Source organism: Acipenser ruthenus, chromosome 20, assembly GCF_902713425.1.
Source record: "Acipenser ruthenus chromosome 20, fAciRut3.2 maternal haplotype, whole genome shotgun sequence".
Lineage (NCBI taxonomy): Eukaryota > Metazoa > Chordata > Actinopteri > Acipenseriformes > Acipenseridae > Acipenser > Acipenser ruthenus.
In genome coordinates, this window is record NC_081208.1 from 29351825 (window position 1) to 29637844 (window position 286020).

Consider the following 286020-nt stretch of genomic DNA (forward strand, 5'->3'; position numbering starts at 1 on the left):
TGAAAACCCAAAACAATACTACAGTATCCTAAAATAGTGGACACGAGATGATTATTAAAGTATACTCAATGGACTTTATTTATTTATTTATTTTTAAGGCTATTAACATACAACAATTTCAGTATTTACACATAAACTGTAGGTCAGTTCTATGTCTTTACATACATGCATGTAGGTAAATAATGAATTCCTTTTTAACTTTGCATACACTACATCCCCTTCAGAACCTGCGTCTCAAAGAGGGGGGGTATTGTAGTTTACTACAGTAAGATAGAGAGTTTTGGCCATAGAAAACTTTAGTCTTTTTTTAATTATGGGTTTTTCCAATCATTTTAATTTAAGCACAACAGATAAAACTGACAACACAGGAAAGCGACAGTGAGTCGTACTTTATTGTAACACAAATGACACAATGTTGCGTATCCTGCTCAGTTGCTGGAGACTCCGATCCTCTGTGACACTACGCGTTCTTAAAAACCACGACTCCACTTCCTAGTCAAATCCTCTGCAGCATTTCCAAAAGAGCGCAGGAACTACACAGAACTGGTAATAAAAAACGCAGAGCTTAGTGTACTGAAAATAATAACAACAACAATGACAGTAAGAGGCTGCACACTGCACAACATGCCTGCAGTCACAAATCACCAACAAAGATAATCTCTTAAAGTGCAGCCAGCTTTCAGGCTATAAGATGTATAATCACATTTAGCGTTTAGCCTGTGTTTGAGGGTGCAAACCTAACACAGGATCGATGGATCTCTCTTCCTACAGCACCCTTGCCGTCGGCCTTGTTTAGACATGCACTCCTTGAAAAATTGAGTTTTTACAGAATGTATTATCTGTCTTCAGCCTTTTTTCCCCACTGTGTTTTGACTAAGACGGAGTGTGATACAATATAGAGCTATAGATAAAGAAATCGATTGAATTCTAGATATATGTATGTGTGTAGATTTACTAATATACTGCCAGTCCAAAGCTTTCACTCCTGCACTTCTGCAAATCTGGAACTGCAACATAAACAAACAACAATTAAAGCTAAGACGTTTTATGAATACTTATTTTCGTACCACTGCATGCTTGCAAAACACACAATATATAAATGATATAACTGATAAACAAAGCGATATTTTATATACATATTTCATAAAAAAAAACATTTCTTTTAATATTGACATACAAACAACTGATACCAAAAAAAAAAAAATAATGGTGATATCAGAAATATAATTTGGGATGTTTCCTCGCATGTTTGTCCTCTTCAGTTACATTTTGAAGCCACAGGTACTGCACAGGTGTTTTGCTCAAGAATAATAATTAAAAAAAACAAAACAGCGGCTAGTTTCAGTGCCAGCGCTTTGATAGCGCACTATTTATGCCCCTGGACAGGTAATGTAGTTATTATGATGATGATGATGATGATGATGATGATGTAACCCACGTTAAATGTGATATACGTTGTGCTGGGTAAACATTATGCAAACCTTACATTTACATCCCCAAAGGCACCTACAAAATCTATCAGTGTAGCTAAGAAAAACCATTCCATCCAAAAATAAATATTTGTATTTTATATATTTAAAGTACTTACCTAGAAACTCCATTTAAATATATATTTTGTACCCCTTCCCTTACACCTGATTTACATTACAAGGTGCGCCGCCATTCTGAATGTTCCTGAGTTCTGTTTCTCTCAGACTGAGATCTGTGTTGGTTTCCTCTGAAGCTCACTCTATCTGGCTGCCGTCCTGTGTGGCATATCCATTTTAATCTTTACTTCCTTGACTTGAGAAATCGTGTGATATTGCGATCTTTCAACACTTTCACCTCAACCTCCTCCCCACATCATAGACCCCCCCTGTCTATCAAGATTGCTTTAAGATGCTGTCTGGACCAACTGTTATAACCAGGGGTGGCTAGAAACAATGCAGTACCACTTAGTATTTCAAAATAACGTGTGCTATCAATGACTCTTACCACCAGTGCCCTTTGTGCCACCACTGAACCATTGCATTGCCATTGTAGTGCCCTTGAGGACCATATGATAAAGGATGCCTTTTATACCCAGTGTTTGGGATTGTAAACAGACAATTTCACTTTCATTTCTCACCAAGGTGTAAAATGAAGTGGAAAAGTCAGCCCCGTTCTCCCTTGACCCTAATAAACCCACATATAATCATGAATCAGCTTTTGTTTTGACAGCCCTTTGTAATTATAAAGATGTAAAAAGAGCTGGTATTTTTTTGTCGTGTGTGGAGTATGTCTGGGGGTCAGGAGAGACGGTATCAAATGAGTTCTGGACTCGGAGGTGAGGAGAAGCAAGGTGTCGGACAACATTAATGTACCGCTACTAACTTCTTCTAACAAGAAACTGGGCTGGCAGATAAAGTGGTGTGTCTGTTACCCGGCTCCTGAATAAAAGAACACAGTCTGGGTGTTCTTCAGAGCAGAGAAGCTACGAATTGCCTTGGAGTGTTTATGGAGTCCAGAGCGGCTCGGGGTCCGAGGTGACCAGCCCAGCGAGCACAGCTACATCCTGACCACCAGCGTGGCCAGCGAGAGCGCCAGGAAGTGGGCGTGGCCGGGCAGGTGGGCGGAGCCCCGCAGGGACTCCTGATTGGTCTCCTCTTGGTTGCGGTTCTGCATGCTGGTGGAAGGTTTGGCTCGGTTGCTGCACATGTCGTAGAGGTTCCCAGAGAACTGCATCTTCCTGGACTCCTGCCTCAGAGACTCCCACACCACAGCCGCCTCTTCAGGGCAGCCTGCCAGAGCCGCGCTTGCACAGCGGTGGAACTCATCCCAGGACCTGGGGAGAGGAGGGAGAGGAGGGGGGAGGAGGGGAGAAGAGGACATTGAAACAATCACGGTATGTACAAAAACTGGTTTTGGTGTGGATTAGTATTGCATTGATGCACTGATGGGTATTCATTGATTTGTGTACTTATACAGGAAAATACAGGACTTTTACAATTTACTTTTAACATGGACTCAAGTGATTTAACCACATTGGTAAATTATCGAATGGTCACACATCAAGTGGGCACGGTACACAATGTTTAATTTGCTTATTTGCATGCTGTCCTGCAGCACATCTTAAAAAAATGAGAAACGAGGCTAGTATTTTTATCCTGAGTTAAAGATTACCTCTTTGGATTTGAGAAGGACATTTTTTTTCAGATGTAAAAACTCCACTATGTAAACCTTAATGTGTCCAGTGTACACATTGTGATTGGCAGATGAGACTGACACACATAACATGTATGTCATATATACAAACACACAGTGAATATGCAAAGCAGAAGTTTAATTTGTGATCAACAGCTGCCTCACGATGTGCGTGCTGAGAGGCAGTTATATAACAGGCACAGTGTGAATGCATCCTTATACAATACAGCGAGGAAGAGACCTGCTGACTCAATACAAGGCAATGCATGTATGCAGGGAAGGAAAGCTGAATTTCATATAATACTTAGTAATGAAATCACATGAATGAGATTCAGCAGGTAGCAACATTATGGGATTTTCTCCTCCTTCTAGCCTGAAGAGCAACGTAGAAGAAACAACATTGTGGAGCTGAACCACAACAAGCAGAGATCCATTAAAATCAGCCATCTGTCTCTGCTTTCTCTAACTAACTTACATTACCACTGGCAAAAATAATCCATTCTATATCCCCTTCAGTCACTGCGTGTACAATTTAACCATGTTAAGTTTCCTGCCTGTGGATCTATTTTACAATGCATGTATGGTTCTTCTTGAACTCCATAGAGTTTACACAAACTGTTTTAAAATTTCTAAAAATGAAATTAAAAAATTGGTGACAGCACAGGGGATTTACCTTGTACTGTTTCTGGTCCACCTAATATTCAGAGACGATTGGGAAGATCTTTTATTTATTCACATCATTTTTGGAGGATATTATAAAACTAGTTTACACTATCTAACTAACCCCCCAGCAGATTTCGCAAAAGCCAATGTAGCTCTCCTTGCGGGTACCCAGCCAAAACTCAGCAAGACCAGGATTCGAACAAGCAGGCTCCTGATGGTAGGACTCACCCCGAGCCACACGTGCGGAGGTGCCTTATACTGGATGACAGGGACCTCTTACGAATGCAGCTATCCTGTTGCAATCTGTTGCAGTGTGTATGACTCTCCTGCAGGGGGTGTGTGTAAGTGCAGTCTGTTGCAGTGTGTATGACTCTCCTGCAGGGGGTGTGTGTGAGTGCAGTCTGTTGCAGTGTGTATGACTCTCCTGCAGGAGGTGTGTGTGAGTGCAGTCTGTTGCAGTGTGTATGACTCTCCTGCAGGGGGTGTGTGTGAGTTCAATCTGTTGCAGTGTGTATGACTCTCCTGCAGGGGGTGTGTCTGAGTTCAATCTGTTGCAGTGTGTATGACTCTCCTGGAGGGGGTGTGTGTGAGTGCTGGTGGCTCCAGGCTTACCTGCAGACGGAGTCGATCTCCAGCAGCTCCTCGCCCCCTTGCTGCATGCTCTCCGTCATGCTGTCCCCCAGCCTCAGTAGGCACTCCGCAAAGCCCTTGTAGATGTAGCCACATTTCCGACCGGCCGCAATCACCGGGCTGGGGGCCAGGACTGCAGGAATAAAAAAGGACAAATGAGAACCAGGGGCGGCTGTTCAACCTGTATGGGGGCCGACTGGACGGTAGCCTGCGCCAGATATCCACACGATCTGAACGTAATCCCGCTCAGACCAGCTAATACTCATTTCAGGCACCGGCGTCTACATAACAGGGCCTCAGTCAGAAATCTTCTTAGGGAAATGGCTGCAGGGCTTGCTGCAAAATCAGCTTTGATTGCAAAGCCTGCAGCAGCTTTGTTTACCGTGCATGGGGGAATTTGTGTGCAGTTCAGCTACACACTGCTTGCTTGTTAGATGTCGAGTTTCTGTGTGCAAAAAAACCAAACATATTTTGTAGCCTTCAGCAAAATACGCAATAAGAAGGGCAAAACAAATATTACAATAAAATTGCTACAAGCACATGTGAATGCATGCAGTGATAGTACATCACTGAGCCGCTGTGAACCCTGCAGGATAGAAATGCTTGCGTTTCCTGAGTGCTCATTGGGAATCAGGCTCACGAAAACAAGCACCCAAGCACCATATCACTGGCTCTCACCAAATAGATGCTATTCCTTATCAGCAGAGCCGAAACATGCAGTGACCCTAAGTCCATGCTGTAAACCCCATGCTACTGATGCACCAGTGTTGTTGCGGATCTTGTGAAACACTGGGGAGCCACCTGACCTACCTCACCGACAGACAGCTCATCTAACTGAGGCTATTCTGCTATAAATACTGTGTTTGGATCCATGACTTCAAAATTCAAGTATTGCAAAACTATTTAGGAAACTAGTGAGCTGTAGACAGATGAGGAGAAGTCGTTATCAAGCAGTATACTAAATTAAGAGCTCCTATTGAAACATTTCTAGTTTCTTAAACAGAAATACCTGTATAAATGGCAGTGCTGTATGGAGGTTTGGTGGACGAAGGAGGAAGGCTGCAGAAGAGGCTGTGAACTTGTCTCCTTTAGCAAGGCAATCGAAGGGACCGCGGCCCCTTAACAAACAAACCAGGGAGGGGTATTGACAGTGCACTCAGAGCTGGATCCTAATTGGATCAGACAGCATCTGGAACTCGCCCAAGGCCTCCTCAGAAGTACAAGGCAAACCTGATTAATATTTGATGAAATATTTCTCCTCCGACAGGCATAGTTATCGATTTCCTCTGAAATGTTCCAGGTTAGGTCGGTCTAGGCAGCGAGCAAGATTATTGGTTCAATTCATCCGCATGAAAATTTAATGAAGGCTCGTGTGAGCAAACAAGGCAAGAGGAGAAAGGAGCGGGGCTTCAAAGCGCCACGCTGAGATGAACACTCCTGTTACCTGCAGAGCTCCAGGCACACTGACAACTGGAGGAGGACTTTTTTTTTTTTAATACAAATTTTCTTTTAAAATAAAAGTTTGGGTTTGTTTGTTCAGGGTCAACTGCTAGACACTGTCACCTCACCTCTGAATCATGTTCTCAGCTAATCCCTTGCTCAGTTTCCACCTGTCAGATAGAGGAATATCCAGCAATGCACTCAAGCGGATTGAGCTCTGAGTCATTGAGAGCCTCCTGTCTTGCTGTGTGTGAATGTGTAAAGCACAGAGCAAGCGAGGGAAAGCAAACAGATGGCAGCGGACAGCCATGTGGACCTTTCCCACTGTGAAGAATTGAGCAGGGTAAACTCTTCACTTTCGGGGTGTTTGCCCTGAGATGAGGTCGGCCAGGGTGTCCTCGGCTCACTGCGCACCAGCGACCCCTGTACACTGTAGAACCCACCCCCTCACTCCCACCCGACCTTCTAAAAGTACAATATCAATAGAACCCACCCCCTCACTCCCACCCGACCTTCTAAAAGTACAATATCAATAGAACCCACCCCCTCACTCCCACCCGACCTTCTAAAAGTACAATATCAATAGAACCCACCCCCTCACTCCCACCCGACCTTCTAAAAGTACAATATCAATAGAACCCACCCCCTCACTCCCACCCGACCTTCTAAAAGTACAATATCAATAGAACCCACCCCCTCACTCCCACCCGACCTTCTAAAACTACAATATCAATAGAACCCACAGCTGATCCAAAAAGGTCAGGATTGTGCAGAAATGTGTTCCCAGTAAATGCATTGAACCCTCATGACTTGCCCTTACATTTTACTGAACACGTACCACACGTTCATTCTGTGACCATGCCGATTGTGACATGATCAACAATGTCTATTCCTGGTTGTGTTTTTGTTTTTTGTACCCCCATGCACTGTCTCAATACCATCTCAACACTGTTATGCACAGGGATTGTGAAAAGGTCATTCGATGTGATCTGCAATGTAATTGCGTGGTATGTTGCAGCACTTGTAAATGGTTTCCAACATCACGCTTAACTCTTACACTGCTGGCCGGTTTTGTATGGATAGCGCTGTACCAGTTGCAGTACTTGCAGTAATTTTCAGTGCATTGGTGTCGTCATACACTGGGGAAGCAGGCAAGCTTCACTACGATAATGAAAAACACTTGCCTGCTAGCATTACCTCCTCACTGCGATTATGTAAATTGGGTGCTGGGCTGGTTATTAAGGACAGATTAATGAAGGCTGGGGCACATTGCGTGAGAATCAGTTAAGTCACGATTGTTAATGCAACCATGTGTTTGCCTCCTGTTCCTGGTTCAATACTGTTGCAGCACTGCACGGTGTATTTGTATTTGTATTGAATCTCACCATATCTATGAGCTATCATAAACACTGGTATAATTCAGGTAGCGTGTCCAAAAAATGCAGCTTTCCCATGGTTATACACTACACCACTTTGGACTTTACAATGCGGACCTGCTGTATGACTTTTCTCTCATATAGATGGCATTGCAATGTTCTTCCCTGCCAAGGCTTTACACTCTCCAGCTGGTTTACTGTGACTCCCCCTGCGGACTCCCTCCCTCTCTCACCACCCTGGTTTCAGCACAGCACTGTAGTATTACTGCTCTCACTGTGTCGGGTGCAGAGCGAGGCAACACTTCAGCTACATTTACATGTGTCTTGTCTCAATGAGGAGTCTAGTTCCCCCCCCCCCCCCACAGATTTTACAATTAACCCTTTAAGGTACACAAGGAATTGAGAGGTTGTTCAAACGGTTTCTTCTTAAATTACATTTTGTGCAGCGTTCAAGGTGTGTGGTGGCGCTTTGTGCCCAGTCTGTGCCCCACATGGGTGTCTGAGACCAGCGTTCCCAGTGCTGCAGCGTTCTCTTCAAGTCAGCTGCTGCTGTAGAGTTCATCACAGGCTGTTTATTAACGACCCTCCCACAGCGTATCGATCTCTCCTCTCTCATTGCTCATTAGCGCCAGGCAGCGCTGGTCCGACCCGTTAATGAAGCTTTATTGACCGAATAGCTGAGTTACCGGCCATAACTTATCACAGTCACTTCGGTTTCCTGAGAGAATTTCTATTTTCTCCTCAGAACACTAAGCTATACTTAAAGAGACAGGATCGGGATTCTGACAGCGTTCCCTCACAGCACCTATCCCCTGCCTATCACAACGAGACCACTCATGCTTGGAAATATCTCATGACCGTCCAGCTAAAATATAATTCAACAGCTTATCTTTTTATACACAGTCCCGGCACAAATTATGGCAACAACAAATGATTTACAGCAAGACTAGGGGTGGGGATTGTATTGCCCATGTTTCCTCACTCAGACCCTGTACTTACTAAACACCCAGGTATCTCTGAATACATAATCATCTCCTCTTTAAAAGATATCCTCAATATCTGAATGAGCAAGACATCCCACAGGTAGAATGGTCCCCTCAAATATTCTCCTTCTTCTAGGAAAGCATCGCCACTGGGGGATGAGGAGTTTGCTGCCAGGTAACTCAGACTACTAAATAAATATTGCTCCATGCGCAACACAGCAGCACTGAATGCACCTCGCTCCAGCTTGTCCTCAACATACTAATGAGAAGAAGGGAGAATAATAGAGTCTTCAAAGTAGAGAAAGTACAGAAATAAATAAATAATCCTTGGTAATGCCCTTGTGAAAGCCATCGCCACTCACCCTGCTCAGTTACACCACTTTCCATCCACTCTCACGATAGGTATCAAACAGCCAATACTGCCTGTCTGCAGTCAGCTATCTTTAGTCAATGTTAAGGGCTTGCAGGGAAGATTAAGCTCCGGAAGGTTCAATCTGGGGTTAGAGATGACCCAGCCTCAGTGCCAGTCTGGTATAAATCCTCTAGGCTCCAGGCCAGTAGGTAAATCCTGCTTGATTAGTAGAAGTAACCACTGGAAGGGAGGAAAGGTTCCTGTCTTGTGCCCCAAAGTCCTGCAGGCCAGTAGACCAGAGATGAAAATACGACTCCAGTTGCATAGCAGTTTGATCCATTCCTGGTTTTACTGTGAGTTCAATAAGACACACCTGAGTTTGTTATCTATACGCTGGGGCTAATCACACTCATAGTAAAACCTGAATGGTGAAACTGCTATGCAATAGGAGTCTTACTTCCATCCCTGCAGTAGACAGACAGGCCCACAGCCAGCATTGCTATTAAGGTCTAAAACAGCAGATTTTAGATCCACTTTGATGTTGCAAAACTTAGAAACAATTCAGTTCTAGTCTTAAGGGTGTTTGGTGTCCCTTGAACCCAAACAGATTTTGGTAAACATCCAATAATTTGTTACCTGATTTAAAAATATTGAGAATATTGCTTTAAAGGACTTGGACTTCTGTTTGTGATTGTTTTAAAATGGTAACTTTCTGATTATTCTTTTTTGGCTCATCTTGTGTAATAGCATGTCATGCTGCCCTTCTAAAGGTTTACTGCAATATTTTTCCCTGTGCTTTACCCATGAAAATATTATGCATTTACCACAGCTGACCCTGGTTTGCCATGTTTACTAATATGTTTTATCATACCTCGCTATTCTTTTCAATCCTTTCAACTGTGCTTTATTACACTTTGCTATGCTTTTACTGTGGGAAACACTTATAAGGGTGCTGGCGTGAACCAAGTGCTCTCATCTCAGTTGACTAACCCTGAAAAAATTCTCCAGGAGTTAATCACAGACTGGAGGAAACAATTGGGCTTGTTGTGACATGATGTTCTGCTCATCCCCCCACGATGCAGGACGTCATGGAGACGGGAAGAATGATAATGAAGATCCTTCACAAGACCGAAGTGCGAGTTCACAAGCCTTCAGTTTTATAATTGAAGAATCACACAAGTAGGCTGCAACGTGTTCGCTGGCAGGCGGCTCTCAATCAGACCCTGTCGAACACACCGCTCCTCTCAGACCTGATGCTCTTCACAACATCCAGCTCAAACCTTTTCACTTGTATTATCCTTGAGAGCCCGAGCTGAGCTGCACAGGACCCTGCTGCTGCTGCAGCTGCTGCTTCCCTGAATTACCTTTCATTCCGTCACCTGCCGTGTGTCACTGAATAATGGAAAGCAGCTCATTCAAAAACACGGTAACCCTCCCACATTAAGAACATGATTATGCATATGAATCTTCTTGCACATACTTACTGGATGGTAACCCACTTACAAAGTATCATCTCTCGCTCTCTCTCCTAATTATGCAGACACACTAGACTCAAGATGATATGTTATTGTTTAGGATTTCAATGCTATGCAATCACAGCTTTTGCAGGACTCAGGCTTTCCTGTAAAAAAGAAGTTCGAGCACGATTTACGAGGCACACGTTTCCCCCCAGGGAGGGATCTGTGAAACGTCCTCGCTACAAAATCCCTGGCGCTGCGCCAGCCCCCATCCTCCCTTCCCATTGTGGATTTTAATCAATCCAAATTTATTAGCCGCAGTTTTGCAAAGGAAAGCAAATAGATTCAAGATTACACCCCCCCAACCCCGTATGAAAAACAGCTGCAGCATACTACATTGTAGCTAAAAATAATACTGCACACTACTTCTAGATTTTTTGTAAATTCTGGGGGAGGGGGAAGTATGTGGTACCTGATCTGAAATCAGTGGTAATGTATTGCATTCCTATGCATTTCCAAAATGTCATTGCAAATATACCCCTGTCGAGTATACTTCACCAAGAAAAGCACTAAGGTTCTAAGTGAAGCTATAGCTCAAACTACCCATCAGGTTTGCAACTGCACGAGCATGCAAGAGCCTCCCCACCTTAGAAACCCCTTCAAACCTGTTCCTTTATCACACTCAAGCCCCTTGATATTAGCAGCACCAGTGTGAGTGCTTGCATTAGCATACAGCATAATCCACACACTCAGATTTATTACGAGCCTGCTTCCTTCACAATGACTGACAGCATTAATAAAACAAAGAAAAAAATGTGGTGCGCGCAACAGAAGTAAAATAACGCTGGTCAATATGTTTTACTTTGATTTCCTGGAAATGTGGATCTGTATATTGCAATATGCAACAACACCCTTCACTATGTAAACCTGCTACAGGGTCACCTGGGGTCTCCTATACATCATTCAATCAAGCTCAAGACTGACAGCTCTGAACTCCCAATGTTGTCAGAGAAGTGTTCATTTAGGGATATTTCCTACCTCATTATATATATATATATATATATATATATATATATATATATATATATATATATATATATATGTGTGTGTGTGTGTGCTGTAATATTACTTATGCCATATGTTATAATATACATTAAAATTAGGGGAACTAGGTAGCTTTAACAGTATATAATAATCACACACACACACATACTGCGTATTATTAATAACATATATTTCAGAATCCTATATACTGTACTGTTGTGTGACATGGCCAAGTTACACTGTTCAAAATGCTGTACCACGTCAGCTTACATCTGATTAACGACGTTGTTCGTTTGGACAATGTGTCTAGATTCAAAGTTATGTGTGTGATAGCAGATAGCTCACGAACACTATTATATAATCCTGCGCAGAGTATCGGTTATTAAACTATCCAGACTTCATATAATGAAAGGGATTTTGTCGACACACACCCCGGTATCTAGTCAGTCACAAGCAGCTCTTTACAAATGATCACTTGCCGCTCCTCCAGACGACGCAGAACCTTGATTGACCATTCAGCTAGAATTGATTCAATTGATTCAATTCTATCGTTCGACAGGAAACCTCTCATTTCAACCGGTCCTATTGACACGGCAAGACTCGGACACACCTCCTGCCCGATTCTTCCATTGAAATTACTTACGACCATGCAAACCATAATGCATTAGCTCTGTCCGTTACTCTGCACATGCATGTGCATGCGAATGGTACTCACACTTTGCTTAGCATTATGTTAGAATTAAACTTCTTTAAACCGAAATTGAAGAACACCTATTCGTATTATTAGTCTTCAAAGTAGAGAAAGTACAGAAATTATTAACCCAATAAAAGCAACAACAATACAATTAAAGGAAACAACAACTATTAAAAAGTTATTTCAAAGGTCTATTTCTGACCACAACCACACCGCGAACACTTTTAAAGTATACTTACTGAACTGCAGTGCGACAACCGGCACCAGAAAATACGCGCTTTTCAGGTAGCACCCCATGCTAATGTGCGTTTTTTAAAATCCAAAATCAATTCAAATAAAATTGAAAAATAATAAGTTTGAATGCTTGTTAAAAAATAAATACTTTGGAACACGAAAAAAAACCCCGCTTGAAGAGCAGATGGTAAGAAGCGGCGTTAGTGTTCGGGATGAATTGGCAAATGAGTGGAATCGGCCAACCCACGCTAGCTCTTCCCCATCGGGAGCACCATGCGTGTGTGAGTGTGTGTGTGACTGAGCGAGTGAATTAGAGAGAGAGAGGAGGTGAGTCAGACAATAAGAGCATACATGCATTACCCGTATAAAACGACCTGTAAATGAAGGCAGCCTGTCAAAAACGACTATCAGCCAGTCCTCATAGAGGTTTTAAAATACATTTTGAAAAAGTATTGGGAAAACTAGAATTCAAAAGACCCACCCAAAAACTTGCTATCACATGGTCAGTTGTCAATTCAGAAGTGAACTGGGGTTGATGATGGCTGCTACAGCTGGGGCAAGAGGGTTAATGAGGATGGACATGCATCCATTACACCCATGTCTCATCAGCCAATTCATAAAAGAAATGCACACACATTTCAGAAATGTGTTTGTAATTATAGTATAGTCTGCAATTGCTGGAAGGCGATACCCCTGAGAATAAAACAATGCGCCGCTCTCTTATTTGCCCCAAGCTCTGAACTGAAATCACATGCAGGAAAAAGGTTTCTGGTTTCTTTTTTTCCTGGGAAAGTGATCACTGGCAGACTTTGACTTTGGGTGGTGTAGGGGTCACTGGCAGACTTCGATCGGGTGGTGGAGGGGTCACTGGCAGACTTCGATCGGGTGGTGGAGGGGTCACTGGCAGACTTCGATCGGGTGGTGTAGGGGTCACTGGCAGACTTCGATCGGGTGGTGTAGGGGTCACTGGCAGACTTCGATCGGGTGGTGTAGGGGTCACTGGCAGACTTCGATCGGGTGGTGTAGGGGTCACTGGCAGACTTCGATCGGGTGGTGTAGGGGTCACTGGCAGTCTTCGATCGGGTGGTGTAGGGGTCACTGGCAGACTTCGATCGGGTGGTGTAGGGGTCACTGGCAGACTTCGATCGGGTGGTGGAGGGGTCACTGGCAGACTTCGATCGGGTGGTGTAGGGGTCACTGGCAGACTTCGATCGGGTGGTGTAGGGGTCACTGGCAGACTTCGATCGGGTGGTGTAGGGGTCACTGGCAGTCTTCGATCGGGTGGTGGAGGGGTCACTGGCAGACTTCGATCGGGTGGTGGAGGGGTCACTGGCAGACTTCGATCGGGTGGTGTAGGGGTCACTGGCAGACTTCGATCGGGTGGTGTAGGGGTCACTGGCAGACTTCGATCGGGTGGTGTAGGGGTCACTGCCAGACTTTTAAGGATTTGTTGGTCTTAACCACCACACAATTGGAGAAGGGAATATAAAACTACTGCCACTCCGCCCCAGCAATGTCTGCTAAAGGATGTCCCAAACAAGTTTGATTACAATAGGGGATTCATCTACATACAAATGCTAGTGTGTCACCCCCCCCCCCCCCCCCCCCAAAAAAAAAAAAAAAAAAAAAAAAAAATCATCATCAACCCACACACAGGGAGATTTGTAATGAAACATCTTTTTTTTTTTTTCCAAATTTTTTATTTAACAATTTTTCAAAATTATCAAAAAAAAAAGTAAAATTACAACAGAAACAATCCAAGAACCATCACAACAAACAAAAAACTAAAATGTTTTCAAACACAATGGATTGGATTGCCATTATTTGACTTACACAGAAGAATAAAACACACTCAAATAACTCAAGCATTTTTGAACATGGAAAAATATACTATATTTGGATGGGCAATCATTTTTCCAAACATATCCAAAACTACACCTCCATTGTTAAATGTTTTTATTTTACCCTGATCTGTACCTACTGTATAAAACTTTGAGATAGGAACAGAAGATGATGTTCTTGAGACAAACATCCTTTGTGTGTTACATATGCACGATAACTAGCGTGCAAGACCATGCTAGGCTTTTAATAAAGTGTACTTATTTTTCTTTATTTGTTAAATCTAGACTCTGCCATCTTTTGTAAAACCTCAAAAACAGGCTCCATATTCTCTTAACTGAACATGTATTATTACTACACATTGTGTATTTTTATGAAAAAAAATTAAATAAAATAAGAACCTTGGGTATTTCCAACTTAACAGTAGCAACAACAGCCTGTGTCTCAAGTCAGTTTACCCCAACGGAAGCTATAGCATGGACAAACTGAGCTTTTTAACAAGTGTGGGGTTTTGTTTGTGCTACCCACCCCCATCGGTAAAAGAAACACTATCCTCAATTTGGTATACAGTGGATGCTGCAAACCCAATTCGTCCCCCCCCCCCCCCCCCCCCCATGTATTCAGATTGTACTTTATTTGTTGTATGCACTTCAAAGAGAAGTCAAACAGCATTGCAGTTAGCATGTTGTTTCTGGGCTGCAGGTGCCGATTCCCCCAGCCTAGGTTTGTGCCTCTGTAGGCAGGCTGGACTTTACCCAGAGGACAGGCACATCAGAGTTCAACAGACTTCTATTGGACATCGAGATGGGCCTTTCTGGTGGTATATGCCAACAGAAAAAATCTCTGCATGCAATGCCACCAAACACCTGTACACCAACAAGCAGTAAATCTTGGAACAAAAAACTACATACAGTTTAAGCCTGGAACGTGCACCAGTGCTGTGGCCTCGTAATAACCCCCCACCTATGAACAGAAGACCCTTAAATGTCACTAACAGGCAAGAGAACATGACCGACCCCGGACTTGAAGCAAACCTTCCACAGAACTAATAACTGCACTGCTAGAGTAGCCCACCACTCTGCCATGGCCACTGTGGATCAGTTTAGGAGACCTGACAAAGCATATGGGAATGAAACCAAAAAAAAAAAAAAAAAAACACAGCAATAAAACAAATCTATTGGGAATATAAGCAAACGTTATTGATTGAAATAAAAACTATTTCATAAAACTTTAAAAGTGACCTAGTTTAACCCTTACAATTAACATCCTTCAAGCTTTGTTCCCTCCATATCTCCCTTTGATTTGATTTTAACACCAGACACGTTTAGGATTTACAAAGGCACTTTTTTATATAATAATAAAAATAAAAAAAACACAACCACACAAGGACCTATCACTTTGCTCAGGTTATAACACACATCTCCATTAAGGCTTTAGCACAATAATAATACAAAAAGAAACTCCAATTTAATGACAGAACATGTTAGTTTTAGTGTCTTTTAGTATTGCTAAATTTCAGCACTATTAGGAGGTGGTTAACAGTTATGGATGACAGAATAATAAAACAAACAGTTATACTTTGGACAGCGCATGGACCAATTTTTTTTTTTCTTCATCCCTAGGCACAAAAGAGATTCTATAAAAAACAATAACATCTTAAGTCAGCCAATCAAGGATGTCTGATAAGTCTTACATTTCTATCTATGAATAAAGGAAAATAAGAAGGCAGGACAAAATTACCATTTTGATTTTAAAAGATATTTTAAAAACTGGAACAGAACAAAAGCACCAGGATTTCAGGTTGGTCTCTGCTGCAATCAGGAAACTTGCAACTAAAAATAATGCTGCTGGCTGGGGTAGGAGGAGAATTGCCAGCGCTCTCAATTACCGCAGTACACAAGATACGAAAGGAAAAAAGGTAGGAATCTCCGCATGATTCAGGCACCTGGGTGAAAGACCATCTGTTGTAACAGACACTAATACTCCAGAAGACTTGCTAAAGTATTTAAAAATGCCAGACTGAACCAATAGTATGGACTGATTATAAAAGGAACAGTAAATTTAAGGTTTTTACAAATTTTACAATACGACTACAAAGCAGGGCTACGATTAGAAAATGCAGACAAAAGCCCTCCACAGTGGACCTCTGCCCCAGGAATTTACATACAACCATGTTACATCACACTGCATGTCTGCACTAGCAAGCTTAAGAGATTTTACATGCAGTCACTATGACAAATGCAATTTACATCCTAGTTTTCCTGTGATTAACAGCAAGGCCACACATACAGCCTCCTAATGTACAGGATTTGGACTGCCAGAGTCCACCCAAGCGCTCTAAAGCAAACAGGTTTAAACATTAGGTACTTCATATAAATTTGAAGGATGGGACACAACACTGTCATCTACCCAATGGATGTTTTAAGAAAACTCTGGTCCTGCAAGCCTACTGATTATTCATTCAATAGCCACACAGAACTGCCACCTGGTGTCTGCCCAAAGCACTACAGCTGAAACAGTAGATGCTTTTATTAGCCTCCTCTCTGGCCAAAGAAAACAAGGAAAAGGAAGCCAGCCAGGACCTCCAGTATCAGTATGTTTAAACTACCAGCAACCCTTCAAATCACAACACTGACACTTCACATGCAGACTGGGTATAAATCATCCTCTTAAATAAAAAAGCTTTGGAGCATACGCCACTGTAATGTACTTGAAACAGAATATTGTGCCACTGCTATCAGAGGAAGAAACTGGAGCCAGTCTGAGAAGTCAAATGAAATGAGACATACAAAGTGATTTTAAACCAAAACTGCACCCGAATTGACATTTTCCTTACACTGCACAAAAGGCAACCCTTCTTCTCTTTGCAATGACAGGTGCAATCTTTCTTTTCTACTTTCACCTGAAGAGACCTCCAAGGTCTTGAAAGCTTGTGATTTAATACTTTAGTTAGTCCAATAAAAGGTATCACCTCTCCTCTCTTTGTAATGCAAGACTGCTTTTAAAGTACTGCAACTTGAGAATCAAATGTGAAAGGTCTTTTATTCTGTGTGTATTTCGAGGGTTTAAAAAAAAAAAAAAAAAAAAGTCACAGGGATTACATTTCCTCCATTTAGGTTTGCTACAGCTATGGGTTACTGCAAAGCGTGCCCTGTCTCCAGTGTTTGTGTCTAGCAGTGCTGTTCCTGCAGACGGAGAGGGTGCTGTTCCCTTGGTTTAGCTCATGCCATGGTTGATGAGTCCCTGCAGCATCATCATGAGCCGCCGTGCCCGCTTGCTCAGCGCATTGTGTGGGTCTGCCTGCAGGAACTGGAACAGCTTCTGTCGGACCTGGCTGAGGACGGAACTCATGTGGTCTCGAGTGACCGGGTCACCGTGGTCCAGGTTCATCACTGCGTCCTCCAGGTAACTGCAAGATACCCCCCAAAAAAACACAGTAATGCAGGCTGAAAATACACTCATATGACAGGGACAAATAAATGCACGTTTTTTTTTGTACCAGATGGTACTGTATTATGCATTACAACAATTCCAATTTCTTATCTGCAGACCAATCTAATACCATAAATAACCATCAGAATGTTAATCTGCAGGCTTAAGAGCCATTAACCTTTATAAACATGACATCAAATCTTTTTTCTAATTTATCTTAAACAGGAAGGCTTTGCGCAAAAAAAAAAAGGATACGTTTTAAAAAATAAAATAAAATAAAACAAAACAAAACAAAACAAAACAAAAGGATCCATCTGGTAGCAGTAGCTTGGTTAAGGATGTAAGGCACTACACTATAACAGAGGCATTCTGTGCCTGACAAAGACTTATTACTACTCTATTGTTGTTTGTCATTTGCACAGCATGATAACTTAATACTGGTGAAACCAATCTCTATTACAAGAGAGCCATGGGACCTGTATTTCAGCACCACATTACAGAGATGAATGCAACCCAAGAACAACATACCTGATTTTGAGTTCAGTCCTGGTAGCCAGATTAGTAGAGAGTTGCTGAATGAGTGACAGCAGCACAGGCTGGATAAGTGGACAGGGGTTCTGTCCAAAAACCTGCTGGGAGTTCACCGTCTCACACACGTAGAGAACCAGGTTCAGGTCAGCAGCAGACAGTGCCTGTTCAGAGGGACATTCACAAAGGGTTACTATGTGTCCATATCCAACAATCTGGGCTGCAGTCTACATGTCAAGGCATTGCAAAGCCACCCACAACAGTTAGCAAGAACAACATACAGCATGTCGACCTAGAACTGATGGAAAGGCGTCTTCTTATCCTTGATAAATCTGTGTTTTCATATCAAGAATAGTAACCAAGTCAAACATGCATTCAAATCCACTCATGCTGGGGTTACAGGGACCATTGTACACAACAAATACTAAATTATGAACATCAAAGAACATGCCACGCATCAGGGTGATACCAAACCCAATCTGGTAGACAGGTCCTTCAAGTGTATTTCCGATATTAGAAAGCGTACAGCTGCAAGAGCAGCTTGAACCCGATGTTACACCCACCTGCTGGAAAGCCTGGTTGAGCTGCCCTTGCTGCAGCAGCTGGAGGATGTTAGCCTGTTGGGTCTGGTAGTCAAGATGCGAGGACGGGATAGGCGTCCCAGCAGCTGAGCGCATAGCCTGCATGATACTGGTGGTGACTGCAGCTTGCTGCTCCTTCATGGCCATGCTCACCTCACCCTTCACAATGCGCTGGACCTGGGTCAAGATGGAGTCCTGCAGGCTGAGAACACAGGACCAGAAAAAAATAAATCCATCAAGAATTCAATATCGTAAGAAACCCGACAGGGCAAAACTACTTGGGTATTTTACCTAGAACATGTTGGATTTATAGACCAATTAAAACATTTAATGCAGCTGCATTACTTCAACATCAACTCACTTTCCAACTGTGATGTGCAGCTGGTGCTGCACTTCGGAGCGCATGCTGGCTGTGATATTGGAAGGCAGCTGGTCCGTGGTGTTCTGGAAAGTGTCGATCATCTGCTGTAGCTGCACCATCATAGGGTCCCGAACCTCATGCTCCTGTAACTTCCTGTTTTTCAGATGGCTTTCAAGCTGCTGGATATCTATGTGAAACAGACAAAAAAAAAAAAAAAAAAAAGTAAAACACACTAAACATCTATTCACCATTATCCCTAGGGTTAGCAGCTGTACAGTTCGAGCAAGCTGAAAGTTATTCAACTTGATTAACATTTAAAATAAAATTGTTTCATTTTAAAAGAGGAGCCAGGGCTGAGGGGCTCAACTTTCAAAGTCTACAACATTTAGAATAGGCCAATATCCAAGTCTAATAAGCATCAGTCACATACTACTTACATTCCTGCGTTCCACTCTTAAAGCTGTCATTGATTTGCTGGAACATGGACTGGCAGCCCTTCTCGAAGACTGGTAACACTATGCTCTGGAAAGCCTCCTTGTATGCTGCCTGGATGGGTCCCTGTAACGCGTCTGCTGCCGCTCTCCCAATGGCATCTGTAGTGTTCTTTAGAAAGAAATGGCTTAAATAAGCAAGATGTATATATATATCAATGCTGGCCACACAACAGCTGCAGATGTGAACTAGATCTTAAATAACAAACACACTTTAAATAAAGAGCTGGGCTTCATATCCTAGTTGTAGTTCTGCAGTAGCAAAAACAGGATGATTGATTTCCCTTCTGTACTTCATCTTTCATACACGTTACAGTCAGCACGACAATTCCAGTTGTGTGTCCTGCATAATGACACCCTTTACTAGACCTGGGGGGGGGATCCCAGATGGATATATCACTGTTTGAAAACACACACAATCATTTGATGAATCAGGATTGTGAGTTACAGTCTTTAAGCCACAACCTTACCTTTGACTTCACCATTTTAGTTATGTTCTCCTTCAGTGTTCCCTCCACTGCGGTGAGTTTAGCTGCAATTGTGTTGCTCAGTTGACCTGTGACTGGCTCCAGACTCTTGGATACAGCTGTAAAAAAAAAAAAAAAGACAGACTACTTGCATGACAGAAATACTACAAAACTCAGCAGTGTTTATTCAAAATCTGTTGAGACTGAAAACCCTCATCTACTCAGTTCCACCATAAATTCTTTATAGTCACCTGTGAGTAAAGTGGGGGATATTGGGACGCACTTCACGCTTCTCTCCATAACTATCTATAATCGTACGAGGAAAGTTACATAACAGAAAAACAATCCTGCTTGCAGTAAGGCATACCTCTGAACTGCAGTTATGTATACTTCATGTACCTTATTGCACATTCAAAAACATTCTGCACCACTCCAACAGATTTGCACTGCAATTACATAATAAAGTAGATTTGCTTTGGCATCTAAATCAGTGGATATTTGGATGGATGGTGATAAAGAAATAAAATACTCCACAAAAGAAATGGGAGATGGGAGATGAACCAATTGATAAACAGCTTTCTGCACTCCTACTTCAGTAACTGACAAACATCCCAAAATGAGTATTGGGATCCATCACTGTGGTAGGTAAGAGACCAGGGGGTATTTAATGCAGGTAGTATTTTATACATGTGTCTCGTCTAACCACATCCAGGTCAGAGACTCACACTGAGGTATGGTCTTCTTCATCTCGTCCCGGACGGTCTTGTCCAGCCTGTTGGACAGGGTGTTGGAGACAGACTGCGACAGCTGCTGAGACAACTGCTCCTGGAACTGTCTGTTGTGGTCGTGCCCATCGGCCAGGATCCGCTCCATTCTCCTTTCTATGAAGGAGTACCAGTCAAGGAACATAAAAACTAAAAAACGCAAACACATTGGAATTCTCATACTACTACAAGAATTCTGCACTTCAAAAACTAAATTTCCAAAAAATTCCCACAAAATACAATGAGATAACTTTCACAAAGAAATGTAATGTATGTGTTTAATGTTTTACACTAGGGGATGCTTTTGAGTTTTGTTTGAATTGCTGACCAAAATAAAATAAAAAAACTGCTTTTATCAAATCACGGTTTGCCTGCATTTTGAATTAAATTAGGGTAGGTGTCCAACTACCCTAATAAGGCACAGCTACTGTCAATTAGTGAAGTCTGCTTTTCAAAGGCAAGACTGGATAGCACGTCGGCTCAGAGGCATACAAAGGCTCAAAAAGGACTTTTATGGTAAAAGTTAAAAGCCTTTGATACAGGATGCATGTAAAATGTGTCAGTCTTTAAAAAGCCATGTTTAATAGAGGAAGCCACACTACAAAGCACACAGCAGCTGTCCAATAAGCTTATATGAAGTGGTTTCGTGTCACATAAGCAAGTGATAACATCAGACCATTTGGTAAATCACTCTGGCCAGTCAACACAAATCCAAAATCAGGTTAATGGCAGCCCCCCCGATACGGGAAGTTGTGTTTTTGCTTGTTCTTCCCCTTTTTAGCAAGTGACCTCCGAATGAATTTGTGACACCACGTCTCTTCTATGGGTTTAGTTACTAATTTGTTGTTGCCGTGTGAAGGATACGTTCCTGTTCCTGCTGGGTGATCATCACTCGCTCCACGTGGCCCATGATGGAGCTCTGGACAGCGTCCATGTGGTTGGTGAGCCTCTGCATCAGCTCCAGCTGGCTCTGCCTCAGCTCCGAGATCTCCCTCTGCTGACAGCGCACCAGGGACAGCAGCTCCTCCTGTAGCTCAGTGTTCATCTGCAAAGGCAGGCCCTTCCGGTCAGAAACACTGTTTATATCAAAAGGTTCCTGACCTATCCACATGTTCAACAGTATGCATATTCATCCATCAATCAATCAATTCAATAACAGTTTTCACTTTTTGAAAAGATCATTACTACACTTTTTTTGGTGTGTTGGGATTTTTTTTTTTTTCTTAAAATGCATTTTGTTTATTATAAAAACAGTGTAGCTGAAAAATGACCTACCTGATGATCAGATGACCTTGCCTGAGCAACATCCCTAATGAAATAAAACAAAAACACAAATCAACAAAGTCAATTAGGGTGGGGGTATTGCTGCACAAAGTTACATTGAATACCCTTCCAGATAGAACATCTACATTGTGTATTTTATGTAATGCACGCTGAATACCTACCCCTCCTCCTTTTTGCTCTTTCTCTTTAATTTTGGGGAACCCCTTGGAGAGGATTTCCATTCCACAGGTAGCCTGTGGGTGGATTTGGAACCATAGTTTCCTAAGGAGGATGCAAGGCTTGCAACTTCATCATCATGATCACTGTAAATGGAAGAAAGACAAAAAAAAAAAATAATAAATCAAGACACATGTTTTAATAGAAACAGGATACCACCTGAGAAATCTACAAGCAGTAAAAAAGCATAAATGTGAAATGTTTAAAATATTAAAAAACAGCATGCGGGGGCTCCCGAGTGGCGCATCCGGCAAAGACACTGCATGGAGTGCAGGAATGCGCCCTATAGCCTGGAGGTCGCCGTTAAGATTCCAGGTTATTCCACTGCCAACCGGTTGGCCAGTGTGTCCTCGGCTAACCGCAGACCAGCAACCCCTGTAGACTGGCCAGGTGCCTGCTGTAAGCTACCCAGAGCTGTGTGGTCCTCCGACGCTGTAGCTCTGAGGTAGCTGCATGGCGGGCCCGCAGAGTGAAAAGAAGCGGACGGCTGACCGCACATGTTTTGGAGGACGCGTGTGTCCGTCTTCATCTCTCCCGAATCAGCGCGGGGGTGGCAGCAGGGGGGGGGTTGAAAAATAATTGGACATTTCAAATTGGGGAAAATACAATAAAAATTACGATTCCAAATTTAAAAAAAAAATAAAACACACACACACACAATAGCATGCTGTGTTAGAGCTCGGCTGGTGTCCTTGGATTAGGTATCTGTTACCTCTGCTCTGCGCTGGCATCCTGACTGTCATGCTGGGGGAGTTGGTAGGTGTGTCTGTGGAATGGGGAAGGCTTGTGCTTTTCATTCACATCCTCACGCGAGCTGCAGAAAAGTAGTAAAGATACTTTGTAAAAGCAGGTTGCACAAATGAGTTAGAGTATTTCATGGAAACTCTTGGAAAACAGTATAAGGACCAACTCCAATCCCTACCTCACTAAAAACAGGTGTAGAAAAAATCATTTTTAAAAAGTATACTGCGGAGTGCTGCTCACCTGTCAATCAGGCTGTTCCTGGTCTCCCTGGTAATATCAGGGGCAGCAGGCCAAGGCTGGCTCCCGCTGTTGTCTGCTGCAGCTGTAGCCGCTGCGCTCTCCTGCGAGAGAGCCGTCTCCAGGAGGGAGGGGGTGCTGGACAACCGCTCCGCCTCCCCGGAGCCCATGTCCAGGGAGTGGTGGCTGTGCTCAGAGTTGTGCCGGTTCCTGGGGGAGAGGAGGTGCAGGGCCGAGGCAGCAGAGGCCATGCTGTCCGAGTGGAGGGTAGGCTCCAGGACTTCGGCAGGCAGGCCTCCCGAAGCAGCAAGTCCACGCTGCAGGGTCTCGGAGGCGATCTCAGGGATATCCTGGGACATGGCCGTGGAGGCAGAGGAAATGACGTCGGGAGAGCGCTCGCGGGTTGGAGAGGCCTGGGGCATCAGGAGGGGTTCAATGGACTGCAGGTCCAGGGAGAGGGGAGGGTTAGCTGGGGGAATCACCTAGAGAGAGAAAGGTACAAAACCACAAAAGGAGGTACATTTAACCCGAAACTAAAGTTCTTCAAAAACTGGAATACAAAGAAACAAAGGACCAATTATCCAGAATTTCAGCAAACATATCCCAAATACATTTCAGGTTTTTGTAGGTCATATTGCAGACAAATGGATATTCTCAGTAATGAGTTTAAGTCTACTAATGCGTAGTAATTAAAATCAAGATAAATTTACTCAGTATGCAAATGCGGAGACACCGGTAATCACCAATTAAATCAAGGTAACCTACTCAGTCTGGCCGACACAGGCGGCAGTGATTGACCCCTCTACTTCAAAAACAGTGTCTAGGCCCTGATATGACTTGCCAATCAGAAACTCTCTGGTCCTCCCCTTTGTTCTGAAAATCCCTTTAAAAGACAAGAGTTTTAGCAACTTAATTACAGCCCCTTCAAGATGACTGCCAAGTTGTAGTAAGGTGTACAACTACTCAAGCGGTCCTTCGAAACGGCTGCAAAGTAGTCGCGTTGGTGTGGCATGCACTCTGGTTCCCTTAAGACGTCCTGCTAGACATACAACGGAACGTACGCGCAAGCATCAAGCTAATGCTTAACCGGGCATGAGATATACAGTAAAATATTTACACGTGTGTGACTAGATAACAGGTATCTTACAGGTAGGTTCCTGGTATATAATGCCTGTGTAACAACCTAGATTTATAAACTTAAATTATTGTTTTCAGAAAGCGATACTAAAAATGGGTTTATACATTATAATAAAATGCGGTTATTGATTAAGAATATTAACTGCCTACTATAGCACCCACATTTTCAAAAATACAAGAGCACTTGGGGTCCAGTATTATAAGGAGTATGATCGCTAGATATTTACTTAATGAAAAGTATTGACTTGTAGATACATCTCCGATTCCGTATTTGATTTATGATTTAATCAAATGCTAGAATAATAAACTAGGACCTGCAGGCCAGACTACAGACATATTGAGTTAGTGTAATTAATTATGCAGCATACCCTTAAAAGGGGAGCAGTATGAAATAGGTCTTGATACAAATTACACAGAGTACACAGTTCACTGTGATCTTTTGCAATTACAGATTTTATGTTGCCACATTTATTGCTAATTCCTTACAATAAAACCCAACGAGCTGTGGGTATTCTCCTAGACGCATAAATACCTGGACAGTTTTGGAAGGCAGCTGGTCAGCAAGTCCGGGGATTAGTATAGAGTTGTTTCGAGGGCTGCCCTGCATGCCAGTGCTGTTACTGAGAGTCATGCTGCTATCCAGGGAAAGTTTTGTCATTTCTTCACCAGTCCTGTAACATAGGATGCAACACAATAGGTTCTTCAAGCTATGGGAAATAAAAACTACTACCTAAGCAAGTTAAATGCATTTCTGTACACTTTTATATGAAATGCTGTAAAACGTATTACAAACAGTAAAATGCTTTTGTAAAACTGTAAAATGTTTTACAGTTATGCTATCATACACATGTTTAATGGAGTACACCTGGTAATATTATGCTTTTGGTGTTATTCAGAATAATACATAATATTAAGTGGTGCAATCTTGGTAACCCTTAAATGATAAAATCAATGCAAGATAGCACCACTAGTTCAAGTAAACATTTGGCAAAAAAAAAAAAAAAAAAGAATGAATATTGTACATATAGTTCTTATATGACTCTTCCTTAAAAATAAGGTTAGAAATTATAAGGGGTACTTTTGCCAGAACCATTATGGATTTAAACATTTCCTAAATGCTACCTCGATGTACTGGGCTTTTATTACACATCTGCTGCTATTAAAAACAGAAATGTATATATATTAATTACACACACACAAACATTAAATAGCAAAGAGCCTATACTAGCAGGCCAATCAGACCTCATATTCCAGGTTGATTTATAGATTATGGGAAAATAGGAAAAGGTGTAGTGACATCTAAAAAGGCAGGTGAGCTTGAGATGTCTGAACCGAAACCTTATTTAAAATCAGCTGCAATTTCTACAAGCAGATTTTTTCAGGGTTTTTAAACAGCACTGCACCACCTACCTGGACATTACACTGTCGCTGATACAACTGCTGCTCATTCCGGTTACTGCGGTCAGGGTGCTAACACTGCTGCCGGGAGAGGCCGATATCTGCTGACCCAAAACAGAATCATAACAGGGAGTTAATTGCACATGTATAAGCCAAATCAAATCTTAAATTAAAATTTGTAAATTACTGGCTGATCCTCATCATCATGGATCAACAGAAGACAGATAAGATCTTGGGCGCAGGTACCTGCTGTGCTGAAGCGCTGGGAGTCATGAACGCATCTGGAGTCATGAGTTTGGGTTTAAAGTCGCTGGTAGCAGACAGGAAGTCAGCTGGAGCGGGCAGGTCGGATATCCTGCGGAGGTCATGCGGAGAGCCACGGCCCGACTCCTTGTCTGAGCCCAACCCTTCCATGCTCACGTCTGTCAGGCGGTCTGCAAAACCTGAAACAATAACAACTAATTAGCCATATCCCAGTTCCTCTTTTTAATAAATCAGTGAATCCTGTCCCAAGCACTGGTATGTGTCTGTTGCCTTGCATCACACTTGGCTGGCATGACCGGAGTTCCACCTTACTGACACTGGATCAACAACTGGAGGCTTTTTTTATTTTACGTAAAAAGACCTATAAGAAAGCAAGTCAAGAAAATAAACTTTTTGGCTTGCATCTTCTTCAATGTAATCTACACTACCTTGCTGTGCAGCAATCTGCTATCAAGGACGAATCGACATTCACTGAGCTTGGTGAATTCTCCGTGTCCTAGTACTCAAATGCAAGCGCTTCTCAATCTGCAATACTAGGGCCTTGGGGGGGGGGGGGGGGGGGGGGGCACTCTTAAACTGTGCTATCTTGGTCTTTCTGGTAGAATCCAAATTTTCCCCAAAGGGGCTTGGTTTCACATAACTTTTTTAATGTAGTTTATTAAAGCACTGGAACACAAGTCTCTTTACACAGAGTTGTGTGATGAATATCCTACAGAACTACATTTCATTCACATTATATATATATATAAAATGCTCCAATGAAAGTGATACTAGGTCAAGCCCTTTATTCAGTTAGAACTAAGAAACTCACTGAAGTCCTCGTGTGAGCCAGAGGGAGGCAGACACGTGGAATTCCCAGAACTCAGGTGAGGCTGAAACCAGATCTGCACGTCTTGGAGTGACCTGGATTATTGAAAGAGAAGCACACAGTTTAAGGATTGCACACATCTGGTAGAGTGTACGGTGTTTGCTGGGGTTCCAGTCAACAGGCTTATATTGGTTCACTGTATTCCCTCAGGTGCAGCACACGCCCAAATAAAGAACACCAGTACAATACTGATTACATACTGGAAGAAAAAAACAGTTGCAACACAAAGTTATGGGTTTAAATAATAAAAATGTACGCAACCCATATGAGGATTGCTTTTTTAATTTTAATGCTTACTTTGTGTGCACACAGTATAATTTTATCTGGACTCCTGCTTTGGATTCCACAGGACCTTGGCTTCCTTCTGCAATGAAAAAAATAATATGCAATAATTTTCAAAAGGCATGTACCTCCCAGCTGCTGAACTATGAATCTGGACTTCCTGCAGCATGCTATGATGCCTTGAACCAGAACAGACAGCAACTGCACAAAGGGTTTATTGTGACTGCTAGGGGAGGGACTTCCTAGTGTATACTACATTGGGCGAGTCCTAAATATACAAAAGTCAAAAAGCCTTGGGCGTGCCAGTAGTCTGAGATTGAGGACTTTGTCCAATGTAAAAAACCATCATGGAATAGCCTTATAGTATAAAAGCTGTGATACACCTTCCTGTTGGGGGGGGCGGGGGGGTTGGGTCAGCGACAGCCGAGAGTCATGAATGTCGAGGAGTCCGATCGGCTGGAATTTACACACCTGGTGAAGTAGCGCTCTATGGCTGTGCTTACCCGCAGTCATGCTCTCGCTCTCCTCCTCGGCTGGCAGGACCTCGGTGTGTCTCTGGCGGCTGCGGCTCACATCCTGGATACCGAAACTCAGCACAGGGTGGGTGAGCAGGAACTCCGAGATGGCGGTGAAGCTGGCTCTGCCCTTCTCCTGGTCCTGCAGCAGCTCCATTACATACAGCACCTGCAACAGACATGCACTGGGATCAGCAAGGGGACAAGCATACATACACCTTCCCATACACCTTGCTCTCAGCAATCACCTGTTTATCATACAAGACACACTCGACTTAACACACTTACTTTCCTCTGTACATCAGTCAGAATCAGGTATTCAGCAGAAAGGTCCAAACTGGCTTTCAGACTAGGAAGAACACTGGAGTTAAAAGGATCCGGTGAAAATCTGAAAACACAAAAATAAATAAATAAAATACTTTCAAAACTATGTGTGTAATATATGTTAACAGTAGCAGCGAAGACATTATGTAGTGTTTTAGATCCTGCAACCTCAATACAGAGTAAACAGTGCCCCCTACCGGATAGTTTGCAAGCAGGTCCAGGACACAGTGCACCACACCTTCAGCTCCTGGTTCTGATCTGCACCCGTGATCAGGAATCTCCAGAATGGAACTCTAGTGGCAGGAACACAGTTTAACAAAAGGGGTTAAAAATAACAATTAAAAACAAACAGTACTCTATTCCTAACATTCAAATATTCAGTTCAGGTAGGCTCGTAATGCTTTATGGCATCCGAGTATTCTGCTGAATTCTTGGCTGCAGATTCAAAATTGAGACACAAGTTCCAGACCAATAAAACATATATATATCTTGACTCAAAGGTTTACAACTTCCCAAACCACAGTGGACTTTATCCAGAAACAAAACTGCATCACGCTGCATTAACATACAAAAAAAAAAAAAAGTACTTACTCAGGGTCTTGCTTCTTGTGATTGTCACAAAACAGCAGGCAAGACAGTGGTTTACCATTGTGGGGTTTCCAGTCATGAAGGCATCTACTCAAACAGAAAACCTAGTTTACGATTGTTTTGCTTATTTTACTACAATAGTAGAGTGAATACACCGAATACTCTAAAACAGACGGCTTGCCATGGAAATCCACATTCCAGTCACTATTCAAAGACATCATTTGAAATATTGTAGATGTAAATGCCACATAGCACACCTGATTTGTTATTTTTATATCATATATTCAAATTAAATAAATACAATGTGCAATGGACTTTTTTTAGTTAAACAATAATTGAACCTAAAGGAGAAGCAACTATGCTAGTCAGAGGCAGCTCAAATTATTAGAACAGTTACTGTGAGCCTTCAAATAACAATTAAAGAAAGCCTAACAGATATTTGCAGAAATGTAAAAGAATGACTGCATGAAAGTGGGGATAAGTCACTGCAAAATGATTCATTTGCTTGTTAAATTACCTCGGTTGATCCTGTCCTTCAATGTAGATCTGCCAGAATTTGACGCATCCATCATGACTGGCTGAGGCAAGGACTGTCCCGTCAGGTGACAAGGCACCTTCACTGATACGCTGAGGAGAAATACAGAGCGCTGCTGAAGCATATGCACACTTTAAAAACAAATTGCATTTACTCCCCTACACAATCGAAATGCCTTTTGGCTAAAATAAATCAAATACATTAAAAAACAAAAACAAAAAAAAACACACCTTCAGCAATTACCAAATTAATCTGAGACTTCAATTTGTGTGTCAATAAACAAAACATTTGCTTAAATGTCAAGTCATTTCCTCCAACCCCACCCCACGCATACATCTGGAAGACTACTTAAAAGATTTTGTTCCTTACTGCGTTGTGTCCTTTGACAGTGATAAAGCCTTCTTTGAAATCAGTTGCTTCCATGGGCCACGAGCTGTTGTTGCTTCTAATGATTTCCAAATCCCAAACTTCAGCCTAGGCAGAGATACAAAAACAAGGGAGTTAGGAAATCACACAAATCTCCTTTCTTGGTTTAAAAACAAAAAAGCACCACATCAAATAAAAATAGTAGTACATGAAGAGTTGACGGAATCAAAAAATCATAGTTATATATATAAAATTGGATCCTGACAGAGCTAAAATGAAGAAAAATGTATATAAAATCTCTCAATACTGCTTGAACAAGAAGCTGAAACGATAGGGGTGCCAGAGCACTGGAGCATTATCTGGGTAAAACTAATGAGTCCTGAAGAATACCCTGTCCTCATGCAGCAAGGCCAGAGTCTGACATCCATCTTCTGCATTTTCCTCGTTCTCCTCTGGTATGAAAGGGCACCAAATGATCCTCCTGTTACCGTTCAATGGGGTGCTCTCCGGCCTAGTGACGTGAACGATAATCTCATCTCTGTGATAAGAGTTAAGAATAAAGACAGAAGACACGCACACAAGCAGAACAATACCTGGTATAGCAACATCGCATGAACGAGAAAGGCGCAATGCATTCATACAGAAGTATGTGTTACATCATTCATGGAAACTTCCCAACAGCATAATATGTAAAGGCTAATGCTGGAATAGGATACTGTATTTTTCCATTTTCCTCAGTTAGCTGCCACACAAACAGGTTTCCAGCCTCATCCACGCAGGCCAGCTGATTAGAGTTGAGATGAGCGAAGGCCAGGTCTGTCACTCCGCCAGTGAACCCCTTCAGAAGAGTGCGCTCTGCAGTGCCTATGTTCAGCACACGGATCATAGCAATGCTGTTTGCACCTTCCACAGGGTGAAAAACACACAGAAGCAAATCAGAAAAAAATAAAACAAAGTTAAGCAATTTTGAAATGTTGGAAAGAACTACTTTACCAAAGATTTGTAGAGGAAATAAAACACATATTATAAATCACTGCTGTTTGAGTCATTCAAGATTTTACTATGCACTTAAGTCATATCTGAGACTTAATAGTTATTGGTGGTTAGGCTCTGAGTAAAAACCTACAGCAGAAAAAACTCAAACCACAATGTAAACCATGGGAGTCTTATTTCCATGAGTGTTCTAGTAAAAAAGGCACACAACTGAACGTATTGCTTTATGTGTCTTAGGGAAATGCTCGTCTTGCAAGTGGTTACAGTATTGTACACAGCTACAGTACACAATATATGGTTGGTGAATGTAATGCTGCTGCAGCTGTCCTAAATAACAACAAGTCTGCTGTCAGCACGACTAAGAACATATGTCTACATACTTCCTGTTTACGAAATACGAGAAATGGTAACCAAGCAACAAGGCAAAGTGTTGTACATGACTCAAATATTTGACTTTAGCTTTCATAACTGGCCTTATTACACCATCTAGATGCCTCCCAACTGTGCTGCAACTGAAAGCCAGGGACAAAAGGGTCCTAGAAAAAACAGGTCATGGTTCTCACCTCTGATAGCGTATGCGAGATAGGAGTTGGATACAGCTATCAGGTTCCCATAGTAGTACTTGTGCTCCCAATCATACTTTGCCACTGGCTGTATTTTTACCTGTAATAGAATGAAACATCATGAAGTTTATGCATTCAAAAACAAAAGCCTTGTCTCTTGAAAAGTTAAATGTCATATGCTCCCTACACAGTCAGTGCGTTTACCTTGTTACTGCCTCTGGCCTTGCTGTTGATGCTGGAGTCGTGGCTTGCCACTATTTCCACATCTCTGGCAGATATAATGATGCAGGTGGAGCTGTCCTCTCCAGAGAGGCAGCTATAGAAAATAGAGATAAAGAGAGAGAGAACCAATAAAGCAGACTGTTAAAGATCACATTGTATTCACATTACCAGAATGATTGAGTAATATCCAGGGCACATCTAATAATTGTACATTAGCCAATTTAAAAACCAACAGGTAATTCTATAGAAGGGTGTTTAAGAATACAAGAGAACTAAATGCTAACTACACCATATCACTACAGGCTTTAACTGTCCAGATTGCTAACACCTGAGACTTTAGTAACTCAACCAGGTACTGTAGGCACATGGTAGAGAACCAGTCATATCAGGTTGGGAAATGAACAGTTCATTGAATTTTCAACACTTTAACAAGTATTATTATTTATATAATTGTAATTATTTAACTACACATGTATTTTAATTAAATTAGTCTTTTGGCTGAGGTCACATGAAAAAGTCTATATTATTATTTTGCAACTGGGGTCTAATTTTAAATTCCCCCAACCTGGAAAAAGAACCCACATGAAGCCCATCTTACATGGTTTGTTTCTCCTGCATGTTCATGTCCTCTAGGATATGGATAGACATCTCCGACATGGCCCCTCTGTCGCCCCCTGCTATGAGATCTGCTCCCATGAAGCCATTGAGTTCTCCGTTGAAAGACGTCGACTTCTTTTGGGATTCACTTGAGTTATCTGGAAAATGTTTTATATAAGTCCAGAACATAGTCGTTGGTCACTGTGCAAATGAGATGTGTTAGGCAAAAAAACAACAACTGCGCACTCCATTGGTCAGAACAACTCGATTCATCACCGGCCAAGCGGTTTTTCAATAAAATACGACACATTTTCCTCCCAGTTGTGTTTTTTGGACTGACCCCATAAAAACTGAAGCAGGCCTATAAGCTCGAATACTGCTATCGCGTTTATTTTTTTATGCAATTATACGAAAGCGTTGGAGTTTATTGTTAACGTGTTGCCAATAGCATAGTGAAAATGGGATAAGGCGAGTATCGAAGCAACACGTCAAGCAACGAAACGTTTGGATTTGCATAACGAGTTGTCAGTACACGTCAAAAGCTCACGACAAAACAAAATAACTACTTTCAACGTCTACGTGCCCAGTTTATATAATCAATAACGTTCAAATAACTATAACATTTTAAACCACTAAACAGAACTTAATTTTGCATTTACTACGCACCTGACCTATCAAATAAAAGCCAAACCGGCTGCATGCGTAATAATAATAATAATAATAATAATAATAATAACAACAACAATAAACTATAGAGTGAATACGTAACTATCAATGTAACTATCCCATTATATAAAACTTGACTTCCCCAAAGTCAATCTTGTATTTCTGTCGTTAAGTGTAGGCTTTGTTACTAAAAACAGGCCCAACAAGGTCATTTTCAGCTTGCATCCCGCTAAAAGTATCATTCAAAGGCTTTAATATCACTTTTGATGTCTACTTCTTCAGCCTCACCACATCCATCCCATCTTCTGCGGCCTAGTGCCCATGGCGCCACCCGGCCTCTCCGGGTAACCCCCTCCCTGTCTCCTCACCGCTATGCCCGGGCCGGTCCAGCTTCAAGATGTCCCGAAGGTGTTGGGTTGCATCCTCGATATCTATGTTGGCGTTGGAAGCCATGGCGGAAGGCGGAATGGGCAGTTCGGGGGCGGAAAATCGGATATTTGTCTCTTTGCGTGTGTGTTTCAATACGCTGTGGTTGCTTCTGCTTGCCCCTGCCGTTTTCTCGCTTTCTGTTTACCGACAAACCAGCAACCGCCTCAGCTTCCGGTCTGCGCTGTCTCAAACTCCTTCCCCAGAACCACGGGAATATAAATCTTACCTCTCTTGAGTACCTACTTCTCAACCTGTTTAAGAGAGTCACAGAGACTGGCGTTGTTACCTGTATTATACAAACACCTTAAATCGTGTGTTTATTTTAATTGAACCAACCCACCCTCAAAGCATGTCATCATACACCAAGTTACAAAAAAAGATTGATTTACCTTACCCTGAACATGATAACGTTTACACCTTGGTGCCCAGTCACCCGTTACTTGACACTAAAATTAAGGGATTTATATCGGAAACATGGCGTCTATTATTATTATTATTATTATTATTATTATATTAATCTGCGGGCATCTGTCATTACATAACTCATTTTTTTTTTAATAAAGTCTAGCAATTTTATCAGAGGTATACTACCTTACAAGAACGGAAAATATACCACACGAGGGCAGTGTGTAGTCGAGTACAAGCTACTGAAAAGTCGTATTACATCCATCCCCTCCAGACCACCTTCTGATTTTGAAAGCACCCCTGAATAATATACACCGGTTTTTATTTTGTCATGTTGCATGCTTCAGCTTTAGGGCTTCAAGAACTACCTTTGCCTCCATATTCACATTTTTTTCAAATTTTACAAAGCCGCCTGGATCTGCAATCCCTCTTACTGAAAGCTATGAACGACAGCTTCAACGTCATTTTATATCTATTTTGAGTCCTGCTGTTCCAATACCGATTTTTCAATGAACATTGTTGGTGACTTGTTTTTTTTTTTTTCAAACGTAACTACTGTACATTCCTTACATGGTTAATTATATACCGTGAACGCAGATCACGGTTTTCACGGTTCTTATAGCCGATTGGCTGAGCTAGGTTTAATTTAACAAGGCAAATGAGATAATGAACTCCTTCGGGGTATGGACGGAGGTTTAATTAAACGATCAAGAACATTGGTTGGTCTGGAAGGGCCGTGTCTGGCCACCCCTGCATTCTGATATTCCAGTCTACATGCTCTGCATGTGTGGCCATGGCACACTGTTTTATTGATATCTTTGGCTTGGCAGGTGTTTTGCTTGTTACTTACGTACCTGGTTACCCAGAGGAATACTGCTAGGACCACATACAGTACTCTTCTCCAGCACCATACATTCTTTGTGATGACCCTGCAGATCAGTATCCCAGACGTGGTATTCCATTTCCATCCACACACTGCTAATTCATGTATGTTTTCATCAGTCCATCACATGCAAAAGCCCTGCCTTACAGGTGCCAGAGCTGGGAACATAATGGAGGATCTCATATCTGTTTCCACTTCTCCCCCACGTGTTGCTGTTGTTAGGCTTGTGTCTAAGGGGCCCCAGCTTTGCAGATTAACTGTTTAATATCCAATTATGTGTTTTCTGTTGTTTCTGCTTACTTACTAACTCTTACAGCAACAACAAAAAAAAAAAACACACACAAAATGAGTCACACAATTTGTCTTTGCAGAAGCAATTTTGCTGGAATAGTAAGTAAGCATGGTACAGGTTCAGAAAAGGAAGCGCATAATAGGTCATCAAACAAGTAATAAATGAAATGCAAGATGTAGATAAGAAAAAAAAAACATTACCTAGCTAAAAGATTTGTGTACCACGATGCTTCATCCACTAGACGTGAAGCCAATGAACCCATTTTACATGAACAGTTAGTGTCATCCTTGTGTGAAGGATTTATTGCATACTGGATCAACATGGGAAAGAAAAAGCTGTAACAACGGCTTCATTTCAGCATTTTAATAACCGTGCTGAACGTAAACCAACACAATTATGCAACAGACCATTAACAAACACACCTTTCTCATCTAAATGATTTCTTTGCCTTTGAGAAGATTCCTGCAGCATGTCCACGAACACAAGACCTAAAGCTACTAGGGTTGAATACAGAATGGGAAGCTATGGAAGCAGAGACACAATATAAAACCTCCAAGGGGATTTGCATTGGCGTTCGTAACGTAACCCTTTATCGCTCTGTCAGACAGCGTGTATGATAGTACACCCAGTCAGAGAAACCACATGAGATTTAGCAGCACACCAGATATGAGTTATGTGCACCCTAAATCTTCTGAACAGAAACTTTGCGTAGTCCATTTTAAAAATCACTACCTTTATGGAAAGCTGTGTTCCATTATATAATGGGTCGACATTAAAAATAAGAATAATTTAAATCTTCACGAAGACATGGCCATTGTAAGAAATAACAACTGGTGCCAGTCTGCTAACTTCTTAAAGGCAAGCACTTTACCGCCACAGAGCTGTAGAGACACAAACCAAGCCTAGGGGTTTAAGACGCATGGAGAACCAGTTTAGGGTATCTCCAGGCTCATGCTTCCTTCCCTTAATCCAACAAATTTCCACCCCAGCATCAGGAAAAAAAAAAAAAAAAAGTGTGACGAGAACCGAAAAACGTGTCACGATCTCAGTCCCTAACATGTGGGACCTAGGAGCAGAGAACTGACTGCATGGGGTCGACCTAACATTGTGTAAAATCTGAAATGGGGGGGAAAAAAAAAAAAACTGTCAAACGTGAGTAACACAAATTCATAACCTGCATCAAGCAGTTGACTGTTACAAATGCAGCATTTTTTTTTTTTTTTTTTTTTTTTTAAGCTTTTAACACCAAGCGGAAAATAAATAGAAGCAATAACTGGAAAACGAATTCAATCACTGTATAAATTATAGCACTCTGTCAATTGTTTCCAAAAACATGGGTTGCTTTCCCCCTTAGAAACTGCTGCTGCAACCAGAGTCCTTTTTTTTCTCTCAAAAATAACATCCGTCCGCTATGGCTTCACGGCAAAGAGCAATCAGAAACGGTCACTGAGCCCGGTTTTATACAGCCGTCCGTGCTCGTGACTGCAGGATGGATGCATGTCGATTGTCTGAAGGCGTTATTATGGCTTGCTAACCAGAGTCTTCAATAACTGTCGCTAAGGGAGAAAGGGGGCTAAAATAACCTCAACAGAATTCTGCGAAAAATAAGTTAAATTGCAAGCGCAGGAACAAATAAAAAATAAAAAAAGAATTCCATTATTAAGAAAATGTCAAGGTTTTATTGTGTATCGTGGCTTTTGTAATTATGTCAAATTTACGGTTCACGTCGACTACAGGTAGCTGATGCACTGGTTCTTTGGATCGCTAGAGCAACCGGTCAGTACACTGAAAACCAAAAAATAAAAACCTGGTATTACTTTATTCTCTAAGGCATGCTGGTAACAACACACGACTGGAAAAATAAAGAGGGGGAGAAAGGCGGGGTGCGTTATACTGGCATCGTCAAATGCAGCTAATCTAGCTTCCAAACATCATGCACAACAGTTGAGGATTTCCCACAGACTGCAGCGATTCAGCAAAGTAAAAGAGGTCGCGGATTTCTGCGTTTTTTTGTGTATGATATTTGGAAACCCGTAGAGGTGGTTAGTCTCAGAAGAGAGGCGTGGATGGACATGGGGGTTTCCTTCCCCCCTTTCTCCCACACTGCCCTTAGCCGAAGTTGTGCAGTGCAAGCCGGAACATATCGTTGGTGCACACCCAGGCATCGTTGATGTTCTTCAGGAGGAACATCTGGTGGAATCCCATGATGGGGTCATCATCAGCCTGCAAGAGAAAAGGACATGAAAATTAGGCTGAACCTTACATTAAAAAAAAAAAAAAATCCTTAACAAAAAGGGTTAGGCGATCATACCAAGAAATGCATATTCCACCTTGCATCTTTAATTTAGCTCTGATTTAGGCACTGGGAATTTCTTAGAGGCTTGTTACATGCGTAATATGATTAGATTTTCTTTTGGTAATCATTCCAAAAGACCCAAGTTGCCTGATAATCATAGTTTTTGTTGTACGCAGCAATATTTCCTCGCGAGACAATGTAGTGAAGCAATTAGATCCTCCTCAAATAATAATAATAATAATAATAATTCCGCAACAATTATTGACGACATCTGATTTTTGGGGGTATTTCGCTATAGCTGGTTCTTAGTAGTGGAAAACAACCCTAACAACCCTACATGGAGGCAATTGACTTTCATCATGTTTGCTTCTCTTGTGTTACTACCTTGCTCAATCTAGGAAGACCCATTTACCTACTATCATCGGACAAGAATGCTGCACCCTACCACACTCCTGCCAAGTCTGGCACAGCTCATCTGGCGCTCCCAGCAAGACAACACATCACATCCAAAGAAATGTCATTGTACTGTTATGCAGCTATAAAACTATAAAAGCAACATTTGCCACAGCTACAGCTACTAAAAAAACAAGAACATGTGCAGAAGTTTTAAAAGTAGAGGTAAGAAAAGCATACTTTTTTTTTTTTTTTTTCCCCTCTGCATTTAATTCCCCTTTGTAAGCAACTCTACCGACAAGCAGTGAAGGCCGACTGTCTGAGAGGAAGAGTTGTGCATTTTTTAAGTAGTTAAAGGCCAGCTTGACAAATTTCTTACATGGACTTGGTAATTAGAACTGCAATGCGGCTTTCATTCAACCCATTTCACTGCTGTTGTCATGGTTTGAGGCTTGCGTCCTTTTTCCTCATACTGCTTCCTTGTATGTACAGAATCCAGTCCAGTAAGTCTTGTTAGCCACCAAAACTTTTGGCTTGTGAAACAGCCTCCAGTTACTATGCTGGTGTTAAACAAACAGGACATAAAGTACCAGTAAACGAAACAAACTGTCCGACCCAAAGAAGAGTAGCATTCATAGATCGTTGATGACCTTGTCCAAGGATGGAAATAAGACTCCCATTCCCTAGAAGTCTGATCCATTCCCGGTTTTACTATGTTTTAAAAAGATTCACCAAAACCTGTTACCTATACACTGTGGCTATTCAAGCTCATAATAAAACCTGGAACGGGTGAACTGCTATGCAATAGGAGTCTTATTTCCAACCCTGTAGTCCTAGGCTTCTCAGACAGTTTTGTAGAAAAGTTTTAACAAACCCTGGATCTGGTCCAGTGATAACCGCGGCGGTTCTAGTGTTAACGTGGTCATTTTTGTGGCACATATGTAGAATATTGGCATTAGGTTTGAGTACTCAATTTTTAACGCTGGAGTACTCGAGCACTAAATTAGTCGAAATTCCCAGCCCTGGTGACAATACACTTGACGCGGATAAAGTGAAACTGACATTGAACAGTTATTTAACAGATAAGAGATCTGAGTTGACAGAACTTACTTTAAGTTGTCCTACTACCATACTCAATATACAGCTGTCTGGTGTGGGTTGGTGGTCTTGTGCGGTTATGCTGTGTGCAATCTTCTGAAAGGGAAGGCTCTGTAATAAACACAAAACAGAGAAATGATTACTCAACCTGCTGTACACTTTACTGATGTTTCTTACAGTGTGCTGCAGTTACTCACAGGTGGTAGAGAAAGCCAATTTGTACTCTAGTCCTGCCTTTTCTCTCACTAGATAGCAGTGTTTATATAGAATCCTTTATTGAGGTACATTTTAAGATGCTGTTGTTTAAGTAGAAATTGGATCAAAAACATGCATTTTAATGTCTGTAGTTTTCGTTAGCTCCCCCCCCCCACACAGTTCAAAGCAGACAGTAATAAGTTTTAAAGCTGAGGTCTCAGGTGGTTAACTTCGTAACTGGATTCTTTTGAATGTTATCATTTTGAATAGTGTTAATCTGCTTTGCTTTTCAATTTAAAATGTATGTTCATTAAAGTAATGTTGCTTTATGTAAATGGGATTTGTTTGTTTTGTTCCAGAACTCTATTATTTGCAGAGACGATAAGTTGTTCCACATAAGTTACCAGGCTTTGACAATAACCCCTAAGCGTGCTGAGTGTTAATCAAGTAACTTCACTTCCCTACAACTTACAGAGAGTTTCTCCACAATAGCTGCTTTTCCTTGGAATTGCTGTCCTTCCCAAGTAAGGCATGATGCGTCAATCTGAAAGGGGGGGGGGGGCAGAGACACATTTCAGAGACGAGAAACAAACCCAGCAATGGAAATTCACCCTGTGTGCCGTGAGTGAGAGAGAGAAACACAAAACAGCGAGTGACACTGCACTGCCACCACCCACCCACCCCCTGGTCAGTGTGTGCATCACAGGCAGGGCAGCAATGCAGAGAAGTGTGAGATATACCTAGGATACTGCAGGAAAGACTGTGAGGAGGAGATAAACAAATCATACAAAATAATACATCTAGCAAGTCTATGCAAAAGGTACTTTCAGAACACCACAGTAATTAAAGCTGTATACATGGTACCTACATGAAGTAGAAATGTTAAGTGGGGTCCACACAGCAACTCTGTAAATCAACGTTCATGAATACATTAGTGAGCATTCCTTCAGGACACATGAAGAACATGTAGGTTAGACGGAGAAACATTTAAGACATTAAAAAAAAAGGCACTGTGGAGAAATCTGTAGACGTATCAAGGGCTTCTGTACCTAGTGGACATGCGGATGGATTCTGAAATCACAGCTGTTTACAGGTAGACGTTCACTAGAGCAGACAGTTCTCTCCTAACCACATAACAACATGTGGTCATCAGGTCCCAGATAGACTCGGTGTTACTCACCGTTGCCACATTCAAGTAGTAAAATAATCAAGGCTTCAAAATCTATTTTCTACTTCTTATAAACATGAGCAGCATTTTCACTGCTCCCCCTTCTCTTGCATTAGATATTTAACCAATACAATGTTAGAGATCCAAAGAGAAAACAAATAAATAAAGCCAAACTGCTGCTAGAGTAGGTGACGCTGTCCAGACTGCAGCTGGACCAATGGAGCAGGTGCTGAACCACAATCAAAGGAAATAAGGAGCCAGGAAGCAAAAGTACTAGCGATTTTTAATCTGTAACGTTGTATTTGAAATAATCTTCAAATCACAAAATTAAAACATGTAAGAAACAAAACAAAGAAGATTGGAACTCAAGAAAAGAGGGGCCAGTGATAATGCCAGCAAGAGGGAAGAATTTCTGGTTAAACCCTTGTTTAAATCGCTCCTTTGTGAGGAACATGAGTGTGGTGCACTCACATATATTGCTCCTAGTTGAGTCCTGTCTGTGTCAAACAATTGGTAGTAATGCTGCACAAAGCTGGATCCTATCTGCTCCCAGATCGGCTTGTCACCCATTCTGATTCACCCAGCAACAGGCACTGCAGAGAAACAGAGATCCACCGTTAATACTGCAATGTTAAAACCTAGCCTGAATACAGTGCTATGGGTTAGAGGAGTCAGATTCAGTTTAATCTCCTAAATTTAGACTGGAGCATATCTGAAATGTTGGCAAGCACTCGTACAACCCATAAGAAGCACTAACAGTATACATGTGTATAAGACTATTTATTACAACAAGGTGGCAATGGCTGTGAATACATTTGGGGGTCACTTTTGACCCTAATATATACGAATATTGCCAAGATGTCCTTTTTTCATGTTAGGAATATCGCCTGGCTACGCCCTGTTCTCTCAATTGGCCGAGCACCACCAGGGGGGAGGAAGGGCTAGGTCGGCCAGGGTGCATCATCAGAATTCATCATAAATGATTTTCCTGTGCTAACTAAGGTAGTCTGTTTATCCTGCTGTTTATAAATAGAGTATGAAGGAATGCTGTACTTTATGAGCACTTGACACTGTATTTAGCTGGTGGGAAGCAGGGAATTAGCTCAGCATACCAGCAGGCATACAGAAAGCAGACTGGGTGTGGACAGAGTTGCACAGTCAGTTATTTCACACAGGGGGAACAATAAGGCAAGCAGACAGTAGCAAATATCCCCTTTCCTATGTCGATTGCTCAAACAACCCCAATATAAAAATGCATGTTTCACTTTCCTGTTCCGTTCTGGAAAGGGCAGGGACCCTGCTGTAGATTAGGTTAAATCTCCGAATTGGTGAGTTTACCTATTTGCAAGCAAGAAAATAGCACAAGCAACACCTCTCACAGGCTTCCCTGAAGGACTACTCAATAATTGTGCCTTTTATCTTTGTAACTGTGTTACCAATGTTCATGCACAGACACTAAAACTAGCGTTGGGACGATCACTGCACATGACTTGGCGTCATCATCATGGTCGTGGTAATAATGAAATGTCACAAACAGATCTAGCCTTTCCTTCTAACAGCAGCTGGCTGCACAGACTCATTTCTACAATCCAGCGCTGCCACATACATACTAGCTGTGTCTCCGAAGGTGCTTCTGTCCCACCCACCTGAAACCAAAAACGAACCGACTGCAAAGGATGCGACTCCCTTCAAAACTAGATTATGAATGAAATGAAGCAATTCCTGTTCATCAGCACAGGTAGAAGTAATAATACAAATAGGACTTGCATTACTAATGATTATGTGCAGTATCTGTAAATACTAATAACTGATCTTGCATTGGTGTGTGTGTGTGTGTATATATATTATATATATATATATATATATATATATATATATATATATATATGTGTGTGTGTAATGATGTGCTGGTAGTTTAAATTTTAAAGTACCTTATACTGAAAGAATTGAAAGAACTTACTGCAGAAAGTCAACTTTGAAAGTCAAGCTTTGGATTACGAAGCATCACAAAAGCCACACTGCTTAACACTACTGTGTGGCAGCAGGCATTTTTTTGTCCCCTAAAACCTAACCATTAAAAACTATCTGATGCCCTCAGGACATTTTCTAGTGGATATTCCTTTGTGCTGCTCCCTTCCGACTTAACAGTAACACCACAAGCGTTGTACAGCCTTGGCACAGTCACCCATCCTTAATGAGAGGAATCTGGAAGATTCCCCCAAAAGCCCTGCAATCGACAAACACCACGCTTGGTACTTGTTACAGCTGAACCCATATTAGAAAAAGAGTAACTATTGACAAATAAACTTTCGGTTTTCATTTGCGCAGCTTTTGACTGTTTTGTGCATACTTACCCTGAGTCTACAATAAAAACGTCGATTCGTGCGTGTAGATATTAGCTAACCGATAATGTAATTTTAGACACACAAAAAAAGCACAACTCTTGCCAACTAATTGACACTTATTTTGTGTGGGCGTGTTTCGGTTATCCAGTCTTCCCCCGGTCGCTGTTTGAATCTGTCAATTCTCCTAGCAGGCGGTTAATATTATGCTACTTTGTACGCAACTGACAGCGTAACATGACGGAGCGAGGCTTGATCCTAAGGAACAATAGACGAAGCATGCATAACATAGCAAGTGTCTCCAATGTATGTGGTACGTTTTTGTCTCTATTGTTTTGTGCTGAAGGAAAATTATAAAAAGCATTTAGGCCCTTCCAGCAACACGTGTGCAGTTCGTGCCTTGCTAAAAATACTCCATTCCCGAAGCAGACTGTCTCCCAGAGTGTGTAGTGGGTGTCAAAGCTGGGGCTCTCGGAGATATGAAAGTGAAGTCTCTCTCTCTCTCTCTCTCACACACACACACAGTATAAAGGCGTGTCTGAACACTTCTTGCTAACCGCGGCGTGTAAATAATGATATATTCTCCCGTTCCCAGGAAAACAGCCAAAGTAATTAACCCTAAACATGTATATCCAGTTCTCTCAGACCTTGTTTTTTTTAATGGAAGGCGTCGGTGTTTGTTATGAGTTGGTGGTAACAACTTACCCAACGCCTTCACCAGCTTCCCCTGATTCCCAGTTATGGCGATCAGTGTGATCGGCCGCGAGCCGACCCACCTCCCTGCAGCGCATGCCCGTACCCTCCAACAAACCGCGCCTTGTGCATGCCGGGACTTGTAGTTTTTAAGGGAGTCGAACAGGCGCGCTAAGTTGCAAGTCTTTCTGTTTGGTTTGGGGAGAACAGATTCTAAAAAACTACATTTCCATAAACGCAAAGCGCTGAGAGACAGCGAGGCTCAGTGTTTTCTGAACTTCAGCTGAGTGGAGCAGTGGTACTCAGCTCTCGAGATCAATTTCAGTCCTGGTCTTTATTCCAAGCAGGTCCTAAACGAGTTAATTGCCTCTCAGCAGCATCAATGAACGTCCCACAATCATTTTCAATTTTACACGCAAGTACAATTCACTACATTTGTTCATAATTTAGTCTCTGATTGTCCGGTTTGTGTTAATAGGGACACACGCTTCCTCCGACCATGAAAGCTGCTGGTCTCTAAGTTAATGTTGTTTTACATACAGTATATAACAATGCAAAATCCCTAAATGAAACCACATTTTCTGCATGGGTTTACATAGTAATTATTGTTGCTGGCATTTGTAAATGTTGATAGTCTATTTTAGCATCATCTTCCTTAAATGTAACGTACTATGCCCTGTATTTCACTGTATTTATTCTATTATGCCCTGTATTTCACTGTATTTATTCTATTGTGCATTGTTTTTCACTGTATTTATTCTATTGTGCATTGGTTTTCACTGTATTTATTCTATTATGCCCTGTATTTCACTGTATTTATTCTATTGTGCCCTGTATTTCACTGTATTTATTCTATTGTGCATTGGTTTTCACTGTATTTATTCTATTATGCATTGTTTTTCACTGTATTTATTCTATTGTGCAGTTTTTTTTTTTTACTGCATCTTGCAAAGTGCTTTGTGATGGTGGTCCACTATGAAAGGCGCTATATAAAATAAAGATTGATTGATTGATTGATAAATAACACTGAGAACATAATTTAATAATTTCTCCATGTGACGCCCATCATCATTTTGTAATAGCAATAAAGTACAGCTAATTTTAATTCATATAAAAGCATTTTGTAAAGAATGCCTCACTCAAAAGTCATTATCACGTTTTCCCATGTATCTGCAGAAACTGGATGACTAAGGAGTGCGCTTGTGTGTCTGGATGAAAAAGGGAGATTCACTAAGGACCGAGTTCATACAGTTGTGTGTGTTGTTGGGGAATAAACACGTGACTGGAACATTATATGATCTGATTAAAACAGGAAATTTATTTGCTTGCTTTGGGATATGTGTTTTTACACAGCAGCTTCCTCCACTGGCCTGCTTGCTGTAGCATTCCCTTGGATGGAGGCTCACCAGTCCTCTCCCAGCAGTACAGTCTTGTGCCTTGGACTCAATGCACCGGAGAGCCTGTTTTGATTTTCTTCTTGTGCCTGTCTAGTGCAGCGATTTTAAAACTTTTTTTTAGCTGGGATCCTTTTGAAGTGACTTATGACTTCTGCGAGCCCCTTGTGTAAAACGTCATGATTCATATATTATAAAAACTACATCTACATGTAGCAACAACAACACAAATATTTTATTTCTATTCATATGATAAGACTTGTAACACAACTCTACAAAAGACCTGTGTTTGAGAACCCCGCCGGTATATCTTAATGCTCTCAGTAATCCGTACAGAACTCTAAACACCTGTATTATCTACAATCTGCTGTGTTTTACTGGGAACACCCACCCGACAGCTTGATCTTCACCTCTGTACTCACCATCATAGTCTCCCAACCACAAGTGATTGAGAGATTCTAATTCCAATCAACTCCAGCCATAAGAACCCTTCCACACACTCGCTGCCACGTCACATGATGTTTATTTGATTTGCATGTACCACATCATTACAAAATCCAAACGACAAGAGAGAAGAATGAAAGACGTGGAAAAAACTCCAGGTGTGGCAGTGCCAGTATACCTTCACTTTTAAAATGGCAACCAGGAACATAGCATAAGGCTCTCAGCGGAAATGCAAGTCCAAACTGTGCTCTGGGTGCCACCTGTCAAAATAGGTTTCACCCATTTCCAGGTTTTAATACCCGCTTGATGAGCCAGTGCACAGGTAACCAGCTCAGGTGTGCGTCGTCTTAAACTCCTAGTGAAACCAGGCGTGGATCAGACCGATATACAATGGGTGTCTTATTTCCATCCCTGCACTTCCGATGGTTACAAAGTGTATGTTGCCCCAGGGCAACAAGAATGGGCCTTTAATCAGCAGAAATAGGTGGACATGCTGATGTTCTGCACAACAGGCAGAGCAAATACTGACTTGCAGATTTATTATTATTATTATTTATTTCTTGGCAGACGCCCTTATCCAGGGCGACTTACAATTGTTACAAGATAACACATTATTTTTACATACAATTACCCATTTATACAGTTGGGTTTTTACTGGAGCAATCTAGGTAAAGTACCTTGCTCAAGGGTACAGCAGCAGTGTCCCCCACAAGGGATTGAACCCACGACCCTCCGGTCAGAAGTCCAGAGCCCTAACCACTACTCCACACTGCTGCCAGAACCACTACTTGTTTTGCATGGATTTATTTTTGGCTTTAGGGAATATCAGGCTTTGCCTGATCTAGACACATTCACTAGCCATGCATTCAGAACCAGGTAATTTTAAGGTAATAACTTGACGAATCTATCAGCAATTTTTGAAATCCTCTGCAAAACCAGTATGAGACCTGGCTGTTGCGACAGAACTTGTTTTAGTTTTCAAACAAACCTACAACAGTAACACAGACCTGCACTATGATGTAACAGTAAGTAATTAGTTTATTATAAAACAAATGTTTCTGCCAGGAATCCCGGGAATAAACTCATCACAGACAACAGTTACAGAAAAAACTGAACTAACATACAATATGCATATGAAGTACTGGCATCTGGTACTGGCAGCAATTAGGGATTTTAATAGCGTGTTGCAATCTCAATTCACTGTGTTGTGTTTGCAACTGAATTCCGAGGTACAGGAATCCTGCTGTGTATTTTGTGTGGATGCAAGTCACATATACCCACACAGAAAACCTATATGCACCTCAACTGTAATAAATAAACAAACAGATACCAATGTGACAAGGTGAACCAGCTCTCTCATGCATGTCTTTATTAGGTAACACATGTAATTAGGTGTATCCAACAAACATTTGGATATGATTCAACAGAATACCATAGAATTATGACATGGGGGTGGGGGGTGTTGGTTCACTTGACTTTGGCATGTGGGTACCCCGATGTTGCTTCCAGTATTCCGATCAATGTGTACCTCCATGACTGGGCTGCTTGTCTTCTTCATTTGTTTTTGGATTTCACAGTGTGACCCCAAAATATTTTGTACATTCAAAAAACCCTCGTTGGATCCTGACATGCAGGAGCTTGAGACCATAACTGGGTAGTCAGTTTAATTTAAACCTGTCACTGTGCCTGCTTTACAGCCAGTGTAATGGAATTAATGCTTAACTAAAAAAAAAAAATCAATTAACAATATCTTCCACAATTATTAAACACTGAATAGTGCTGAATATTCCCAGGCCTAGCCAGTTCACAATAGTTTTCTAACACAACATAAAAGTATGGATCTAAAATACTAAACCAGTACCAAACAGGAATGTTTTTATTTCATTAAGATAAAAAAAAAAGATTTGCCAGAACCACTACATGTTTTGCATGGACCTCGTAATACAGGGAAAGAAACAAGACTCCCATTGCAAAGCAGTTTCACCCATTCCAGGTTTTACTACAAGCTTGATTCGCCAGTGTGCAGAGGTAACAAGCTCAGGCATGTCTTGTTAAACTCCTAGTAAAACCAGGAACAGATCAAACAGCTATGCAATGGGAGTCTAACTTCATCCCTGTAATAACAGTTGCAGCTCAGTAAATGTCTTTGGCTGACACTGTATCTCTGTTCCTTGTTTTTGAGTTGAGTTGTCAGATCTTTCCCTTCCTGACGCGGCTTCTCTTTTCAATGCAGGGGACCAGCTGGAATCCAGTTTAATAGCTGGGAGAGTCTAAGGCACATGGAGATGGCTTGCACCCTGCACAGCGTACTGGAGGGGGGCTTCTCGGAAACCAGTATCCCTTAACTGCACCCCTTCTTCATCGTGAGCTGCAAACTAGGACCCCCCCCCCAAAACCACACCATACTCCCCTTCTTCAGTACGTTGCCCTTTTTAAAAAGCTGCAGTATTTAGCCAGCAAAGTAAATAAATCCCATTTCAAAACGCGATGCACAGCCACGTTTCTCATCACCAATCAGAGTTTGAAAGAGACATCCCTGTGCTCATCCCAGTGATGTGGGGCTTTGACTTCCAGGACGCTCAGTTCTAAGGCGAGGTTCAACGTCACCTACTGTATGAGACGCGATCAAATGATACTGTAATTGGAGAATCCAGACTTTGGGTAACAAAATTGTTTTACAAACTAAATCACCTGTTGATTGAAAACGTGTCCTGGCTGGGGTGGTAAAGCCCAAGGGTGATAGTAAGCGCGTTAATAATACAGTAAAACATTTTTTTTGGATACAACTATGACAAATCATTCCGAGCTTCTGCAGGAGCCAATGCTATTTTGTTTAACGATATTATGAGCTAACATGTTGAAATAACTAACTATCTAACATTAGTAACAACATTTTTTTTAAGAAAAAAAAGAAAAAACATTTGACAATGAAAAGTTATACTTTACTGTTAAAATGTCTCTGTACAAAACTTTAGTTTTTTTTTGGTTTTACACAACTTTTGGAATCCCTTATAAAAAGTGTTTTCTTATTTTCAGAAAGTTTTTTTTTTCTTTTTTTAAATTTCCATTCCTTTTCTTTCTTGATAAAAACACGCAACACAGACAGAATTACACGCCGTGCTTCTTCCTTAACACAGCCATAGACATGATCCTGTCTCTGTCCCTCACCTCTTCCCTCAGCTTCGCCTCTGTTATCCTGAGCTGTCGGATGGTCGACTTCATCTCCTTCATCTTGACCTCCATCAGGGCGATGATATCCCGCTGCTCGTTCAGTTTCTTCAGCAGCTCCGTGGAGGTGGTTCCGGACGTCAGCGAGTACGAGTGATCAAACGTCTCCTTACCATTGTACACCACAATCGGAGCGGCGGTCAGGGTGGAGGTTGTAGGGTATGATAGGTCGCCCCCTGGGGCTGCTTGAACCCCCTCCGAGGTGGACGCTGCCACTGGCTCGCAGAAGCCGAGGGCTTCTTGTTGCACCGTCAGGTCAACGGGCTTTGTCTCGTCGGGTCCCCTCTTGCGATCGGTCTGAGCGCTTTGGTCATTCACCCCCTGCTCGTTGGCACCGATGCCGGTGTCTTCGTGTTTCACTGCGATGAGGAGGCTGCAAGAGGGTGCGTACGATGCTGTCACGTCGACCGTGGCAGCAACAGTAGCAGCGCCTGCAGGAGTGGATACAACAGTAGCTGCGGCGGCGGCATGGGCAGACACTTTTTTGTTCCTTCCTCGCCTGCCCCTTTTCTCGTTTATGCCGCGTAGCGGGAACAGGGTCGGCACCCGAATGCTGTAGGTCTTCCTGCCCCCGGGGAAGTGGATGCTGCAGACCCGGTGGCCGGTGGTGGGCTGGAAGGTGCTGAAGCAGCCGCTCACCCCGGTCCGGGAGATGTTCTTCAGCCAGATATCTCTCTGCACGGGATCCTTTGGAAAGGTGTAGAAGCGCAGTTCGCGGTCCCGGTGGGAGTTGCTGTAGCAGCCGGGGACGCAGCAGGTGAAGCCAGGCATGCTTAGCGGGAAGCCTACCTAGGATTTTTTTTTTGCAATCCAGTGAAATATTTTTAAATTATTTAAATATTTAGTTTTGTTTTTCTCCTCCGCGCGCTGTTATCGACCCCAGGACCTCCAGAGCGGAACTACAAGTCCCACAATGCTAACTACTTCCGGTTGTGGAACATGACGACTACTGGTGAAAAAGTAATTTACAAACGTGCCGTGTTGAACCCACTGATCTATAAACATTAATCAGTAATCTATAATCAGTGATTGAACCCCTCTGTCAAGTCAGGCCGCTGTTCCCTAATCACTTTCTCCATTCAAACGACAGTCACGTTAAAAAAAAGTCCCCCTCCAACACCCCCACGTGAACTAAAAGAAACGTCTCAAAATATATGTTATATGTATTATTTTGTTTTAATCTGTTACGTGTATTACTTTACGAATATCATTTCAATTTTATCTTGCAATTAATTACACAAGTAAAAAGAATAGTATTATTATCGTCATTTTAAATGTGTTATTTTAATTATACATGTATTCTGTGCCAAAATGCAGAGATCCGGTATAGTTTTTTTTTTACACTAAAGTGTTAAAGGAACAGAATCCACATATCAATGAATATTTGTCAAAACTGCGTTACTACTCCATACGCTCCCGCCTGCAAACGTACACAACATTATTGTATTTGACGTAAGCAACGTTAAGTGTTAAAAAAAACCCAAAAAACTACAGCTACCAGAAGCCTATAGCACGTTTTAAACGAACGTAAGGACGTCAATACGTGTATGTGAAAAAAAACATAGAATGTGGCGCGAATTAGCCAATGAATCTCTCGAACAGCAGGAGGAACTCACGCGAGCTTTTCTTGAATTTCCAGGCGGGATCGTGGTTTTAAAAACAACAGTCAAATGTACAATGACGCGCTCGCTGTGCTCTAACTGTGTTTATATTGATGCGATATACAAATAATTAAGACGTTTTGAACGTAGCACATTTTTATTTGCATCGAGGAATCATCGTCTTTCATATTCTCTGACAAAAAGAAAACGGTAATTGTTTATGCCAGATGCTTGTATGTCATTTGGGTCTAATGCGTTGTTATTTATTTATTTATTTATTTATTTTATCCATGTTTTGTCAGATCAATAAATTACCGGTACGTTTTATAACAAAAAAATTTAATCCAGTGACAATCGCTACAGGTTATGACGTCAGTCGATATTTTGCTAGTTTAGAAGAACGTCCAAACAAATAGTAACGTAATTAATAAGAAACCATAGACGACACTCAGTCTTCCGGTAGCTAGCGTACAATTCCAGTCAGTCGATGTTAATTTGTTTCTTTGCTGTAAGTTAACTTTAATAAATAACAGACAACACGCAGCCTCATTTCTTAGGATAGCTCTTGTGAGACTGTCCAGACAATTCAAATCTGTTTACTGCCAGTGCTTGGTTTACACAGTTTCTCGATTGCCGTTGTGTGACTCGCTCTCTTGTGTTTTTTTTTTTCTTTCTTAATCTTCAGGTTGAATCAAAATGAGTTCCCCAGACGAAGATGTCAGCGTGCGCACCTTGCTCAAAGCTGTGATGCGTACAGAGCCCAATCAGACTCCAGTGCGGGCAACGCGCAGGTAAGTTAACATTTATTATGAGTCATAATCGCTTGCCAGCATAGCAGGGTGGTTTAAAGCTGCCACATAGCAAGAAAAGGGCAGCAGCAGCAGAGGGCCCTACGCCCCCCCCCCCCATCCTCAGCATCTGTATTAGCTGGTCCATTTGTTCTTTTCCATCCTTTAGAGAATCAAAGTTGGAGAGTGGCCATGCTAAAAGGAGGAGTGCAAGACTGCTGAGACATGACATTGGACTCATGTCTCCCTCGATTGCCCTCCGCAGTAAACAGAAACAAAAGATACTACAGGTACGCCTTGAACTTTCTCCTTTACAAACAAAACACAACTCTGTATGTGTTCTTTTTTATATATATATAATTATTATTTTTATTTTTTTTCTGGCAGAGTGTGATCAAATCTCCACACCCTGTCAGGACTAAAAGGACTTCGAAGGTGAACAAACCATTGATCTGCCCCGGCGTGCTGGGAAACCAAGAGGAGCAGGATGAATTTACACCAAGAGGTCTTCTCCGAAGGATCATTCTAACACGTATGTGCCTTTAAACACCCCAGAAACTGGGACCTTTTTACAATCCAAAGTTGAATAGAAAAAAAATGTATATTTTTAGGCGATGCAGAAATGCATTTACTCCAAAAACCTTTGGTTAAAGCTGCTGTTAATGGAGAATTAAATTCACTGTTTTTCCTTTTGCAGAACCTGACAATTCGCTGGTGATTCCTAACAGACCTGTGAGGGATGATGACCATGATCAGGCATCCAGTCCAGGAGCTTCCAGGCCCAGGTATTCAAAACTTCATTTAGTCTGCTTATTGCTCTGTCATTGTTGCTAGCGTTGCTTTCTTCCTCTCTATGAGGTTGTGTGTGTGTTTGTGCTGCTGTATCTGCAATGATAGGGTGCCCAATCCCAGTCCTGGAGGGCCATTCCGCTGCAGGTTTAATGAGATAATTAACTGCTTCAGGGTCTGGATGGAGGTTTAATTTGTTCAGTTAAACAGTTTAGAACAGGGTAGGGAAAAAAGACCACAAGTGGAAGGGACAGTTTTGGCCACCTCTGTCTGACATGAACACAGATCCAAACAAAATGATACAGCACAGGTAAGGCATACTTTCTGTTGATTAATTGGCAGCATGACATTTGCCAAGGAATTGTCTGTTGTTGGTACTGTTTTTTTATTTTATTTATTGATGTATTTTCTCCCATCAGCACTGAGACTTTTAATGTCGATCTACCTGATCTGTCCACCGGTAATATTACTGCATTTGTCAAAGGAATCAGCAGAAAAAGACCCAAGAAAAAAATCAGCACCACTGTGTTTGAAAAAGACTTGGAAGCGACGCCACTGCAGGTAGCAGGTAGGGTTGTGTAGCTATGTGGCTCTGCAAAAATCCTGCCTCAATCTGTTACCTCATTTATTTCAGGGAAGATGTGCACTAGAACACTGATACTCACTTGTGGCTCTCTGTCAATTCCACGTCCTTAATTACTTGAACACCTGTAACATAGGTTTGGTTACCATATCCATGTGCATGGTAACCATAGATAATAATATTGTAGTTTTGGTTTGTTTTATAAAAACTGTAATACAAACTGCACATACAGTCATTTTCTAAATTTCTATTTAATTTCAGACAATCTTAACCTGAAACCATACTTTTTTTATTGCAGAAAATCAGCAGCAAGAGCCAACTGAGAACATCTCAGCTTTGTCTGCAGGCACTGCTTCATTCAGGTAATGTACTGTGGGACAATCTTGGCTTACTTGTCCACCGTGATCCTCCTGTATGAGGAAGAGTTAAAGAACTAGGGGTAGGCAACCTGGGCCCTTCCAGTCCATTGCAGGACTTTGTTCCAATCAGATCCTTTATTTAATTAACCTCCAGGTCAATTCAATAATAAAGGATCTGCTTGGAACAAAGTCCTGCAATGGAATGGTTTGGAAGTGCCAAGGTTGTCTACCCCTGGAGTAGATCCCTGCTGCTTGTGGTGTTTCTGCTCCTGTTCCTAATCCTTTTCCATGTGGCGTGTCCATTGCAGTTCCTTCAACCTGTCTCTCAAAACTCCAGTCGAGGAAGACCCCAAAAACCACGGACTGCGGCGGAGGGCCCCCAAACGCAAAGCCATCAACATCGAGGATTTTGAAGAAGGGGTGCAAAATTATTTACACAAGAAAAGTAATCATTTTTGTTTACCCAGAATGTGTTTGTTGTTTTTTTTTTTTGAAAAAGTAAAGCTGTGAGCCTGCCTTGTAAAGTATCTAAGGCGGGTGTTAATCATTTTGGAGTTTAAAAGTTCAGAATTTTGCCTAAACATTTAAGCTTTGAAAAAAACATATATGCATTATAGAAGATATAGAAAACTTAACATGGTACAATTGTGCACTCAGTGACTGCTGTTTAGGAGCTTGTATACATTTCAATATTGCTTTGTTCTTTTCTCCAACTGAAAACAGTGGCAGGTCTGGAAAAAAGTTGCGTGGACCCCCAGAAAGTGCTCTGCGAGACGCCTGGCATGGAGAAATTCACTCTGGGTCTCAGTGCTGCCCTGCCCCCGGATCTGACGGAGATCGCTTTCAACAACACTGAACTCTTTGAACCGCCTTTCTACAAGTCCCCTAACCTTGCTGGACGGAATACCCCTGCAATGCACACGGCCTCCCTGCATTCAATCAAAGGCGCTGATAGTATAGAGGAGGAGGAGGAGGAGGAGGAGGAGGAGGAGGAGGAGGAGGAGGAGGAGGAGGAGGAAGGGGTGAGGCGGCCATCTGAAGTTGGCATGGAGCTGGACAGAGAAGTGGAGGAGGAAGATGAAAAAGGGGTGAGGCAGCCATCTGAGGTCAGGATGGAGAGAGAGGAGGAGGAGGGAGAAGGGGTGAGGCAACCATCTGAGATCGAGATGGAGACAGAAGTGGAGGGAGAAGGGGTGAGGCAACCATCTGAGATTGGGATGAAGATGGTGGAGGAAGAGGGGGATGAGAAAGTAGATGTTGCAGATGGGGATGAAGAGGGAGAAGAGAAGGTAGATGATATACATAAAGATGAGAACCAGACCAAAGAACAAGAGGAGGAGGAGCAGGAGGAGGTAATAGATGATAGCGAGGATGAAGAGGTAGCAGAGGAGAGAGAAGTTGGGGAAGAGGAAGAAAGAGAATCGGTCCTGGATGAACCTGAAAACATGGAAACGGAGCACACAGAGAGGAGAGCCACTCGTTCACAGACTGAAGTGAAGGAAATGGGTGTTGACTCGATGTACGGAGGAAAAGAATACAGTGGCAGCTTCACTGGGGACGGGGGAGATCTGGGTAAAGGTAACCTCATTTTTTTATTTATGCATGTATTTATAGGTTCCTCCTGAGTGAACAGCATTATCTACCACATGTATTTTCAAATGGATCTTTGTAGATTGCATACATTTTATTGTATTTCATATGAGATTACACAAGATCCATCTTCTATTGATAATGGGGTAACCAAACGTAACTGGCAACTAGTCAGCAAACTTCATTATATAGTCAGTGTCTCGGACTGTTACTTCAATAAGGGGATATTACCGACCTGAAAAGTGCAATACACTTCAGGGATGAATGGGTCTGTCCAAAATAGACCCAGCCTGGAAGAGGATTAATACTTTATAAATAAATTAAGGAGATGTGTTAACTTTTTCATGTTGTTTCAGAATTTGAGAGCCCTGCAGCTTCTAGTCAGATTGACAGGCAGCCTGAATCTGCAGTTCACATATTCCAGCATGCTGAGCAGAGGAGTGCAAGCCAGGCTGGGGGTCCCACGTATTCAGTGAACGATCCCACCAATACCATTTCATTGAACCAGACGCCGTTTACCCCTGGTGTGGAACCAAGCACACCGTTTGCAGCTGAGGCATCTGAGCGTGGAAGAGCAAATGCTCCAGAGACACCTCGCGAATCTGAGAGGCTGAGTAGCCCAACCTCAGGAGGGGCCTCTGCCCAAGAGACCCCACAAACATCTGCTGGAGGGGCCTTGGGGGCTGAGGAGGAGGAGGAGGAGGACGAAGATGATGATGAAGAAGCGTTAGCGAGCGATGGAGCGGAGAGCGTAGGTAAGGAGTGGCACATTTTCCAATTACATTTCCAGTATAGAACCATTCATGCTACAGAAACCAAGGGCAACTGTCAAATGAAACTGTAGAAACAGTACAGTGCCCATGACTTACTGCTCAGCCTGAATATAAACTATACCTTGTGTAGACCGAATGCTATACTGTGCGTCTGCATATAATTAATATATATATTTAACTTTTTATTTTTTTGTATGTATACAGAGCTCTCTTTGAAAACGCCAGCTTTCCTGCGCACCAAGAAATCTGTTGAAACACCTGCTTCCAGCCTGTCCACACCTCGTTTTCTCAAGGGAAAAGCTGCAAGGTGAGTAGCTGGTTTACATGATTCAGTTGAGTACTGCCACTGCAGTCCATTCATGCACACCAGGTGTCACTGCAGCTTACTGTTTTAAGAATGAATACAGAATGAAAGCTAGTCGCTTGAGGGAAATCGGCAGAGTACCTGAATCCTTTATATTTCTCTTTCAGTAAGTCTCTGCCGTCGGCTGAGAAGGCGAAGAAGCCCCAGCAGAAAAGAAATAAAGTGGGGAAAGCAGACAAGGCGCCTGGGCTGCCGAAAAGCTTAGTCAATTCTGTCTTCTCACACTTTGCCAAGACGACGGTGTCCCGAGACACCTACCCCATTCTGCAGCAGTGGTAAGGCTTTCTTTTAATTAAAGCTGGCATCAATATTGCACACTGATGTTTTGCAAAACAGTTACTACAAGACAGGAGGTTATAGAGAGTTGAGCAGGATTTCCAGAGCTCGTGTGTTATGTAGTGTAAAACCTGAACTTTTATTTTCCTCTGCAGTATGGACAAATATTTTGACCGTCTCTCTGATGACCTGGAGGCATACGCCAGCCATGCTAAAAGAAAGACCATCGAATTGGCTGATGTGGAGCTTCTCCTTAAGAGGTACGTGGCAGTGAATATCTATCAGGGGAGCTGTTTTTAAAGAGCTTGCAAGCTTTCATTTTATAATTAATACAGATGTTTTGCAAATTAAAAGCAACAATTTAAATGGCATGCTGTATATTAATATAACATACATTAGTATGGGGCAAAATAATTAAAATAGCTGAGCCCTCATTAACCTATTGTAGATCAGGGTTTGTGGACTGCCCCTTGTTCTTTTATATGTGAAGCACTCTGATGTGAACACATGAAGGGTGCTGTATAAAGATAGACAGATACAGCACACCCATCAGTCTTTTTAATACTGGACCAGCTCCTGTGAAGGATTTTAAATGGGAGGTTTGATGTAAAAGTAATTGCAGTAGCTGTTGGCATTCTCTCTTTGCTCTTGCAGGCAGGGGTTTGTTTCTGACAAGATGCCCTTGAAAGTGCTGATTGAGCGCCATCTTCCCATGGAATACAGGAAGCTGCTGATACCTGTGGCTACCAGTGGGAATCGGGTGATTCCCAAGATGTAACTCTCTCCACGTTGGGCTTTATCCACAAGCTGTTAGTCACCCCTGTAACAATTGGTCCTGTTGGTGTTCCGCAGCCAATGCTTTCTGACTTACTTTTTTTGTTTTGTTTTAAAGAATATGATTCAGACTTCTTGCCTCTGCGCCAGTTCTTCATTTATGTTGTCTTGTCTATTTTAAATGTATTTTTAAAATTATTATTACTATTGCCAGGCATTGTGTATAATTGTAATTGGAAATGCAATAAAGATTAGAATAATTGTGTCTGATTTAAATTATTATTGATGCGCTGAAACAGGATGAAATATGTTTTGCAGATGTAGATTATATTTTACAGAGAGAGAATTGGCACTGGAGCAGAGTCCTGCTGTGAGTTTGTTAGTCTTCTTTTGGCCCAGGCCCCGTCCACTTGATGTCTGCAGCTAAGAGCCGTTGCATGGCTGAGTTCACATTCACAGGGGCAGCCTGCTCCAAGTCCTCCTTCTCTGTCTGGAAAGCCAGACAGATGTATCTTTCCACAGTCTGGATCCACAGTGAGGTCGATGCTTTGAAAGACAGTCCTCAGGTCAGCGACTTTAACCTCCCTGTTCAAATAATTAGAAAAAGTATATATCCTATTGTACATTTACAGTTCAATCCTGATCTAGTCCATATAAGTTGGAAGAAAAATGTAAAACTATTCTTACTTAAAAATATATATATATATTTTTTGGTAAATAAATTAATATTGACATCTTGTTTTGTTTTTTTTTAATTCAAGAGGAATATTCTGTCTGCTTGGGAATTAGGTTAGAAATACTGAATTGCAGCTAAATAAGAGTGCGTACGTCCTGCTGCCCAGCTCCTTTGTGCGCGCTACGAGATACTGCTTTTATGCAGTTGTCGGTTTTCTCAACAACGTAAGGAAATTCCCGACTTTATCTTCAGCAAACTGCAGAGAACAATATACTGTATTTTCCTTTACAGCAACTCTCAAGAGAATTAAAGGTGGTGGGTGTGCTTCTGAGGATTTCACAGCAGGCTTTAATTTAAACGAGTTCATGTCTGCATAGTCTTGTATAATAAATACAGAGGATCAAAAGAAACTTATCACTATTATAACACATTTATTTCGGAAAGAAAAGGTATATAAATGATGGACATTGACGAAATGTGTTTGTTTTCTTTTTAATCACTCGATCATTCATCCTTGACCATGACTATGCCTGAAGCATATGCACTTAATCACCTGATTAGTGAGACAGTTGATTGGACGCTGGATATGGAGTGATTTCAGGTGTTGAATTGCAAGCTTGAACAAAAGCAATAAAGAATCGCAGACAAAAAGCAATATGCCACGTCTGTCAAGACAGCAGCGCCTTTATGATCAAATATAAGTGATATGTTTCTTTTGATGCTCAAATATAAGTGATACATTTCTTTTGATGCTCAGTATATATTGTGGTTAGAGCTTGTTTAGATTTGACCAGGACCTGAGCTGTGCTTGTAAGATCCTAGCAGAACGGGTCTATTACAACTGTAATTGTGTCATTTGTAATAGGCGGCTGTGTGGTCCAGTGGTGAAAGAAAATGGCTTGTAACCAGGAGGTCCCTGGTTCAAATCTGGGCTCAGCCACTGACTCATTGTGTGACCTTCAGCATGTCACCTAACCTTGTGCTCTGTCTTTCGGGTGAGATGTTGTTGTAAGTGACTCTGCAGCTGATGCATAGTTCACACACCCTAGTTTCTGTAAGTTGTCTTGGATTAAGGCGTCTGCTAAATAAATAATAATAATTGCATTGTAATTGTAATTGATTCTAGTCCAGCTGCAAGCTGTTTAGAACACAAGACTTCATAGTTGATGGAGTTCAAATCCTCCAAGCCGTGCCGATTCATCTCACCTGAATTTGTCTTTGCTCAGGAAGCCCTTCTCTGAGGAATCGCTGTGCATCAGTTCTTTTAACATGTGAGAGATCAGGTGAATCTGGCTGTGATACACACCTTTATCCACCTGAAACAACCACACAAGCATGTCATCTTTCAGCACAGTGACAGGGTCACCGTCTGGGCTGGGCTGTAAGTGCAAAGGCAGTGGCACCTTTGCTTTGTTTCTTGGTAGTTAAAGAAAGAAAACATGAACCCACCTTTCCTCTCAGGATGTTGAAGAAGAGGTTGATGAAGTCATCGTCCCTGTAAAGCCTACAGCCCTCCCGGATGCATTCTATGTGTAACAAATTATAGTTCAATAAGTGTTCAATACTGTTTCTGCTTAGATCATTAGTAACCATGCTGAGTAACTATTCCAGCCATCTTCAAGCTGGCTTTGTCAATTGAGCTCTTTGGAAAAGAACACCTTGGGATGTGCAGCTGTAATTACTGTTCCCTTTGAAAGTGTTATTTGTGCATAAAAAACGGTGGTGAAAGCTGTGAATATGGACCAAAAGATAGTATGAACTGACCTCCTGGTTACAGGCCCTTTAACCACTGCACCACACAGCCTCCTATATATAACACATCTATAATAAATACATAAACACACCATTTCAGAAACGCCTTAATAAATAGGGCAATAAATACTTGGTTAGTTTCTTATCAATAACCATAGTGATTTGGTCAGGTCACTATAGATTAGATGGTCAACTACAGTACTTGTGTATATATATATATATATATATATATATATATATATATATATATATATATATATATATATATAGCTCTTCAATTCTAAAAAATATATATATATATTTTAAATCATAGAATATGTACAGTTGAATGATGTAGCCAGTGCTAATGCAATCTTCACAAACACGATTGCACTGAGTATTTCAGCTGTTAGAAGAAACTTTTAAAAAATTTAAATAATCTCCACAAAATTAGAGTCTTGCCTTTCCGACACTTGCTGTAACGTTAGTAACTTGCCATCTTTCTGCATCGTGCCCTTTGAAAACTTTGGAAACCATTTAATGCACAAACTAAACATGTTCACGGTCCTTGCATTTGCCTTCAGTTTAATGTGAATGTAAACTGGACGCTTTGTTTGTGTACAGTGTGTTGTCATGGAGATCGAAGCCCGCCCCCTCGGAAGGACCTCTCTGGGTCTTTGTGGTGTCCACAGCGAAATATTAAGTAAACAAAGATTTTGAATTGAGATTCAATCGTACTGAAATATATAATGTATACTAAATCGCATTAATATGATTTAAACAAAAACGACAAACCTGCAATGTGCAATTGTCTTTTTATTTGAAAGGATGGGTTATTTTTGCGTTACTGACAACAGCTAAATCTGCTAATCTCAACATTCATACACGATAAAGGTCTATAACTGAAGCCCATTGTGTTCAGAGACGTGTATGACTGCATTTAAAAGCTACAATATATGATTTATACAATTCTCAAAACACCTCTGCTTCGCACAGTTCCCTTGGTATATGTAGTTCTTTTTTAATTAATGTACGTTTTCAAACTACAAATCCCCAAACCTCTTTGGACCATGGTCGTTTGCCCAGGGGTGTTATGGGGCTTGTAGTGAATTAGGGCGACTCGGGTTAACCCGTTTAGCATGCGTAGAGGGGAACGCAGATCTGCAGAACTACATTTTCACCTCCTCCTCACGCGTGAGAGCCACAGGATGAGATCTCGCAAGGGTTTGTGGAAGTTGTAGTTGCTAGACTTCCCCCAAATCACTAGAAAGCATTGCACACGCCGAAGTAAGAAACTACAACTCCCATTACCCACCCTTACTGCCCAAGTGTCGAAGCATTGGTTATCTGGGGATATCGTACTGCTGTGTCTCTGTATTTCTCTCCCTCTCTTTCTGCGGATTGACACAATACAGTCACAAAATAAATACAAAAAAAAAAAAAACTTAAAACATTAAAGCCAAAAGATGGCGGAGTTGGGAGCGGGGAGCCTGCACGGGGGGGATCTCGCTTTCAATTACCAGGAGCGAGAGCTTAACGAGCGATTGAAGCGGCTGTACCCGGCCGTGAACGAGGAAGAGACCCCTTTACCCCGGTCCTGGAGCCCCAAGGATAAATACAGCTACATCGGGCTGTCACAGAACAACCTGCGGGTGCATTACAAAGGTATATACGTGTCGCATTATTAACATGGTCAGTCCTATAACCGGGCCAGGACTGTCCACAGGGCTTTTCGAGTTGTGCAGGGTATTTATGAGATAATCAGTATGCAGTCGCTCACATCTAGTTTGATCTGCTTTTCGTGCCCCTTGCTTTGTTTCACAAAAGGAATGCCAGGCAGCAGTCTTGAGTGTGTGTATTGACAGTGGAATGTGGCGGCTCAGCCTGTCCGCATTATTCACAGTGTTCTGAATGAAGACGACAGGGTTAGAGATTTCGAATTTGAAATGCATGACATCTTTTATTTGTACAGCCTGCGCTATTTTTATAATCAGGGTCAGAAGAAAAACAAAATGCCCGAGCTCCACCCCCCCAACTCCCCCAGCACCACCACGACCAAAACAAAAACATGACCATCGCTTGATAGCTTGTTGAACTCGTGACCGACTGCAGAAAACGATTCTAGCACTGTTTGCGTTTGTGTGCATTGAACAATGCAGGAGTGCTGGCACAGTGATGTGAACAGTGTGTGTGTGTGTGTGTGTGTGTGTGTGTTTATTTTATGGATGATGTATATGCTGTGTTACGGGGACAGAACAGGAATCCGTAATGATCTTGTTTTTGGCATTGCATGGCTACACATAACAGGGTTTAGATGTGCATTGTCTCAGGCAGTGTGTGATTGTGGCGGACTGGTATTGTGTTGAATTTGTGGTAGTTCCAGGTTTTACAAGGAGCTCGTTTAGCCACAGTGCATAGGTAACAAGCTCAGGGGTCTTATTAAACTCCTAGTAAAACCAGGAATGGATCAAACGTCTATGCAATAGGTCTTATCCTGCCGTACTTATTCTGCCCATACTAAATGCCTTTTAGTTTGAAACAATACTGGAACTTGAGTGTTTGTTTGTTTTTAGCAGTTGAGCCCCAGAGTGATTGGCTCAGATGATCTTAAATCTGAGAAGTTGAGAATTCCATGTCACGGAAAAAAAGGAAAACCGTAATATCAGGCTGTGTTGTATTTATTGGCTGGGAATGTTATTTAATATGTTGTGAGTTGATACAGTATTTTTACTGTAACTATACCAAATGACTTCTATTCTCAGCAGCACAATGCTTAAGTGACTAGATGACGACATTTAGGCAATGTGGGTTGCATCTGGTTTTGTGAGTGTGTTTTGAATATGCTGATCAGGGGTGAAAGTACAGCTTCCTTTGTTAAACTGAGGTCAGCAGTGACCCTGAACTTGAACATTCCACACCCTGCTGTTTTTTTTCTAGCGTGGTATTGAGTTATGTAATGCGCTTCATTAACATTGTTCGGGGGGCTTCAGTTGCGTTTCTCATGCTTTCTGGGCTGTGTATGAGCAGGTGTGCACTGTGTTACAACAACAATGAAGTCACAGTATCTGCTGAGTGGGTTTTAACGTGAGCAGTGTGGTAGGGTTAGCATCTGTATCCTCTGAGCTCTCAAAGCACCTCTGTTTGTAGCCAGCTGGGGACTGTGATTTGTGATTGCCTAATGCCAGTTCTCACTGAACACTGAAGATGGCTGTTTCAATTAAAAAGTGTTATACTTTGTATAAAATGATCCTAAACCCAAACACCAAGACGCATTTTGAAAGGCAAATCAGCTTCACATTAATCCAAGTGCATTTGCCTTTATTCGAGTTGTTTTGGGTAATCCAGCCGTTCTGGAGATCAGCTAATGATTGACTATTTATCAATGAACATCTAACTGGGACTGTTCTAGTTGATCTTAATCACTGCCAGTCTAAGTACTTGCAACATTTAGATCACCAGCCTACTGTCAGGTTAGAGACTTGTAAAGACAGTACTGTAGATACCTTAGAGACTCACCCTCACTGGTAGAGATACAGGGATGACAACAAGACTCCCATTGCATAGCAGTTTAATCCATCCCTTTAGTATGACAAACCTGAACTTACCTGTGCACTGGCTAATCAAGCTCTGAGTAAAGCCTGGAATTGGTGAAACTGGTATGCAGTTGGAGTCTTATTTCCACCCCTGATACGTTAGATTGAACTTGCTACACAGAGTGTGCTCTATTTTAACAATCTAATGACTGGCGGTGTTTAGACCCACTGCTGTTTTGGTCAGTTGAATACACACTGTTTTTTGTTTATTTGATCATGATGAGATCAATCTCTCTTCTTGATTTCTAGAAAGACAACTCTAGTGAAGGCACTGTGTCAGGATTAAATTGACAGCCTTTATATTGTAGCATTGTTATATTTATCTACAATACTGTTCAAAATGGGTTTTGAATTTCAGACTCTCGCTCATTGATATTTTACAGCAGGATTTTTTTTGTTTTAATGTACCAGCAAGTCTGCGTTGTCTGTTAGTCAGACACGGCTGAAACTGTCTTCTAAATATCAGCACAGTTTGTTGGCAAGCACGTCCTATCTGAACAATACCGGCTGTGCTTTTAAGAGGAGACCCTTAAACACTAAGAAAACTAGGGATCACATTTATGCAGCCATTAGGGAGCTCTACAAAATGGTTCTCCGAAGTGTGTGTTGTTTGCATGTGCAGCTCCAGGTCTCCTCTCCTGGCTGCGTTGGCTATTCCTCTCAATGTCTGACATTTGAATTCACAAGATGAGCTCATCTTAAAGGGGTGGCGCCCCTTTTTTTCCTCCAGAGGGAGAAAGATCTGGCAAATGCATTTTCACCTGGATTAGTGCAGAGGATTGTCAAGGCCAGGGACTTTTGAGGAAGCTGGATCTCCATGTTCCTGTGCGTTTCGTTTTTGATAGTGGTGACGTTTACTCTACTCTGGCTGCTGTTCATATCCTTTTTCATAAAGTTTATTGTGTTCTGCTTTCACTGTTACCCAGTGACTGTGTGTCGAGGGTGGAGGATCCTTTCTGTGCGCTTATGCATGCATCTACACATTTAGCTATATCTTGAGAGCTACCCATCTGAAAATTGGCATGGGCATTCCTTTGGTCATAATTCCCTACTGTTGCTTCACCAGCTTCTGATGTGTTTAGCAAGGCTTCCTGGACATTGTGTTACAAAGTCCTTCCTCACTGAAAAGTGACTTCCCTGCGTGTGGTCTCACTGCTCGCTAGACCCTGGATTGGGTATGTTTTTCCTGGTGTTCCTGTAGTGCTGCGCTGTGTTATTTACCCTTGCCAGGATCCACTGTACTACATACACGTTACTGAAACTGCCTTTTTCAGAAAAGTTAGCTGGGTTTATGCAACTGTGAGTGATTTAATGAAAGGGTTTCAGGACCTTTAGTGAATCTTAAGATGCTTCACAAGCTGATTAAACCCTGTTGCTTTGTTGCTGTTGTTGCAAGCTGGGCAGTCATTTGTTTAGCCAATCAGTGTATTAATGTCACCCAGCAGTGGTAGAGGATGACTAAGAACTGACGGAGAGAGAGAGAAGGGTTGGACTGCTACACCCATGTGGGTAACGCAATACAGTGGTGCTATACTAACTAAACCCTGCCTTTCTGAGTATTCAAGGCGAATGAACCAAAACCTGAAAATCAAGCGTTGGGGAGATGCTAGAGCAGAGTTCACTTAGTGTGTCAATAGGAAGGTCTGTGTCCGTGTGAGAATTAATCTGTGTGCTCTGCACCGCAGCCTGGGTTCCAGTGTCATTGGGTCAGCTATACCTGACACAATGACACTGGAACACAGAGAGCCATCTCTAACTACACCTCCCCCAGACCGGCCAGCTCAGCTATACCTGACACAATGACACTGGAACACAGAGAGCCATCTCTAACTACACCTCCCCCAGACCAGCCAGCTCAGCTATACCTGACACAATGACACTGGAACACAGAGAGCCATCTCTAACTACACCTCCCCCAGACCGGCCAGCTCAGCTATACCTGACACAATGACACTGGAACACAGAGAGCCATCTCTAACTACACCTCCCCCAGACCAGCCAGCTCAGCTATACCTGACACAATGACACTGGAACACAGAGAGCTATCTCTAACTACACCTCCCCCAGACCGGCCAGCTCAGCTATACCTGACACAATGACACTGGAACACAGAGAGCCATCTCTAACTACACCTCCCCCAGACCAGCCAGCTCAGCTATACCTGACACAATGACACTGGAACACAGAGAGCCATCTCTAACTACACCTCCCCCAGACCAGCCAGCTCGGCTATACCTGACACAATGACACTGGAACACAGAGAGCCATCTCTAACTACACCTCCCCCAGACCGGCCAGCTCAGCTATACCTGACACAATGACACTGGAACACAGAGAGCCATCTCTAACTACACCTCCCCAGACCGGCCAGCTCAGCTATACCTGACACAATGACACTGGAACACAGAGAGCCATCTCTAACTACACCTCCCCCAGACCGGCCAGCTCAGCTATACCTGACACAATGACACTGGAACGCAGAGAGCCATCTCTAACTACACCTCCCCCAGACCAGCCAGCTCAGCTATACCTGACACAATGACACTGGAACACAGAGAGCCATCTCTAACTACACCTCCCCAGACCGGCCAGCTCAGCTATACCTGACACAATGACACTGGAACACAGAGAGCCATCTCTAACTACACCTCCCCAGACCGGCCAGCTCAGCTATACCTGACACAATGACACTGGAACGCAGAGAGCCATCTCTAACTACACCTCCCCAGACCGGCCAGCTCAGCTATACTTGGGGAGAGGCAGTGGAAACGAAGTATTAAGTTAAAACCAGGACTGGCTCAAACTGCTATGCAATGGGAGTCTTATTTCCATCCCTGCTTTGATCTGGTTAAATTGCTCTTTCGGCTCTAAGCAATGTGTCCATGCGCACAGCACACAGCACACAGCACCAGCCATGTTTAACACCTGTGCCTACCAGAGCTGGGCTGTGCAGGCTGGCCAGCAAGGTGATCAGAGTGGCCAGTAAGGTGATCATGTGCTTTGTGTTTTCCGATCATGCAGGTCACGGGAAGAATCACAAGGATGCCGCGTCAGTCCGGGCGACTCACCCCATCCCGGCCGCCTGTGGGATCTACTACTTCGAGGTGAAGATTGTCAGCAAGGGCAGAGACGGGTAAGGGCTTTATTTGCTTTGTTCAGTTATGATCAACAATACAGCAGTGCCTGTAGCTCTTATATATGAGATCCAACTCCGCTGTAATAGGAACAGTAGGCATCCACCAGGTTAGGTTAGACTCCTGCTTCAGCTAGAAATAGCCAAGCCAGCCAAGCACCCATTCAATTGCTCCTTGACTCCCTTGGGTGCAGTTATTTATTGTAGTGTCCAGTTACTTCATTAAGACTCCGGCTGACTCACTTGCTCATCTGTGTACCTTTCTCATTGATTTCAGATACATGGGAATAGGGCTGTCAGCGCAAGGAGTCAACATGAACAGACTGCCTGGTGAGTCAGTGACGGGGGGGCCCATTGAAGTTTAGCCATGGTTATACAATGGAATTACCATAGTTTACCATGTTGTGTGTGTGTGTTTTTTTGTGTTTTTTTTTTTATAAATAGGCTTTACTATACCTTTCAGTGCTTGTCTGTGTTTTCACTATGCTTGGTTACACTGTGCTGTGCTTTTACAGTGGGAGACTTTCCTAAGGGTAGGGTAGGGTAGGAATCGCTCGGAGGGGAAATAAACAAAACATGCTTCGTATTACTGACCCTTACAGCCCTGCACCAGGTTTGGTCCTACAGTATGTTAAACCTGATGTAGTTATAATATATTATAATATTCTATGAAAAGCATGTGGCACTTTTAACTCCTGAACACCTTGCTGGATTGAGCTAATAATGCACACGCACTGCCAGGATGGAAATACGAGCTGAAAATGCACACACTACAGTATCACCCATTCCAGGTTTTAATATGAGCTTGATTAGCCACAGCATATAATTAACAAGTTGAGGTGTGTCTTATTAAACATGGAGTAAAACCAGGAATGGATGTAACTGCTATGCAACAGGAGTGGTTTTTTCCATCCCTGCACTGCTTTATAATGGTAGGTGAAAGAAACTGGCCAGTTACAGCTTTTAATACTAAACCACTCCCCCCTCAAAATCCCCCGAAATGGCTGGCTATTAAATCACATTAATGTGTTCTTCCATCTATTGCCTCAGGCAAACCCCTTCTACTGTAGTTCCTACTAGTCTGTATCACTTTAATGGAGGGGCTGTAGCATCCATAATCTACAATACTGATTTACATGCAGACAGGGCCGGATTAACACATAGGCAAACTAGGCATGTGCGTAGGGCCCGATCTCAAGGGGGCCCCCAAACGGTTATGCATTTTCTTTTTTTTTTTTCTTTTTTTTTTTTTTACATATACAGATTTGCGCCCCAACTGGAAAACACTTCACTCACTGACATTCAAACCGAGGCGTGCGTCCCAAAAACAAATTGTTCTGACATGTGTTTCGCAGATTTCTGTATCCCTGTAGAATTCTGTATCCCCACATGATTCCTTGTCGGTGCAGATGCAGTTTTTCAAAGATCGCTGGATGTGCACGCGCGATATTCCTGTGCCCGAGTCCCGCTGTGTTCTCAAGCTCTGCCACTGAGTTCTGCTGCAGCTTGCAACAAATATTGAAAACAAAATAAAACAGCACATTTAACACCACTGATTTTCTAGATATACAGTACGTTCAGCCTCCTGCGTTGCTCAATACATGAAACCCGTGATTAAACTTGTTCTTTCTTTTTAAACACATTTTCATTTTATTACATGTAAATACTGTTCAGAAACATCAAGCGTTCACGTCTAGCGATCTTTGAAAAAATGCAGCTGTGTTGGTGTGGAATTCTATAGGGTACAGAAATCAACCATATGTAACACCTAAACTTACTTGTATGCCAAAACATTGATGATTTCTCAGCTCTGGAGAAAAGGGTATTTCTTTCATGAAGCGAATCAAACCCCACCCGATCAACAAAAAAAACAAGGAAACATTATTGCCGATTTTGCGTGCAGTAAACTAACATATTTCACTACACAACACAACTGTTTATTTTCGTGGAGCTACCGTTACAAAAGTTTGAGCACCCTTCTATATATTACCTTTTTTCAACGTCATATGGTGTTCTTTGTTTGTTTGAACGGTTGCCTTTTTATTCAGTAAATCAGTAGAAGTCGTTGTAAAGCTGTGCTGCAGGATTTCACGCAGGCTTCAGTTTTTTCCGGTTTTATTCTGAAATTTATTTAGGACATCCCCTATAGTTTAATTTTCTGTCAGATTAATTCAGTCGTTCATAATAACTTAACACTGAGAATTATAGCTGTTGTAAAAGGGTGGAGGGCTAGTTATAATGTATATAGAGGTGTGTGTATGTATATGTATGTATGTATGTATGTTTGTATGTATATGTATGTATGTGTGTGTGTGGCTATTTGTTCAGAGGTAGGGGGCTCGCATGTGTATGCTTGCCTAGGGTCCAGTGATGGGTTAATCCTGCCTTGCGTGCAGAGCTGCGCACAGTATGGACCAGAACCACCGTGTTTAATGCTGTAGCGCTTTCATTGGCTGTATTGGTTTGGTTGTGTATCATCTGCATGAAGTACTGTACCTTCAAGAAGAGGTTTGTCTTATGGAAAGGAAAGTGAATGTTTAGAGAGACTCGTATAGACTTTCTAGGTCTGCCTGCGAATGAGACTTTGTCTCCTGTCACTAGGAGGTCACATGCAGATTAGCCTCTCCGGGGGATTTGTTAACATTATTAGCTCGGCTCTCACGCGGACTCGTGTTGAACACATTGCACAGGCTGGATGGCAGCGCTCACTCGCTCACTGTAGCTAGCAAGTTGTTTTTCTCTTAAAGCAACAGCATGATTTAAAAATATATATATAATATATATATATATATATATATATATATATATATATATATATATATATATTGGTTTACCCTCATGTTTAAATGTAATCTTTGAAGAGATGTGATGTGTTTGTTAGATGGGGAATATTTAAGTTTAATAAACTTTCCCTTGTTCATCATTTGCTAAGCTTTTGGTGATACAGATGTTGGCAGGCTGTCACCTCATTCCTATGAAGCTAGTGGGACACTGTGTTACTTGTGCAATGTTTGAACAGCACGTGATCACAAAAAACAAAATGTGCTAGAATCCAAGTCTCCCACACAGCTGGCATGGTTAGCATGGCTTCCTCAAAGGAGCTTGTGATTGAAGCCTGAACAGTGTGCATACTGACTGGACTTAAAGAAATACCCTGGAAAATGAGCATTTCTGTATGGAAATTGTAAGATTGTTGAAGAGCCCCTGTCTCAGGAGAGAGGGTGCAGCAGAGCCCCCGTGCCCTGCTCTGGGCCAGTGCTGGATGGACTCAGTGTTGTGGGCAGAGCTGCTTTCAATTTATCAACATGCTGACATGCTTATTTTTTTTAATTGTTTTGTTTTTGTTTGTTAACATTACAAATGCACTTAGACATTTTTCAATGGTTAAATGTGTTTTAAGGATAATGTTTAAACTTAAAAGTTTAGGATAAAAAAACAAAAACCAGATCCCCACTGGAATGCATGCAGTACTGTCGGTCAGTGTTATTGAAGTTGGGGCCTCCATGTGATGAGTGTAGGATGTGACTCCTCCCAGGCATTCAGCATCACAGTCAGGATTGAGCACCGTGCATCATCACGCTCTGCAAACACGCTGCTGAGAATCTATTCTTGCACTCGCTGTTTCTTTAGGAGTAGATTGATGAAATGAGCTTGCGGTTTAATAGAAAATGCCTGTCTGAAGACAATTTGGGTTGTTAGCACTGTGTAAAAACAAAAGGCGAAAGGCGCATGAAACCATATCTTAATTTTTGTTGTTGGCTCCTTGATTTGTCATGGCAGCTTATCCCCGCAAGTGTTTTGTCTGGCTGGATGAGACAGCACGCAGACACTCTTCAGCAGTATCAATGCTTTTCTTTATCTTCCCTGGGAAATAGGAATACCCCCTTATTTCATGGCTCTTGATGTTAGCTAACAAAGTTAAAGGGAGGTTTAATGATCGTGTGTGTGTGTGGCTTGATGGTTGGAGACACAGGACTGGGAGACTTTACTTTTCCAGATCTCTGGACATCTCCAGCTTAAAGACATTAATGTCCCCTCTAGATGACTCATCCAGTCCAGGTCTTTGTTCCATTCAATTAAACTTCTATCCAGTTCCAAAAGCAGTTTCTGTAGTTGTATCATAATACCTGTAAAACCAGTCTAGGACCTGGAAGACACACTACCGCTTCATTATTGTGTTTCCTTTTGTGAGCTGGGCGCGAACCGGCGACCTTGCACACCGCAAACAAGCATCATAACCACTATGCAAAAGATCAGCCGGGCTTGACTGCTGGTAAAGTACAGTGATCCCAAGAAATCAGGACAGAGAAATGGGGACGTGCCAAGGGCAGGGAATCCCTTCACAGTAACGTGAATCTTGTTTGTTCAGAGCTCTGCGACTGCCTATCTGTCTGTCAGGCTGTGCGTCCACTCTGCTCTGCGCTGGGGGGTGATTTCAGTGTGTGTCAGGCTGTGAGTCCACTCTGCACTGCGCTGGAGGATGATTTCAGTGTGTGTCAGGCTGTGAGTCCACTCTGCACTGCACTGGAGGATGATTTCAGTGTGTGTCAGGCTGCGAGTCCACTCTGCTCTGTGCTGGGGGATGATTTCAGTGTGTGTCAGGCTGTGAGTCCACTCTGCACTGCGCTGGAGGATGATTTCAGTGTGTGTCAGGCTGCGAGTCCACTCTGCACTGCGCTGGGGGATGATTTCAGTGTGTGTCAGGCTGTGAGTCCACTCTGCACTGCGCTGGAGGATGATTTCAGTGTGTGTCAGGCTGCGAGTCCACTCTGCACTGTGCTGGGGGATGATTTCAGTGTGTGTCAGGCTGTGAGTCCACTCTGCACTGCACTGGAGGATGATTTCAGTGTGTGTCAGGCTGTGAGTCCACTCTGCACTGCGCTGGAGGATGATTTCAGTGTGTGTCAGGCTGCGAGTCCACTCTGCACTGCGCTGGAGGATGATTTCAGTGTGTGTCAGGCTGCGAGTCCACTCTGCTCTGTGCTGGGGGATGATTTCAGTGTGTGTCAGGCTGCGAGTCCACTCTGCACTGCGCTGGAGGATGATTTCAGTGTGTGTCAGGCTGCGAGTCCACTCTGCACTGCGCTGGAGGATGATTTCAGTGTGTGTCAGGCTGCGAGTCCACTCTGCTCTGTGCTGGGGGATGATTTCAGTGTGTGTCAGGCTGTGAGTCCACTCTGCACTGCACTGGAGGATGATTTCAGTGTGTGTCAGGCTGTGAGTCCACTCTGCACTGCGCTGGAGGATGATTTCAGTGTGTGTCAGGCTGCGAGTCCACTCTGCACTGCGCTGGAGGATGATTTCAGTGTGTGTCAGGCTGTGAGTCCACTCTGCACTGCGCTGGAGGATGATTTCAGTGTGTGTCAGGCTGTGAGTCCACTCTGCTCTGTGCTGGGGGATGATTTCAGTGTGTGTCAGGCGTCCACTCTGCTCTGTGCTGGGGGATGATTTCAGTGTGTGTCAGGCTGTGAGTCCACTCTGCACTGCACTGGAGGATGATTTCAGTGTGTGTCAGGCTGTGAGTCCACTCTGCTCTGTGCTGGGGGATGATTTCAGTGTGTGTCAGGCTGTGAGTCCACTCTGCTCTGCGCTGGAGGATGATTTCAGTGTGTGTCAGGCGTCCACTCTGCACTGTGCTGGGGGATGATTTCAGTGTGTGTCAGGCTGCGAGTCCACTCTGCACTGCGCTGGAGGATGATTTCAGTGTGTGTCAGGCTGTGAGTCCACTCTGCTCTGTGCTGGGGGATGATTTCAGTGTGTGTCAGGCTGCGAGTCCACTCTGCACTGTGCTGGGGGATGATTTCAGTGTGTGTCAGGCTGTGAGTCCACTCTGCTCTGTGCTGGGGGATGATTTCAGTGTGTGTCAGGCGTCCACTCTGCACTGTGCTGGGGGATGATTTCAGTGTGTGTCAGGCTGTGAGTCCACTCTGCACTGTGCTGGGGGATGATTTCAGTGTGTGTCAGGCTGTGAGTCCACTCTGCACTGTGCTGGGGGGTGATTTCAGTGTGTGTCAGGCTGCGAGTCCACTCTGCTCTGTGCTGGGGGATGATTTCAGTGTGTGTCAGGCTGTGAGTCCACTCTGCTCTGTGCTGGGGGATGATTTCAGTGTGTGTCAGGCGTCCACTCTGCACTGTGCTGGGGGATGATTTCAGTGTGTGTCAGGCTGTGAGTCCACTCTGCACTGTGCTGGGGGATGATTTCAGTGTGTGTCAGGCTGTGAGTCCACTCTGCACTGCGCTGGAGGATGATTTCAGTGTGTGTCAGGCGTCCACTCTGCACTGTGCTGGGGGATGATTTCAGTGTGTGTCAGGCTGTGAGTCCACTCTGCTCTGCGCTGGGGGATGATTTCAGTGTGTGTCAGGCTGTGCGTCCACTCTGCACTGCACTGGAGGATGATTTCAGTGTGTGTCAGGCTGTGAGTCCACTCTGCTCTGTGCTGGGGGATGATTTCAGTGTGTGTCAGGCTGTGAGTCCACTCTGCTCTGTGCTGGGGGATGATTTCAGTGTGTGTCAGGCTGTGAGTCCACTCTGCTCTGTGCTGGGGGATGATTTCAGTGTGTGTCAGGCTGTGAGTCCACTCTCCACTGTGCTGGAGGATGATTTCAATGTGTGTCAGGCTGTGAGTCCACTCTCCACTGCGCTGGAGGATGATTTCAATGTGTGTCAGGCGTCCACTCTGCACTGCGCTGGAGGATGATTTCAGTGTGTGTCAGGCTGTGAGTCCACTCTGCACTGCACTGGAGGATGATTTCAGTGTGTGTCAGGCTGTGAGTCCACTCTGCTCTGTGCTGGGGGATGATTTCAGTGTGTGTCAGGCTGTGAGTCCACTCTCCACTGTGCTGGAGGATGATTTCAATGTGTGTCAGGCTGTGAGTCCACTCTCCACTGCGCTGGAGGATGATTTCAATGTGTGTCAGGCGTCCACTCTGCACTGTGCTGGGGGATGATTTCAGTGTGTGTCAGGCTGTGAGTCCACTCTGCACTGCACTGGAGGATGATTTCAGTGTGTGTCAGGCTGCGAGTCCACTCTGCTCTGTGCTGGGGGATGATTTCAGTGTGTGTCAGGCTGTGAGTCCACTCTGCTCTGTGCTGGGGGATGATTTCAGTGTGTGTCAGGCGTCCACTCTGCTCTGTGCTGGGGGATGATTTCAGTGTGTGTCAGGCTGCGAGTCCACTCTGCTCTGTGCTGGGGGATGATTTCAGTGTGTGTCAGGCTGTGAGTCCACTCTGCACTGCGCTGGAGGATGATTTCAGTGTGTGTCAGGCTGTGAGTCCACTCTGCACTGCGCTGGAGGATGATTTCAGTGTGTGTCAGGCTGTGAGTCCACTCTGCACTGCGCTGGAGGATGATTTCAGTGTGTGTCAGGCGTCCACTCTGCACTGTGCTGGGGGATGATTTCAGTCAGGTTTTGAGAGCGTGTTTGGCAGGATTATAGCCCCAAAGTCATTACCAGGCTCTCTTTTAAATATGCATGCATTTGGAAAAGGCATTGGAACACACTGCTGGCTTTGTCCAGGCTCTCTGAAAGGGCAGCCGAGGCCACAGTAAAGGGGTGAATGAGGGTGAAAATGCAGGGGAGTGAAAAGGATTTCAGATGTGTTTGTTTATTTCCAGATACAATACTCCATCCTCTTTCTCATCATAGTTCTTAATCTCTGGTTACAGGAAGTAACCAGAGATTAAGAACCACAGAACTGAACTTGTATGTAGTGTCCGGTTCAATAAAACTGTTATGAGTTCACAGATGCTCGTATCTATTCACTGGTATAGTACCTGCATAACCCTTCTACCTCTGATTTCCGGTTAGTATTTTAACTATGGTACAGATTTTATAAGCTGGCTTTGTAAATGGTGATTACTGTAGATTCTAAGATGATCCAATGGGAGTGCTGGTCATAACCTGTACTGCCTTTTGTCTTTTGTTTTTAATGCATTCATTTTATCAAAAATCACTGCTGACCTCAATATTGAAATTACTGACGGGACAGGTCTGATGAAAAGGATTCTGCTAAAAACAAGCAGCGTTTCTAAAATATTGGTCACAAAAAATAATCTCCGATTATATTTCCATGGACTTAATCCACATGTATATTTGACCACCACTCCACCTTTTTTCTTTGCATTATTACATTTTCCAGTGGAGCTTGGGGGCTCAGCACACTGATCTAAACATGCACAGCAGGGGGGGCAATAAGACTCCTATTGCAGAGCAGTTTCACCCATTCCAGGTTTTATTATGAGCTTGATTATCCATTGTACAGATAACAAGGTCAGGTGTGTCTCATTAAACTCCTAGTAAAACCAGGAATGGATCAAACCACTGTGCAATGGGAGTCTTATTTCCACCGCTGAGGTTTTGGCTGCTGGCTCTGCAGTGCTGTGCGGTTCAGGGTGGGGTTCCCAATTATAACGGGAGGCAGGCAGGCACTTCACCTGGCAACACACACAAGGAAACAGATGCTTGGGCACAGTATGTGCTTCAAAGCAGAGCTGGCAGCTCACAGCCCTACACAGGGCTTGTTTAATAACAGTGCAGTCAGATTAACAGGAGAAAGCACTGGGAGGCTCAGTGGACTAGGACAGGGATGTGGTGCCTTCTGACTGGCTTGAGGGTTGGATCCCAGCCCTGGGGCTGAAGCACATTCTGAGGGCCTCCTTGTGAAATGAGTTGTGGCGGTCACTGTCCAGATCCGACTGGATGCAGGAAATGACGTTGAGTAGGGGGACAGAGCTGTCAGTACCACGTCTTAGGCGAGCTCTGAATGTGTGGGTCTTTTGTAGTGTGTTGTTGGGTGTGCAGCAGGAAGGTAATACCTCGTGGGAAAATTGGAAGGCTGCTCTAAGGTTTTTGAAAATGTGTTTTTTATTGTACACCCTCTGCATTCTATTTTCTAACTGCATACTACTTCCTTTATGTAAAGAATCATGCAATAGCCACTCATCCAGTAAAGTGACACATAACTGTGACATTTCTGGTGTTCTACGTTACACCCAAAATATATATTTAGTTTTCCTTAAAAATGACTGAAGCACTACACGTAAACCATGACTGATTCCTTTGTGTGCCAGTATAAATGGTTTGAAGTGTGTTTTTGTAACTATAAAGGTGCCAGTAGTACTACATACTGTATACACCCACACTGAGCAAAGAACAGACCGCTTTTTTCCCCCCTCCCAAGTTGATGGAGACTAATTTGGTCAGGGGATATATTTAGGTCCTGCCTGTTTGCACGGAGTGGTGTAACAGGACCCTTCAGAGTGGTGCAGGCCCGGCTTTCTCCTGTCTCCCAGCACGTCAACGTCCTGCCATTAGCAGAAACAGGCTGAGGAAATTCCTTTTGGCAAGCTTCCTGGGAGCTGCTCAAGTGGACCCTGCACCGGCCAAACCCTGTCCGTGTGCGCTGCCTGTCTGGGAAGCCCACTGTGGGAACTCAAGTGTCTTCTGACGGGACTCGTGGACTGTTTGTTAATGGTTTCTGCTCTCTGTCAATAGATGCCAGTTATATGCCAGTAGCTAGATCCAGTATAAAGAGCAATATTTATTTTCTCAACACGACACCCACTTTTTAAACGCATGCAGTCTTCTACTGCTCCCTTCATTTTAAATGGCCCAGGTAGCCAGGTACTTCACTTCTGTTGTATTATAATGTAGACCCTCCAAGTTTCCTTAAATGGCTGTAAATAGTATTTTCATAACCTTCAAGCTTGGGTATTTCAAGGGACTGTCGACAAACCCCCTCTGATTTCATAATGGTCACCATTCTCTCTTGGTGTCGATGGTGATGATGATAAGTGATGATGGTAATGGATTTGTCTTTTAGATCCTAATGTGTAGGACACATTCCAGCCTTTTAAATAGCTTGTGTAAATGTATTCAACCTACACATTGAAAACCCTTTTAACATACCATTAAACATACCAACAAAAATAAACTTGTGGCTGACAAGTTACTAAACTTTTGTGTTGGTTTGTTTCCCTTCCACAGGTTGGGATAAACATTCCTATGGTTACCATGGAGACGACGGGCACTCCTTCTGCTCTTCAGGGACTGGCCAGCCATACGGTCCCACCTTCACTACGGGTGACGTGATTGGCTGCTGTGTCAACCTCATTAACAATACCTGTTTCTACACCAAGAACGGGCACAGTCTAGGTGGGTGCCAACCTTTATATAAAAATGTATTTATTTACGTACTCATTCATTTTTTATTTGAATTTGTGAAAAGGTGAAAAACGACCACCTTATGTGTGAAACGCTCCGCATGTACAGTATACGGCAGGCTGGTTTCACATACTGATTAGCCCTAATCTGCTGTCTCATGTCAGCTTGTGTTAGGTTATCCTAGATCCAGGGACTGAAACCAGCCGGGTGTGTTTTATAAAGGGTGTGGGGCTGCTGCTTGATATGGGTTGGCTTGTGACCCTGCAGAGTGAAGTGACTGAAGTATTTTGTTTGTTTTCGCTTTGTTTTACAGGTATAGCATTCACAGACCTTCCTGTAAGTAATATACCAACTCTTTGAATATTCACCGTGCTCCTTTGTGTGTTATCTGTCTGTAAACAGCATTGAGCTTTGAAAGAATTCTGGGAATAATCCTGGGCTTGATGGTGGGGGTTTCTTTCTTTCTTTCTTTCTTTCTTTCTTTCTTTCTTTCTTTCTTTCTTTCTTTCTTTCTCTCTGGGAAACCAATTGTTTTGTTCCATTGCGTTCCTACTGGCAGCTCTACAATGAAATCCATAACAGATGTTAATTGCAATGTGGTTAAATCTGGTTGTGTTTCAGCTCAAAAAGTCCATTAGAAAGTAGGACGCTCAGAAAATAGAAATACAAAAATAAACCTGTCTTCAAAATTGAAATTCTAGTCCAAACGTTTGTCATTTAATTGATGAAGTGTCTTTTAGTATTTCTAAATGTGACACTATTGAGTGTGTTAATAGTTCTGGATGACATTGAGAATATAGCAAGACAAATGATATCCCTCCCAGTCTGGGCTCACATGTAGCACTTCACTGTGTTAAACATACAATTCACACCATGGTAACATACAGAGGCTTGGGACTGATCAACAGAATCCACATCATTTGGACTTTGTCTCCCTCCGTGTTTGAGATGTAATCTGTCTGGACAGTGTTTTCTTGTGTTTAAATCACTGTGTCCGGTTATTAGTTCCAGCTGTAACAGGTGCAACCTGTTTTGATGGTGAGACTGAAACATGCTACAGTGCAGTACTCTTGAGTGGCCATGGCTGCTAATGTGATGTCAGTCTGGTCAGCGAGACAGCCCTTGCCTGGTCCATGCAGATGGATAACCACATGTCTGGGTTGATCAAGTGTAAAAGCATTTGAATGTACTATAACAAGCAGCTCTATTCAGTTGATCTAACGGGGAGCAGATCTTATTACTGCTGTTGTTTAAATATTAAAATAGGGGGGAAAAATGGAGTCTGTCTTCTAAATAAAAAAATTAAAAAAACACACTAAAGACACTTTTACAGAATTAGATTTTCCCAATGTCCACTTCTTTTTATGATTAAGACAACAGCATTATTTACCCTTATAAAAGTTTGCCATAGTAATAGCATAGCAAAGTGTATTAAAGTGTACTGTGAGCATGGAAAAGCTTATTAATAAACATGGCAAACCAGGGTACACTATGGGAAATGTATTGTATAACCATGGGTAAATCATGGTGAAACTGCAAAAAAACTGTGGTAAACTTTTGTAAGGGTAGACTGCCACCAACCAACGCTGTAAGTACTGAAGCAGGATAGTGATGAATGTTATGTCGCCCCCCCCAGCCAAACCTGTACCCAACTGTGGGGCTCCAGACGCCAGGCGAGATCGTGGACGCAAACTTCGGCCAGCAGCCCTTTGTGTTCGACATCGAGGACTACATGAGCGAGTGGAGGGCCAAGATCCAGGGCATCATCGAGCGCTTCCCCATCGCAGAGAGGCTCGGGGAGTGGCAGTCCGTGCTGCAGAAGTGAGCAGACATCCCCCCCCGAACAGGAGACACGATGGGGAGCGAGGAAGGGCGCTTTGCCCCATCAAGGCTCGTCCCTTGTTAGCACATCATTTGCCCCGACTAGGGGGGCTCATTTAAAAGGCTGGGGGAGCTAGGCAGCTGCGCAGTGAATTCATGTAGTAATAGTAGCAGTAGTCTGGCTTGGGTCCCATTTGAAGTGTTTGGTAGTTGCAGGCAGGCACTCAGTCAGCTTCAATCCATCACATCACGAGACTGCTCAATCCAGCATGGTTTGGTTGGCAGTGACTGTTTGAGAGGCACTTGGGATGGAGTTGCTGCAGAACTTCTTGTCCTGAATATTGTGATGGGAACAGTGGCGATCGCACAATCACAGTTAGCTGCCGTTTCCAGTGAGAGTGATAGATCGTTAAGTTGTGATGGAAAGGCTCAGTGGTGGAGTATATTAGGCCAGGGGATGCAGCTTTTTATTTCAAAGTATCGAGCAACATACCCAGTTGTTGATTATTTCCAAGTTGTTCATTTTGACACTCGTATGTACCCCCCCCCTCCTCTTTTCCCAGTATGGTATCTTCCTACCTGGTGCACCATGGGTACTGCGCAACAGCCACTTCCTTCGCCAGAGCCACTGAGACCACGATTCAGGAGGAACAGACTTCAATAAAAAACAGACAAAGTGAGTCTCCTGGCTGATCACTCTACAAAGCTTTTTCTGCACTTTTTTTTCTAAAAGCTAAAAATAAACAACTATAAATGGTAATTTAATGGCTCCCATGCGTACATAAATTGAGCCAGTTATGTAACAGGAGCAGGTTTTTCTTGTGTGTGTGATTTTGCACTACCGAAAAAACTTAGTCCTAAGAATTGCCTCCCCAGTATTGCACTGAACCCAACTGAGCTGCTAGAGTTTACCTGATGCCAAAGCTTAGCCAGGGTTGATTATAGGGTTAGGGTTGATTATAGGGTTAGGGTTGATAATAGGCAGGGTTCAAGGAGTTTTAAGTATTATTAATCTTATAATTATTATGTCGTCAGCATTGCTAATATGATCTGAGTTTGGCAGAGTATTTGTAAAGTGTTCTTGTGTGACAGAGAGAGCACGCTGGATCAAGGCAGTGGGATAACAGCACTTTTTCTCCCCATTGTTTTCAGGAATACAGAAGTTAGTATTAGCGGGCCGAGTTGGAGAAGCCATTGAGGCAACGCAGCAGCTCTATCCAGGACTCCTGGAACACAACCCTAATTTGCTGTTCATGTTAAAGTAAGTGAGTTCCTGGAAAAGCAGCACTGCACTGAGGGCATGCAGGTATAATGAGTTCATAATGTTTTACCTCTTTTTTTTAACCTCATTTGCACAAGCTGCCAGCATGGAAACTGTGAGCGTGTGCTTTTGTAACACAGCTGAACCCTCTGCATTCATTCATGCATCCATTCTATATGTAATCATAAGAGTATTAGGGGATGGAACCAGATTACCCGCATTAATATGATCCCATTGTCCAAGCCATTGACTGCGGACACATGTTCTAGAATTAGGACAAAAACCCAGTTGACTGAAGCAGAAAAACACTGCACGCTTTCAATGGGTAGTTTTTATAATTTTCTGCTCGAATCAACACATGTGTGCGTGCGTGCGCTATGTATTTACAGGTAATTATTTACTACATCAGCCTGGAGTGGAAATGTTCCACTCAATGAATGCAGGCAGCAGGATTTCAAAGAACCTTTTAAACCATCTGCCTGCTTGTTTTAAAGTATCATTCATAACTTTGAATGCTGGGTAATAATAAAAAGAGACTTGCTGCAATTATAACATCAGACTGGCTTGGCATTCTATTTGAATTTATTAATTTGTATTTAATATTTTAAAAAATCAGATAATTTGTGTAATAGGAAAAAAACAAAAAAGGTTTGGGGGCAACATTAGGGGGGTTGAGGTCCTTGCTGACGCGAGTTCTACATCTCATAAGCTGCTGTTGTCTAATCAGATGCCTGTCGGGTTTCGTGTTGCATTCAGGTGTTATGACGTGTGAATGAAGTTCTGGATGAATGATTCAAGTACACCTTCTTGGTGTCCTGTTCAATCTCATTTGGACTTGACTGCTGGCAGCGGCGCTTTCCTCTGTCTGTCCTGGGTTCAGGTTTGCAGATCCTCAGCTCAAAGGCACCTGCCCAGGCCTCCAGGACATTAGGTTAGATGGCCACATGCAACTCCCAATCTCTCCCGGATTGCTTCTGTATTTGGGGGTTATTTATTGTGCACAGCTGTGTAGCGCACCAGGCTGAAACGTCAGTCTGGTACAGTCAGCCTTTAATGGAGCACGCACATTGGAAGGTACCAGTAAAATGGTTGAAAAGGGTACATTTAACACTCGTTCACCCTGCTGCATGCCACTGCAGTGGTGGCTTGTGTGTTATTTTGGGCTGCAAGTGTGCAGCAAAAAAATAAAAAAAACAAGAAGTCTATAATTAATGTGCATAGGGTGTGTCATGTAGTGGCATGTTTATATGGGAGATAATGGCATCTGCTCCAACAAGATCATGACACCCAGTCACTGGAGAGGGTCTTCCTTCAGGCACTTTTTGATCATTTATAACCAGTGTTTTTATGGGGGGGTCACCAAATATGAACTATACATGAAAATAAAAAAATTACACATTATATAACTAAATAAAATATTAAAATTGTGAACATTTTCTATCAGTGTAGCAACTACACAAGTGTCAACGTCACACACTCCTTACATTTTATAGTCGAGTTTTACCAGTTAAAACCGGGACCCCTATGTATAATGCAAGCACATTCTCCACGCTCGCCCCCCATAGTCAAATGAGCAGTAGCACTGCCACCTCTGAGCTCCCTGGTTTCTCCAGTGATGGAAATAAGACTCCCGTTGCACAGCGGTTTGATCCATGCCTGGTTTTACTGTGTCTAATAAGACACACCTGCACTTCATTCTAATACACTGGCTAATCAAACCTGTACTAAAACCTGGAATGGGTGAAACTGCTATGCAGTCAGAGTCTTATTTCCATCCCTGAATTCCCCTGAGTTCCTGCTCTCACAGTGTCCGCTCTCTTCCTCTCTAGATGTCGGCAGTTTGTGGAGATGGTGAATGGCACGGACAGCGAGGTTCGCTGCTTCACCACTCGGTCCCCCAAATCCCAGGACAGCTACCCCGGGTCCCCCAGCATGAGCCCCCGGCACGGAGCCAGCAACCCCCACCTGCACGGGACAGGTACCAGCCCCCGGGCCGAATCACAGGCAGAACACGGGGCCCGCTGATTCACAAAACGCAGCTGGAGCTGAAATGGTTTAAACTTAAACTCTGTGTGTCTGCTTGTGAACCACATTCTAGAATATTGTGACAGTCTGGAAGCTTGGAAAGAAAATTCTATGGTACCCTTCTACAAGTTTACCATAGTAAAGCATAGCAAAGTGTAATAAAGCATGGTAAACCATAGGTAAGCACTGTACAAAATAATAGAGGTGTGGTAAAGCCTGTTAATAAACAGGGCAAACTGTGGTAAATGCAGAGTAGAATCAAGAGGAAAGCATGGGAAAACTGCAAAAAATACCGTGGTAAACTTTTATAAGGGTAGCGGTGATATTTTAAATGACCACAACCAAGCAGTAAATAATCAGTCCTTGCCTTTTTTTATTTGATTTTATTTATGACGTTTCTTGTTGTGTTTTGTGGTTGGCAGGAGCGGACAGCCCCACCTGCAGCAATGGAGTGTCGTCGGGGAAAAACAAACAGTCGCACAATAAATACCCCGGCCTGAGCTCCTCCTCCTCCTCCTCCTCCTCCTCCCCTTCCTCCGCCAACTACTCCGAGTCCAACTCCACAGACTCCACCAAGTCCCAGCAGCACAGCAGCACCAGCAACCAGGAGACCAGGTGAGGCTCCGAGCGCTGATACAGGCCAACCAGGGATGGAAGTGTGATCCATTCCCGGTTTTACTAGGTGTTTAATAAGACACACCTGAGCCTAATCAAGCTTGTATTAAAACCTGGAGTGGATGACACTGCTATGTAACAGGAGTCTGATTTCCATCACTGCTTCCATTCCATTGCAGAAGTGTGACTGAGCCCCACTAGGGATGATGGGCTCAATGGCCCTGTTCACTGTGCTGTAATGAAAGGCAGGACTTATTTCATTTAGTGAGGTCAAGAAAAGATGCTGTACACCTATTTCATGTTTTACTTTTACTCCATAAACGATATTTAATTTAAAATTGCATCACTGGGACATCTAAATTAAATGAAGGGTGAAGTGTAAAATCATTGTCCATTTTCCCTGCTGTGCAGTACAGCTAGAAGCAGCTACAGTAAGCACAGACTAACTCTTTCCCTTTCAGTGACAGTGAGATGGAGATTGAGGCAGAGCACTACAGCAATGGAGTCCTGGAGAACTCCTCCACCAGAATAATGAACGGCACCTACAAACATGAAGAGATTTTGCAGGCTGATGACTCCAGCCTAGGCAATGGACTTGCAGGTAGGACAGTAGGATAGTCTGTCTGCAGCAGGTTGAAGCTGTACTGTATATAGGCAGTGGGCTTGCAGGTAATATACACGTCATTTTTGAACCCCTGAACCCTCAGCAGAAACAAGACTGCCTTTTAAAAAAATATATATGTTTGTGTTGCATGATTTTTGATTGAATTCTATATATTTATATTAATCAGATGTTATAATTCTATGTTGAAATCCATGGTGCTCCCAGTATTGCATTGCAGAGCTGTCTCGCTCATCCTCTCTCCCCCTCTCTCGCTGCTGCAGAGGAGGGCTGCACCCCCAGGCTGCTGTGCGGAGGGAACCAGGCCGCCACAGAGAGAATGATCCAGTTTGGCCGAGAGCTGCAGGGCCTGAACGAGCAGCTGTGCAGAGAGTACGGCAAGAACGCGACGCACAAACAGATGCTGCAGGTGCGAGACCCCGCCTCTCGCTCTCTCTGCCACAGTGAAAGCTTACCCATTGTACTGACACCTTAACGCACCCGTCTCTTCCCATGTTTCGTCTTTCAGGATGCGTTTAGCTTGTTAGCCTACTCCGATCCCTGGAACTGCCCAGTGGGACAGCAGCTTGACCCCATGCAGAGGGAATCTGTTTGTGCCACTCTCAATAGTGCTATTCTAGGTAAGAACAGAACTACCCGTCCTGATCAAACACCATGGTACGTTTCATATTTGTGCAGTTAAGGCAAGTCAAGGGATCAACAAAATGTGGTCCTAATAAGGGGGTGGTCTTACTGCTGAAGGGACAGAGAATTTATTTTCTAAAAATGATTATAGGAAACTGTTGTAATTAACCTAACTTTACTTTTTATTTTTTTTTGTCCTAGCTGGTATTGTGATGTGGCATTTTTACTGCATTAGTAGCAAGTCTTTACTGAATTTGTTTTGTTCTGCATTACAGGGACTTCCATTGCATAGCAGTTTGAATCGTTCCTGGTTTTACTCATGGTTTGACACATCTGAGCTTGTTACCTGTACACTGTGACTAATCAAGCTGTTGTAAAACCAGGAATGGGTGTAGCTGCTATGCAATAGGAGTGTGATTTCCATCCCCTGTGTTAAACGAAGCGAGTGTCAGATCTGTCCTGGGTGCAGCTTGTGTTGTGCAGCTGGTTTACTCTCCCTCTTCCCCCCCCGTGTGTGTCTCCCGTAGAGTCTCAGAACCTGCCGAAGCAGCCACCGCTGATGCTCGCCCTGGGCCAGGCCACGGAGTGCCTGCAGCTGATGGCCCGTGTCCGCTCCGGATCCTGCTCCTTCGCCAGAGTCGACAGCTTTTTGCACTAGCCAAGGCTGAGGTGGGCCAGTGTGCGGGTGTGAGGGGTGGGCTTCCCTGTAGAGGGAGGCCCACAAAACCCCGGCTTCATTTTGTTATTCGCTTGTTTCACTCAGCCAGTCTGTTTTGTTAAATGCATCTTTTAAACATCCTTCAAGTCCCCTTTTTCATTACTGCTTCTACACTGTTTGTTTTCATTTTATCTGCGTCTGCTGCCACCTCCTGCACATAACCGGTATTGCAGCCTCTCTGCAGTTCATATAGCTACTCCTGGCAAACAGTAAGGCTGTTGTGTAACTGAAGCTGCTCAATAGTGCCACCTACTAGCAGAGCCAGGACTGGTAATACCCCAGTGTCACGTACGGCCTTCCAATTCAGCACTGTAAGATGGACTAGGTCTGTGTGTGTTTCCTATAGCATTGTTCAGAAGTGTAAGGATGTCATGAAACAGTGACTGTGATTAATACTGTAAAGAAGTGATATTTTCTGCAGGACTGGCTTCGCATATGAACAGTCCTCTTCATGTGTGTTATCTGGGTCACTTGGATTCAGTGTTGTTTTTTGTGTACTCTCCCATCCAGGGTTGGCGTGGCTCACACTGAAACTTAACCATATATATGGGTGCAGTTTTGAGACAGGCCTGGTCTTGTGCTGGCTGCAGACCAAAACACAGTCCATACAGGGTTAAACTTTCCCTGTAACCCTTACCTTGTGCAATGTGAAGAAGTTGTTTTGCAACTGAGTCATTGCAGAAAGGGCTTGCATCGCTGTAAATACTCAGGAATGTCTGTTTTATTACATTGCTTTTGATGACACACACCTATGTCCACGTACGTACGCACACACACACACACACACGCACACTATCCCTGGTACACCTCATGAGCTCACTTTCCTCATAACCTTTTTTTTTTTTTCTTTAGGCAGTGTACAGGACAGCTAACAAGAGGACTTGCAAGTGCTGGTCGTGGAGTTGGAGTTGGAGGAGAGCATGAGTTTGGTTTTGTGTGCTGTATTCCCATTGGTTGGGACATTTGGAAGAGAGAGAGAGAGGGGGGAGGAAAGACAAACAAGACAAGGCTTCTTTTTTAATTTTTAGTATTATCAAATACAAAAACGTGTGACACTATTTAAAGATAATTCATTATTATTGTGTTTATCTAGTCATTTTGAGTTCTTATTTTGTGTCTTTTTGTTGTGCTCATCTTGGACATTTAGTTTCAATACAGCCCTGGTTAACATTTTACCTTCTGAATACATATATATATATATATAATATATATATAATATATAATATATAATATATATATATATATATACGTATTCCTTCAAATTTAAGATGTAGCCCAAATTTCCCTTCCTCAATTTGAGGAAAAAAGTAAATCTGCGTTTACAAAGATACAACCTCAGTTACGCATATGGAGGCAGTTTGCGTCCGTCTGCTGTCACACAGAGCATTACAGTTTTGTTCTGCTTTTCATTTCCAGTCATGATTACTCACACTTGTTTTTCTCCCAATTTGTGAACTGTGGTACTGCTTGGCATGTCGAAAAATCCAGGTTTCTGATCAGCATTTCCGATTTAAGACGCAGGCTATTTTTGAGCAGAAAAAAAGGCTTAAAAAGTGCATCTTAAATTCAAAGGAATATGGTTTCTATATATCTATAACCTAAGCATACATTGTAATGAAACCCAAGCACATACTTTTTGTTGCTCAGAACTCAGGTATATAATACATATAATTTTAGCGTAGAATGTGGGAAAGAAAAATATTTTGTTTTACCCGGCAATGATTTCTAGACTCTATGCTTTAGTATGATTTTAATTTTGTTATATTTTCTTACCTTGAGATTGTGGGGAAAACTCACAAAAGTGCTGGTTAAAAGGCAAGCTTGTGTGAAACGTGCATGCCACAAGCCTGCTTGCTGGATCATCTGTTTGTGCAGCGGGTTTCTGATGAAGTCCCGTGCCCAACTTGGATCTTATTTGAACTTGTTAAAATCTGTGAAATCACTTTCGATAAGGCGTAGTATTCAGTGCTGCTCAGGACAGTAGCGTGCACGCTGTAGGTATTTCAACACCATCTGCAGCACAGTACTTGATCCTGCGTTGCACATGGTCGTTAGATAATCTATTGCAAATCATGTAACGGAGTGATTTTATTATCAGTAATGTTAATTACACACCAAGAATAGATACTTATGAGGGCTGTGGTTATTATTTTTAACCCAGAACATGTCCCGATCTGGCAGAGAATGCCATGTAAGTGCTCGCTGCCATCTGTATACTTTCTTTCACCGGCCCTCTTTTGGGTGGCTGCATGTCTGTAGGAAGGCCTCTCTTGTATAAATAGTCTCACTTCCTCTCCCCTCCTTTTGGAAAGGAACATGCAAACTCAAAGGACAGCCCTGTCTTAACATGCCTGCCTCCCACCAATGTTAGCACGAGGGCAGGGCTCCCATGGTAAAGGAGCGTGCCTGCCCTGTGTACATTCAGACAATAATGTTTCCATCTAATTCTGTCATTTTGACCTAGCACTTATGGGACTGGTGTCTGTAAGTGAGCTTTCTGTCTCCCCCTCCTCCCCCCCACCTCCCAATTTTTTCCCATAGCCGAAAGCGTTCGAAAACATCCACTAACCGTACCACACCTCACCATGTGTAGAATGTATGTGAAAGTATTGTGAACGCGGTCCGCTCGTTTCAATGCATTTGTTACGTGTTCATGATGTTTCTCACAGAACGGTCTGGAATGTGATGACTGAACTGGATACCCCCCCCTTACTCTTACTGATTCCAGCAGGACTGAGTGTCCCTGCATTGCTCGTAATGGCTTTGGTGTGGAGCGCTGAAGCAATGCCATCCCTAGGATCAGGCCAGGCAGTGGGGCTAAGGGGAGCCTGATGCTGCTCCAGACCCACTTCTCCCACAGAATTTGCTGATAACCATTTTTGATGGCTGATATCGGTGTAAAAAAAAAAAGGAGCTGTGCTACAATCACTCTTACTGTATTCTTCAACATTTCTCAGATACTTTTGTGTCCATCTCGTTTGTAACAACCTCCCCCCCCCCCCCCCCCACACAAAAAAAAAAACTTGATGTAAAAATGTCTACCATGTCTTTTAATTTAGGGTAATTCAGAACCTAAAAGGTAACACTGCCTGTTTTATTATGTGGTTATATACAGAGTTCACTAACAGTGACACGCTTTTAATCATTTGTGTTCTTGATATTTAAAAGGTTGCCGTGTCTGAGAAGTGCATTTTAATGTCCTCGTTAACCGAGTAATGACCTGTGATTCTGATTGTTCGGGGAAAAGTATTATTTCAGTTTATTATCTAAGCCTAACCTTATTCTTTTTATTCCGAGTTCTCATTGGGAGAAACTAATCTAATTAGTTCCTCTTATTCCTGTTTGCCTGGTCAGTATAGGCTCCAGATGTCGATAGAATGCAGATTGTGTTGCACTGAACACTGTCCAGGGGATTGGAAATGGGGGTAGCAGGTGCAGCAGTGCCCATGGCTGTGTACAGAGCCAGTGCCCCTCTTTTTATTGAGTACAGTTGCATCCGTTTGGGTTCTGAGTACCCCACAGACTAACACCAAGAACCGTGGTATCTTAATCCTGCTCTCCTCTATCGGTCCGAACTCAAATTCTGCAGTTTGTCGTTTGTCTTTGATCTGAATTTGTCTGGATAAAGTTAAAATAACGCGCACCCCAAAGGATTTCTCCAAAGGGCTGAAGGATTGGATTTTATTGGATTGGAACGATGATTCATTAAAGCAAGCTGTGCACAATGTTTTATTTTTTATTGATTTGTTTTTTTCAGTTTGATCTTTAGTATTTGTGAAATAAGTTACCCTCTACTAGCATGAACCTTTGAAAATCTTAATAAAAAAAAAAAAGGAATTATCGAAAATACCTATGTACTAGAAATATGGTAAAGAAAAAATATTGTATTCTGTTGTATTTTGACAGAATTATTTTTATTAAAATACACATCCATGTGCAAATCATGCTGTGTCCTGCCTGTTTATTTTATTATCTGTTAACCGTTGACGTATGTGAGTACCATAGTTTAAACGGCCGGCATTTCTGGGTTATTCAAAAGTTTTATTATGTTTTAACACCTGAGCTTGTTACCTGTACACTGGCTAATCCAGCTTGTAGTAAAACTGGGAATGGGTGAAACTGCTGTGCAATAGGATTCTTACTGCCATCCCTGAACTAATGTCTATAGAGGGTGGGGCCATGGAAAACACTGACATTTCTCTTGGCATAAGAAACCCCCCCCCAACTAAATGTCGAAGTTACTAATCTGAAACAACAACCATCACTGCAGCGTTTCATTTTCCAATTAACATTAAACGCAATGATTTCTCTGTGAACTTCCACTGCCTGCCAAAGGCACGACTGAGGCCGGGCAGCAGCTGTCAGGGATGTATAAAGCAGAGGTGCTTGTTTAAGATAGGGGTGGAAACTGCCGATTGATAGAAAAGCATCTGCAGCCAGATCAGTGGTGTATTACAACGTATCATGTAGGGCTGCTTTCACAGACCCTGGTTTAGCTCGAGTCTTGGACTACCTTACCTAATTTAGCATGGAGTAGTCCAAGATTTGTGATAGGTCAAGGTTCATGGAACCTATTCTTAATTACTGGTACATTCAGAAGAAAATGACTATATGTATGTATGTAACCAAATTCTTCAAAATGACATGAAATAAAATGGGGCAATCATTTTCAAAACTGTGTGTGTGTGTGTGCTGATGGACTGTATGGAGCTTTATGGTAAATATAACTGCGTCATTTACAGGTCAGTAGATGAACCTCTGCTATACATTCAATGTAAAGCAGCTGTGTGACTGATCACCAGCAGTATCGCACAGAGACATGACACATGTGCCTGAACCGGGTCATTTGCATGCAACTCAAAGCAAAAAACTTCCATATTGAAATAATCAAATAAGCCATGTAAATCTGTCCTTCTTTTGTAGGGATTTCCAAAACCTGCACGCAAGTACAGATTTACAGAAGCTCCTGTATCTTCAAAAACACCTGTTGATTTTGCCTGCCTATGTTTATAAGTGTATCAATATTGTTTCCTAGTTAGTTTCAGCATTTTTCTGATTGGCTCATTAAACTACTGTACCAAATAGTAAACGAGTTGCTGTTCCTTTAAGGGATGACAGCTCCGCGCAGATGTGGGTGTGTCGCCGCAGCGTACAGAGCAGGCGCAGTGCGGTCGAAGGTGGTTCAATGCGGGGCCGGTCGGGTTGAGCTGTAGGACAGAGATAACACAGCGCAGGACCCTCTGAGAGCATCATCGGGCAAGCGGGACGGGGACTGATATTCGTGAGCGGCGGAGGAAATATGCGGTCGTGGCAAAGCAGGATGTGCATACGCTAAGAAGGAATATAAATTGAACAGGTAGGCTTTGGCAGCAGTATAAGAAAACTCGGGCATAACCACAGTGGCTTTTTGGAGGTGGTGGTCTTGTTCCCACCGCACACTGCAGAATCATCATTATCTTCGCATACCATCAACCCTTTGCAAATGCCGTCCGTGTTAGGAGGGTGGTAGTCGCATTAGCACCGCGGTGTGTATATTAGAGGCTAGTTCAATTGCCAGGCTTGTTCAGTCGAGCTGTCTGCCCATTGTGTGCGTGTCGCGATCTGTAACTGTGAGGGAGAGCTGAGCTTCGTGTGGTTGATTCAATTCGCCCTGGTCGGGGGATGAGATGAGGAAATCGGCTACTCTAAAACTCAGACTGTCTTACGGGAAGCAGGTGCTCGCTTATTATTAATGTGTGTGTCTTTCTCTACCTGCGTGTATCAGATTAAATGGTATTTACGCTACTGTTTAGCAATATGCTTTGAAAAGACACAGCCATTTCTCCAGTTATCAGTCAGGATAATCCAGGACATATCTCTGTTATGTGCTGGAGTTGCGCTCAAATTCTGACCGTGTTGATTTTAATAAAAAAAAAAAAAAAAAAAAGATGCGTGTGATGGGAAGGCCCAAAATAAAATTTGTTGTAAATAGATTAATTTGTTTTATTTTACGTTTTTATAGTCATCTTTATAAATACACGTTGTATTGCGTCTTTTCATGTGTCTAATAGGGCGATAATAAAGATTGTTTTGCTTGTACTGTATAGTATAAACAACCACGCTAATTCCAGATTTCAGTAATAATATTGGTTGATGTTCTGACGGTTATGCTTATTTGTTTTGGAGAGGTATTCCTTCATTTTTGACACACGTTTCCTTTCTGTCCAGGTGCAATACGACCATGGCGTGTAATTGTTTGCGTCCTAGTCCTCGGCAATAATACAGCACGAGAATTTGAGATTCAATAATAAACAAATCACACCCTGCGTGCCCTTGTTGACTCTGGACCGAGGTGTTGTGAATTTGACAAATAACGTTGCAAACCCTAATCCCTCTGAACTAAAGCAGCTACACTTTTAAAGGCACTATTTATTTTCCATCATAAATAACAGAAATATTGTGAACAGGTTGTTAACGCTGCTGTTTCTGCTGAATGCAGACCTTGTTGGCAGTCCAGTTTGTTTGCACGGTAGTTTTAGCTGCAGGGACACATCCCCCACATTGGGCACGCTCCTGCCACTGCTCCAGCAATTGGATTAATAATTATTCAAGTCCTGTTTGTGTCTCATACTTTGAATGAATAGCTTTATTGCACAGTGTACATCGTTCACTTTCTCCCAGCGCTCTCGTCCCTCGGGTGCTGTGACCACAATTCTGGGGGTTAAAACGCAATTGACCCAAACAACAAACATAACATACAATTTCTTAAAAATAATTACATTTCATGTGTCAGTGTATTTGTTGTTTGAATTTTCAAACACTTTGGATGATTGCACCACCAGTGTGACTTCATCTAGATAACCAGCCAACATATCTATTAGTATTGATTGATTGATTGATTGATTGATTGATTTTTGAATCTGGTGCATTATTTTTTGTGTCCAGTAGGCTTAACATTTTATTGTGGTCTTCATTACCATGGCAGTTGCTTAGGTAACTATCTGCTTCCGTCTTTGACTATGCTGTTAGTCACCCAATCACCCCACCTTGAGAGCCTGGAACTCAACAAGTATCATCATGTGAATCTGCATTCATACCTTTCTCTTCTGTGCTTCCACAGTGCAGGAGGATATTCTGGGTCCTCTTCTAGACAGGTAATGATACCTCCACTTGGTAGGCATACAGTCAGTGGGTTAAAGGTATATAAAACCTGTATACAGTAGAGTCAGTTATACGATCTTTGATCACCGGTGGTGTCTAATCAACCGAACACTCCTGGAATTACATGTGGTGTGTTATGCACACGGCTTCTGCTGCTAAAACGGCTATGAGATTTAGCTGCCAAAAAAAGGACCAGCAGACTGAAGCAAATGAAAGTTACAGAATTATTCAGACCACCAAAACCTTAGCTGGAGCATTGTGTGCTTTAAATTGTTACAGTTAAGCAAATTAAGAGTTTTCTTCTGTTTCATCAGTAAGGGCTGGAGATCCTGTCTGTTATTGAGCCGCTAAGAACTTTTATTTGATTAAATTCATTTGCACGTTATTACAATGCCTTAACAGCAAGTATCAGAGATAGAAACATTTTACTGAATTTTCAAAGTTTACTGATTCCTAAAGTTCTGTAATGTGTCAAAGTTGTACTGAATTGTATTCTTGGATTGATTTTCAAAGTTTGGTATATGGTACTCTTAATTCCAGTATTTCATTACCACAGCTGCAGGTGTTAAAGTTTTACTGAACTGCATTAATTTAATGATTTGTAAAGCTTTGTAATTTTGTATGCTTAATGTGATACAATAGGTTACTAGCTATATATCATCAGTAGGTACTTGTGTATGTTAACTTTATTCTGTACATAAAGGTACAGTAATTGTTATTAATACCTGTTCAATTATCCATACAAATCTATTATGCTAACTAGTATCGGTCCCAGTTCGTTTGGATAATTGACTCTCTTCTGTATTTACATATGTTAGATAAGGGTCTTGCCTTGAAGCCATGTCCGCTCTGTAGTTGATCCCTGTATAACAAAAGCACCTTGTTTTCAATTGCTTATGTTCCTGTTTAAAGGCTTGCTGAGCTACACCGTGCAGCGCAGGTGTCCCGCAGAAGCTGAGCTACACCGTGCAGCGCAGGTGTCCTGCAGAATCTCTCGCTTCTGTGTGGGGCTAATCCTGCACCTCTGTCTTTGCACATGTGGATTCTGATCAAACACAAAGCAAGCAAATACATACTGTAAAGCTGAGCTTTAGCCGTTCAAGTTGTGCTCCGCTGGAACCTTACCCCTTCTATTAGAACGCTCCTTGTTAATTATTAAAGGCAAACTGATTAGGAATAACTACAGATTTCATTTACTGTCTTTTTTGGATCTCAGAGTAAGTTGTTTTAAAAAATGGGATCCTGGTAATGCAAATGCCCTTTTCCCTATTTCTTTCTTTTATTTGTGAGTTGAAATTTACACTGTGTGTCAGAGATTTACGAACGTAATGACTGTAAATGCATCTCAAATTATCGGATTGACTGGGTCAGCTCTACATGTGAACTTTATATCCATGGCTAATGGGATGTAGTGGAGGTGCCCATGTAGGTACATTGAGTTTTATGTGCCTCTAGAAACCTGCTTATCCAATTGTGATAAAATGTGCTTATTGAGATTCTGGCAATTGGAAGATATCTGAGAAATCAATCTGTCCCTGTGTGCATATGCGCACTGTATTTTTGTCACCCTTGCATTTTAAGTTGTACATACAGTGTAATCGTCCCACCTACTAACATAGGAATAGAGAATACATGGTCCGTGGTGTTACTGACTGTCCCTGTTTGCTCCCTGGCAGGGACAGAAGGAGCTGTAAGGATGCTCTGAAGAGCAGTGTGCTGGAACCCGGCTCCTGTGACAGCGAGGGAGGGCAGCGGTGGCGATGTTGCCCGGAGTGGGCGTGTTCGGGACAGGCAGCACGGCCCGGGTCCTGGTGCCCCTGCTGCGGGCCGAGGGCTTCTCGGTGGAGGCGGTGTGGGGTCGCACGGAGGAGGAGGCCAGGCAGCTGGCGGAGGAGCTTGGTATCTCCTTCTACACCAGCCGGACGGACGATGTGCTGCTGCACCAGGACGTGGAGCTGGTCTGCATCAACATCCCACCCTCCCTCACCAGGCAGATCGCTGTCAAAGCTCTGGGTAAGAGGGGACCCTGCAACACAGCAAAGCTGGTCAACCTTGTTTGGATAAAAGAGCCATATCAGGAAGTTTTTATAGAACAATACCTATAGAAAAAATGTATCACTTAGTTTACAAGAGAGCTGAATAAAAAGAAGCAACAACATACAGCAAGCCGCATCTCCTTCTACTCCTTATATACAGTATCTGTAGATATATTATGTCATTGTAATGTTTTGGAAATCTAGTGTTTGAGTAACTAAAGCCAAAGGGTGCTATTACTGTATGAAGATAAACAATCTCTAGACCACTGGTTTGGCTTTCTGCCTTCCACATTAAATTTATATAGATGTGTTTCCAATTCTGGAGCTACATCAACACATTTCTGCCAGTAGTACAGTTATAACTGGGCCAGCTTCTAAAGCAAGAATCCCACTGCTGTGGAATGTGTCTGAAATCTGCCTTTTATTATGATTGGCAAGACTGTGATTATTCTACACGGGGCTTTGAGCCAGCTCTCTAATAATCCTACCAGAATAAGTTACTAGCTGACAGTGTTCTGCTAAATTGCTGCAGTCCTGAAACGATTGTGTTTATTTCCTAAAGAATGATACACCGAAACGTGAAATTCCTGCCTCGCAATGTGTTTTCGCTGTGTACAAATGTCTTACTCAAAGCTGGCATTGCAGCAGCTTTAGAAGTACTTTTACTGCAAAACGTGGATAATTACAACAGCCTTGTAGAGAGAAGCACTTGAACATTGCAGAATAAAAATACATGAATACTGTGGCTAAGATCACCAATGGATTATTCTCCACATTCCTTGTGCACTGTTTTTTTTTCTTTCTGTGCAATAGGGTTAGCTGCTTTCCGTGTATTTCATGGAGGTCATGCTTGAGGACCACCACCCAGCTACAGCAGGAAATGAGTTCTGAGAAGAGAACAGATAACAAGGCTTCCTTTTCCTGTGTTTTGCTGCAGACTGTCACTGCCATCAGGGCAGAAGCTAAAGAACTGAGACTGTTTAGAGATTCAAAGCAAAACTGACTGGGGTCACTGTGTGCTTGAATTATTTCCTATCTTATTCTCTTCTTTTGTAATGTGGACTTCTTACCTGCATATTTTGATTGTATTTAGAAAGGTTCTTATGAAAAAAAGGTCAGCCCAGGGCAGGGGGGTGGGTGTATGTGTAGGCGGTTAATATAGAATTAAAGGATCCAACGCTGTAGATAAGTAGGTCTGATCAAACAGGTTTATTTTCCCCAGCCATGTCTGGTATTTGCGACAGTGAATTGCCTGAGTATTCAGAGGTAGGTGCTGCATTCTGTTTGACAAACACTTTTTTTTTTAATAAGACTATGGAATGCTGCAGAACCAGTATCCTGGAGGGCAGATTCAGAGCACAGAAAAGGGAGGGGACTGAGGTGAGGAGAGCTGCAGGTGATGTGTGATGTCAGTTGCTGGGGTTCAGGTTACAGTAGACGGCAGTAGAAAAAGCAGCCACACATCTGTAAATGCTTCCCTGTCTGTTCTGTAGGCTCTTTGAACCTGCTGAGAGAATGCCTGCCTGTTTGCAGAGCTCAGCAGTTTTAGAGGTTGGTGTGTGTGGCGCTTGTCTCTCTGGCCCTGTCTCTGTCCTCTCTCCAAACAAAACCACAGCTGTGAGACTAGGGACTCCTCTTTCAGACGGAAAGGGTTGGCTCATAATTCACTCAGCAGACTGCTGCCAGACAGAGAGAGAGGCGACTTGGACGCTTCTGGAGTCTGTAGCACGTCTATATGTATGTATGCTGCATATACAGTCTTGCTGATGTATTATTTTTATTTATAATCCCAAACATAAGATGATCTGTAACCCATCCCATCAACAACCTATTTTGAGAGCACTTCCCATCATTGCAAATGCTGTTTTCTGCGCTGCAATCTACAGAGGATGTTCCACAATATAGGTTCAGGATATAGACTGATGACGGGCTTCATTTTACATGCAACAAGATACAGTAATGTGTTCTGTTGCGACCGCCGCTAATGCAGTAAATGATTGATGCTGTGCGAGGTAATGAAAAGGAGCCCCTTTGACAAGTGTTGCCATTAGACGAACAGGAAGGCAAAACTTTTGGCAAGCTGTGAATGATTCACAGGAGGCCCCTGGTGCGATCTGCATTGTTCACGCTGGGTGAACGCAGCTCGTGACTTGAAGGGACACTTCCTGTCGCTGAGTGCCTGACGGAAATGCATCTGTCAAGGAGAAGCGTGAGCCGGGCCAGCTTCTTCACGCAGTCCTTTCCGATAGCCCAGGGTTCACGGTCCCCTGAGACCAGGAGAGACCCTACCGTCCTGCTAGTGAAGGGAACACACGGAGAAACAGAGTCGCTGGCTCAGCAGAAGAGTGCACTTCCCCTGTGCCTGGACTACCCTGTCGTTATATTCATGTTTAGTTTTATTTTATTAATTTTTGCATTACAATGCTTTTTATCCGAAAGGCTGACCTTTCTGTGTTTTTAATAGAAGGTACTCGGATCGGATAGGTCAATGGAAATGCAACACCTAGTTTACAAGGATGTCCTGTCTCTGTATGCAGACATTGGGGGGGAATTGAAGCCTCGTTTGAGAATTAGCCAGGAGGGGTGGGGGTCGGGGTGGGGGTTTAGCTATAATTGCAGTGTATTACTTAATGCCTTTGGTCTTCCTTTATGGAATTATGGTATTGCTGATAAAAAGGCGCAGTGGAAATCAATATTTAGATAAATGTTGTTGCATTGCTTTCCAGTCAGGTCTGGTTTGTGCTGTGTTGATATGAGGTGGTGCTTAGGGAAGCCCAGCGCTGTCTGTGGATAAACCATTTGAGGCTTGTCTCTCTTTTATCTCCTCTTTTCTAATGTTGCAGAGAAAGTGAAGAGGAGGTGTGCTCAGATTCTGAACAGGGCAGGGAGCGCTGGCGGTTTATAATCAGCATTCTGTTTGAAGGGTACCTGCTGGTTATCATTTACAGAACAAAGATATCATTTACAGAACAGAGATGTCTCTCTGTTTCTGCCTGATAGAAAGCACATGCAGTTTTAAAGCATTGTAACCTGGGAAAGGCAGCTTATTGCAAAGAAGTTATTCAAGAGGCTGGGACACGTAATCCCATTTGACTGTAGAAGCATACGTTCTCTGTCAAAGCGCTTGTTTTAAGGTGGCATGCATCTTATTTTTTTTTGCTTTCCCAACAAGTCGCCACTGTTGAGGAATGCTGAAGCTCCCATAAAGAGCCGTTGAGCCACGAGACTCCATGCCAAGTGGTTGAGGTCAGAGCTCTTAGTTGCTATTTTGCCTTAAACTTCATTCAGAATTATTAGTGGCAAGACTATTATCCCAATTCATTTGTGTTTGGCAGGTCACATGTTCTAAGCCTACACAAAGCTCATGTAGGTGAAATGCTAGATTTAGTGGTCCGTGTTTCGCCCAGCTTGTTATTAAGGCAAATCTATAATTGTATTTATTTATTTTTGGAGACTTGCACTAAAGTCCTGACCTTGTGTTGGAGTGCCCTCTGGTGTAAGCTCTGCAGATAACAACCTAGTTTTTCTTTTCTTTAATTCTTTATTTTTAGCAATGATACTGAAAAATAAAGGCAGTAAAAAAGAATAATTCAGTCCCAGAAGAGTGTACAACGCAACGAATCTGCGCCAGTATATCTACTTTTTTTTTTTTTGTGTCTTTGTCTAGGGATCGGTAAGAATGTGATCTGCGAGAAGGCAGCTACGTCAGTCGACGCCTTTAAGATGGTGACGGCCGCCCGCTACTACCCCAAGCTGATGAGCCTGATGGGAAACGTGCTGCGATTCCTGCCTGCCTTCGTGCGCATGAAGCAGCTGATTGACGAGGGCTACGTGGGGGAGGTGATGGTCTGCGATGTGCGGGTGTACTGGGGCAGCCTGCTGAGCAACACCTACAACTGGATCTGCGATGAGCTGATGGGCGGGGGGGGCCTGCACACCATGGGCAGCTACATCGTGGACCTGCTGAGCCACCTGACCGGGCAGCGGGCCCAGAAGGTCCACGGCCTCTTGAAGACCTTTGTGAAGCAGAACGGGGCCATCAGTGGGATCCGCCACGTCACCAGCGACGACTTCTGCTTCTTTCAGATGCTGATGAGCGGTGGGGTCTGCAGCACTGTCACCTTGAACTTCAACATGCCCGGCGCGTTCGTGCACGAGGTCATGGTGGTGGGGTCGGCCGGCAGGCTGGTGGCTCGGGGCACGGACTTGTACGGCCAGAAGAACACCTCCTTCCAGGAGGAGCTGCTTCTGGCCGATACCTCGCGCCTCGGCACGGCTGTGGAGAAAGGGCTCAGGGAGGTCCCCTTGCCCTACCTGAAGGGCATGGTGTGCATGGTGCAGGCTCTCAGGCAGTCCTTCGAGGAGCAGGAGGACAGGAGGACCTGGGAACACAAGCCGGTCTCCATGGCAGCGTCCTTCGAGGACGGCCTCTACATGCAGAGCGTGGTGGACGCCATCAAGCAGTCCAGCAGGTCTGGAGAGTGGGAGGTGGTGGAGATCATGACAGAGGAGCCCGACGCCAACCAGAATCTGTGCGAGGCCCTTCAGAGGAACAACCTATAGGATCTGCAGCTCCCATGTGCAAGTAGACCCTGTGCTAGAACAGCTGTTGAACCATGAAAAGCTCTCAATGTTTGCAATCTTTGGAGATTTTTGTATGTAATTTGACTAGTTTCACTATCTCGAGTCACCAGCTAAATTCACCTCAGTTTGAGGGGTGCGACAGGGACACTGCAATTCAGTCTTTTGCACGTTTGCATCCCCAGGCACCAACTCAAGGCCTCTCTCAAGAGTCTCAATTCACCTAAATAATCCGTTCATGGTTTGGGTGTTCTCAGGTCAGCAAGACTATACACAGCCTTTAAAAGGTTAATAATGGCACATTATCTAGGTCATATAATGCTGTTCTACTTCATGAATTTGAGTTGATATGTTTTTTTCCCATATATCGGTTTGTTTTCAAATCTAAATGAAAGCTCTGTTAGCCTGAATAATCTGTGCAGTCCAGCACGGTATGTTTACTTTACAAACATGTATCGCCTTGGCCTTTTTGGTGTTCAGGTCACTTGTGTCAAGCAGCTAATATGCACCCAAGCTTGTGTTTTTGCAGGTTTTGGATGTTGCACTGATGGCCTCCTACCTATTGTTTTATTTGTATTTCTGTAGAATGACCTTTTTCATGCTTTACATGGGCATTTTAAATTGAAATCTACTGGCTACAGTGGAGATAATTAGGACTCATATGGCCTTTTAAAGTCTTATACCAATTAAATGAGCGAAGGCTTCTTTGGGCTATTGTGGGGATAATCATGTATAAAACTGAGCACGAGCAAGACTGCACTTTAGCTGTGATACTGATGGTAAATAATTAAAAATAAAACAAACAGCAACAAACAAATGAGTTGCGTGAAGGCATGTTCCTCTTACAGGTAGCCTGCCCTTCATTTAATCAGTGCTGTGGTGTAATGGTGCATGAAGGACCTCATTTACAACCTGAACGGGCAGGTACTGGAAGTGAAGAGGCAGCTCCCAGTCTATTGCCTGCCCCTAGTCAAGACTGCAGGACCTGGCACTGCATGCTTCATTAACGGAGTGTTCAAGCCTGCTTCATTAACAGTGTTCAAGATTGCTTTCCCTAGTGGAATGTACCATGTAACATGGTTTCAGCTCATTCTTGTTTGCTCTTAGTTTTACAATGGTAACAATGAGCTGACACGGAACCCCTCTCCCTCCAAATATTTTGCTCTGTTCTGGGATCAGAATCCCACACGGCTGAGTCGTGTGCTATGACCAGGCAGCTCACTGCCTCTTCTGCTGCCTCTTGTGCTTTTTTGACTTTCAAAGCTGTTCATTTGTGTACTGTATATTGTGGTAGTGCGGAACACTGTATTTATGTCCTTATTTTAGTTTTTTTGGTAAAATATTCTCTCAACTGCATATTTTTTAAAGCGTGATTTCACTGTAGAGGCACAGACCAGTCTCTTAAAAGCTGTATATAGTTTGTAGATGGATATTTATTCATTTGGTTTTTGTTATTGATTCATGGGGAGTTTATATATATATATAATGTGTGTGTGTGTTACACTGTATGACAGGTGTCAGACTCTCTCATGTTTTTAAAGCCTTATTTTAAAAACAATTCTATGTATTTTAATGTCAAATTGAGAGTAACCGTTAAAGGAAATTAAACATGTTGTAGCCACACTGTCTTTGTTGCTTCAATTATGATCCCCCCCTTTTTTTTTTTTTTTTTTAAATCCCCATCGTGCTCCAACAGCAACTGTGGCTCACTTTATCCAGCAGATGTCGCTGTTTGGCAAAGACAGGATAATATTCTCTATACTGGGTATATGTGGTGACTGGCCTAAGCTCATCAAAAGGCCACCAGGAGTGTAACAGTTGGTTTAGTTGTTCATTTTACACACTCTTTACCAACCCTAAACACTAACAATGTGTTAGCGCTGCTTGTTTCTTCAGCCTGGGCTTGTTTTGTGTCAGGCAACTACACACATACAGTAATCCCCGTTTAGAATTATTTCTATGAAATCGACTGCCTCCTTCCCACTCACTATCCAGCCCATCTTTATAAATGTCCATAATGAATATAAATAACCACCCACTCTGCACCACCTCTCAATAGCACAGAGACATTTGTAATAAGAATGTCGCTGCAGTGTGTATCCTTTCTTTAATACAAGTTGTCAAATTGGCGTTCGTGCTCTGGTCGAGTTGCTACAGAGGGTTCAAGAGGCTTCACTACACCTGCGGTGGAGACAGTGGAGGCACTAAGGAAGTGGCACAGATGCTGAGCATCCTCTCGATGCCGTCCTGTGTTGACTGGTCTAGCTGCGCTATGGCTGGCCTTTCCCTTGAAGAAGACGATGTGTATGCCGCTGTCAGGGAGGTGAATCTCTCTTCAGTTGAATCTCCTGGGGTGAAAGCACAATAAAATAACACTGGATCTTTTCTTGTCAATTTTAAATAAATGCAGCTAGTGTGTCTGTGATATGCTGTTAACATATAGCACATTGCTTCAGTACTCTTGGTGCCTGTGTGTATAAAGTCTCCGTTTCCCAATGCGGAGCCTGTGAAAGGTGGTGAGACTAGACCCTCTTGATAGAGACTGGCTTGCTGGAGGCAGGGTCAAGGTCACTTTTCCCCTGTAAAGCTCCCCAGTGCATGACACTTTGGAAAACCCTGGTGATAAAGCCAGGTGAAGTCAGGCCCTCAGAGGTGAAAGGCTAGTGTAATAACAACTCGCTGTGCAGCACACAGCCACCTCCCTCTCGTCCCTGGATTACCTGCTGGCTGAAGGGACGATGTTGAGGGAGGGATGCTGGAGGCTTGCTGGTCCTCAATAGAAGGCGATGGATGCACCTGAGCAATCCTTGTGTCCTCCGAGGGCGTGTTGAATTCGGGGAGGCTGCTGTTTATGTATTGATACAGACCTCGTGCATGTTGCTGTTTTCCAGAAAACACTAAAAGGGGAAAATAAAATATTCTCCTACATTTAGATTGCTATCTAATAATAATATTTAAGAGGGTGGAATGTTTTTGCTTTTAGGAATGTATTTCCAAGGTATGTATATTTTATCTACAGCTGTATGTTAGTAATTTAGAATTGTAAATTATAGCACTTCTCAGTAATTCCTGACTATTATACAGGGTGATTAGAAAATAAGTTTACCACATCAATGATACAGTGCGTTTAATCACCCTGTACATATACACACTGTGGCTAATGAAATTAAAATATAACTATTGGTAGATTCAACAAGATAGTCTGATCCAGGCAGCTCAAACAAGTCTTTTCATAGCATAATAAACACTGCTCACACTCCATGGCTGTAGGTGAGGCGGGGTTCAAACACTCCCCAGCTGTGCTCTGCTCCCTGGATGAGACGTCTCTTTTCTGCTTCCTCTTCAGAGTTTTCCTGGTCTGCAGAGTGGCTGAGGAGGGTTTCTTTATGCTGCTGCCGCCTCTTATACACTTCCTGGTGAAGTCTGGGTGCTGAAACACGTGCATTTCACCTCTGGCCCTGACAACAGGCATTTGCAGAAGGTCATCACAGACTCAACCTATGATGTAGCCCGAGTACCCCACTCCCGAATAGCAAATGTAGTATTGTATTAGTAATCACTATTGTCTTTATATATATATATATATATATATATATATATATATATATATATATATATATATATATATATATATATATATATATACTGTATGTGTGTGTGTGTGTGTGTATAGAGAGAGAGAGAGATACTGTGTGTGTGTGTGTATATATATATATATATATATATATAAAATAAATGTCTAGGTGTTTGTTTTATAATTAATTTTGTAATGTACTTCAAGTACTAATCCCAGCTATTATTATTATTATTATTATTATTATTATTATTATTATTATTATTATTATTTTTAAACGGTGATAATATCCAGTAGAAATTCTACTTCCAGTAATTTAACACCCGGCATCCTAAGCAGTAATATATGTACGTGTGACTGACGTTCAGTTCAGAGACAGGTGAATGATCCGCGGCGGCCTCGGTTGTCCTGTGTTTAGGCTGATACTCACTTGGCCATCTTCCTGAACCCGTAAGCGCAGAGGAGCCCGTGCATCATGGCGATGTTTCTGAAGTTCTGCAACGCCAACAGCAGGTGCTGGTGCTCCCGGATCTGCTCTTCGTACAGTCTGGTGTTGATGATGACCGCCTTACCCTCCTCGTCCCACTGTAAACACATGCACCTTGAGGCATGGAGGGGACGGGGTACTTCATTTTATTACCCTATTTTAATTGTGTTTATTTTATCAATGGACACGCACACAATACATCGCTTTTACAAACTGCTACAATGTAACCGTAAAACACTGGAGCGTGTTTACAAAACATCAGAAAAAACGACAAAAAACAAACACGTGATCACAAAAAAAACGAAAATACCAGGGATTCACTTAAACGATTTCACACACAATTACTTCACCCCCTTTTTTTGTAAAGTTTTTTAATTGTTTAGCTCAGCTTACATGTACAGTATTAATTTTATGAATAAAGAAAGAATGCATTTAACTATGTATGTATGTAATACTTGAGTACTACTGGGAAATATATCTGTATTTTCATTTTTACGGGTTTTTTTCTTAATTACTTAAACTGTACATTCATTCCACCAACTATTTTTTATGGTCATAATTACATGCGGTATAAAAATAAATGTGCGGGGTGCACTTTCACCCAAACCCAGTAACTGAAACCGGTGGCATTCCAGTGCCTAACCAACCACACGACACCGCGTCTACAGTACCTGTTCTAGGCATAATCCTACCTGGAAAGCTGAGAGAGTCGAATTCTCCACTATAGCCGCTAATTTTGAGAGGAACCGCGGGGTCGAGAGTTTTCGAGGCGTTTTTTGTTTTCTGTTGCTTGACATATTTCAGTTTCTTACATCGTAATTAAATTTGAATGTTTTGGATTACAGGTACTTCACCGCGTGACTACAAACGGTTTGGAACGAGTTAACAACACGTGCCCAGGTAATACTGTTTATTTTGTCAATTATTATTATTATTTTGTCAATTGCTTCTTTTTACAATAATTATACAATAAAAATATTTCATATTTGCTAAAACAATAAAAGAAAAAACTCATATAAACTCAACATTACATAGGCTAAAATATAAAAATGACCACTATGCATTTAAATATTAACATTGTACCAACATTTACAAAAAATATAAAACAAAGAACTCAGCGAAGAATAAGACATACATTTTCATTTTTGTCTTGATAAATATTATACAATATATATTTTTTAAAAAGTTGTAAATGCATTTTGTATAGAAAAATATATTTCAGGTAGACCAAGGTGCTATGCTAGGGAAGCGTCCTAGTGCCAATTTAAAAAAACATTCTCTATCCTATTAATCAGAAGCAAGTATGTGTGCATATCATCTAATGAATTGGCATTATGAGATGCTATTGAATTGATTTAAAGGAAAACATCAAGCACACGTTTTTGTACCAAACACAAACCCTAAAGCCCATGGAACACAAGGCATCCTTCAGGGGCCTTTTGAAGTATCTAGAGGAATGGCTTTGTCCTTGGGGTATCCCGGGTATACTTTTGCAGGGCCAGCCTACTGCCAGAAAGTCTTTGATTGATGTATATTCATACAACACAGTAATGCATACATGAGCTCCCTTCATGACTGGAAATTGCTGTTGTTGTGGTGCTCATGTACAAAAAGAATGATTTTGAAAGCTTGGCAGCTAACTGAATACGCTGAATACTACTGTAAACAGCATACCCCAGAACAGATGTAAAAAATAATTTAAATGAATCAAGGGCTATATTCTCAGAGCTAGTACCTCCAGATCATCATTAGCACATTTATTTTCAGCAAAAACACACCCTATAAAGATGTCAAACTGGAGAAGAATTCAGGCATTTCACTGAGTGGCTTGTGAGTTGTATTCTTTTTTTTTTTTTTTTTTAATTGTAAATGTTTGTTTTTTTTCATTGAGAAAGCAATTGTGCAAATGAAGATTGGGAGTAAATAGCTCCTGAGAGTTTAGCCGTAAATGTTTTGTGTAAATTTAAAACATACATTTTACATACCATGTCAATGGTTGTTACACTTTCCAGTGTTCACAGCAGCATACTATGGTACAGTACAATGCATGTCCATGGGGAAAGAGCTTTATTACTGTCCCTGTCATGGTGGTTGACTAGTAGTTGCAAGTTTTTTTTTTTTTTTTTTTTTAACCAGAACCCCCCCCCCCCCCCCCCCCATTAGCTACCAAAACTAGAATCTGCGAGCGGGTGATGTCTGCATACCTTCACGCTGACGAATCAAGTCTGGGAGAGAGGGCCGTGTTGCTTTCTGATCTGCATGCTTTGTCCGGAGCCATAATAGAGTGACCCCCCCCCCAGCACTCGCTGGTTGGTGGGCCACTGTTTGGCTGCTGTGCTCAATGTGAACCGACAGACCTTTTCACTCGGGAGGTTTTCTAGGTGCTCCTGAGCGACGTCTCTGCACTCTGCACAGCTTACTCTATTTCAGTCACAGCGCGAGGGGGTTGTAAAAAGAAAGGAAATTATAAATAAATGCGTGACTCAGCGGTTGACGCTTTTTAAACACTGAAGACAGAAGCCCTGCTGGGTTCCACTACAAACCATGCACGATCAGTTTCTGATTCACCAGACGTTCTGGTCACTGCTACAGTCATCCTGGGAGGCACACTAGGGCATTGACCTTTCATGACACTTGCTTTATTGACTGAGTAGTTACTGCACTTGCAACCCATTCTAATTCAGCATGCCTCTACACTGTTGCTAAGGCACTGTGTCGTTTGGTTACTGCTTTTGATCTTGAGCAGCTTAATGATAATCTGTAAACTTCAGATAGCGTGGTAGAATGTTGTTGTTGTTATTGTTGTTGTTTAAGTTTGAAAGTTGCACAGTGAATTACAGATGATAGATATATTATTAAATGTAGCTGGTTCACTGAGGGCACAATGTATAAGAGCTGCACTTCCACCCGCATGGACCTCTCAGAACTACATTTCCCATCATCCTCCTGCTCACTGGCAAATCCATCTCAGTTACATATGTGAGCAGGAGGATGATGGAAATGCAATTTCAAAGTTTTAAAAAAAAAAAAAATTAAAACAGTACACGCACCTTATGTAAACAGTTGTAGCAACACATGGGAACATGTAACACAATAAAATAAAAAGATCCTTATGTACCCTTTAAGGAGTGCATGCAAATGCAGTGATGCTCAAGCTGGCTGAGTGGCTCTAAGTTGTTTCCTCTTCAGTGTGCGGAGCCTCGAGTCTGCATTTCAATGAGGTTTCACTAAGAAGCATTCCTCTGAGAGTGTGCTGGGAAGCATTCTAAATACTCATGTTTTTTAGTTGAGTGCATGAATCTCGTTCCGAGGTTAGAGAGATTGACTATCCTAATGTCCACAAGAAGGGCTGGATGTGAAACTTTAGCATTGCTGCATACGCACTCTTTAATGTGAAAGTCAAGCCTGGCTGCACTACGGGTAGCTACAGTCTTTCTTTTATTCAAACTTGAAAGGTTTGTTTCTGTGCAACACCTGTTCAGCGCAGTTACTGTAGGATCACCCAAAGGAACCAATTTGAACCTTTCAACATGTTCTGAAGCACGACCTTGCTGATAAGAAGAGTCCTTCCTTGAATATACACAGAGCCAACTGCAGCACCGTATGTAAAAATTGATCTACTTGCTTTTGTAGAAAAGCAGTATGTGCCCAGGGGAATCTCTTGGCTATTTTTATAGCCCTGGTGATGCTCCTGTGTGTGTGTGTGTGATAGACAGCTCTGTGCCACTGCATTCCCTGTCTAGGCTCAGAGGGCTATTTTTATTAATAATTGAACATTGCCCAAGATCATATTGGAAAGCTCAACAGGAAACCTCCCAGTCTTTCTCTCCCTGAGGGGTAAGTCCTGGCCAATCACACACATTCACCTTGCTTCTGAAACTCCGAGCCTCCCTCAGAATTGTAGCTGAGGGGCGGTCAGGGTCTGAGGTCATGTCTGTGTTCTATGATGTCATAGGTCTTTTGCCTGGCCAGTACTGGATGGGAACAGCAAACAACAACCCACTGCATATTTAATTAAAGCTGCTGTTACTGTACCTACTGTATGTATTCCAAGGAGATGTTAAATGAATATTAGTGAGCAGTACACTACACGTTCAGGGAACTACCTGCAGCGTCTATCAATGTATCTGAATCGATGGGTTAAGAATGATGTTGGTGTGTATATCTTGAAAAACAGAAGTAAAAAAGATTGTAATCTAGGTAGATTAGTTTTCCCTTGTTAATTACAAAGCGACAACCGGTCGTTAGTTGTGTTATTAACTTCAGTGCCTTCGATCTTCTCTCGCTGAGTGATTCTGTATTATCCTTCTATGTTAGATAAAGTAGCCTCAGATGTCATTGAAATTGTTCTTGTTTTTTTTTTTTTTTCATTTCCCTCTCTATTTTATGATGCCTGCAATTAGTTCTGGGTTATTATCATCTTGTGCTAAATATGGCCCTAAATATTTTTTCTGCTTTTCCATTCAAATCCTGTGGCAATATGACTGTTCTATTGTGTCCCCGAATGCATGTGTCAGCTCAGAGAGAGAGAGCACAGTTGAAAGCTTATATTGTAACATACGTTAGAGAAATGATGAAGGCTGCTCAGGGCAGAGCTAGATTAACCCATTATGTACCATATCCATTTTTCTTTGAAACAGTCAGAACACAGTTTGGGCTACAAACTGCTGCGTCCTAGTTTGAGGACAGTCAAGTTAGACTTGTCTGTAATCAAACCAGTGAAATTAACCCTTTCTTTGAAAATAAAGAAATGAGTCAGCTGGATTTTAACTCAGTTCTCCAAGGAGAACAGCTCGGCATACTAGTGAGCCACTGTGTCATCTGTCTTCCATGAAAGCGCTTGCTTTTTCATTTCCTTTATAGGAAATGAACCAATTCTTTGATAATAAAGGAAGGAATCAGCTGGGTGTGAACCCCCCCAGGAGAAACAGCACAACCTGCTAGTGAACTATCACACGGCACCGCTGGGCTCCAGACGAGAGGATAGCCTTGCACATAAGATCTTATATCAGCCTCCTTATATTATTATTATTATTTTCATTCTTCAGACCACACACCTTGTCCCATTTGGTAAAACTAAGTCTATCAAAAAGGGCAGTCTTTGAAAATGAAAGGAAGACACATGCCCCTCACATGGGGGGTTGAACCCACTAACTTGCAAATCAGATGCCAATGCTCTACCAACTGAGCCAGCCAGAGAACTGATGAAAGCCCCTGTAAAATGCCAACTGGTACTTGAATTCATTGTTTGTACAATATATAGGAGTAGATTGACTGGATCATATTTTCGACACACAAGACAAGGCCTGGACCACTACTCTGGTGTTTATTTAGTTGTATGTAAAAATACAATGGGAAAAACTAAGAAAGTGTCATGCTAGAATAGCAAGTTTGTTTATATAATGTTTCAGATACCACTGCACTTGTAAGATCGCTTAATTTTTAAATATTTTTACCAAGATATTCAGTGAATAAGGGGGTTGCGTGGGATAAGTGGGTAATATGTGTCCCACCAGTAATTCTGTACCAACACCATTATTCTTACCACCAGTGTGTGTATATCTATCAGAATACAAGTCACAAATACAAATTATTATTAAAAAATACATTAACAAAAATAATGTAGTTCATGTGCAATGTTATTGATTATTACATTTTGTTAATAAATAAATATCATATTTGTAATGATGAAAATGGATGAAAAATAATTACATTTATCAAGTAAAAGCACCTGATTAATAATAATTATTCCTTAAAAAAATCAACAATCCAGCCAAAAAATGCTGGTTTGAAACAGAACAGACAGTACAGTGGACTTCATAAACCACAACATCACCATGACAGTGACAAACTGTACTGAAGCAATGCTTGAGAATAGGCTTGCAGTCAGTATCCATGTTACCTGCAATTCAAAACCCTCCGACATACATACAGCACAGAACAGCTCTCAAAGCACATACATTACATACATACAGCACAGAACATCTATCATCATCGATGACTGCTAGGAATAATAATAATAATAATAATAATAATAATAATAATAATTAAACATGTCTATGCCAAATGTGCACCCCTGCATCGTACCATGCATAAACATCGTACTAAACTCCAAGGCATGCTACAGAACGCCTCGAATCTAAACCAGGTATCCCTTGGAAAGAAGCTGCCAACTCCAGGGGACAAACCCCTGGATAAACAGAATTGAAATAAATATACTTCAAAGAAATAAATAAATCATGAAGCAATTCCAGGGATTCATTCCTGCCGGCATGCGGTCTTAGTATAAATAAGTGCCCTGTCTGGGGATCTGTGTGAATAGAAAGAGCAGCTGAGGATCACCCCCCCGGGCTGGTCTCTGGTCTCAGAGAGGCACCCTGTGCTTGAAGGCTCTCTCGGGCTGCTTCGGCTGGCACTGCCTGATTTCCCCAGGGAGGCAGCCCGTGAGGATCATGCATAGTCGTCTGCTGTACAGTGTTAGGGAGAATGACACACAGTAATTTTACTGTGACTGACACCGCAGAAGTACAACACAACTTTTGCAAGTACCGTATCTAAGGGGTAAAATGAAAGAATGAGCCACACAGTTGTTTCAGATTGGAATTAAAGGTATAATATTTTTTTTTAAGTTAATTACAGATTGCAGTAAACCCTATGAGAATATGCCCATGTTGTCACTGCTGCTGTATTTGAACAAAGCTCTGTTGATTTGGGTATGGCATCGTGAACTGGGCATGCAGTGATCAGGTGTCTTAGATGCCCTATCCAGGTGACCCAAGTAACACACAATCAACACGCTCTGAACCACGTGATTCAAACCACCTTGTTCAGGATTACGTTTTTATAAATGTGCCAGTTGCACATTTCTAAGGTCTCTTTGGTTTACATAAATGGTAAATATGGAATAGCAGTTGTTTCCGAATTACCCTGAGAAGAGCAGTTTTGTGATGTTTCAGCCCTGGAAAGTGTTGGGGTCACCAGTGACTGAATTTATTACAGTTTGTTAAAACATAACTTAAAACCAGAGATGTGCAGAACAAACAAAAAATTATAGTAATCTTATTTTGAATGACATTCTATCCCCTACAGTACAACTGCTTTGAAATGGGTTGAAATGGGGTCAGCACTCCCCACCCCTCCCTCTACTCTCGCTCCACACAGGAATTGCTTCCTCTCCAGGGGAGGCTGGTATTGTACCCAAACGCGAGCTGTCCCGAACCCTGTCATTATTACTCTGGGATTAGCTCACCTGCAGACACATCACAGCAGGCTCCCACTGCATAATCATTTTGAACAGACAAAAACAAACACACAGACACAGCTGGCTAGCTATAAATGGCAAAACCCTGGCTTTCTAACTCTGGCTCGTTTCTACGAAATATATTCCAGCAGTGCCCTGAACTGAATGAAAAAATAAATACACAGATCTGGAGGAAAAACGAACCGCACTGAGAGGACTTGTTTACAAAGGTTCCTTTGTGTATTCCTGCTGAGCAAGGTTTTTTTCTTTTCTTCGTTTTAATAATCTCTGGGGTCACACAGACCCGGAGTGCTGCAGCTGACCCTCCACTGTAGTTAAAACAATGCTATCTCTGGAATGCTGAGGGGCACGGCTCAGAGTATTCTTTGTCTCTGCATGTAGTGGAGCCCATCTGGTTCCCAAAACGATCCTGCAAAACACACTCGACTCAGATCAAGAAACTCATTCATTTGCCCGTAAACCCCGATCAAAGCGCTCTGCAATATCAGCACTTACCTGTCCAATGCAGGCTCACAATGGTTTTCAGAAATGCTACCGGACAGAGTTTTTTCATGGCTTTCCTTTCCTTGACACGGTTAGCATGATGTACAACTTGTCTAATTACCGTAGCATAGTCAACTTTCTCTATAAAATGACAACGATTAAGATGAGAATTACACCCGCTACGACTTTTAAGATAAACCAGTTCTGAGTCACTAAGCAGCCAATGAGCATGAACAGAAAAAAAGACAGACAGACGGTTGTAATCCTTCATCTTTTGCAAAGCATAACCAGATTAAATTGTGTGCCAATCCTGCTCCAACTGCTCACAAAGCTGCCGTCACAGGGCATGTGACACCAGGGGGCGAACCAGCAGGCTTCCGCAGAGACGCATGGAGTCCAGTGCAGGCTACCCGGAAGCAACTGGATTAGAGCTGCTCTGAACTCTGCAAAACAAGAATGAATAACAGCTCTGACGCATCTGTTTAAATTAGACCTGAGTGCACAACACGGAAATCTGAAACAGAATGAACTATTTACTACAGATGATGCGACTTGAACGAATGCTTTGAACCCACTTGGTTTAAGGGTTGACCACCCGGCCAACTGGGCCAGGCAGTAGATGCCCATAAGAAAGTGGAGAGGCAGAGGGTTGAGAATTAAGGGGCTGCTCACTTGCCGATTTATGTTAAGGTTAGCTTGACAAGGAGATGATAAGATCAGGGGGTAACAGTATATTTAGGAAGCAAGGTGCTCGGGTGCAGTGCATGCAGTGAATAGACTAAAGTGCACCAGAAAACCCTCACATTAATATCATCAGCTCCATCCACAAGTTTAGAAATGTGTTGCTGTATAACTAATGACAGACTGTGGACTTCACAGGCATTTTATGGCAAGGTCCTGTACTGAATATGGGTCCATATTTTCAAAGCATTTCCTCCATTCTAGACTTGGAAGATGTAATTTATATATATATATATATATTATATATATATATATATGAGAGAGAGAGAGAGAGAGAGAGAGAGAGAGAAAACATCTGAAAACAGAATTGCAGATACATTGTAAAATACTTTTCACAACACCTTGGAAACACTGGAAAGATAGATAGCTCAAGCATGACCTCCTATATGATTTCCTGTGGCGTTTATATGTTTTTAGTAGAACAGAGCTAACAGCAGCAGACACCGAGTTCTGAAAGGCAGGTAGCAAAAGAACACTTGTCCACAGTTTTTCAATACATTGGTTTTACACCCATTATGAACAAGACGAGACACACAGATCGTTCGTATACTGTATTTCTTTAGATATTGTATTGTTTTTAGGTAATAATAATTTTGTAATCAGCATACATCTATATAACATTCACAGTATTGTACATCCTGAACCCTTTGATTAAATTAAATATTACAAATACAAAGCTTGGCTGATTTCATTTTTTTTCCAGGTAGTTGGGGGGGGGGGGGGGGGGGGGATACAGGACGCAAAGGTTATTTCCAGGATTATCATATACAAAAAGAGTATAAGAATAAGAAAAATACTGTCCATATTTTTGATAGATCTATATATAAAATGTTCTCTTATACAAAATCTCCCAAGTTAATAAAAATGTCCCTTCTTTATTATTATTTATCAATATCTTATATACATATGCAACTAAAGCACAAAAAATGGTATTGTTAATACATGATGTAGTGATAGATATGAGTATAGTAAAAAAAAACAAAAAAAAAACAAGTAATTTCCGTATGCAAGTCTATACCCTGCTCTTGTGACCAGCAGATGTTTTATTATCTGAAGTAGGGTACTTCCCTGTATACTCTGCAGTAATACCTTCGTGACATCTGCTTTTCTGTACCTTTTAACTCCAGAAACTCAGTTTGTGTGTGTGCTTACGCTTACCAATACTCATTTTCTTTTTGTTCTTTAAAATGCCTTGTCATACAGCTCTGAAACTTTTAATGCACTTGTACTCCCTTAAAACCACATAGCAAGTGCACGGGCTTGTGTGTACATGTGAACCGTTTGACAGAGTAACCTCCTGAACGGTGCCCTGAACATGGCATTACACACTGACACATCTACAGTCTACAGCAGAGAGCATGAGCTCCCATTGCTGCTACACACTAGATCAGGTACAGCTTGCATCCAGCTTTGTCTTTCATTCGCAGTGCACTGTACAGCTGGAAGCACAGGGAAATGACCAGCTTTAGTATCTAATAAGGCAGACGTTGCCGCTGTGAAAGAGTGCTTTACTGAACTGCATCCACCAGGAGCCGTTATTTCCAGTTTCTGAAGCAGCCAATACAAGGGGCTGGACCTGTGTGTCTTTGACTGCGAGACAGACAGGGAAAGGTCTTCTCCTAACCACAGGATGATGCACCATCAGATATTACAATTGTTGTAGGTCTAGGGTCGCTGCTAGACAAGTCACACACCACGTTATATAAATAATGAATGACTGCTTGAGTATTATTGATCATTTTTGTTATTTGCAGCCCGTTGCATGTCCATGAGCATTTATAACATATGATAATAAAAAACATGTCTATATAAAAATAATAATAACAATAATAATAATAATAATAATAATAAAAAGTACAAGTAACTTGAAACCCTGTTGGCTTAAAAATGTATAAGAAATAGAAAAAACATTTATTTTTTAAATGTAACAAAAAAAGAAAAACGATAGCAGCACTAGTGACAGAAAATGAAATTGTGCTTCGCAGCGAAACCTTTGGAGATTCAAGGCTTTGTATGCAGGGCGTACTCTTGCCATCTTTCTCTCCTTTCCCATCCTCAGGGACCACTGCTCAGTAATGACACCTGCTGGGGGGAGACTGATATCGTGCACGTGTGTGTGTGTGTGTGTGTGTGTGCGTGCATTCTGTACCGTATACTGGTTGCCTATTTGTGTGTGTGTGTGTTTTCTCATCATAGCAGATCAGTGTGTAGACATCGTGTTTGTGCTGGTGTCACATACAAAAACCCAATCTGATCTGAGGACAGTGCGATAACTGTGAAAGACAAACTCCCATGTCGGGAGTCTGAACATGCCGATGTTCAAGCGGGGCGAGCAGTGCAACACACTCAGAGCCAACAGGGTTTCTAGTTACAAAAAAAACACCAGAAAAATCCTCAACAATACAAAACAGCAGGTAGCCGTACCATAGTACCAGAGTACCCTTCCACTGACAAACAGCATCTCCAGTAATACAGAGCAGTGTAACAGAGCATTTGGAAAGAGGCTTCTGTCCTTCTTGAGTATACCCCTCGATGTATTAGTGCAAGTTAAGTTCCTTCATTCGTCTCTTGCGCTGATACACTGAAAGGGAGGCAATATGTGCATGTGACAGACAAGTGGACCTGGCATAGACTTTGAGCAACACAACGTGACAACTGTCAGTACAGTCCTGAACTGGGTTTATATTTTCTAGTATGCTCAGAGTACCTTTGAAAAACATCATGTTTGAGGTAACAGCAGGTACGGTATGTGTAGAAATAAGACTCCATATTCCATAGAATAAGGGTCATTACTCCTGCCTTTAAATCTGAATATAGGACAACATATTGAAGACAAGCACAAAAGCGTAGAAGTCAACACACTCTCGTTACACGTTTTATATTGTAGTACCATTTACTGTATAAAATCCTGATATAGACAGGGCTCTTGAAGATCCTTTCTAGAGTGAGTAATTCCCGTGGGATTAGCTAACCACCCCATACAGTATGTCATACTAGAGAAGATGCTGAAAGGATTAGCCCATGGAAACTATGCAGTGCTATTTAAAACTATAGCAAGTGCTGATAATGCCCTGAACACTGCAGGCAGCTGTCCTGAATAATTCATAATAACTCGGAATTAATTGGTGAAGAGTTATTTATTTATTTATTTATTTTTTTTGCTTGATACCGATATTACGGGTCCTGTATAATTATGGAGCCCCAGTTTTGAGTTGCAGCGCAGGACTTAAATAGCATCTGCTGTATATAGACAGGGTCAGGTCTCTACGCCAGCCTCCGAGCGCACAGGGTCCCAGGCAGTCTGAGCCTCCGAGCGCACAGGGTCCCAGGCAGTCTGAGCCTCCGAGCGCACAGGGTCCCAGGCAGTCTGAGCCTCCGAGCGCACAGGGTCCCAGGCAGTCTGAGCCTCCGAGCGCACAGGGTCCCAGGCAGTCTGAGCCTCCGAGCGCACAGGGTCCCAGGCAGTCTGAGCCTCCGAGCGCACAGGGTCCCAGGCAGTCTCAGCCTCCGAGCGCACAGGGTCCCAGGCAGTCTCAGCCTCCGAGCGCACAGGGTCCCAGGCAGTCTGAGCCTCCGAGCGCACAGGGTCCCAGGCAGTCTGAGCCTCCGAGCGCACAGGGTCCCAGGCAGTCTCAGCCTCCGAGCGCACAGGGTCCCAGGCAGTCTCAGCCTCCGAGCGCACAGGGTCCCAGGCAGTCTCAGCCTCCGAGCGCACAGGGTCCCAGGCAGTCTCAGCCTCCGAGCGCACAGGGTCCCAGGCAGTCTCAGCCTCCGAGCGCACAGGGTCCCAGGCAGTCTGAGCCTCCGAGCGCACAGGGTCCCAGGCAGTCTCAGCCTCCGAGCGCACAGGGTCCCAGGCAGTCTGAGCCTCCGAGCGCACAGGGTCCCAGGCAGTCTCAGCCTCCGAGCGCACAGGGTCCCAGGCAGTCTCAGCCTCCGAGCGCACAGGGTCCCAGGCAGTCTGAGCCTCCGAGCGCACAGGGTCCCAGGCAGTCTCAGCCTCCGAGCGCACAGGGTCCCAGGCAGTCTCAGCCTCCGAGCGCACAGGGTCCCAGGCAGTCTGAGCCTCCGAGCGCACAGGGTCCCAGGCAGTCTGAGCCTCCGAGCGCACAGGGTCCCAGGCAGTCTCAGCCTCCGAGCGCACAGGGTCCCAGGCAGTCTCAGCCCGTCTGGGAAAAGGCAGCAGTGGAAGAGCAGTACTACCCACCACGTGAATGAATGACCGGAGATTACACAGCGTTTTGGTGCGGAGTTCTGTGAATTACCAATGCGGGGGGCTCGTTGCGGTTGTACCTCCATGCCGAAAAGGAATATTAATTGTAATTTTAAAAAAATTCTTTACACTATTTGGGGGCAGTAGGGTTTACAGAAGGTTGTAATTTAGTTCTGTTTTTATTTCTATTACAAAAAGGCAGAAACACGTTTGCAGTTTTACTTCATTGTACTGTTTTCAGAAAGTTACTGGTGTCCAAGATACTTCACTTTACTGCAGTATATTGTGGGCTTACTGCAGTATATTTTAGCAAGGGCTGTTGAGGTCATGAATATGATGTCAATCAATACATTTAAAACATGATTAAAACACTAGATACTCACTAAAAAAACAATAAAGATATTGAACTCATTTATTATAAATAAAAAGTGAAGCTACGTCTGTGCTTTACAACGCAAGGATGAGGTCTTTCTAAATGCTTTGGTTTTCATTTATAGATCTCATAATAAAATTATATTATTTATATTATTTTTTTACTGAGAAGGCATTATGTATTATTGTAACTATTTACTTTTTGGTGTGATTAGGAAATAAAATAAACGCATCAGCTTTTTTATGATTATTATTTAGGGACTCGTTTAGTCGCATAATTAAACAGTCAGCTGCATTAGCTTTAATCCCATTTCCACAGTACCAGCCCTGCAACAGAAGATCCCCAGTGCAATACAGGATCTGGAAACCTAATGTATAGAATACGGTCTAACCAATGGTTGTAAGCCAGGTCCCCTTGTCTGCAGTCACAGTAATCAAGCAAATAAACTGGGATAGAAGAACCAAATAGAAACAGAATGTCCATTGGTTCTCAAAGGAGAAATCTAGGTTATACCTTCCATAAATACCCAAGAAGGACAGAGCGCCCCCTATCTTGTTAGGATTAACATACCCAGAGGGGGTAAGTGGAAACCTTCATACTTCATTAACAGCCTGTCCTATAGGGGAGCAGGCCCACAGCAACCCTCCTAAGAAGCAGACTCTTTAATTCTGTTTTCTTCCAGATTGATATTCCGAATCAGACCTCTGAAGGAGAGCTTGCAGCAGTGCCACCGCCCCTCTCCTTCCAGATCCCAGGAAGCAGCACGGTGTGCCACCCTTTCCCTCACCTCCAAATAGACGGAGTCAGCCTCCCAAAGGTTACCCAGGAAAGAGCGCGTCCCAGCAGCATGTAGAGAATCGCCAGTCCCGGGCTGCGGAGGAGGTGGCGACGGAAGGAAGAAGCAAAGAAAGAATAAAAGAAAGAAAGGCTGCGTCCGCCAGTGTTATAGCGTGATGACGTTGCCGTCCTCCCGCATGCTCTCCTGGCTCGTGTTGATCTTGCCGGGGCTGCCGTTGTGAGTGTTCGTGGAGCTGAGCGAGGCCTTGCTGTCAGACAGCGAGCTGTGCAGGGAGGTGCTCTGCTGGAAGCTGCGCAGCAGCCCCGGATGGTCCCCGTTGACGAAGCCGGCGGGCCGGTAGGGGGGCAGGCCGTCGCTCTCTATGATCAGGTCCCCCTCGTCGTCGCTCTCCCCCTCGGCCGTGCTGTAGTTGCTGATGTAGTGCGAGGCCGGGCTGGGGGTGCTGTTGTTGGAGAAGCCTGAACTGCCCAAGGCCTTGCTGCTCCGGACCACGTTGTTCCGCTGGTTGGCCGGCTTGACCGTCACGATCAGGTTGTGGCTGTTGGCCACCATCATGTCCGTCACCTGGTCAAGGGATTTGCTCACCACATCGATGCCGTTCACCTCCAAGATCTCGTCGTTGACTGCCAGCAGCCCCGTGCTCTCCGCCAGCCCGCCGCGCACCAGCCGCGAGATGAACACCCCCGGCACCTTCTCCACACCCTGGGGGGTCACCCGCATGCTCAGGCCGTCGCGGATGTAGAAGCCCAGGGGCTTGTCCGAGCCGTGCTTGTGCAGACGTACGCGCCGGTGGGTCTCGGGCAGGATGTCCACATCGATGATGGAGGAGATCTGCCGGAAGTCCTGTGGGAGTCCGATCAGGAGGTGCGGCTTGGACTTGTGCACCGGCCGCAGCCCGTGGAGTCCCTTCTTCCTGCGCTGCAGGGAGTTAGTGGCGAAAACCCCAGTGTCAGCTTCCGCTGGAACAAAGAGGGAGGGAGAGAAGAGAAAGGCCTGGTTAGATACGATGTACATTTCACTCATTCAGTTATATCTGTTTAAAATGTGTTTGTTTCACTTTAAGAAAAAAAAAAAAAAACATTTGTTGGTACACTTTTCTCCACAAATAATTCCTGGGTTTGTTTTTGGTAAATTTGGGAACGGGGTCTATAATATTTAAGGAGAGTAAATTAGGATGGAACCACTCATTCTCAGCTCTTTACCAAATCTAGAATATCATGTTCACTCCATTTTTTCTTTGAAAGATAATGTTGATCAATCATAGTTTCCACCAAAGAATTTTAAATGCCCATCAAGAGGACGTCAATACACAATTTATCCAGAAGGGTGATGAGAGTGAGAGCGAGAGTGGATCCACCGCTCCTGCCACCAGCTTAACCTTTCCGGTCTGAACCTCTAATCCATGGGAGGTCACCGGGTCACATCCACTCTGTACATAGACATCAGCTGCTAACTAGGGATTGAATTACATGACTTCCTAAAAAGGCTTATCTATCATCCGATGTCAAAGCCACATACAAGAAGAGCAGTGAACAGCAAATTGAGTCAGAGTGCTGCCAACAGACCAGTAAGAAAAATAACACACACACACACACACACACACAGATCTAAACTCTATATTAATTCATCTAGGGTTTGATCTGTTGGCCTCCTTATTCATGTTACTAAACACAGTAAAAGATCCAGGGGAAAGAAGTCTGTAAAACATCAGCTTTATAAAATTTCAGATCTGCCATTAAGATCATTGAAGTAAACCTCAAGGTGTGTTAGGAACACACCCTCCTCCGCCAAAGGACCTCCACAGAATATCCCCTGAGAATATCCCTTTTATCATCATCAGGAAAACCCTGAATCAGGATTTTCTTTCTCCACTCGGACAGTTTGAGCTGAACAAAGTTGAGGCTTTCGTGTTAAACGTTAAGCTCCTTTTATTACCATAACATGAGGCTGCAATCACCACCCCCCCCCAAAACCCCCCCAAACACCCCCTCCAAACCCCCCCAGACCCCTCCTCAAACCCCCCCAACACCCCCCCCTCAAACCCCCCAACACCCCCCCCCAAACACCCCCAACACCCCCCCCCCAAACACCCCCCTCCAGACCCCCCCCAACACCCCCCCCCCCGACGACCCAACACCCCCCCCCCAAACCCCCTCCCCCCAGCTGGTTTAAAGAACAGAAAACCAAACAGGAGTGTACAGTACTGTGTGTGTGTGCTGAGGCCACCTGGTAACTGAACTCTGTGGGAATGTCTATGTAGGTGTGTAATATTTATATTTATATATATATATATATATATAGCAGCCCACTTTCTATTCAATGTTGGGTTTCATAACTACTGTACAGAATTTTGCCATCACAGTATAGCTCTCTTCTTGGGCACTTTCAGGACAATGTACGGTATAGGGTGGGGGGGAAATGGGGTCACAGCAGCTCCCTGACCCCTTTTTTAGACAAGAGAAGAGTTTCCATTGGGAACCTATGTCAGCCTGGAGATATCAATCTATAACCTACCTCCAGCAGCCGCTGCACATTCCTCTACCTGTATTTAAAACGTTAAGCAACAGGGTTGTCATTGGAAGGCGGTATTGTCAGTGTTGCACTGCAGAACTGTGTGTTAGAGAGCAGAAAAAAAACACCTAAAAATAAACACTTCCTGCCTGCTTAACATTTGCAACACGCCGTTTGTGTGCATGCTGGAATGGGGCGAGCCCTCGGCACACGTACACAAAAAAAAGCAGGAACAATCCAGGACTGGTCAGGTGATTAAAAAAAAAAAAAAAAGAAAGAGAAATGTTGTCCTAGTTAACGCCTACGGCAAACAGAAGTGTACAAATAATGGTATGTTTGCTGATCTCATGAAAGCTACAATCTGAGTCAGAATGCACAATGCAGGTTTAAAATTGCACGGAGAGACTTGACATATTCTGGGCTGGTCAGGCCACGGCACTCCGCATCATTGACCAGGTATATTAGAACAAGGGCTGCCACACACACACACACTAAATGTTTAGTTCAGTTAAGGGTTTAGTTAAGTAATTAAGAGCTCAGTTGGAATGAAAACCAGAAGACACATGGGGTCCCCAGGACCAGGGTTACATCAGTAGGAAATATGATGTAGGTCAACTGTGGTACTTCTTCCATCCACTGGGGGCAGAATGTTGCAGGGTAGGGGGGACAGATTGACGAATACACTCTAGTGAAACGTTTGATACGTCCACGTCTTTAATCTGTACACAACACGGTGCGCTACAGTAGGTGCAGAAGACTTGGACGCTCTGTAGATTGAGGATCAAGATAAAAAATATCAGACACACCTGAGCGTGTTACCGATACACTGTGGCTAATCAAGCTCGTAGTGAAACCTGCAATGGGTGAAACTGCCCTGCAATAGGTGTCTTATTTCCATCCCCTGCATTACTGTAATTGCAGGAAAGAGAACAAGGTTACTGTGCTTCCACACACGAGCCAAACTCCTACAGTAAACACCTAGCATACACATCCAAAGCAATGTGCACCAGCTGGACAAACTGCACAGCAAATAAAACAAAGGCAAGTCCAATCTTGCCAGCTTTTGTTGCTGAAGTGACTGGAATGAAATCTGCTCCATTTGATTAGCGAATGACATCTAATAGTGCAAATGTATCATCGCCTCCCACCCCCTCGAGAGAGCAAGCTGTAAACACACACACAGGCAGGCAGGCAGGCAGGCAGGCAGGCAGATGCCATGGCCTTGCGTCGGGACACTTGATGAATGAGTAACATTACTGCACATGAGGAAAAACAAGCCTTTGCAACATGTGAATGAACTTACCCAGACATAAAAGTAATTGCATTTTGGTGTGTTCTGATTCAGCCTAATAATTTGACTGCTATTCCCTTTTATTTTTACAATGACACTGACATTTGATAGGTGCTGAATGTAAATTATAGCTCATTTCCTATAAGGTAGAAGTGGACTGCCAGTGTCTGCAGAACAAGTGATCATTTAAATAGAAACAGTAACGATTTACAAGAACAATACTGTAGATCTGGGTTCGATAAAGACGTACAAGTAAAATCATAGGATAAAAGTTGCCTATAATACTGTTGCTTCCTTTTAGCATTGGACGTTATCCTCTAGCTCAATGGCAGGTAGCCATTTTCATCAGTGTTGTTGACAAGTGTCTGGACAAGTCAAATATTCCTGACTTGATGAAAGAACTTCCATCTCTACTGGCCAATGTTTTTCATTTCAAGCACCAATAGTTGCGAAGCAACCAAAAAATTCAGCAGAAACCTTGTAAGTTATAAAAAAGAGCTAGCCTTTGATTGTGCTAAAGAGAAAATATTTTATTCTAGTGACTAATGTCTTCTTCAGTAAAAATAGAACCATTAATCTTCTGTAAACACGAAATAAAACAGCTAAAAATATACTCAGCATCTCATCTGGGGCCTATGCATATACACGCAAGGTCTGTTTTCAAACGTGAGAAAGCCATGTAAACCGTAGCAACACTTCTCAAAGCTGACTCTACAGAGTGAAAACAAACAGCACTTATCTGAAATATCTTCAAATATCTTCCCTGATACTGCTGGCTCTTTTGTTTGACTCCCATTTATTTTAACAGCCCTGGCGGAAGCCCAGTTGGAAACACAGCCTAGAAACTAGCCTAGTTTGTCAAATCCAACCCCACATGACAACTATTTCAATACTTAGTTCAGGCAATACTCTTCTGGCAAGCATATGGGCAATTGAGGCCAGTCTCACACCCCTGCAGAGGGTCATACAGTAATATCGATCTTGCCTATAGATCTTTGTAGCATTAATTATCTGTGCTCCCACGACGGGGCTGTGAATTGTTCCTGGCTGCCTGGACCTGCTGCTGAGATCTAAATCATTCTCAAGTTGACAGACGAGGAGAAACCAGGGCTCCCTGTACAGCAAGTCCCTCATGATAAATATTGACTAGATATGTATCCACTTGACGCTGTGTGTGTGTGTGTGTGTGTGTGTGTGAGTGAGAGATCCAGCGAACTCAAACTCCAGGCTCAGATAAGAGAGAGGCGAGCACGCCTCACAATCGCGGAGCTGTTTGGAATTCCCAAGCCAGCCTAGCGATAAGGGATTTACCATCCCAAGGGTTTATAGACTGCCAACAGAAAAACTCTGCTGCACCTTTTCAGCAACATCTATTGAACCAACTGAATGGCTCTTCGCAAGAGGCAGGACTTATTAACATGGTTACTCGCTAGGTACTTGACGATGCTAAGAGTATTGTATAGCAAATACGCTTCTTCAAGCTCGAAAGCAGTACACCAGATAAGAATATTACCGTAAAGTCCACCCACCCCACCCCACCCCACCCCACAATCTTTGATCATTCTTTTAGAAGTAGGTGTTGAGAGAATACAATGCAAGCACTGAGTGTGGGTGAGATCTTCCAGGACCCTCTTGTGAACAAGACGCTCAGGCTCAGTTGGTTAAATGTTGTTAAAATAGAGTAAATGCATCACTTCAGGTTGTTAGGGGTTGTCCTGTGTGTTGCTGCTCACACAGTAAAGAGCAGTGGGGATGATTAGACACCACAGAAATCAATTGGCTGTCGCATTTAAAACCTGCTCCTAGCAGCCACACAATGACGCCTCTCAAAGCTGTCTTTGAATACAGCCTGTGTGGAAAGTGTCATCTTTCATACCAGTCCTTATTTACAGGATTTTTATATCTGTACAGGGATATCACAGCTGGGCATAACCTTGTTTCAATAGACCCCGTGTTACAGGTATTATCTGAAGTTCCTTCTTTTCAAAAGTGGATAATAAAATATTACGGGACAAATTCCTCTGCAGCAAATGTGAATCTCGAAAAGCATACAGAGATGCACCTGTTGCACGTGTTCTAGCCAGGGCCTGTGGTCTTTATAAACTGGTGCTTTATCATGGCAATACAGCCCTTCAGGTTTTCATCAGAGCAGTCACTATAGGCAGACTTAGCGACAGCAAAATAAACTTTTAAAAGTCTTTGACAAAGGCTTTGACTTTAAAAGGCTTCCAGCCGAAACGTTGCTCATTGACAGCTGGTATTAAATACAGGTGTGCCGAATACTTTTTATTTTATAACTGCACATTGCTTGAAGAGGTACAGAGTGTGCATTATACAATGGGGGTGGGGTATCAGTGGAATGAATTACTGAGAAGCTTATTATATACAGGCTTGCGTGATACACATGGTGTGGGTTATTTCCTGATGATTACAGTGATAGCCTGGGCCACAGAAGATTAATATTTAATAAATCCATGAAGGCTGGCTCAGCCTCAAACAGAAACCAGCCCCCCTGATCTGGAGGCACCCAGAGGCTGTCTGGGTGATTAACTGTAGGTGCTGGAGGCTGCATTTAATTTCTCTCAATTTTACCAGCGATTGAGCAAGGGCAAAAAAAAAAAAAACAACAGGTGCCAGTGTCTGGAGCCCTGTAAACCAGTACAGTGTCCTGGCATACCAAGCAAGCTATGGACTAAAACCTATCCCAGAGGTGGCCAGGTTACCTGTTAAACCTGGAATGGAATGACCCTCCAGGATTGAAATTGGACAGCCGTGACCTACAGCAGCCCTTTCATCCTGTATGGGAATCTATTGCAAGAAGGCGATGATAGGGAGGGGGTGTGGCAATCTGAGCTCCAACCTCTTTGGCGTTTTTAATAATAACATGTGTTTATCTGCTGTCACGCAAATACAGTGGCGCAGTTTACTAAAACCGTCACGAAACTTCTCACAAACCAGGCAGGTACAGGAGGTCACTGCCACAAGGACTGTCAGAATCATGTAAGCTCTGGCTTCTGGGTAAAGGAAGCCTCACACCTGGCCACATGTCTGATGTTCTCCGATTAGAGCAGAACCGACAAACACAGATATAGAATTAGGTGCAAACCTGGTTCCTTTTACTTCTGATATAAATGTGAACACTATACTGTATATAGCATCACAATCCTCCAATGGTACTAGATGTTCCAGGCAGAGAAATAAACTATTTATAACAAGACATTGGAATCTTTTCAGCCAATCTACAAAACACCGTAAGATGAACCAGTTTTTTTTTTTTCAGATCAGATTTGACAGATACACAAGTAATGGGGCTTGCCTGGGAGTTATCCCCTAGGCTGTTTATGGTTTATCTTTAGCAACCAGCCTCATTATACCCCGTTCAGTGCTGTAATAATATCTCTGAAGCACACACCATCCTTTTTACCAAGCGGCCCTGTTAGCAACCATTAGCTGGGCTGGGAGGGTACTAACCGGACAGCATATCCCTACACACTGATCAAGGGGCAGAACGCTCTCCGGCAATCCTTCCTGTTTACTGAGCTGTCTAATCTCATCGTCTCTCTGATACCAAGGTGCCTTGCACTCCAACTGCAATAACCGGCCTGTCTGAAACTGTCTCTCGCATCTATAGGCTATTCTACACACAGCCTTCAGAGAAGAGCTGGGCATGAAAAGACATGGAATGAATGGCTTGATTTCAGATGCTCTAAAAATCAAAATAAGTAAGGCACCAACCAACCACCTCTAGATAGAAAAAGATTTGTGAATGAAGGTAGGTCTTTACACAAATGTGCAACCATTTTCTCATTTCTTCTGTTACAGAACATCTTGATATGAGCGTTCAATACAAGAGCTATCCTAACTAACGCATTCTATGCTTCACAGAGTGCTGAATGAGGCTGTGTGGTCCAGTGGTTAAAGAAATGGACTTGGAACCAGGAGGTCCCCGGTTCAAATCCCACCTCAGCCACGGACTCATTGTGTGACCCTGAGCAAGTCACTTAACCTCCTTGTGCTCCGTCTTTCGGGTGAGATGTAATTGTAAGTGACTCTGCAGCTGATGCATAGTTCACACACCCTAGTCTCTGTAAGTCGCCTTGGATAAAAGCGTCTGCTAAATAAACAAATAATAATAATAATAATAATAATAATAATAATAATAATAATAATAATAATAATAATGAGCACAGGCACTTTGCACACGTGGTCCTGTCTTTAAAGTACAAGTGAACTATCTTTCTATTTCAGACCAGGTCTGCTCTGAATTGTAGACAGTCGACTGTTCTTCTACAGAAAACGCTGATGAGAAAGAAAAGAAGCGTGTCACTTCTGACGCATACAAATGAAGTTTTGCAGAAATACCCTGGAGAGATTGAACTGCAGTAACATAATTCCTAATTGAGCCCCATAATACGTTGTGACAGTCGGCACTTTTCAAAATCGAACTGAATTAAACCTTCATCTCCTTTAAAAAATATGCTGGTTTGGGACATTTTATTTCAGTTTCATTTAATAATGTACTTATTTAATTATTTCCATCCTTGATACGGTATACGGCATACAGTGGCTGCTTGTTTAGCAGCAGCTGGTCCCAGTGTTTGTGTTGGAAGACCTACCCTGTTGTGGTAAAGGGAATTAGACCAGCATAGCATAGCCTGGCACACACATTCCTTCAGATCAGAGTACAGGGCAGCTGGCAAGAGCTCTGAGCCTTAACATAGACACTGCTTCTAAACTAACCCTGCCCACACAGCCCCCTTTGAGAGGCATGCCACCCTGAGGTACAGTTCAGGGTGAGCCCTGTCCCAGGCTTATTTAATTGGGCCCCTGGTTAAAAAAGACTGGTTAATGTTGTTGTCAAACTGCTTAAATGACAGTCCCCAGTTATCGTAACAGCCCCCTGCTAACCTGTCCTGCTAGTGAATCTCTCTTCTGCTCCATTGTCACAGAAAATGCGCCAACCAGCTAGCAAAGTAATCTCTGATATGAATAATCCTGTCTAGCACTGGATTTAACTTATTTAAACAAGCTGTACTGAAAATATTTTTTATTTAACCTTGAAATTATCTTGAAACTGGAATGTCAGAATGATCCCTTTATACATGCGTTATGTAAAATCTTGTGCTGAATATGTCTAAGCAACCAAATTCAGAAATAAGACCTTTGCATTCAGATAAACTTCTTGGAACACCCTACAGTAAATGTTGATCGCCACCAGGATCACCAAGTATTTTAAAGTATTGACAGCTGCTTTGCTGTTTGTTGTATCTTTGTAAACCAGATGGCATCATCTCAAAGAAATCTGACAGAGAAGAGCGTTTTCCTGTGAGTGATTTCAAACATTGTGAAAGAAGCATCCATTTCAATTACAAGCCCCAGCTCTGGTCTTATTACATTCTTTAAATTCCCAGCAGACTCCTCCCCTCCTGGCAGCCTGCGGTGGGGCGCCCTGCTCTCAGTACCTGCGTGTCCAATCAGCAGCACCTTATTAGGCACTGCACCTGAACTAAGGGGGCCCCCTCACCTTGAACAATGCGAGGGCACTATACAAGTGCGTGTTGAATCCCTGCACTCGTTTCTGAAGGTCTCAAAGCTTCCATTAAAAATACCTTAGGGAGGTATGCAACAGAAGCTGCTCATAATAAATCAAACACCACCCCTCCTTTCTTTAAGATACACCAGCACATATTTGTCAATCTCTCCGTAACACGCTCTGTCAATGCAGAGAAGTAATCTGAAAAAAGGCATTGTTCTTTCAGTAGGAGCTGTTCCTCTTCCTGTTCCTGCTCACAGGAGTTTGGCACCCGTGTAGTTATTGTCCAACTAAAGGGCAACCTGGGATGGGTTACCTTAACCCTTAGTATTCTTCTGCTTGTGAAGATTCGCTTTTTAACGTTTTCTGTTTCAGTCGCCACGACGTTTACAAATTCATCAGCTTAAAGCACCAACGTGGCTTCAACAGAACTCTAAGAATCATGTCTAAACTATATTAAGTACACCATGTGTAAAAATCAACCTGTCCACCTTTGAATGGAAGAAAGACCACATGCTCTGCTTTTATTTTATTTTCTTGTCGTTCGCCATAGAATATTTTTCTTATAAATAATTATTTTACCTCTCATAGTAAATATTGACTTGATAGAACTGCCTGCATGCTCTCTAGATGCCTCTCTTTGTATTAGTTATAGATACTTTGTATGAGATCTACATGTGCTGGACGTGGCAGACACAAAGTACAAATAGAAATAAATACATAAATAAAACAAACAGCTCATTCTTCGCATAGCTCTTCTATTGTAGGATTCAGAGTTAAAGTAAATCCTCATCTTTCTCAGGACTGTTTTAGCTGCTCTTGTTTTTGCCTGTGCAGATAACAGCGTTCTTGACTATAAACACGCCTCTACACAGTATCTCTCTATGTATCTCTGTTGAGCCCACTGGCCCTGCTCCAAGCTCTCTCCCACCACATTAGCTGTGCATGTCGCTGCTAATTAAAGCAAACACGTTTGCACAGAGCAGGCTGCAGTGCTGAGCCTGGCTGCAAGCTCTGCAGATTCACACGGCCAGACAGCCTTCACTGACCTGAACCCAGGAAGCCTGGCTCAGCACCCTGCTCTGTACCACTGCAACAGCATCACAGAGCCCACTCAGTCACACAGCATAGCCAGAGAGCCCCGATCAGCACCCTGCTCTGTACCACTGCAACAGCATCACAGAGCCCACTCAGTCACACAGAATCTGTCACTTCCAGGTACAGTATATCACAATCCATGCAATCACAATTTAAAAAGCCGATTCAACTATATAGTAATGCACACATTCATGACGAGTTAATTTCAATGATGTGTTAGTGGAGAGACACAGAGATACACTCCTTATCTATATAAAGCAGAACCCCCTTCATCCACTCTCCTTATCCGGGTCCCCCAACCTTTTCCATTTGGTGGTCATCATGCTACTCCAATAGGAGTGCCCATAGTGTAGGAGTTTTGGCTGCGATACTGTAGGTATCATACACGTATACTGTCCATTCACAAAGTACTGTAACAGTCTCACTGTCTCAACCCCTCTCTCAGCATTCCAGATTCAACTTCCAGATCGGAACAGGGCTTCTGTTTGTGCTGTCTCTATGGCAACAGACTGTGGAATGTGATCTGGCCTGCAGGGGGACTCCTAGATATCCTGGCATAAATAGATCAAACTGAAAACTGGTCCACATTCCACAAATCAGTGGGAGATTGGAGGATTTATACAACTATTCCATGTACAGTCTGCACAGGGCTGATTCCTTGCTGCAGAAGCTCCAAAGCTTTGCATCCTGCTGGCTGTAGTCTTTGCTTCATTGATTGAATTATGTAGTGTATGCTACTGTTGACCTATTGACGTCTGCAGCATGGAAATCCAATTTTAAGAACAGAAGTTAAGAGGTGAAAAGCCTGTCCGCTGAATTATTTCACTGCATTTTTATCAGGAAAGGTGAATACTCATACTGGAACTGTGTCAAAAAAACACATTCATGTTTATAATCCTTCCCTCCAAGTTCTTAGAAGTCCATTTGAAGTTGCTGCAGAGCAAGAGAGAACACAGACAGACAGACAGACAGACAGAGAGGCAGACATAGAGACAGACGGACAGAGAGACAAACTCAGCTCTCTTTCTCTTAACTCACTCTCTTGCCAGAGACACACAGGTAGTCAGCAACAGCAGGAAAGCCTTGGAGACACTCATTGTGCGTTTGCTGAGAATAATGGGTTTTGTTCAGCTTGATATGGGACTTTCCAATTGAATCTGTGCCGACGTTATGATCCATTTGCAACCGCACGGTCGTACTGTACAGATACTTCTGTGAGGAAAGAACCCTCCCCCCCATAAATAAGATTCTTTATTGTACATGTTCAATACCAAAACACACACACACTGCAACACTCAGCAGATGCCCAGTCATAAAAACCCAGCAGCTCTTACTGTGCTTACAATGCAAATGAGACCAGTGGATAGCTGGATACCTTAGGCGCCGAGTTTATTCATGCAGGAGGGGCCCCTCACACAAGCACCTGCAATAAATGACAGCTTTGTTCTCTCCATATAGAACCCAGGCAATTGAATTAGCCCAGCCGTAAGTGCATTTCTGGTCAATAACAAGACCCTCTGGCGTGTTTCTCAAGTGCCACTAAATCCACGTTTAAAGATATTTGTACAAGGGAACACTCAGAGCCAGCATGCATTCCTGCACACAGGAGCTGTCCCTTTACTTCGATGCTTTGATGGTCATTAATAAGTGCCATGGTTTAATAAAATCAGACCTGGGATCAAATACAATTACAGCAGCATGGATTGCTGAAATTATAATTACAATGATGTTCAATTAAAATTATACTGCAGTAATTACAATTATACTAAAAAAACTCCACACATTAACATGTGTACTCTATCTATTCTAAATAACCCAGCAATATAATCACAGGTACAGATACAGAAACATGCTATGCAACTTTTCTTTTCTTGTTTTACAAACAAATGGGACCACTAGAAGTTGAAAATACGGGAATAATGTTCGCTCCGTGTAAAACACAGCATGGAACTGCAAATGATTCAGCTGGGAAAGGTGTGGAATTGAACTGGAATTGATCAATCACATGGTAGAATTCCAATTCCAATTACACAGCCCAGGTTCAATTATAATTACAGTGGAATTGCAATTCATTCCAAATGGCACAGTTCCAATTGTAATTGACCTAGGTCTGATTAAAGTATCATTTTAATGACACACTCTTTGAGCTGATGTCCTAAAGTAATTGTTCTGTGGGATTTTTCAAAGCCATGCAGTTACATGTTTTATAATGCTGTGTGTCTATAGCCTGTTGGCCATAATAAAATGCATTTACAGTAAACAGACTATCCCTTGTTACCAAGGTGACCTTGTGTCTTTGCTGGACACAGTACAGTCTTCATACAGTAAAACACTGCTGAACAAACAGGAACTTCCTAATCCTTCTGTTTGTTAGAGGTGATCACAGGTACAGTGTATATACACACTGATAGAGGCTAATAGAGCAGACGCATCATCTTTCTATGGGCAATTCTGAATAAAGTGCGGAGGGGGCAGGAAGTCTGGCTAGTCTAACCCTTGCCCCAACATTCCTTATCTTGGCCTGCAATAATTAATAAATAATTCATAGGTGGCACTGTGGAGCAGCGTGCTAGCTGATACAAAGCAGTGTCTCGTCGGTCCCACCAAATCAGAGGGGTGAAAGAGACTCAAACCCCAGTGCATAAATAGAGGCTTAAGGGCTGGAGGGCTAGCAGGGACTAATACAGAGTAAAGGTTTAGCTGTATTCAGATCATTAAGATAGACCCTGGTACACATCGCTCTTTAGGCCCTGAGATTTCACAGGCAATCTGTTTGTTAAGCCCCCTGTGTGGACAACAGATGCCTCTTGTTTTTGTAATTAGCAGCTGCATAAAGGCATTGAGGTCTGAATGAACATCTTAACAAGTTCCAGGACAACTGGAGAAGCAGTTCTTCAGCTAGACGCGGGAATGCAAGGGTGACCCACGCATGCTAATGAATGTTAATATCAATATTCATGAAAACTGGACACCTGGTTATAATAAAAAAACGTGCAACATCTACGTACCTCCTTCACTTTATGCCCTTTTGCATTTTTAGCATTTATAAAAAGAGAGACAAAAAGTGACTGCTGTTTCTTGCTGTTGTGGAAGCTTTTAACAGTGACATTTCTTTTGTAGGTATATTAAAAATGAAAAGTTTGACTTCATATATCCCAACGCTGAGGTAGTCAGGAGTCTGGGGTTTGATTGGTTCAATGTAATAATTAGACACATGGTTGGAATCAACACCTGGTCCAGAAGTGCCACTGTTATTAACGGCTATTATATCTTACTACAGTAATACTAAAAATAGTAATAAACAACATTGTCATGGAAAAGTACAGACATTTCTCATCTTAGTGCTGTCAAAGAATTGTTCTGCCCTCAAAGTAAATATTCCCACAGAACCGGCGCTGGTGCCTTTGAAAAACAGAGCGTTATTGTGTGTTTCAGTGATGTGCATGGCAAGTATATCACTTACAGCTCAGATACAGGCAGGTAGATCACTACACTCACATACAGGTAGAACAATAAAACCCCAGGGCTTGGGAACGTCTCAAGAAGAGCCAGAAGTCAGACTCTGGGCCATTCCAGAGTCAAGCCCTCGAGCACCACCACTCATTATCAAACGCTCCGGCTCTCCCTGAACAGCACAACTGTAAACATGGTCAAGAGAGGTCTACCCTATACGCAGGTATAGGAACAAACCCAGCCCAGGTGTTAGGATGTCACTAGCAATAATTACCTGCACACCAGGGGATGAATATGGGAAACCCAAGGTTGAAGCCCAGGTACAGCGTTATAATCTGCTTGTTTTAATCTGGCAGCTAAAAACTCAATACCTCTGGTAAGCAAAGATTGTTAGTTTCAATTCTCTCTGAGCCGCAGAGGGAGTGCAATCACCGGTCAGTTGTTATTTTCTTGTGAAAAGGTCACTGCGAACCATTTTTTCTCGCATACCTGTTCTTGTAGAGTCAGGGCTCAGCTGAGCTCATGCAGGATGAATTAGTGCTTGTGCAAGGTGCCAGACTGCAGCCTGGGGAGATTACACTCGCTCGGTTTTAGATTACTTTTTAGAGCAAACCGGTTTGAGGCGACACTGAACATGACCCACCTTTCCGCAATTCCTTTTTTGCACTCCCATCTCAAATTAAAACAGTCACAGATCACCTCTTGGGAGGATGCTCAAATGCTAAAAGTGTTATTAATCACCTTGAAGGACAATGACGGAGGGGGGGTGGGGGGACGACACTGCACGGGTCATCTGTGCTTCTCTCTAGTAAATCACCACGGGACCCAGTGTTGACCAACACATGCAGGTTTAACTCTTGCTGTGCCAAAAGCAGACTGATGGAAAGGCTAATTAAGCCTGCCTGCCGAGTCGATTCGGGGTCTCCAGTGGGCACAGCTGGCTGATACTCCTAATTATGGGCCAATTAAAGAGGGATTTGTGATTTGCAGTGCTCATGAGCAGTAAGAGGCAGGTGGATTCTGCATAACCTGCCTCCCCCGGGAGCCGCCGACGAAAGCTGCTGAGAGGCGCAGTGATTATGAAAGCCAGCGGGAGCCCTGGCGCTCGCAGTGGAGGATCAATGCGTTTACTCCTCTCTTCAGGACAGGTGGCTGCAGTCGGAGATGAGTGCATCTACATTATCAGGACTTCTGCACTGCACTGCAATTATACCTGCCAATAATAAATCACTGCACTCTCTCTCTCTTATCTCCCTGCCAAGAGAATCAGACAATATGAGGCAGTCTGCCCATAGCAACATTGTGAGTTACCCTAAAAACCTGCTTGTGTTATGTGTGAATAGCATAGCGTTCATATACAGACACAACCTAAAATGCAAAACTCGAACATTAACTGGAAGCTCTTTGACCTGTTCTATCTAGGGAGTGCATTTAACCAGGACATGAAAGGAACAGACACTCAATGGCTTAGCCATTCTGGCAGCTCCGGTAACCAATTGTGCACAGCAGGTTACCCCACATATCTTCCCCATGTTATCTGTACTGTAGCTCTTGTACAGCATGTGTAATGCCTGTATGCTCAGTTACATGGGAATGCCCCAGGTCTTGTTCTGTGTTCATCCCTGGACAGCCTTGAATAAGAGACTATGTGTCAATGGGTTAGTACCGGCAAGCACTGTAAAATACAATCTAGCAATGCAAAAATCACTAAAATACTTCTATTCTAATAAACACTATCTCTTAAAATACAGTACAGTCTCCCCTTTCTGAATAAATGTACTTGAACACCAGAAACAAATACTTTTAACTTACAAAATATACTGTAGATGTATCTGAACACAATGCTCTGTAACTCATTGACTGGAGACAATCCCATCAGAGTTAAGCATTGGGGGCTCCTTAGCCCTTCTGACACAGACTGCACTGCTAGCTTCATATCCCTATAACCCATTCAGCCCATCAGACCACATGCTGCTTTGTTATGTAATAAAATAGAGGCATTCTTATCTAATCATAAGGAACCTTGCCCTTTTTATGCCTTGGCTACTGCTGACAACCGCAGGCTCACGTCTTGGCAAAAGATATGTGAGAAAAAAATCCTACTGAAAATTCAACCCGACCTGCTTTTTACAATCATTTCTTGCACTTTCCTGACCTCTGTCCTTGTGCATTTAAGGGGGGTGCCCTGCAATCCCGTCCTTACTGTGCATCTCCACTCTGCCCCTTTTGCCCTGTGCTATAGGACAGGATTCCTGAGTCGATGCTCTTTCAATTGTAATTCTGTCATCAGCCTGGGATCACCCCTCCCCCTCTCCACTCTCGCAGTGTGAGGACAGATTCCGTAATCCAACTGCGACTCCTGTAATCCAATAACTGTCAGCAATATGCATTAGCACGTCCCTGCTGGGCCAGGGTAACTGTGTTAATAGCGCTCAGCCTCTACAGCACGGCACAGCTCCCTGTACTGTACTGTATACATGCCTGGAGAGCTGGGGCTGCATGTTCAATCAGTCTGCTCCAGTATGAACCCTTCACCTCCATATCAACAAGCAGGATGGCAATCCATAGTGCCAGCTGGTTTTTTTTCCCCCGGTTTTATATACTGTACAATGAAGAGATGACAACATGCAAGTCATTATGGAATCACCTTTGTGTAATGTGTATGTATCTCTCTCTCTCTCTCAACAGTGTTAAAAACAGATGACCACCAAGATCCATTATTCAGGATAGCCAGACAGGCAGGAACCATGCTGCAGAAGTATAGGAGTGAGACCTTCAAGCCATTTCGAGAGAGAGAGAGAGAGAGAGAGAGAGAACTGCACACAATCTCTTGTGCTGAACCAACTGCTTAAACTCAAAACTAGCAGCTTATATATATTTTTTAAATCATTCCTGCAGAAAATGCTGTTCTCCAGTGAGCTGGTGCAGGGGGCTGTAATCTCGCTGAGCAGAGCTGCGCTGAAGAGAACTCGGCTCAGGAGATGAGAGCTTGCCGGAAATGTTGATTTTTCTGATACGGATTTTAATAATAAGGCCTAAGAGAGAAGCGAACGTCTTCACACCCCCAGCGCTGTGGCAAAACAGAGCGGAGAGAGGGGGGCTAATCAGCTTCCAGGTTCTCACTAATACAATAATGAAAAAAGCAGAGTTCTTTGAAGATAACAGAAAATGTTTTTATTGTAGAATGGGGATTTAAAAAACAAAAAAAAAAAAAGACTTTTGAACTGATTCAGGGTGCCAGAAGGAAAAATGTGTGTGTTTTTTTTTTAAATCACAGCATTTATAATTAACCTCATCCGATGAAGTGACCTTCTGACCTGCGAGACCGGGGTGGTGAAAGCATGCTCGGGATAAAGGGACAGCAGATCATTCCGGCTGGACAACTGTGACAGGGTTCAATACACCACAATGAACCCTGCTCCCACCAGATCATACAATGCCATGCAGAATGACTGTGAGAAAAACGGTGGTGTTAAGCGAAGAACAATTTTTCATGTATTCCATCAGCCCCAATACTTGAAGTGTAAATGCATGTCTGCACTTGAATCATTGCATGTTCCATGGATCTTGATGACAGTACCCTGGGATCATTCTCTCCGTTCAAACCTCAATAAAAAAATACAATAGAAGTGGCAGGCACACTCTATAGTATGCTATGTAATACACTATAGTAGAGGCATGTGTAGCAGCTCTTCTGGAGAATATTATTTTTTATGTTGGCAGGGCTGTCCTGTGTAAAGGTTTTCACAATTGCACTGCAGTTAACATTTGCACTGCAGTTAACGGGAACTGGCCTCCGTGGGATGAGCTTGCATTTCTAAAGCAATAGCCAGTGTCAACACAGCCCTGTACCTCGAGAGACAATGAAGCACTCCTCCTGCTCTAATTAGCCATTCAGTCCTAGCCCTGGACCGTTGGGTCCCAGGGGGGACGCGACAGTGCCAATGAAATCCCCTTATCAGACGACCCCCCTGAGTGAAACATCAATGTTCTTTAATATATCTATCAGGCCAATCCTCTCCCCTTTTAATAACATCCAGCCTTAATTCATTAACCGTGAAAGTCACGTAGCATTTGAAGCGCTAGCAGCCTCCCTACTGAGAATACCCATGACAGGCTTCAGGTTGGGTTGATATCAGTGCTAATGAGACTGAAACGAGACAGGAGGGATGGAGGGAGGGAGCGCCCGGGAACCCTACTGGATTTCAGGTTAACCCTTTCCCTCAATGGTGCTAAATTTAGAAGCACTAGAAGAACCTTAATGAGTTCATTGACGCATGCTTTCTACTCCAAGTCTTTCAATGAAGACACGGAGAGAGACTTGTTCCGTTTTTTCAGTGTTTCTAAATGCAACCCTCTTCTCTCCAACCGGCCACACCTAATCTTGTTAACTATACTCTGTGGCTAATCAAGCTCGTAATAAAACCTGGAATGGGTAAAACTGCTATGCAATAGGAGTCTTATTGCCAAACCTGTACTACTGTGCATATCAGGTGAAGGTAAGCGGCATACAGAAGCCTGGGGCTAGTATCTTAAAGGCTGTCAAGATACAAATAAACAGTTCCCCATTTCAAGGGCTTTAAGAATCAAATCAACCACATTGTTGGTTTCACTGCACTCGTTTATAACAACAGAAAAAGCGTACTAATCTCTGTCTCTTTGGGCTACATGACAGTAGTGGTTTCCTACTAATGTTGCAATGTTAATATAGTACAGAGAGCCAAGCGTCTGCCTGGAAGAAGGGCTGTGAGGTTGGTGCAGGGCCAGGCTCTGGCCTGATCCATCTCCCCTTAGCACCACACCACTCTGTTATCTAACAGTGCATTCCTGAGAGCTGGCCAGGTGTTGTGCCATGCCTACCCACCAGGGAAACAAGAGAGACAGGCACGGGGTGGGCACGCTAACTCAACTAGGAGGGATCCATGCATCGCCTTTACTGGAATGCTTAAATCAGCACTCTAGTTTTTACAGTGAGCTTTATTACCAATCCATGCATAGGCCATGAGCTCATAAAAAACTGTGGCTATGTAATGCAAGTCTTATATTCAAAGAAATGGGCCCTTACTTGCATGTAAAAGCAAACAGAGTATAATGTTACAGAACTGACTTGCAAGAACTACTGCGTAATAAGGACCTGTATATAGCATGCCAAGATAAAAAAGTACTAACGTATCTAAGCTGTCCTAGTTACAGGTTACACGCTGAAGTGCTTGGGAAAACTGCACAAACCAGCTCTGCTCAAAGCAATGGGTTTCAATAACTCCCCTTAATGGAGTGTATGTAAACATGTGGATCAAATCCAAGTTCACCTTATTTGCAGCTGCAATAGTTTCCAGTATGCACACAGAGCCACAATGACCCACTTTGCACACTTTGTGCTTTCTCTTCATATCAGAAATCGGTGAAATTACCCCACCTTTTAACCTTGTTCCTCCGAAGGTATCAATGCATAGCATCTCAAGAACATGCACATTTCTAAATGCACGATATGCAATACAGCCTCCTGTGTAAAGCCAGTGCAATCCCCACATGCAGGATTCCTAGCTCTCCTCTGGAAGCACAGCCAGCGCTGCCTGTCCTTACCTCTCTTCTGGATGATGATCCTTAGCAGCGGGTTAGCAGAGGACAGGGCCTTGTGGTAGTTGTCGTCGTTGTTGATTGGTAGTAAATCCCCATGGATGTCTGTATATCCCATCAGCAAGTCCACGCTGGGAATCTGATGGACCGACTGAATTAGCCGGTAGAATTCCTGGAAGCCTCCCACGCTGGAACGCTTCAGGGCAAACCTTCGGAACTCCGCGTCAAACTAAAACGGGGAAGGGGGCGACAACATAAACAATTCACACACGAGTCCTGATTCAATAAAGAACAAAAGCTTGGTGGAAATGGAACGGGAAAGAACACAGAGTGGATTTATTGTGATGCTTAGCCCTTTTTAGATACGAATAAGCAACCTTGACTACAGTACTTTCTAAACATCTTTCTACAGATCTTTCTGCAGTACTTTCTACCGATCTTTCTACAGTACTTTCTACAGATATTTTACTACAACAGCAGCCCAGATTAAAGGCAGAAATAAAATGCAATGGTTTAAAAACCCTTTCTAGCCTCTGAGTCATTTTCCAAGCTTTCTTTTTATTTCAGTGCAGGTGAAGCCCCATGTCGTTTTAAATGGAAGTACTTGTTTCCCCTTCCCAGTGATTTCACGTACAAGAACCCCACATGTTCTCCAATGTGACACACACCACAAGCACAAAACTCATGCCTGCAACACAGGAAGGGAACTACTATATAATGCTGTGGCTGGCTGGAGTCACAGCGAAAACAGTCTGCAAAGCAAACAGCAACACAATAAAGGGCTTACAGTGTGAATGTGGGTCTGCTAACAGGGTTTCAAGCCTTGTTTTTTACAGCACATTTATAGCAGCGTCCCTGCAGTCTTTTGAGGGCTGGCCTGGGATTTAGAGACAGGGGGTTTTCATTAGAGCAAACGGCTTCTGTTAATGAAGTATGACAAATTTAACGGACTGAAAGAAACAAGCTCTTAAATATGTAGCCTGAAAAGCTTCTTTTAAAAGCTTCAGTGTGGAGTAGTGGTTAGGGCTCTGGACTCTTGACCAGAGGGTCGTGGGTTCAATCCCCGGTCGGGGACCCTGCTGTTGTACCCTTGGGCAAGGTACTTTACCTAGATTGCTCCAGTAAAAACCCAACTGTATAAATGGGTAATTGTATGTAAAAAAAATTATGTGATATCTTGTAACAATTGTAAGTCGCCCTGGATAAGGGCGTCTGCTAAGAAATAAATAATAATAATAATAATAATAATGAAAACCACAGTTGCTCGTAGTGATGTCGCTTTTAGAAACATATACTCATGACCTGATGCAGCCTGTCTGCTGCAGGTGAGTGTGGGTGGCTGAACCAGGAAGTCTGTAGAACTGGATCAGTGAGGACTATGCTGGGGTCTTCCTTCTGTGCCAGTCACATGATCTCTCTGGGACGTTCCCCTCTGCATCTCAAAGCTGGTACACTGTAGCTAAAAAGGGCCACTGCTTTACAGAAGATGCAGCAAAGCTTGTCTTTTCTTTTTACAATAATGGTTCTTGTTTTTGTTTTTTTTTTTATAAAACCACAGGCTCTCTTTACACAACCTTGTCTTTAAGGAATTTTGTAGAGTGCTTTTTTTTTTTTTAAAGCCCATTTTGATCAATAAAAATTAAATTCTGCAGTTCTAGAGACCCTTTTGAACTGTTTATGAGCAGGTTTGTCCTCGTTTTTTCAAGGCACTGTTTAACCTAAAACAACGTTCCTTAAAAAACAGTCCTTGAACCAAACAGAATGTTCCTTAAAACCATCCTGTAACAGGGCCCAACAGTACCCACTAACAGAGGCATTAACCTACAGGATACCAGTACAATTCTCACTTTCCTGCTCTGCTCATATGAGGACTTCACAGTTTCCAGTGCTGGTAGTCAAGCGCCTTTTGCAAGCACCAAACACAGAGCCTCTTTGGAGCAATGACTATGACAATCATGGAACTTATTCACAAATCTTTAACACCAGTTTAATTGATATCTGTGGAACTGTCCACGGCCTCTTTAACAGTGCTGTAGAAATATTTTCATGAGCAAAGTGTATTACAATTCATTAAAAAACATTCTTTAAAATCAACTGAGTCAAAGCTTTGTGAATAAGGACCATTGTATTTAACCAGGAATGAGTGACTCTGCTGCCAGTTATTTTAAGAGGGGGAGTTCTAAATGTGAATTCAAACGAGTCATGCTATAGCCATTGCGATCACTCCCTCGCTATCACCACCGCTACTACAAAGCATGAAAACAAATCACGTATATTTAACACAGTGTCAGTTGTCTCAAGATTTTTCATGCCAGAGGGTGTTTAAATGAGAACATAATATAATACAGAGGTATAATGAACCAGAGAGACGCGCTTCCTCCTCCCTTTGAAAGTGACAGGCATTGGCTCGTGGGCAACCCTTTCCGACACTTAATTATGTTATTACATTTTTTATACCAGTTTACTTGTCGTATAATTTATTTAAAAACCTATTTATCAAATAACAACAACAATAATATAGATCTAGAAAAAAATATTTGAAACGTTTGTCAAATATGTACTTTAGTATTTCATAATAATAATAATAATAATTATAATTATAATAATTCTACAAATTCGGTCTCAAATTGTATCATTCTATCAATGTCCAAAAATAGCATACTGCTCAAATGTGAAGAGAAACAGGACCATCTTTGTAACAATGTTTGACTGCATGGGCCGCGGAATAAACTAAAGATCTATGTTCTGTAGCCTTTTTTCAGGTGTATCAGAAAAGCTGGACAGGCCGGTGTAACTGAATTGCGCGATTATTTGTTCCCCTCCAGACAAACTCTAGCGTTGTGGTGTAAAATGCTCTGCCGGGGTGTAAATTGCTTGGATATTTTCACAGAGGTGAGGATTGTTTACAATTGAGACTGAGCTCTGATGAATTCTCCTGAGAGCGCCTTAATTTATACAAGAACCGGGGGTGTTCAAACTTCAAATTCATTAAAAAAAATACCGACATTTCACTTTATAGGTAAACCCACACGCCCACAATCAGTAGTTTTAATTCTATGACAAGAACGAAATGTTGTTTTTATTTTGCAATGTTGTACAAGCCAATAACCCATCTCATGCAAGAAACACGACTGCCTACACACTGCCAACCCATAAAACAGAGCTGCGAGCCATTTCTAAGTATATAGTGAGTGGACATCGATTTCTTAAAAGCAGACGGTCAGCCGATTTCTCTATCTAGCCTTCAACTAATGTAATTACAGCACACATCTCCAGATTCCTTTATTAAATAAGAAAAAACCCTGAAGAAAAATAATTTGAAAAGTGCACAATAATGTACAGTTTACAGGTCAAACGTTTTACATATTATATATACATTGTAAAAAGAATCATAATACTGTAATAACTTTTTATATTAGCCAATCTGAAATTGCTCTCCTTAAAATGTCACGGGTAATTCATTTTATACATACCTAATTAAACACACAGACGCTGTCGTCAAGCACTTCGCGTCGACTTTAAATATATACAGAAAATATGCACAGAAAAATGCAAAACACGTCAGGTGATACAAAACAAACCAGACGCTCGACTGTGACAGCTGAGACGAGTAAGCGCTGGCACATACACACACACATAATAGATATTTCATACAAGATGCATGCTCACATAACTGAAACAGCATAGCCGGCTGTATTTAATGTTATTTACATTGTTCATGTATTAATGTCGAAAGGTTGACTTCTGTCTAGACGATGCTACGCTGTGTATGGTCAACACTCCCCATTCTATACATGACATACCATCACACCTAATTAAAAACGGGAAGAATAATAACTTACTTTGCTTTTGACCTCGATAATGTTGTTTGCATTTCTCGAAGGGGTTCTGTGATGCCTTGACATTTTGGGCTGGTGTCGAACAGTCTCCGCGTTGTGGACCATGCAAAGCTTGCGGTGATACAGCCCTCAGTAATAATATTAATATGCCGCCTCGGTCCCACACATATATACACACCCACACGCACACGCACACGCACTTGCTGCAGCGGGCACTGCTAGTTTTGGAGATACCCCTCGTCTGAGTGAAAATATCCCCGCAAGAGGCAGGGCTGTTTTATTCCAACAACACTGACGTCACCAGAACACACCGCCGGAGGGGGGCGGGGTTGGAACCTGCGGGACGTCATGTTGAATGTTACGACGGCATGCGACAGGTGTCTGCGTTCTTAAAGGTGCAGAGCAGCAAAGAGACTAAAGTGGACAGACCGACTGACAAATACACACACACACACACACACACACGCCGTGTAAACACTGTCGTCAGTGACTCGTGTATGTATATATATATATATATATATATATATATATATATATATATATATATATATATATATATATATATATATATATATATGATGGTATATATAGACAATGTTAATAACAAATGGTTTCGTGATGCTCTAAATATGCCCATATTTAATGATTTCAAATCAGAATACAAGCATGACATGACAGATCAGTTCAGGCTTAGCAACTCACTTTAAAATCATTAGCTGTATATATCCATCCAGTGAATTTCTTCATAGAAGATTTCGTTTTGAAAATATCTCTTGTGTATTTTGTCTAATATTTGAATCTTTAGAACACTTATTCTGTCCCTGCCCGCATACTAATCAGTTTTGGAATGGGATCCATACTTGGTTGTCTATAAAAATTTCAGAACTAACTGATTTGATGTCTGATAACATTCTATGGTATTTTAATGCAACCTGTAATAGTGGCATTTTATTTATTGTAAATCTTATTCTTTTGTTTGCAAAATGTTTTATTCACAAATGCTAATGGAGAGGCCTGAAGCCTTCGGTCATAGCCTTTACCCATGAGATAAAACTTCAAGTAAGATCTCTAAAAATGGTCAATTCTAAACTAGCAGTTGTAAGTCACATGATTTGATAACCCAATGCCTCCTTATTTAATGAGGTTAAACAGTTTACAAGGTCATCTCCTTCAATTCATCTCCTTATCATGTATGTCATGAATGCAATCTGAATGTAATGCATCAACCCTGGTAATGTCCTGTTGTAGTTCTTGTTATTTGTTATCATGTACCTTTTCAATATGTCCCTCATTTCTACAGTAATTTCTGCATTGTTAAAATAATAATAATAATAATAATAATAATAATAATAATAATAATAATAATAATAATAATAATAAAAACATTTAAATAAAACATATAAAATAGTCAGTGTTCATTTACTACAGTATACTTAAATGTGTCAGTAGAATGTATAATAGTGGACAATGGGTTCTGCATTTTCATGGGGAACAAGATGAAACAATTAAACTGAAAAACAGATCCTTTACTGGCACGTGTCGTTTGCAGTTTTAACGTGTTTGACAGCAGCTTCCGGGTTAACACATGATGCAAGGTGAGGGGATGCCAGTCAACTTGTCAGAGGGTTGATTGACAACCCAGGTCGCTGACTTTTAATGTAACTGTGGTTCCCAGCTCACCATAGTATTTAAATATAAACCCTAACCCTAACTCTATGTACTTCTATGTAAATACACAGTAATTAGACACTTAGCATATTAATAAGTGTTACCAAATTTATATCATACACTCCTAGCAAAATACAGATCAAGTCAAGTGAGATTGCCCATTGCTATGAACTTGACAAAGCACCTCAGACCATTGCAGTGACAACTGCCCTTCCCGTTTAGCACAGTGCAAACGAGCACACTGTTCTTTCACTGCAGTCTCACCTGCCCTTCCTGTTTAGCACAGTGCAAACGAGCACACTGTTCTATCACTGCAGTCTCACCTGCCCTTCCCGTTTAGCACAGTGCAAACGAGCACACTGTTCTATCACTGCAGTCTCTCCTGCCCTTCTCGTTTAGCACTGTGCAAACGAGCACACTGTTCTTTCACTGCAGTCTCACCTGCCCTTCCCGTTTAGCACAGTGCAAACGAGCACACTGTTCTATTACTGCAGTCTCTCCTGCCCTTCCCGTTTACAGTGCAAACGAGCACACTGTTCTATCACTGCAGTCTCTCCTGCCCTTCCCGTTTAGCACTGTGCAAACGAGCACACTATTCTATCACTGCAGTCTCTCCTGCCCTTCCCATTTAGCACTGTGCAAACGAGCACACTGTTCTATCACTGCAGTCTCTCCTGCCCTTCCCGTTTAGCACTGTGCAAACGAGAGCACTGTTCTATCACTGCAGTCTCTCCTGCCCTTCCCGTTTAGCACTGTGCAAACGAGCACACTGTTCTATCACTGCAGTCTCTCCTGCCCTTCCCGTTTAGCACAGTGCAAACAAGCACACTGTTCTATGAATGTGTGTGGTTTGTAGACCCGGGGTATGCACACACATTCTTTGTAAATGTCAGACCTGCACCTTGCGGATCACACAGCCACATGACAGTGGCTGACCTACATGACAGTGAGAGTACGGCACTTGGGAGAACTCCACGTGCTGGAAAACACCATTGCGCTGTCAGGCTGGATTATAAATGATTTCCATTACATGAGAGTAGATGTTAAAACTTCATGCTGATTTGAACTCGGCTCTCGCCAAGATAAGCACCAACTAAGACGTAGCTTTACAGTAAACTAATGTGATCCATATGTGTCTCCATCCATTTACGTTTCCTTCCATATGATGATGTAGATATCCTTCTGTCTGGTGTTAATGGCTGAAGTGTAATGCTGGCTCCAGGGATCAGCTTATTATACTGTAGGTGCTATAAAAAATACACTACATGGAGGCTGTCGGTTTGAAATTTGCCAAAAGACTTTTCCACTTTGAAAACGCTGCTTAATTATAAGAATCTGCTGTGGGCGTGCTTGAAGAATCCTAATTGCCAAACATTTTTTTTTTTTTTTTTTAATTATTTTAGAATTCTGAGCTCTCACCATAGGACTTTACATGTGCCATTATCTGCCGGTACTCTCTTTGTAACATCTATTGACTGCATTACTCAGAGATCTGAAAACTTTCTACATTCTCTTAATATCAAGACATAAAAAACAACATCTTACAAAAACTCCCTTTCACAGCAGGGCCCCTGCTCGTCAGATCTGACGAATGCTGGAGGAATGCAGGAATGTTGTGCAGGGTGATAACTTCTTAACCTTTCTGATGAAAGAACAGTCAGTGCTTAGCGGCAAAAGCCATCCTGAGTGCCTGTTAAATAAAACATCGGGTATGGGTTCACAAACCTCACCTTAAAAGACAGTAAACATTAACCTGCTGTTTATTATCCAGACTGCTGGTTTTCGTTTCAACCAATCTCTCAGTTACTTAATTGAACCAATTATTGTCTTAATTAGTCCAGATTAACAGGTGTTCCAGATGTTTAGCCACTGATGATGTAATGACACCTGGAATACCTGCTGGATAGGGGCTCTCCAGGAGCAGGCTTGGAAACCCCTGTACTAGAGTGTCAGCCCAGTTTGGGTGTCCTGTTGTCAGCTGACAGGCAGCAGGTCGCTTACTCAACGTTTCATTCAGTGCAGAAATTCCATGCATGTCTGCAGTCGATGAGGCAGCATTCCTCCTTCCACCTCACCAGCCTGGGAGGCAGAAAAAGCAAAAAAGAGAAAAAGACCTGTCGCTGACATAGCTAGTTGCATGTTCTCATTCCTCAAGACTGGATACCTGGTGGAGTTTACTAACATATAATAGTTACTGTCATTCATTTATACACGTACACACACACTTATCTAATGGACATGAAGCACTCATTTACTACTTGAAAGCCTGGTACAGTGTTTTCACAGAGTCTTAATCCCACCCTTGAAGTATACACTTGCGGTGCTTCATAAATACTGTAATGCATTCTTCTAAACTGCCTCTGTTGTTCTGGCTACTCTTGTAACAGACTCCAGATAGAAGAGCCTGGGGTATTAGGGAGCCACTTGGCTCTCCATGTCTCCACATGATTTGTTACTGTAGATTTCACTGGGACTCCCACAGGTTGCTGGAACAACATCTCACAGATAACAGCAGCAGCAGCTTTGGTTGGCCGGGAGGGTCTTCATGATTTACAATACAATGGATTTCTAGCATTTTGGACATAAAATCTGAACCAAACCAAAGTAACTTTGATTTGGGGGTTGATTCGATTTAGAGCAGTTAATAAACAAATAATAAACGGCTGATGAAATCCAGCTGGATTTCCTGGCTCAGTAAACATAGCTAAAAAATAATCTAGCTGTGTTTTATCTCAGCAGGGTGCCTGATGATCAAATCAACCACTCAGACTAACGCTCCCTTTGTATTCCTTACACCTGTACGCAGCATCAGCTTTGAAATGTGAAGCATTGCTCGTCAAAGACCCCCCCCCCCCCAGATTTTAATCCTGTTTGTTTGGGTGTTTTTAAAATTTTGTTTCATTAAAAAAAACAAAAAAACTATCTGAAGGTCACCCCGAGTCGCAGCAGAGATAAGCAAAAGGAAAACAGACGCTCTCTGCCACCCACAATGCAAATGACTCCTTCTGTAACGCAGAGCAGAATTAGAGTTAACAAGAGTATTAGAACCGCCTTCCGCTCCCCAAGCATTTTAACATGAGACCGGGTTTCACTGTTTCAAATGAGACCGGGTTTCACTGTTTCAAATGAGACCAGGTTTCACTGTATCAAATGAGACCGGGTTTCACTGTTTCAGATGAGACCGGGTTTCACTGTTTCAAACGGCTCTACGCAGGACTGAAACCGCAAATTATATATAAATTTAAAAAAAAAACGTGTTTCTTAGCACCCTTATACAAGCGTCCCGTAATAAAGCATAGCAACGTGCAGTAAAGCACAGCGCTTGCACTGTCTGTCTGCGGTGCGGGTGGGATTTGTTCGCAACAATGTGGCCGGGGCTCCAGGAAACCAGTCCAAAAATATCTCGGGAGTCAGTCCTTGTAACACAAAAGACTGGAGCAAAGTGCAGACTCACCAAGAAAACAAATGTCTTTATCTTGTTATTTTGCACTTCAGCGATTCAGAGCATGTTGACATCTATGTATCAGTGGCAGTGTAATCAAACTGTTGTAAAGACTGGAAAACATGCGGACAAAGTGCTTATTATGCTGAAGGCACGACGCAGTCTCCACTGAGTAGAGGCACACACACACAGTGCAGCACGCTCACCTCGTCACTGTATACTCTAATGCTTACAAACGATTTTTAATCTGACATTATTATTATTATTATTATTATTATTATTATTATTATTATTATTATTATTATTATTATTATTATTATTTCATAGTATGCCGGTTTAAGAACTGTATTATAGGGACAAACATTGTATTTAGTAGTTATATATTTAATACCCATATACAATTACAGGTTTATATAATAACTTATATAATGTATTACATACACATGGTTGTTTTTCTAATTACATTTGTTGGATTTGTTCACTGGTGTTGTGCCGGAATATGCTCTGCTTTGGGTACTGCGCCATCGTGTGGCAATAGGATGCAATGCCTCGAAGAATTCCTGTTTGTCAACCTGAGAAGGATGAGTGGTTACAAATTTATATATATACACACACACACACACACACACATACTCAGGATCTATCACACATATATCACACGGGAGATTAGCTGCTAATCTCTTGTTTCGTGACACATAGACCTCGATTTTAATCTCGTTTTAAAATGTATATACCTGGTTTTTCATGAACATTTAATATATATATATATATATATATATATATATATATATATATATATATATATATATATATAATATATGTAGGTAGTAATATTATTAATAATCCTAGCTGGTTTATTGAAGAGCGACTGTATTTAGTTCCACCGCTGATTAGATCAATAAAATAGATCCTGGAATGTCTTATTTCTTATATAAGTAATGAAAACAATTCACAAAGTAATAATTCACAAAATAAGTGCATCTGTGTTACTGTGCTGACATTCTCAGAAACAGTGCTAATTTCATGTAGAGGTTAAAATCTCAGTCCACAGGAAAAAAATAAAATAAAACAACACTGATGACACTGGCCTCTCCATTGTTTTTTTTTCAGGACAGGAGCCCGTTCTCACTCCCCACTGCCCATCTCATCATCCCTCCTGAGAGAGAAATCCTTGAGAACATGATCCCGGGTCAGTAAATTGCAAGTCAAGATTCAGACGTTAATGCTGAAATTCGTAACACAGTACAAGGCTGTAGGAAAGATGCGTGTTGCTGCACTGGCCCTCAAGATGAGAGCAGGGTGTTTGTATTGTACTATAACAGGGTCAGGTACACAGGCACCCACGTGTTGATCGTGTGACTTCTCTATTCACAGTCAACTCATATTTACCACCACCTGTATAAAAGTACTTCAGCGGCACAGGCAAAGAATTTAGAAATGGACACAAAACTCAAACCATCAGGACTGATATCACATTCACAAGTCCCCAATGAGGATTGGGTCTTTTTTTTACCATTAAAAGAACAAAACAACTCTACTCTTTTGCATTTAACATCTTGCGTATGCTGTGACGTAGTTATTTATAAGCACGTTATAAAATATTAAGCAGTGAATACTGTGAGCCTGCATGACCTCATCATGGGTGTGATAAACTTCATCCTTCTCTTTTCCCCCGTTTAGAATGGAGAGATGATTACGTACCTGCAGTCGATACAGAGGGAGCTTCTGATTCCGAGGAATGTCCTGTATTTAACCATTTCATGTATGGATCGGGTTTGGCTTGATGGATTCATAGTAGTGCCACACCCTTCTATAACAGGAACAAACCAATCGGAGAGCTCAGTGACTTGCACTTGGACCCATTTAAATCTGTTTTTACAATGTGCTTCCTGTGGTGTGTAGGAGTATAACTTGCAACCACATTTATTTTGATTAAATATTTATGTTTTCCAGCCCTAAAATACTGCAACACCTCTCAGTATCAGTTTGTCATTTAGATCTCTCCTTAGAGATGCTGGGGACAGCATGTTAGCAGGGGCAGGTTTCTGTTGATTGATGTAAAATTGTGGTATGTTGTATGGGCACTGCAGTTTCTTACATGGACATGGGAGAGCTGCTGTTTTCTGTAACCTCCTTGGGCGTGATTTCATAACTTTGGTATTGCTCTTTGTTTTTAACTGTCTTAAAGTGCAATCGGTATAGGTTCAGTTGTGCACTCAAAGCAAAGGCTGACGTGACAAAAAGGAGTCAATACGAGAGAGAGAGAACTAAACACAGGAAACGATTTACAGTTTAGACATCGTTCTTTCTCGGGTGGGGTTTATTGTGCAATAAATGGTGTGTTTTTAAAGATTTCACATATAAAGGTCCTACAAGGCCTGATTTTAAAGTGTAGAGGTTTTTACTTGCTTAATAAAGATCTCCATGGTCCGTCACCTTGATAAAAACTGCCAGATCTTTACATGGCGTGACTTTAGATTTGAATCCCATCCAAAGGGCATCTCCCACTGCATAGGGTTTCATGGTTGGGCACGCTGTGTGAATGTTTGTTGTGGTCTCCCCAGTACAAGACCTTTGTAAGCTGGCAGTGACAGCATGACTCCTCAGTCTTAGGTAAAAATGAATCACACCACAGAATTTCCAGTAAGCGTGACAACCGTTAACACATCTTAATTTAATTTTTTCAATTTTTTTTTTCAATTTTTTTTTTCTATTGTTTTTTTTTTTTTTTTTACATAAACTGGAGCGTGCAAAGGGAAATGTTAGAAAATAGAATTTCGTTGGGGTTCAGTTTATGTTTTTCAATGTAACGGGTGGCTCAGTTCTTTGGTCTTGAAGTGTTTGTTGTGCAGTCTGTGGAACCTGCGGATCTTTCGTTGGGGGTTGCAGCTCCTCGCTCGATCCTGCCCGCTTCTCTCTGGTCGCTGGTCTAGTTCTGGTCTCGTCTGTCTTCCTGTCGCCTGTTTGGGAGAAGCGACAGCAGGTATTCACTTGGGTGAAAAGAACCAAAGGAGACAATTCCAGACCTGTGACTTTAAGCATGGAACTCCTGCAATTGTGTGTCCATTTCAAATGACAGCAACCTGTTCAAAAGCACATTTTATGCCTGTTGAAGACCGCGGACCATGTCGTGTTTAATTTATGATCTCATTTGAAATAAGCAGTGCGTTTGCAGAGACTGGCTGGCCTTCATACTTGATAGCATTAGTAACAGAACTGTCAACCCTGAGCTCAGAATCGAGAAAATATGCGCACTGTCCTTGAAGGCATGCTTTGCTCTCTTTCTGAATTGTAATGCATTCAAAGTGAGTTGCAGGTTACTGACAACATCTGTGCAGAAAGCAGCATTTATTGGTTGAAAATGTACTGTGTTGATCTAGAAAATACAATCCCAAATGGCACACAAACTGACAAGCTCACCCCGCTCTTGCTATACAGTGCCTCATGTAAAGATAATGCACGACTCTTTGATATGCAATGAATAGTTAAACCCCTATTCATTAGGATAGTTTGGTTCAATTTATAGGTCAGTTTGTACTTGCGGGAGTCTGCTGTACTTTGTCATTTTGCGGATAGTCTCTATATGAATGGATGAGATGGGAGGATAACTGCTTGACTCACCTTCCATTTCTTCGGACTGGGATTCACTGAACGGGGGGAGTTCTGCTTGATTCGTCCTCTTCCGTACTGGGGACCTCTGAAGCCTGGATAGGGCTGCCTTCAGGTCTGTGGGGGGAAACCGATGATTCCATTTATTTATTTAACAGCTAAAGAGAGGAGCGTTCAAGGGGAATAATTCCTACCAGTTAGGAGCTGCTTCTCCTCCCTTTTATACTTTTAATGTCATGCCAAAATTGAAAGGTGTCATAGAAAAAGCTCAGGCCCAGTTAATTTACAGTAGCTTAACAATACCATCAAAAACTACTTTCCAGAGAGACCATTTTATTTGGATGTTAAAATAAAGCAAGGATAAATAATCTGAAGAAAATGTTTATTGTCCTTTTTTTCCAGGACATCCCTCAATTGTTTTAAAAGTTTTTTTTGTGGGCGCCTCATTTCTGAAGCGCAAGTGACAGGCACCCTCACCTTCCGGCTCCAGCAGGCTGCTCTGATCCCTGAGCTGTTCCTCGTGGACGGAGACGGCTCTTCGGTTGTGGATTGGTTTTATTCGAGGCTGGGGTACCGGGAGATTGTCTGTGGAGTTAGGAGCAACACTTTATTACCAGCAGCACTTCAGAACCATTCAACTAATATGTAGACACAAGTACTTTTAACCATTTCAAGAGAGGCAGGGGGTGGGGGAAGAGTACAAAATACATCTGTTATGGTATTAGACCATCTTGTGTGCACTTTGGGTGCTGAAGAGACCTGCTGTCGCCACTGCTCTCACACACTCAAGGTTGTTATGAGAAGACACTTTCATACCGATAAAAGACCAGGTCAGTTATACATATTCACTATAATGGGTGGATTTCCAACTTACCCCTATTGTGTTGAAAATGCTTCTTTATTTAAGTTATGCATTCCAATTAAAGGAACATGTAATATTTTAAATGTATATAAAAATATGAAATGGGTACAATTACAGAAAGTAAACATTTGCTAAACTAAATAGTCATGCCTAAGCAGGGGTGCAATGAAAGCACTGTGGTGTACCTTCACTTGGCGCTGGCATTGCTGGCTCTGTCTTTTTCTTCTGCTCCCCCAGACTGGTCCCTCTTCGCGGAGAAGGGGTGGGAGTGTCCTTCTTGCACCGGGAGAGGCTGTCTGCCTCCTGCGCGGCCCCCGCCGTGCTGCTCTCAGGGTGGGCTTGCTCTGGACAGGCCACTGGCGTTCTTGGAGAGGAGAGGGACTCGGAGCTTTTGTTCTTGTGGTCGGGGACGGGGGGCTTTCCCAGGATCTTGTGGAACGCAGGGCTGGCGTGCTCTCGGCTGCTCTTCTGTGCAGTGCTTGTAGAGTCTGCTTCTGGGGGCTCAGCTGCAATGCTTGGCCGGACGGGTCGCCTAATGTCTGAGGATCGAGGAGGGGATGGGGGGGGCAACTTAAATTTATACATGCATATGCTTCTACACCGAAACAGATTCTCACCTCTAAAGTGCAAACCATATGTCAGGCTCAAGTTTCCCACATAATCATCATGTACATTGAAATATTCTTGGGTTCTTGTGTGTCAACAGTTCTGCATGACAGTGTTATGGACTTCTGAACAATACATGTTTGATATTGAGCCAGTGTTATCCTGATATGATGAACTCGTGCAGTATGTTAAAATTAAAATCAAGTGTTCACATGATTCTGTCTGATGTATACTTCTAGTACCGCTTGGTCTATGACCCATCTAATCTTTAATCAGTCTGTCTAACAATACATGTATCCTCAATCCATCTGCTCTACCATGATCTAATCAACATCATTTAAATTTATCTGCCCATCCTTGTGTGTGTGTGCCTCTCTCGCCCTCTCACCATGAGGCTTACCTGATGAAGTGGACATGGTGCGAGGCTTCATAAACTGGGGAGGTGGCTGGGGTTTACTGTCCACTATGGTTCCTAGAAAAGACAAACGACAGTAGTCAGCTTTCCTTATACACACTGGGATTCAGGTTTGGGACATTATGAGCGCACTAGACAATGCAACTTTTTGTACATTTGCATTCACTTTTTTTTTTATTTTTTTTTACTTAAAATAAGAATAAGGCCATTCCATTTTTTACAGTTGGATACAATGGAGAGTAGTTACTCAAGTAAATGTGAAGGTGAATCATTTTGAGTCTTACCTTCAGAGTCCGCCTTTCTCAGTTCTCCTGCTTTATTCTGCAGGGGGTGAAAGAAAAATGTGTTAATAGCTGAGCAGACACATCAAAGTATAACACATAAAAACTCGTGACAATGCTGTCATTCAACAACCTTGGGAAATGTGTATTTACTGTGATCAAGATATCAGCAAAGTCATTGTTAAAGTGGAATAAAAAACAATTAAACTGTATAAAAATGTTAACTGTTAAATGTTAAATGTAAACTAGATCTGCAACAATCTAGCAGATAGTTGCATCAGATGGAAATGACATTGAATTAAGATTAGCTATACTGTTTAATTCTTGTTTTTTACTATATCATACAAGATACAGTATAGGGTGCTGTACGATACAGATTTCTTCTCTTGTCAAGTGAACAGCACCCGACATACTGCATTTCTATCTAGATATACACATATACAAACACGCTCACTATATGACCCATGGATCCTCTTGCCTTACCTCGTTTCTCTTGGGGTCCGATGAAAGTACCTTTGTAACCCCGATCCGGTGCAGCATGACATGGACCTTCTGCTCGAAGGTTTGAGCTCCCTCGGCAGCGGCTTTGTCAGATAAATGTTTCTGAAACACAAAGCAGGGCGACACGTCAGCACAGGAAACACCTGAGCCGTTTCTAATCATGGGTCCCAGTGCCTACTGGCAAACACATTCACTGAGCACATCATTCATACAGCATGCAGTAAAGTAAAATAAGACACACACGCAGATTACACATTTATTAGCAAAATTCTGCAGAAGTAGCTGCTGTAATACAAAATAAATAATTACAGTTACTGCTCAGAACAGCAGTACAGAACAGCAAGATCAACTCTAAAGGCTGGTTCATACTTCATTTGTTCGACTGTCACAAGGTCGATATCTAGCCTCTGTAGTGGCTTGAATGTTTTGCAACTCTAGGTGGTCATGTCACACGACCGTCTCTCAGAATGAACCAGTCTTAAGACTGACAATTACCAACTCCCTATAGTGCTATAATAATAACCACCACCCTCCTAGGAAGCCACCATACCTTGCCATGGTTCCCGGGCAGATTTTCGTCCTCGTCGACCCCAGGAAGGAGGATGAGAGACTGTGACTTCCCTTCCCTCAGGGAGCGGCGGGACGGCTTGAGCTTCCTGTCTGCATCGGGGGTCTTGCTCTTCTCCCTGTCGCTGTCCAGCGTGTTGCTCCTCTCTCTGTCGACGGGGCCGGGGGGCTGTGCTGCTGGAGAGTCTGTCACCGATGACCCTGCTGACACCGTCACGGACGCCGCTGCTGCCGCCTTGCCGGCACTCTCGTCTGCCCTCTCTGCGGCCCGCGCTGCCTCTCTCAGCGGGCGGATCAGGTCCGCAATCGAAGTCTTTTTGAGCCTCAGCCCCACCGAGGGGCTGCTTTCGGGACCCCCCTCGCCCTTCGCCCCCCGTGCTGATCTGGGCTTCTTGAACGCAAAGAAATCCCCGAATTTCTTCTTGATGGTCTTGGAACTGGAGGGTGGGGAAGCAGAGCAGGTGGGCTCCCGAGCTTTTGCAGGTTGCTGGCTTTTTCTAAAAGGAAGCAGGAAGGAATGTACCAGCGGAAAGGTGACTGCGTCTCTCAAAACCATCAATAGGGTCAATCTTGATACTGTACTAACATTATGTGTGTAGGTCACCCCCACCCCACCACACATGGAGAAAAATCAGGTAGACGGAAATCAAACTGGGCATGGAGACACATTCTCACCATGTGGGGCTGCATGAGTTGCACAGCTCTCAACTCTTGATCTGCATGCACGCAACACCTAACCTGGAACCCTTTTATCCATTAGAGGTGGTTTATGTTCATGTGTATTGAGCTGGAATAACAGTTGGGCTGGGTTACATTGACACCAGCATGCAGTGAGACCCTCGTGGGCAGAGTGGAAACACACAGCAGGGCAGCATGCAAAGGAATCTCATCAGCACACAAGCTCATGAACCGGAGCACTGGATACAGCATCTCCCGTGCAGTAAACTCTGGACAGTACTTTTCAGGAGCGCTTCATTCGATAGAACGTAATAGAAAAGAGTATCTACTCACAGGGGATCTTCTGGTAGCAGCTTCTTTGTGAAGAACTCCTCTACTCCCTCATCCACGTTACAAATGTTCTCTTCATTTTCACACGCAACTGCCTGCACCTGTGAGCACAAAAATAAATAAATAACGTGAACCGCTCCTGCTACCTCTTAAAAACCCAAGATCCACAGCAGATATAGACACCTAATGCTGGACTGTTACCTGAGACAAGGTAGTCCGAAGATTAGTGCCAGTAACGGACTCTGAAACCAGCTGAATACCATTCATTGGTACGTTTTTTCAGTGACATGCCATGCATTCTGTAGTAATTATTACTGACCAATGATTAGTAAACCACTGGGCAGTTAAGGGTTGTATAGTCTAAAACCAGTCATTTATATGTCATTAATTATAGTGATTACACATTCCACATATTTAAGTCCATGCCACTGTAATCGCATGGTTCTAGCTGCTACTAGGTATAACTGCACTGAAGTTACCAAATAATTACTACAAGTTAGCCTGAAACCATTCCCTCTGTATGAGAACATGAAAATACTGTGGTGCCCCTCCCCAAGAACAAAACCTTTGGGGTTTTTCCCTAAAAATCTTATGCTACACCCATGTGTGTGTTATTGCATACATACTGCATATGACACACTTGTATAAATCACTTCTTATTTTTTTATTATCTTTATATAGCGCCTTTCATAGTGGATCACAATCACAAAGCACTTTACAGAGGTAGGCTGTGAACTGTGCATTATATGCAGTCACTTACAATAAGACATTGATTTAACATCTCATAAGCAGGATGGAGCACAAGGAGGTGAAGTGACTTGCTCAGGATCACACAGCGAGTCAGTCAGTGGCAGAAGTGGGATTTGAACCGGTGACCTTCTGGTTACAAGCCCTGGACTTTAACCACTGGACCACACTGCCTCCTTATGGCTTATTGCTGTGCTAAATATATGACATTGACATAAGTTACGATGTTTACAAGCTGCATTCAGCTTGTGCTAAACACGTCTCAGTGGGGAAGTCTGAATACGATTAACCTTTGAATACTTGTCTGTCTTGGGTTACTGCAAATACACTGTAGTGTTACAGCAGGATGGAAAAGCCTGTGGAAATACAGAATCGCATGCTTCTGAACAGCAGCTCCATCACTCTGTGGTTTCAGTTCTCTAGATCTCCTTGACTGTTAGCTCTTCAAAACCATTGCGACAATCAATTCATTCCAGAGGAGTTTGCGGTGAGGTTTCAGGAACTCCGGCATGTGTTCTACACCCACAGCTTGTCAAATGAACTGCTCTGAAAGCACACACACACACATTAGTATGGGATGCTTTTTCTTTGCACACATGTAAGGATCAGCTTATATAAATACCGGTATTATATTATGTATGTACTGTATGCGTATCGCATTGACCTCAGTTTTGCCGTGGAGAATAACATGTATGTTCATTTGTCCCCTTCTTGGGTTACAACAAGCATTAATACACTTACACAGGTGTAAGGTTTAGAAATGAAGGTAAACATGGAATTAACTACTTTATCACACTATAAGGATGAGACCAGACCATGTATCAAATTTTAACAACGTTTACCGTTTATTGGTTCTAAATACCCACATTATGTTCCACATTGAATCTTCTTGTTTAGAATCAATATGTGCCACTAGTATTAACAGAGATGAGCAATTGATCAGATTACCTCCCCTGGAGAGAGCCCTCAGACTGATACACCAATGATCCTGGAGGTATTGGAAGCCTCTGTATCTATGCCTGGTATCTCGTGGACTCTGAACATAAGTGACTCGAGTTTGTTTCTGTTATCTTACTAATTATAATAGATAGTTACATTACCAACAAATTTTCTGTCCTATGATTACCAGTACACTTCCACTGTGCACCAGGAAGTCCTGCACCAGGAAGTGTGAATTGCAAAGAAGGATCGTGGTCTACTAGGTGGAGGTTTGCGCGACATAAACAACGACGCATATAAATGTACTGTGCTTGAAGTGGCCTTTCTGCAAGGCATGCGATACTATGCATGTGCTTCGTAAATTAACTCATTTGAGATGACTTTCCTTATGTTTTAAAAAGCACGAGGTGGGCAATGTGCTTTTGAATACACGTGTCACATTAATATACCCCGGTTGCATTTCAGTTAGTTCATTTCTTTTCAATGGGACTCTATTCAGCATTCCTCCGTGGGAGGGGAGGAGTGGGGATTTTGCTGCTCCTTTTCAACGGGACGCTAGCTCTTTAAACAAACCCATTGTCTCCTAGCCTATAAATAACCAGAGGAGGGGCTGAAAGCCAGGAACAAATCGAAGCCAAGACCTGATACCTCCCGCGCAAGAGTGGCGCGCGCTGTAGTAGCCAGGGCAGGCCACGCTGGCACGCTCCCCCCAAGTTCAGCAGGACTGAACCCAACTTGCCGGAAGAAGAGAACCAGAAAAGCACCCGTTTATCACAGATTGTTTTTTTAAGGTTGTGCCAATAAGTTAATCTACTTGACTCGAGTTTCTTGCAGTTATACCTTCAAATTTACGATCGAGTGTTGATGAAAGTTACAGGCGATAGATTTGAATCATTTCAACGCCTTACATATTAATCTAACTGATTTTAATGTAATCCCTATATTTTAGCATCTAGTGGACAGGCTAGTCAAAAAAAGTAGAGCACATACACATGTTAGACGATTCTATTTCCAGTAAAATATTACTGGAGAAAACATATTTTAGCACCAAAAAGTCCTAAGATTTATCCTGTAGACTAACTTCCCTGAAGGAACCAGCAAGCCGCATTCACTGAGAAACAGTCGCTCCTGTCTCAAACCCTGTGCTACATCAAATCAATGCTGTCCCAGCAGCCCCTGCTGACTCTACAGTCTCTAACAGTATTACATCAGTCAGTGTTGCTCATTTGTTGTCCAAACCCTGTACATCAACATCAACACTGATAAATATACTGGAGGTGTATACAGAGAACGTGACACGTAGGGACTGCATCAATGTGTTCAGATGATGGACATGCAGTAGTGTATAAATGAGAGCACACACATATACCACATCATTTCCAGTTGTGTTTTGATAATCCTATCCCCCCTCCTCCTCTCCTCTCCCCTCCCCCTCCTCCTCCTCCTTTTCTCAAAGTAACATCTTCCCACAGTGATCAATTCCAATCCCGCAGATTTACAAGCCCCTGCCCAGGGAACAGAGGATCAAGGGCCAGTCATTTTCCAGGGAACCACTTCTTGGGAATGGTGCTGCTTTTGCTTCTTTGCTCTGTTTTTCCCTCCCGCCTGATAGTGATGATTAATATGCAATTCCCTGCAGCACACACACACACACACACACACATCTGCTATCTGAAACCTGATTTTCCTCTCTGCTCCAGCTGCTGCCTGCACCTCTCTCTCTCTCTACAGACACAGAGCTAGAGAGAGAGAGAGGAGAGAGGGAGCTGGCGCAGTGAAAGGAGGAGGGTCCTGATCCAACAGCCCCCTTCTTCTGATCAGCGATTGTAAACAACAGGGATGTGTTATCCTAATTAACCCTGATTCCCCAGGAATTGACTGTTTTTCTATTTGCCACGATTATAAAGCCTCCTGATAAGAGGACGACTCGTACCACAAAATACATGAAGTAATTCCAAAACAACATGTCTCTGTCTGTATCTGTCCCTGCTGACATAGAGACAGAGAGAAACAGAGACAGAGAAAGAGGATCATACTGGAGGTCAGAATGTATAGCTCATTGGAATTCTAAAAACAAAATCGGAATCTTAAACACGAGAGCAATACAACATAAAGGACACTTCCATCTGCATGGTATGGGAGCAGAGATCTCGGAATAATATATACACAGGGTTTCGACCAAAGCGAGGCAAGCTGGAACCTATGCAATTTAAACATACACCCGCATACACAAACACCCACGTCCACACACAGATCCAAACCCTTGCTTTTCAGCTCAGATAGATCCGAGAGCGTTCTGCTTTCTAGGGCTCTATTCCTGCCTTCATATATAAACATTAATAATTAAGATGCACCAATGCTTCCAGCACAAGCAGCAGCAGCAGCATACCACGGCTGCTGTAATCCCAGCAATGCAATTCCCATGTAAAAAAATAAAAGAAAGAAATACAATTAAAACATCTCAGCAATGCCCTATATAATCCTTCCATTGCAGCCAGACTGGATAGCAAAAAACATGGACAATGTTAACATTATTAAACACAATACATTCCTGTCACACATACATGCATAGCCGACACACAGAGACACACATACATCCATGGATGCATACAGTGATGCTCTTGCAAATCCCCATTATCCTCCTCATTCCCATTCTCAGCAGCTGATGAAACCCGAGAATGAAAAGAATCCGTATTGGTCTTACATTGGGCTTGCTGGGGGGCTGTTTGTTCCTGCGGTTGGGTCTGGGCCTAGCGCGGGTGTAATGCTTCAGTCTCTGTCCTTCAATGGGCAGGTCCATAAGGGGCTGAGGAGATGCAGGCTCTGAGCTGGGAGGCAGACTGTTGCTAAGAGCAGCAGCGGCAGCAGCATCCTCTGTGGAGGCGGGGCGGGACTTCACCAGGGCCTTGCTGCTGATTGACAGCCCTGCCTGGCTGGCTCCAGCCTCGGAATCCTCCTGCTGTGATTCTGAATCCAGCTCCACTAGACCTGGAGGGGAGAGGGGGGAGGGGAGGCTGGTGGGTGGCTCAGTAGTCAGTATGCAGTGTCACTTTGACCAGAAGGAAGGTTGCAGCTCACTGGCCTAAATTCGCATTAACGCTCCATTGAATCACTCTGTGTATTACATTACTAGGTGTGTTTTAGTAGGTAAGGGCTGTTTTACAATACTTTCTGTACACATACAGTAGGAGTCTCTGTAAGTCGCCTTGGATAAAGGCGTCTGCTAAACAAACAAATAATAATAATAAAGAAAGAGACTGGTTTCTTGCTGGTTTCACTTCAAAAACAAAGCCCAGATCAAATCATAAAATAACAAGCAAAATAAAATAAAAAATAAATTGGATGTAATTGTGCACCCTAACTCCAAAGAACAGGATTTCAGGGTCACTGGTTTGCTCGAATTAAAGGAGTGTTTTACTTCTAGATCTCATTTTTCCTTCTGTCGTGGAGATGCTAGAAAAGGAAGGGAAGGCACCAAGCGTAAGAAGACTTACTTTTCATGGAGGGGGCGGGCCGAAAGCTCCTGGTGTGCAGCGTGTGCCTCCGAATAACTGGAACATACTGGCAGAGAAAACGAACAAACATGAGCCACGCTCTGAGGAAACACAGCAAGGAAGTCATGTTTCCAGTGGACGGGCTAGCCCATGCTAGCAGATGCACAGTACAGCTGTTTATTTCGAACATAAAACGGAAACGCTTTCCATGAAGTGTCTCTAATTACTGTGCATTTACATATTAGTTACTTAGTAAATACATGTGGACTTACACAATTGCAATGTTATTATGCATAGTTACAATGTACTTAATGTGTAAATCTTTTTGCACAATTGTAAAAACAAAATTACAGACCAGTATTGGACCTGAATGATGCGCTTCGTACCTGTATCTCCTGACTGATCTCCTGGGTGATTTCCTCTGATGTCTCCTTCAGCCTGAAGTGCAGAACATCAACACTAGAGGGAGCTCTGCCCATCTGGTACAGTGTTGGCAGCAGCTGTGAATGGAAAATCCAACACCAACAAGGACACTGTTATCTAGAAGTCTGTAGAGCTTTTCTCTACCATATCCAGTGTGTGGTTATATACTCTCCTAGCTGTTGCTCTTGTATGTGTATTTAAACTGATACTTGCATGTGCATAAGGTGAACAGGCCCCTCTCAGGCACTTTGCGGGTACTGTTTCAACATATTGGAAAGGGACTTTTATCCGGACAGAAACTTGCTACCAGTTGAACAGATCCCTTAAAGTCAAGAGTCAAATATTACCAATATTTGAGTTTTCCGGCAGTATGTATTTATACAATACATGTGGTATCAAAAGGAAAAAAAGACTAACATCAGTAATAATTGTATATTATTGGCAAATGTAGCCACTGCCTTCAAATATGGCTACCACCGCCAACAGAAAAATATTCTTGAGAAACTTCAAAGTGTTCCAACGGTGGCTATGACAGAATGTTCTAACCCCAGTAAATGGCAGTTGTGCTTCGGGTGTTTGCCTGTGGTTTTGATCAGGGCTGGATTAGAAGTGCAGTCAGTCAGTACTCACGCTGATGGAGGTTCTGGCCTCACGCAGCACCTCCTCAGCAGTGACGATGTCCTCCTGAACCTCCCTGGCGGAGCAGCTGGAGAGGGACGCCATGCTGCCCTGGAGCTTCGTGCACAGGCGGCTCACCAGCTGGGGAGACATGCCCGGTTACTTCACTTTTCAAACCCAGCCCCTAACAAACTCTGTCATCTCCCACTGGGTAAGCATATTTCACTAGTTCCGTGTTTATCCAAAAATCTGCAATATATACAGTACATGCTGCAAAGATCTACATAATTGTACTCTACAGTGCATTGAGTTTACATACAGTACATGTTAATATGTATACCTTTTTATACCCACATATTTGTTGCCGTAAATACCTTTTTTTTTTTTAACAGTACCCGAATCTGTAATTATTTGTATAATGTTGGCATGATTAAACTAAATACAAATCAATTAAGAAATGCATCACATAATACGGTATACTGCCTGTATACCACAGGCTTGTGGCAGTCACTGTGCCACGTGTGGGATGATCTCACCTGCTCGGAGGAGCTTGTTATAATCCCCTGCTGCAGCCGGGAGGCTCTGTCAGAGAACGCGCTGTACCGCTGGTTGTTCCGGAGCAGGCTTGACTGGATCTACAAGAAGGGGGGAGTCATTCTTAATCTCATACTGCAACAGCGAGGCACAGTTAGAGTTAATAAAGAAAGAAATGAAACACATTTAATAGCGTCTTCACTGAAGAAGTCTGGTGACCGGTTCCTGCAGGACACCCCCCTCCCTGATGTAAGACCCCTTCCTAATTCTAATACCTTCTGCAGCGCCTCCTCTGTTTTCTCCAGGTTGTTGCGAGAAGCCTGGGCCACGTCACTCACTGGCATAGCCAAGGACTTGAGGGTGTAGTTCCTGGGAGGGCAGATACATCTTCACTGCATTGTGCTAACAGAGACCCTGTCTGGGACTCAGTTGTAATTATAGTGAGTCTTTCCTTGTACAGCAGCTTTAAAAAAAGGTGGTAAATAATTCAAACAAAAACTCTGATCAAGGATGTCATTGGTATGACGTCATATCAAAACTGCTACAACTGCCAGTGATCTTTATCAGAGTTTTTCAGTTCCAGCCGCCGAATCACCCAAATGTAGAAAGTGCCCAGCGCATCTCTTGCTCGGTTTCCGACGCTTGTACTTACTTTTCCAGAGCGTTGGCGACATCAAGGAAGCCGATCGCCGCGGTGTTGTTCCTGTCCCAGATCACAGTTCTGTCAGGAAGCAAGGAGGAGAGAAGGTGTCAGTCGACTGTACTGCTAATCCATGGAAACAAAGGAACGGCTTCACTGGAAATGCATTTATTCTGCCATGCTCTTCTGAGGCAGCCCTGAGCAGGTTTCTCACAGACCGTCCCAGTGCAGGTGTTTAGATGCATACTCTAATGCTCCTGCCACAGATTAGGAGTGGACTGGATGCTGCAGCCCCTGCGAGTGACCTCTCAAGAGATCTGGAGTGCAGGGGTACCAGTGGTTACCTGAGTCTGGTGTTGATCTGCAAGGCTTTGGCAAGCATCTTGGCTCCCGTGTCCCCCATGCAGTTGCCACTGATGTCTATCTTGGAGAGGCTAGGATTGCTTCCCAGGGCATTGATGAGGATGGTTGTGCCGGCTGCCTTCAGCTTGGAATCAGCCACTGACAGAGATTCAAGAGGCTGCAAAATACATTTAGAATATAACAGAATAACAGGGATGGAAATAAGACTTCCGTTGCATAGCGGTTTGCTCCATTCCTGGTTTTACTATGAGTTTAATAAGACACACCTAAGCTTGTTACTTATGTACTGTGGGAAATGTTTGCCAATTTACTGTCTCAGTCAATCAACCTGAGCTGATTTACTGCTCAAGATCCAGAATCCAGCAGTTTTCCATGGCAATTGACATCATTATAACCAAAATAACATTTCAAACCCTAGAACGAGAATAGAACTACAGAGCAAATTATTCCATTAGCTCCTTGAACAGTAATTACTGAGCTAAGATCTAATGAGACAGCAAACTCAAATTAAACTCGCTCTGGTGCAGTGCCTCCACAGACTCCCAATGTAATCACCCTTTCTAGCATTATCACTGATGTCTCTGCTTGCACAATTACTCTTGTGTATCTAGGATTTTGAGCTACTTGAGCTGTCATATGAACGTGCATGGTGTTTTATTTTTCACTCGTTACATTTCGATATCACTTTTCCCACATGGAAAAACAGGATTGTCTCTCATCCCATTTAACCCTATCTAGAGATTGCAATGAAAACAGTTCTTAGTTTCTTAGCAGTGCACCATGACAGATGGATTTACTTTTTATCAACTAAAAAAATGCAACATCCTGAGAGCACTCAAAAATAAAAGAAATTAATAGACAAATAACACACATGCACTCACAAACAAACACAGCTAACCTCATATGTTGAAAATATTTGTCACTGCCATAATTTTGCTGCATTGCTATAAAAGGAAAGCACATTTTAAACTATTATGCAATGAACTCCTGAAGATACTCACACACTCTTCTTCCTGGATCAGCTGCACAATCCTACAGAGGACATCAGCCAAGGCTCTATGAAGAAGAAGCATCAAGAATTACTGAACACACCTGAAACACTCCCCAGCTCCCTGCCTGAGGCTCAGGGAGTTCCCTAGTGTAGCTAGACTCACTTTGACTTCATGTAGAAGTTCTTCCCCAGGGAGAGGTGTCGGATGGATTGGCTCCGACCGATAGACAACACCAGGGTCACCATGTCACTGTCGAACCCTGGCACCAAGGAGACAGGGGGACAAATCAGCCACCACGCTGGGATGCGTTAGCTCAAAAAGAAGGGCCATACTCCTACCACCAACAACAGGGTTTCCACAACGCAGCGTGTGCTGGGTGTCATAGCTTAATAACGTGGTGTGTTTGTAGCCATCATTCTGCCAGGGTTAGAGTGTCTTAGTGCAAGCGTTGCCTTGCATAAAGGAAAGCAAGGCTCGTTGAGATTTACAGGAGAACAGGAAATGCATTTATAAGACCCTACGACACCCAGTAGGAACTTTAGCTACCAAACTTAAAAACGATATAAACTTCAGGTGAACCTTCATCTTGTTGCTATAATTCAGAGATATTACTGCAACCTCATCCACCCCTGGAGTCTCCTGCTCTTGTTTTAAAATCCGGTTCCTTTCACTGGCTCTCCTACCGTTGTCAGACAGGTCCAGGCTCCCGATGGCGTTGGCTTCAAATATGTGGTCCTGCATAACCTGCGCACCAGCTGACCTGAGCTACAGACACAGAAAGGACAGGCATTCGTTACTCATGCAACCAAGTGAAAGGTATACACAAATAAAGCCATGCTCGTTTATTAATCGTTTAATCATTGCTTACACAGAGTCATTTCAATTGATACGAAAAGTGAGAACGGTGTGCCGAAACAAAAAAGTTTAAAAATAAATCATAATTGTTTTATGTAAGGTCTCAAGTTAACAGGAAAGGTAAAAAATTGTATCTTTTAGCCACAGTTTTGTGACGACTCGTTTAAGGTGACAAGCAGTTTCCTACAGAGTTGTGCTTAAATAGACAACACACTGTTGATGCCTACACCCTGAACGCAGGACAATATGCTTTATTGCAGAAGCTACTAATCATTTTATACATTGCCAAAAGAGTTTCCTCAAAGTCACCCTGTATTTCATGGGCCTTTCTAAACAAAGCCTGAGCTTTGAGTGATTCAGGAGAGCGAGAGAGAGAGAGAGAGAGCGAGAGAGAGAGAGAGAGCGAGAGAGAGAGAGAGAGAGAGAGAGAGAGAGAGAGAGAGAGAGAGAGAGAGAGAGAGAGAGAGTGAGAGAGAGAGAGAGCCGGAGGAGGTATCCCTGTAGACTGGGAGTGCTGCTCCCTACCTCACAGCTGCTGAGATCTAACTGCACATCGGAGAGGTGGGTATTGCAGCAGCAGCCTGTGGAAGGATACTGAATAATATGACAGCTCAGAGTGGAAATGCTTCACATTTTACACATGGAAAGGTTGCTGCATCGTAGTAGACTGAACTGCTTTTAAAAAAATATGAGCTCCACTGCTGGAAGCCCTTAAAAACAAAAAAGTAAAGATTCTTCAATCCTTAAACTCAATATGCAGAGAGAGAGAGAGAGAGAGAGAGAGAGAGAGAGAGAGAGAGAGAGAGAGAGAGCCAAGGCAACAAGCTGCTAGACTCACCAGGATTCTTTCCTCGGGCTTTGATTTGGAGAGATTCAGCAGGATCCTCCCCATGAACTGGATGTTCTCTGGCTTTAGGAATTTAGAGATGCTGTCTGTTAAAAACAAAACAAGAAGACAGTTAGACATCGTTGCAGAGAGAGGACTGCCTGCTCGGTGGTTGAAAGCTGGGTCAAGCTACTAATGCAGTATCGGAGGAGTTTAGGAGGTAGGTGGAGGTGACTGAAATTCCAAGTGCTGTACATGTTATGAGATGCAAAATAGATACAGCAAAGAAAAACAAACAATCAATCAATCAATCAATCAAAATGCAGACGCAAAGCCCACAGTGACTGATGGCAAACATCCTAGAGGTAGTGTAACCGCACTTCCAACAAACAGATATTTGGGTATGATTGTCACTCTTCTTGTTGCATGAATTTTCTATTTCCCAAATGGCTCTGGATGCCACACTTCAATCAAGGAGAACAGGAGTGCTATACAGTGCTGCACAGACTGATTACTGAATTATTGGGATGGAGCTCCGCACAGAAATCAGGTGAGGGGCATTGCTGTTGATTGGGCTAATTCACCATTCAAATGAAAAGCGAAGAAGCAGTTGCTTGAGTTTGTGATGATTGCTGCGTTTCTTCGACTCTGTGGAGGAGAACAGCGATCCTCACAAACCCCAGCAGCTGCTGCTTCACTTGTTTCAAGCAGCATGGTAAATTAGCCCGATCAACGCCAATGGCCCTTGTCTGTGAAGAGCCTGATCTGAATAATCAAATAAGTAAGTGGTTAGTGCAGCTCTAGCACTAAATAATCCTGCAAACTCACAATCATCAGAAAAACAGAACCGCAAACTATGGATACCAGGAGTCATAGTTTTTGAAACAAGCGTTAAACTGCAGTGTGCCCCCCACTGCCAGACTACCCCAGTGGAGCAGGCTGTCCCCTTGAAGTAGTTTCAGCATGTATAGTCTTGCAAGCTTGCTGCCAGCCTGCCCAAGCAAGTAAGGTGGAAGAACACATAACTCAGGTGGGATTTGTGGTAAAATAGCTTTGAATTAATGAGTGTGAATGCACAACGGATGCAATTTTAATTAAAACTGTTGACACAAAGCACCATTCATCATGACGCAGCTCTTACTGAGTGTGTGCTCACAGTGCAAGTAAACTAGCTGTGCGAGGGCATGCTGTTTGAAGCAGAAAGACTAGAACCGACACACATATGCCACAGTTACTAGATTTGTTTTAATACGTAACCGATCTAAATGAAGAAAAAAGTACATCTCCGAATAAAGGTAGTTTTGCTCCAAGGCTGGTTGAGAAGTCTCCTCTGGTTCGCTCTCGTTACTCTCACCCTGGGTGTCCCGCTGACAGCACTGAATGCAGGGACGGGATGTTGTTTTTTTTTTTTAAATCACACAATAAACAAGCTTTTAAAAGCAACGCAAGCGTACAGAGCCTGTGCTCTGAGGGTTTCCTACCTTGCAGGCTGAAGGAGATTGCAGGCTTGGGGTTCACAGCCATCGCGGCACGAATCTGTTTGCAAGAGAGCAGCAGCCACCACCACCGCTTGACAATACAACAGGGCAAAGATTAGACATCCTGCTACAAAACCACACTCCGACTGAGACACAGCAATCTCAGAGTGGAAGCGGCCTCCTTAGGAGCACGTCATCAGACAGGGCGCCAATACCATACAAGGCCTACCTGTGTTGTTGTGAACCGTCCCTGCAGAACTCTTAAAAGGATCATATTCACAGAACTGTTTAAACAACTGTTTTCTTAAGGACTGGTTTGTTTTTTTAAGCCCATTTTGATTAATTAAATCAAGCCTGCACTTCATGGAGCCTTTTCCAACTGTTAAAGAGAGTGTTAGAAGGAGTAGTGGTTAGGGCTCTGGACTCCTGACCAGCGGGTTGTGGGTTCAATCCCAGGTGGGGGACACTGCTGCTGTACCCTTGAGCAAGGTACTTTACCTAGATTGCTCAGTAAAAACCCAACTGTATAAATGGGTAATTGTAAAGAAAATAAATAATGTGTTATCTTATGACAATTGTAAGTCGCCCTGGATAAGGGCGTCTGCTAAGAAATAAATTCTTAATAATTTAATGGTTTGTTCTTCCAGCTGCCTGGTGCAAGGCTGGGCATGGAGGGCCCCTGCACTTTGAGAGGTTCAATGGGGTTAATTGGTTTGTTTAAACAGTTCAGAACATCGTTGGAACACAGACCTAGACTGGAAGGGCCTATCCCTGGTCTAGGGAGCAGGTCCTAATGCTGGCTCGTTTGTATGCTACTGTATTACAGTGACTGGTAACCAATGTAACATGTCTGTGAAGGCTGTCCCTTCTTTTCCAGCATGTTTCTTTTTCATCAGCAGAATACTTCATAAACTCTTACTAATATATATATAGTACCAGGAACTGAAAACTCACTATAGTAATATAACAATTTCAGCTTCTCAGAAGTATGACTCAAGCGGAGACTGAAACATTCAGTTCTGTCAAACACATTCCCGGTCAACCAGTCATACACTCAACCACCACCAGAGGGAGCACACCTCTGTGCCATGCATTCACAGAATTGCAAAAAAAGATAGCTCCAGGTTTTTGTTCTTAATTGACAAGAGAACCTTTATTGACCAATTAAATGCCTCTGTGTGTAATATATATATATATATATATATATATATATATATATATATATATATGAAACGTAGATATTATAAAACATCAAACTAATAGCTTTCCTAATTATGTATAGTTTAAGGTTCTGACCTATTCCGTTTTAAATACGCGCTTTATTGTTACAGGACATTCCCAGCAGTATAACCACATTTACACTGTACGCTGTCATATGCAGGATTAGGTAGGGCTGAGATATGAGGTAACAATTATATTCGGTTTCATTACACAGTTGTAGATCGTGTGGATGCTCTCTGAGGTGTGGCAGTGTTGATTTCTACACTCCAGCAATGTTTCACAGTGCACAGAGGATTATAATAACAACCATTAACTGTTACACAAAACCATCGACAATGCATCATTGGAAAAGCATTGTGCTGAATGAAGTCCTTCACAAATCGTCTTTTAAACTGACATTGCAGGATCGTTGTGGATTCACTGAAACTGCTACAGAAATCAGCACTCTTCTCAAATTCACTGCAACACAACTTCTGACTGTCAAAATAGTTAGCACTTTCATTGCATGCCAGGATTTGTATTTCAGAGAACACAAAGGTAATTGGGTTCCTTACCAAAGGAATGGGCTATCTTTAGCGCCCTATCCCCAGGCAAAAGTGGACGGGGGAGTTTGCTGGCGTGACTCGTCTCCAGACTGGCTCCTCAGGTGTTAATCATGCTGAAACTTCCTCCTGTGTTCTGATTGGCTCATTGTTATTCTACAGGGGTCTGGTGTGTGTGCCTCAATGGCCCCTGGGGGTGTGGTTATCTCAGGGTAAACCACTTCCTGTTTTTCATCATTTTTTTAATTACAACACTGTAAAAACAAGGCAGAGCATTTCGTTATGCATGTATAGTTTGTTATAGATATCTATTATAATATGTTGAAGGTATCATTTAAATTCGAAGCCACAATATAATTAATGATACAACAAAAGGTAGCACATTAATAGCAGTCTTTTATCATCAACTATACAAAAATGGTAGAATACAGAAATCATTGTTTCTTTCAGTATGACTGTATTATGGTAGTGTCGTGCCCCAGTGTTATTTTCTGTCAATCATTTTTATATTTTATTTTCCTTTGGCAAATATATATTTAGATACACCTCACAATACAGGCACGCTAGCTGCAAGTGGTTACACTCTACCTCCCATTTATTATATATACTACATGCCTTTCTGTTATTGTGACAACGGAGCACCATACATCAAAAAACATGCACATCTATAAAGGTTAGTTTCCAAGTCTTATCAATTTCTTCAAAGTACAACAAATCTAACAAGTCGTGCAGCTACAGTGTAGTTTAAGTACCTGCAATTTTCAAGTATCAATATTAATTTTGCAGCACAAATCAAAAAATGTTATCTGCCATGCTGGGCCAAGAGACAATATTTCTTGCAATTCTTCAGATTTTAAACAAGATCATATTTCCAGTTTGCTAGATTGATGGGATGCTCCAACTGGTAAGAGATCATGTGAAAAGCAACACGCATTTACTCACCCAATTAGCACACTATAAGGGTTTAGGCCAGTAGTGCATTTAATTACTGCTGTGCACGATCAAGGAGGAAGGCTGACAACCCACTCGGCTCATATTCTTTGTGTCGCGATTCTGCTCACCTTTGTGGAAATGAAATAGATAAATAAAAAGCCAGCTTTGAATTGTGTTAATTTGTGTGAGTGCTGGTTGACTTACTTTATATTCAGGTTTAATTGTTGGGCAACCACTGCAGTCAGATTGATACAGAACAGACTAATACATACAATAAATCCCCTTTTATCTGAACTGCTCTGAAGACATGGCTCAGTTAAACAGGCTTTTATTTTTGGATAAAACTGGGAGGCAGGGTTGGATAAGGGGTGGATGGATTTTATGTATGTAGATTTCCCCCAGATTGCAGCTCTAAGGAGGCTGTGTGGTCCAGTGGTTAAAGAAATGGGCTTGGAACCAGGAGGTCCCCGGTTCATATCCCACTTCAGCCACTGACTCATTGTGTGACCCTGAGCAAGTCACTTGTTCCGTGTGCTCCGTCTTTCGGGTGAGACGTAATTGTAAGTGACTCTGCAGCCGATACATAGTTCACACACCCTAGTCTCTGCAAGTCGCCTTGGATAAAGGCGTCTACTAAATAAACAAATAAGTCCAGTCACTGGCACAAAGCATGTCCATTATTCTTGTGATACTTGCCATTTAGTAGGATTTTCATATAGGTTTGTTTATTTAACAGACGCTTTTACCCAAGGCGACTTGCATATCCACATTACATTTAGTTATGCCGTACAAATACAGTAGTTTCAGCTTGAGGTTGTGCAGTACATGTATAAGTTGTACATGATATTTTATTCCATTGGATGGACATGGCATGACCTTGAAATTCTCAACACAACTTGTTCATACATAATATGGAACAAACTGGTATGATCGCTTGGCAACCAGCATGCATCTAGAATGTATATACATTTGTTTCGCAGAAGACAAACAAGTAGCACAAGAAACATAAATATATTACATTATCTTTCTGTAGCATGCTTGCAGGTCCAATTTTATTCAACTGATAATCTTTTTGTTAAAAGCATCTTGGATTTGAAATATTACTACACAAAAATGGTTCTGGGCCAAAACAGCCTTTTAGTTACATACAGAATTTAAAGACCAGTTTCAAACCCCTATGTTTTCTTTGTTCATGTAAACACATCCCAATCAGCTGTTTATTTAACAAGTGAACCTATAAAGATTAGCATACAAATAAATGCAACTTCCCAGTATCTCTGCATTATATCCAAAAAACATTGCCATGCTGTTTTGTCATAAAATGATGGCGATCATTGAAATCATAAGGGAAATACTTCCTGTTGATTGGTATGTACACTAAACCAGATAGCGTCACTTATTCAGATTTGTGCATGTAAAACTAGACGACAATGTGTACAAAGCAGGCTACCTGGATTACAGAAACGTGTGCAACACACCACACTCACACACAGATTAGGTCAATTTCTTTTTTTTATTAGCTGTACAGCAATACATTCTCCAGCCCATCTTCTTTTGCCCCCCACAGCTTTTTTCAGTCGACTTTCGACCACTGTAAAAGTTCACACAGTACAGCCAAGTACAAAAATGCATCAACCTAGAAATTTAAGAGCTAAACAAAGCAATTATATGCAATACATATAAGAGGGAATTCCATTCTGAAATCAGCTAAACGTCCTGTAAAAGCTTATGTATTTTAACAAGGGATGAACTTTCATATACAAAGCACCCCCACCTCCCACTCAATGTTACACATTGCCCCTTTTCTTTAAACCCCAGATAAACGCACACATCCAACCTCTAGTTAATTACAGACTCAATTTCAGAGGATCAGGGTTGTAAATCTTCCTTCTCGGTTCATATATAAATGATACAGAACAAGTTAACCTAAACATAATCTTTTAAAATGTACACTTAAAAAGGCTCTTTCCCCACCCCAATTAATATTGTCTGTTTGTGTGCTCTGAAACATCCCAAATCCTTATCTGCAAGCAAAAGTCAAATAAAATTAGAAATTAAAAATAAAAAAAGCCAAAATCCTCCTGCATGATTTTATAGTAATTTTGCACATTTACACACTACAGATTAGCAGAAGTCCAAAGCTACTGTTAAAATGCTGCCCTTCCAGCATTTACAATGTCTTAAATCGCTAGAAAAGGTTAAAATGTAGAAAACAAAACAAATTATTTACAAGAAAGACCTTAAGCAGAGATGCTTTGTACAACATAATCTTAGAGGCTTTAATATTGCAACGCCAAGATCGTTTATAAACTTGAAACACTTATTGAAGTGCGAGGAGAGATTCATAACCTCAACTGGGTCAAATTCACAATGATGCAGAGTATACCCATATTATAATAATGTGACGGGGATGACAAAGAATACAACCTTCCCCCACTACAGCAGTGATATAACCAGGACTGTACAAAGCATCTTGCAGTTTCAAAATGAGCACTGTGAAAAATGCAACCACTTGCCCCCTACTTCACACCCACTTCACTAGATTCACAGATAAATGGTGGTCTTAATATCGTCCCTTCACCGCTCCACTCCCCCACTATCGTTCAATTAAAAAAAAAAAAAAAGCAACCCAGCGCACTGCTTAGCAACTCTTCACGGCGCTCAAGAGGTCTAAAGAAAAGCAAGTACAGAAGCATAACAAAAACAAGTTGCTTTTGAAAACATCCTGGGCCAAAAACAAACAAAAAAAAAAGTGAATGGGGAACAGAGAAAAACACAGAACACAAGCATGTTGCTTCTCTCCCATCACCGGTCCATCATACTGAGAATCATTTCCGGGGTCAGATCCCCGTTGGGAGCCGCCTCCACTACAGGCAGCTGGACCGCCTCGCTCTTCATTTCCTCCAGGGGCGCCTCTGGCTCCTTCTTCACCTCCACGATGATGTTCTCAATGGTACCAGTAGACTCATCTTCAACCTGTATGATGGCTGCAGCTAAGGGAGGGAAAGAAATTAATTAGTTTACTACTTGAATGCACAACACATTGCTCCAGTGATTGAAACTTCTAAAAGAGAGAAGATATTAAAGTTAATATATTTATTAAAAATAACAATTTATTTAAAATCAGTAAGTAATCTGCCACAACATGTGTTAGTTCAATGAAAATAAAGCCAAACTATATCACCAATTTTAAAACACTGCCTTTTGTTGGCATGTGGAGGCTACTGGAGGCAGGTCTCTGAACCTCAGGAATGCAGTGAAGCACACTTACGTGGAGCAGGTTTTGGTGTGTTAGCCTTGCCAGGGGGCCGGCCTCGTTTTCTCTTAACTGGGGTGGGCTGAGGGGTAAGTGGTTCCTCCTCGACCTCCACAAGATCAGCTTGAGCTTCAGCCTCCGCCTCCGCTTCAGCTAGGTCGTCCTCATCCTCCTCCTCAATGTCTTCCAGTTCGGGATCTGCATGCTCCTCTGAAAAAGGAAGGATTCTGTAAGCACTATGTCTACAGACAGAGATGGCGTTTGAGTCTTTGAAACTGGAGGTCAGCCTTGTCCACTATGAGCAGGGAGAAAGAGAAAGAGAAAATAAAAACAAAACCACACACTGGGAGTTATTTGGCTCTTACCGCTATCATCATCATCATCATCTTTCTTGCAGCGCATTTTCTTCTTCCTTCCAACCCTGGTCTTTTTAGGTGTGGCTCCGTTCTCCCCTTCCATGGAGTCTGGTCCACAGCAGTTCTCTGCATGCCGAGCCATGGTGTTCTGAAAAGGGAAAACATTGCTTTAGTAAGAAATATAAGTTCACATTAAAAACATCAATTCAATTGTTAAGACCTTTTCTTTCTAAAAACGTACCCTGCGTGTAAATGTTTTACCACATTTGGTGCAGACAAAGGAGGTGGGCACAAAGCTGGGATCATGGTAACGCCTGAAGTGCATGTCCAAAAGCTGTTTCTGCCTGAAGGTTTTGTCGCAATGGCTGCAGGCATACGGCTTCTCTCCTGTATGGGTTCGTTTGTGCATCACCATGTGGCGTTCCTAAGAGCAAGCGTCAATTTTAAATTGGGAGCTGTATTCCGCGGGTTAGATTAAGAATCACTATAAACACAGATTGAGATTTAGCAGCACATTCACATTTACTCTTCTGCAACCATTCAACAAACCATTAAGTACCGTTTAGAAGACAAACAAACACAAATTGTGCTAAAGCAGGTCACAAATTTTCCTAGAACACTCACACATTTGCTCTCCATTAGTTACCTATATTGGAAAATAGGGGACCAACATCATGAATAAGCAGAAGCAACTCAGGCATTACTAACTTCAGTAGTTCAATCTGATTCTGCATTAAGCTGCCAATACAAAATGTATCTATTAAAAATGGGCAAAACACAAAAGGCCGTTTGAGTGGCGCTGCTCAAGCACATCTCCTAGTGTGTTTCTCTCTCGCTCTCCTCACCTGTCTACAAGCATAGTCACACAGCTCACACTTGAAGCGCTTCTCGTTCTTGTGAGACTTCTGGTGTTGAATTAGGGCATAGCGCTCATGGAACACAGCTTCACAGTAACGGCACTTCTTCCCCTGCTCAATGTACGAGTGCTGCTTTCTCAAATGAACACCTACAAAAAGAAAACACACAAAACGAACAAGGCTGAATTTCAAATCGTACACATAAATATCAGGGAATGTATAAGACATACCAGCTTACATTGTTCCTCTGTGAAGCATCACACACAAACTCGTGATATTACAGTATTGCACATTACAGCAATGAATGGCTTACCCAGGTCACTCTTCCTGGCAATTACAGTGTCACAGTGAGGACAATGAAATTTGGCCACGTTCTCTGTGTGTTTCTGCAGAATGTGCATCTTCATAGTGCCGCTCTGAGTGAAGCGAGCGTGGCAGATGTAACATTCGTAAGGCTTCTCTCCTGCATGGGTGGGGGAAATAAAAAAAGGCAAGTTAATAAACAGAATTCCTCACACAGGCGCAGCCCAAAAAGAAGATGCCTGAATGTTGTGTTCTAACATGTTTCTAAAACCACCAAGACAGCCCCTTTTATTCTCTGCAAGCCTAACTGTGGCTCTTCGCACCTGCTTGGTTATGGAGTGCTTACCCGAATGGGTCCTCATGTGTCTCTTCAGTTTGTAGGTGTCCCTGCTGGCATAGCTGCACAAGCTGCACTGGAATGGGCGCTCTCCAGTGTGGGAGCGGATGTGGCGTTTTAACTTGCTGACCTGGGAAAAAAGTCAAGCCAGCTGATGAGGACACACAGTTCTTTAAAAGAAGATCAGGCACATTATTCATTAGGCTTCTAATCAACCGGTTACTATTACACTAAATAATAAGGTGCCAACATTCTGTGGGGGAGGAAGCCGCAGAGATTCTGAGTGTAGCAAAAGCTAGTACAATACAGGAAACTGGGACTGCTAAACCAGTATGAAACATAAGTTTATAACTTCATATCTGCATTCCCTCACCTCTACACTGGCATAGTCACACATAGAGCACTTGAATGGTTTCTCATGGGTATGTTTGTAGCGGCGATGTCTGACCAGCTCTCCGCTGGTCACAAAGGCCATGTCACAGTCTTGACATTTGTGTGGTCTGGTTCCTAAAGGAGAGAAGCAGAAAAATACACACACACACATTTGAAGCAACCTACAAAAAGCAAATATCTATTGACATCTTGTGGAGATTTTAAAGCTGCATTTTTACAAAGAGCATATTACTGCTGTGTTACTACACTGGGGGGGCAAATGTTATTGAAAGGCAGACCCCGAGTTCAAGGCTCCATGAGAAAGCATACCTGTGTGGGTGTTAAGGTGGTTTCTTAGCAGCGTCACAGTTCTGAACGCTCTGCCGCACAGGTGACATTTGTGAGGCCTTTCATCAGTGTGGCTCTTCATGTGCCGATCCAGATTCGAACGACGGGGGCAGGTGTAGCTACACAACTCGCACTGGAATGTTTTCTTCACACCTGCAATGAACAGAAATAAAACAAAAACAGTAATGAAATTAAGCAATTGAATCAATAGAATAGCTGGCAGTCTATATGTATCATATAGGTGAGGATATTGCCTAGTTGACATGTAAAATCCTCCCCATGTCATGACAAACACACCTTTCTTTTTAATCTTGGTTGGCTTGGGCTGCTTCATATTCCCCACCACTTTCTCAGCGTTGACTTCTGAAAGCAGGCCCTCCTGCTGCTCCTCTTCAAAGTCATAAACAGACACGTCCATGTCCTTGCCCTCTTCGGTGTTATATCGCAGTTTGCTCTTTTTGGTTTTCTTGGACTTCTTGGAGGGCGGCTGGTAGTCGGGATCCTTCTGCCATGTGCTGTCTTCGTTCTGTTGGGACTGCTGCTGTTGCTGCTGCTGCTGCTGCTGCTGTTCGATCTGCTGCTGTTGGTGGTGCAGCTCTTCTTGCTCCACTGTCTCCACCTCCCCATTGGCACCCACCTTGACCACCTGGAAGCCCTCGGGCAATGGCAGTGTGTGGCAGATCACTGGATCCCCTTCTTTGGGCATGTTCTCGTAGGTGCCCTGGAACTCCTCCACAGTGGCAGAGCTCACCGGTACAGACACTGGAACAGGCACCTGCACCAATTGCAGCTCCCCAAGGTTGATGGGCTGCTCCTCCATATTGACCACCTGCAACGTAATTATCTGGGTTTCATCCACTGTGGTCTCGCCTCCCTCCTGGTGCACATCAGTTTCCAGAACTTCTGTCTTCATCTGGAGTAGGGTGGGGTCCAGCTGCTCCATCAACACCATATCCACACTGCTGTTGACATTGACGTCCTGGACCATCTCTCCAGCCACCTGCTCTTCTGATCCGTCCGGCTGGCCCTGCACCAGGACGTCACTCTCCTCCTCCGGACCCCCGTCGCGCCTCCTTTGGTACGTCTTGCGCTCCTTCCCTTTGGAGAAGGTCTCTCCTTCATCCACGACTGCTTCATTCTCATCTGTCTCCATGGTTATAATCTACAGCAAATAAAAAACAAAGGAGTCTATTTATGAGAGACATGTCTAGTGCTATTATTATTAGATTGCTACAATTGTCTAGACCCCAAATAGATTTGTGTTATGTATACAGAAATAAAAGAAATTAAATGTAAAACTGGTTTGGTTTTAAGTTTTAAAGGGGAAAATAAATTTTAAATATAAAACCATCCCAGATAGTTCATAGATAGTTTATTTGGAGGACCCAACATGTTCTTACTGAAAAAAAGCTTTAAAAATACTATGCAATATTAACATAAAATATGAAATATAATTTTCTTGATCTAGTATTAATTTATTAACGCAATAACAGTATAACCCTTCTTGGCGAAGATGCAGCAGAGCATTCCTGACTGCATTAGTGTGGACGCACCAAAACAGTCAGATTGTTGGCCTTGTGTTTCCAAGTGCTGCTTTCAGACAGTCACCCAGCAGGGTTATACGACTTGTAAATAAAATTATAGAGTCAATTGCTTTCTACTCTGTACATGCTTGTTCCAAGATTACCTGCACCAGCAATGGAAATTTCATCTTTCTAAAAATCTGACTTCACTGATGACCTCAGCTGGAACCTGTCTGAACACTTGCTGACAACTAGCTATACTGCCACCTGTTGAGAGTAAGATGTTTAAAAACACTGCATGCATTGTTTCTTATAACAGATGTAGTCAAAACTTATTTAAAAAAATATTTGTTGCACACTACGCACTTCCTATATTAAAAGTGCTGCATCACAAGACTAATCGATGTTGGCCCTGTGTTTACATAGAACACAATATAAACATTACATTTTGGCAGTAAAATCATTCAATTGCTGCACTTTTGTTTGCTTAGAGCGGACTCTGTATATTCGTTAGATGGATATTTGTAATCAGCCAGTGTGGTTAAATTACCTTGCCATTGGTTTCTAATTAAACATGTAGCCTAACAATGCATATTTAAAAGCACTACCTTATTCTATTACAAGTTACTATTCAGCTAAATGTATTGTGTTGTTTTGCAAAGGCTGCAATGAAATACAGTTAGGATCTAAAGTGTTCTGGCAAATAAAACATTAATTTTACTTTGATTGCATGCATTTCAAATAATTTCCTACATTTAATCTAGGCTGTTCTTAAGTAAATACTTGTTTAAACTATGGAACCCCAATATTTTATATCTATAAATCCTTTAATTCGTACATAACGCAACTTAAAATAAATGTATAAAATACAATCAAATAAGGTATTACATTTACTGATGTAAATAAATAAATAAATAGCCCACTTAATTGAAATTTAAAAACACATTCGTGTTTTGATGGACTACACACACACACTAAATAATAATTTTGGAGGGAATAGCCATAGTAGCTCTAACCAAAAAAAGAAATAAAAAAAGGTATATCACATAAAGAAATTACGTTAACGATTCCCAACACAAAAAAGCCATAAAATTGAACCATACTCTTAGTTTCACGTCTGACGAAAATACATTTGGCTGACTGTTGCATTGCAACCTCTGTCCTAAATTACGCTTTTGAACCAGCCAGATCGTAGAGGGAGCTCTCAAGTGTTTATCCGATTTCGACGTTAGGTGGAAAGGTGGCCTGTTTGAAAATAGGCGTACCATGCAGCAAGACCCACTACCTAGTTTGAAACACTGTTGGGAGGTGGCGGGGTTTAATAGTTTAAAAAGGTAAATACCCACATATGCAATTGTACTTTAGTAGCTCGAACTTAAATAATATAAATTTACAACTAATACTAAAAAAAGCACGCTTCTGATTAATAAATATGATACACGATCTGGTTTGCATTGCCAGTAAACATTAACCAGACGTGGTGAAGTAAGGCGTAGCTAGCTGGCCTTTCCGATTTTAGATTGCATTGTACAGTACAGTACGTGTGTATTTAATCACTGCTGTAAACATATTTAAGAAAAGGTCACAAAAGAAAAGAAATTAATAAAAACAGGTTGGTATCGACCAAAGAAAAAGGCAGCATACATACGGCTTATCGAAACCACAGAATCGAATGTAACATGTTTTGGGGGGAAAACACATTTGTATTGTACAGCCTAGGATATACAACGACCATCCTGCTATTTGAAATATTTGCAAAGAAATGTTTTGATGCATTAATATATCTAAATTCTGGAATCAATTATTCCTGCCAGTAGCAGGTTTCTGTCTAAAGAGGAAACAAAGAAAAAAGAAAATGGACGCCTGGCCTAAACATGCCTCCAAAAGAGCGAAGCCTTTAAAAAATCCATCCGTAGCTAAATATTACCTAATTAGGACTGCAAACGAGTAAATACTTGAACATTATCCCGAACTTCTGGGTTATAAATGTTTTTTCCTAAATTTTCAATAACGATAGAGGGAGACAAACACCCCCCGCCAGCCGCCAAGACCGGAGCCCCATCGTGACACCTAGAGGCCGGAGAAAGCTCCTGCAAAAAACCCCTTTTTCGAAAAAGTAACGCATTTCTACCTGCTTTTTTTCTGTGTAATTTCTCCTTAAATGTAAGTTAAAGCACAGGCTCGTGTCTGGTTTCTGTCGACGATGACGATACGCAGCGTTCAGCTCCTCCGGTGCTTTTAATCCTCTCCCGCTATAGCAGAGTAGGCTCTGCACAAAATGGCGGCCTGGAGCCGGTGACTGCGCCTGCGCGGAAAGATTCGCCCAGGGGACGGGAGGGGGGGGGGGTGAAAGCAGAGCATTGTGGGGATTGGTCGAGAGAGGCGCCACTTTTGAATCCGAGCGTCCCTACGTCATCGTAGCTGTCGTGTAACGGTTGTCATGACACACAGACGTAGCCTTCACACACGAAGATGTTTACTGCGGTTCCAGGGTATGTCAAGTACTGATTGTTAGACACCAGAGTTTATAACATTACACAAATAATAATAATACACAAACAAGACCTGAATATCACCACAGGAGAGCGTACTTCACAGCGCCAAATTAAAATATGGTTTGGTGTTTTATTTTTCTAATTGTGCTGTGGTTTATTATTTTTAATAGTACGCTATTTTCTTTAAATAAAATAATTCAATCTTATTAAACATTTTACCTGTTTATATTTTATTGTATAATCTCCCAATTCAGAGTAATGAAACACCCAGATAAACACATCTGGTGCTATACCTGAATGAGGTACACCCTTCGTTTTGTTTTTAATACGCTGGTTGAATCCGAGTCACAACACCAAAAAACACCGTGTAGAGCTTGCTAATGCAAGTCATTTTTGGTGATCACTTGTAGCTTTTAAATATGTCTTATTGTATTCAAATTTGTAATACAAAACTGTTATTAGTGTGCTCAGCAAGTTAATCGAGTAATTTCGTATTAAGTTGCGTTGGAGCCATTCAAAAATAATATAAACAATGGATTCTGTGTTTAATAATTCTGATTATGTGTATATCACATGTTTTAAGGTAGCGGCTTTTTTATTTTTTGTGATCTGGCTTTTTGTACATTTAACACGTTTTGATTAGATGACAATAGAAAAAAACACCAATGTTGTTATGCTAATATGCAATAAATACACCGACGTTTAATTTTTAAATATGATTGTGTTATTAAATACTGTTATTTTAACGGCTTCAGAGTTGCTACGACGTCAGTGAATTGAAGAAAAAAAGTGTCCCAGTTTTTCACTCTGGAAATCTGGTCAATCTAATCCTGCAGGCCAAATGTGCAGCTCTCTAAACAGCTGGGTGAGGAAAAGCATACGGGAGCCGCAGCAAATACAGATCCTCTGTGTCATGTCAGTCTAGGGCTAAACTAATGGGAACTACAAAAAAAACATTACATCAACCAGATACCAGCACCGCCCAACTCACATCCGTACCAGGGACCCCATGGAATTAGAAGATTAAATCAACTGTGTCCCAGCCTTCATATAAAATCCTATATTCTTGTTTTAAAAGGAATGTAGCAGAAAGATATCTTCCAAATACTCTTATAAGATTGTTTTTTATGTTGTTTTTTTAATTATGGAACCTTTGTTGCAAAACAGCTCAGTTTTTTTTTTTTTTTTAAATTGCCTTTCTATTTGTTATGTGCTACACTACTGTTTGAGGTCTCAGAAACAAACACCTGCTCATTCACTGCCAAACAAATGCAAATTAGATGCCGGCGAGCCTTATTGTTGCCAAGAAGAGTTGTAATAAAGATGAATCACCGACTAAATAAAGTCTGCGAACTCATAGGCTATACACAGACTGCACAGACACGTGGGTTTTGAAATTAACATTAATAGCAGCTACTATAGTCGTGGTGGTGGGGGGCGTCAATTGGGATGAAATTTGGATAGGATGTACAGTTCAGCACACGTTTATTATGAGTTTCCAAATCTGGGGATATAAAACGGCGCCTCTCAGGATGACAGGATCCCCCACTAGAGGGCAGCACATGCTTTCACGTTAAAAAGTGCGACTTTCTAATGATGCACTTGCACAGTGGTGACGACGGTATTGCATTCTCAGATTATTTAGCTGTTCCCAACACATTTCGTGCTTCTCAGCAAGAGGCTCCCGTGCTTAACCTGCTGTTCTTACATAGGTCTGAAAACAATGTTTTGTTTGTACGTGTGTGTCGTCTTCTCTTTCAATCGCATTAATTTATGCAAGGATGTCCTCTAGGACCCTCTTGTAAAATCTAACCCCTAACACTTTTCATGCAATTTAATGCAAACGCATTGGATTGCACTGTATAAAATTTAAAGGCTATCTACAGTAACACCATTGTCTAATAAATACACCTGAGTGTATTACAAATTGTAGCATCTTTTCATGTAACAGGTGGTTTGAAAATGTAAAGTGTCACCAAAAAAATGTTTTAAGTTTGATGTTCAATCTGAGAAACTGTGGCTTGGTAGGCCTGGGGTTTACAGTACAACGATGTCATAGTAAAAGTCTTGATTTGCACCAGGGGGGGGGGAGTAGGAGACAGTGGGGCAGTGGAGCCGGAATGCAGTTCCGGTGCTATTTTCTACAGGTAGCACAGACACCATCGTTCAGCCATGGACACACACACACGTAAAGTAAAGCATTCTGACAAGAGGAAGAAAGACACTGGCAGCTATTTTAATGATCTAAACAGCAGGGGATTTTAACACAGCCGCTGAACTCGTCAATCAAGCCCTCCCTTCTTCTTTGTTCTCGTGCAGGGGTGTCCAGCGTTGACCATTCCACTCCTGGGCTTTGTACCAACTCTATTGTAAATGGTTTAATTGAACCAATTAACCCTCCATCCAGACCCTGATGTAGTTCATTATCTCATGTTACCTGTTAAACCTGGAATGACCCTCCAGGACTGGGATTTGGCACCCCTGTAATCTAGTGTGTATGGGTTGGAGTAATTGTGACTGGCCGCTGGACCGATCCCCAGTCACTGGATTTCTTGATGTACTCACAGATGTGGGAATGGAAAACACTGTGGAATGTAGTAGCTCATGATGTCAAACTATTACAGTCGTTCCCAATCACAGCGGAATAAACCACAAACCCAGGATTTAAATGGTCAAATCCTCTGTTTTTTATTATTTAGTTTATATTCCGGTTTGAGCAAGACCTTTTACATACAATATATATCTTATAGAAAAACAAAAATTAAAAGTCACAAGTGAAATTATTACATCTTTCTTTAATCCTGCACAATCTGTAAATAACTGGAAAATAAAACAACACAGTCTTCTTCTGAAGCCTCTGCAGCTTAAGTCTTTCTTATTTTAAATAAAATGTATAATTCTTTTATTTTATCTTTATAATAAAACGTTCTAGATTGTAATATGAGGCACTTGGATAGAAGTGGCTTCCATCACTTAACTACAGTCCAACAGTGGAACAGACACAAGAAATGAATGAAGAGCATTCCAACGGCATTTGCAACACTGGTTCAAAAATATAATGCTGTCAGGTCCCATTCCCAACCTGGTTAATATCCTGTAACTAAGGGCACTCCCTGCAAACGGGAAGCGACTCATTCTCAAACTGGGAAGCGATCCATTCTTTATTAGGAATCATGGAGAGGGCTGGACCAGCGAGCTGCACCCTTTCCTGTTCCTCAGCTGGTTGGTCTGAGGCTGACGTTCATTATCCTCACATTGCCTCGATGGGAACGTGCTCTTGATACAGTGCCATTCTAGAATTCTGACAGATGTTCTAGCAACAACATGAAAAGTTCTGTACCCCAAATGATTTGGATTCCCTATGTGCACCCCACCCAACTTTGTCGTCTCATAACATTTTCAAATTAGGATAGCAGAATAAGGTTTGGAAAAGCACTGGTGAGAATATATAGTGTGTTAGTTGGATCGGAGATTATAGATAAGTGTAACAGCAGTGTTTTCAAATGAATGCAGGGGGATCACTGTACAATTGAATTGCATGAATTAGATACTGCCGGTACTGCCTGCCCCCCTTTGTAAATAAAAGATAAATGTTTTAAGGATTTCACCCAAGTTTGAGAAATGCTCCCCCCGGTTGAAGCATCTCTTTAAGTGTTTCGTCAGTGTGGCTGTCCGTCCGCACGCACACGCACACACACACACACACACCTGCTGCGATGCTCCATGCTCAGAAGCCAGCAGTCCTGGTCCTAAGTAGATCAAAGTTCAAAGTGCATTTCTAGCAGAAAAGTCCATGTAACATTTAGCCCCTCCCCCCAAACCCTCTCTGTAGCCCTCATTGGCTCATAATCTTTGTGTGTCATAAAGCACAGGCTTGTGATGATCAGTCAAGCGCTAAAAAAAAAAACTGTCCCCTTGCTTTGGAAGATGAAGCTGGACTGCAATATAAGGCAGTAATACTGGCTTGCTTTCTCTCTCTCTGTGTGTCTGACTCGTGCTGCTTTCTCTGCCCCCTCAGTCAGGCAGCGAGTCCCGTCCAATCTGCTCCGCTCTGTCCTTACAAATGGAAGGATGGGTTCCTCTGTGAGGCTCGCTCCGCTAGAACGCTGTGCTGGCCATGCTGCCGGGGGCAAAGAGCCTGGGCAAGCCGTCCTGAGAGTCCTCCGCATGGCGTTGAGCGAGCTTCCCCTCTTCACCTGGAACAGACACACACACAGAAGAGAGCACACACACACAGAATACAGACACACAGAGAACACACAAAGAGCATACACACACACACACAGAACACAGACACACAGAGAACACACAAAGAGCATAGACACACAGAGAACACACAAAGAGCATACACACACACACACAGAGAACACAGACACACAGAGAACACACAAAGAGCATACACACACACACACACAGAACACAGACACACAGAGAACACACAAAGAGCATAGACACACAGAGAACACACAAAGAGCATACAAACACACACACACAGAACACAGACACACAGAGAACACACAAAGAGCATACACACACACACACACAGAACACAGACACACAGAGAACACACAAAGAGCATAGACACACAGAGAACACACAAAGAGCATACACACACACACACACAGAGAACACAGACACACAGAGAACACACAAAGAGCATACACACACACACACACACAGAACACAGACACACAGAGAACACACAAAGAGCATACACACACACACACACAGAACAGACACACAGAGAACACACAAAGAGCATACACACAGACACACACAGAACACAGACACACAGAGAACACACAAAGAGCATACACACACACACACAGAGAACACACACACAGAGAGCACACACACAGAGCGCACACACACAGAGAGCACAGGGAAGCAGGGTTACTACACTCGCATGAAAACGTTATACAAGTCGTTTACAATATTGGATTGCGGGGATAACGATTCCTCGGCATGCCTAGGCCTATACTCTTCCGTACATATTGTTAATATAAATCGTGCTCCTCAACTTTTTCATTGCACGAATAGCTCTAATTCTGAATTACTTGCTAGGATAAAGACTTGATCAATGATTATTATTATTTTCGTTATAACTATTTACTATAAATAAATCTTGCACCTCTTTCATACTATGCTTTTTTTTCAGTGAGCTGAATTGGAGCTCAGCACTTCGAAGTTTATAAATATGAAACTGCTAAATATATATATATATCTATATCTTACTATATGTAGCTGTTCCTATCTCTTCTGATGCAATGAACAAAGATGATGTCTTTTACAATAACATCAGCATATCAAACTTGTACAGCAATGCTGCACAACGACAGTCAGGGTTTTACTCACCGAAGGACAGCAGGGCCTGCTTTGCTGCCTCTCTCACATCATCCTTGTCCGTCTGGCACAGGTACACTAGTTGGTCTATGCTCTCTTTGGCCTAAAATAAATATATGATTAACTATCAAGGTTCCTATTGCATTTAATTCTCAAACAGAAGGAGATGCGATACCTTTTATTGGACTAACTAAATAATAATTAATCACAAGCTTTCAAGACCTCAAGGTCTCTTCTTTCAAGTGCGGGCGCTGGGCTACTCATTTTAATCAGGAACGACCGCTCACAGTATGAACCACAATTGCATCTGATTGCAGAAATCGTTCTCTTTATCCGATTAACCTGGCAGAGCCTCGCTAGGGTCTGAGCAGTACTGCGGCTCATCTGAACCAGGGACTGGAGCACAAATACAAACACAGGGGCCTGAAGGAGTAGCTGTGCCAACCTTAAGACACGAGAGAGCCTTGCAGCCTGCTACTCGGGTCTCCACACTCTCATCTTCAAGTAGTTCCAAGCAGGACACCAGAGCCTGGAGAGAGAGAGACAGACAGAGAGAGAAAAGAAGAGAGTCAGCTTGATTCCTGGACCACACAGATGCAGAACTAGACATTACTGAGCAGGTCATTTCTCAGAGCTGTTGTGGAAGTGGCTACTGGACACAATTTCAGAGTCCGTATTCAACAGTATGGAGCAAATAACTATTCCCACAACCACCTCACCAAAAACACACGAACGCACGCACACACACACACGCACGCACGCACGCACGCACGCACGCACGCACGCACGCACGCTCGCTCATCACCTAGGCCAGGCTGAAAGTTAACCCCAAACAAAACTCACAGGCCTCCTGGCTCAAAAGCATGACCACAATATCTGCAGCTCAATCTTTCCCCCACCAGGGGGCGTCAGAGACTGCAAGTTTCAGAAACCTTGCATCAGCATTGTGCATGGTGGAGGCTGTCAGGAAGCTGGCTGTTTTTCTTACCCTCTCCCTGGATCTGGGGCTGTCTGCCAGGCTCCGCAGCAGTGCGGAGGCAGCATTGCTGACCTTGATCCTCTTGTCAAGCAGCAGGAGGCTGAGCGCTCGCAGACCCTCCTTCTGCAGCTGGGTCTCCGGCACTCGCTTCAGTGTCTTGAGCACAGTGTCCTGGTCTCCAGACTGCAGGCTCTGAATCAGGGACACTGCCAGGGGAAACAAGGCTGTCACGAGGTCCACAAAGAGGCACAGAACACTGCACTGCTGTTATAATACTGTCTGTATCATAATACACTCGCTGCTGTTGTATTACATTATTAAAGTGTATCAGCTTTGTGACTTGTACAATACCGATGAAAGCAGAGCTGTGTGATTGGACACCTCAACAAAACAGAGAGCGAGAGAGAGAGAGAGAGAGAGAGAGAGAAAGTAAAGGATGCTATGTAAGATACCACCTGATTTTCACCTGCTCGTAATGTATTTTAGCTTGCATCACAGCTCCCTATACAATCAGTGCTTCTCAAACCCGGTCCTGGGGACCTCCTGTGTCTTCTGGTTTTCATTCCAACTGAGCTCTCAATTATTTAACTAGACCCTAAATTGAACTAATAATTTACTTAATTTGACCTTTTTACTTGTTTTCAGCTCTTAAACAGTTGCAGATTTCAAGTTAGCTGTAACATTTTAAATCTGCATCTTTTTCGGAGCTGAGAACAATTAAAAAAAGGTCTAATTAAGCAAGTGATTAGTTCAATTAAGGGTTTGGTTAAGTGATTGAGAGCTCAGTTGGAATGAAAAGCAGATGACACAGGGGTCCCCAGGACCAGCTTTGAGAAGCCCTATTCTAGATGTACCGGTACATACTGTTCGCACAGTACTCCTGGTTATTGCTGTCTGACAGTGAAGTGTTTGCAGTGTGTGTGAGTCCCGTACCTTCCTCAGCCAGCTCAGTGATGTAGGTGTCCAGCGCAGACACGCCCTCCTCCTCCAGGTGGCTCCAGTACTGGAAGAGGGTGATCAGCTCCTGCCTCCCGCTGCGGCCTCGCTTAGGCAGCCTCTTCTCCAGCACTCGCTCAGCTAGCTTCACAAACACTGGGGCGGAGAGCAGGCACGTTACAGGGGAGGGTATGCAACACACTGAATAGTCCCAACACCCACATCGACCCCTTGCACCACACTCGCTGTGCGCAGGAATATTGCACTTTTACTAGGCTTTCCCCATGGTTTTATTTACCACAGTTTTCCACGCTTTACCATTCCTTTCCAGGCTTTACAATGCTTACCTATGCTTTACCTTGCTTTCACCTTATACTTTATATATGGTGAACTTCCCACCTCCTGCCACATTCATGTTTTCTTGCCGTTACTGAAATCTCAAATAAGGGCGCTATTCTGATGTGCAAAAATAATACTAGAATTAAAAACTGCAAGTTTTTTCTTGCTGTTTTTAAAGTTTTTCTTGAGTGCAAACTTAGTCTTGCATAAAGCAGGCTGTAAGACTACAGGGAGTAATACTCGAAGGTCTCTCTTCACTTGACCCAGCTGGAGTCTTAGGACGGAACAGAGATCTCATACAAGTGAACAGATGTCCCATTGGGTCCCTAGTGGCTTCTGTTTATGCCTCCGTCCCATGAGACATCTGAAGCTGTGCTGGAGCAGGACAGGCCCCTACCTGTGTCAGCTCTGCTGGCGTGCTGGTCGTGGAGTCTGGCGCTGAAGACTGAGTGCAGGCTCTGCAGGAACCTCTCTGCGGTCGTGGTGTACACGTTCAGAGACTCTGTGCACTGGCTCCAGAACGCCAGGGCTTTGGGTCTGGATTCCAGGAACGGCAATACTGGGGATCAAGACCAATGCATTAACTGCTACATGCTGAATATACATGCAGTGCTCAAGTAAAAGCTACGGGACAATGGCACCGTACACCCACGCGTCCCTCGTGCACCGCTCCGGGGCTCTGTGGTTGTGCTGAATTTGTTTTGGCACACTGTTTTGGTCAGTTCATTAGATTCCAGTCATTACCCTCACCCAGCAGCTTTAGCTAATGCAACACTTCTCACATGTTTATTCTTTCCCCACGAGGAGATAAAGCTGCACCGTACTAATGGATTTAATAAATGTTTGCCTGAAGCCTCAAAGAATTGAAATAGGAATGTCATTAAACCGATCTGTTAATAAAACGCTGGAAGAATATAGTGGTCAAATCAGCAAGTACAATACTCATTGTTATACCACCTAACCAGCTAGACAGCAGTGTGGTCAAGGCTCCCATTTCATCCTTAATGACCGCTGGCTCTGCAGTGTTATGAAGGTGCAGCAGTGTGTGTTGTGTTGTGTTGCTGTAACTCTGCGGTGTTAGGAAGGTGCAGCAGTGTGTGTTGTGTTGCTGTAGCTCTGCGGTGTTAGGAAGGTGCAGCAGTGTGTGTTGTGTTGTGTTGCTGTAGCTCTGCAGTGTTATGAAGGTGCAGCAGTGTGTGTTGTGTTGCTGTGGCTCTGCAGTGTTAGGAAGGTGCAGCAGTGTGTGTTGTGTTGCTGTGGCTCTGCAGTGTTAGGAAGGTGCAGCAGTGTGTGTTGTGTTGCTGTGGCTCTGCTGTGTTAGGAAGGTGCAGCAGAGTGAGTTGTGTTGTGTTGCTGTAGCTCTGCAGTGTTATGAAGGTGCAGCAGTGTGTGTTGTGTTGCTGTGGCTCTGCAGTGTTAGGAAGGTGCAGCAGTGTGAGTTGTGTTGTGTTGCTGTAGCTCTGCAGTGTTATGAAGGTGCAGCAGTGTGTGTTGTGTTGCTGTGGCTCTGCAGTGTTAGGAAGGTGCAGCAGTGTGTAATGGATTGTGTTGCGTTGGCTTTAGGAAGTTAGTCACTCGTACAGTCCAGTCTGCGGTGCTCACCCTCCTCAGCAGAGTTCACGACCCCGCTCTTCTCCTCGCTCACTTTGCACACCAGCCCCAGGACTCGGGCCTCCCTCAGCAGCTTGTCCAGAGCATACATCTCCCGGCACCGCAGCGGCCCGAACGTACCCAGTTGCTGAACAAACAGGAAAATTATTATTATGATTATTATTATTGTAACTACTATAATGTTACATCTGATAGAAGTTTATACAGTGCCTCAGAATATATACTGTATGAGGGCAATTCAAATGACATCACTGTCAAAATATCTAGAGGCGGCTTCCATATATTGTTACAGAAGTTCAATTTCCCTTTGCCCCCCTGTGAAGAGGACAGGCTATATTAAAATCATTGTGCGTCTCCACTCTGCACTGGGAGGACAGCAGAACTGGAACAGTCAGAATGAGTCACACTGCAGCCCTGCCTAGGACTGGTCACACTCCATTTACAGACTCTGTTTAAAGACCGTCTACAAAACCATACCCAATTAGAAAATGAAACTGATCAGATGACTCCTGTATTTACGGTCACCTGAATGAATTAACAGGCGAGTGAACCCATTTCTTAAACATGCAGCCACCTGTCTTTCACAGTCACCAATACTCAGTCCTGTTTTGGTGACTGCTAGTTAATTCCGGTTTCCCTATATAAAACATATCTTATAATACCATAAGACCATGTTTTTTGCTTTCATCAAACATTTGACAGCATGGATTTGCCGTGTAGCGCGCTGCCCCTACATCCCCACAGCCCCACGCGCTCAGCTCACCAGCAGCAGGTGGCTGCAGTTGTCCAGGTGCACCACCAGGGCCCGGTCCAGGTGCTCGCTGCCTGTGCTCATATAGTCCGGAGACATGTCAGAGTCCCCGAGGAGCACAATCTCCTCTGACAGCACCTCCCCCGGCACGCTGCTGCCCTGCTGCAAGCTGGAGAAGGCAAACCGAAGCATTACACCGAGTCTTTAGGAGAGCAGAGCTGCCAGCAAGGCACACTGAGCCAGCCGCTCTGAAAGGAGTGCCGCCAAGAAACACTGGCACAGTCAAACTTGTTGTAGATACTGAGGTGTTCAAACACCTTGAAATGTACAATCATTGCAACAAATGCATCCAACACTAGTTGGTACTAGAGGTCTATCTTTGATCATTAAGTTAACCAGTCAACTTGCCAATTGAAGGACCACCACTATGGGCCACAAGGGGCCCTACTGGCGGAACCTATAGGTGTTACTGCATTAGCATGCATCATAAAAAACAGCACATGGCATCACTCAGGGACACTGGTGGCATCTATATCTTGCTGTAATGTGAAATATTGAAAACAGTGAATTATCAAATGGTGAAATATATTAAGGGGGCACTGTATACTCTTGTGTACACGGTACACTCCAGGGTCATATAGAATCCATTTTATTTTGTTTTAAAGTACACATTTAATAGATAGATTTTACAGACAGATTTAATGGATAGATAGACAGATATAGAAGTATAGATCTGTAAGTATTTAAATAACCAGTGAGCGTTTATTATTCAATCCTGCTCACATCACAAGAGCCAGCGACCCCCTCTCAACAATGCTTGGATTGAGCGCTATGCAATAAGCCCTTAATCCCCCCATACCTGTCTGGCCTGCTCGCCCCCTCCTCCTCCTCCTCTCTCTCCCTCTCCTCGTCGGAGCTCCCCGACACGCTGTCCTCCAGGTCGTGGGTGTTGAGGAAGTCGAAGCTCTCGAGCGCGTGCTCCACCGTCAGGCTGATACTGGAGGCCCGGCTCCGACACAGGCCCTGCCTCTGCTGGGAAACACCAGACAAGCACAGTCAAACTCGGGGAGGCTCCACGCAGTCACCACGCAGCTCTAGCAGAGGACTGCTGAGTCATGTGCTAACTGGGGAATGTGATTTAGCTGGTCCCTAAGGGCTCTTTTAACCAAAAAACGTCAAAGACTGTTTTAAGGATTTTTTTTTTTTTTAAGGATCTTTTTTTTAAAGAGATCAAACGGAATTTTGAAAAGTGAGAATGAACATCACCCAACTTACAACTGTGTCCTCCTGTCCCTGTTGAGGAAACACAATGCCACTTTATGGCTTGGAACTTGGTTTCAGGAGGTTTCAGGCCACTGCATAGCACATTAGGGGAGACTAGGGGTTTTAACAAAAAAGGGGCTTCAAACTAGGTCTCCCGTCTAATGGAACCAGGTTTCAAGACACTGTTCCTGAAAAAAGTGGCTTTGTGTTCCCTCAGTTTTAGTTCTCACTTAAGCATTCTTTCTTAATACAATAAATCATTAAAGTTAGCACACTTAAATGAGCACTTCTCCTGTCTGGTGTGTAGGGAGCCCTGTGGGAGGGCAGGAGTCGGGCTGTCTCAAGGACACAACTGCTCCGACAAACTTCAAAAGGGCAAAAAAAAAAGCAGATTCCATACAAGGGTGGAAAGCGATGTTTTCTCAAATGGAAGACGCGCAACCAACAGCATTTTAAAAGCCTTCGTGTTGATTTTTTTTTTTTTTTTTCTGTAGATAATATTTTTTATTCAAAAAGAAACATTTTATACATCTTTCATTCAGGACCACCAAAGTGGAAATCCTATTTAATTTCCAAAGCATCTTAATCTCAATGAGCCATCGCCCTAATCACAGTGCATAGAGAGCAGAGCCCTGCAGTCCCACTACGCCCTGTTGTAAAAACACACAGGGAGAGAGGGCGTCAGCAAGCTCCTTTCAGTGCAGATCATTACATCTTTCAACCGGCCGCCCTGCCCCACCTGATTCACCGCAGCACTGTCCCGAGTCACGTACTGTAGGGCAGGGTTTCCCAATCCTGGTGTCTGCTGGCTCTCAGTCCAACTTCTAATTGAACCCTGAATTGAACTATTCATTAGCTTACTTAAACCATTTTAATTGTTTTCAGCTTTTAAACAGTTGGCGATTTCAAATTAACTATACAATTGTATAAGTAACTTGAAATTGGCAACTTTTTAGGACCTAAGAGCAATTAAAAAGGTCTAATTAAGCACATTATTAGTTCAATGGAGGGTTTGATTAAGTAATTGAGAACTCAGTTGGAATGAAAACCAGCAGACACAGGGGTCCCCCAGGACCAGGATTGGGGAACACTGCTGAAGGGCGATACAGATTCCTGCTCGCTGCCCCGCCCCCCCCGGATCGGAACCATTGAGGACTCGGGAGGAGATTTTAGAATCTCTGTTGCACATATACAATCACAGCTTCCAATCCCAATTGATAACAGGCAGCAGTCAGCTCAACCAGCTTCCAGTATATTGTACAGCAGATACAACTCTGATTACATGTTCAGTGTAATTAGTTATTATTGGATTATTTGTGTTTTTTTTCTGCAGTGTTAGCATTTAATGATATATTTGTTTTCATTATTCTGTACTTTTCAAATGTCGCTATAAAAAGGACAGCAACGCCGTAACTAAAACTGAATCCTTGTGTTGGAGATGAAAGCACTCAATGCTTCACAGAGAGTATGTTCATGCTGTTTATCGGGCAGCAAACTACATTACGAGGACTAAACTTTGCCTCAAGCAAGAGGAAGAAGCAGACACCTTCGGCACCAGAAGCTCATTTGGGTACATTTCTATAAGGAATTGAAAGTGGAATAAGTTACTAACAGCATCTGTACATTTTATTCTCTTATTTTACTGCAGTTTAAATGTCTCTTTGGACACCCGGATTGTTCCACATGGTGGGCGGGTGGGGGCTTAAAATGAAGGTTAAATTGTCCAAACCATCAAAGGAAAAAAAAAAAGTTTGTAATGAACAACAGATGTAAACTGCTCCTTTACCAAGTACAATGCTGTTTCTCATTAAATATGTCTTTAAATCTAGACAATCCCAGGTGGAACATTCCTTCACCACACATGTTTGATGTCAGGAGGGCTGACTGGAACATGGATGACGGGCGCAGTGAATATTTCAGCCTGCATTCCAAACCTGGAGTGAATCTGTAAAGCTTTCTTTAGGGCCCTGCTCTATTATTGACCTCTTTGCTTCTCATATTCAGAAACAGAAACATGTTGCACTCCTATGTGCATTGTTCCCCCTCCCTTTTACCTGCTACAATAAAAGATCTCCCATGAAACTGAAAAACTCGTTACTGACGGACTCCAATGTACATAAAACATCAAAGGTTAGCCCCGGGTTAGCCTTACCATGAGGATCTCTTCCAGGTGTCTCGTCTCCTGCTCCAGCAGCTGGAGCTCAGGGAACTGGCCTCTGTAGTCATCCAGCGTGGAAATCAGTGTGTTCAGGGCCTCCTCGACGCCACTGTCCACAGGCTTGGCTTTCTCACTAGGCGCTGCCCGAGTGTCCTCAGCCTGGCCTTGCCTCGGAGCCTCCTGTGCTGGCCTCTCAACCTCCGAGGCCCCCTGCTGGCTCTGCCGCTGTTCAGTCCTGGGGAGCGCAGGGAAACCCTCCGTCACAACACCCGCCTCTGTGAGGGCTGGGGAAGAACACTGGTCTGTGGACTGGGTTTCCGGCAGTTGGGCTACCACCACAAGTGAGTTCCTAGTCACATCCCCACTGTCTTTGGGCTTGCTGCTCACTATGCTTTGAGAGTCCGTGGCCTCTTGCTGTTCTTTTAGGTCTGGAGTTTTCACCACCCTTTCAGGCGTGGAAGGGACCTCCATGACGATATCATCCACCGACATGGCATCGAAAGAGACAGTAGCCTCCGCAACAGCCTCCATGGCAATAGTCTCCGTGCATATGCTCTCTACAATGACAGCGTCCGCGCTGGCTTCGCTGATGTGGCTGAGAGACCGCGAGTAGCGCACATGCCCGTTTGACACCACCTCCTCGCTCTTTTCCCTGTCCTCCTCGCATGGCTCCTCCTCCTGGCTGTCTGGATCGCCGGCGCTCGCAGGCTCCTCCTTGGGGGCGAAGGAGATCTCGATGATGGGGGCCGCAGCCTGGATCTCGGGCTGGACCACGGTCTTCTGGGCGTGCCGCTGGTTGACGGGCAGCTGTGGGCTGGACGAGTCGTCCGAGGACTCCGAGGAGTTCGACCAGGCAGCGGGGTTCTCCATCTCCTCCTGCCGGCGTAGCATGTTCTGAAGAGAGAGAAAGGTGGGATTCATATGGGTGGCTGACAGATCAGGCCTAATAATGTATAAAATCAACCTTCTTGCTGGCCCTCTTACATTTTCTTATTTTCAACAAGGATGGCATTATAGCAAGAACCTCATTAGAATGAGTATATTGACCTCCCGCAGACCAGGGCATTCTGCCATTTAAACTGGCCATCTAAAGTCCCCCCACTTAGTTTTGAAGAGCGACGTTCTGCCACTTTTACACAATACAAGTTCTAAATAAAAGTATCCATCTGCATGCTTAAGAACTGGGTCATCATTTCACAGCAATACAGTGGACGTTAACAATAGAAGTCTCTATGATACGGAACACGGCAGCGTATCTTTGAATTCTGCAGTTTAGGGACAGGTTGAATAAAGGAACCCAAGGGAGAGCATTGTAGGGTAAACACCTTGAGGAAGATCCTGTAAAAGGTTCTGCAAAGGAGCCCTAACTCAACAGCACGAGGGTGAGGGACTAGCAGACCAGCAGGAAGTGGACACTAAGACCCACCAGGACCACACGCCACAGCTACTGCACCACCACAACGTGAGGGGCACCCAGGGAACGCCTTGCACTGGAGGAACCATTATCCAGTGCTCACTCTTGCTACTAAAGAACCAATTTTTAGCAACATCTTTTTGTTACGTCTCTCAAAGGGTTCACAGCTAACAGAATAATTCCTGAAATGGAACTGCATGACAGGTAAGACACTTTTAATGTTAGATTCAATACAATTGAACGTTTTTTTTGTTTAATTTTAAAATGGGTCCTGGGCCTACATGTAAACATAGAGCCTTGGGTTAAATGATCCTGTCCCGTCTCCCTTGTGGTGGCTCTGAACACAGCTAATGCAACACCAGGCTACCAGGACTCCAAGCCGGCCTAATGTCAGACTACAGAAACTTACATAGAGCTTGGTATCACAAGCAACTCCGAGACAGCTGGATGTGACATCGCCACATGAGCAACTCCGAGACAGCTTTTCAACCAATGTCTCTCGGAAAACATCCAATAAGGACCATCTGTGCTGCTCTGTAGTGGCTTGGGGAGAGTTCTTGAGGATTGAAGTAAACAGGATCATCAAACAGCGACTGACATGTTAATTACCTGCTGCTTTACAGCTTTTACTAACCCACACAAAATGAATACTGTCACACTTAAAGGTGTGGTGTCCCATTCGCTTTTAAAATGGTTAAATTTTGAGTTCTCTAATGTTAAGATACCAGCTTGTGCAGGTGTTTTGTGGAAAATGTTATTGGTATTAAAAAAAAAAAAAAAAAAAAATTAAGTCTATATTCTTCCAGATCGTGACAAGGGTTCACAACGTAGTTTACATTATGCCCTATTGCTGAAAGTAGTACCAAGGAACATGCCCTTTTTTGTCTCACAGACGACTAAACCTACATTTGGGGCATTATTTCTCATAACGTAGACAGCAAAGGAAGTTAAAACTATGGAACTTACATCAAGATTATATTAAAAAGGTTGGCAGGAATATAGACCTAACAGAAATAAGAACTGGAGCAGGAGCTTGGCATGTCCAGTATATGCAGCCCCCCGCAGTGCACTCTGGTTGATTAAAAACCCTTACATAGAAAGCTTGCTCCCGCAGGGAAGGTGTGTCCGGGGGGCTCTGGTTGTAGGTGGAGAACCTCTTGTTCACTGTGGCGGTCTTATTGACAGTGCTGGCCGCTGAAGACTGGTCGTCCTTATCGAACGGGCTGAAAGAAAAGCAGAGGAAGGAAAGGATGACAAGAAGAACCGGTGAGGTCTGCTTGAATGATCTGAACTGTGGATGCTCTTAATAACAACACCCTACCATAGCTCTGAACTCTGCTCCCCTGCTCAACTCCTTCCAGCTGCATTGCATTTGTACTGGGGCAGCTAATCAAACAGACAAGCTGGGGGTTTAGAACTAACACCAGCAGGATTAACAGGGTGAAAAGAACAGCTGCATTCAGATGTCTGGATCAGTAAACTGGCCCTCTTTGGTTTGCGTGGTTTTGGAACAGGGCTGAGCAGAGGGGACAAATGTGTTTCCAGGTTCTAGTACTTACTTCCACGTCACCTCCAGGCTGAGTTTGATTGTGCCGAGGTCGTTGATATCCACTGCTACTGTCTGGGGGAGGGCAGCAAACAGATCCTTCGTCTCACAGCACACGTTCCCCACTACCACGTGATTGGCCAGGCTCTTCAACTCTGTTACCTGGGAGGCATACACAGGCAATGTAGTTACTGTGTGTGTGTGGGGGGGGGGGGGGGGGTAGTTGTCCTTCCACATATTTATTTGCAAACACATGCCCTGCATCCTATCTTTGGGACGCAACCATTCACAAACCTACAAAAGAAACAAATGAAAAGCCAGAACTTCCATAATTCCGAAATCTGGAAGAATTTCCAACAGACCGTGGCTTCCGACTCTTTTGGGGAAACATTTTCTACGCATTTCAGTTTTTCTTTTTCCTTCCTGAGGTCTTTATTACACATTAGAGAACAGGAAGTGCTCAAATAAAAAATGTAACAACCTTGCACAGGAGAAAAAGCGAAGTAAAGCGATATAGCGCAATGCAGTACCGTCCAGCGCCGTTCCAGTACCACGCTTCCAATGGTTAACACAGAGTCCCTGCTTTAACATGCTGTGCAGCATTACTCCAGGTCAGCACTGTGTGATTAGGAGAGTTTAATAGGATTGAGTGGCTTTACTGGAAAGGCAGCGGTGGTTTCTGCAAACCAAGCAAGATTTACCTGCCCCTTGCAGGCAGCAAGTCTAATTCAGAATTAGGTGGAGAGGCTGAGAGAACCCATGCAGGGTCACAACCCAGTCCAAAAGCACGCAGAGAGCCCCTGCATACTGAACTCCTTACAGCTGTTCAGAGACAAACAAGAGAGCAGAAAAGAACGGAGAATGCTGCGGGGCAAAGCAATCATTACTAAACTGTCTACTTTGTGACACGAGCTAGTATTCAATTGTAAGACAAAATCTGGAAATATCTGCCATGTCGTTAGAAAGCAGACCCCACATATTTTACCTTCAATCTCCCTTAAGAGAGGTCTGTTAGCTGTACCGAACCGTTTAAATACTGACTGCGCTGTTTCTTTTAAAAGAGCGGCACTCTCCTTTTCTGGAATTTTCTCAAATCCAATCCGTGTTACCTGGAAAAAAAACTGCTGAACAGACTTCCAAGAAGACGTGAATCTGTCACGAGGGCGTAAACAGTTAACATAAAAGTTCCCCTCCATGTCAGTTAGAAAAATGACCAAACAAATCTGGAGCGCCCTACTGTATAGCAAACTATTCCCTCTGAATAAACAGGAAGAAGCTGTTTAAACAAACGCAGGCCCTTCTTAGAAAGCTGAGAAGAGAGCAAGGTTTTCTGACAGGACAGTATGTGCAATGGAATAGAACAAACCAATGAGGTTTTAGCATGATTACACTGTGTGTGCCTCATGGTGCCTGTGTCCCATGCTCCTTCATCTTTCAGGGGTACTACATTCACATAAAGGAAAAATGAAATCAATAATAAAAATGACCTTTTGAAGAAAGCATATGAATACAATTGAGCTGCAACTAAGATATTCCTGCTATTTACTAAAATCTGCCGTGCTTAAAAACAGACGATGGCCTGCAACCATGGGGCAGCCCCACGAGGCCCGTGGCTGTGAGCTGCTGGGCTGCTCTTACCTTGATGGAGAGGAACTCTGTGATGAGGGGCAGGAAGACCATCTCCTCGCTGTCCCACACCTGCTTCCCGTTGATCTCGATCCGGCCCCTCAGCTTCCAGCGCTGCCGGCCGAACTTCATGAAGATCTGGAGACCAGGCGCAGGATTAACACTTTTAGATTTCATTTTTTAGCGGTTCACAAAATTAGAGCAAGTTATTATAACAACATCGTTAAAAAGAAAATTTTATATAACAGGAAGATGCCAGTTAAAAATACTCCAAAAATTACAAATTAGCCTGTCCTCAAATGAGGCCAGTGGCACTTAATGGTTTAATAATAAATACAGAAATCAGTCAATCAAAACCCTCGGAGGACAGTGCATGCTTGAACCTGCTTCTTTCTAATGCCACAATGATTTCCTCATTGCAGCGCGATCGGTTGTTTGTTTGTTTGGCCCAGTCTCTTTCAAGCTGACCTCCCTGGTTGCAGAATTGCCCAGGATGACAATCCCTCACTGATGAACTGTGAATGAACTCAGTTGGACGGCAGTGTATTCATATTAGCTGGATGTCTCACTGAGACAACTTGGAACCACAGCGTCTCTGACAGACACCAGAGCCAAGGAGATCATTCCAGATCGGGTTCAGTTTAAAGCAGTGTCCTGACAGCTCTCTAATTGTATCTGAGAGCACTTGGATCACAAGCACTAGAGGACATTACTGGAATACCTGCCTGTGCTGACAGAAGAATAGCATTCACTAGCAAGCATGATTCACTTCCAGTCGTTCTGAAAGCTGTCTCTTGCTATCGAACACAGCTATCACATCTTAAGATTAAGATTGGTTTGGATACCACTCAATGAGGATGGATAGCAGACTTTGAAGGCTAGCCAGGCTAAACACACTATCATCTATGACTTAGTGCTTTGGCCCCTCTGAACATCAGCTGTGTGCTTCCAAAGCCAGTGAGCGACTATTAAACCCATGACTGTTAATAGGCTGCAATAGACTAGTGGAGGAACACATTTTGTTTTTCAAGATCCCATTAATAACCAGCAAGCCCCTGCAACTGTAGCACATGATCAGCGACTGAACTTCTCACCTCATACTGGTCCCCAGCACACAACCTCGCAAAACCAGCCAGTCCTGCAACAGAATGAAAAGAAAATTCAGCAGGTTAACATCAACACAACAAAAACTAAAACTAGCAAAGCCTGGAACCAGATGCAACTCTGAACACTTGGACTGTACTTTATCAAAGTCACCATGCATCAGATCTCTAAACGTTGAAGAGCTGGAAACTCTGAGGCGATATGCGTTGTTTGGGTTTGTTGGCAGAACCTTGTGAACACAAATAAACTCTCTGCTTGCTCATTCACTCTCTCCCTCCCTGCCTGCCTGCCTGCCTGCCTGCCTTGATAAGCACAGCTATCAGAACCCGTTTGGAGGACATCCTGTTTTGAGCCGAATAACACATTGAAGCCCTGTGTTCCCGTGTTCCTGTCCCTTTTGCTTTGGAAATAATTGTTTTATACTGTCTGCCAGATGTTTCCCTTGTCTTTCCTCTTTCCACAGAAAAAGGACTGGGGGCTACTGCTGTGACACCGAACTATGGCGTATGGCGTATGGCGTATGGCGTATGGTGTATGGCGTATGGCGTATGGCGTATGGCGTGTCCCCCCCCCACCCCCCACCCGGTTTATCTTTGCTTACCTTTCATCTTCACCTGGAACTCTCCCAGCTGGTTCTCTAGCTCACTCTCTAGCATGCACATATTCTAAAACAAAAGAGAAAAGAACAGATTTTCAATGAATAAAACTGACAACACAGGAAGGTGCAGCCTTTCCTAACTAAAGTTTACCACTGAAAATAAATGTGTTCTGTCACCATGCATTTACTGCGCTTCGTGCTGCATATTCTTGTGTTAACCATGCTTTGCCACTCTGCTCTATGATTTCCCTATACCTTTACTATAAAGAATTGCCAGAGAAAATGTTGAAACTGTTTGTGAGTGTGTGAAATTGGACAGACTTTTCAGTACCGCTATAGAAGAGAATGACCCATATGCTGTAAGCTTTTCTAAGAGTTTATTTACCCGTAGAGCATATATGATAGAGCCAGCCACAAGGTCACCCTGAGGTCTTCTAGCCCTGCCAAAGTACACAAACTGTTTCCTGGAGATAGAGAGTGGCTCAGCTGACATGCCCACCCCATTCACACACATTAAACGTACTGCTGCTTTACAGAATAGCAGAGCTGGATCACAGGCAGCCAAAACCCAACTAATCGTAGGAGCCTGCAGCCCTTGTAGAGCGTTACCAAACATGGGGAGCACCAGTGGGTGCTGTGGAACACGTAGTGAACGTCACAGTGGGTGTGTGTTTGGAGGCTGGATGGGAGTTACCTCAGTGTACTCCTTGTAGCCCTTGTTGGCCTCTGCCAGGCTCTCTCGCGCCTCTCTGCTGCCGGGCGAGCCCGCGGTGTAAGCCTTCACCATCTTATTGGCTCCGTCCCTCAGTCTCCGGTGCATGCAGTAGGCCTCATAGAGCTCGTCAATCTGAAACAGCACAGAGCGGAGGGGTCAGTCACAAGGGACAGTGGACACTCCGACCGCTTGCACGAAGCACCAAGGGCCAGATTCTCAAAGCTATTTACTCCAGTTCGTCACTAGCCCCTGAATTAAAAGTGTTAGTTGTTGTTTATGTCTGGTTTGGTAACTTTATTGGGTGATTTTCTCCTTTGTACGGTGGTAAAATTATACTAATGCTGAACTGGAGTAAATAGCTTTGATAATTTAGCTCCAAGTGATTTTCCCTTATCTAAGGTATGAATTTAGTGTTTGAAGTTGATTGCTGTAACACCCTTTAAACTCAAGAAACACTTTAGGGATTACAAAGTTGAAAACGAAGGGCAAGTTTAACTTGGGGTGTTTTATAGGGGTTACGAAGTTGAAAACGAAGGGCAAGTTTAACTTGGGGCGTTTTATAGGGGTTACGAAGTTGAAAACGAAGGGCAAGTTTAACTTGGGGCGTTTTAAAGGGGTTACGAAGTTGAAAACGAAGGGCAAGTTTAACTTGGGGTGTTTTATAGGGGTTACAAAGTTGAAAACGAAGGGCAAGTTTAACTTGGGGCGTTTTATAGGGGTTACGAAGTTGAAAACGAAGGGCAAGTTTAACTTGGGGCGTTTTATAGGGGTTACGAAGTTGAAAACGAAGGGCAAGTTTAACTTGGGGCGTTTTAAAGGGGTTACGAAGTTGAAAACGAAGGGCAAGTTTAACTTGGGGTGTTTTATAGGGGTTACAAAGTTGAAAACGAAGGGCAAGTTTAACTTGGGGTGTTTTATAGGGGTTACAAAGTTGAAAACGAAGGGCAAGTTTAACTTGGGGTGTTTTATGCAACTCGCAACAGTTTCAGTCTTTTTTCCCCCTTGGATATTTTGTAAAACATGCAATAATTACATCACAACACACCTGGATCACTCCACAGTATTTGCTTAACTGCATCCGCTATAAAGCCTAAATAACCGGAGAAGAACTTCTCCCTCTACAAGCCTATAAAAGCAAACTCCCTGCTCATAAACCTGCAATATGAATCCCTGCGTCCCTCTGGTGAATTCAGAAGTCTCTGTACAGCCACTCATGCGGGAAGCCTTATCATCTTTTACCATCTCAGCACCTGCTTCCTCCCCCAGCATCTCGCTCGTTTTAATAACCCGTTCGGAGAGAAATATTCTCTTCCCGGAGGCGATGCTAGCGAGGAGAAGTGTATTAAAACACTTCAAAACGGGAAGCTGAAAGAGGCTTGCTTAAATGGTTTAGCATGTTGCTCACTGCAATAACCCTACTTAGGAGGTTTCATTACTTCTGTAGCTCTATAGCACTGTCCCATACCCTAAACCCAACTGAGAGGCATACAGAATACAGAGAGCATGAGGACTCTTTCAGGAACGGATCCGCACTCTCTCTACCCGTTGATATACAGAGAGCATGAGCACTCAATTAGGAAAGAATCCACACTCTCTCTACCTGTTGATATACAGAGAGCATGAGCACTCTATCAGGAACGGATCCGCACTCTCTCTACGTGTTGATATATAGAGAGCATGAGCACTCAATCAGGAACGGATCACACAAAGTTGGAACTGTATTCAATTTCCCCACAGGCCTAATATTAAGTAACAGTATTATTCGTGAGCAGTTTTTTTTTTCTTTAAACCAATCAGAGCAGGTGAGGATCATTCTAAGAGTGTGTGAAGGTTCCACTCGGAACGTTGAGCCTTCTCCTTCTAAATAGCAGAGGCTGCTGGGTCCTGCGCCTACGCTGCAGAATTCCTGCCTGCAAAGCTTCGTCACACGGTCTGCAAATAATAAACGCTGCCATGTGTCCCCGCTGCAATTACTCTGGCGCTAGGAAGTAACAGCGCTCCATGAGTCTCTGACCTTGACCAACGTAAACACACTGAGAGGTGATCAGACCACAACAGTGGGAGCCAGCTGACCTAAAATGGGTCCCGATGGGATGGAAATGAAATACTAACTGATTGATTGATTGATTTTAAATCGGGGGTCTGGATCTTTTAATCACACTGTGCTCCGGATTCTGGGGATTGCTAGCTTGTGCAGTGCTTACCAGTTTGCACCTTGCCAATGAAAATCATGGGAATCGTTTCCTTACCTTGCTCAGGTGAAACTCCAGCCGTCGCATGAACCTCTCAATGGCTTTCACTTGCTGTCGAAATAAAGAAAGGCTCAGGTTCAACACTAGCAAGGAGAAGGGTTTAACAACTCACTGACTGAACCCCAACACAGAACAGCAGAGGGGCGGTACAAAGAAAAAACAGATCTATTCATACTAAATAAAGAGAGACATTCAATACAGACTGCACTTAAATACAAGGCTACTCCACACGGAGACAAAAAAAAGATAATAGTATAATAGCAAAGGAAGGAAAAACGTGTACTCACCTTGTCCAAATCATACAGGAAGCCCTACAATGACAAAGAGCACAGGGTTACGATATTGAAATCACAAAGTAAATGATTAGGTTAGTTATCACCCCCTCTGTTCTGCAACCACACATTTTTCATGTTTCAATCTTTTTTCTATGTGCGAATTTAATCTTTGTCTCTATAAATGTGTCTTAGCTTGCTTTGAGCTTGCTAGAAGACTTCATAAATATCAGCGTTTTGTGATTCAAAGACATTCTCGGCAGTCTTTGATGGGGGTGACCCGATTTCCAAAGCTCCGAACCTCTGACCTTTAATCTTTATCTCAGGTGTCACTCACCAGTCTGGAGTTCCTCTTGGACTCTCTCATCTGTCGGGTCAGGCTGTCCAGCTCAAGCTGATGGACCTGCAGATAAGCTCTGCGGGAGGAAACAAAATGACATCACTTCCTCTGCCTGCTCTCTCTCTCCCCAACACCAATCTGAACTCCTGCCAAGTGCCACACAAGACTCAAAACATTTTGAGACCGTTCCCATAGCAACGCTGTATGTAAGGGCGATGTTGTTACTGTAGCAACAAACCAGCAAGTTTGCATTTGGCCAGACATATACCGTAGAACACTTGAAGCAATCTGCATTTGTGGATATTTTCAAGACAGTTGAATAAAAGCAACTCTAATATACGCAACTTGTTTTTAATGTACTTTTTAAAAGCCTAAAAAAAGAGTGTCAACTGCAGCGATATCCTTATAATCTTTAAAAAGGAGAATCGTGGGTTAGTGAGCAGAGGAAGTGCATAACCCACCAGTCATTGTTTAAAAAGACGCTCAAAGTGAGGAGAAGGGAGGGAGGGAGGGAGGGGTTCTTCATGCTTTATTTTATAACATGGCAATGGTAGAGCACAGAATGAATGGTCAGCACAGCGACTTTCAAAACCTTCTGCTTTGAATTTAGGTCCCAATACAGCATCATCAGGGCTGTCATGAGCCATACTCACTACTGACCACACTGACTAATATTTTAGTAAATATGAACACATTTCACAACTTCTACATTCAAACCAAACATGCATTAAGGAGCTAGCTGTGTGTAGTTGCACTCAGGAGCTAGCTGTGTGTAGTGTTGCACTCAGGAGCTAGCTGTGTGTAGTGTTGCACTCAGGAGCTAGCTGTGTGTAGTGTTGCACTCAGGAGCTAGCTGTGTGTAGTGTTGCACTCAGGAGCTAGCTGTGTGTAGTGTTGCACTGAGGGGCTAGCTGTGTGTAGTGTTGCACTCAGGAGCTAGCTGTGTGTAGTGTTGCACTCAGGAGCTAGCTGTGTGTAGTGTTGCACTGAGGGGCTAGCTGTGTGTAGTGTTGCACTCAGGAGCTAGCTGTGTGTAGTGTTGCACTCAGGAGCTAGCTGTGTGTAGTGTTGAACTCAGGAGCTAGCTGTGTGTAGTGTTGCACTCAGGAGCTAGCTGTGTGTAGTGTTGCACTCAGGAGCTAGCTGTGTGTAGTGTTGCATTGAGGGGCTAGCTGTGTGTAGTGTTGCACTCTAGAGCTAGCTAGGCTGTGGTCTTGGATTCAGGAAGCAAGCCCTTACTGCAGGCCTCTCTTGAGCGCTTCGTAGACCTCGTCCAGCCGCTCTGGCTGCGGCACCTTGGGCGGCAGGGACTTGTGGGAGAGAGTGAACATCCTGCTGGCCCTGGAGGGAGACTTCCTGGAGTTGGTCGGGGTGCTGAACACGGCCCGATTCCTGCACAGCAGCAACAGCAAACAAACAAACAAACAAACAAACAAAAAACAACACAAGGTTAGTCCACTGATGGTGGCACTGATCTGATCTATCTGTTGCACCTTTAAAGAAGAGGTGTAATGTGAATCATGTTGAAACTTGTAACCTGCCTAATTAGTCCCCCATTTTATAATAATAAAAAGGAGAGGTTACAGTTTACATCCAAGCCAACAGTCCTCGATCAATTGTAAAGACCCTTCTGTATTCTCCTGCACTCGGCTGAAACAGTTCAGCAAGTATTCCACAACGAATGAGCATGAACAGAAACAACAGATTGTATGTAAACACCCCTTCCTAATAAAAGACCAGTGGTTAGGGTTACATCTCTATCACCATCACTGCAGGAAATCTCCCTCCCCTGGTCCTTTCTCATTTTAAAACATTTCTGTGCACCACGGTCCTTCATCAGGGCTAACGATGCCAGATGACTGATAACCTCCCAGTACAAAAACATGTTTTCAATAAGCCAGAGCAAGCTCTTTAAAATCTGGAGCAATTACAGTGCACCTAAGTAACAAACTACTTGTATTTACATTCTTAGCCGTGCTTTCTTTCAGGTTCATTTTATAGCCCTGCTATTCATTTTTCTGTACTTTCTATTCACAACACTGATTGATAGTCATGCATGCACGAGTGTGTGTGCATAATGACACTATATGTTACCCAGGGTGACTCACACTCAGCATTCGGTGACCCTCGATATTTCAAAGTCTCCTACAGATCTGTGAAGCGTGACTCTGAGGTCCCAAACGGTGGGCTGAGGTCAAGAGAAACCTCTACAGGCCGGCCTAATGAAGCGCCGGTCAATCGGTCAGCAGGTCCATTTGGAAGGCTGTGTATTGAGGACAGGGTTTTGCTGCTCACTCAAGTATTGTTTTGTATTTGTAGTGAAGGCTAATGCCCAGCCTACAAGTGATTTATTTTTTTGTTTGAACATTTTATTTTGGCCCTCGTGCCAGTTTATTTTGTTCCTGTTTTGTGTTTGTTTTGTTAATAAGCGTGCGCACCAGCGTTCGGGTCTGCCGGTAACAGCTGAGGCCGTGACGCTCCCCTGTCACAGCGTCACTCTGGTATCCTGGTTTTGTTTGTGTGGTCGCAGCGAGCCGGGAACTCGAGCAGTCAGGTTTCTTTGTTTCTGATTTTGTACATGAGATGCAGACTCTTGATGTCACGAGATCATTCGCCCCTCACAATGGCAGCCCCAGCGAGGGTTCTGTCCAGCAGTCTGGGCTCTCCAGTCCAGTCAAACAAAGAGCACTTTGTGGAGACAAGCAAGTGCAGCGCGGGGGTGTGCAGGGAATAGAGGACTTGAAATTCTAGAAGTATTTAATTTAATTACTTAATCACAGCACAAATAATGCCATCACCACCCCTCTCCCCTCCCTGTGTAATATTGTAAAACATAACATTACATCATACACATATTGCCAATCCTGTGACATAAATGAGGGAACTTCCTCGATCTGGGCATTTATTCTTTACTGCAAAACAGAAATATTCCTTAATGTTATTTACAACATTTTTTTCCCCTCTGGAAAGCCTGTTTTTTTATGAATACATGTTTGCTATTCACAGTTAACGTCCAACGTGAATGAATCCAGACTTACAAAGCTTTGTGAATAGGGACAATTTCTTTCTTTCTTTTTTTAATTGATGTGACCAGGTTTCAGAGGCATGGAGTCCTATGCATTGTGCCACCATGATGGGGTACTGTATGGGAGCAGACAGACCAGCCTTTATCCCCCTGCGCTGGTTCCCATGCCACTCAGCAGTGTAGAGGGGGCTCAGTGGGAGTCAGTATGCACAGCCCGTCTCCTCTACAGCACGAGAGATGGGATCCGATAGCACAGTCTAATCCCTGTGTTTGTTTTTCCCCAAACCAAACAGGATTAACCTAGCCTCCGGAGAGGCAGCCAGCCAGTCAGTCTACAGCAGAGAACTCGTACAAGAGATAACGGCAGCCAAAGTGAGCCCACAACCACCCAGAACAACGCTTTCTGAACTGAACACTGTGCCGCTACATTACAGGTCTGTGCTGAAGCTCTTGGGTGACTAATCCTCTGAGTGTTTGTTGAATAAATGTGGCAGTGCCATCACAGAGAGATGGGAAAATGACTCCTACTGCACAGCAGTTTGATCCATCGCAGATTTCCCTATGTGCTTAAATCAGACAGAGTGTATAGGTGGGTAACAAAAACCTGGAATGGCAAAAACTTCTATGCAACTTCCACCTCTGTGTCATCCATTCAGACATACAAATAAACACTGACACACTCACACTCACTGACACTCTCACAGACTGACGCACACTCTGATACACATGCGCACACACACGGTTTCCAAGATAAACATAACAGGGTTTATTGCTCTTCCTGAGCCCTGATCTTACTTGCTTTGTGGGAACAATTTGTAATTGTAATTGAACCTGGGCACACCTAGGTATTTGTTATTGTAATTATACCATATAATTGATTGATTACAGTTCAAATTATTTATTTATTTCATTATTCTTGTATTTTCAAATAAAAGTTACATAGCATGTTTCTGTATGTGTGCCTGTGATTATATTGCTGCGTTATTTTGAATAGATAGAGTAAACATGTTAATGTGTGGAGTTGTTTATGTAATTGTATTTATAATTGTAATTACTGCAGCATAATGGTAACTAATTGATCAAAATGGCATTGTAATTGTAATAGCAATTCCACAAACACTTCTGCTGTAACAGTGATTGTAATTGCTATAGTAATTGCCCCCGGTTGGGCACGCCTCCTGACCTGTAGTGCTTGTCTGATGAGTTCACTCCAGCGAACGACTGGCTCCTATTGATGGAGGACGAGGTGATCCGGCGCGTCGGCCGAACGGACAGAGACATGGTGGACACTGCCCTGGAGGGACGCCCTGGGGACAAAGAGAACAAGGAGGTCAGTGCTGAACAACAACAACAACAACAACAACAACAACAACAACAACAACAACAACAAACGTTCCTATTCAGCGATGCTTTCAATTTGCATCTTTTAGGTGAAGCGTGGCACGGCATTGTCAGGTAGAACACTCCCATGTAAGGACTTTACCAGCTTCAGCCAAAGGTAGTAAAACTCTCAGACACCCACTGAGAGGCCTTCAGACTGCAAGGAACCCTCCCCAACTCGCGAACTTCCTGCCTTACAAGGGTCGTCTCCATGCTGTGTTTAACACTTCCACATTTAAACAATGGCTTGACACTCTCCTCCCCTGTATACCAGGCACAGAGAGACCTCTCCCTAAACACAATATCTGTGTCCTAAACTACAGTATGAATGCCAAAGTAAAGAAGTAATGCACACTTTTCTGAATTAAACAAAAAAAAAAAAATTAAATGGTTTCGAACAAATACAGACGGGCATCTCGTTAAGGAAAGGAAATAAATGTTGACAATAATAACTAATAATTGATTATTATGGATTAATAATGACACAGCGAACCTCTTGTATGGTTTACATTCCTTTCTCATGGGAGTCTGAGCTTAAAATCTGTCTGTCGATGCCTGGTGATTAAAGAGCTGCAATGAAAACTGAGACAGAAATGAACTTTCCTTAAATAACACTGGAATTTACCCCTACAGGATCACCAAACCTGTGATTAAAATATTATCCACGGTAACAAGGCGTTCACAGCGTGACTGCAAAATGAGTCTCAAATGTATATGAAGTCTTGGTTCAGCGTCACAGTATCATCCATCAAATTGCTTTAAATATTACAATGCTCTCAGGGAGTTCCAAACTAATGGTGGCGTATTGGCTAGTTAGTTAGTACTGGTTAGTTTTGTTGGCTTTTAAATGTTTTTTTAAGGGGGAACTGAATCTGTGAGTGAGACCATTCTACCTTAATTCACTCAGGTACTTTATTTAAAGAGCACACAACGTCAGGTAAATGGCTGCGTTGTTTTGTCTTCTTCATGGTTGTCGTCTACAGAACTTCAAAGCAAGTGGGACACCAAGAGCTTAAGAACTTAGACCAAGCAATACAAAGTAAGTGTGCTTCAGCATGGGAGAGTGATGCACACTGTTAAACACGTGGCAGTGCTGCAGCATGGGAGAGTGATGCACACTGTCAAACACGTGGCAGTGCTGCAGCATGGGAGAGTGATGCACACTGTTAAACACGTGACAGTGCTGCAGCATGGCAGTGATGCACACTGTTAAACACGTGGCAGTGCTGCAGCATGGGAGAGTGATGCACACTGTTAAACACGTGGCAGAGCTGCAGCATGGGAGAGTGATGCACGCTGTTAAACACGTGGCCTGCACAGTATGGATTACAGGCTGCGTTATGTTATGCTGTAAATATTTATATAATGGGTACCGTACACAGCGTCATAGAAAATACAGCAAATATCCCTCTGGATAGAAAAGGGTTAGTCAAGCAATTGCTGGAGATCAGTTTTGTTTTACTGGGTGTGCTTGAAAACAAGTACAGGCCCCCTCAAGGTCCTTACAGTTTCACCTCTCAATGGATGCTGTGGATATCTTATTTCAAGTTACATTTCCTTTGTTTCTTCTGGCACATATATAAAAGACACTTTGGCTGATCTAGCCTACATAAGAGGACTATGGCAGCAACTGGAACAAATAACTGAGAACCAGTCGATGATTGCAGACATCGTAAAAAGGTAAGGGCGCATCTTTTTCATATATTATCAATGCTCAGTCCTGGCCTCTGGATTTCACCCTGCCAGCTACCCCACCCTGCCTGCCTGCACCCCAATGCCAAACTGCTCTCAAACAGCACAGCCTTCTACCATTACAACAGGTGAGCAACCAGCGGTCATGGGAGCACAGCGCATCATTCCAGGCTTGTGTTAAATGGAAACCAGTGACTTCAGCAAATCACCATCTCAAATGAGGTGATGAAGTGCAAGCTTTTTTAAACATTTCCCAAACCTACCTTTTTAAGAACCGGACAGACACCACCAAGTTTCAAACGTACAGATCCTTTTGTAGTTTAACCCGGAAATTAGGTGCTTCAACGGCCTCCAGAAGTTCCCTGTCAAGTCGCTCAATAGATTGTCCAACTGCAGCACACAGTAAATAGTTTATTCAAGTATTACTCCAGTTTCTCCCACCGAGGAAATACCCGGTGGCCACCTACAGCATTCTCCCTACCACACAAGAGTCCCTCTGTAGTCCACCCAGACTGAACAATGAACTGCATGTCATTTTCTGTTGCTAGCCAAGGTTGTGTAATGCATCCAAAACTGGCTGGCTAATCACTTAACTCAAAACCAAAAAAAAAAAAAAAACACTTTAGCACAATAGCCAGCAAGACTTGGGCCCTGCTCCATCAGCCGAGCTGACTCCCTGCTCACACATTCCAGGCATTTCAGAGATAGTCAGAGGCTGGTACTGATGCTTTCACTGCATCAGAGAATCACTCTTTCCAAACCTGCATTTAGGGGTGTGTGTGTGTGTGTGTGTGTGTATGTGTGTGTGTGTGTGCGTGTGCGTGAGTGTGTGCATGTGTGTGTGTGTGCACGCGTGTGTGTCACGCTGCTGTCAGCATGGTTCTGAAAACTTTTTAAAGTACTACTAGCAGTGCAACACAAGGCTTTTCATCTGGGATTTACCTTGCTTTCACTTTGCGATCATACAATGCTTTACAGCATGGTGATTTTGCCATGGCACAAACTTTTATAAGGAAACCAACACTAAAAACACAATTTTTTTTCCATTTAAGTTAAAGGTTGTGATACAGTCTCTAGCAATGAAAGTTTACAAGATGCCTCAAAACAAACAGTGATGTCAATCTCCGGGCCACCGCCAACAGTAACAACAGGGTTCAGAGATGCAGCCTGCGGAGTGCGGTGACGTCAGCGCTGTGACTCAGCCCCTGAACGTCATCGCCAGAACATCTGGATTTCAGAGACGTCATCTTGTTTATGTTCTGCTGCCCAGAAAAACAAAAACAAAAAAAATCTACAGGACAAACGCTTATTTGTCACGGGGTCCCAGTAGATAAAAGGCCACTTCAGATTACAATGAATCCAATATAACATACTTTATAAAAACAAGTGCAGTTTGTGTGTAGCTAATGAATAACTCAGGAAGTTAGGAGGACTGCACACATTCTTCACAGTGAGTGCAGTTCATGGGCTGCACAACTCCAGTCTGAGCTCAGATTTAAAAAGCATGACCAGAACGACAGGGATCTGTTACTGCATTAGCACCTGGTCTGTCCGCTCTGCTTTCCCTGCACACACAAGCTCATCTCCAGGTCAATAAGGCCCAGAGTCCCTGCTGACTGCACTGTGAAAAGCCTCGTCATATTCCCTCGAGCTCTGGGGATTCCTGCAAGGCCAGTCTCCGGGACGAACCACGCCTTCCACCTATTCTCTGAGCCCGGGGTCGAGCCCTTCCCTTTCCTGCCAGCCCCAGCGCCTCCCTTTCTCCGACTGCTCAGAGAGCCGCTTCCTAGGAGGAGGCCTACTCACACAGGGAGGGGTAGAGCAACCCAGCATTGCAACATTGAAGCTTTGCCAACTGAATGCACAAAACTTTGTCCAGATTATTCATGAACATTAAAACACTCAACAGTGCTACATTTATAAATACAAAATAAGTTACATTTTACTTATTTATTTTTACTATTTATATATTTGTCCAGAATAATAACGACAAAGTAGATACCATATACAGTTTTTGCTCAAAAGAGCCAACTTCCCATTGTTTCGGTATGTTTAACATGCCTATGTCAAGGGAAAGTGTGTTTAAAAACAAACAGTGGAGGTGCTTATAGGTTTTTGATCCCATGGTAACTCTCTATTTAAATCTATTAATGTGATTGTGATGTCATTTGCTCCATAGTTAATGATGGAACAGTCTGCTATTTCCCTGCCATTGCTTGATGTTCCTCTCCAACAGACCCCATTCCTTGAGATCTAGAACCTCTATAAAGCAGACACAACCTTTCACATCCCCACTGAAGGGTGGCAAATACATGAGGGTGATCTTATGCTATTAACCCTGAACTAACACCCACATTTACTGGCGGCTTCTATCATGTCACCGGGAGATTAATCAAAACCTTTGCGTAGGCTAAACTGAATTAAACTAAAATAAATGAAAAATGCTAGAGACAGCAGATAAATTTTACACATTCATAGTGACACAATAGGACAGAAACTGTGAGTCAGTGATAAACTGCACTGCCCATTCACATGACTGTTCATCATTCATGTCATTGTGTCACAATAACCACAAAGAACAGCGAGCTCCATCCAGCTCAGGTCATACACCTTTAGGTGCAGCAGGCAGTATTTGTGCTGCATTGCAAAGTTTGAACCTATTTTCTCAGTGGAATAAAGAAGAACTAAACTAAGGCCGTTGATCAAAAGTGAAACTCCTCACACCTTAAGCGTCTCTTAACAGTTAGAGAATGGAATGCAAAATCAAAAAAGACTTGAAAATTATTAAGAATGAAAATCTTGAACCCAGGCACTGCAATTAAAGCAGGAGAGTCCACTCAACCCTGCCCGCTGATGCGAGGGCAGATGGAAGGTGTCACCTTTCCTGGAGAGGGGAACTGAGGGCACACGCTGGCCTTTGCTCTATTTTCTTCTCAAATTGCCTCCTGACTGGCTGTCCGGACCTCTGGGAGGAGGAGAGGGGGAGAGGGGGAGAGGGGGGTGTGTGTGTAGTACGGATCCACTAACCCACGGGCGAGGAGTGACTCGTCCTCCCCTGCAGGCAGCGAGAGGAAGGGAGGCGGTTTGGAAAGCAGATTCTGTACGTGTGACTCTACGCAGTGCCGTTTGAACTCTGGAAATACTGGAAACACTAAAGTCCAGTTTATTCAAAGACAAGCAAAGGCAGAATTTGTTCAAAATCCATAACATTTAATAAATAAGAATATGAATGAATGAATACGAATGAGAATACCCGGTGTTATATCTAAGCTGTTTTTCTTCCAATTGGGATCTTATTATCTATCCCCTGGTGGGAGAGATAAAGTAGATGGCCCCATACATAAGTTACTATTTCATACATTTCTACTTATACAGTACAGAGTAATAGCTGTGTGTAGTTTCTAAAGCTTCTTTTCCCAAAACAGCCAGCGCGTTCCCCGAAACCTTGAAACAAGAGCGTGTTTACAATAAATACTGCATATCACTGGCCAGGCATCAGAGCACCTTGATACTTTGACAAACAGGCCAGGAACAGTGACAAAACAATACTGAACTAGAACAAGCAATACTTCTCATCACTACATCAACAGCACTCATACTTCAAGAACAACGCAAAGTAAAACCACACAACCAAACGACTTCTGCTGGAAATTCATGCAACATAAACAAGGTCTTCTACCTACAGCAGTTCTGTCTCGCATTGTTACAGGCAAATTACAGGAAAAATGAGAGAAAAAGAGAGGTGAAGTTAATTAACAGAAAGAAAGAAAGAAAGAAAGAAAGAAAGAAAGAAAGAAAGAAAGAAAGAAATGAAAATGTTTCCAGTCATCAAAAGTCCCCTGCATTGGCCTCTGCTCCTGGATTTCCTCAAAGCTCCTACGCTAACCCAAACAGAGAAGTGAACCAGCAAGCCAGTACCTCTGTATCCACACTGCATTGCTGCGGGCGGTTTGCTGCAGGGGCGTCTCACCAGTGTCTCTCAGTACAGCTAGCTCTCAAATCCCAGGTTGGCTGTGCCGTAATCCTGCCTTCATTGCAGTCACATTGGTACAGATTACACACTGAAAAGAGTAGTTAGTGCAGCCTGGAAATTAGTCCAAATCTTCTGCTCCTCCTCCTCCGTTTCCTCTGCTAGCAGGCCAGACATCAGCCCAGTTCCTGCCTCTCCCACACAGGCCAGGGGAGAAGCAAGAGAAACCCTCTGCACTTACAGCTCACATTATAGCCCATACAATGTACTGCACAGTGCCACCCTCCGCAATTCACCAGTCAGGGAAACTGGAGTTTTTCCTTTTCATCTTCTCTATCATTTTATCCGACTCCTGCTACAGACCTTTCTGATTGCTTAGGGTATAATGTGATGAACTATTCAACTACAATACACTATTATGAGGATGTGTGTGCGGGCACTTGTTTTATACACGAAAGGGAAAAAATAAAATAAAATACTTAGTCGTACAAGAACAGCTTTCTTGGATACTGGCGCATTAAAATAAAACCCTACCACGCGCTTTATATTTTTCATGTGCTTTTTACTGCAAGCCTGGAGCTTGTACTGTACGATTACTGGGGTGTTTCACTTGAACCTGTACAGCAGCACTGTCGCTCAGTGCGTAGCTTTGAGACGGAGAAGAGCTTCGAAATGCAATTCATCTGATCCTGGTTGACAACCTATAACTTTGCAAAGCAAGCAATTAAGAAGGAACCCTGTCTTTAAAAGACCTGCAGATCAATCCAAACGGCTGGGCTGCCGTCTGCTACAGAAAGCAGCCCACAAAGACGCCCCCCTGTAACTGAGGTTAACGGGTATTGATCTCAAGCGAAAGCAGGACAGGGTCCAGTTTAAACAGGTCTCCAGCTGTTTAAAGAAGGGCTGTTCTCTACATCGCTGGTGCAGACAACAAGAGCCGGAATAACAGCCCCTGATTTGCATTTGTTTTGTGGAGCCAGTGAAGGGATGCTAATTCTTCACAGTTCATTGCATTCAGGGTGTGTGTGTGTGTGTGTGTGTGTAGGGGGGGGGGGTACATTAGGTGACTCAATCCATTAGAAACTCTGGTGAAGCATTGTTGTGACACACTGTTGGCCAGTGAGTCAAGTTTACAGGAGTTCTAACCAAGGTTTTAAAACCCATTCTCCCATCTCTGAATCAGCACTGTCGGTTCTTTGATTGTTTTTTTTTTTTTTTTCTACTTGCAGATATTTCAAGACAACGCTACAGTACAGATGAAAAGCTGCTGCTGCATTGCTTCCTGGTACCTCATCACCTTCCACGCCGTCGTATGAGCTGGCTGCAATCGGACAGTCACACCTCATCACCTTCCACTCCGTCGTATGAGCTGGCTGCAATCGGACAGTCACACCTCATCACCTTCCACTCCGTCGTATGAGCTGGCTGCAATCGGACAGTCACACCGAAGGGTACCTACAGTGTTGTATTTGTACATCCTTAACAACGTGACGTGTAGAACTAATACATTCTTATCCTAGTAAGAGTAATGCTATTATAATAAAGCTAAAGTTATTTAAAGCGTTCCGTTAGGCCACCTTCAATTGAAGTAACAATTGACTCCCCACTAGGTGGCACTATAACATACTGGCACAACCAGGAAAGAACAAAGCAGCTCCCACTCATATTAAACACTGAAATGTTCACAGGTTTAATCCAACATGTGAAAAGGGGCCATGCTTCCCCCCCAAAGCCTCCTAAAAGGGGAACTCTCTCTCCCTCTCTCTCTCTTTCTCTCTCTCCCCTTCTTTCTCTTCCACCTTCATCATATTCTCCCACGTCCCTCTCTCACAAACAAGCTTCAGACAACGCAGGAAGAGCCTGGAGACCCCTTCTATGACACAGCCAGAAACTCCTCCTTCTATTTGGGAAAGTGTGATTCAATTCTAGGAATCCTTTCTGAGGTGCAGTACTCATGAATGCCTGCGTGTGGTCTTTTTTCAAATCGACAACAATTGTAAAAGCCTTCTGTTTTCATCAATTCTCCCTTGTGTGTGTGTGTGTGTGTGTGTCTGCATATTCATGGCACCAAAGACTAAAACAAAAGTGGGTAGCTGAGCTATTTTCCCATGCAGCAGCGCTCCCTCTCAAAGGAACCCCCTGCCCTCTGATCTGATCTGAATACCAATCGTGCTTCCAGGTGCTTAAGCCTCATTTAATACTGTTTCAGCTGTCAAATAACACAGCACTCTTTATCAGTGCAAGGTGCCAATCACCACGGTTATCTTTGAATTATTCTGCTACACAGAAGATGATATTATTAATATTAGAAGAGCGTCCTGCAGGCGTACTCCAGCTGTAGGCAGTGCTGCCTGTGTTTTGCATGTCTCCCCTTTTCCATGGTGTTCCACATCAACAACGACAGCAACATGCAGGGCTGCTTACTGCTCCCTTAGGTGCTGTTTACACCCAGAGAGACAGCACCAACACGCAGGGCTGCTTCCTGCTCCCTTAGGTGCTGTTTACACCCAGAGAGACAGCAGCAACACGCAGGGCTGCTTACTGCTCCCTTACGTAATGTTTACACCCAGAGAGACAGCACCATGGGGGTTTTGGAGCCAGTCGCTAATAACACACTTTCTCTGCAAGATGGAAAAACATGCAGGAAATGTGTAGGACAAAACAGGAGCTATCTTATCCTGCACGTACTGCACAGCCTCTCTACCAAGCATCTTTCCATGCCTCACTCCCTCCCTCCCTCCCCCTCAAAAACACAAAACACACCACTGGGCATTTTTTTTACTGTCTCACTATCGGTTTGACAACTGTGTGGATCACAAGGGTTTTGGTCTCTGCAAGAATCTCTCCTCTCTCTGCATCCAAACCACAGGCTTCCCGTAGAAAATCTGGGTGCTGTTCCCGAAGACGGGAAGACCGCAACGGATTGTTTTATACAATAAAAAGTCGCTTTCCTGTTGCAAATGTGTTTGTTTGTTGCGGAACAGAAGCTGTTCCTCTGTCTCTTTTCAAAAGGGTTTATGATTCACTGCCTGCAGTAACGGGTTAATAACACTGTTGGGAAAGGCAGATTCTGTAAAGGGGTTTCATGACTTTCCCTTCACCCAGCCCGGGACCCGTGTTTAAAAACACAGTCAGGTTTGTAATAATCTGTATCGATGCATGGTTTTATTGAGGCTCCGGAGATTTCTTTGTGGAGAGGAAAACATTTTAGACCTCTTAGGAAAATCAAAGTTAAACAGATCACCCTACACAACAGGCCCTGCCGAATGAATAACTTCCCTAAGTGCAACAAGACATCCAATACAGTACTTTACACACACATCACACCATTATACACTCAGGTGGATGTACAGCGCTTTGCAGATTACAATAGTGAGACACAAACAGCTTCACAGAACATGCTTAAAATCAGGCTTACTCTAATGCCAACATCTGGATTGCTATTTAATGGCGCTATGGCAGTGCTATGCTTTAATTAGCATTAGGACAGAGCAGTCAGTCAGAAGCAGACAGGCAGCAGTGCGGTGACAGAACGCACGGTTTTGGTGATGCTTAGACCACCGGCTATGCAAGATCATCGGCTCCATCCAGAATCAGATTGGGGGCTTACTGTACAGCTTATTAAACACACACGCACAAAGTGGCTTTGAGTTCCCTCAGATTCATATTGGGACTTTTTACTAGCATCCTCACTTGATCACAATGCTTCAAAAGTCTTGGCTACTGGGTTCCAGGGTAGGAGTCCTGTGTGTGTGCATGGAAAGAAGCTATGGAAACAAGCCTGTTTCAAATTCTTTCCATCAAACAGTAATTGAAGTATGTTGTCAGGTTAAGCATCCCCCTCTTGGCCCACTTGTGCTAGAACGACCTCACTGCCCCCTGAGCCCCAGAGTAACAATGTGGCCAGTACCAGCACTCCAAACAATTAGTTTTAATGAGCTCACACCCAATTATCATCTCAGATTCAATCCTGTCAGCACCGTCACTAACTCAGTGAGCTGGAGGCATTACAAACTACAGGCAGGACTCTCCACCGGACTGCGTTTCAGTGCCAGCAAAACACTTCACCAGAGAAAAAAATAAATAAAAATAATAATAATAATAATAATAATAATAATAATAATAATAATAATAATAATAATATGAAAAAAAGAGGGTAAGCAATTTACTAACGAGTAGGATTTGGGGGAATTACTCTCAGTTTTGCTCAATAAAGTTTAGTGGTTTTTTTTTTTACATAATGATAAGAACATATTAATATATTCAGGAGATCCGAGAGGAGTCGATCTTCACAAAATGGAGTGGTTACATCCCTGTCTTCAAAGGCACTGACTACACAAGCAAGGGGGGCCCTGTAATCATGTACTGTAGGTACTACAGTCATTTCATCATAAGCCTCATAAAGACTATTTCTGCCCTGAAACCAATTAGCTTGTTGTGTTCCAGAGTTCAGATAAAGCGGTATGGACACTGAAGTATATAGTATAAGGTGACAGTAACGTAACTACAGCACTGAGCGGGCAGCAGAGGAGCCTGGGATGCTCAGCAATAGACTTAAATACATCATATTATTATATTATTATTATATGTACTACAATGTAATTGAACCTTGGCACACCTGCATAACTGCAATTATGACCTATAATTGATCGATTACAGTTCAGTTACCCATTTATTTGTCATTCAATCCTTACTCTTGTATTTTCAACCGCTTTTGGTTAACAAAAAAAATAAATAGTTAAATAGCATGTTTCTGTATTTGTATGTGTTGTACTGCAATTATTGCTTTGTTATTTAGAATAAATACAGTTAATGTGGGTAGTTTATGTAAGTTTTTAGTGTAATTGTAATTCTATTTGTAATTACTGCGGCAATTGTAATTGCACGGAATAGCATTGCAATTGTAATTGTAAGCTCACGTACACTGTTAGGGTTGCATGTCCTTTTTGAACGCTGTTTCATTGAACCCATGTATCTATAACGGGACTCTTGAGGGGCCGGGAGATACTTTGCATCCTGTCATCTGCTGCTGGCACCAGCGCCCTGTCATGTGCACCTGCATGCTCAGTGCTGCAGCCTGACTTGCCATCGCGGAGAACAAGCAGCATCACCGTGACCCCCAGCAGCCTGCTCCCCGCGCAGCACAGCTCAGCAGATGTGAAGGTTTAAAAATAGCACAGCTCAGTCTTAGCAATATGTTTGTTATCCTTGTGTTGCTGTTACGCTGTGGCAGCTACCTGTAAACACTTGCCAGTCTGGAGAGTCACTTAACTAAGCGTTTATAGATTTACACGGTCACACGAGCGTTCAGTTGTATTTATGTATTGCTCTAGGAAAGACTCTCACTTTAAACAAGCTCAGCGCTACAAAATGAAATAGGGGAAAACTTTTGAAGCTACTGCTGTTATAATGCCATACATTATTAATGAAGGCACTGGCTGAAACCATCATCGACTTGACTTCTTTATAGTTTTACCTCAGTTAATGTCAGCGTGTTTAAAGAAATGGATAAAGATTAAAAAAAGAGTCAACTTGTTCACTGGTGTTGTAGTTTCAGAACATTATTCCATCCTGTCGAAATGTGAAAGAAGAAGGAAGAGTTTTTAGCTGTTGTTGTTAGAAGCAGATTGTGTATCCATAGGGACAGCACTGCTATCACGCCAAGTAAGAAAACAGTACGCAAGGAGGGCATGCACCGAGGAACCACATATTCATGCAGGACAGCGAGATCCTGTGTCTAATGAGGTCTGCCTTCACCAAGGGACTAAAACACACAATCCCAATGGAAACCATTACATTTAGACGATTGCAAAGCAGGACGAACACAGCCGTAGAAAAGAGAGAAATCCGAAGTCAACAGCAAGCCCAGGTTGATCTCTGAAACGGGATATGAGGTCCACATGTTTGGACACAGGTGGTCAGTGTTGTGCAAGTTCTGTAGATGCTGTATCATGTTCTGTAATCCAGATACTCATCACTATCACAGTGGCGCAGTCACAAATATTTAGGAACAAATACTGACTGTGTTGAACCCCTTTTCTTTACTTGTTCTGCAGATTTGTATGTTTTTAAAATTACAAATAAAGGCTACAGATTAATCTGTTGAAATGTTTGCTTCCTGGTATCTGATCACTTCCTGTGCAGCAGGGCCGTCTTACTCAGGGTTGGGCTCATTTCCTGTTTTTCAAAGGAATTACAATTGGAATTGATTTTTTAGAGACATAATAATTGTTGTGATTGTTCAACTGCTTTCATTTGAAGCTAATTTAATTGACTAACAGGGACTTCAATTTAAGTCATTTGTTGCCACTGTGAGAAACTCATTTTAACAGAATACTGCAAATTGCAATTTTGATCAGTGATGTGTTGGAATCGATTAAAAGGGAGTGGGAACTGGAAATGGAATTGGAATTGATTTTAAAAAGGGATTGACCCCAACGCAGGTCTTACTTAGTTGCTGTTTGGTCTTTGCTGCAATCATACCATGGAAAAGATAACTGGGTACCAGGAAGCAGCTGATTAGATTTAGAAGTCTATAGCATTGTACAAAAATAACAAACCCTGAACTAAAACGGGAAAAAAGGGAAAAAACACATGCACCCCCTTTCTGTATATAGCACCAGCCTGCAGTACTAAACCAACAGAGCTGCACTGGGAAAGGGTTCCTCACAATGCTGCAGACAGCTATGACCAACAGCTCTGATATCGTTCTGGAGGAAACGTCGGGCTTCATCTCCGCTAAGTATTCAAGCTCCTGCTTGTGAGAGGCATTTCTGTGATCTAACAACCACATTATCTCTTAGTTTACATCAAAACACGATGACGTAAAGTTGATAAGATTCTCTAAATCCAGACAAAACTCTAAATCCAGACAAAACTGTAAAACCCCAAATCAGAGGACTTGATACACTGGAGCTTCCCAGCTCAGCTCTTGACATGTTTGGATGTGTTAAATGATCTGGGCTTTTGCTACAGCATCAAGAGCTCACCAGAGACGGGTGGTAAAGCAGCAGTTATTAGCTTCACACCTGCGATAAAAACAAACCCTAACTGAAACGCTGAGCAGCGCTTTGTTTTGACATTGCACAGTCGGCTAAGCTTGGTTACTTCACAACACGACACACTGTCGATCGAAACTGTGCCTGCACTAGAGAACACCACCCCCCTCCCTAAAACTAAACAAAGAGGCTAGCGCAGGGAATCAACAAGTTCAAGTACAGTACCTCTCCAGGCACAGTCACTCAATCCCACACTACACTTCGCTGGCTGATCGGGTCAGAAACCCACCCTGGTCCCCCATTTAGGGCTGGCTTTCAGAAATACCAACTATGAGGTAGGATTCAGACATGCACACTATCAGACCTAGGTGGTAAATAAACAGTTACACCTCTAAATCTGCATAAACAAACCTAGAGGCACAGGTGAGACTTATTCATGCTGTGAAATCCCTGGCACTGAGTCATTTCATTACTATACCTAAACAAAGGGACTTCTGAAACCCAGCACTGGCTGTAAGCCAGGGCCAGTGTGTAGTGGGACCAAGGCTCCCATTGGAACAGGTTACAGAGCAACTTAGCCCAGTCCTTCTCTTTAACCACTGAACAGCACAGTCTCCAAGCTAGACAATGCTGGGGGTGAGAGAATATGTAAATGATGTAAACGAAGAACCACACGCTGTGGAAGTGCCTGGAAACGACGGCGGAACCAAACAACAGCCTGGAATTCCAGAACTCCGAAAAAGACAGCGTTCTGAAATGATTGGGAGTTACAGGGTTACATGTCATATCCCAGTGCCACCGCTCCCAAGGAATCAAGGACCGACCACTTCATAATAGAGTCTCTGGAAAAAAAATTAAAAATGCAGGCCAACTTCTGTAAAGCATAAACAGATGTTTGATGGTTTAAAATGGGGAAAGCTACCCAGCTGCTTTGAAAATATTTCACAATCAGTTCTGCATTGTTTCTGAATAAAACAACTTGCTTCTCTTTAAAATACAGTATCTATTCATTTCAATGGACTGGGCCAAGGGTTAGGGGTACTTTTCACTCTCTTATTTTAAACTCTCTACTCTTTATGAAGTAGAAGTAGAGAGTTAACAAACTGTAGTTTTGCCTTGGTTTTTTTTTCTTTTTGTTTGTTCTTTTACACTGCATACCTCTATACTTTTACACTGTACACAAGAATAGAAAAGTGCCTCAATATCAAATACTAATCAAATGTCCCTTTTTGTACCTGAATGAAAGTTTAAAACACTTCACATGAAGGTCTAAACGTTTCTTAAATCGAATCCGTTCTGGTTTCTAATGCTAGTTGCCTTGTTACAGTACACTATACTGTGTTGCTGTCCGTCTTCTTTTACACTCATAATGGGAATCGGCCCATGGACAGGCACTCTCCAGGCCCTGGCTTGTGCACAGGAGGTCTGCAGTATCAAGCAGAGTCGGACCCAGCCTACAGACACACTATGATGGGACGTGGGCAGCGTACTGCAACTCCCACTTCATTGGTAATAAAACCAACCATGGGAACAGTTAACCCCCCAGTGGAGGTGGGTGTGATCATTCACCCCCCCCCCCCGAAGCCAATCCAACTCTCCAAACGTTCCAGATAAACACGCTGACTCGCTATAGCTGAGAGAACGCAGGGTCTCTGAGGCAGAATCTCTGAATAACGGCAGTGCTGTGGACACTCACACAGGGGACCGTGGAGACAGAACTGCTGTACAAGCCTATTAATAATAACCCTCCCAACCTCTCCTGTCCTGAACGCAGCACCACACCCTCATACGCATAAACCATGCCACTTTAATTACTTGAAGTTCATCTTTAGACAGGGACTCCTTTACTAACAGGAGACAGTACTGCAGTATACAGTAACTTTGCAGTACCGACCCATAGCACTAATGCAAATGACTGCATTACAAACTACAGGTAATGTTTACCAGTCTATCCCAGCCTTTACACACAGATTCACAAGTTCTACAGAAATGAAGCCCTTCCTTATTCTTGTATTTCAAGTGGCATATAAAGATCAGTTCTTTAAAAACATGCAGATTCTGCCTTGACTCTAGAAGGTACCCAATATTTGAATTCATTACATTTTAAACAGGATTTTCATATTTAAATGCTAGTAATGATAGCAGTTCATCTTCTGAGTCAATGCAGGGGTTAAATGCCTGTAATGCAATACAGCAAACTTGAACTAATTAAAGCTGCCTATAGATACTGTACACTCCCGCAGTGATTTTTATAATGGGGGGGGGGGGGCTGTGATTGTATTTCAACATGTCTAGACAATATGAAATCTGAAAAACAGCTACTCGCGTGCCTGTTGAAATAATAACACACACACACATAATTTACCATGCAGGCTTAAAAAGTCACTAATATTATTTAAATTAATACTAACAATTAATTACTGCATTATGTTTATCTTTTGTTTTTGTGTAAACTGGCAAGACACTCATTCGCGTGTCACTAATTCTGCCAAGTCCATTGATACATCATCATTAACCGGAAGTCAAATGTGAGGCCCTGCAATAGAACAATTTCGTGTCTGTCCTTAATTGGTGAAATTCATACCGTCTAATTCTCGATTACAAAAAAAAGAAAAAAGAGAGAGAGAGAGAGAGAGAGAGAGAGAGAGAGAGAGAGAGAGAGAGAGAGAGAGAGAGAGAGAGAGACGCCACGGACATTGTGAGATTTACAATATTTACCAAACATCTGGATCCACTTTATGAACTCTAAAAATAACAAATAAATAAAAGCACTGTACAGTAAACTAAAAATGTGAACAAACCCCAACTGAAAGAGTATCTTTACAAACTGTGCAGCATTTACCAATGCTGCTACTTGGTTTAATTAATATATATATATATATATATATATATATATATATATATATATATATATATATATATATATATATATATAGTACTGCAGTATTAATTGAATTATACTTGACTGTATGGCGTGTGTTCCATCGCGCTGGATTCAGGCGAGGAACAATATTCTTGTGATTTAACAATTACAAAAATGTTGAAAATGTTTGTACATATACAAAATAAAAAGTCTATAGGGCCTGCATATGAGTGAGTGTAGTCTAGTCCAGTGTAGTCGTGTCATTCATGCATTTATAGGAGTGTAACATGCCCCTTGGTTGGTTATATGAAAGAGTCAATAGTACCAGATTAGACATGGGGATTATGGCATCTCAACAGCGACAGGACAGGAGAAGTAAAGACGATTTATTTATAAAATAAATAAATAAAAACTTACTCATACAATATCAGTGCACTCTCAGAGCTTAATATAGGAGATAGTCTTTCGACCAGTATAGAACAATCACCGAACTCCCGACTGCTAATGACAGCCTTAAAAAAAGAGCCTGTCTTTAATAATAATAATAATAATAATAATAATAATAATAATAATAATAATAATAGCATCGTTTATGAAATATTCAAATCATAGAAAACAAGCCCCTTCTATCACTGGCACTTTCTCTTTCAACCCGTTAGCTCTCCGCTCTCCCTCTCTTCACCCCATTCCACTTAAGTCTTGATGGTTTTGCGTTGAACACTATAATCTGCTTTTTTGTGTGCCTAATTATTGTAACACAGACAGTGGCGTGGAAGTAGAGTTGTGATGTAAATGTATGGCTACAGTATACGGACCCATCCCTAGACCTTCACTAGTGATCCCGTTAGAAAAATAAGACAGCCACGGGCAGAACGACAAGCGCCCGTAGCACTAGAACTAGGAAAACAAAAGCAGCGAAAAAGGAATCCGTCTTACATGTCTGCAGGCAAGGTAGAAATCAGATGGTACTCGAGTCCAAATCCTTCGTGGCGAATGAAACCGGGAGGAAGCGAAATACACACGTTGATGACTTATAAATATCCACAGCTTTTAATAATTTCCCCCAGTTGTTTCCTGTGTGAGTATATGTGTCCGTTACTCTCGCTGTGATTGCTTGCTGCGGGAGTGCTCACGCGGCAGGGATTGTTTAAAACACACACACACACACACATGCGCTGGATGTATTTCAGATACACACCCCCATCATCACTGTTACTCCAGAGAAGAAGGAGGACAGTCCGGCTGAGAATGCGGAGGGATCGTATCGCCTTTCGGATAAAACCATGCTGGTGGCGGCGGAGGCGGTGGGTGCTAGCACAGTCACATCATCATCATCATCACTCCTTCACTTGCAGTATTTGCAATCGTTGATTGCGTCTCAAAATCGCACCAGCATACAACGCAGCTCGCAGGTCTCAATGCTGAGCTGAGAAACAGTGCAGGCCTGTCTGTGTTGTGCTGTGAGGCAGTGCTGGTCTGCAGAAAGGGGGATGGGAGGCTCCAGGATTGAGCGGATTCTCTATTGCTTGTCTGCAGGTTCGTGCTTTCGCCTCGCAGTGCTGAGAACGTCAGCTGCTGCTAAGCAGATCGAGCATTCCAATCGGCAGCACCACGCTCACGCAGCAGAAAGCAGGCGTGTTTAGTTCCTCTAAGTACAATACAACAATACCCTACTAAAGTCCAACACGCTGCTCCTGCTGTCACCTCAAGTCTTAACTGGCAAATAAAACAAAGATACCACGTAGCCTTTCTCTGGTTTTAAGGATCGTATTAGGCAATGGTTTTGAACCTCCTGCCAATGCTTCTCCTTCAGTCCACATTAACACGTTGAAATATATCACTTATTTATTCAGTTCTTTTGATCTCCCTGTGCTGGTGGTGTACTTATTGTGTTGTTTGTACAATTGGTCTTTCATTGTTTCCCACGACCCCCTTGTAAATGAGACGTCGGGCTCAATGGGTAAATCAATAAAAAATACTTAAATAGATACAGTCAACTCCAGATCATAGTAGTGACCTCACAGGAGCCCAAAGCTCTCCTCTTCAAATGCCAGACAGTGTAGCCCGTCTCATCTTCACTGCACACCCCTGAGACTGTAATTAAGTGCTTGTATGCCTGCGCCAGTATCATGTTACACCTCAGATTTATTATTGCTACAGTAAGACATGATTCTTCTCAGTCTGAAGAGGTTTTATTTTGTGTTGCTGGCCCCTGCTTCATTTAGCAGCCTGTCCACTCTACCAGGTGCAAGGATAGTCAAATGTGTTGCTTTAATTAGGCCACAAATAGCTGTTTGAGGTATAGCAGGGATGCAAATAAGACTCCTATTGCACAGCAGTTTCACCCATTCCAGTTTTTACTGTGAGCTTGAATAGCCACACTGTACAGGTAATAAGCTCAGGTGTGTCTAATTAAACTCGTACTAAAACCAGGAATGGATCAAACCGCTATGCCATGGGAGTCTTATTCAATTGATCTAAATACAGCCGTTCAAATATGATGTTGAAATAAGAGAGACACTACCATGGACTGTTGGGTGCCTAATTTTCACAACCATGAGCCTCCTATCAATTCATTACACAAAAACAATGGCAATGTTTAGACATGTCACCATTTCAGTCTACTGAATAGACCCAAGTTGAGCTGCGGCTCTGCATAAGAGATGCATGTGTCAGTTTGGCTGTGGGAGTTCAAAGCTAGCCGGATCTAGAGTGAGAAAGCACACCCTGACCTTGATTACAGGCAGCCGCCAAACCCTTCTAAACATAAGTCATCCAATCTAAATAAAAACAGATTGAAAGCTGATATTAACTCATGCTAACAGGCTCCAATGGGGAAGTGACTTACAATGATATACCGCAAGCACAATGCAGCACCATTGTAATGCCTGCAACGGGACTGCTGTAGGATGTGCACGAAGGGTGACGATGACATCACATTGTCCCGGGCATTTCGGAATTTCTTGTAATGTTTTCACCTGAGATCTGAAATGGATATCAACACAAAACAAGCTTGAAAGCCCCCCACCCCACCAAAAAAACATTTAAAAAGCACTCATTAAAAATGCATGCATTTTCTGAGCACACCACAGTTATCATTTCAGGAGGCTGATGGAGAAGTGCAGGCTGACTATACCCATGATGTAATTAACATCTCTCAGCCAGTACAGGCTGACTATACCCATGATGTAATTTACGTCTCTCAGCTGGTATAGGCTGACTTTGCCCATGATGTAATTTGGAGTTCACTGCAATGGCCTTGTATTGGGATCCTCGTATGAGGTCATTATGCAGGACAGGTAACCCATATTTACCTCATATGAGGATGCCAATTTTTTTTTGCATGTAACAACACAAGAAACTCAAGAATAATAAAACACTCATGCATGAAAGGGTTAAACGCATGCGATGCAGCTCCAGCGGTCTGAACGAGTGAGTCAGCCCGCTGTGGTTTGCACTTCATTCCAGTGCTTGCAGTGCCAGGTGGCATGACATCACTCTCCACAAAGGGAACAAGTGGGTCAGTGGATTCCACTGCTAAACATTTACCTGTGTTTCAATCTAGGTCACCAGCAGGAATACAGGCGTGTTTGAAAATGCACCCTTTTTATTTTGCAGTCTTCAGTCATGTAATCAACGAGTATATTTTTTCTCTTATACTATAAAACTATTTTTTGACATCCCCGCTAATCTAATCAACAGTATCAACTGCTCAATTATTATTTTTATTTTTTTTATTGAGTTTTCAAATAAAGTACATGTTGTGCATGGCAAAAACAATTTGTCACCTAATCTTAAGAGGCAAGGCTGGTAAAGCGGGCGTTGACCGGTTTCTACTAACAAAAGAGCCCAATTAACAACACTGAAAAACATCTCGGGAATACGGCAGCAGAAACTACATTCCAGTAGCATGAAAATGTGTCTTTCTCTCACCACAGCAAAAGCTTAATCAAACTAATCCGTAATCGAAACAGCTCTAAAGCTTAGTAAACACAAAGTAAAACCATGGCAGAAGCCAGCGTGGTACTGTGGCAAGCCTTGGTCAAGCACATTCAATGCACAGCATGTGAAACTGCACAATGAGATGCAGATTTACCCAGGGGACGCTTACAAGGGATGCCATTTCTTGCAATGGAATTCCTTGATAAACTGCAGTCAATGAAACTGGTTCAGGGAGCAAGTTATGCTTCCACACATGATCTTTACAGTGTTACTGTAGGACTGACCACAGCAGTACCGGTCTAGCTGTGGGCTTGTGATCGAGCCCGGTTTCCTGCGTAGTTCTTTCTCTCATTGGCTGCTTATGGTTTTCACTGCCCTCTTCAGCTTAAAGCCGTCTTTTGGTTTTAGCGTTGTGTCTGTTATAATCAGCTTGGCTGTTAGTTATCTGCCACATGAGCTTCATTGTTAATGCACTGCCACCCCTCCCCCACTGTAAACTGGGTTATTCTGGTGGTGACAGAGTGTTGCACGCTCCTCATTTGATCAACCCCCACAGAGTCTGTAAACTCAGGGTGTCCAAGTGTTGACAAGTAGGTTACGGTCACTTTGGGTCAGATTTATAGACTTTTTGGAAGGAGAAAATGCCAAGGTAAATGTTACTCAAATGAGAAATAAACAAATTGTGAGATCTAATTATATCACTGATTGTTCTTGGTTTTACCCTTTATGGTATGATAACCAGCATCCCATGTGAAAAAAAAAACCCAACACATACAGCTACATAGAACAATCACACATTTAAGAACAATAAAGACAATCAACGTTCTAGTTGGAATAAAGGAGTTCTATAGAATAACTAACATTCCGTTTGCAATAACACCATGGCGCTTCAAAATATGCATTGTAATTAGACTCCTGCTAATCCTAGAGAGTAACTAGCACTGGCAGTGGAGGAGCCCCTAGCAGCTCAGTCCTGTATCTCCCACAATGTTATTGGAGCCTAATATTGGAAACAGGGACCGACAGAAGATAGTTAAACTTCTGTCAGGCATGACAAGAATTTCAAATGAACCAGAAATCATCCAGCACAGCAGGACAAAAATCCCTACATCGGGTGGCATTGTGTGTCAGGGTTTTAAAAACAATAACGTGTGCAAGCAATTCTCTTTAGTGTCATTTTATTTAAAATGTACAATCCCAAATGGGGATCTACTTAGGGTGGTTTTTGCATCACTTGAATAGACCACAGTATTTTTCATAGTGTGGCATTTCCTTATTCCATATTTCCATGTTCCGTATTTCCATATTATACTGCAGCAGCTAACCCATGGTTTATTGTGCTAGGGGAAGCTCGAATACTCCCCTCCACCACGCTCCCTTCATAGTAAATTAAGCACACTCTCAGAGGGATTGCTTCCTATACAGTTACCATCTCTGCTGACAAAAGCATTGCGAATTCAGGAAGAAAGGGAAAAAAGATGAATGACTCTTTCTCAAGCCTGGCTGCTGGTTGCCGTGGCAATGAGCAGGGCCTGGTAGCAAGACCCTGGTGTGTGATGTAATCCAGCAAGAGAAACCCAGCGATCTGTGCGTGCCACATAGCAGTGTGAGTACAGACCGCACCTCTAGGCTGTGCACTGTCACAGCCAAACCTCAAATGCAAGAAAGCTCATTTCATTGAAATATTTAGAAAGAGAGCTGTGTTATGATCATTCTTGGAAATCAGACTCCTATTGCATAGCTTTTTCACCCATTCCAGGTTTTCCTATGAGCTTGATTAGCCATAGTCCATAGGCAACAAGCTCAGGTGTATCTTATTAAACTCAGAGTGCAACCAGAATGGGTGACGCTGCTATGCAGTAGGAGTCTGACTTCCACCCCTGTGACATACACTGTATGTTTTATAATACAATAAGTATGCCCTGATATTGATGTGATACAGCCGTCTGAAATTTCTTTGTATCAGATGGAATATTATATCACAGTCATATTAGCTACACTGTTTTTTTATTCTTATATAATTACACATCATAAAAATATAGTATAAGGTGGTGTAAGACACAAGCTTTATTCCTCCCACTCAGGGCAGAGCGAACAGAATTCCCACTAGTGGCCAGCTGCTCTTACGACTCAGGGGTTGGATATCGGCTTGTATTATACAGCACCCTGTGCAATATTATACATATAGCATATGTGTCTGCATTGCATCCACTTAGATTCATCTATCACAAAATATGCATGTATGCAAGAGGAATCACTTCATTTTATTAAATATATCCAAGTTCTGAGGTGACATCGACACAGGCTTCTGCAAAGGATTACCACTGCGCTACCATCTGAATGTGCAGGCTTCTCTGCAAAGGATTACCACTGCGCTACCATCTGAATGTGAAAAATGTTTCAGCTGTACCGCAGTCCCATTTTACTGCTATAGCTCACACCAGTGCAGCTGCCTCTGTGTGCTACCATTCCATTCCATTGTTCACACAACCGTCATGCTGGTAGCATTGAGCTATCCATTCCACTCACTGGAGCAATGGCTCAGTCTTATCTCCAAGCAGTACAATGACCTCACTGCTACTACCACCCCCCCCAGAGAGAAGGCATGAGAACAGGGCATGCATTAGATTAGAGGACTGCACCAGGTTCACTTTGTAATGGTCAGGTTACACAGAGTAATGGGGATTACATTGTATAGATCCTTGCTGAAATCTGAGGAGTCGATATTTGACAGCCCATGTCCTGAACATTGCAGTCGCTGCCAGGTTTTATTATATAATAGCATTAGGCTAAATAAGTAAATAAACACGGGATGAATGCAATGCTGTAACCCATCCTCTGGAGGTGGGATTGTGGTCACTTTCATGGGGTTACACTTTCATAGGGTATTAGCCCTCTCTCTCTCTCGTATTCCAGATTACTCAGATAGGAAATGAACAGTTAGCTATTACATTGTTGTGTGGGTCGAGGCAGATCCATGTCGTCAGCTTGCTCTCTGCTGCCTGTCGCTCACGTCTTTTTCAGTTCAATGATTTAACCAGGACAGGTCACTGATCCCAGGGAGGTGGCATGAGCAAAACAGTCACAAAACACAGGAACATTAACAAGATAAGAAAACATTAAACACACAGTCACAAGGCTAGCAGCCACGTGATCGCCTGCACAGGCTACAGATGGGCTGTGCTTTGAAAAAACAAATCTTCACTGGAGCCTCTCGAACAGAGCTTATCTGCTGCTGTTCCCAATGCGGGATAGCGAGAGTGGAAGCCGGGGCTGAAGCCTTTGTAAGGATTTCAAGACACAGCATAACTTAGTATCAATGATTCTGAAGTGTTCCACAACCATGCTCTGTAGTGTCTTTCTCTTACGCATAACCCACCTCATATAGCAAAGAAAGCTCTCTTTCAGTCTTTATATGTGGACACATGGAAGATCAAAATGCATGATGACCTCATATAAAGTAATGAAAAAAAAAGAAAAAATGATCAATGAAAAATATATTTATGTGTCCAAGACTACTTTTTTCAAATATTATTTTCATATTCCAAGCACAAAAGAGTTAATTAACCCATTGGCCTATTTGAGATTTTTGTTTTTGGGAGAATTGCAGTTAAACTAAGGGAGGGAGGGAGGTGGTGGGCTGCGAATAGAAAGGATAACAGATGATTCCTAATGCTAGTGGAAGCATGGGAGGGTCAAAGGGTTCAGACCCATAAAAAAAACTCCCTTGACATGAGTTGCTGGCGGTGTGTCTGTAAACGCGTTGAACACAGACCTGGATTTCAGATTCAGAGAGCTTTTCATCTGTTCTGACAGTAAAAGAAAAAAAAAAGGTTGTTTTCTCCCGGCAAAAAGCATCTGTGAGTGGTGATGTCATGAAAGCGTTTGAAGTAAGTACCTCTCTGGCTGCAGTGGAGGTGGGTATAACTGCCCGTCACGCTGCGCTCTCGAAACACAGAACACAGAGCCCTTTCTGATCGTCTCGTTACAGCAACGTGTTTATTTACTGCTTTGACTTTTCCAGCTCCTTTAAAGGAATGACTGACCCAGGAGAGTCCCAGCTGAGCTGAAACGAGTTGTTTTCAGGTGGGCTTTGCTGCTGCTGATTCACAGCTGTGCTCGAGACAGGCACAGGGAGGTTAAGAGGCTTCTACCAGGGGTCATACAGTGGGGGTCAGGAGTCAGCACTGCAATGGAGTTCAAGTTCAAGAATTCTATCGTCCAGGGCTCGTCTCCATTTGTGGTTATAGAACTTATAACCTCATCTCGCTGACGGGACAGAATCCGTAACGGCAATGGTTTGAAGTTCTTCTCTTTCACTCGCACGGACCAAGCTGCTTTCGTCTATAACCTGCAACCTGTGCTAATGGAATTCTATCCAATCAGTTTAAACTGGAGCCTGCGATCGTTCTGCACGTGCAAACCAGTTTCTGTTCACAAGCACAGCAGCTCTCCGGAAGTCTTTGAAGAGGCGCCGTTACTGACACCTTCTGCACGCAGCTGGCTGCAAACAACGAGAACGGGTTGTTGTCGTGGCGCTGAAGTTTGCCAGAGATGCGACGGGATAATAACCATATTAAACAGGGTTTAATGGGTTAGATTTCCTTTTCAGCTGTCTCAACATAAATTTTATAAATAAACTGAACCGGAATGAGCTTTGACCTCCGCCCTGCTATAGTGGTTGTGTTGTGTGTCACGAGACTGCCAGATCGCTCAGTGTCCTCAATCCACAGTCCGCAGTATACACGTATACTTTTTGCAGCCACTATGTAATGGAAAATAAAGCCAGACCTCAAGGTGATTCAATCTTGGCATGAAAGTCAATATGCTACTTCCCCCCCATGCAGCTTCCTTTGTAAAGTTTCCACTTTGAGGAAGCTAACCAATAAGGTACTACAAGAGGATGCTTCTGCCAGGCTGATCATACCTGGATAAATAATTTAAAATAAACAGAATAAATAACGAAACACCTTCGCTTTTAGGGTCTTGTTCAGAAAGCTATGGCAGAGATGTGCTGAACTTTCTAATGCCCGAGTACAGAGTCGCCAGGTTTTCTATTATGTGTTCCTTTGTGCAGACAGAGCGTCCTCCTCACTGAAGCAGCCTGGAGTTAACATTAGGAGAGTGGAGGGCAGGGGGTTGCATGCAGCTCTAGTTTAACTGCTTTGTCAGGCAGCAGCTAGTTTTTCTCTCAGGGATGTGATTCTATTATCTACCAGCACTTCACACTGACTGGGGAAAAAACAATATAGTACAAGCTGATTACATTAAAAAATGTTGCATTTTTCTTATTTGAATATATATTTATTAAAATATATAGTATAGTCTGCTGTAACATACAATCCGACTTTCACCACGCTTACGGTTAGATGATGATATCTATACAGTATATGGGATCCTATTTCCAGTGCAGTAAGTGGCATCCCACTATACACTATATGTTTGATTACAGCTGCTGTGTAATTGTGCCATTAAATATTCATAGGCAATCCGCACAGCGATGAAGCAGGACAGAGCTGTCAGGAGCCTTGCCTCTACTCCCTTAAAGACAAGCTGGAAGAATCTATAAAAACACTTCAAACACAGCGCTCCGGCACTGGGATTCACTTCTTACATGATCATTATATAAATGCCTCAGTCCCCACCTGCCCTTGACCTGGTGCAGGTTAACTGCACTACATAACCTCGCTCTGCCATGGTTGAGCCTGCAGGCTACAGCATCCTTCACTGTGAATGCTCTACCCATTACCACTGTTCACAAGCACACCCCACTGTTCGATGCTTTCTATGAAATAAACTGTTTTACACCCAGGGTATCCAGGAGCACCCTCTCTGTGTCTGTGATCTCTCTCTGTGGTTTGTTCACGGTTCGCAGACGCTCACTAAAACCCGCACTCACATTATAGCGGCACGATATGGTTGCTTAATTGAACTTTTCCTTGCTAACGGTGTTGTTGCTGAGGTTTTAAAATTAATGTTCTTACCATTATCACTGCTCCCCTTAGTGAACGCTACCCTGCCCATCACATCACATCACATCTCAGTATCTCTGCTAAAAGCCTAACCTGGATGCAGCTGAATTATGGATGGTATGGCATTCCCTGATTTTTGGGGCTTCAAGTTGCACCACTGAAGTTTAGTTTTCATTTTTAATAAGGCATTTCCTGACTTGTGTGGCTACAAACTTAAACCATAGCTATTTTTGTTTTTTTAACAATGTTTTTTTTTGTAATGAATCTTAAGCCACACTTCATTGAAATGCTCTCGGTTTGTGTTTCCATTTGGTAACCCGAGATGGCATTTGCATGCACTGATGACTTTGAGTTTAAGTCTAATAAGAATTATACTGAACTCAGGTCCCATTGAAGAAGGGCTCCACAACTTCACTCCTAGCAGGAGGACCCCAGGAGGAGGGGATGCTGTTTGGAAACACACTTGCCTGCTGGAAAGGCTACACGAGGTGTGTTGTAAATAAATGGATCTAGTCCAAGGCCAGAAGCAGTAATTAAAAGTCACTGATGGCCTCTCATGGTTAAGTTAAAAGGGTTTCAGGTTTCTCTTTCGCATGGAGCTCTCCACAGGAGAATGAGGCAGACACTGGGGCACCATACACTTATCACTGTCCACACCAAGGCCAGCGTTTCCAGCTTGCAGAAAGCTGTTATTATCCTCAGCAGCTTACAAACAGGCTGCAAATAACCGTTTCGCTGCAGAGCAGAATCCCGTGAAGCATGCAAAGAGGTGCAGCGAAATCAAACCCACACACATGAGTGTGTTCACACATGTCTGCAAAGTATATATACTGTACAAAAAAAACTAACAACTTACACAGTCTACTTATGTGGTCATTTATAATGACTGCTGTTTCAATAGAGTTCATTAGAAATTCAAGTTTGACCTATATATTATGTATGTATGCAAATAGTATATATTGTTATTTATGGGTCCAGAGAAAACTGAAAATATTTGCAAAAGATACACAATCTACAGAGACACTGAAGAAGACATCTAGTCCAAACCCTTTTCATTGAATTTAGTCATTTATTTGCACTATTGGGCGTTCAATAGTAATGGATCAAATATAATACAAAGCATGCAATGTGTTCAGCTTCTGTGATGGTTAAAATGATCAGCACAGTTACTGTAATTAAACTAACAGGCTGACACATTTCCGGAGGGGGTCTGAAGTCATCCTCAATTCAACTGGATCTAATCGAATTTCTGTATTTTTTAAAGAAGCACAGCTCACTTAGCAACAAAACAAATATTTGTTGTTAAAAATAACTGCATGCATAACCAAAACTTCCCCTTTAATCGTTTCTTTTTCGACTCGATTGAAGTCTTAAAGGCACAGAACACTTTTTTTGTTTTGACGCTGAAAGCTTTGAGAAGGTTAGGAAGGCACCAGGGAGGGCTAACCGATCCAGTCCCATGGTCTTAGAGTTAAAGTCTGCTTAGTCATGCTGGGGTTCACAGCATTGCGGAGCGAGAGTCTGCTTTATGGGAGATCTGCCCTACCCAGCAGTGTTTATTAATGGAAGCTGGACGGGCTGAGTAAGGCAGAGTCATTGCCTGTTACTGTCTCTCAGTGAAAGCACTGCTGGATTTGAGCCATCTTTCACTGGGCTTAGTGCATCCTGCTCGGGATCATTTCCTGTGTGGACACCGCTCCCAGAATTATTTCAGGACTGCGAATGTGGGCTTTAATACAATTGAAAAGAAAATTGCATCTTAGTTATATGTTGGGCTCCTGATTTAATGATGTATATGATGGACAATAAGCTTCACCAGGAACCAAGGGGATGGGCACACATTAAGCAGCTGTGTTCGGTGTTCTTTGGGAATTTAAAAGGATAAAACACCACTCTCATTGTTTTTTTGTTATCTGAATCAGAAATCCTAATGACATGTCCTACGATGGAGTGTTTAAAGTTATGAATGAATTCGAAACATCCTACAGTTGTTTAAGAGATGCAGACAGACAGACACATTTGGAGATGTTTCAGCTCTCAGCTGCTCCAGTCATTTCCAGCAGCTGCTGCAAAGTCACTGTATGAGGCAGCGGTCTCCAGAGTAACCCCCTATACAACAGAATCTCAAAGCCAGCTAATATCACCTGCTGTTTGCTTAGTGACTGGGGATGGACTGGGTGTTTTGTTTAATTAACTTTAAAGCCTCCCTTGCTCCTATACTCTCTCCCCCAATAAATAACACAAATAAATAAGCCCAAGTCTATTGTCAGCACTGGAGTGAAGCCCATGTGCTCCTGCAGTAATCTGGTAATTGCATCCATACGTTTGGAGGAGGCTGTGCGGGCGGATCTTTAAACACAGCTGTGTCTGTGGTGTACAGTAAACTGTTCAGCATGCAGGGCTGTTTACTGTGTGCTCGCTCACATCCCCTGTACACCTATTATTTATAATATGTATACAGTACAGACTGTGTTTACAGTCACCTGAACTCAGCAGTCACTGCTCTTACCACCAGCCAGTAAACCCAACAGACTTATTGTTTTTCTTTCTGAATAAGCGCACAATTGTCTCAAGCAGCCTCAAATGATCAGTCCCTTCGGCAATGTGCAGATAAGTAAGGTTTTTCCGGCACATTTGTCAAGCTGGAACTTAGTTTATTGGACTTTTAGCAAAAACATTCTCTGAATCATCTGAAACCAAAGTTCTACATCATTTACCAGACTATACCGCCACCTAGTGGAGGAACTAAGACAGTGGCACCAAACACACAAGGGGTAAATGTGAGCCAACGTGTGCATGTGTGTACAGAATGTGAAAACCTTTATAGGAGAATCTATACACTATGCAAGTCAGTAGACACTTCCAGAAGTTCATGATTCAACAACTCTATAGTGTCAGGTTAGCTTTCCTTTTAATACAAGAGAGCAGCAAACCTAACTTCATCAGATATTGATAGCAGATTGCTGTCCTGAAGCAGCTGGAATCCTGTGCTCTAATTACCCGTGACAGTATATCTACAGCACTGGCTGGGAACCTACATGATCCTGCGGGTGATTTATGAAATTCAGCTGCCACTTTAATTGGAGTCAATGAGGCACTAAAAAGCAACGATTAAGAGGCTGCCGTGGAATATTAATAAGAGGTTATTACAGAACAAGGGCCGGTTTACCTAGGAATTGAAGTCCCAAGAGATTCTGATAGTGTTTCCTATTCGCTCCATTATAACGCAAAAGGACGTTCCGCATTCTATATTAATAGGAAAGATGAATCTTTGAATATCATTTTATTTATGTGTTCACCTTCCCCTTGCTTTTTTATGGTGTTTGCAATCGTGTTGAGTGGTTCTGGGATCTCTTTATCCAACACGGTTACTATCGTTGTTCTCTATCTATCCGCCCACACCTGTCTGGAAGTTCTAACTGCCTAGGTCTGAACAGACGTCCTCATTCTGTCAAATCATGTGACAACTATCCTTGTCCCACCTACTCAACCTGTTTTTATTAGTGGAATAGGTTGGCACAGAAGAGTTGAAAGGTCACATTTATCAAATCCCTTCATCAGAGTCCATCAGACCTGCTGTTTTGCCCATTGTGACTGCCCACTGACTTGCAACTGGGAGATGCAGCTTTTATATAATACAGAACACGTGTCAGGGAAGCCACTTGCAGAACAAATAACTTGTTCACGTGTGGGCACCCATTACCCAGGGGTTTCTAATATTTTGTCTGAGCCACTGTGCATGCTGCATGGAATACAAACCCGCACACATTCAGCATCTATTAAAAGCTAATCCTGTTCGGTTTCCTCATCACAATTGGTCCGACTCCAGACCTGAAGACAACAGAGCCTCTGTTTGAGAAGGGCTCTCTCGATGCATGTGTGTTGAGTAAGTTGAAATCATTTCAAGTTGCTATATTATTATTCAATAGCATGCAAAACATTCTTTTTAAATAAAGCACGCTGCCTAAAGTATTTGCTAGGTCGACTGCAGATTTAATAAATAATGGTCATGATATAACAGTGTTATGTGATGCTCTGCTCTTGTATATGTAACGGGCAGTGTTGGGTGAGGCTCTGCTCTTGTATATGTAACGGGCAGTGTTGGGTGATGCTCTGCTCTTGTATATGTAACAGGCAGTGTTGGGTGATGCTCTGCTCTTGTATATGTAACGGGCAGTGTTGGGTGATGCTCTGCTCTTGTATATGTAACGGGCAGTGTTGGGTGAGGCTCTGCTCTTGTATATGTAACGGGCAGTGTTGGGTGAGGCTCTGCTCTTGTATATGTAACGGGCAGTGTTGGGAGATGCTCTGCTCTTGTATATGTAACAGGCAGTGTTGGGTGAGGCTCTGCTCTTGTATATGTAACGGGCAGTGTTGGGTGAGGCTCTGCTCTTGTATATGTAACGGGCAGTGTTGGGAGATGCTCTGCTCTTGTATATGTAACAGGCAGTGTTGGGTGAGGCTCTGCTCTTGTATATGTAACGGGCAGTGTTGGGTGAGGCTCTGCTCTTGTATATGTAACAGGCAGTGTTGGGTGATGCTCTGCTCTTGTACATGTAACGGCAGTGTTGGGTGAGGCTCTGCTCTTGTATATGTAACGGGCAGTGTTGGGAGATGCTCTGCTCTTGTATATGTAACAGGCAGTGTTGGGTGAGGCTCTGCTCTTGTACATGTAACGGGCAGTGTTGGGTGATGCTCTGCTCTTGTATATGTAACGGGCAGTGTTGGGTGAGGCTCTGCTCTTGTATATGTAACGGGCAGTGTTGGGTGAGGCTCTGCTCTTGTATATGTAACGGGCAGTGTTGGGTGATGCACGGATTCTGTCCTGTCCTCTGTCGGTGAGATGAAATGAGGTTAAAAGCTCTAAAACCACGAATGCAGATGAGTCCGGCTCTTTTGTATTGTTATTAAGACGCTTGCTTGCAATCCCTTTTATCCTGACACTTTATCCTGGACTAGGGGGTGAATGTGTCGATCTATACCCACAGCTGGATTTTACTGGAACATTTTCCTGTGGTTGCCTATGTGTGGTTACACTGGGATTGCCACAAAAAATAGGTGGTTGATGCAATCCAGGAGGATTCACCAGTGCTGTTTAATCCAGCTGTGGTTTATCACAGCAGGATTTCAAACAGACCTTCTATCCAGAGTCAGAGAGACTAACCAACCATCGGAAACAAGGACAGGGGTCTGGCAAGAAAGCGGTTCTGCTGACATGAGTTAAGAACATTTTCTGTTATTATTACTGCTTTAAAGACTGCAGGGGTCACTGCAGAGCCCGGGAGGATATCCTGCTCTTCACAGTCCCCAAAGCAGGCATTATTTTCATCTACTGTAAAAGGCATGGCAGCCACACAAAGGGACTAGATGAATAAACAGCATATTTAACTAAATAATGAATCAGTCGCATTGAACACACATTGAAAAGCACACAGTGTTTCCACACTTTTCATACATTTTTAATACTGCCTCACCACAGAATACAAGAAGCTCGCACCAGCCCTGCACTCAGTCCTGGGTTTCAGAATGTACCCTCGATGATATATATTATTTAAGTGGTCAGGTGCCAGGGATTTTCAGCTATCAGGCCTCTGCTAAAACAGCTGTTCTTCTGTAATATCTTAATCACGCTCTATAAATAAGGCATGATCAGCACGTTTTCAACATGCAATATTTAGATAGCATGAACAGGATATTATACCGTGTCTGTGTGACTACAGCTCCGATTGGTAACCCTGCAAGCTCGGGTGAGACTTATTCATGCTGTGACAAGTGCAATACGTTCAGGGCAGATTTAGCAGGGGGGGCTGACGGCTCAAATTCCCAATGTCTTCCTGGTGATTTCCATGAAGGGGTAAAAGGAAAGTTCTGAAGCCCAGGACTGGATGCAGAGCTAGTCTGGTCATTCTGCCCCGTGATCAGTTCCACTGGTCAGCCAGCGCCAAAACAAGAGCGATCCCAAGAGACAGTGTAGAAATTCTCATAGGAGAAGAGCAGGACAGGACAGGACAGGGTGGGGTGAGGGTGGGGGGTCCCCCCTCCCCCTGCAATGACACAAATGTTGCACTAGTGCAGGGGTATGCAGTGCTGGCTTATCCATTCAGTTGCAAGACCCTGTTTTCCAACCAGGCACTTAATCCTCCCGTCCACACAGCCAAGGCTGCCCACCTCTGCCACAGTGCTACAATGATACATGGCAATGAAAAGTCATTGAAAGGGTTAAATGGTACTTGAATGGCTCTTTAGACAGGACAGAGGGCATCGTTTTGGCGTTGGCAGCTTTGCACTTGAAACTAGCCCTCCGTATAAACAGGCACACGAACATCTGTACTAATAGAGGCTTCCTTCCCATCTATTGGTCGGCACCATTTTATCTCTTCAATACAATGGGACGCTTCCTGACACTTTTCTTTGCTGTGCCAAAAATAATGAGATTAAAACTTCCCCCCCCCCCATGATACTTCATGAAAACCTGAACAAAAAATAAACAAATAATAGATTAAGCAACATCTATTACACAGTCAATATTTTAAGTACAAAAATCAAAAGCCCTTAAAAATAACAAGTCTGTTTTTTTTTTTTTTGGTTTATTTTTTTATATCTGAAGGGATGGCAATAAGACTCCTATTGCATAGCAGTTTTATCCATTCCAGGTTTTCCTACAAGCTTGATTAGCCACAGTGTATTAGTAACAAGCCTAGGTGTGTCTTATTAAACTCATAGCAAAAACCAGGAATGGATCCAACTGCTATCAATGGGAGTCTTATTTCCATACCTGGTCTGTGATAAATATTTGATGATAAACTAAGTTGACAGAAGGAATGGATGCACATAATCGCAGCCTGATCCCTCTGCAAACACTCACTGTATGACACCCTTACAAGCCCCACTAAACAAAAGTGATTGTTAGCCTTGTGGCAAGACTTACAATTGACCAAAGTGAATTCAAATCAATCTTCCAGCCTCCACCCCTGGCAGGGAAGGGGGGCTGAAAACGAAAGTCATACTGTAAGGTCATCTTGTCCAATCAAGCAAACATAAGAGCTCCTATAGAACAGCGTGCATGCAGTTACTGGATGAACTGTTTAAACGCGTTTGTTAACGTTGTGTCACCTGTGCCAGGCTCATGCATTCAGTCAAACCCTGCTCTACTGTCGCTCTGCCACTAAAAACACGCCCGGAGTCAGAGACCATTCTGCAAAGAGGTTCCACGAAGTGCGGAGTCAAAATACAGCATATATTAGAACTGACACTGCATGAAATGCATTGGTTAGAGAAACAAAGCGTATAAATCCATACTGCAGAACAACAGAATTTTTAAATAGCTCTGTCAAAAAAATCGATCATTGAAAAGGAAAAAAAAATGCATAAACGAGGTCTGAAATGAATAACACGCACATTGTGCTTTCCCGAATAATATTAATAATGTTATCGGCAGCACCGCAGCCCCCGCGGAACTAAACTACTAACTAACTACTTTAGTAAAGTATCGAGCCTCTGCCCTTAGCTTTACCCTTGGTTAGCATGGCAACCAAGCTACTTCATGTGGATTGTGTTTGTTTTATATTGGTTTATATTACAAGTAATGGTATTGTTTGGTTACTATTTAACAATGTCCACATACACAGTACTATAGTATAAAGCAATGCGGAGGTCCACTGTATTATAAAGTAATAGAATACAAAATGTTACACAGGTGTGTACAGGGATTATGACCTAATACCTAACACATTAGCGCTACCCCCAAACACAAAACTTAACATTCAAACATGCAAAGTTACAAAAGGAAAATTAAAAAAGCACAACTATGTTCTCAGTTTGTATTTTAAACATGTAAAAACAAAACAAAAAAGAAAAAAAAGACACAAATAAATAAATAGGCTACTAAATTAAACTTCACAAAATAAAGGGAGACATGTAGAGGACTCACCCGCTAACCCAGCTGGAGATGAATATAACACAATATCAGCTATCAACGCAAAACAGAACTGTGGAATGTGACGATAACCTCGCTTCCTTTCAAACGCCTATTCAGAGGCAGTTAACCGGCTGTAGAATCCACTTCAAAAGATCGCGTCCCGCTGTATTACACAACAATGAAAACAAATCCGTGAGTCTAGTGCTGCTGTTCCGAAAGTGACCTGCCTCTTAATTACATCTCTGAGCAAGAGTAGAATTTTTTTTTTTTTTTTTTAAAGCTCACTCCATGATCACACATAAATACAGCTCCACCAGAGGGAGAAGGGGAAGAGACAGCAATCTTAAAATTGCACAACACCGTTAGTCTGCAAAAACCTCGAGACACCTCTCACACTCCGTGCCTGTGTGTAAATCAATATGATCCGCATGTCACATTACTTGATTGAATCGATGCACTGTGTATAACCTTGCCGAAGTCCAGGGCCTTATTAAAACAGACCCCACTACATGAAAGTACTCCAGCATGTTAAACACAGGAAATTAGACAAGTTGTAGCGTCAACAAATAGTTACTATTTACAAAAATCAATTTATGGTGCAAATTCTGCAGTATATTCTATTAAGGAAGGATCTATGCAGAATTGCAATTCAGGTGTCAAAGCTTGAACAGGTTCCTCCCAATGTACCTCTGTACTGATTTAAGCAGGGTTAACATTAACAGTGACACACCGATCCACATTACACCTGACATCATAGATGGCACACACAACTTTTTTTCGGCGTCTAAATCCAGGCAGAAACCCAAACCCAATTTCTACCAGAACCTATAACACAGGTCAACGCCTCGATGTACTTTTAATGAGTATGCGAAACAAGCTGAACTTTGTACACTGTAAGTCCAGAACATGGCAGTCACTAGCTATGAGGACACCAAGGTCGTGTCCTCAGGTGTTTTTTTTTTTTTTTTGTGCATCATCAATGCTGATGCTCATGTAAATATTCTGGTAAATTTAAAAAAGACTCCTTCATTTTCTCTGTTGGTTTGCCGCGTAACATAGATTTGGAGGTTGAATAGTAAATACCAAGCAGTCCTATAAATACTGCCAGCTAGAGCTTGAAACCTCAGCTTGACCTGGTAGAATGGCAGCCCTGGTTACTGGTCTGCTCCAGAATAATGTATACATTAACTTCTGCATGCAATCCTCCAGGGTGTCATTAAAGTACCATTTCCTGACTGCAGGGGGTAAAACGTTACAAGAGGAGTTTCATTCCTATCGGGCCCATCTAAAAGGAAGAAAACAAAAAGACTGCTTTGTATGGGCGTGCATTAACTGGGAGCAAGCAGAAGAAACAAAGCTATTAAGCTGAGTTTCTGAATAATTCATTTCTCAGTTCTAGCTTTATTGGTTTTGTAACAGTAGGACACAACCAAAGCGCATTATCCAGGGTTGATTTCACATATAGATTCACGTTGATTATGTTTCCAAAACACATTTTTATATTTAGGATTACCAGCACGCAACTGTTGACTGAAAAAAACCAAAAAACAAACACAACACTTCTAATGGGTCTGGCATATTGAGACTCAACGAGCATGCCTGTGGTGTTACATACCATTATGATCTGGATGGGGATGTACATTCAAGTACAAATACCACACATGGACAGCTGGCACCAGTTTGGCAAATTTTGTATGCAATATAAAGCTAGTTTCACAGACCCTGAATAGCACTAATGTTGGACTATCCAATGTTACTTTAGGGCAGGAAGTGCTGTGAAACCAGCTGATAGTGTACATACAGTCTACATATATACTATTGTGTTTCAGTCCACTCTGCGCTGCTGGCAATATCAATATCAGATTACGGGGAGTGTTGTTACCCTTATGTGTCAAGGACAAGCTGGAATGCAAATTTTTTTTTTTCATATATATATTTTGCAGAATTGTTCTGTATTGTATTGATCCTCTGGGGCTATAGGGATCTCGGTAGGTTATCAAAGATTCTGCGGAGAGGGTCACGAAAGCATTTCAACGCCAATGGCATTCCTGCCACAATACTGGCATTCCCGAAACCCCCTCCATCACTAACCACCACTCCCCAGCCAAAATGTATACCACAGCTTTGTTTATTGCTGGAGAACACTGAAAGACTCCGAGGAACTTATAAGAGGAAAAAAAAAACAGCTTTCCTAGCAGTCAGCTGACATGCAGGCAGGACCGAGTCTCTTATCACTGAATCACTAGCATGCTCTGCCAAGAGATACAGCACAGAACCACAGCGTAGTGTCAATATCAAATCCTCTAGCTTTTCTATTATAATGAAACTACAATGTAAAAACAGACAACACTTAACAGTAAGTTATTAGTTTAAGAAAAAAAAACATTCCATTATGCTTCCTGTGTAGGCCTGAATCTGCTGCCAAAACGCCACAGGGTGTGGGGGAGATAAGAGCAGCGAGGCTGCAATTAAGAGGAGCATGTTGTATTGTTCTTCAATAATCAAAGATGAACAAAGTCTTTTGTTAGTGTTAGTCTGTCGTTTATATTCACCACGACGCCTACTTGAAAGTTTAGGTCCATTCAGAGCTTTGAAAAAGTACATCTGGGATTTCAGCAATTCTGCAAGTAGAGAGAGACCTGGGCGGGCTGCAGCTAATGGACTCTACTGAATTTCCATTGTCTAAGAACGTGACACAGGGTTATCGATGAGCCTCACTGGCGACTGCATGTATCTTTATAATACTACACTATTTTTTGGAGGGGCGGGTGGGGTGAGTGTGGTGTTGTTTTTAAACAGTATCCCCAAACTGTATTGTTTCGCTGTTTTGATGATGACTGATGCCTTGGATAATTTCCTTTGCAACACACACCAGCCATTCCGGTGTCTTCCAGGACCTCCCTTCTTAGGTTAGCTAATGAATGGCTACAGTGCAAGGGTTAACCTGCAAACAACTTGTGAATGGAATATGAATTCCAGTGTGTCTTGTTTAAACAAAGGAGTACAGTTTTGTTTTCTTAACTTGGGTAGGCTGTAGAATGCAATCGGTATGGCTGCAATAAAATACATTTTATAACAATTTTAACAACAATGCTAAAAATGGCTATATTAAAAGAAATGCTTGAATTTTAAGTCTGTAGGGTTAGAAACGCAGGCTAATCCCTCACCCAGTCCTGGTGACTCAAAACGCCTGAGACCTGGTCATTTCAGTAACATAGAGAGTTCTGAAACCCAGGACAGGGTGAAGGGCTAGTGTGAGTTTTGAGCCCTGCTAAATCTGAATTTATGGGTTTAGGCCAACTGAACGCTGTCATGTTAAAAGCACTGGCGACTGAAGTCCATCGCAAAGGGAAGGCCAGGTTACAGCTTGACCAACCACAAACTGCAGAAGCACCTGCCATCCAAGCTCCAATCAGCAGCCCTTTATCAAAGGCGGTCAGATCTGGTCTACTGTCTTGCCCATTCTGACTGAAACTGACTTGGAACAGGGAGATGTAGCTTCCATATATTACAGAATACATGTCAGGGATGCCATGTAAATAATAAATACGTGAAGGGACAGCCCTTTTATGTACACGTGTGTGCTGCACATCTTTCTCTTTGTTACGTTCTGTAATTATTAGAAACATACACTCTGCCTTGTTTGTGAAGACCCAGTTAGTAATTGGAGCCCACAATAACCGATCTGTACAGAAAAAACAAATCCTTGATAACTGTTCAACATGCCTTATTTTATTAAAAAAGTTTCAAAAGCACCTAACACCAAAACGTGACGCAAACGTTGTTCAAACCAGTAACATGAGTTAAAATACCAAAAATAAAACCTCTAAAATCTATAAAAACAATTAGAAAACATCCATGGATATAGCTTTCTGCACCACACTTTTCACTCACATTTTCTTTAGCTGTGTATTTTATTATTTTTATAGCCTTTATCTAATTCACATTTTGTTTTGGGTTTACATTTTTTAGAAACTATCTGTTTGAATTGTATAGTTGGCTGGGTTCACAGATCTTGGCTATCCTGGACAACGTGTTACCTTTTGATCACATGCTTGGCACACTAATAGGCTCTGTGAAACTGGGCATGACTCTAAGGCCAGCTATCAGGAGTAAAACTTTATAAAAAATATATTTTTAGTTTTAGCTGGAACATTTAGTTAATCCACAAACAGAACATATTCTTTCCCCAGTGATTCTACCATTATTTACCAAATCTGAAAAACAAAAGACATACAACAATTAGAACATATTTACACAAAATAATAGTACGGTCCAATTGTAAAAAAGTGTATAAATACAGTAACTATTTACTCGCCAAGTACAGCTGGTACACCAGAGTGTACCGGTCTCCCTGCCACACACATTCTTACATCCACTAGGGGCAGCGTGTTGCAGGGGGACAGGTTAACGGTTACACTGTGGTGCACCTAATGTGCGAAGGCACAATACATGTTAATCACCAGGATGTGGCGATGACTGATGATGATATACAAGGTGACCTACACAAGAAGATCAATTCATTAGTTAAGATACAGTAGCTGTGACATTTTACACTCGTAACAAGCTGCTGTCTGAACCTTCCTGTCACATACCCGCAGTGTTTAAATCAGTGTGACATCGATGGGATCCTGCGCTGAAGCCCCCAGTTTCTGCAGTGCGTCTTTGATTCCGTTCCTCAGCTCCTCGTAGTTTGGATTTTCGTTGTAGCCCAGAGCCATCACCTGATCCAGGTAAACCTGCAGAGCTGCTATAACACAGAGCCGGCAAGTTATACAAAGGCTTTTCCAGATACCAAATGCCAGATACTGGTTCTACAAGCACTCAGCGGCAGAGCTGCATGAAACATACTGAGCTCATTTAAAAGGAATGAGAGCAGTGTTTCACCCTGGACAGCAGACTGGGAAGTACCTGAAGTTTTTCTTTTACCGAAGCCCTGTTCCAGCAGACCCTTCACGTCCGTCTTGTACCTAAAGGGGGCAATGCAACAGGAGAGTCTTTGGAATTGGTCTTCGCATAATTTAATGGTAGATTGACCCCTTTTTATATTCAAAATAAACAATAATGCTTCTATATGCTGCTGTCCATATCAGATCAAGGGATTTACAAGATCTGCACACCACACATAACCACAACAAATCCTGATGATGATGTGGATAATGATGTAGAAACTTCATGTTTCTACTGTGTAAGATGTACTGCATCTCAAGTGCTGAACCACTATAAGCTAAAACTAGAAGAAACTGTGTCAAGTAGACAAATGTTTTGACTAGTGACTTCCTCAGTACCTAAGAACTTATTACCAAGGAATTCTGCTGAAATTCTGCTTACAGTGGTTCTTTTCCATAGCTTTGAAGCTATGGAAGAGAACCACTGTAAGCTACAATATGAATGCGAACATGCTTCTCTGAGGGACTTGCCTCTCCTTCTCTGCCATGACAGTGCTGGGGTTGTCGATCTGATCGGACCAGGGCAGGGAGCCGCACATCCACTTCAGCATGCAGTACCCCAGAGACTGGAGATCACTGCGACGGGACGGGCCTGGGGGGTACGGAGGAGAACAATTCTACATCATCATACTCTTTGTTCTCATACAAAAACCCTCTGGCTCGCTTCATTCCACCATCCAGCATACTGTCCTGAATCAACGCTATACAGGGTTAAACCCTACTCCGGGTGTTCGATCTTTTACACAAGCAAAACGCTCACCCGCCCCTTTGTGGGAATCGATGCTGAGGAACTCCACAGCGCCCTCGTGTGGTGTCCTGCTGAGTTCTCGGTACTCAACGTGGTTGCCACTGGGGCTGTAGCGGAATGCGTAACAGTACCCGGCAAGGTGTACCTGTCATGAGGGGGAGAGGTAAGAACGAAACCTCCACAACTCTGCGTTTACAGAAAGCAGAGTAACACATGTACTGTACACACAGGGCATTTCAGAACCATATGTGCCACGGATGTCCAATTCCACTCCAGGTTTAACAGGTAACATGAGATAATGAGCTACTTCAGGGTCTGCATGGAGGTTTAATTGGTTCAATTAAGAACAGGGTTGGGATGAAGACCAGGAGTGGAAGGGCCAACTTTGGCCACCCCTGATATACCGATGCTCACTATATATGCCAAACAGTGACACTGTTTAATTTTCATTGCACAGGAAAGTCAGAAAAGCCTGAATTACTGTACAGGTGAGTCCACTTGCCTGCTTGAGATCCGTGGGGTCCACGTACACGTTTTCTGCACGGATATCTGCGTGTACATACTCATTGTCGTGGATGTACTCCAGAACGTCAAGCTGGAGAATTAAGAAAAAGCAAAAAAGTTTTCATTTCACAGCTGGGTCTTTAAACATGTACGGCTGGTTTCACAGACCCCGATCAGCACTGGGATGTTACGTTATGTTAATGTTACGCTAGGTAAGGTAATTCCGCAGGTAAGGCTGGTGCTAATCGGGGTCTGTGAAACCAGCTGACAGACATATGGCTTCACTGAGTGAAACTGAGAAGTCTAGAAAATGACGAGAGAATGCTACATAGTCTAGGGCAGGGGAGTCGAACTCCATTCTACAAAGGGACATGCTGGAATCTGACATTTCACTGAAACAATGTCATTACTTTTATTTTTGTTTCTATGTATTTTTAGGGACAGCTAGCCATTAAAAAAAATGCAATATACAGAAGCCAACATGTACTATAACACCGTCGTTACAACTGATGTCCTTGTGTCTGACATCCCTGTTCTAGGTAATACTATTATTATTATTATTATTATTATTTATTTCTTAGCAGACGCCCTTATCCAGGGCGACTTACAGTTGTTAGCAGATATCACATTATTTTTACATACAATTCCCCATTTATACAGTTGGGTTTTTACTGGAGCAATCTAGGTAAAGTACCTTGCTCAAGGGTACAGCAGCAGTGTCCTCACCAGGGATTGAACCCACAACCCTCCGGTCAAGAGTCCAGAGCCCTAACCACTACTCCACACTGCTGCCCTATACAATGCTGATTACTTTAACGATGCAGTTACACTGAATGCAGTCCAGTCTCAGCAGTGTAAATGTGCTTGTTGTTGATATGGCCGTTGCCACTTCGAATGCAAGGCTCTGATTCCCAGACCTGGTTGACTCAAGTCTCCTATGACTGCCGGGCCGAATAAAAGGGAAATTCTACTGAGTAACAAAAGCGTCCCCATGGGAACCCCTGGATTCAGTCAAGATTCCAGGCTCTTGGACAGCACGCGGCTGAATCCACCTAATAAAGTGCTGATGAGCTGAGACTGAATGACTCACACGCAGTACAGCAGCCTGGAGCAGCAAGGAAGATCATTACTGCTCATTTGGAGACAATGCAGTTTACCTCCAATAAACTAGGGGCATTCCTGAATTCAGGGGTTTCCAGTTTTCCTGCTAAGGAAGGACAAACTCCCAAAAGAAATTCAGAACTGCAGATGAAGGAAATGGAAACAACACGTGGAAAGACATTCCGGAAACACTGTATGCCATGGGAATTTTAAAAGACGCCAGAAACATGACTATTTGCTTTTAATGTTTTCTTGTATTACAACAGGAACCTTTTACAGTGAAATGACCAATCTACAGTATTAGTACAGTTTGCTGTTGATACACTCTTCTGGTTTAGGAGTTCTCCTTGTGTTTTCCTGGGGTTATGCTGCCACCTAGAGGTACTGCTTGTTATGCACAACCAGGACCACTTATGAGACACGATGCACTTAGAATTTGTGTTCCTCTGGTGTACATTTCATTTTTCTATTTCTCTTTCTCATACAATGCTTCCGTTAGAAACGTATTCATCTTTCATGTATGCATTTGTTTATTTATTTATATTTTATTCATGAACTAAAGAGGAAACTATGCCACACAACGTGACCAGGCGCACAGCGGGTGTGCAGTAGTGCTGTACTGTATGTTTAATGAGGATGGACTGAAGGCTTCTGCCTGCGACGGTCACACTCACAATCCTGCAGGCCACCTGAAAGACAGCCCTCTCAGACAGCGAGGCTCCGTTCTCACCCATGATGGACTGCAGGGTCACGCCCATGTTTGGAAGGATTAGAAACCTGAAACAAAAACACAAGCATGCAGTTGCAGCGAGGTATACCAGCTATCAGTGACAGCGTTAGTTGCCCCGTAGCGTATCCTGACTCAGCCTCTCAGTGCTGCTACTCGCATACCTGTAGGTATCTGCATGGAGCCCGAAGCCGACACAGGTTGGGATCCCCAGGAAATGCATCTTGTGGTGTTTCCTCCATTTATCAACTGGACAAAAACAAGGGCACAGAAAAACTGCATTCTTTATAGAGTTATGCATTCGTTATTTTGCTACAATTAACTACCTCAAAATCTCTCATACTGTAAGTGCCCTGGATTTGCAGGACCCCCTACATTTCAATACTAGTCTGTGCAGTTCTGTTCTTTTAAATACACAGACCCTTTGCACAACGTCATGCTTGAATCAATGACAATCGCTTAGATATTTATATTGATTTCATTACGTTTAAGTGTAATTTGTGTCTGTAAACGATAACCGCATCTGTTCTATGATATCCTGCCAGAGCCTCCTGTAAATACTGCCCATTCATTCAATGGTAAAGTAAACATAAATAAAAGGTTGTTAGAAGGGTTATGCTAATCCACAGCTGCAAGAAACTCCAAGGAACTTGCCTGCTGCTGGCTTCGCTGCACGCTGCAAGAAATTCTGTTCATTGAATATTTTTCCATCCTTGGCAGCCTACGGAGATACAGCAGTATGTTATATATATATATATATATATAGGTTATTCTGGCAGGGGTAAGAATCTCTGCTACGTACCAGTTTGAGAATGTACTTGTAATCTTCTGAACAAGCTCCGGAAGTATACAGGACAGCTGGGGGAAACAAAAAAAAGAAATGAGTGTAAATTGTAGTTCTTGAAAAGCACAGAGCGTAACTAGATAAGAACCAGTAAAGAATGAGAATGCTCTTTGTTTTTAGAATCTCCACTGCCCTGGAACACTATACTGGTAAACTGCATGTGTAACAGGGCGGAGGCTGGGCTCGAACCAGCAACCACGCGCACAGCAAGCGAGCGTCATTACCACAAGAGAGCCGGACTCCTCTGCATCTGTGGTTATAGAGCTTTTAACTCACCCTCGCTCACCGTGATAGAGCTTTTAACTCACCCCCGCGCACATGCAATACTGTCTCTTTTGCTACCAGTAGCATCCCCAGATTTTTTAGAATGCGTCTACTGGTAACCATGAAGTCTCGTACTGCAGGTACCGCAATAAGGAAGCCAAGTGATAAGGACTGATGCTTCCTCAGGGATGAAAAAAATATTGTCATTGCATAGCAGTTTCACTCATTCCAGGTTTTATTATGAGCTTGATTAGTCACAGTGTATACGTAACAAGCTCAGGTCTGACTCATAGTAAAAACAGGAAGGGATCACACTGCTATGCAATTGGAGTCTTATTTCCATCTCTGTTCCTGCAACTTTGATCTGACATGGACTCATTCCCTGTGGAGTCGCTCATGGCTACGTAGTCCAATCGGAGGCTTTCCTCTGTGCCAGTGTTGGGGATCCCCTCACCTCCATAGAGAATCCCGCAGTCGCTCTGCTCCAGCAGCTTCGCGAGCCTCCACTTCTTGTTGCTGGTGTCGGTCAGGACCTCGTTCTCTGACAGCGGCTCGATGCCACTCATTCTCCGGGCTCTCTTGCCTTTGCCTTTGGCTGACAGAGAGAGAGAGAGAGAGGGTTTATTTTGCTGTCTTTAGTGCAAGCACATGTTATCGTCATGGGTAACTATCATATCATATCATATCACCTACTACTATATGTGTTCATAATATTACATTTCTTATCTGCTTAATGTCCTGTTATGTTTGATCTGTGAGATTCTGTATTTTTCTTTCTGCTCAGGTTTTAGGTTTTTGATATTTGCTATGCTTACTCACTGTTCCAGCTAGAATTGCCCTGGCATGAATGTTATTAAGACAGGCTGACTCTGCCCCCTTGTGTCCTAAGCTGGCCTCCCTGCTTACCCTGAGCTTTGGAGCGTGGGGAGGGAGAGGGGGAGGGGGAGGGGGAGAGGGAGGGGGAGGGGGAGGGGGCGGTCTCGCTGCTGTGCACATCCTTCTCTTTCACCCTCGAGGGTCCCGGACGCTTCCTGGCACAGCGGGACGCCCGCAGAGGAGAGCGTGATGTCACAGAGAGGGGGGAGCTCTGGTCTGCACAAAAGTAACACATCAGTGTTTATATATGACTGGCTTTTAAAAATCTGAACAAAAGAAAGACAATTTCTCAGTTCTCAGTCTATTAGACAAATGTGTCGGCTGTCCTAGTACACTGAAGACGGCAGAAAGGTGACACATTTGCCTACTGAAACTTTCTGGCTTACTTTCACCCAATTTTGTGCACGCTTTTGGCTGCTATAGTATACATATCCATACTTTTCCACCACATGTTGGGGGCCACACTATTTCCATAATGACAAATTCAAAGTCTCTTGCTTCCACATTTTTGTCACTTTGGTTCAAGCACAGCCCCTGGTATGTCATGAAGTCTCCCCGCTTACCTGCAGAAGCCGATTTGGAAATGACAGACGACTCTGCGACGCGCTTCTCCTCCTCCTCTTTGATACTGGCGAACAGCACCCGTTTCATTGGAGTCGTACACAATGGAGAGCGCGGCGGCAAATCAATGTGGCTGCCCTGCCCTGTAGACATAACAAAACACATACATACAGGACAGTGCCGTTTGTGTGTGTGTGTGTGTGTGTGTGTGTGTGTGTGTGTGTGTGTGTGTGTGTGTGAGAGAGAGAGAGGGAGAGAGAGAGAGAGATACAGCAGAGAATTAAAAAAGGAGAATCAGGGTCCAACAGAATACTCATCAATAACTAGAAATAATGAATAAGAAAAGTCATTGATAAACTGTTAACTCACTATTTTAATAATTAGATACAATGTTTCAGCTTTGCCGCCTTCAGATACGAAATGTTAAAAGAGATAAAAACCAGGCCTGGCACTACACCTCACACTGCATGCCCAACTGTTTATTAATGACTACTGTAAATATCAATCAAATAGGGAAATACCCCCCACCTGTGCTGCAGCTCGCTGAATAGGGGCTGGCATGGGACACAGCCATCTGGGAGATGCTGTCTGTCACAGTTTCCTCGGGGTCCTGCTGAGGCAGCATCACCCCGCAGGACGGGCAGAATTTAAAACCGGCCTCAATCTTGGTGCCGCAGTGCGGGCAGAAGCGAACAATCATGCTGTTAAGAGAGGTAGGCAATCAGCAGCAGCAAACAGGAGAGCTCTTTCATATCCGAACACAGACTCCCGTTGCACAGCAGTCTGATCCATTCCAGGTTTTAAACCTGGAATGGATCAAACTGCAATGCTATGGGAGTCTTATTTAAATCCTTGTTCTTGCAAAAATTAAGCCGACCATTTCCATTTAGTTCTTCGGTGCTGCATTAATAATAATAATAATAATAATAATAATAATAATAATAATAATAATAATCAGTGACACTAGCAAGTGGTCCATGGTCCCCCAATTAGCAGATAAGGTAAAGGAAGGTAGGCTTAAGATTAGTGAGAAATGTTGTCTTGTCTGTGAACATAAGGAGCACTTGATGCTTCATATATTTTTTTTTTTTATTAGTTCTGTAGTAGAACTAATACTGCAAAAGTGCTTGATTGTTTATTTACTTGATGTAAAACCCCCAAACCCTAGTCTGTGCCAAGCTTGTCCTTTGTTTTTTTTTTCTTAAAAATGTTTACTATATATATAATTGTATATACAGTACATGTGGTGAGCTCTGCATGGCAAAGGCTAGGTTTCAAGTGGGAACGGAACGGCTAGAACATTCTTAATTGCTCAAACGTAAGAATTCACTCTTAAACAGATTGGGGAGTAGTTACGGTAGAATTGTACCAGATTGGTCATTCTTAAAATGTATTAGTTTTATTAAAGAAAAACAACAGCCGATTATAAAAAATAAATATATTTATACAATATTACCACTTTACCCTCACTGATCGCCGCATCTCAGGCGGCGCTTCTTGCGCGGGCACCTATAGGGTTAGGCCTTACGTTTAGGGGGAATGGAAAAGTGACGTTTCTGAGAACGTGTTTCACTACAATGCATAAAGATAATCCGTGTAAGTACTGCAAAAAGGGAATTTTAAATACTGGATAAAATATCGGCTTACTTTCACTGATGTACGTCGGGTGTGACGTGCCTACAAAGAAGCTATGTGCACGGGCACGAGGAGACCCGTAGCTGTATCTTTTTTCGCTATAATTTTGTAAATGTTATATAATATATATATATATATATATATATATATATATATATATATATATATATATATATATATATATATATATAATCCACAAATGTTAAAACGTTTGTTTAAAAATAGTGTCTCCATTACATTATACATGAACACACGTGTTTATTCATTCGTTTTGTCATGGGACCTACAGGACTGGCACCCGTATCTCAAATGAATGGAGTGTAATAATATAACTGAATATATTCATATTTAATTGTATATATAATGCATACAATGCACGCATCGGATTAACCATGGATTATATATATATATATATATATATATATATATATATATATATATATATATATATATATATATATGTTTGGCCCGAATATACATTAATGGCACTGTTGTAATTTGTATGAGCCCCTGCTCAGTTTAACATGTTGCACAATTTTTATAACAAGTATTTCTGACGTAATGCATGCAACGTAATAATTACAATATTCACCGCCACTGCGACTGGCTGCAGCGTGAAACCAGTAAAGATTTCTAGAAACATTCAGCGGTATGCTGTATATAGATTTACAAGAACCACTTACTGTGATGTAATGTTTAACACAGCAGGCGCATTGGCAACACAATGCTACAGGGAAAGACGCGATAAAACCCATACCTGATAATTTGATAAAGCAGAAAAATCGCGAGAGCAAATTCCTTTTTTTGTTTTTGTTTTGTCTGTCTGTTTGCAAGTTTTTAACTTAACATTTGATAGTTTTAGCAATCGCTCGCAATACGGAACACGCAGCCCACATGTCACGTGATAAAAACACAGCTCAATTTTCCTGGACGGCAAGCCTCAGGGTTCAAAACGTCAAGCGCAGGATTGCGCACCCTCGCTGTGGCGGGGTGGCTATTTTTCCTAATTGCCTGTGCTGTAAGCAAACACTGAATGACGTGAGTACACTTACAAAATAACAAATAAACAGTTTGGAATTCTGGCTAACTAATTGAAGGTTTATTGTGTGCGTATTATTTGTATTTTTATGAGAGTACTGCACACTATGCGTTGTAATGTATGCAGGTATGTTTGCAGCACTTTCTTTGTATGGTAAACCTTTAAGAATAACTAGAGCAGGAAATTAAAAAGGGCCGCAAGCAAGGCAGATACCGCAAAATGCGTGAGAATGTGTAAGGCATGAATTGTTCATAAATTGCTAGTGAATTTTACAAGTTTACTTACCATACAACTTGAAGTGTAAACAAATTACAATGGAATACCATAAAGGCCAGGTGTCATGCATTATAAACCCGCGAGTGCAAGTCTGTGACACAGATTCTCACAGATATTTACTCCAGGAGACTTACAAGACCCTACATTAAACCTCTGGTCCTCATTTCAGGGTACTTTGTCATTTTGCGGAGCATTTTTAAGTAGCATCTACCTGTTATTTTATTTTTCTTGTTATAACTATATTGTTATAACTTACTCTAATTTTGTTAACTGCAAAAGTCTAAATGTGACTGTTAATTCTGCAAATGTATTCCTTCAGATGCTTTTATCATTCCTCAATATAAAATAAGAAACTGAAGCCTAAAGATGATTCATTTCTTGGTATTTCAAGTTAAATATATTAAATGTTTTAGGAATGTAGAGTGAGTAGTGGCGAGGCTTTTATTGCCCAGTTTTTCCCACAAAATATCTTGGTACTCCTGAATTGTAGTTCTCTTAAGATACATGCACAGTTTTTAATTACAAATAGTTCAGGAGGTGCAGTGGTATGCAAAATAATATCAATAACTTTCTACATCTGGCATATCTGATTTCAATCTATGATTTACTTCACATTCACTAATTTGTGTATGCCCATACAGTATATCTCTCGCTTCTGAGAATTAAACCAACCAGGGCAGCAGCAGTGTGGAGTAGTGGTTAGGCCTCTGGACTCTTGACCAGAGGGTCGTGGGTTCAGTCCCTGGTGGGGGACACTTCTGCTGTACCCTTGAGCAAGGTACTTTACCTAGATTGCTCCAGTAAAAACCCAACTGTATAAATGGGTAATTGTATGTAAAAAATAATGTGATATCTTTTAACAATTGTAAGTCGCCCTGGATAAGGGCGTCTGCTAAGAAATAAATAATTATTATTCTAAAGTTTCTGGTCTTCCACTCCAAGTGCACAGACGCTTTTGCTTATATTCTCGATAGTACGCTAGCAAACAGAAAGGAGACAAAAAAAAAAAAACAGGGATACTGAACTTATTATTCAAACGTTATTTAATGTTAACAGAAACAATTGGCACTTAAGTGTGTTAAAATAAAAAATAATCTGCCATAACCCCCTCCCCCAAAAGTCACGCATATCACAACAGTGTTAAAATACAGAATTTCTTCAATATATTAAACAAAAAAAACAAAAAAAGCAGGCCACTGCAAATTACAGCATAAAAGAATAGCACAGAATTAGTTTTAAAACTAGTTTTTACTCCAATGATGACCAGTTGTTCTCTGGTCGCTGAAGCACTGTACAGTAATCATGCCAGGTTTTTTTTTTTTGTCCAAGAGCGAACAGAGATTCACCCCCTAAGGGTGGATGTTGGTTAGATTTGTGCACCTGCAATTAAAACAATGGGCTCAGTGTATCTCCCGTGCATTAAACAATGTTCCCAGTTGCATTTAAGGAATCATATGGACCCTTCTGCAGTTGTAATAGCTACAGACAAAGTAGCTTCATTTGAACCAGATTTACGGTTTAACACGATTCTTCGCCTCAAGGATTCATGAACAGGCATGTTCTTCAGATTAGGTGCCAGTAAATGTCGGAAACAAGAACTACACAGCAACATAATAAAATGATCGTCACAAAGCCTTTCACAAAGTCTCTGTCTTCTGTCAGAAAGAAGGGAGCAACAAGAACCGTTTGTTTCTTGATCAACAGCTACGTTTGATTTTGATTGCCATAAATTAAAAACACACCAATTTAGTGACTATAATTAAAAACACACCAATTTAGTGACTATAATTGGTGTTCAAAGCTAGCATTTGATTGGGTAGGTCCTGGAAATGACTGCATTTGGTTTTACCAGAGTAACCAGCTTGCAGTAACCAGGAAAGGTGTTCAGCTGCACACAGCTTCCCTGCTGTTACAGCTCCCCTTACAACCAAAACTTTAGCATAAAATAAATAAATAAAACTCCAATCTATTTCGATTCTGACAAAGTCCCGAGTGTAGATATTTTACAAATCAGGTTGTTTTTGAATTGATGTTACACTAAGCCAAAGTCACAAAATATTCAACTCCACTTTCTCTTTCAGGATAACCTTGGCAGGCATGAAACGTTGTCCTTAGGCTCCTAGCTGTAGTCCTGTATGACAGCAAGGGGTCTTGCGTAAAAAGGAAATGTATAATACATGACAGGTGGAACCTCTCTCTCCTTCACTGTACTACAAACATAAAATAAAAAGATTCTGTTCACATAGCTGACTATTTAGTAGAACCCAGGGTCAGTCCACAGCACTTGTCCCATTTAGTGAGACCTCAAGTTATTGCTTAATTATCAGCACAAGTGGAAGAGAACCAAGGCAAGGGTAGCTTACCCTCCTGCGAGTGGACAGAGCACAAATTCCATGGCCTCTTTACCCATGGTTCCCGACTACTGCGTGATAAAGGGGTCACTGTAGGAAATGTTAAAGCCCCCCCCCCTCCTTTTTTGCAACAACTTTACACTGAAGTTACTATTTATTTTTGTGAACAGGAATGAAAACTTGTACTGTATCATGCTGGGACACATTGAACCATGTAGCCTTAATCAATCTATAGGTATGCAAAGAATAAAACCACACTCAGCTTTTGTTGCTAGCAGAGCCCCCTTTAGCAAATAGTCACCACTGAAGTGTCTCCGCTGCTTCAAGACACACTGAAGTCTCTTTTTAGCCATTCTTAGTTGCACGTTGAAGTTCTTTGTGGCCAATACTGCAGAACAGCAATACCTTCTGAAGTTTGATAAGCAGTGCCACAAAAAAAGAGACTTGTGGAACGGTTATGCTGGTCAGTATTAAGCCTTTCGGAATGCTTGCTGGCAATGAGGTATCAACTTGGATTGAATAGGCTGTATTTAAAGTGCAAGCAGTCCTTTAAACAGAGGTGTTAGTTGCCCGTTTACTGAAAGTTAAAAAAAAAAAGAAAATCTAAACTTAAAAGAGGGTTTCATGAGCTGCCCAGCACAGCTTTGCCATTAAAAACAAAGCTGCACTCTGGCTTAGAAAGAAGGCCTCTTATTGGGCTAATGCGATTGCACTGGATGCTTTTTAAAAGGGCAAGCCCCTTAGTTCTCATAGCACTGGACATCTTAAGACTTGTGTGCAACTTATCTTCACTTGCGATTAATTGCACAGCCGAATGCTATAGCGTCGCCAAAATCCGCAAGAATGAAATAACCAGGACACAAAAGGACTGTCCGACACCTAGAATGAGAGCTTCCAAAGAGATCATTCCTTTCCCCGCTGCTCTGTAGACCCCGGCAATCGCGGCACCTACAAAGAAAAATAATCAAGAAAAAAATCAATTAACATGGGATCAAGATTACGAGAATCTTTTGCATCCCAAGAGGACAACAGGGTCTTGAAGATACAGTATGGCTATGCGCGGTAATCATGGTTAATTTTGTTTTTAAAGAAAAACAGACTATTGACAATATTACAAAATATGTAAGAAACAACTTAGATGGACCTCAGAGTTCTTGAATTGGCTTTGTAACAATACCAGTTTGATTTTAATTTCACAAAAATAGCGCAAACTGCACACCCGGGGATACAAATCTTTGCTAAAGAAATTAATAAAATAAAATAAATCCAATTCGAAAGAGTGCTGCCATCCTACACAAGTATCATTTATTAAAAACAACAACGACAAAAGGTATATGCTGAAAGCTACAGTACAAACAGAACATACTGGTTAGGCTTCCTCCGAAGACTGGCCCAATGATACTCATCAGCAGTATGGACACCGGCATGAACCTGCCGTACTTGTGGTGTCGGAGCGTGAAGAGGGCCAGCAGCCCTGCTGGCAGGTGGATGACCAGGGAGGAGACCACCGCCCACAGGAACACACCGTACCACATCTCTGAAAGAGAGCAGAGCAACCACACAATGAAACAGGCTCTTCACAGGAAGACACCGCAGCACATCTCTGAAAGAGAGCAGAGCAACCACACAATGAAACAGGCACTTCACAGGAAGACACCGCAGCACATCTCTGAAAGAGAGCAGAGCAACCACACAATGAAACAAGCACATCTCTGAAAGAAAGCAGAGCAACCACACAATGAAACAAGCACATCTCTGAAAGAAAGCAGAGCAGCCACACAATGAAACAGGCACTTCACAGGAAGACACCGCAGCACATCTCTGAAAGAGAGCAGAGCAACCACACAATGAAACAAGCACATCTCTGAAAGAAAGCAGAGCAACCACACAATGAAACAAGCACATCTCTGAAAGAGAGCAGAGCAACCACACAATGAAACAGGCACTTCACAGGAAGACACCGCAGCACATCTCTGAAAGAAAGCAGAGCAACCACACAATGAAACAGGCACTTCACAGGAAGACACCGCAGCACATCTCTGAAAGAGAGCAGAGCAACCACACAATGAAACAAGCACATCTCTGAAAGAAAGCAGAGCAACCACACAATGAAACAAGCACATCTCTGAAAGAAAGCAGAGCAACCACACAATGAAACAGGCACTTCACAGGAAGACACCGCAGCACATCTCTGAAAGAGCAGAGCAACCACACAATGAAACAAGCACATCTCTGAAAGAAAGCAGAGCAACCACACAATGAAACAACCACATCTCTGAAAGAAAGCAGAGCAACCACACAATGAAACAAGCACTTCACAGGAAGACACCACAGCACATCTCTGAAAGAGAGCAGAGCAACCACACAATGAAACAAGCACATCTCTGAAAGAAAGCAGAGCAACCACACAATGAAACAAGCACATCTCTGAAAGAAAGCAGAGCAACCACACAATGAAACAGGCACTTCACAGGAAGACACCGCAGCACATCTCTGAAAGAGCAGAGCAACCACACAATGAAACAAGCACATCTCTGAAAGAAAGCAGAGCAACCACACAATGAAACAAGCACATCTCTGAAAGAAAGCAGAGCAACCACACAATGAAACAAGCCCTTCACAGGAAGACACCACAGCACATCTCTGAAAGAGAGCAGAGCAACCACACAATGAAACACGCACTTCACAGAAAGACACTGCAGCACATCTCAAAGAAAGCAGAGCAACCACACAATGAAACACACACTTCCAGCTGAAGATGGTGGGATCAGTGTTGGGATTATTATTATTATTTTTTTTTTTTTAAACTCTTTCTCCATGTGGGGTACTAGTTTCACAGCTCTAATTTTTTTCCATGCACATCCATCACGTGTGCTTTAAGTATCATCACAGATAGAGAAAACACTTCCCTTAAATGTCGTCAACTATAAATCGGTAAAGGATTGTAAATTACAAACAATGACAGCCTTTTCAGTTATTGTAATTGTACATACTGGGGAGTATATATCCACTTTGCATCACAATTGGCTCAGCAGTTCTCCAGATAGTGTGTACAGTTCTGAAGTGCGACACACTTGCTGTAGTTGGGCAATATTCAATTTACTAATCACCTTAGAAATAACCCTGGGCTGTGCTACACAGCCAGTTATAACACATTTACACAGTCAAAAAGTACAGAGTCACTACTAGGTTTGGAACTAAATAAAAGGCCAATATAATTATAAATCACTGGCGAGTATATCTTGTAAAACAAAAAGTTGGTGTCCTCTACATTAGAGCTGTATAGACTTTTAGGCTAAAAACGCAATATTGATAAATCAAGCAGTTTTTAATATATATCAAAAATCCTAAGGTTGTGTTTCCAGTATACATGCTGCTTCAGGATATTTGTTCTCATTAAAACACATTTCATGTTTTGCTTTAGTTCTACCAAAATACATACATACATACATACATACATACATACATACATACATAGATAAATCCGTTAATCCAGCCTGTCTGGTTGTGCATTGGACACACAACAGCTTGGTACTAGGCTTTTAACAAAGTACTCAAAGCAATGGTCTGTAAAAACAGCATTGACACAATCCTGCCGGTGTCAACCGACATTCTTCAACTTTCAAAAGCAGGAAGTGTCGACGTTTAAAACAAAACAAAAACAGCTGGCGAGGATTATAAAGAAAACTTAACACATTTCAACACCTAATGAAATGTACCAAACAATGTGACGATACTTAAGAACGCGGTTATATATCAATCGTGTTTCTATATGTATAAATTATTACGACACAAACGGAAATATAGCTAACTATCCAAGGCATTAATTAACCGGTGTCGCTGTCAACCGGCCAACAGTAAATAACAAAACAGGTGTGACTGAGCGACCTCATTAAATATATACGCGTATGTACTGAAGTTAAAGGACTCACCTGAGAACTCACACAGCGCCGTTTCGTTGGAGCACAAGGTGCCATTTTCTCTTGGGGCTAAACTAAGAGTTAAAATTTGCCTCACCAGTCCCACATTAGTATTTGCCTCAACGCTGCCGCTCTGCATTGCTGAGCCATTAACAAAAAACAAAACAAAAATTAATATATTTCTAAAAACCGAGCTCTTTGGGGGTCAAAATAACAATACAGACTGCAGTATCCCGAGCTCAGTTGAAGGCTCAGCCCAACCAAAACATTAATTTTCAACGTCACCTCATCCCACCATCTGACACACAGTAACCCCAAACACCAGCGAACGGCAATCTGATTGACACGAATGCACCCAATCAGCTGCTAAGATACAGGCAGATGGGCGGAGCAGGATGAAAATTGCCCAATTAGAAATACGGGGCGTGCCAAGGCCAAAAAAAAATAAATACGCATTTAAGGTGTAAAGCGAGCGTGCAATCACTTTCTGTTTTACCCAGGCAGATAGTTGTGTTGTGTTTGGTGTCACGTACGGTTATTCTACAGGATTGCATACTATATATCACTCAATGTAAAAATAACAAATTACATAATAATAAAAAAAACTACTTGAAATAAATATTCAGAGTAGTTTTGTCGCCGTTTCCAACTCTTTCGTTGGTTGCGGCTTGTTTGTGCCAGCGAGGCCGCCGTAGCAGGAGGACTGATTTTGAGAGTGGAGCCGCATTGTGTGTGTGTGTGTGTGTGTGTGTGTGTCTGTGTGTGTCTGTGTGTGTCTGTGTGTGTGTGTGTGTGTGTGTGTGTGTGTGTGTGTGTGTCTGTGTGTGTGTGTGTGTGTGTGTGTGTGTCTGTGTGTGTGTGTGTGTGTGTGTGTGTGTGTGTGTGTGGGTGTGTGCGGGGGTTTGTTGTCTGGAAACGCTGTGGAAAAGCGGGTTTTTACATTAAAACAAAAACAACAACAAGCATGAACCTCAACCTGTCAGATTACGACTCCGACAATTATTCTTCAGATGAAGACGCAGACTACGTTCCTTCTGGTAATCTGAACATTTCTACTGTATTCTGACTGGAATCGTTTTTCATTGTGCAATGGGTTTCATTCAGCTGCTAATTAATTTAGGAAGCGTTGTGTGTAAATTGTAAATACCTTTAGATTTTTTTTTTATAACGTCCTGGAGTTGATAATGTAAAGCAGTTGAGATCGTATCACTTCTTAGCAGACGCCCTTATCCAGGGCGACTTACAATTGTTACAAGATATCACATTATTTTTACATACAATTACCTTTTTATACAGTTGAGTAATTTTTAAGCAGTCAGCACGTTGTACTGACACACGTGTAATGTAAAAAACAAACACGGCAATACATTTTTGTAAACATTCATATATATATATATATATATATATATATATATATATATATATATATATATATAGAGCTATCTATCTATCTATCTATCTATCTATATATATATATATATATATATATATATATATATATCAGTTAATTGCAGTTTTTTTTTACATTAAACATATCTATAAATTAAAACTGAAATTGACCTTCAGAAAAATCTTCGTTCTCTTACATATAACTAGAATGTTAACAATTAAACAACAACAAAAAAGAAACAAACAAACCAAAAAAAAAGGATTAATTGGTTTTGCAAGAAGAACCTTATCTAATATTGAGGCAAGTAATCAGATCACACAAGTAGACTGGTCCTGCCCTGCAAGGTGTTTCTGATCGTGTGTGAAAGTTTGCAGCCTCCCAGATAAAACCTGCTCGTGATGATGCAGGAAAACCATTGGTCTTGGAAAGGACATGTGCAAAGCAAAAACACCATCATTCTGTATGCGCACCTGTGAAAAGAGCAGTTGCTTCTGATCAAGACCCTGGCCTGAATTAAATCAGTTTCTGGTGCAGCCACAGCTATATGTTATTGGCTATGGTGTCCCAATCATTCTGATCTTTGCAGACCCCTGGAGGGAGCAGGCTTTTTTGGAGCAGTGGGTAAGACTGTAAAATATAAGGCTCCCAGGATGCATCTTGGTCACTTCCATTTGTGTTAAATACTAGGATTGTTAAAACAAGGAGCCTGCAAGGTGTCATCAAGGTAATTGGGACTGTCTGGTCAGGTTCGTTCCCCAGTGGTTTTAATTGTATCCCCTTGCAATTCAGTAATTCAGTAGACTTGTCAGAGCTGTGACTTTCTTCCCTTGTTCTCTTGTGCTCAGATGAAGACTACAGTGAAGACGATGTCAACGAGTTGGTGAAAGAAGATGATCTAGACAGAGGACAGGAAAACACCCAAGAGAAGAAGAAGAAGAAAAGCAGCAAAGACATCTCCGCAAGGTAAGTAACTGGGTCCCGATTGGGACTTGCTGAAACCCCCGGGTAGTCTAGCTGCACCCTCGCACACGCTCAGTTTGGTGATTATGGTCCCATGCTGGGTTGCGGTCAATTCCTGTTTTTCAATTCCATTTCCTTTTAAAAAATCCTTTTTCAATTCCAGTTCATTTGAAGGAATTGGAATTGATATTTCAGAGAAGTAATAATTGTTGTGATTTGTTGCCACCGCGAGAAGTTAATTTTAACAGAATATTGCAAATTGCAATTTTGAACAGTGGTGTGTTTGAATTGATTGAAAGGGAAGGAGAATTGGATTTGGAATTAGGAATTGATTTTAAACAGGAATTGAGTCCAACCCTGGTCCCATGTGTTTTTGCTTAAAGCACTCAGTAATCCTACAGTACTGCACAGTCTCTCTGAAATGTAGCTTGATTTCTGTAGCTGGTAGAAGCTTGGAGACTATTCTGCTGTTTCACCAGAGCTTATTTCTTCAACAGAAAGAGAAAGAAAGGAGGGCTGTCATTAGAAGGAGAGATCGAGAGGAGAGATGAAGCCGACCAGGAGGAGAGTGAAGAGAAGGCTGATCCGCTGATAGAGATAAAGGAGGACAAAGTAAAGAAGGCGTCTGATGACCTTTGGGCCAGCTTCCTCAGTGACGTGGGGCAGAAACCCCAAACTGCGTCAGTGCAGCCACCCCCCCTGGTGAGAAGCAGATGAGAGAGAGAGAGAGAGAGAAGGGCAACAAAACCTCCTTACCAAGTGCCAACCTTAATACCCCTTTTCTTGTATCGTTTCATAATTATGAACTGTCTGCAACCCATGACTGCAAACACTCGAAGAACATACAAGTCACTGATGTAAAACCCTAAATGGTCTTAAATAAAGTCAACACTTTAAACCTGGAGCAGAGTGTAGGACGAGTGAGGGGGCATAGGAATCATGCAGTAAGTAAAGGGAAGTTGAGAGCAAAGACAAAACAATTCAGAAAATGAAATTATAATCCCTTAGACAGGGCAAGTGGTGTGCCTCATTGTTCTCCTGGTCTCTTTTAAGGCAGTAGCCAATTGTTTGAGACCCCCTCTAAAGTAAAGCATGCTGCTGTATTTGCATTCACATGTGTCCTTCTCAGCACTTCCGGTCTCATCCATGCACTTCTAACGTAATGCTGTTAAACTCTGCATTGAGGCGCGACGTTGGTCTGTCTGTTAAATGATTTGTACCCTTCTGCTAGGCTACAGGAGCCATCAAGTCACAAGGAGAAACAAAGGAAGCAGAGAAGCCAAAAGAGTCGTCCAAAGTCACCATCACGAAAGTGTTTGATTTTGCGGGAGAGGAGGTCCGGTAAGTGTCTACACTTCAGTTTCTTCTCACATCATGCCTTTCTCTTTCTTTATTTCGTTTTCCATGTGATGTACATTGTTGTACAACTCTCTACACTGATAAGAAATAGAAAAAGATGTGCAAGGCTTTCTGAATCCACAAGGTGGCAGTAATGCTCTTTAATTGACAGGTGCCCGGTTTTCCTAGCTGCTGTGCTAGTCAGTAGCTCAATGCTACATTTTTTTTTCTTTCAACATGTTTGGCAAAGAGTAAACAATTAAATAATAATGCAAACTTCTTTCATAATGCAGAGAGCTTGTTTATTTATCCTTGCTTTCCTCCAATAGGGTGACTAAGGAAGTGGACGCTGATTCTAAAGAAGCCAAATTCTTCCTGAAGAAACAGCAGGGAGAAGAGACGGAGCAGCAGAGTCCCCCCAGGCCAGAGTCATCGGCAGAGCCCACAGCCTCCTCTGGGTAAGTGGCTACACCAGCCCAGCCAGCGCCAACCAATACACGACAGGGGATACATCATGGATTGCATGGTAGTATTTAGTGTCTTACCTGTGTTGTCTGGATGATTCTCTGTTGCTGTTTCTGCTTCGATCATTGTTTGCCTTGCTCTCTTAACTAATCCAAGTACAATTGTTTCTGAAAAAGACCCCAAGGCTGATCTGTGGGAGAGCATATTAGCGTGTGCTGTGCACGAACGCCAATAGGCATTAGATGCATTGTGCGCTTAAGCCTGGGCAGCATCGAAGTGCAAACAGAGCTTGCTTTAACTTTGATCTGTAATGCAAGAGTGGAAATAGGACTCAGATTGCATAGCAGTCTCACCCATTCCAGGTTTTACATCGAGCTTGATTAGCCACAGTGTATAGGTAACAAGCTCAGGTGGCTCTTATTAAAGTCGTAGTAAAACCAGGAATTGGTCTTATCTCCATCCCTGGTAATGTTATTCAGAACTGCCCGCGTGAGAGCTATATAGCAAATGGAAGTGGACGACGGATAAGATTGATGGAGTTGCTTTGTTGGCTACAACCTTTGTGCATTCCAAACTGTGTTGTCTGTGACGCTCCAAACCTTGTGATCAAATCAGCACTTTGACATTAATCTGCGGCACAAACCTTTGCGTCTGCTATCCCAAGCAGTCTCATGTGAATTTCCAAACCAGATTATCAGATCGATTGGAGTCGAGAGAGTGTTCTGTGGACTTGGGGCAGACGGCTTTGAAGTGAATGTGCTAATCCTCAGTGTGGCGGCCCCATTGATTTCTTACTTAAACAGACCTTTGATCCTCCTTTATCTGGCTCAGTTTCCTTTAATTGAAACTAAAAAGAGTTTTTTGGTGGCGCTTTTATTTATTTTTATCTTCCCAGCGCTTTGGGATTGAGACGAGATTGTAGTTTCGAAACAGGACATAGATTGATTTTTTTTTTTTTTTTTTGTAACCCTTTCATGCCCCTCTTCCTTCATGTTCTCTGGTGGCAACTAATCCCTTTTATAAGATCAATATTGGAGCTCACTGTATCCAGAGTGGGTCACACTTCCCTTTTTTAGTCCTAATTTTATTGCTGTACTGGGAGGGGGGAGGGGAGTGGGGGGTAAGACACTTGGCAACATTTTAAACGTAACATTAATAATTAAAACCACACTGGCTGTTACAGTTTCCATTGTCCAATAATAATATCAGGCTTGCATGTTGACTTGAAAGGTCGTTTGCATGTGTGTATTTCAGAGCAGTGACTGACGGACTGATCCTAACCCTGCTGTGGGCCACTGCTGACGCTGCTTCTTGGTTATGAGCCGCTGCTGTTGCCATGGTGGCTAATTGCACACGGACCAGCGTCTGTTCCTCCGAGACGCTCAGTTAATGTTCTGCTTGGGATGTGTGTGCTTCCCTCTGCAGGAAGTGCACTGCGTCCCGTGGCTTTTCCTGCATTTAACATGCGCTTACCTTTGACAACAGGAAGCAACTTTCTTCTGCCCCCGCCCCCACCGTGGATGATAATATTTTTCTTAATTGATGTTTATGTCTGATTCTGAGATTGACCGATACTGAGGGGCTCAGATGTGGGTAGTGTTTGTCTTTTGCGTTTCGATTTGAAAATCAAATCCTGTATGTCGTCCTTATCAGACAGACAACTCTGCTGCTCAGTCTGATGCTGAATTGGATAAAATAGCATTCAGGGATGCTTAGGGCCAGATATTTATCAAGGTTTGCACAGCTATTTTTGTGAAAGCAGTATTAAACTGTTTGGGATACAAAACTAGCAATTACAAGGGTTAGGCTCACAAAGGTGTTTGTTACTAGTTTTGTAAAACAGTGAATAAAAAAAGAAGTCACCAGGATGTGATTGATGATTGAAACAAATAAATAAACATATCTTTAAGGGATACTATACCTAACTCTGTAGTGCCCATTTCTGTATCACATGTGATACCATGCTTAATCACCACTCTTATTTTAAATCCAGCCTCACAAGCCAGGATTTTAGTAGGGAGCAGAAGGATTTCAAATCTATTTCACTTCAGCACTGACATACGATGGGGAAATGGGGCATACGATTAAGATTTAAACAAGCCAGTCCTAGCCCTAGCTAGCACAAGGATATTTAAAATAAAGACCAGTCTTTATTGACTAGAGAGTCTTTATTTCTGTGCATTTAAATATGCAGGGCTGTGGGCACACAGTGGCTGCTTTGGAATCATATTTTTAGTTTGGTTTTGCTTTTGCAGCATTCCTCCTCAGTTCCCCAGGAGAGAGCATTTCTATGCCAGCTGGAGAACTCTGGATCTTGTTGTGAGGTTTGAACCAAAATTGGCCGAGTCCGCAGCACAGCGTTGGCCAGGAAGACTGAGCTCAGTGCTTAAAGAAACAGAGGCAAGTCTGTTCTTTAAACCTTAGTGTCATTTTTGCAGAGCCACTGCTGTTGAAACAGGTTTGCCAAGTGAAATAAATGCCCAAGCAAGAGGGGAACCCTTTCCTACTAAAATGTGAGCAAATGGAATGGCGCGTTTGTGCAGTGCAACGCAAACACTGGGATTCCCTGCTTATCATTTTGGTTCGGACATTCTTTATCCATTTTATAGAATCTGGGGCTATAAAAAGGAGCCTGTCTGTCTGCAGGCTGAGTAAACAGTATCCTTTCAGGGTCATGGGTCTGACTCCTCGGGTCAAATATTCACTGTTTATGCCCTGAGAAATGCAGTCACTGCAAATACTATAGCTGAAGAGGTTTAGCGTGCCAACCAAGGCTCTTACTACCAGTCTTGCTGAAGATCTTTTGCTTTTGTGTTTTATACTTCAGTTTGGAACACACAGCTACTGTATCTCAGAGCCAGCATGATAGCCTCCTCAGTCCTTTTTGTTCAGTGTACCGAACATTTTTCATTTGAAATTGCCCGCGCTACCGTCAGCCAGAGAGCCCTCGGGTACGGGCGTTCAGAATGCTGAATGTTCAATATTTCGGGGTCCCAAATATTGGTCCCATATTTTCTATATTTTTTGTGGTCTCATGTAAAGCAAATAAGGCGTTTCACAGCAAAATTTTGTTTTCTCTTAACAAATCTGAGGAGGGTAGAAACTACAGAAGTACAAGCTGCAGCTCAGCTTTACAGAACCACTTCCTGTGCTGTAGGTCAGGTTCACACCATTGCTGCGACCTGGCAATATAATCTAATTGTAACCAAATGTGTTCTTCCCTGATATATAAACTGCAGTGACGCACCTTCATGTCTCCTGTGTTCATCAGGAAAGCATTCAGCCCTCTCCACTGATACCTCACCGTGGGGTCATATCAACATATAACACATACTGGTATGTATAGATATATATATATAGTGTACACATACCGGTATGTATAGATATATATATATATATATATAGTGTACACATACCGGTATGTATATATAATGTGTTTTTACAAGGTGGGAAACTGAGCAGCTGCTAATTTTAACCTTTCACCTCTGTAAACTGCAGCTCCTGTCAGAACAGAAACAGATGTTTACAGCAATACACCACTTTTTTTTTTACTGTTTGCATGTCTTGTGTACGGAGCATTACATAATGCATTCTAGAGGTCTGATCAGGATCTAGAATTAATTGCGGTGTGTGTGTGTGTGTGTATTAAGTAGAAATGAATGTTGTATGCAGGTCGGAGGAGCTGCTTCGTTTGCTCACCTGTTAGATGTGAGTTCAGATCCTGAGGTTGTTAAAGGGGATCCCTTACGGGCTGCAGTGCTAGAGAAAGGAAGTGTAGCCTGACCAATGTGTTTAATAATACACAGCAGTACAACAATGTACAGTGCTTGTTCAATGAAATACGAGCTTACAGTGTCTTATAATAATAATAATAATAATATTACTACAAGTTTGTCAATCCACAAGTAAAAGGAGTTTATTTGATTCGGGTGGCTTCGTATAAAGCAGTGAATGGTTGGTGTCTGGGTACTGCAATGTTGGTATTTGTCTGCTGTGGGGGTGAAAGAGTGTTTCAGGGCCCCAAAGCCATCTGTAAACAGCTGGAGTTTCCAGATTCCTTTGTGCTCTGGGAACATCATCTTTTAGTGATACAGATGACCTACTTTTGAGTGTGGATTATTTATTACAGTATAGTATTTCAAATTGCAAACCCAGGCCAGCAGAAAGGCTCAGTGCCATGGAAGAGTGCGGTGCTGCATTCTCGCATATTTGCAAAGTACTGAACAATTATTCTGTAGTAGTAAAGTCAACACACACAACCACTGGAAATCATTTTGTTAAGATTTTCCTCAACACCCTTTTTAGTTGTAGTACTTTCCAAAATATAGTAGGACCTATTTATCTACGTATGGTTCCTGACATGATTGCGTTCAAGACAAGTTCTGGACACTTGCATAGGTGATCTAGCATGGTAGTGTTGGGCTTCAGCAGTCTCACACAGAAAGTGACATCACAGTGCTCTTGGATAATGAGGTCAGCGTCAGGTGCTGTCTGTACCTGAGAAGGGTGGGATTTGAAGCCCGCTCTCCGTACAGCTGTTTGTGCCCAGTAATAAGAGCAGACTTTCACTTTCCCCCAGCATGTTGTCTTTCATGCAGCTGCCAGGTTTCAAAGCGCTGGAAACATGAGAATCTGAGAGAAAAAGAAGCTGCAACAACTGACTTCGGGGGGAACTGGGGGTCAAAGGCAGGTCTCATGCTTACGACAGCTTTTAATCATTTAAGCATCAGATTAATACATCTTCTAGTCTTTGATAGCACCGCATATCTGGGAGTAAAGCAGACCTGAATATCTTCATGGGGTCAAACCTAGGTCCTCTCATTCCAGTTCAGGAGCTGAGCGGTCTGGCTAGCTGGCTTTCTGTATCACTGTAACAGATTCCTTCTTCACTTCCTCGGATCTCCTACAGCGTTTGATTTTCAAACTTTTTCTAGATGTGTTGAACCCCTTTTAAAGAGACTACCATGACCCCCCCCCCCCCCGCCCCCCGTGCAAAAAACCCCAAAACAATTACTAATACATTGATGTACAGTATAAACGATGTATAATAAACTTTGTTTACATTGCACTGAGCACCGTTGCAGTTTATCCCATTCATCCTTGATATGTCATACATTTCACTTTTAGTGCGCTTGTCCATATACAGTATAAACAGCAATCATTCTTAATCTGATTCACTTTCATGAGGAAATGAGCTGATCTGGGGCAGGGGCAGGGGGAGAATGAATGCTCACTAGAGTGGCACCAGTCTCCCTGAGATGGAGATACCCTCTAGGTCCTGCCAGCAGCGCTGCATTACATTTATTGTCCATCTGTAGAATAAAAATGCCCATGGGAATTGGGTTAGTTAAAACTGTTAAGCCCTGCTCTGCCTTAAAAAAAAAAAAAAAAAAAAAAAAAACTCCACCCAACCCAAGAGGACCAGAAGTAACGTCACTGAGTTTAGAAAATTGGTTCCATATGAAAGTGACACAAGTCTGACTTTCTAATTATAGAGGCAGATCTCAGGAACCTAAAAATAGTCTGTGCTTTTTATTATTACAGCATATCAGAATAAAACAATTATATATGTGTGTGTGTGTGTGTGTGTGTGTGTGTGTTCCCTTTTTTTCCTCTTGTAAAAGTTTGTAGAACTTTTTTTCTGCCAAATACATGAGAACCCCTTGATTTATTATTATTATGTAAAAGCGGTTCTGTTGTAACATCATCACCCTTCTGTAGAGAAACTTGACATTAATTTTTTTCTGTCTCTGGATTTCATCTCAGATTCAAGACTTGTTTTTAACCCTGGGGTCTCCCTGTTCCCAAACGTCTTGCAATTATTCCTTTTACGAGAAAATTTCCAGACCACATTCTGCAAGCTGCAAACGTGACTGCGTCTTGTGTTTTTGCGTGGAGGTGCCCTTATAGTGTTGCTACGTGACGGCGATTGTAAGTGCGTTTGCGGGTCGAGGCAGTGTAGAATCAGGGCGCCTGCACTCTGAGTTTGAGTTCAATCCATCAGTCTTCTCTAGATTGCTGCTGCAGTCACGTTTGCGGACAGGTTGCTACATGTGGATTACGGTTTGTGGAAAGCGGTCCAGGAAACGCTGTATTCTGTTCACATCTCGCAGTAATTCACGATTATCAGTTCAAGGAAGTTGTCATTCTGAAAGGTTCCGTGGAAAGGTGCTTTTGTTCCAGTTGGTCTGTCTTTATTCCGAATGTTTTTTTCAGCCAGCTTCCATTTACTGTAATTAAATAAAAATGAATTTGCACTGCTAGGGTCAAAGATGAAGCGTTTAGGGGGCTCCCAGTGAATGTTAAGGGGTTAAATGCTGTTTAAGACAATGGGAGATCCTCTTTGTGGAAATGTAATCAGTATAACAAGCACAGCAGCGGTCGTGTTGTGACCTCTTGTTGTGGTTAAGCCGGGCTGACCCCATGGGGAAGGTGCTGGGGCTTTAATTAATGAAAGGGGTTTTAAAATCTTTCTAACCCAGTATTACCATTTCCTCACAAATATAGGTACCGGGGAGAATTATTTTCTTGTTATTTACTGCAGTCCATATACTGTATTATTTGTCTTTATTCATTCATTGCATTTTTTATTGCAAAATGATTTTCACACTGTAAAAATAATTAGAACTGTGAATGTTTCATTAAAAATAATTGTCAGATAAGCGATTCGTTATGACTTTGTTTATTTGACTTTCCTAATGAAATATAAGCTTACAACGTCCATAAAAACTGTTGCGGGCAGACAGCTACGCCACTCAGACTTCCCACACACTTCTGCTTTATTGCCAAGGCCCTCATATTCCAAACTACAGTACAAGGACCTCAGTGTCATCCAGCACGTAGCGTTTTGGAGTGCAGTGTGGGAAATGCATGGAGCAGCTGGTCTGGTTGGGGCATTCATTCACTTGCAAATCCCCTTCAGCCCCGGAACAATTCCCTTAAAGTTATTGCTTTGTACATTATCCAGGATCCAGCTTGTCAACTCTCTAGCGCCGAGCTGGTGGCCGTGCATTAGACGCCAGCGCTGTGAAGCTCCCAGAGCCACTTCAAGGCTGCTTCAGAATCCCAAACAAAGGCTTTATTATGAAACCAAACAAGACATAATGGGACCCAATGGTTCTGTTGTCATAGAACTCTGTGCTTTTTGCCCTGCTGAAAGCTTCTTATTAACGTGACCTGTTCCTAACAAGGTGCAGTTTAACCAGGAGGACGTGGATTCTGAACCTGGAGGGGGTGCAGCAACCTGCATTGACGTGACGGGGTGGAAATTGCAGAGAGGCAGGCAAGCCACAAGTGATGTGCTTTCGTTAAGGGGAAGATGTTTGTTTGGCAATAAGCAGGATCTGATCTGAATAAGGGAGAAGGTTGTTCCTGTGAGTGTGGGTCAGATTTACCAAACTTTTGCTTCACTTTTTTTCAAAGTGAAATAATGCTTTTGTTTCAGAACCAGACCTGTATTTTCCTTTTTTTATTATATTATAGATCAGTTGGTGCTTATTTTTTATTTTTTATTATTATTATTTTTCTTAAAATCCCTGTCTCCTGTTCCACTTCCAGTGTAAATGTGGAGAAGATGCAGCTCCACTTCCATACCTTCTTTAGCATGCTCAGCACACGGAGAAGGCACAAGCTGAAACATTAGTCTGCCTTTGAAATATTACCCAAGGGAAGTTAATGTTGCTGGAATTTCATGAATACACTTTGAATGACAGTTTGACCAGAATAATCTTAAGAGTGACTGCGCTGCTCTTCGTACTGAACACAGAGCGCCGGGGGCTGAGTAGCCTCTGAGAACCGTTTTCTTTTCTCTTGTGAACAGGAACTGAGATTGTTTAAAGACAGTTTCTCCCTTAAATGCTGTCAGATGGGCAGGAAATTCACATCCATTACTGAAGGAGGTTTTCCTGCAGATAAACTTGGGCAAAGCAAATCTCAGCTTCAAGCGAGTGCCCTTCCTAATGAGCAGGGCCAGGACTCTATTATTGCGCCCTGCGGGTTAAAGAGACATTCCTCAGACTAATTCTGCACTCTGTTGTTTTACTAGGACTTTCCTTGAGACTTTGGTATTGTTATTTAAAAAAAAAAAAAAAAAATTAAAAAAACAACCATATTTCCTCTGGATTCTATCAAAACCTGATCAAAATCAATTGAGTAAAATAAATAAATATGTCAAATTCTGTCTCAAAATCGGAGTGGCCTTTTGTAAACAGTTGTCATGTGGAAATGTGTTCATGGTTAAAATGACGGCACCCTATACATTCAGTGAATGCTAGATCAATGCACAGCACATTACATGTGTACAGTACATGCACAGCACATAAAGACTAGCAAAACGACTACTCCGTGGAGTCAAAGCACTGAAGGGTTACGGAGCGCACAGGTCTTGTTGGAGAGCCCCCCATGCCACAAAGCTGGATGTTTATAAAACACTGACGGATGACAGATATGACTCCCATTGCAGAGAAATGTCAGCCATTCCAGGCGTTAACACCTGGCCTCTACATCTTAGCCCTGGTGCAGTCGATCAAGTTCATAGTAAACCCAGAAAGGGGTTAAACTACTCCTGCAATGGGTGTCTGGTCTGTTATCCTGTAAAGTGTAAAGCATTGACCCTGTAGCACAAGCTCACCACACTACAGGTCACAGAGTTTTGAAACACAGCTATATACTCTAGCCAAGGCGCCAGTGGAAGACACTGAAGGAGAATAACAAGGAATAACTTTGTAATGTATTCAGCCTGTCATGTCATGTTTTAAGAGCTACACGTGTGTTTTGAGGATTATGAGGACTTTCAGCATTCAGACGTGACATGTTCTGAGCAGCACACGTCAAAACACCCATTAGCGAAACTTTTTTTTTTGGTTCAATTCTAAAGAAAAAAAAAGGTGGTTCCAATGAAGTGTGCTGTGTGCATTTGGAGTGGCTGTCTCGCGAGCAGCTGGGTGCATGCATTTGTTATCTGTCACCATCGTAGCGCTCCGGAGTTAACTCTTCAGCTGCTGCCAGACTCCAGCCATTAACCAGCCAATTTCCCAACCATGTGCCTTGGAATGCCCTGAATGAGTTCTACTCAGCTGATCTGAACTGGAACTGAATACCTTAGATCATTAAAATAGGGCTCTTTGTGTACCAAGGTAATATAAATAAAACATCTATTGTTGCATGAGACAAGTCTCTAATGAAGGGGCCTACTTGAATAATTTTACTGGGGTTTAGATCCACGACCATTTTCCGATCAATGTATCTCAGAAACAGTGAGATCTGACACTGCATCACTGGTGATTTAAACCCTCTCTTGTCTCTTGTAGAACCTCCCCCACCTGACCTTCACTAAACTCATTTCCTATCCTGAACTGAAGTATTCTCTGATTTTTGTTTTTGTTGTGTGTGTGGTTGCCAAGCAACAGTCCTAAGACTGGTGAACCCCTGGAGGCACTGTAACCTTTCTGCTTCAAACCTTCATACCATCTTCTGATGCATAGAAACCCTAAAAGCCTTTTTGAGCAGCAATGTCTCTTGTAAACGTGTAACTATGACTGCATCCAGAGAGAAGGACAGAGAAAGGATCTTGGAAAAGGGAAACAATGCCCTCTGCCCCTTTCAGGACTGCATGTTTACAGTGCATCAGGTGTCGTAGACGTAGCCTCTCAACTCTGCCACAGGTGGGCAAAGGAAAACTAGGTTCAGCAGGGTAAAAATATGGGAGCTGCTTTTTTTTTATTTTTTTAATTTGGAATTGGCAATTATTTGTTCTCATTTGCTCCCCAATTTGGAAGCCCAATTATTTTTATTTCAACCTGGCTCACCGCTGCCAACCCCACACTGACTCAGGAGAGACGAAGACGGACACACGCATCCTCCGAAATGTGTGCCGTCAGCCGTCTGCTTCTTTTCACTCTGCAGGCCCGCCATGCAGCCGCCTCAGGGAGGAGGGAGTCTGCACAAAAGACAAGGATCCTAGTACCAGAAGCTGAACCCTAACGGACTTCCTGTTAAGTTACTTGTCACTGTATACTTAGCAACCAAGGGGAAACCTGCGTGTGTCTGGCTAGATGAAAGAGGGTTTCAACCCCTGACGTCTAACATTGCCTGCTAATCCAGTTTTTATATGTTAAATGTGTGCCAGTGCTGAGTGCCCGCTGTTCCACCCATCACTCAGGTTGCTACGGCCTGTGCTGTAACACACACAGGAAGGTCATAAAGCAGGTGAATGACAGGGAGACGCCACAGATAGACTTGTATACATTCATTACCCTGGATGCAGACTGCTGTTCTACAGGTCTCCATTCAGTCCCCTTGGAGGCTGGTGTATGGTCGCATGCAGTTTATAATAGCAGATAATGGCGAGAGTGTGGGGTTTCCAGAGGCTTACCGAGAGAAGGCTGTCGTAGCGCTGGGCGGTGGGAGTTAAAGATTTGCTGTACCGGCCCTGAGCGATGTTGTGTCTGGAAGCTGCTCATACCTGCTACAAAGATTTCTTTCACATATAGCATTCCAGCTCAAGCTTTCACATGTCAGACTTGGCACGATGTTGTGTTTTTAACCATCTGGTAAGATGGAATGTTTCTGCTCGGCTCCAATTCGTTTTCAGCAGCGAGGGATGCCGTGGAATGATTGGAGGATGTATTTTTGTCTTTTTTTTTTTTTACACCAGGGAGTGTAAACTTGTATACTGTGCTGAATGGATGTACATCAATGCCCCCAACCTTCTCTGTGTAAACAGACCCCTTGTTATATTACATTATCGCTTCAGGGGAACAATTGCATCTAACTAAATGCAATGTTCCGTTGACATTTTCTGCAGCTGTTTTTTGTTTTCAGATGGCCATGGCTAGGTGAGTTTCTAAGCCCTTCTTACTGGTCCAAAGATCTTAAGTTTACCTCGCTAATGTCAGCTGACCTGTGAATGCTTTGCCAAGCTTGTCAACTTGCCAGCAGTGTTTTAATCTTCCCTGAACCTGCATTTGGGAAAGGGGCTTTATCATCTCTTCTGTACCTCCAGCCTCTTGGCTTTGAAGTGGGGAAAAGCTTCAGTGCAAGCCACAGCAGGTCACAGCGTGAGGGATTGAAAGGAAAACCAGCAGTTTATTGAAACCGCATCAGTGATCAGAGAGCAGCAGAAACAACGTACTGTACGCCTCCTCCCTGCACAGAGCAGCAGAAACAACGTACTGTACGCCTCCTCCCTGCACAGAGCAGCAGAAACAACGTACTGTACCCCTCCTCCCTGCACAGAGCAGCAGAAACAACGTACTGTACGCCTCCTCCCTGCACAGAGCAGCAGAAACAATGTACTGTACCCCTCCTCCCTGCACAGAGCAGCAGAAACAACGTACTGTACGCCTCCTCCCTGCACAGAGCAGCAGAAACAACGTACTGTACGCCTCCTCCCTGCACAGAGCAGCAGAAACAACATACTGTACCCCTCCTCCCTGCACAGAGCAGCAGAAACAACGTACTGTACGCCTCCTCCCTGCACAGAGCAGCAGAAACAACGTACTGTACGCCTCCTCCCTGCACAGAGCAGCAGAAACAACGTACTGTACCCCTCCTCTCTGCACAGAGCAGTCCACAGCAACTGAAGAACTCGGTTTGCTTTCTCGCTTTTAAATACTGCTATGCAATAATTGGCCAGTGTTATGTTTCATGCATCCAGTATATAGAAATACTAAAAGAAATTTCAATGACAATGCATTTTCACACTGTAATGACTGAGGTTTTGCAGATGAGGAAACCAATAAATACCCACATAAATCCCAGTAAATTGCAGTATAAATGCACTGTGCTCTCATCCATATTTGTGCATTTGAAACATTAAGTCATAATGTAAAGTAAGCAGCTTCTGAAAGCCACTGAATGAGCGCTCTGTTCCTGGGTAATGATCGCTGATCACGTGCTGCTGGGGGATTCAGAACAAACCTGTGGTTGGATTACATGCAGCTGGGTTTTGTGGTGGCTGATGCATCTACTAAGAATTCTCCTTCTAAGAAAGAACTTGTTGCTAAAAAAAAAAGACCATTTCCTGCCATGAACACAACGCGGTTTCTAATAAAATCCTTGTATAGTGTGACGAGACACTTGTGGTTAACTTGTGGAGCTCTTTGTGTATACTGTACATTTTCTTCTATAGCCTGAGGAACTGTTAATATCTGGACTTCTGAAGAATCACTGAACTGCTGATCCCATGTGCGTCTCTGTTTTACACGCGAGTCAGAATGCGCATCCAGGCTTGAAGCCAGAGAGGTTCGGTTTCCATAATGGGGAGACATTACTACCCCAACATGAAGATGGGAAGCCATTTGGAAATGAACACTGATAATGGCAGTTGCTGAAACATGATTGATTGAATATTGATTGTGTGAGACTTTAATCTCCAACAAGACTTATATTAGCATGTGCCAGTCATTGCACTGTGCTGTCACTGTGGCACGGTTTTATATTGCAAGTCTTTTCAAACAAACCTCTTTTTAAAGCTATTTTCTGTTGAAGAAAGGGAACAGCATTCGAAATTTCAGTCCGTTACAAGGATTAGTTCCTATACAGTACTTAAAGGAGGCTGTGTGGTCTAGTGGTTAAAGAAAAGTGCTTGTAACCAGGAGGTCCCCGGTTCAAATCCCACCTCAGCCACTGACTCATTGTGTGACCCTGAGCAAGTCACTTGTGCTCCGTCTTTCGGGTGAGACACTGTTGTAAGTGACTCTGCAGCTGATGCATAGTTCACACACCCTAGTCTCTGAAAGTCGCCTTGGATAAAGGCGTCTGCTAAATAAACAAATAATAATAATAAATGCCTTCCCAACGCATCTTAAGTCATTGTGCAGGCACTGTTTGTTTGTTTTTTTTATTACAAAGTGCTGCCCTTTCCTGATGGCGTTCAGGGTGTGGTGAGAGGAGATCGCAGAGCACAGATCCTTGTTTTCCGCTGGGTGGAGGGGCCTGATTAGGTGGGCTTATGTTCACAAAGAGGAGGCTGCTCTCTAAATGAAACTCTGCCAGTGAGAAAGTGCACTTTGAAGATATTTCGCTTTTTACATGCTAATTGATTTTATTTTAGTTACGATCCATTGTTTACAGTTGGAACAGCGCAGACCTGCGAAAGGTTGTTCTCTGAAGTAGCAGTGTGGATGAACACTAATCGGTACTGATATTGATTCAGTTTTATTATTGTTGCTTTGTCCTGGGCAGAAACTGTTAGAAGGCAGGAGGCGTTAAACCTGAATTAAGAAGCAACACAACTGACGTACAGTGCGATGGAAAGACAGACAAATAGGGTTAGACTGAAAATCGCTGTAATGGACGATTTTAATGCTGCTGTTAGTTTTGCACTTGCTTTCTTCTGAATTCACAGCTCGCTCAGCACTGATTTCCTGTATTCAGAAGGTCCTGTGATTCAGTGCTGTTTGCTTCCCCACCTGCTCTGTGATGCAGTATAAGTCCCAACATCGCTCTTATTATGATGCCATCTAAAAATAAACATGCTTTGTTTAATTTTTTATTTTTTTATGATCAGTGCAATGTTTAGTCTGTCGGAGCTTACAAGCCGTGGGAATCGCTGCTTTGAGATGTAGTTTATAACTGCTGATCTTCTGGTGAGCCAGGCAGCTGGGTTAAGGTGTGGTACACTGGCCATGTTTTCGTGGTTTGTTTTTGTTTTTGTTTTTTTGAATCTGCATCCCTCAGCACAGCAGGGACGAGTCTGAAAGCAGCACCTGACACACCTGCACCGCACCTGAGCTGTTTGGGAGACGCTGCACTTGCACCCGGGTCCCAGATCCCAGAAGCACCCCGTCTGCACAGCCAGGCTGCGTGATGGATAGGGCCAGCAGAGATCCTCAGACATGGGAAATATTATTTCCCAACTGAAAACAAGCAGCCCCACTGACAGAATACACATCTGTATTGATTTAATGTAGTCTTTTTCTATATAAAGACACAGGCATTTTTATACTCGCAGAGTGCAGTTATTCACGCAGAACCTGTTTTTTTATATACAGAGATAACAGGAAAAGAAAAAGCCAGAACGTGTGTGTTCTCCTTTAGAACCCATTGAGGGGACAAATGGTTGATGTGGTCTCTGTCTCCTTTCAGTCTTTGCCCTATACACTATAAGGTAATACTTCACGTGTAGGAAGGGTGTCTTATTGTAGAAGAGAGGTCATCTTCTACAGTTCTGTACCTCATTACACCCCAATAGAAATGGGTTAGTCCCTGTCAACTAAAACAACCGCACACACACACCTTCAGGCACAGGCAGGTGTGAGCAATGCACGCAAGCCTTTTCAGCGCTCTTCTGAAATTGAATTATCCTGCCCACGCTAATAGTGCAGCATTCTTCACACTGACTTCACCTGTCAGCCCATTGCAGTCCATTTTTCGAAGATAAGTGAGCGATCGCAGTGCTGGTGAGCTGATGGCACTAATGAATACAAAAGGGTTCTTGTTGGGAAGACTTGTCCAGTCACCAGCGAACGTAATTAATCTGTCCTGTTTTCTGGCTGCTGGAACAAACCAGCATGACAACGCTGAGCACATTTTTGCAATTAGACGGAGATGCCCCTCGTTTGTTTCTGCTTGCCTGATCCCTCTGTGTCCGTTGCACATTTTCAATTTTTTAATTGCATGATAACAACTCGATTTAAACCCCCACATCTGGCAGCAGTTAAAATGTTCTTGTAAATCTCTCAAGTAAGATTTATTAAAAAGCACAAAGCAAGGAGGACCCAGCTGGTGCATTGACTAGGAGGGCTAACGCTGGTCTGCATCAGATTGCAGGTGGGTTGGAATCCCAGTTCATGCTGCCTGCAGAAGGATTTTCAAATCATGCTTGCATTAATCAATATCAATCTTAATCTCAGTCCAGGATGTGGTGCAACACAGGGTCATGAGCAGTGCTCGCCAGTCATCCAAGTGCTTCATCTATAACGATACAAAAACTCAACAGTGAAACTTATTCAATTTAATGACAAACGCTAAAGTCTTTTTTTTTTTTTTTTTAAGGCATTGAAAAGACTCTTAGTCGAAACATTTGTCATTGAATTTACAAAGCTTCTTTTAGGATTTCTAAAGTGATCCAGGGTTGGAGGTCATTCGTCTGCACACCAGGATCAGGTGCGTGTGAGAGGCACGTTGAAGCCGGGGCTCCCTTAGGATCTTCCAGCCATTACTACCCCTGCTTAGTTGCTCTCTGAAGCAGTATCTGCACTTCAGTAGCATTACTTTTGAATATTTTGTAAGGTACTCCGATAACTTTGCCCTGAATGTGTCTGGGGATGCTTTCCTTCATCGTGGTCATCTGTCCAGCATATTTACAAACGTCCTCCCCAGCCTCCACTGCTTTAAAAGTTGCTAAAAATATTTAAGGAAATGTTTACAAAGTAAACCGATTTGGAAGCCATGCGAGATTTATTAATCTCATTAATAACTGAAGAATAGAATAGTTGTGTTCACTTTTCAATGGCGTTTAACAGCCTGCATGTTGTAACAGTGACACGCCTGCTACTAGTTCAGAGGTGGCCCCCCACCCTTGCCAAGCCCCCATCCTAAATGTGAAACACTGTAAAGCATCTGTACAGTAAGGACAATGCTTGTATTCTCAGACATAATATATCATACAAAGGATTTATAGGAATTCAATGCAAAGCGAAAAAAACACATTTGTTTCTTTGCAGAATTGGAGGGCGTTTTGTTCCAGACGGCTCTGGATTAAAGAGTTGGGATAGCCAGAGCGTGTAATTGAGGGGCCCTGGACCCCGAGTTAACTGAGGGGCTGATTGAATACGGATCCCTGCTCCTTGTCTGCTCAGCCGGCCGTTCACTGAGGAGCGCTGTTATGATGTTATCTGTTTGGAATGGGATACGGCTCAGATAATGTATTCAGCTTTCTGATACAGATGATTTAACATTTCATCATCTCTGCGAACCTCAACAAGTATACATAATGCATGGGGGAAAAAAATCCTCTTGTTCAAGGCCCAGAAAAGCTTTGGGGCTGTGAGGAATCCTGATGATAAAAGAGCAGGCTGGATAAATCCAGCTTCCACTATAGAAACTGTGCCCTTTCGACTGGAAGTCTTTTTCAATATTGTTTTCATTGTCTTTTTCAATGTCATTTTCACTGTCTTTTTCAATGTCTTGAAGACACTATAAAGACTCAAGAAGCCTTTGTCAAATTTTTCAGCTACTATAACTGTACTTAATGTTGATCTGAGCTGTGCACAACGCAGCCTGTTTTCTTATTGTACACTATCGTAAATCACAGGTGGAGGATTTGATTTTCGATTCCCAAATACAGTAGTGTCGTATTTTGTGTTATTGCATTTGTTTGTTTATTTATCTTTTTACCTTTTCATATTGCAACTCTCTTGAAATCATTCAGCACTCCTCAATAGCTAGTCCTAACTTGCAGTTGAATCGCTGTTGGCAGCTGATTGGTTTTCAGTAGCTGCTTAGCCTATGAGGAAGCTGCAGGTTGCCTCAGTACACCTGGCTGGGAGGACTTGGCACTGCACTGAATATGATGTTGCCTATCATTAACCACTTGCTGTATAATATCTAGGAATATATATTGATAGTGTTCTGCCCCAGAGTGCAGAAGCTGCTAACAGGCAATGCAAGTGAACCGCATCTGAAAACTCAATCAGCATTGCTTTCCTGTACCGTTCCCAAGAAGTCATGTGATGAAGTCCTGATCCGTTCTAGAGCAGTCCCAATGTAACTTGCCCTGCATTGAGAATGTATTTATTTATTTACAGTATTGGATGTGTTTGTGTGTGTGTGTGTGTGTGTGTGTACAGTGCTTTTGAAGGAACATATCAGAATGGCTTTAAAGGGTTTCTTTGGAAAGCAGAGGTACTTGCAGTTAAGATTGTGACAACCTAGGACTACACCATCAATATTACATGCAATATTACATGCAAGTTAATGTCAGCCACTCTTTGTAGTGAAACTTGAAAAGTATCGAGCTTGCTGCAATAAAGAGTTATTTGGGTGATTTTGAATAAGGTTTTAGACAGTTAAGCCTCAACCGAGAAGCTAATGGCTTGCTTGATGGCTGTGTTAGTGTTCCAGTAAATTTAAGGTCTGTGAGCTTTATTTACCAATACGCCTCAGGCGCATTAGGATTGTTTTTGCTTTTAGTTTAGCTAATGTGCAATAAAACACACAAGTACTGGTGCTTTCTCTTAATGCCCTTTCATGATTCAGTCTGAAGCTGATGAAGATCGCATTAAGCTAAAGGAATTTAAAGGAAAGTAGTAGATTCACAAAAAGCATTTTGCAGTGCTGGGGATGGGGCTGTGGGGAAAACAGTCACAAGGGAAACATTTGAATATGTAGAAAGGTATATTGGGCTATTTTTGGCTCATAAAAAAATAATATAAGAATGTATACTCGACTCGTAATAACCCTTTACATTTCTAGTCCCCATATGGTCACGATATCTGGTAAAGGATTTAGCACATAATGACACGGCCACCTAGCCATGGGGTTTATTATAGAAGATTTAGATGGTGGTCATAGCTCCCCTCTGCCATGTCACAGCTCCCCTCTGGGATGGGTGAAACTGCTCTGCAATAGGAGTCTTATTGGAACAGTAATCTAGAGCAGTTGTACCCATGTGTGACTCTCTTCAATCCAGGACCTTGCTGCAACCCTAACCTCTCTTCCACCCCCCTGCCTTTCTCACTGCACCTTCGCTTACACGCTGCATTATAAACCAAGCATCAGTCAGTACCAGCTTTAGGCTTCTCTTTTCTTTAATTCATCTAAACTATAGCATCTGAAGGTTTTGCCCAATATGGATTCTACTCTTTCCGTACCCCTGTGTCCATAGTTTGGGTAGAAGACTTGGACAGGAATGAGGTTTGCTGATCCTGATCCAGCGATGGCTTTGTGGAGAGCTGACGCGGTACATGTATACAGTGTGTTCTCGGTAAGAGTCCAGTCTTCTGTGTTTTCAGGGGGAAGAGGCCGGCGGGCATCGGCAGCATCCTGAACCGGATCGGAGGGAAGAAGCAGAAGATGAGCACGCTGGAGAAGTCCAAGCTGGACTGGGACTCCTTCAAGAACGAGGAGGGCATCGGAGAGGAGCTGGCCACCCACAACCGGGGCAAAGAGGGGTGAGTCTGTGCAGGGGACAGGACAAAGAGGAGAGAGGCTGTGCAGGGGACAGGGCAAAGAGGAGAGAGGCTGTGCAGGGGACAGGGCAAAGAAGAGAGAGTCTGTGCAGCTCCTGTCTACAGACATCTCTGTCACTTCACAGGAGTGTCGTCGGAATACCTGAATGATTCCCAGGTTTATTAAACAGCCGTTCTATTGTCATTCTTATAAACTTCCAAACATTTTACAATAACGTAAATTCAAAAGAAAAAAAAAAAATAGCGTGATCCTGAATTCATAATCATCTCCACACTATTTATATGAGCTGCCACTTGCTAGCGTTAAACAAACAATTCAACTTTAAAATAAAGATATATAAATGTAACCTGGATAAGAAAGGCTGCTGCTCCTTCTGTGTCTCTCTTGTGTCTCCAGGAGCGAGCTGGTTCTTTTATTAATGATATTTCAGGCTGTCTCTGGAAATGGCCCTGCTTACATTAATGATATGCTTTTACCTTGTGTCCCTGGATGCCAGTTGAGATCTGCTGATGCTGGGCTTCTGGTGACTACAATGATAAAACGCAGCTCTTGTGGTGGAAGAGCCTTTTGTCATTATGCACCTGTATTATGGAACAATCTTCCAATTGAAACCCGTAAAGCTGACTCAATAAATGCATTTAAATCAAAGCTTAATCTTTATGCAGAGGCCTTTCTGTAGATTGGGACGGCCTATTTTGGAATTTTGTTAATATATATTTTATTTATTTATTTATTCCCATTTGTTTTTGGATGTTTTTTGATATTTTATTGTATAGTATATTATATTACTGTATAGTATATTTATTTGTCATGTGCAGCGCTTTGGGATGCCTTGGCATGAAAGGTGCTATACAAAATCAATGTGATTGATTGATTGGTTCTAGAAAAGGCAGATCTGTGCTTCTAAATGAATCATACGTCAGTCTCTGTGTGTGCAGTTTAAATAGAGAGCTTTTTACTTGATGAAAGAGAGTGACTCAACGGTGCTAACGGGATAACATCTGAAGATGAACCTCTTGGTTATGACATCGACAGTAATAGGAATATAGCCTGGTGTGCAAAACAAGTCATTGTGCTAGTGTGGGCAGGCATGCAACCTATTCTCAGCACGTCACTCAAAATATATACTTCATAATCCAAGTGCATAGGGGCAAAGCAGGGCTGTGTGTGTTCCACAGGTGACGTGCACTCCTTCTTCAAGAACAGAAACCTCCCACTGTAACCTGTGGTAGCACGAAGCCTTTGAATAGGTATAACCTTGGAGATATTCCATCTTCTAAAACCCCAAGATTTTCTGTGGCAGGTGGGCAGTTTGATTGATTCAGGCACTGATAGAGCGGAGAGGTGGAGAAGCTCATTTAGACCTTTTATGAGGTCTAACAACACTGCCTCCAGCCATTTAAGGATGACTGCAATTTCGATACGCTAAGCGGCAATGGCAGGACAGATTGTGCTATAATGAGCAAGGCCCACCTAGAACGAGAGCAACCTCAGAGATTGCATTCAGCTGTTCAGCTTGCACCAGATTAGAGACCTGAGCAAGAGTGAGGGTGTATTATAGCTTTCATTCTGAGGCAGTGTGTGATCATAGCTTGGTAACACTATTTACAGTATGGCCTGCAGACATGAGATGGGTATATGCCGTTCGGTGTATTAGCCATCACAAGAATGTTTTCAGACAGTTAATATGAAAAAACCCCAATACAATGACATTTGAGGGATGTGACCGCTTCTTTCCAGTGATCAAGGGGGATATAAATAAACAGCATTGTCAATTGTGGGTAATGAAACTCTCCCAGCAGATTGTAATAGCAGTATATTTAATTTGCTGTGTCGTTTAGATGGAGGGTGAAAGGCAGAGTGTATCTTATTAAGAGATTTCCAGGAAATGTTAATGATGAACCTTTAGTAAGACGTCTAAAATAAAAAAGCAGGCAAGTAAGGCATGACAATACACATTCCTGATTTTCCATAACGTGGTTCCCATTTAGGTTTTAGGGATAGACAGGATCCAACAAGGATTTAGGATCCAAGTACCGTGTCATGGTGCCTTCATTAATGCAAGCGTTATCCTGAATGTAGGCAAATTAGACACATAAGGCTATTGTATTACAGTATGTAATACACTAAGTTATACCTCAGTCTGAGGGTATAATGTATGATACAACAGGACCGGATACAGTACATTACAAAGATAGAAATAAGACTCCTATTGCATAGCAGTTTCACCCATTCCAGGTTTTAATATGAGCTTGATTTAGCCACAGTGTATAGGTAACAAGCTCAGGTGTGTCTTATTAAACTTATAGTAAAACCAGGAATGGATCAAACTGCTATGCAATGGGAGTCTTGCTTCCATCCCTGTATTAAAACAGGGGGCCTTGATGAATTCATACCGTACAGAAGGAAATGTAATTAATAAAAAGGCATTACAAGTACAATGCGTAGATGGCCTCGGGGTAACATTTGAACAGAGAACTGTGTAGTGGGGATTGACAGTGAAAGTAGACGTGAGAGCTTTTCATGTGATAAATATGTATTAGCTTTAGAGCCAGTGTCAAGACTTGAAAACTGCTGCTGAAGCATTCAGTAGTTGGTGGCATGTATGTTAAGTGATTAAACGTACAGATCATTTATCCCGTGCATAGTACAGGAATTTTATTTAAAAAAAAATGATTAGGATTATTTTCACAGCAACAGTTTACAGTTATTTGCTCGTGGTTTTGAATAATAGAGTTCCATAAAAGTGTATTCGTTTACACTGCTGGCTTAATATTTTTGTATTTATCACCAATAAAGCCAGATTTCCAGCAGCCGTGTGAAGTTTATTGGTCACATACAGTGCACTCACGTAAGTGTAAATAGCAGCAATGCACCAGCCCTGAGCAGCTCCTGTGAGGCAGCAGACACACTAGTGGTGAGTTGCAAAAGCCTTGAGTTCACAGTATTTATGGCTGAACCCTTTCATGCCAAACTGTGCTGTACGGAAGTACGTCATCGAAAAGCGTGTGCTAAACAGACAAACTGTTTTGAACAATGGTGGCTGTAAGCGAAGGCTGTGTTGAAAACAAACCCGACAAAGTTTGCTTCGTGATGAAACCTCATTAATAAGACTACTGACATCCACAAATGTTTGTTCAACTTTGTCCATCTTCCCTTGTTTGCATACATTCAATCAATCCCACAATCCAACATGATCTTTTACTGCTGCACAGTTCCTTCCTGGGTCAGCTATACCTGACACAATGACACTGGAACACAGAGAGCCATCTCTAACTACACCTCCCCCAGACCAGCCAGCTCAGCTATACCTGACACAATGACACTGGAACACAGAGAGCCATCTCTAACTACACCTCCCCCAGACCAGCCAGCTCAGCTATACCTGACACAATGACACTGGAACACAGAGAGCCATCTCTAACTACACCTCCCCCAGACCGGCCAGCTCAGCTATACCTGACACAATGACACTGGAACACAGAGAGCCATCTCTAACTACACCTCCCCAGACCAGCCAGCTCAGCTATACCTGACACAATGACACTGGAACACAGAGAGCCATCTCTAACTACACCTCCCCCAGACCAGCCAGCTCAGCTCAGCTGTACCTGGGGAGAGGCAGAGGAAACCAGGTATTGGTCTTAGAAAACTTTAAACTACTAGAAATGTCAACAGGAATAAAAAGGGAAGTTTTTTTATTCCAAAGTAATTTAGAGCCTGATAACACGCAGATAAAAAAAATGGGGCCAGCTCAACTAATTAAGCTGGAGTGGCTCAGACTGCTATGGAAGCGGAGTGTTATTTCCGTCTCTGACTCAGTACCATGTACTGTAGTATTAACAGGATTGTGCAGAGATTAAAACCAGCCTCTCAGCTCAGTACCCTGTACTGTAGTATTAACAGGATTGTGCAGGGATTAAAACCAGCTCCACAGTTCAGTGTGATGCTGCTTTTTTTTTTTTCCAGCAGTTTTGTTCTCATGTGCTCAGCAGGTTAATTGGCTATAAAACCCCAGAGCGTCACTTTCAGACCTGCCCATTAAAATACATCTGTATGTCATTAAGGGAGTTGCTATGACGAGCGTATGAATGTAGGACAGCCAGGAACAAAAAACCCTAATTTAAATCACACACACACACACATATATATATATATATATATATATATATATATATATATATATATATATATATATATATATATATATATATATATATAGCAGACCCTAATATTACACTCTCTCGCTCTCTGCGTCAATGTGTTTGCTTAGCTGTCCCACTACTGGATAAGCAGGGATGGAAATAAGACTCCCATTGCATAGCAGTTTGATCTATTCCTGGTTTTATTACGAGTTTAATTAGACACACCTGAGTTTTAGTTAACTATAAAACTGTGGTAACATAACACTGTAAGGTATTTGTCCATTCCTCATCATTACAGGAACAAGCCTGATTCAGCACAAGATTCCAGGCGTAACCTCTACACTGTGTGGGCATGCTGCAGGAGGCTGGCTTGGGGATGTTGAGGGAGATTTCAGTGTTTATGGGCGGTTGTTCTTCTGCCAGCACTGCATGTCACAGTCTGCTCATTCATTAAGAACTGTTGCAGCAGCATTGTATTGGGTTAAGTGGCAATGCAACATATTGTTAAGCTTGATATGTGACCCTTTAAGATCACCCTGGATGAATCACAGAGGCAACGGTAGCCTTTCATAAAGAGCCCTAAAAAATACACGGAAAGCTACAAGCCAGATATTCCAGCATTGCAGTAATGAGGCTGGCTCAGTAACCAGCGAGCCTCCCGAAGGGCTGCTCCCCCCTCACAGGTTTATTAAACACGGCAGGGCTTCATGAACATTCACAGGGGTGTTCTGCTTACATAACAAATGCAATGTATGGACAGCAATTCATGTTTAAACCTGTTTAAGCTATAAGCAATACAGAGTCAATTAGAACAGTGTGATTTGTTATCCTGTCATTGTATTTGAATGATCTGGTACATGCATACAGATAGATACTCATCAATCACTAGTAATAGTGAATTCTGGCATTGCTGAGGTTCACTTGCTCTGCTGGTTGTGTTGGTTGTTTCTGGTATAAAGCTCCCCCTCCAGGGGTTTTGGCAGGCTACCTGCGCTGTCCCTGATCTTTTGTGTGTTAAACTATATAAATAAAAGATTTAGTTTGATCTTCAACGCTGGCCTTCATGCACCATTCAACAGCTGTGAATGAATACAAATAACAGGACCAAAAAACATGCTATTTATGTGCACCAGAGTGTAGCATCGTGCTTACATCACGAGCTGCAGCGATTTGCGTTCAATCCACACATATTTGTGACTCTGAGCCATGTTCAAACTCGACCCTTTCTAACTGAAAGATTGGCATTTTAGAACATTGAGCCTGCCAGTCCAGGTCTGAATCATCGGTTTGTGGATGTAAAGTGACTAGCTTTGGGATGTTTTGTGCTTCTGCACAGCGCATTAGCCTGGCTAAACATAGAAAGTACATGTCAAATATAAATGTTTTCCAGAAGAGACTGGCATTTTTGATCATCAATTTAATTCCGCTAGCGGTTGCTCAGGAGTTGGGTTGTTGCAAAGAAAAGCAGAGTAGCAATTCTGGCATTGCTTCACATAAAGAGGCTCATTCCTGTAACGCGAAAAAAAAACTAAAATAATCTTTCATGGTTCATGAACTTGCTTATACTTTGGGCCCTTTTAGCCTTCATTTTGCTTCATGTTGCTGATGAACACGAAGCTTCTGTCTGCACAACAAAAGCAGCTGTGCCTGGACCCTACAAACCAAGCTCACACTTTCCCCCAACCTTGTCTCAGACTTACCTGTCCCCACTACAGATTCTCTACAGCGCCACATGGCAGTGCATGCCAGTTTTGGTCCGTGCAAGACAATTGGAAGGCAGCACGTCCTTCTCAAGAACGGGCTTTGTTGCCTCCAAAGCGATAGCGGAACTAGCTCATCCAGAACTCTATACACTCAGTCATAACATAATTAAAAGAGCAGTCTTTATCAATTAACACTGAAAAGCTGGTGTAAGTTATTATTTCTAATTGATCTGCTCTAACTCCGATTCTTGTGTTTTCAGGTACGTGGAGAGGAAAGCTTTCCTGGAGCGGGTGGATCATCGGCGGTTTGAACTTGAGAAAAGCCTCCGGCTCAGTAACATGAAGCGATGACAGTGCGACCCTCTCCTCCAGCTTCATGATGCGATGACAGTGCGACCCTCTCCTCCAGCTTCATGAAGCGATGACAGTGTGACCCTCTCCTCCAGCTCAGCAACATGAAGTGATGACAGTGCGACCCTCTCCTCCAGCTTCATGAAGCGATGACAGCGTGACCCTCTCCTCCAGCTTCATGAAGCGATGACAGCGCGACCCTCTCCTCCAGCTCCGTAATATGAAGCGATGACAGCGTGACCCTCTCCTCCAGCTCAGCAACATGAAGCGATGACAGCGTGACCCTCTCCTCCAGCTTCATGAAGTGATGACAGCGCGACCCTCTCCTCCAGCTCCGTAATATGAAGCGATGACAGCGTGACCCTCTCCTCCAGCTCAGTAACATGAAGCGATGACAGCGTGACCCTCTCCTCCAGCTTCATGAAGCGATGACAGCGTGACCCTCTCCTCCAGCTTCATGAAGCGATGACAGTGCGACCCTGACAGTGAAGAACCCCCTCCCCCTCGTCTTTGACACTACTTTACCCTTTAGAGCTCATTTTGTTTTCAGAGTTCCCCATCTCTTTACTGATTGTAATAGTGTATTGTCATAGTGCACATTCCACTTTCATTTTATTTTATTTATTTATTTCATATGGATAATGTCACTGCATATTGCTAAATAAAGCACTTCTTCGATTTAATGTTCCTTAATATGTGCCACTTCATGTGCATTAGGACATGAAACGCCAGGTACATACCAAAACTTTAGATACACAATAGAATGGCAAAATACTAACATATTTGTAAATGACATCGAGATCGTTGTTCACACATGTTATTTACAAGTATGCTGTCCAGTGTGTCAAACACCGAGCATGAATGCGTGAAATGTTTTGGTCTGTAGCTTGAGGCATTCTTTTTCAGCATATGTGATGATGTCGTCATCACACAAAGCAAAAATAAAAAACAACAACTTCCCAAACACTGACTATACATGGTAAAAAAAAAAAAAGAAGCTGTTGCACGAATATGCCAAAATACTGGTTTACCCAATAGACTAATCTTAAAATGTCTGCTCTTTTGCCCTTTGATTTGCTTTCATACCATTTTCACTCTGCCTCCAAAATTGCATTTCCATTTCTGACAATAAGTGGCCTGTAAGTACTCTTAAGTTGTTTATTATTATTTGCTTTAGAATTATATTTAGTGTTTTCTTTTCCTTTCAGAAAAAGGGTTCTCAGTAAACAGCTTTGAGATCTTTTTTCTAGGTTCCTACGTGATGGGAGTCAGAAAGCTGGACAGAGAGTTGATTGTTACTTTTATTAAGTCTGTTCTGTCTAAAGCCCTGGGTTGGCTGGCATTGCGTCAGCTGTTCCTGTCTGATCGGGTGTAGAAAGGCAGAGACCTTCGCGTTCCGCCTGTCCGGGCCTCGTTTCTGCACAGCGCGGATAGACAGCCCTGCTTCAGTCTGTTGACACCTCACGGATGCTCTCGCCCCCTGTCTCTCCGTAGATAGCCGCCCCCGTGTGACTTGCAGTCATAGTCACAGAGCTTTACTGTCACTTCCCACGCGTTGCAGGCACTCCTTCCTAAAGGGTGCTGGTCGGTTAGTAAGTGGCCCAGTCATTCACGTCCTTTAGGCCAGAAGCTTATTCATCTTCATGCATCTCCCAGCATTGCACAAAAATAACTGTTTCAATCTGCTTTCATCTAGTAATGAGGCAAGATCCATGAACGGAGGCCACAATTTTAAACGTTACAAATCACGCCTGAGTAATCAACCTATCCATGTCATGGGTTTGTCACCCAGCTTCACTTCGCAGTCCTCTATCCATACTGTATGCAATGATATATTTTTATATTATTTGAAAAAAAAAACTGGATTTGTTGTAGCATCAGCATTTCATGATG

The 286020-nt window shown here is 42.8% G+C and overlaps 16 protein-coding genes across 34 annotated transcripts; 4 read left to right on the top strand and 12 right to left on the bottom strand.

Moving 5' to 3' along the window:
• Positions 1–376: 376 nt before the first annotated feature.
• LOC117425483 (neuritin-like protein) lies at positions 377–12340 on the bottom strand. 2 transcript variants are annotated; one of them, XM_034042443.3, is made up of 3 exons: positions 12041–12340; positions 4438–4588; positions 377–2803 (listed from the first exon to the last, which is right to left on the bottom strand). In XM_034042443.3, the coding sequence occupies exons 1-3, from the start codon at positions 12096–12098 to the stop codon at positions 2527–2529; spliced, it is 486 nt and encodes a 161-aa protein (XP_033898334.1). In that variant the 5' UTR covers positions 12099–12340; the 3' UTR covers positions 377–2526. The 2 variants fall into 2 exon arrangements, with proteins under 2 accessions (XP_033898334.1, XP_058849836.1); XM_058993853.1 differs by lacking the exon at positions 12041–12340 and adding an exon at positions 8617–8703.
• A 205-nt stretch (positions 12341–12545) lies between these two features.
• Positions 12546–14674, bottom strand: LOC131698964 (protein PBMUCL2-like). Its single transcript, XM_058994099.1, has 3 exons — positions 14630–14674; positions 12844–13471; positions 12546–12586 (listed from the first exon to the last, which is right to left on the bottom strand). The coding sequence occupies exons 1-3, from the start codon at positions 14672–14674 to the stop codon at positions 12546–12548; spliced, it is 714 nt and encodes a 237-aa protein (XP_058850082.1).
• A 523-nt stretch (positions 14675–15197) lies between these two features.
• On the bottom strand, positions 15198–33664 carry LOC117425711 (enhancer of mRNA-decapping protein 4-like). 3 transcript variants are annotated; one of them, XM_034042918.3, is made up of 30 exons: positions 33500–33664; positions 32666–32977; positions 31633–31789; positions 31017–31128; positions 30813–30912; positions 29973–30159; positions 29647–29794; positions 29260–29364; positions 28873–28982; positions 28359–28442; positions 27965–28060; positions 27732–27831; positions 27432–27612; positions 26944–27010; positions 26590–26681; positions 25761–25957; positions 25527–25618; positions 24649–24787; positions 22983–23461; positions 22711–22812; positions 21944–22084; positions 21774–21807; positions 21363–21543; positions 20460–20615; positions 19738–19853; positions 19214–19379; positions 18777–18963; positions 18398–18617; positions 17835–17998; positions 15198–17283 (listed from the first exon to the last, which is right to left on the bottom strand). In XM_034042918.3, the coding sequence occupies exons 2-30, from the start codon at positions 32748–32750 to the stop codon at positions 17091–17093; spliced, it is 4191 nt and encodes a 1396-aa protein (XP_033898809.3). In that variant the 5' UTR covers positions 32751–32977; positions 33500–33664; the 3' UTR covers positions 15198–17090. The 3 variants fall into 3 exon arrangements, with proteins under 3 accessions (XP_033898809.3, XP_058849837.1, XP_033898810.3); XM_058993854.1 differs by lacking the exon at positions 32666–32977; XM_034042919.3 differs by lacking the exon at positions 33500–33664 and having other exon boundaries at positions 25527–25615; positions 32666–33486.
• Positions 33665–34654: 990 nt separating this feature from the next.
• On the bottom strand, positions 34655–42661 carry LOC117425349 (nuclear transport factor 2). 2 transcript variants are annotated; one of them, XM_034042210.3, is made up of 5 exons: positions 42504–42661; positions 39928–40049; positions 38761–38832; positions 38106–38204; positions 34655–36529 (listed from the first exon to the last, which is right to left on the bottom strand). In XM_034042210.3, the coding sequence occupies exons 2-5, from the start codon at positions 40024–40026 to the stop codon at positions 36416–36418; spliced, it is 384 nt and encodes a 127-aa protein (XP_033898101.1). In that variant the 5' UTR covers positions 40027–40049; positions 42504–42661; the 3' UTR covers positions 34655–36415. The 2 variants fall into 2 exon arrangements, with proteins under 2 accessions (XP_033898101.1, XP_058849838.1); XM_058993855.1 differs by lacking the exon at positions 42504–42661 and adding an exon at positions 41811–41957.
• Positions 42662–46187: 3526 nt separating this feature from the next.
• LOC117425507 (THAP domain-containing protein 11-like) lies at positions 46188–48975 on the bottom strand. Its single transcript, XM_034042467.3, has one exon. It carries the CDS (start codon positions 48326–48328, stop codon positions 47438–47440), a length of 891 nt encoding a protein of 296 aa, XP_033898358.1. The 5' UTR covers positions 48329–48975; the 3' UTR covers positions 46188–47437.
• A 181-nt stretch (positions 48976–49156) lies between these two features.
• cenpt (centromere protein T) lies at positions 49157–55719 on the top strand. The gene is made up of 14 exons (XM_034041611.3): positions 49157–49368; positions 49844–49949; positions 50116–50236; positions 50334–50478; positions 50644–50731; positions 51155–51303; positions 51617–51680; positions 51986–52122; positions 52401–53255; positions 53624–54022; positions 54245–54347; positions 54512–54679; positions 54836–54940; positions 55335–55719. The coding sequence occupies exons 2-14, from the start codon at positions 49855–49857 to the stop codon at positions 55456–55458; spliced, it is 2553 nt and encodes an 850-aa protein (XP_033897502.3). The 5' UTR covers positions 49157–49368; positions 49844–49854; the 3' UTR covers positions 55459–55719.
• A 3458-nt stretch (positions 55720–59177) lies between these two features.
• On the top strand, positions 59178–86381 carry LOC117425064 (ran-binding protein 10). Its single transcript, XM_034041725.3, has 15 exons — positions 59178–59526; positions 64476–64587; positions 64865–64917; positions 74575–74742; positions 75065–75087; positions 76388–76572; positions 77136–77248; positions 77725–77833; positions 79663–79811; positions 80281–80473; positions 80935–81074; positions 81359–81504; positions 81604–81715; positions 82247–82388; positions 83290–86381. The coding sequence occupies exons 1-14, from the start codon at positions 59328–59330 to the stop codon at positions 82375–82377; spliced, it is 1833 nt and encodes a 610-aa protein (XP_033897616.1). The 5' UTR covers positions 59178–59327; the 3' UTR covers positions 82378–82388; positions 83290–86381.
• A 1173-nt stretch (positions 86382–87554) lies between these two features.
• LOC117425887 (glucose-fructose oxidoreductase domain-containing protein 2-like) lies at positions 87555–97815 on the top strand. Of its 6 annotated transcripts, none has more exons than XM_034904599.2 (4): positions 87818–88151; positions 89537–89570; positions 91254–91590; positions 95281–97815. In XM_034904599.2, exons 3-4 carry the CDS (start codon positions 91338–91340, stop codon positions 96174–96176), a joined length of 1149 nt encoding a protein of 382 aa, XP_034760490.2. In that variant the 5' UTR covers positions 87818–88151; positions 89537–89570; positions 91254–91337; the 3' UTR covers positions 96177–97815. The 6 variants fall into 6 exon arrangements, with proteins under 6 accessions (XP_033899068.3, XP_034760490.2, XP_058849842.1 ...); XM_058993859.1 differs by having other exon boundaries at positions 87818–87962; XM_034043177.3 differs by lacking the exons at positions 87818–88151; positions 89537–89570 and adding an exon at positions 87555–87793.
• A 24-nt stretch (positions 97816–97839) lies between these two features.
• LOC117425369 (uncharacterized protein C16orf86 homolog) lies at positions 97840–105107 on the bottom strand. Its single transcript, XM_058993860.1, has 5 exons — positions 102460–105107; positions 100199–100353; positions 99450–99652; positions 98915–99091; positions 97840–98542 (listed from the first exon to the last, which is right to left on the bottom strand). Exons 2-5 carry the CDS (start codon positions 100243–100245, stop codon positions 98370–98372), a joined length of 600 nt encoding a protein of 199 aa, XP_058849843.1. The 5' UTR covers positions 100246–100353; positions 102460–105107; the 3' UTR covers positions 97840–98369.
• A 7773-nt stretch (positions 105108–112880) lies between these two features.
• On the bottom strand, positions 112881–137685 carry LOC117425073 (partitioning defective 6 homolog alpha-like). The gene is made up of 3 exons (XM_034904207.2): positions 137431–137685; positions 133595–133817; positions 112881–115084 (listed from the first exon to the last, which is right to left on the bottom strand). Exons 1-3 carry the CDS (start codon positions 137530–137532, stop codon positions 114270–114272), a joined length of 1140 nt encoding a protein of 379 aa, XP_034760098.1. The 5' UTR covers positions 137533–137685; the 3' UTR covers positions 112881–114269.
• A 6381-nt stretch (positions 137686–144066) lies between these two features.
• Positions 144067–162408, bottom strand: LOC117425872 (capping protein, Arp2/3 and myosin-I linker protein 2-like). Its single transcript, XM_034904316.2, has 22 exons — positions 162299–162408; positions 160830–160924; positions 159820–159901; positions 159299–159395; positions 159146–159200; positions 158126–158301; positions 157794–157862; positions 157417–157510; positions 157144–157242; positions 156620–156748; positions 155953–156066; positions 155567–155633; positions 154777–155060; positions 150390–150487; positions 149362–149875; positions 148794–148913; positions 148314–148350; positions 148015–148086; positions 147194–147547; positions 146624–146731; positions 146159–146263; positions 144067–145497 (listed from the first exon to the last, which is right to left on the bottom strand). Exons 1-22 carry the CDS (start codon positions 162339–162341, stop codon positions 145325–145327), a joined length of 2985 nt encoding a protein of 994 aa, XP_034760207.2. The 5' UTR covers positions 162342–162408; the 3' UTR covers positions 144067–145324.
• A 4077-nt stretch (positions 162409–166485) lies between these two features.
• Positions 166486–174691, bottom strand: LOC131698916 (transcriptional repressor CTCF-like). Its single transcript, XM_058993862.1, has 11 exons — positions 174475–174691; positions 171118–171982; positions 170803–170973; positions 170474–170607; positions 170110–170230; positions 169774–169923; positions 169449–169609; positions 168845–169027; positions 168613–168751; positions 168263–168457; positions 166486–167984 (listed from the first exon to the last, which is right to left on the bottom strand). The coding sequence occupies exons 2-11, from the start codon at positions 171971–171973 to the stop codon at positions 167797–167799; spliced, it is 2298 nt and encodes a 765-aa protein (XP_058849845.1). The 5' UTR covers positions 171974–171982; positions 174475–174691; the 3' UTR covers positions 166486–167796.
• Positions 174692–177501: 2810 nt separating this feature from the next.
• LOC117425874 (rho family-interacting cell polarization regulator 1-like) lies at positions 177502–235981 on the bottom strand. 5 transcript variants are annotated; one of them, XM_058993865.1, is made up of 23 exons: positions 235858–235981; positions 202294–202417; positions 199325–199477; positions 198083–198161; positions 197761–197784; positions 197471–197524; positions 195201–195353; positions 194510–194573; positions 193899–193942; positions 192817–192942; positions 191192–191340; positions 190726–190855; positions 190042–190188; positions 188213–189112; positions 185657–185829; positions 184810–184966; positions 184038–184173; positions 182833–182994; positions 182094–182252; positions 181170–181366; positions 180627–180710; positions 180194–180284; positions 177502–179034 (listed from the first exon to the last, which is right to left on the bottom strand). In XM_058993865.1, exons 2-23 carry the CDS (start codon positions 202389–202391, stop codon positions 178937–178939), a joined length of 3378 nt encoding a protein of 1125 aa, XP_058849848.1. In that variant the 5' UTR covers positions 202392–202417; positions 235858–235981; the 3' UTR covers positions 177502–178936. The 5 variants fall into 5 exon arrangements, with proteins under 5 accessions (XP_058849848.1, XP_058849847.1, XP_058849846.1 ...); XM_058993864.1 differs by lacking the exon at positions 235858–235981 and adding an exon at positions 218950–219610; XM_058993863.1 differs by lacking the exon at positions 235858–235981 and adding an exon at positions 208101–208377.
• A 3574-nt stretch (positions 235982–239555) lies between these two features.
• Positions 239556–249040, bottom strand: LOC117425394 (inactive serine/threonine-protein kinase VRK3-like). Of its 4 annotated transcripts, none has more exons than XM_058993870.1 (15): positions 248812–249040; positions 246948–247120; positions 246422–246562; positions 245889–246074; positions 245437–245577; positions 244677–244732; positions 244529–244595; positions 244039–244123; positions 243822–243924; positions 242045–242137; positions 241555–241687; positions 241266–241386; positions 240757–240815; positions 240441–240592; positions 239556–240062 (listed from the first exon to the last, which is right to left on the bottom strand). In XM_058993870.1, exons 2-14 carry the CDS (start codon positions 247117–247119, stop codon positions 240450–240452), a joined length of 1500 nt encoding a protein of 499 aa, XP_058849853.1. In that variant the 5' UTR covers position 247120; positions 248812–249040; the 3' UTR covers positions 239556–240062; positions 240441–240449. The 4 variants fall into 4 exon arrangements, with proteins under 4 accessions (XP_058849853.1, XP_033898184.3, XP_058849851.1 ...); XM_034042293.3 differs by having other exon boundaries at positions 240441–240595; positions 248812–249039; XM_058993868.1 differs by having other exon boundaries at positions 240441–240595; positions 248738–249039.
• Positions 249041–250394: 1354 nt separating this feature from the next.
• On the bottom strand, positions 250395–255986 carry LOC117425346 (transmembrane protein 170A-like). Its single transcript, XM_034042206.3, has 3 exons — positions 255653–255986; positions 253087–253257; positions 250395–252668 (listed from the first exon to the last, which is right to left on the bottom strand). The coding sequence occupies exons 1-3, from the start codon at positions 255777–255779 to the stop codon at positions 252538–252540; spliced, it is 429 nt and encodes a 142-aa protein (XP_033898097.2). The 5' UTR covers positions 255780–255986; the 3' UTR covers positions 250395–252537.
• Positions 255987–256127: 141 nt separating this feature from the next.
• LOC117425364 (craniofacial development protein 1-like) lies at positions 256128–284810 on the top strand. Of its 3 annotated transcripts, XM_034042236.3 has the most exons (8): positions 256128–256677; positions 257876–257993; positions 258488–258692; positions 259222–259331; positions 259658–259711; positions 259751–259786; positions 277751–277909; positions 284037–284810. In XM_034042236.3, the coding sequence occupies exons 1-8, from the start codon at positions 256605–256607 to the stop codon at positions 284125–284127; spliced, it is 846 nt and encodes a 281-aa protein (XP_033898127.1). In that variant the 5' UTR covers positions 256128–256604; the 3' UTR covers positions 284128–284810. The 3 variants fall into 3 exon arrangements, with proteins under 3 accessions (XP_033898127.1, XP_033898130.1, XP_033898126.1); XM_034042235.3 differs by having other exon boundaries at positions 256130–256677; positions 259658–259786; XM_034042239.3 differs by lacking the exon at positions 277751–277909 and having other exon boundaries at positions 259658–259786.
• The last annotated feature ends 1210 nt before the right edge of the window (positions 284811–286020 follow it).

Excerpts from the sequence above, each read along its gene's own strand:
- LOC117425483 (XM_034042443.3), bottom strand. The coding sequence starts at position 12,098 with ATGGGGTGCTACCTGAAAAGCGCGTATTTTCTGGTGCCGGTTGTCGCA. Across the intron at positions 4,589-12,040 it reads GGTTGTCGCACTGCAGTTCA|TCCTGGCCCCCAGCCCGGTG; the intron begins GTAAGTATACTT and ends TTATTCCTGCAG. Across the intron at positions 2,804-4,437 it reads GAGATCGACTCCGTCTGCAG|GTCCTGGGATGAGTTCCACC; the intron begins GTAAGCCTGGAG and ends TCCTCTCCCCAG.
- LOC131698964 (XM_058994099.1), bottom strand. The coding sequence starts at position 14,674 with ATGTCCAATAGAAGTCTGTTGAACTCTGATGTGCCTGTCCTCTGG. Across the intron at positions 13,472-14,629 it reads CTGATGTGCCTGTCCTCTGG|TCTGGCAGTGACCCCTACAC; the intron begins GTAAAGTCCAGC and ends AATCCTTAAAAG. Across the intron at positions 12,587-12,843 it reads CTACACCACCCAAAGTCAAA|CTGTAGCAGCCATCATCAAC; the intron begins GTCTGCCAGTGA and ends CTCTTGCCCCAG.
- LOC117425711 (XM_034042918.3), bottom strand. The coding sequence starts at position 32,750 with ATGGCTTCCAACGCCAACATAGATATCGAGGATGCAACCCAACACCTT. Across the intron at positions 28,983-29,259 it reads CTGTCAAAGGACACAACGCA|CGTATCAGTGAAGGTGCCTT; the intron begins GTAAGGAACAAA and ends ATTTCTCCTCAG. Across the intron at positions 21,808-21,943 it reads AAGAGCAAAAAGGAGGAGGG|GGATGTTGCTCAGGCAAGGT; the intron begins GTAGGTATTCAG and ends TTATTTCATTAG.
- LOC117425349 (XM_034042210.3), bottom strand. The coding sequence starts at position 40,026 with ATGGGTGACAAGCCGATCTGGGAGCAGATAGGATCCAGCTTTGTGCAG. Across the intron at positions 38,833-39,927 it reads CTCAACTAGGAGCAATATAT|ATTGACGCATCATGCCTTAC; the intron begins GTGAGTGCACCA and ends CCCCCCTTTCAG. Across the intron at positions 36,530-38,105 it reads TGGTAGTAGGACAACTTAAA|GCTGATGATGACCCCATCAT; the intron begins GTAAGTTCTGTC and ends TTTCTCTTGCAG.
- LOC117425507 (XM_034042467.3), bottom strand. The coding sequence starts at position 48,328 with ATGCCTGGCTTCACCTGCTGCGTCCCCGGCTGCTACAGCAACTCCCAC.
- cenpt (XM_034041611.3), top strand. The coding sequence starts at position 49,855 with ATGAGTTCCCCAGACGAAGATGTCAGCGTGCGCACCTTGCTCAAAGCT. Across the intron at positions 51,304-51,616 it reads GACGCCACTGCAGGTAGCAG|AAAATCAGCAGCAAGAGCCA; the intron begins GTAGGGTTGTGT and ends TTTTTATTGCAG. Across the intron at positions 51,681-51,985 it reads GCAGGCACTGCTTCATTCAG|TTCCTTCAACCTGTCTCTCA; the intron begins GTAATGTACTGT and ends TGTCCATTGCAG.
- LOC117425064 (XM_034041725.3), top strand. The coding sequence starts at position 59,328 with ATGGCGGAGTTGGGAGCGGGGAGCCTGCACGGGGGGGATCTCGCTTTC. Across the intron at positions 59,527-64,475 it reads CCTGCGGGTGCATTACAAAG|GTCACGGGAAGAATCACAAG; the intron begins GTATATACGTGT and ends CCGATCATGCAG. Across the intron at positions 75,088-76,387 it reads TAGCATTCACAGACCTTCCT|CCAAACCTGTACCCAACTGT; the intron begins GTAAGTAATATA and ends CGCCCCCCCCAG.
- LOC117425887 (XM_034043177.3), top strand. The coding sequence starts at position 91,338 with ATGTTGCCCGGAGTGGGCGTGTTCGGGACAGGCAGCACGGCCCGGGTC. Across the intron at positions 91,591-95,280 it reads GATCGCTGTCAAAGCTCTGG|GGATCGGTAAGAATGTGATC; the intron begins GTAAGAGGGGAC and ends GTCTTTGTCTAG.
- LOC117425369 (XM_058993860.1), bottom strand. The coding sequence starts at position 100,245 with ATGATGCACGGGCTCCTCTGCGCTTACGGGTTCAGGAAGATGGCCAA. Across the intron at positions 99,653-100,198 it reads GGGTTCAGGAAGATGGCCAA|GGCCAGAGGTGAAATGCACG; the intron begins GTGAGTATCAGC and ends GCCTGTTGTCAG. Across the intron at positions 99,092-99,449 it reads CTCACCTACAGCCATGGAGT|TGTTTTCTGGAAAACAGCAA; the intron begins GTGAGCAGTGTT and ends TTCCCCTTTTAG.
- LOC117425073 (XM_034904207.2), bottom strand. The coding sequence starts at position 137,532 with ATGGTCCACAACGCGGAGACTGTTCGACACCAGCCCAAAATGTCAAGG. Across the intron at positions 133,818-137,430 it reads TTATCGAGGTCAAAAGCAAA|TTTGACGCGGAGTTCCGAAG; the intron begins GTAAGTTATTAT and ends TCCCCGTTTTAG. Across the intron at positions 115,085-133,594 it reads GATCATCATCCAGAAGAGAG|CGGAAGCTGACACTGGGGTT; the intron begins GTAAGGACAGGC and ends TCTTTGTTCCAG.
- LOC117425872 (XM_034904316.2), bottom strand. The coding sequence starts at position 162,341 with ATGGCTGTGAACCCCAAGCCTGCAATCTCCTTCAGCCTGCAAG. Across the intron at positions 160,925-162,298 it reads AATCTCCTTCAGCCTGCAAG|ACAGCATCTCTAAATTCCTA; the intron begins GTAGGAAACCCT and ends TGTTTTTAACAG. Across the intron at positions 159,902-160,829 it reads AGCCCGAGGAAAGAATCCTG|CTCAGGTCAGCTGGTGCGCA; the intron begins GTGAGTCTAGCA and ends CTGTGTCTGTAG.
- LOC131698916 (XM_058993862.1), bottom strand. The coding sequence starts at position 171,973 with ATGGAGACAGATGAGAATGAAGCAGTCGTGGATGAAGGAGAGACCTTC. Across the intron at positions 170,974-171,117 it reads AACCAAGATTAAAAAGAAAG|GTGTGAAGAAAACATTCCAG; the intron begins GTGTGTTTGTCA and ends TGTTCATTGCAG. Across the intron at positions 170,608-170,802 it reads CCACCTTAACACCCACACAG|GAACCAGACCACACAAATGT; the intron begins GTATGCTTTCTC and ends TCTCTCCTTTAG.
- LOC117425874 (XM_058993863.1), bottom strand. Across the intron at positions 190,189-190,725 it reads TGCGGGAGCAAGCTTTCTAT|AACTCTCCCCAAGCCACTAC; the intron begins GTAAGGGTTTTT and ends TCAATCCTCAAG. Across the intron at positions 181,367-182,093 it reads CACTGAGCTGGCTGAGGAAG|TGTCCCTGATTCAGAGCCTG; the intron begins GTACGGGACTCA and ends TTCCCCTGGCAG.
- LOC117425394 (XM_034042293.3), bottom strand. The coding sequence starts at position 247,119 with ATGATTGTTCGCTTCTGCCCGCACTGCGGCACCAAGATTGAGGCCGGT. Across the intron at positions 244,124-244,528 it reads TGCAGCGAAGCCAGCAGCAG|TTGATAAATGGAGGAAACAC; the intron begins GCAAGTTCCTTG and ends GTTTTTGTCCAG. Across the intron at positions 240,816-241,265 it reads GTCATGGCAGAGAAGGAGAG|GTACAAGACGGACGTGAAGG; the intron begins GCAAGTCCCTCA and ends TGCCCCCTTTAG.
- LOC117425346 (XM_034042206.3), bottom strand. The coding sequence starts at position 255,779 with ATGCAGAGCGGCAGCGTTGAGGCAAATACTAATGTGGGACTGGTGAGG. Across the intron at positions 253,258-255,652 it reads GGCGCTGTGTGAGTTCTCAG|AGATGTGGTACGGTGTGTTC; the intron begins GTGAGTCCTTTA and ends GCTCTCTTTCAG. Across the intron at positions 252,669-253,086 it reads CTTCGGAGGAAGCCTAACCA|GTGCCGCGATTGCCGGGGTC; the intron begins GTATGTTCTGTT and ends TTTTCTTTGTAG.
- LOC117425364 (XM_034042235.3), top strand. The coding sequence starts at position 256,605 with ATGAACCTCAACCTGTCAGATTACGACTCCGACAATTATTCTTCAGAT. Across the intron at positions 259,787-277,750 it reads GAGCCCACAGCCTCCTCTGG|GGGGAAGAGGCCGGCGGGCA; the intron begins GTAAGTGGCTAC and ends CTGTGTTTTCAG. Across the intron at positions 277,910-284,036 it reads CACAACCGGGGCAAAGAGGG|GTACGTGGAGAGGAAAGCTT; the intron begins GTGAGTCTGTGC and ends TTGTGTTTTCAG.